Source organism: Arachis ipaensis, chromosome B3 (assembly GCF_059453495.1).
Source record: "Arachis ipaensis isolate K30076 ecotype BB chromosome B3, ASM5945349v1, whole genome shotgun sequence".
NCBI lineage: Eukaryota > Viridiplantae > Streptophyta > Magnoliopsida > Fabales > Fabaceae > Arachis > Arachis ipaensis.
This window is the reverse complement of record NC_142438.1, coordinates 142,537,264-142,816,994: the sequence shown is the minus strand read 5'-3', so window position 1 is coordinate 142,816,994 and position 279,731 is coordinate 142,537,264. Positions and strand designations below refer to the sequence as shown.

Genomic DNA, 279,731 nt, shown 5'->3' with positions numbered 1-279,731 from the left:
TTTAATAGAGATACTTGCTACAATTAAGTAAAAATTATGCTATTATATTTTATTAACTTTTATGATTAATTCAATGGAAATACTTACTTAATATATATGTTATCTACATTAATTATATGTCAATATTTTTAGGAAAGAGCTAAATGAGGAGATATATAAATATATATAATATTATTGCTATATAGGAAGCAGATATAAATTGCTACGTTCTTTTTTATTATATTATACAACTTAAAATTATAGTATCATGTTATTATTAATTGTAGATACTTGCTACAATTATATCAAATTTAATTATGACTCTAAATAAATAAAATATATAACAATCAATATTATTTTTTTTACATTCAATATTTACTGTAAATATAAAAAGTAAAATAATTAATGAATAAAAATAGGAGTAAAAAATAAAATATATTAATTAAAATTTAATTTGTTAAATAATTGATTTTGTGTTTATGCAATATAATTTCACAAAAATGTTATGAATCACAACTTTTTTATACCACAAAAAATATTATATGTAGTTTTTAATAGATAAAAATAATTATAAAAATTAATTATTAATATTGATATCAATCACAATTTATTATTGATACTTTAATCCTTTTTAAAATATGTTTTACTTTTTAAAATACAATGCATGTACTGTCTATACCTTTTCTATTATTATTATTATTATTATTATTATTATTATTATTATTATTATTATATCAAAATAAATGTGTCATTATTAATGTGTGCACCAACTATCTTCTAATAAAATTATTGCGCATAAATGAGAATTAGAACTATATCAATTAATATAATTAGAATGATTAAAAATATTGATAATTGATAATTAGTTTAATAATGCATTGATACCTCACTTTCATTAGTTGATAATGTATTAAATATTGATTTTATATAATTACTAGTGTATGTTCCCGTGTCTTGCACGGGTAATACAAAAATTATATAATTTTTTATTAAAATTTAAATAAAAATATCTATTGTAGTTATTATTATAAATATTTTACAACTTAAAAATATTAAAAATAATTAATATTTGTTTTAATTAATTTGGATTGGTTGAATGATCATCTCATTTGTCCATTTAAGTAAGTAGTTGGAGTTCGAATATCGTTTTGTGTGTATAACAATCTATTAGTTAGCGACAGACCCTTAATAAATAGAGTATCAATATGTGGTAGATTAGTCCTCGACTTGCCGAGTTAGGAAATTCGTAGAAAAAAACTGTATTTAAATTTGTCTTTAAAATAAAATAATTTTTCATTAATAGCAATACTTATGGACTTTTGTCTTTGTTGAAATTTACTTAGGACAATTTTGTTTGTTGATATCATATTCATTCTTGAAGTCAAAACAATATGATCGATATTGTTACTTGTTAAAATTTCACATTTTATGAAATAATTTTTAAATTTTCAAATTCATAAACTTATGTCATTACAAAAGTTATTAGATTGATTAATATTTTTTGATAACATGGTGTACCGAAACACCATCCTTGAGTATTAGTTAGTGTAAAAAGAAACCAATAACAGCTTTTGTTATTCAATATATAATTTATTCTATTGAAAAATAAATTAATATTTCTTAAAATTATAAATACATTTTCTTCTAATTTCTTACACTATTTTATTTGACAATATTTACCGTTAAAAAATAACAAATGACCATACTATATAGGGATGTCAATGGCGGGGTGGGGCGAGGGATGCCTCCCTGCTCCCCGTCCCCGCCCCCAGAATTAATCTCCGTCCCCACCCTGTTCCCCGCCATGGGGAATAATTGTCCCCATCCCCGTTTTCCGTGTTCCCGGCATTCTCCGCGTGGCCCCATTTCCCATCTCCCTATATTTAACATTCATATGGAAATTATAATAAAAAATATTAAAAAAACCAAAAAATAAACTACAAAATTTTATTACAAACACACAAACATATCTTATTCAAGATTATAAGTCCAGAAATATAACATAACAAATCATAGTCCATAAAATAAAATCTTGAACAATAGGGTTAGGGTTTTTCAATGAGTGAAATTACTAAAAGAACCTCTATATTAGAAATAAAGTAAGGATTATTAAGTAAGTTCAAAAATTCGGGGAATTATTGGGGATGGGGTGGGGATCCCCGCTTGGGTCCCCGCGCTTGTCTCGGAGGAATTTCGCACCCCATCCCCACGGAAAAAATTTCCCACCATTGGGGCCCCATTCGGGGCGGTCTCCGCGGGATCCCTACCTCCTGGAAATTTTGACACCCCTAATACTATCCTACAATATATATGATATACAAAATAATTTCTTATCTTGAAATGAATTCTGGTTAGTGAGATAAAATTTAAAATATTTTTTTTTACTCTATTTAAATTTAAATTTAGAATTGATTAACAACTCATCCTTTTTTAATTTCAATAAAAAAATAAATTGGTTAGATGCAACATATTCAACATTTAATAATTTCAATCATTTAAATTTTAATTACCAAAAATTGGGTTAAAAATTAATTATAAACTCAATAATCGATAATATATATATTATATTAGTACGTAAATAATGATATCCAATGTATTAATTATTTATTTTTTTTTTACATAATTAATGTATAATCTATTAACAATTGATTTATTATCCAAATTTTTTTTCATAAACTTTGTAATATCTGATAATAGTGATTTTATTTTTTATTATTTAAGAAATTTTTTATTATTTTTTAATTATATAATTAACTTAATTAATAACCTTTATTATTGTTTTTATACTAAAAAAATATCAATTTATACCATTTACATATTTTTTTACTACTAATAAATAAATAAGTATTTACACTATTATATTTATTGTCTTAGATGATGACTTAAGTTGTATGTTAAATAATATTTTATATGTTAAATTTATTAAATATTAAGATGAAAATTTGTTTCAATAAATTATACAAATAGTCATTACAGAAAAGAAAAAAAATTATATATCATATATAATAATCCTTGTTATATATAGTGTCATGTATATATTAAGATTATCTATTTTAATTATGTGAATAATTATTGTTATTTTCACTTTTTCGTTATATTAGAAAATAATATTTAAAACTAAAAAAAGAGATAATTGATTTTTTTAATTTGAATTAAAAATGTCTTATAAATATATCCAAATTTTATATATACTAAGTGTTATAATATTAAACACTATAGTATTTGCTATAATAATAACTCAAAATATTAATCCAAGATATATTTGGACCTAGTAAGACATCAACGCAAGCAAGATCAACTAAATCCATTGTTAGGGTCCCAAATCTGACTTAGGTTCATTACCTTAAAGGCCCAACGCAGATGAAGTCCACGTGTCCCCTCTTAAATCGGCTCAGATTGGATCTCCGTTGCTAGTTAGATATGGTAATGAGTACTCAGGGGAGCGTGAGAAGCCCTCTTTCCATCCCTCACTCCTATTTTTAAAAAAATGCCCTCGTTCCTTCTCCGTCATTGCAAGTTCCTATTTAATTACCCCTTAGGGAACGCAGAGCTTCTCGGGTATCTACGAATATTCTTTGAAAATTTTTTAAAACAATTAACACAAAAAATATAATATAATAATCATAAAATAAACAATTCAATATAATTCAACATAATTTATAACATATTCGTTATGAAAAATAATATTTCAAAAGGAGAAAACATAAAAACATATTCCAATATAATAACATAACATAATTTTTTGAAATGATATTGAGCAACGTAGTGACAAATTTGAAAGGCAGAAAAATTGAGTTAGAGAGAGAGAGGATCGAGGCTGAGAATGAGTCTGGAAGAAAAAGGAAAATTTCGAATTGGAGGCAGAAAGTAGGGTTACTAAATTCAAGAAATGGATTCATGTATATATAAGTTAGGATAAATTAATAATTTTATATTCGCGTATATTTAATAGGTTCCATGGGCGCAGGTACTTATGTCCGTGTCCCCATTAGGGGTGGCAAATGGAAAAGCCCATCCTGTCTTGCCAAAAGTCCGTCATCTGGTGGGCTATCCCGCCCTGTCCCGCCTAATAAGGCGATCCTAAATTTCTCCCCCGTCCCGCCTAATGGTAGGCTGGCGGACTCTCTTTTTTTTATAAATCATTAAATAATAAATAATATATATAATTTCACAACAATTTCAATAAATTTATAATTTCTAAAAATATAAAAAAAATTATAATTTTTAAATTCACACACATTAAAGTCTTTATAATTATAAATATGTAATAAACATAATTATAAACCAAATTTTTTGAAACAAAATAATAAAATCAACGTTGTCCAAAGTAAAACAAATATTATCCAAAATATATAATTAAACATCTTCAAGTTTATAATCAATCAAACATAAAACATAATCCAAAATATAACTTAGAACATTTTCAATTATCATCTTCATCTTGTTGTAGATCAATAACATCATAGAAATTTGTAAAAAAAATGGCCCTGACAAAATAAAAACTTGGCCCAGCGGAGAAGTCTGACCACGCTCCGCCTCGCCAAAGCCCATAGATTAGGCGGTGCGGGGGTAGGCGGGCTTTTTAAGTTTGGCGGTCTCAAATTTCCATCTCAACCCACCTTTTTTGGCGGGTTATGCGGATCAGTCTGTTTGCCGCCCCTAGTCCCCATCCATTTTCGCATGGCAGGTTGTGAGGATTTCACGAGTCCCCATCTATCCCCAAAATGCGAGTAATCCCTACAAATACCTGTTTTGGTTGTTTTTGTGGTCATCCCTATTGTTAGCATTCATTAGTTCGTGATGTGGAGCTATTCTAGCCACTCAATAAATTTTCAAATAATCAAAGTTTAGGTTATATCATTTTTATGAAGTCACATGTATCCTTATTATAACAATATTAATAGAAGATAAATGGATACACATTAAGATATTCTTTGGATATAAGATGAAAAATAAGAGGAAAGAAAGAAAATGAAAAGAAAATGATATTTTTTTTTGTGTGTTGTTTAGACGAAGAAGAAGTGAATGGAAAGAAAATAAAAAAAAATTTTTTTTGCTTGGATGGAAGGAAAAGTAAGAAGAGAAAAAATTATAATAGAGTAAAATTATATTAATATTTTTATATATTATATATAAATTATAATTCAAATGGTACCTCTGTATTTTTACCCATGTTTGCACTTCTGCATCAGTTTTCTTCGCAACTTTGAAGAGAAAAAATTTACATGAGCTCCACATACACTTTTATGTTTTTCATTCAATTTTTTTGTTGATCCAAACAATAAAAAAATTGATTTTTTCATCCATTTTATTCTCCACCGTTTTATTTTTTTACAAAGTCTTTTAATCCAAATAATGCATAAATAAGTCACTTTTTCATATATATATATAACAATAACTAATATCACATATTAGGTTAATTTACGTTGATAAACCAAAGCCACCCCAAAATTACCTTAATCATCCAAATCTAAAAACATTACCTAGTTGTCTCCATTTACATTTCTATATAAATCGAATTTAATGAATTCGAATTAGGGTAATAAGTAGTAAATCGAATCTATATAGGATTCGAATTACTTGACATTGTGATTCGAAAGTAAATTGAATTCAAAGAATTCGAATTATGTCATCCCCTACTAAATCGAATCTATAAATTTTGATTTATATGATCCGTGCTAAATTGAAGCAATAAGGTTCGATTTATACTCACTTAGTAGCAATCCAGCTCATTGTAAATCGAATCTCCTTCATTCATTCGATTTAGTAGCATAGATAGCATCCAAGTAATTTGAATCTTATAGATTCGATTTACTACGGAAATACATAATTCGAACTTCATAAATTTGATTTATATAGATATATAAATTGAGACATGCACGTAGCCTTTTTTACTTTGGGGGATATACGTAAAATTGGTTTGCAAATAGTTTATAAAGGTGATTTATCCCACATATTATAACTTGTGAAATCATAATATTTTGAGAAGTAATGTATAGACAACTTAAATGTTGATAAGTCTAAAAAATTTTAGAAAAAAGATAAAAATATCAAAAAAATTACATGTTGATCCATAAATTTTTTTTTAAATTTTTCCATAGTCTATGATTAATAACTTTAAAATTATATATATGTTATTTATTTTATATATATTTTTTATTTTATAAAGACTTATAATTTTGTTATTGGCGATGTTAGTGGTTATAGAGAGATTTTTACTTTTAAATAAATTATAGAGAAATTAAAAATAAAATTGGTTGCTATTTTTCTGACAATTCATTTAGTTTTTAGTTTAAATTAAAATTAAATTATATATTCAATTTATATTTTTTTGTTTATCCTAATAATTGTATATAATAGATAATATATTTGAGCATATTTTGAAAGAAACTATTGAATTTTATATAATTGAAAGTTAACTATGAAATTAAAACTAAGATAAAGTAAAATACAATAAATATATGAGGAGTGAAAGTAAAATAAATAATTAAAAATAAGGTAATAAAATAATTAAAAAAAAGTAAAAAAGACAGAAAAATAATGTATGTAATTGATAAAATTTATTGTAAAAAAATTAGTATAATCAATGAATATAAAAGAGGGAAGACAAAAATTAAGATATATTTTTGTTAAAAAATTCAAGAAACACATTGTGAAGAAGAACTTATTAATCAAGTTTTATGAAAATATTATAAAAAATTTAAAATATTAGTAAATAAAATAGTAACTTCTTTAATAACTATTAACAAAATACATAAAAGCACATTCTAGTTTCTAGATATAGAAAACAATAAGAGAATAATTTAAATTAAATTTATTTATTTTATTTTTTATTAAATTCATAAGTCTTGTTATTATTTATAATTAGAAAATAGTCATAAATAAATTTATTTCCTTAATGAATTTTAATTTTGTTGCTAAATTCTATATTTATTTTATTTTTTATTAAATTCATAAGTTTTGTTATTATTTATAATTAGAAAATAGTCATAAATAAATTTATTTCCTTAATGAATCTTAATTTTGTTGCTAAATTCTATATTACTTTTAAAATTTTAACGTAATTAAGCCTAATTTTTACATTTTGAAAAAAATTTACTTGAAAAGATTAATATGTAAATCACATTATTATTACAGAATTACCTTTTTAACATAATTAGTAGTGTTTATTTGAACCATTAAATTTAGCTTCTAATGATGTTAAAGTCAACATATTTTATTATCTTGTGCCTTCAAAGAATTTACATGACTGACATAAAAATATGACAATTAAAAAAAATTCATTACAATGGGTATATTTTAACAAATATTCTTCTATCTAATACTATAAAAAAATACATCGGCCACTTTGAAAAATTGAGATATATTCACCAAACAAACAATCAATAAAACACCCATTCGTACATTCTCATTTTGGGTACATTTATACATAAAGAAAAAAAAGAAGAAGAAAAGAAGAGTTGAAATAGCAAGAGCAATAAAAATCACGATTCTTATAATTTTGTGTGGCCATCTATATATAGTAGACCAGACAACTATGATTATCTAACAAAATTAATTTGTATTTATTGCACTCAACTTGAATAAGTAAGAAATTATCTTAGTTTAGTTTAGTCTTTAATTCACATTATTTGAATTTATTAGTTCAATATATATGATTTGATTTGATTTGATTTAATTATTAGTTGAAAATATCTTAGTTGCCTATTTTATTCATAGATTTATTATTTTAATGAGTAATAAATTAATCAAATTAATTAATTAATACACACAATAAATTTGGTTTAATAAAAAAAATAAATTAAAAAATACTATCAGAATATTAAAATAAATAAATTAGGAAATACTACCAAATCAAATTGATATAAATTATAATAAATTATATGATATTTAGATATCTAATTAAATCAATTAGTTGATACAGTTAGTTTATTGTAATAACTTGTATTTAATGAGTTAAAAGAAATAAATTAGGAAACACCCTTAGAAGCATGCCACGTCAGCTCCATCATTAAATGCAGAAATCTGATTTTTATATAATAGAATAGATATAATAGATAATAAAAATATTTTCTTAAATTAGTATAATCATACATAATTCATTAAATGTTAATTGTAATATAATTATAATAAAGATATTTTTATAAAATAAATTTAGAAGAGAGAATAATATTTTCATTTTGGAGGAAAAAGAAATTCATGAGGAATTGACACTTCACTTTTATTAGTTGGAAAAAAAAAACTCAGTTTTAGTATATTAAGTAGATTTTTATGTATTAATTTTATATTTAATATTAAAACATGACAATTTACTATGTTATTTTTCTATTACTGTATGTAGTATTACATTATAAAATAAAAAAATTGAAGTGATTATTATATAACTCAGATGGATTAGACTAATATAAAAATATAAAACAGAATTATATTATTAAATTTTAATAATTTTAATTAGTTAATAATTTAAAATAAGATAGAAGTGACTATTCATAATTGAATAGTTTTGGCTGATTAGACTAAAAAATTGAAAAACGCTCTAAATAAAAAGCTAAATTAACTTTAATCATTGCCTTTATTTTTTAAATATTTTCATTACATAATCTACTATAAGCAATACTGTTGATAGAATCATAGCTTGTAGCCATTAGGTATGGAAAATAGTAAAGAGAAAAAGAAATATGAATGAGATACGAATTTTATAGATAATAAATAATTGAAACAATTGACTAATACGACTTATATATATATATACACACACTAATTACAAAGGATATAAATTTTTAATGGAGATACTTACTACTATTAGAAAAAAATTATATAAATAGAGACACGTGTTAAATATATACAGTAGATTATATTGTCCACATTAATTATATGATAAAATTTTGAGAAAAGAGATAAAACAGGAGATATATAAATATGTATAATATTATTGCTATATATGAAGCAGGTTTATATTGCTATAATTATAGAGACTTACTATAATTATACCAATTTTAATTATGACTGTAAATAAATAAAATAGCAAACAATCAAAACTATTTTTTTTCATTTTATAGTCAAAATTTACTATAAATGTAAAAAATAAAATCACTAATGATTAAAAATTTGATTGAGAAATAAAACTCCATAATCTAAATTTAATTGGTTAACTAATTAATCTTATGTCCATATAATATTATTATTATTATATACTGATTAGAACTATATCAATTATATGAAGTCGAAACTATTATTATTATTATTATTATTATTATTATTATTATTATTATTATTATTATTATTATTATTATTATTATTATTATGTCAAGAGGGTGGGAGATCGGATCATCTCTATCAAACTTGTGGTGGAGGGAGGTGCTTTCCATGTGATTAGCGCCTATGCACCGCAGGTGGGTTCGGACGAACAACACAAGATAATGTTTTGGGAGGATCTAGAGAGTTTGGTTCAAGGCATACCTTTGGGAGATAAGATTTTCTTAGGAGGAGATTTAAATGGCCATGTTGGGAGAGAAGTAACTGGATATGGGAGTATTCACGGAGGCCATGGTTTCGGGGTGATCAATGCCGAGGGTAAAACTATTTTGAACTTTTCCTCAACCTTTGATCTTCTCATCGCAAATACATGTTTTAAAAAGAGAGACGAACATCTTATAACCTATAATAGTGGCATGACAAGCTCTCAAATCGACTTCTTCTTGTTGAGGAGAGTCGACCGAAAATTTTGTATTAACTGTAAAATTATTCCGGGAGAGAGTTTGACAAGACAACATAGGGTGATCGTCATGGATTTTTGCGTTGAGCAAAAGTTGAGGAAAAGACATCATACGAAGAACCCAAGGACGAGGTGGTGGCGGATGAAAAGTGAGGAACAAAGAAGCTTCCTAAGACGGGTAGGAGAAGAGGCAAAGTGGGATGGGAATGGAAGCGCGGAAGAGATGTGGAGGGAGATGGCAGAAGTTATTAGAAGAACAGCAAAAGAAAGTTTTGGTGAATCTAAAAGAATAGGACCAAGAGACAAGGAGTCTTGGTGGTGGAATGCGAGTATACAAGAAAAGATAAAGATAAAAAAGGGAATGCTTTAAAGAGTGGTCTTTATGCCGCAATGCAGATAATTGGAAAAAATATAAGGCGGCTAAGAAAGAGACAAAAGTGGCTGTAAGTGAAGCAAGAACAAGAGCATATGAGGGTCTCTACCAGTCTTTGGGCACGAAAGAAGGAGAAAAAGGTATATATAGAATCGCAAAGAGCCGGGAAAGAAGAACGAGAGATTTGGATCAGGTTAAGTGCATAAAGGATAAGGATGGAGAGGTGTTGGCTCAAGAGGAGAAGATTAATGAAAGGTGGAAGAGCTACTTTTACGAGTTATTTAATGAGGGACAGAAGACTCTTCCGAGCCTTGGTCGATTATGCACAAGGGAAGAAGATCAAAACTTTGACTATTATCGAAGGATTCGAGACTTCGAAGTAAAAGAGGCTCTAAAGCAGATGAAAAATGGCAGGGCAGTAGGACCTGATAATATCCCGATTGAGGTTTGGAAGGGTCTTGGAGAAAAAGGCATCAACTGGTTAACCAAGCTTTTTAATGAGATTTTAAGGTCAAAGAAGATGCCTGATGAGTGGAGAAAGAGCACCTTGGTACCTATCTACAAGAATAAGGGGGATATACAAAGTTGCGGAAACTATAGAGGGATTAAGCTTATGAGTCATACTATGAAGTTATGGAAAATGGTGATAGAACGGAGGTTGAGAAAAGAGACACAAGTAACAGAGAACCAATTTGGATTTATGCCAGGAAGATCTACCACTGAAGCGATATACCTATTAAGAAGGATGATGGAGAGGTATCGTAGTAATAAAAGGGATCTACATATGGTGTTTATTGATTTGGAAAAAGCGTATGATAGGGTACCAAGGGAGGTCTTATGGAAGGTTTTAGAAAAGAGGAGAGTAAGGATCGCATATATTCGGGCAATTAAAGACATGTATGATGGGCCACAACTAGTGTGAAGACTCAAGGTGGTGTGACAGAAGAATTCCCTATTGGTATAGGATTACACCAGGGATCATCCTTAAGTCCATACCTTTTCACATTAGTCTTGGAAGTACTCACAGAGCACATCTAAGAGCCTATGCCATGGTGCATGCTTTTTGCTGATGATATCGTCCTTATGGGGGAGTCAAGGGAAGACATAAATAAGAAGTTGGAGTTATGGAGAGAAGCTCTAGAAGTGTATGGTCTGCGCATAAGCCGTAGCAAGACGGAATATATGGAATGTAAGCTCAGTCTGAGAAGGGAAAACCCCAATATAGAGGTGAAGATTGGAGAAAACACCCTACGAAAAGTTAAAAGTTTTAAGTATCTTGGGTGCATCATACAGGATAATGGAGAGATTGAACAGGATGTAAATCATATGATCCAAACAGGTTGGTCAAAATGGCGGAGTGCATCTGGTTTTATATGCAACAAAAAAGTACCTTTAAAACTTAAAGGTAAATTCTATCGCACCGCTATAAGACCGGCTATGCTGTATGGTACGGAGTGTTGGGCGGCTAAAGGGGAGCACGAACATAAGCTGAGTGTGGCAGAGATAAAGATGTTGAGATGGATGAGTGGTCATACGCGATTGGATAAAATAAGGAATGAAGATATAAGGGAGAGAGTTGGAGTAGCACCCATTGTGAAAAAGATGATTGAATCGCGTCTCAGGTGGTTTGGACATGTGAGAAGAAGACAGATAGAACATCCAGTCAGGAGGGTGGATGAGATGGAAGATGGACAAAGGACGAAAAGTAGAGGAAGACCTAAGAAGACCATCCATGAGGTGGTCAAACGAGACCTACATGTAAACGGTCTCTCTGTAGACATGATACATGACAGAGCACAATAGCGTTGTTTGATTCATGTAGCCGACCCCATTTAGTGGGACAAGGTTTTGTTGTTGTTGTTGTATTATTATTATTGCATAATAGGTAATCAGTCAGGTGAATTATTATTATGAAGTCACGTTAATTATGCTTGAAATTGATATAATTGCTATAATTATCATATACTCTCAATCATATCGATTATATCAATTTAACTATATTAATTATATTCAAATTATTAGTTAATTATTTTAATAAAAATTCTTGCTATAATTAAATTATTCCTATGTTATTATCTTGTATCAGTTGTTATAATTAATTCAATAAAAATATTTATTCGATATATATGTTATCTATATTAATTATATGTCAATATTTATAAGAATAAGTTAAAAAAAGTGATATATAAATATATATAATATTATTTTTATATAAAAAATAAAAATAAATGAATATAAACTGTATTATAAAAAAAATAAAGCCTATATATAGGAATAACGAAAAACTCAAGTAATTATTTATTAGTTTTTATGGTTTCTATTACGCTTAATGAAAATTGAGTGATCTAAAAAATAAATATGGAGGTGACATGCACACGTATATTAATATAGAAAGAATATATATTCAAAACACAAATTTATCATTTATCTTCATTAAATATTTAAATTAATTCAGTTAAATGAGTGTTTTAATAAAAGGATATACTATTATTATTATTATTATTATTATTATTATTATTATTATTATTAAAATAAAAAATATCATTAATTGATAATTAGTTTAATAATATATTAAATATTAATTTAATATAATTATAATGAAAATATTTTCCCAAAATAATATAATCATACATTATTCATGAGCTAATTATAATGCAATTAAAGATATTATTATGACATAATATTTACTTTATTTCTATTACACTTTGTATATATCATCAAAAGATACACGTTTTATTATTTTTTCTAGATAAAATCTGTTTTTATCGGCAAAGAAATTGTGTTTAGGTCAACGATTTACTATATGTTTAGGTAGAGATTTTTTTCGAATATAATAAAAATACAATTAAAGAAATAAAGGATAAAAATAAACTTAAATATATCGAACAGTACTTCATTTTGTTAAAGTATTTAAAAATAGTACATCCACGAAAAATAATCATAATATATAAATTGAGACAATAATTTAAAATTCTCTAATACTAATTTAATCAAATACTAATATTAAAACCAAATTACTTAAACAATATTGATTCTATTCTAGTCCTTAGTCAGGTATAGAATAGAGTCATTCTCGTAACGACAACCAACTGAAACAACATCGTAAGTTTGAACATTTAGAATTCGTGCAAATTCAGACCATCCTCGTGTTAAATAAGCTCCATCATCCGCTATCCATGCAATGCGGCAAGGTATAGTATTGTCATACCGAGAAACCAAACTAATCCTTATTCCCCTCAATGGCATTGCATGCAAAAGAAAGCCGATAATTTCTGAAAAAAAATCACAATATGTTATAAAATTATTCTAATAACGAAAAGTTTAAAATAAGAAAATTTAAATATATTACCAATCGTTGAAATTGCATATCCGAGTTTGTCACGAATTTAGCAAAATTAAACTTAAACTGAGGGAATATGCTCCACTTCGAAGATTTTTGGGCAGACGTAAAAAGCATGGAGGGGATGGAACTTGAACTTGCCCTGTAAAGTTCCGTGAAAACAATTACTCAATCAAAAATCGAGCTGCTCCCAAGAAAGCTAACTTTAACCACATTCCATTAGGTTGGTCATAATAGGTGAGTAGATCCAACCATCCTTCAGAAAAGTAGAGATTATTGCTCCTTTTTTTGACGCTTACATCCATGTAGTTGGAACCCGAATCAGTGAAGACAACTCGATGAGGTATTTCATGGATGTGATGCATTGTAAGCGATTGTGGCAAAAGACAATCGAATTGGAACATTAGACGATAAGAATAACTTAGAGTAACAACAATTAATAAATTATCAAAAGAATAATATAATAGAATGAGTATATGAAAAACATTATAAAAAATTATAAATTGTACCTTAAAAGCATCAACTTCAATAAAAAACGAAGAATACATTCTTATTATATGAAGTAGTTAAAAAAATATATAAAATTATGAGTTGACTCTCAAATTTAGATTCATGTACCACATAAAAACACTATATATAGACTTTAGTAAAACAAAATAAATATATAAATTATTTATTATTAAGGTAATTTTTTATTATATACAGTAATTATGCATCATATATTAATTTTGTTAAAACTATATATTTTTATTATATCATAATTAGAGTCATTATCTTCTATCATGATTAGAGAAATCTTGGACAATAAATAAAAATATTATACCTAATATACATTGAAATAGAAAAGGGATAGAGATATATTATCATGGACGGGTATAATAACTTAAAATGTTTGAAATAAATATCATAAGAAAATAGAATTATAACGGGTTAAAGTAATAAAAAAAATAACTTGTACAATTATTATAATTTTAAGTTGTTACTTTACCCACGTGATAATTTCAATTTTTTTTTTTATTATTATTATTATTATTATTATTATTATTATTATTATTATTATGGAATAATGAATAAGAATTAAAATTATATCAATATTTTTATAATTAATATAATTAAAATAAATAAAAATATTTAAAATCAATGTGCGTTATTAATATTATAAGATTTGATCATTTTATGATTAGAATCAAATATTCTTATCATGATTATCACGACTGGTGCCATTATCATATTATTGTTATTATTATTATTATTATTATTATTATTATTAAAATGATTAAAAGTGTTTTTAATTGATAATTGAAAAGTAATTTAACAGTGCATTAAATATTGATTTGATATAATTATAATGAAGATATGTTCCTAAATTAGTATAATTATATATTATTCATTAAATATTAATTATAATATAATTATAATAAAGATATTTTTTATAAAATAATTTAGAATAGATAGAAAATTTCGTGCATTTTAGAGGAAAAACGGACTTACGAGGGATCGACACGTCACCTTTATTAGCTGGGAAAAAACCTAATTTTAGTATATTAAGTAGATACTAAAATTCAATTATCAAATTAATTATTGTGCAATTAAATTAATAGTAATCAACTTTCTATTTTATTTCACTAAAAATATTAGTCTCCAGACTTTTTTTTTGACCTTTTTTTGTATGGAAATAAAAGTAGTAATATACCCTAATATTATAATTTTTGGTGTTTTTCAAAATTATAGAAAATACACAAATCGAAAGGTCTAATTTTTGTACTTCAATTTTTTTAATTTTTTTTAACAAAAATCTCTCAGTTTGATTTCTGTACTTTACAAATTGAACGGTTCAATTTCTGTTTCTCTAATTAAACGGTTCTACATTTGAGAATAACATCTCAATAGTCTACATTTCAAAAAAATAACATTGCCACTCTAATATCAAAAGCAAAAAGTGTATATTATTTGGTCAAGCAACCAATTTCGTCCTTCTCTACACTCCTTTACGTATTTTATTGGAACAGAGAAACGTCCCTATAGAACCAAACATTTACCCAACATAAAACAGGAATGGTTGTTTCTTCCACGATAAACAGTCTAACTCTAAGACTTTGTTTGGATGGAAGAAATTAAGTTAAAGAAAGTAAGTGAAAAAGAAATAAAAAAGAGAAAAAAAAAGTCAAAATTTATTTGTATGGAGGAAGAAAAATGTATATAATTAATTTTTCTTTTATTTATTTGTTAGAAACAAAAGACTAAATTGAAGAAAAGATTTGGGTATTTATAAGGGCTAAGAGAATCGTAATAATAAATACGTAATATTTTATAATAAATATTTAGATATACTAAATAATTCTAATCGATCCTAATTATATTCTAACGTCCCCTCAAACTCAAATGGCTTGAGTTTGAAATATATTTAAAACAACGAAATAAAGAAAAAAAATTGCATAAATTGATAAAACGGGTGCAGACGGAACTGCCGGAAGGAAGCGCAGAATGAAGTGCCGCTTGTCTGAAAGAAGCGCGGAAGTACAAACGAAACTGCCAGAAAGAAACGCAGAACTACCACAAGGAAACATAGATGAAACTGTCACGAGAAAACGCAGACGGAACTGACACGAGAGAACACATAGAACTGTCATGAGAGAACACAGACGGAACTACCACGAGAAAACGCAGACGGAACTACCACGAGAGAACTACCGAAAGAGAGCGAAAACTATATGATTTCTTCATGAGAATAGGTAAGCAGCGGATGACAATGGTGTTTGATCATACGACTCAAAAAAAATACAAGACAGAGAAAATAGGCTAGTCGGTGAGGTAAAAAAAAGCATCAAAGATGTGACAAAAGGGAAAGAAGAATGGCATAGAAAAAAAATGCAAAAACTACGGCGATTTCATCGCAAAAAAACAACCTATCATCTTCAGGAGGATACCATAGCTCTGATACTATATTACCATGTTAGAAACAAGAGACTAAACTGGAGAAATGATTTGTGTATTATTAAGTGTATTCAAGTTGTCTATTCAAATTGTCTGAAATAATACCATATAGAACGATATTTTAGGGGCTAAGAGAATCATAATAATAAAGACGTAATATTTTATAATAAATATTCAAATATACTAAATAATTCTAATTGATCCTAATTATATTTTGGGTGTAGATTATATATATTCCTATTTTATCAAAGAGTTTTTACATGGAAGAATTGATATCTCAAAAAAATCTTATAATAAGAATTTAGATTTTTCACCATAAATTCTATATATTAAAATTTTCTAACTCATTATATTAATGTTTTTATTGAGAGCCAGCCAACCATAAAAAACTATCTGCAAAAGATTCTAATAATTGGTAAAAGGTGGAGTGAAGTGTGATAGTTTTTGAAATGCTTACTCTTAATAAAGGGAAATAGGGAATGCTGCTAAACATTTTGTGATGCTACTTGAAAATCAACTACAACTAACTATAAGTAGATTTTCTTATTTTCCTATTTGAACTTGAATATAGAAAAACTTGAAACATGATTAATAAGTAATATAACTATTTAAACGCTCTAAAAAGAAGTTACACATATATAAACAAATATATTGTCACCTAACCTTAATAAACCTTATTTATCATTGCTCGAGCGACTTAACAATTGAAACTTATTTGAAGAAGCAGCATATCTAGCAGAAAATCCATGGCGCAACGATTCTTCGTCGTCCTCCACGCAACCCTCGTCGAAGTTTTGAGCATAGCTTAAAGGGTCATACCTAAAACCACCGACGGATTTGTAAGCGCCGCCGGCCGATCTCTTCCTCCATGGAAGCTTAAACTTGAAACGCCCGAAACATGAAAGCAACCCTCCTTCTACTTTGCTTCTTGGAGATGAAGATGATGAACTATTTCTCTCCATGGCTTGAGATAATTTCTACCTTCATCGAATAATGAGTTTATTTTTTTGGCTCTTGTCTTGTTCCAAGCTTCCAACACTTCTATTTTATGCTATGGATTTTAGTGTGTGGTAGAGAAAAGTATTATTTAAGCAGAAAATCTCATAGCATTTCGCGTGTTTATTTATTATTATCTGACACACGGACACGAGACACGCTAATTTTAAAATCTTATATGACACGGGAACATGCATTATTTTTTATTTTTATTAAATTATAAGGGTGATTTAGTAAAAATATTGATATGATATGTATTTAAAAAAAAATTAATTATTAATGTGGAAAATATAATCCATGTGTTGTGTTTTAATTTGTCCATATTTTTATTATATCGGTATGTATAAATTTTTTATCGTACCGTAACAAACACCTTATAATATATTTGTTTTATACAATTAACTTAAGTTGACCAAATAGTTAACTTATTTGTTCACTTAAATAAATATTAAAAATTTTGAATTTCACTTTCTATATATAATAATTCATTGATAATTGATAGATCTTCAATAATAGCATAATACTTATTTATAGCAAATGTTAATGTGCTTTAGATGTATTTCTTAAAAAATAACTTGTTATTAAAAATAATAAATAAAATAATAAATTTTGACTTTTATTAAAAAAAAAACTATAGTTAAGTTAATTAACAAAGTATTTTTTAAAATCTATAATTTATTCATATAAAATATAATAATATAAAAAAATAATATTTATTTAATTAATAAAGAATATAGCATTTTTTAGTTAATAAAAATTATTTAATTAAGAATAAACACTTGTCTGTGTTTTTATTACAGCTAATAATTAATTAAAGAGATAAAACACAAAGCACAAAGAAGAGAGTGGAACCTTATTGGGTGCTCTTTCAGTCTCGTGATATGAATTTTATAAAACCACATACGATCGATAAATACATCAAATCATGTCAAATAATATTACAAGAATGAGTTATCGTTTCCACGAGAATTAATAGATTAAGCAAGTAATAGTCAATTGATTATTTTAGTCAGATAAGTATAAACTTAAAATTTCAATAGCAAATAGCATGAAAGCAGAGAATTTAACAAGAGCAAACTAAAATTAGTTGAAAAAGTAATATGAATAAAAGAGTTAAAGTTTCAAAGATGTTAAAATTTTCGAAAAAATGCTTTTCACTTTCTATCTTGATTATGCAAAGATGTATCTATGGTAAATCATTAGCAGTCAAACTCCAATTTCTTGATAATTCAATTTCTCTTTAATCTAATTAATCGCTAATCTCTTAGTCAATTATTTAAGAAAAGAGGTGAAGCGCTTTCACTGATTTAAGAATCACACAATTCACAAGAATTATTCCTAGTTGATTCGATAGATGTCACTTATTAAGTCTAGTTTTCAAACTTAAGAACTGTGAGAAGAAGTTTTCAAGATTAATTCAATTAATTAACTTTTCCAAGATATTAAAAGAATTTAAGTAAGAGAAGAATTGTTTTTCAACACATTCAAATTCTTTAGATGAAAAACAAAAATATTTTCTTAAGAAAATATCAATGCATTAATCAAAAGTAGAAAAATTAGAATATTTATCTATAGGAATCAATAGAATTCCTAACCTTAATCGAGGAAATTAGTAGCTCATGCTAGCTTTAAGAGAAAACCTAAAAATTATGAATGGTCAAAACTGCCAAAGAAGCGAATAAGGAAGAAACAATAACAGAGGAAGAAGAAGACGACTCACGTGTGTGGCTCCTCTCCTATTATACTAATTCTAAAAACTACTACTTCAAAATTTAAAATAATAAAAAAGAAATTAAATCAAATCCAATCTAATTAATTAAGTCTTAATAACTCTTAATTAGCGTATGATCTTTCTTGTAATTGAAATTCAAAACTTAGTTCCTTGCTTAGTTGAAATCATGGGCTTGAAACTTCAATTTTGGACCAACAAAACGCTTGAAGTTGGAGAAATTAGTGAAAGATTAGGAAGGATTAGTAAAGCATTGAAGGTCCTGAAAGGTGACCCATTTGGTACGTGGGACGTGCCTCATGTAGCCTTGCAACGTGGCCTAAATTTTGAGAGTGTGGCCTCTGTTTCAAACTTGACGTCCTACGGTTGTGCCTCTCACGTCCTACAACTGCTTCCATAGGCTCCAATTTGCCCTTTGTTTGCTCCTAGGCGTCCCACAGTAAATTCTCACGTCTCACGGCTTGGTGAAATCGTGCGTACGCATGCCAGATATGTACGCATGATGTTCCTTGTGGTGCTAGTCGTCCGTACGCATGCTAGATGTGTACACATGACACTCTTTAATTGCTCCCAAGTAGCTTCAGTTTCTCTCTTTGCGTTGCACAGCTAGGTTCCTGCATACAACGGCTAGTGTTATTGTGCGTATGTATGCTAGATGCGTACGCATGATACACTTTTTGCATCTCTTGATTTTTGTTTTGTGCTTTATTTTAACACCTTTTTACACATACCAAAACTCAAATCAACTCTAAAAAATATTGATTAGAAGTATGAGTATCTTAATAAAAATAAGGAAATCACTAACTTTATTCAAAGAAATAATAACTAAAAACAACTAAAGATGTTCATGCATCAAAACACCAAACTTAAGATCTTACTTGTCCCCAAGTAAGAAAAGAACTATGCATAAGGAGTCCTCTAAATTGGAGTGGGTTGAAGAATTGCTTGACATTTCACTGAGTGAAGTGATCAAGTGATAATGGGGTGGACTTCGAATTGTGTGATATTAAGGTTAACTCCTTAATTTTGTCTCAAGATTTGCTCGACACAAGAACACCACAAACACTTAACTGGAGAATTCTTTGAGTCCGTACTTCTTTTTATTCTTCCTAGTTATTGGTGCTCCGAGCCTTTGGCTTCTCTTTTATTTGCACTTGGTTTTGACTCTAAATGTTCCATTTCAAGATTTTTTTGATACAGTCACACCATAAGCACTTAATTAGGAAAACAACTATTTGAGCTTTGGTTCTTTTTTACCTTCCTAGTCATTGGTGCTCAGAACCATGAGTCTTGCTTTTTGTTTTTCTTTCTTTTATTTTTTTGCTACTTCTTGATTTTATAGATTTTTAAGCACCTCTATAATACTTCTCTAAACTTTATTCCATATCGTAGAGCTCTCCATGTAAGTTTTCACAAACATATAACCTCATGACACAATTATACTATCAGAACTTCCACTTCTCTTAATTTTTTACTTGTCTCAATTTTTTTATTTGTATACTTAAATAAATATTTTATTTTTCTATATCTAATTTATCATCATTAATTTGATTGTAGTTTACAGACTTTTTTTTTCCAGAAAATTCTATGGTATGGATTGTAAAAAACATCCACGTATATAGATCTTAGGTGTTATGCTTTCTTGTGTGACGCGTAATAGAGAAAACTTAATGACAACTTCAATTAATGCAACTAAAAAACTGACACCACCGCAGAGTTTCTCAAAGCTTTATCTCATAAGTCATAGTAGCAGCATAATTAGAAGGAATAATCAAATATGCTAAGTAAAAAAATTGACTAAACTATCAAAAATACCCATAAAAAATTGATTTGTTAATAAGGATAACCATAAAAGATCATAACCCATGACATGTCCACATAAGTTTAATCTCGTGTATAAAACTAACCAAACATGATATAGCCTTCACAAAGTACTTTACGTGGGCAGTTTTCTTTCACATTGGCCCAATTGGGAACAATATGAACCTTAATTCTTTGCTCTTCGTTAAAACCCAATATTCGTAAAGTGAAACCCTTCTCAATACAGCCATCCATCATTCACAGCTACTCAACACTAATATAGTTGAAAGAATTTTGGAAGAATTTTAGCAATGTCAAAGAGAATAATAACCACAAGCAAAAGTTGCAGTTTTTTAGGAGCTTCAATTTTAAAAATGAAGAAAAAAAAATTTTAGATGAAAGATATCACTGTGGTGAATATGCTGTATTATTGGAATCTTCGACAATTGCCAACCCTAAAAGATAGCTCATTCGCTGCCCCTTTTGAAAGGTATGAAATGTTAGTTGAGTTTAACAGTTAGACAAGTGTATGGTTAAGTTAGAGAAGAAGAAGATCAAAAGTTACTCTATTAGTGCATGGTTAAGTTTCACACTCAATAAAGGGGGTTGACACTTCCTATTCTACGTTTAATGGGAATTTGAAGGAGCAAAGAATTTTCTTTTAATTAAATAAATAAATACAATTTCCATGAAAAAAATAAAATATTCCACCTAAGAAAATCCTCTTGCCACATTGGAATGGGCATGAATACGTAAAACATGTTAACAAATTCTTCTAATGTTTGGTCACATTTAACAAATGGAACTCAATAATTGTAAATATCTGAGGTATTATGATTTTCTATGATTATTCTTGTTAGCAAATTAATTTTTTATGGGTATTTTTGATGGATTAATCTAAAAAAATTAGTATAATGTTTGTTTTTTTTGTGCTAATCAATTTTAATTGAACATGTTATAGAATAGTTGCTAAACTATACTTCTATTTTTTATTTTTGTTACTATTTTCTATTTGAAATTAATTTCAAGAAAAGTTATATCTTAATATATTCTGAATAATTTTGGTAAAAAAAAAATCCTTCACAAAACTAATGATGATGATGATGATGATGATGATGATGATGATGATGATGATGATGATGATGATGATGATGATGATGAGTGAGTGAGTAATAACCTTAATTAGTTTAGAGTAAATAATAAGGTTAAGCAATTTTATTTTTTTTTAAATAAATATCAACAATATTTGATACTTAATTAATAATTATATTGTGAACGTAGTTATGTATACGTCCTACTATTTATTGAGCCAATAAATTTAATTTAATTTGATATATGAAAGACATGTACATGATCTTTTGGGAGAGCTTATGGTCTTTGATATGATGAAAATTATATAATTAGTTTAAACAAAATTAAAAAATTGATATTTATTCTCATTCAAGTACTTATAAAACACTAAGGTAGCGTTTGTTTTGAGGTACTGAGATAGAGATTGAGAGACTGAGATTCAGTATCGTATTTGTTGGTTCAGAGACTGGTACTAAAATTTCTGTCTCTGTCTCCAAAATTTCAGTATTTTAGTACCTTCAAAAAGTAGGGACACAAGGGACTAAAATTTTTAGAGATGGAGACTAAAACTTTAATAACATTTTATACCTAAAATACTCTCATTTTAATTAATTAATTCCAATTTTACCCTTTGTGCAAATTAAATTAGAGTTTCATTCTTATTTCAATTCCTGTCTCCTATTTTACACCAAACAAAATACTAAGATTTATTTTAATCTCTGTCTCTTAATTTCTGTCTCTCAATCTCAGTCTTTCTGTGTTTATCTCTCTACTAAACACTACTAGGCATTAGTAGCCAAAGAATAGAATGGCATAAGTTACAAATCCTCCAATATATTAATGTGTGAAATATATGTGTATTTGTGTATGTGTGTGTGTTTTTTTTTAATATTATGTCATATTATATATTTTTTGTTATTTTAAATGTATAATTTACTCGACATTAATGTAATTTACTTAGTCAGCAGCAGTATTTATGTTTAGTTATGATAACTATCTTGTAAGGGCATAGTCGTTTAATAAATATTGATATCTTTATTTTTTGTAAAATTAATATTTTAGTTTATGAAATAATTTAATTGGTGTATATATATTAAAAAGAATTTTTTAATTTATTATTTAAGTTAAATTCAAAACATTTTAATTTTAAAAATTGAACAATTTTATATTATATCAATGATACTATCTTTTATATTATTTTGGACCTATTTATTTTAAATCAATAATTTTTATGATTTAAAACACATCATTAAATATTAGTCAATAGATTATTGTTTTAATTTTTTAAAATTCTTTTATTATATTATCTCAAAAATAAGTTTAATAAAAACATATATCAAGAAAGACGCACATAAAAATTATAATTTCATATGATTAGTCAATATTTTTTTAGTTAGATTACAATAGTAATATTTTTTTATAATAACTGTGACACCCTGATTTTTGCGTCAGAGTCGCCTATACAAATTTTAGGTTTTATTCGCATAACGTCTGATAAATATTTTTACGATCTTTAAATAAAATAAATAATAATGTAATATTAATATTATGTTATTGTTTAATTTTATTTGACGAAGGACGGTCACTTGATATTGAATCTGAAAGATTTAAAAAATTTGGTTTTGCTAATATTATTTACATTAGTAATTTATCTAATTTTTATTTTAATTAAATACTACCATTAGAGATAATTATTTGAGTTTTTACCGTATTTAATTATTTTAATTACATTTTAAGATATTTAAAAAATTAACATCACTGACTAAGCAGTTCAAAATCGCGACACACAGCACCACGTGTCGCGACGCATGCCTAACTTTTAGTGTTTTATAAGTATTTGAACGAGAATAAATACCCATTTTTTAATTTTTCTTTAACTAATTATGTGATTCCCATTATATCAAAGAGCACGAACTAAGTTCTCTCAGAAGATCATGTAACTGTCTTTTATATATCAAATTAAATTAAATTTATTGGCACAATAAATAGTGGGATATATACATAACTATGTTCACAATATAATTATTAATTAAGTATCAAATATTATTGACATTTATTTAAAAAAAGACAAAGTTATTTAACCTTATTATTTACTCTAAATGAATTAAGGTTGTTACTCACTTATTATTATTATTATTATTATTATTATTATTATTATTGTGACAGTTTTTTTTCTACAAAAGATATTCAGAATATATTAAGATAGAATTTTTTCTAAAATTAATTCTAAATAAAAAATAATGACAAAAATCGAAAATAGAAGTATGGTTTAGTAATCACTCAGCATGTCCAATTAAAACTGATTGGCCCAAAAAAAGCAGTTGGCCCATTAGCAAAACATATTATACTAATTTTTTTATTAAGAGCAGTTTGAAAAATTTTAAAAGTAATTTTTTAGACCTTTTGACTTATGAAAAGTAGTAATATTAATATTTGGTGTAATTTTTAAAATTAAATTGCAGCTTTTTAAGAAGCTATTTAGAAGTTTATAGAGAAGTTAAAAAAAATGATTTTTCTCATAATACTACTATTTTTTATCACATTTTTATAAAATAAACACTTTTAAAACTAAAAACTCAAACACAAAATAACTTATTTATAAATTACTTTTAATATAGTTATTTATTATTTAAGTTATTTTTTTAAAAGTAATTTAATTAAGTTATTTTTTCAAACTGGATCTAAGCATATTTGATTATTGTTTCTGATTATGCTGCTATTATGACTTATGAGACAAAGCTCTAAAATTTTGCGGTGTCAACTTTTTAATTGCATCAACTGAAGTTGTCATTAAATTTTCTCTAACACGCATCACACAAAAAAGCATAACACCTAAGATCCATATATATGGATGTTTTTTATAATCCATGCCATAGAATCTCCCTTCTTTTTTTTTTTTTAAGGAAAACTTTTCATCTTTAAATTAGTGTACCTTCGAAATACACACTAACTTAAAGGTGTAACTATCTAATCATATTATTTGATAACTTTACTCGTTATACACACAAAATGAAGTTTATTTGCATTTAAATATTTTAAAAGTGACCAAAATTTGTCTATGATCTTTGAATAATTACAGAAAATATCTGAAAATAAAAAAATGTTTGCTTCCAGAATTATAGTCTTGTTTAACTTTGAACATAACCATTATATGATTGCTGGTGACTCAAGTCTAGCAGTAATAGCAGCAAAAACAGGCTTCAACTTCTCCTTGCTCTTAGTGATTGCCAAGAACAGCATTCTGTACACAAGAATCATTACAAACAAGATTCCAAGATCAAGCCACTTAGAGTGTCCCATTTCCACATGCCATGTCTCTCTTAGTATTTCCCTACCACTAATGTTCATGTTATGACCAATCACAAATGTTAAGCCTTCAAATTCATTCTTGAAATACCCTTGGAGTGCATACTTTTGAAATGACAGATAATACAAAGGGTATTTCCATAAGGGTTTTGGAATATCATTTGGTAACCTATAGAATCCACAAACTAGGATCATGATTCCTTGGACTCCACCAGCAATGAACATGCCTATAACATAGTTAGGGGACACACTTCCTACAACAAGCATGAGGCTCTCAACCCACATAACTATGGCAAATAGCACTGATACAAAGTATATCAAGTGTTCTGCTCCATTGTGGAATAGTCCTTTCTGGAGTCCACAAAGGTAATAGGATATTAGTCCCGGAACCATGGTTACTATTAGCATGTATGGAACAGCAGAAAATGTGTTCCCTGTGAGAAATGCTGTAACTCCATAGTGTCCATTCAATCTCTCTCTTTCAAATACCTGATACCATCAAAGAAAAATTGTACATTACATTTGGAGTCCTATTAGTGTCAACTATTTTAAGGCTCACACAACCTTCTTATGTACACAATTAGTGTTATATTGTATATGATGTAGTGAAATAAACTAGGAAATAAAGGACAAGGATACTAGAACAATTTACCTTGATTTCCTCTAGCATTGGAGCAAATCCACCAACAAGTGTCATGAAAGACAAAAGGGAAATGAAAAAAGTAAGCAGAGATCCTCTAGCCTGAAGCAAGTGCATGACAAGACTGTTACTAATCAACCTTGATTATTGAAAGCTATAATTAATGAATATCTTAATTTCCTATGTTTGTTAACCTGAATAGATCCAACACCAAAGCCAATATCATAGTAGATAGAGCCCAAGCTTAGAGCTATTGCAATAAACACAGCAAGGCGCAGCCAGTAATTGCTCAAGTCGCGGAAATAATTCAGTGCAGATCTTCTTATAAGAACAAGGCACTGAGTCAGGAAGTCAGCATGGACCCTCTTCTTCTCTACTGCACCAGAATCCTAGAGACATGAATGAAAAATTAAAAGTTATTGTTATATTAGTCTTTTGATTCTGTTTGGAAAATTCTTCTTCTTTAGGATTTGACTAAACATTACACTTTGGTTTATGTTTGCCACTTCTGTATTGACTTTGTTTTTAATCTGAGACAAGCTATAAGACTTCACAAGAATATTAATAGCTTCCTCTGCCGTTATTCCACTACCAAAGCCTTCTTCAGCATCCTGATGAAAACAATCATACAAATTCACAAAGTGTACAAGTTCATTTTCTTAAGCACAAGATTTAACATGTTGCACTGAACTCACAAATTCTGCATACCTGTTCAAAATCTTTGTTTATGATCCTCAAGTAATGATCAGAAGGGTTATGGAGTGTTGGACAAGGAAAACCATTTGAAGCAAAAAACTGTGCAGCAAAACAAGAAAGTATTAATTGTTAAGCATACAATCAATGTATGCTTGTTGCTTCATAGGAAGTTTTAGTTCCAAACCTGATTAGCATCAAAGGCAGGACCAAAATATACAGTTTTACCAGAAGACAGAAGACAAAGGTGATGGAAGAGTTCAAAAATTTCACTGCTAGGTTGATGAATAGATGCAACAATAGTCCTTTGAATGCCATCTTTCTGAACAAGGTTAGCAATTCTTCTCATGACATAATAAGAAGCTGCACTATCAAGTCCACTTGTTGGTTCATCAAGAAACAAGAGTCTTGGATGTGTTAAGATCTCAATGCAGATGCTTAGTCTCCTCTTCTGTCCCCCACTGAGTCCTTTAGAACCCCATCCTCCAACCCTTGTGTTAATGGCATTTTGCAGACCCATTTCCCTAAGAGTTACATCAGCTCTTTCCTTCTTCTCTGATATGGGCATGGAATCAGAGAACTGAAGCTGAGCTGAGTAGTATAAAGTCTCCTGAGCTGTTAAAGTTGAAAGCAAAGCATCATCCTGTGTTACATATCCCTGATATCACAACAAAACTCATCAATCATTTCTTAAATGTTCCTATCTTCTTTCTTAGGATTGAGAACTTTTGGGACATATTTCTTACTGATATTCCATAAGCCAGTTCTTGTTTGTGCCCATTTATTAGAATATTCCCTTTATGCTTTATGTTTGGGCTCAATCTTCCTGATAGAAAGTCAAATTTTCAACAATTAAAGTTTGTCTTTTTACTATTATTATTACAAGAAGTGCATGATCACCTGATAAGGCATCAAGAAGTGTGGATTTGCCACAACCAGAAGGTCCCATTATAGCCAAAAGCCTCCCTGGTTGTGCATAACCGGTAAGACCTTCCAGAATTGGTTTCGTTTTCTTTCCATCAGCAACAGTGACCCACAAGTTCTCCCATGTCACTGTTATACCTTCTCCCTCAGTAATGCCTATGTGGCTTTCTGTTGAGGGATCAAGAAGCTTGTTCATGTTCAAATTATTTCACTTTGTGTTTCAATAACATGCGTGTGTATATATTATTGACAAAGCACATGTATGATATTGATAAGAATTAACGTGCGTCGATTTAAACAAAGGATCACTTGTTTACAATGAAAATTGCCTTGTTTTCTTTGAAATTCGGCCTTATTTTTGTGTAGCTGCTAAATACAAGAGGAAAGAAAAATAGTAACATGATTGATGTAACATGTCACATATGCAAGTCATGTCGGAAGGGAGGATTCTACTATGTTCTTTAACTCCAAATTGTTGTACGGACTGAACACAAATCAGACCATCAAATTCGTCACTTAAAATGTATTTTAATATTTTAAAAATTTTAATGCACAAATTTAATCCTTAAATTTGTATACTTCACTTAAATTAAACTTTTAGATTTGATTTTTTTCCTCTCTTGTTATTAAATCTGATCCTCTAATTTTTATAAAAATTTAAAGAAGTCAAATCAAAACTATATATCATAACTACCGTAGCATAAATATATTATAATGATCCTATATATTATTATGATAAAGTTAATATTATTTGATTAATACTAGTTATAACTAGTTTTAGAAGTAAATTAAAGTTTGAATGACGAACTTGTACTCCTTAATTTTGGATGCAGAAAAAACAGCATGAGGGTGGGTACAACCGTACAAGTTAGGTCGAGGAAGAAAAGTTTTAAGAAAGAAGGATGGTAGAAAAAAGCAATTCATTCTTAATTATACAAAGAGTCCTGCTAGGGTATCTAGAATAACCATTCGAGTATTAGGGATAATAAACATCTTCTAAAAAATTTAAATTAATTTTTGAATTCACCAAAAATCGAACTCTTAACCTTTTGGATCTAGAGTTCTAATACCATGTCATAATACCACTCATCCCAAAAACTTAAGTTGATGAAAAAAGGTAACACTAATAATTATATCTCTAATATTCCCTAAACCTCCATTGTGCACATTGTACAAATATTCTATTGGCTCCTCGTACTTTCTCTTATAGAAAAATATTTTTTATTAAAAAAATTAGAATTCTGGATTTTTCTTTAAGAATTGTTAATGCCTGATTGCAAGCTGGTTACGACTTATGAGTTATGAGACCATCTCCAGTAGGGAACTCATCCCAATTACTGTTTATGGCCCACCTGTCATAAAAAGTAACTTCACATCAGCTTTTGCGTCATAAACAGTAAATAGGAACTCAAAGCATCTCTCTTCTCCATTAGGAGGAACTAACTTTAGTCCCTGTTGTGATCCCACTTAATTAATTAATTAAAATACTTAAAATTAATATAATTAATTTTTTTAATAATATAATTTAAATATTTAAATTTAAAAATAATTCACTATTAAAAGAAATTAATATTAAATAAACTTATATATAACAATAATACACAATATATAATTCGGGATTACACAAATTTGTAAAATTACTTAATACAAAAAAAACATAATTAAATTCTATAGTTGACGATAAATATTGTGAAATTGCCATATGTGTTCAATCAAGTCCTCTTTCAATTATCTATACTGCTGCCTATTTCGAAGTATTATAATTATTTATATTAATTTAATTACTTATATTAATTATGATTTAAATAATTAATATAAATTATTAATCAAATAGAATTATAATTAATTATTATAATTATTAATAAATTAAATATAATTTAATTATTTGATATAATTTTTTAGATAACTAAATTAAATACTTAAATCACATTTAATTTATAAATAATTATAATATTTAATTATATACATAAGATTAAATAAGTTAGTATCTAATAAGATTAATACCAACCTTTTATTCTCAACATATTCTATAACATTATTAGTTGTTATATTATTACGATATTATTTAATTTTTTTTAAATTAAGTGCCACATGTTAAAATTTTATTGCTTACCATGAAAACAAAGCAAAGCCCTGTTCAGAGGGACTTACTTACTTTAAAATACGTGTCAGGACTCGTATTTATATTACTCCAATAGCAGGGCTTCAACTTTTGTCAGAACGTGTCCTTCATTGTATTGCCGTTGGAGATGCTCTGAGAGTAGAGTGTTAGAATAAATTAATTTCAATATCCCAGATCATCCATATTGAATCACCAAAAATATATATATCATAATGCGAAAGCGTACCTGAATTCATAAACATGATTCATACGATCGGAAGAGTTTGGATCTTGTGGTTCTTTCGATCTTCCTCAACCAAAACCTTCTATATTCCTAGGAGGCTGAACTGCAACTCTTTTGATGGGAAAAGAGTAACAAAGGCGGCTTTGGTATATTGGGGACCGAAACCCTGAAGGTCTTTATATTTGAGCATGGCACCCATTAAACCCTTAAGCCCAAATAAAATAGTATCTAAAACCCAAAGGATAATATATCTAAAATCCAAAAAGATAATTATCTAAGGAACAAAAGATAATATCCGGTTTTATTCTCATTTAATTCCAAATCAAAAGTAATAATGACTTATTCAATTAGCATTTAAAATAATAAATGAGATCATCATTATATAAGTCATTTAATTTGAAATAGCATAATTTGTGATTATAACTAATATATGTATTGCCCACAAATAAGTTAGGAAATTAAATAATTTCCTAACAGTCTCCCACTTGGACTATACATATATTCTTTCTTGACATAATCACATCTTATAAACTTTATGCGCGCATCTGAATGTTATTTCTCTCATTACTTTAACAATCTGGTCCGTCTCATATATTAGATATGGAACTACCGTAGCTTTTATCACATTAAATGCCGTGACTAAACCACGCCAATCACCATCCTAATATACTTAACGACATAGATCAAATTTGGATGAGTAATATGGAAATTACATGCCAAGTGATCTCATGCATGTCTATTTTCAGCTGGTCCAACTTTATTAGATCAAACACAATACAATATTGCTAAATGAACATTTCACATAACATGAAATAAACCATCAACTTAATTCTGCAGAAAAATTAACTCAATATCTGTCATAGGACATATAGCATAAAATAAACTCCCACTAAACCAAGGCATCACTAATATTGACACCCATCCGAGCAGTGTGCTCATGAAAGACTTTAGGGATCAATTCCTTAGTTAATGAGTCTGCTAGCATATACTCAGTTCCTATATGTCCTTTGGAAATCTGTTTTTCTTAACCTTTCTCCTTGACAACTAAGAACTTGATGCCTATATGCTTCGATTTTTCAAGCTCTTATTGTTGTTGGAGTATAATACTACTGACTTATTATCACAAAATATCTTTAATGACCTTTCAATGTCATTTACTATATGAAGCTCAATGACAAAGTTTCACAGCCATATGCCATGAAATCGGAATCAGAGTACCTAATGATCTCCAAAATTTTCTGATCTCCGATAAATAAGCATGTAATCATTTGTTCTCTTTAAATAACGCATTACGCATTAAACAGCTATCCAATGATCCATGTCCGGATTACTCAAGTATCTACCCAACACTCCCACTATAAATGATATATCGGGATGTGTGCAGACTTGTGCATACATTAAATTTCCTAGTGCTGATGCATAAGGTTTATCATGCATTGCTGTCCTCTCAAGATTATTTTTAGGGCATTGCTTGAGACTGAAATTGTCTTCTTTAGCTACGGGTGTGTCCATTGGTCTTCAACTTTTCATGCCATATCTACTTAAAATCTTTTCGATATAGTTATTTTGTGACAATCCAAGAATACCTTGAGAGCGATCTCTTAGTATCTCGATTCCTAATACAAAAGAGGCATCACCAAGATCTTTCATTTCGAATTTGTTCGATAGAAATTTCTTAGTTTCATGCAACAAACCTATATCGTTAATGGCAGTAGAATGTCATCAATAGATAAGACCAAACAGATGTATTTACTCCCACTGAACTTGCGGTATACACACTCATCTATGATATTTACCTCAAAACCATGAGGTAATGACTTGATGAACATGTGATACCATTGACGGGAAGCTTATTTGAGACCATAGATGGATTTTCTCCTTTCTCTATTGGATCTTCTTAATGACACTTCTTGAGGTTGTTGAGCTTGCTGTATGGATTGGGATTGAGGAGGATTCTCATTATTTTCCTTTACTATAGCAGTATCTTGAGAAACAACAATATTCTCATTGTTCTCTTGTACTGTAACTGGATCTGCAGTAGGATTCTCATTATGCTCTTGTACTATAACTGTATCTTGAACAATAATAGGCACAAAGACCTAATCATTATCAGTTACAGAATCCTCATCAAAAGCAACATTCCTAATATTCCCTTCCCCCCAAACTCAACATCCTCAAGAAATCTCACATTTCCCGTCTCAAAAATAGACCTTGATGCAGGATTGTAAAACTTGTACCCCGTGAATGCTCAGCGTAACCAACAAAGTAGCAACTAATTGTCCTTGAGTCCAATTTTATTTCATGCGGCCTATAAGGTCGCGCCTCAACTGGACATCCCCAAATATGCAAATGCTTTATACTAGGCCTTTTCCCAGTCCAAATTTCATATGGGGTTTTGTTAACTGCTTTGCTTGGCACCCTATTAAGGATGTACACTGCGGTCTTTAAGGCTTCTCCCCAGAGTGATTCAGGCAAGGAAGAATGACTAATCATACTTCTCACCATGTCCTTAAGAGTTCGGTTCCTTCACTCTGCAACACCATTCATGCTAGGTTTGCCTGGCATAGTGTATTGCGGAACAATACCACACTCCTCTAGGAAAAGAGCAAAAGGCCCAGGACGTTGCTCACCTGAACCGTCATATCTTCCGTAGTATTCACCACCACGATCAGATTTGACAGCTTTAATTTTCTTTCCAAGTTGAAGTTCAACTTCAGCTTTGAAAGACTTGAAAACATCCAAGACTTGGGACTTTTCATGAATTAAATATAGATACTCGTAACGAGAGTAATCATCTATGAACGTAATAAAGTACCGTTGTCCATTCCAAGAGACAGTAGGGAATGTGCCACATATATCGGTATGTATTAGTTCTAAGACATCTTTAGCTCTCTCGGCACCTAATTTCCTTTCGTTTGTCCTTTTTCCCTTTATGCACTCAATGCAGACTTCAAAGTCCGCCAAATTTAGGGGTCCGAGAATTTCATCCGACACGAGCCTCTGAATTCTCTGTTTAGAGATGTGGCCTAGGCGTTTGTGCCATAATGATGCCGAATTCTCATTCAATTTTGTTTTGTACCCGTTTGCAGTATTTCATTATTATAGGAATTTAAGTTAAGCCTATATAGATTATCCACCAAATGACCAGAGCAAATATTATTTGAATTATAGAAGAGACTAACTTTATTGTCTCCGAACGAATAAAAATAACCTGATTTGTCCAAACGAGAAACAGAAACCAAATTCCGTCTAAATGACGGTACATAAAATGTCTCTAATAAATCCAAGTAAAATCCACTCGTGGAACATAATCTAAAGGTTCCTATAGCTTCGACTGCAACTATATTGCCGTCTGCCACATAGATGTATCTTTCAGCATCACTTGGCGGTCGGTTCCACAGGCAACCCTGCATAGTAACACTTACATGAGTAGTAGCAGCAGAATCTACCTACCAAGTATCAACAGGTGCATAACTTAAACTAGCCTCAGAACAAATGAAAGTAAGAACTATACCCTTCTTTACACGCCAGGTGGCATATTTGGTACAATCCTTCTTCACGTGTCCCACCTTCTTACAGAAGAAACAAGTTGAAACTTGATCTTGTTTCTTAGCCTTTTTCTGCTGAGAAGGCACATCCGCAGTAGTATCACGCTTACTTTTATACTGAGAAGATGAAGCCATGTGAGCACTTTCAGTCTTATCTTGCTGTAGCCTCTCTTCTTCTTGCACACAGTGAGATATAAGCTCATTTAAGGACCAAGTGTCCTTCAAAGTGTTATAACTCACTTTGAATTGCCCAAAGTGTGCAGGAAGGGAAATCAAAATGAAATGCACGAGTAAATCTTCAGACAACTCTAATTTTAGTGCTTTTAATTTTGAAGCAAGATGAGACATTTCCATAATGTACTCCCTTATGTTCCCGTTACCTTTATACCTCATGGAGACAAGTTTGCTCAAAAGACTACTTGCCTCCGCCTTTTCATTCTTAGTAAAGAATTTTTCAACATCCTTTAGGAACTGTTTGGCATCTTTATCCTCAGTAATTGAGCCCCGAAACGCCTCAGGAATTGAGCGTTTCATGATCATAATGCTCATTCGATTGGATCTCTCCCACTTCTCTATTTTAACCTCATTGAGGTTTTCCGGAATGGAAGTGGGTTTCTCCTCTCGAAGAGCTATATCTAGGTCCATACAACCGAGGACAATCTCCACGGTATCCTTCCAAACTTTAAAGTTTGAACCATTCAGCATAGGAATACTGCTAATTTGTGCAGAAACATTGGTAGCTAAAGCCATAGTTTCTGGATTAGAACAAAAAGAACATGCAGTAGACATTAGTTAATTAATGGGAAAAAATCCATATTGAGATATCTAGCACAACATTAATTTTCAGTCTTTGGATAGAAAAATTAACTGTAAGTGATACTCTCATTGCAGTAATCAAATATTGTCAAAATTCCTGTCACACATTAAGCCTTTCTTTGGACCGACTTAATGCGCACATGGAAACTTAAATTTCGCAACCTATTTATTACCGCATATATTTTCTATTAATTGGCCAAACAATAACCTTCCTTTGGGCCGATTATTGACCGCATAATTAATAGAAAATAAACAGAAGTATGCAATGCTTATTATTTGGCCAAACAATAAACTTCCTTTGGGCCGATTTTTGTTTGCATAAATAATAAACATTACTTTATTCTTAATTAGCTACCCAAATATTTATTTACCATTAATATGTGTATGTAATTCGGTCAAATATAGGCCTTCCTTTGGGCCGACCAATATTCGCATGAATTACATATCACCATATTCTTATGTTTTGAATAAATCAATTTTTACAAAAGAGGTTACTTTGGCAGCATAATGTTCGATCAATTTATTCTAAAACCAAATCTTTATAAAATTGATGGGTACAATAATCCTTATATCCCAAGAGGATAATCCATTAATTTTATACCAAATTAATGGCACACACAATTAAATTTAAGACCATAGAAAATATTATATACTTAATCTATTAATTATGATTCTCCATGCAACAAAATTAAATTTTGAATACCAGTATTATTATTATTTATTTATTTCAAAATCACAACAGCGCATCAGTGATTTTAACAAAAATAATAATAATAATAATACATGAAGGAATTACTAATATTTTGCAATGGATTAAAAAAAAGGCTATGTATACAAAATCATAACGTCAAAATACAGTATGCACATTTACATAGTCAAAAAAGGATTTTGAACAATTTCCAATTTCATCACGTGATAATGATAATCCTTATTTTATCACGGAAAAAGAAAAAAAAAAAAACTTTTCCAGGTTCATATATATGTATACAAGGAATATGTGTGTAATAATAATATAATTCAAACAAGCTTTATGCAATTCGAGATTTGCAAGCCAAATGCATATAATCAATATATATACATATATCGATCTTAAAATAAACACAAAAATAAATATTCTCAATGATTCGAATAAGGATGGTTCCGATACCACTTGTTAGAATAAATTAATTTCAATATCCCAGATCATCCATATTGAATCACCAAAAATATATATATCATAATGCGAAAGCGTACCTGAATTCATAAATATGAATCATACGATCGGAAGAGTTTGGATCTTGTGGTTCTTTCGATCTTCCTCAACCAAAACCTTCTATATTCCTAGGAGGCTGAACTGCAACTCTTTTGATGGGAAAAGAGTAACAAAGGCGGCTTTGGTATATTGGGGACCGAAACCCTGAAGGTCTTTATATTTGAGCATGGCACCCATTAAACCCTTAAGCCCAAATAAAATAGTATCTAAAACCCAAAGGATAATATATCTAAAATCCAAAAAGATAATTATCTAAGGAACAAAAGATAATATCCGGTTTTATTCTCATTTAATTCCAAATCAAAAGTAATAATGACTTATTCAATTAGCATTTAAAATAATAAATGAGATCATCATTATATAAGTCATTTAATTTGAAATAGCATAATTTGTGATTATAACTAATATATGTATTGCCCACAAATAAGTTAGGAGAGTCCACACTAAGTAGGCTTACGAGGCATTTTTGGCCGGTGCTTCATTAGTACATAGATTCTAAAGAGATAGGATTTCCGATTTAGATTCTTTTTCTCAGTTGAAACCAGAAAGGGAAGAGCTTCATCTCATTTTTTCATGGTACTCGCTCATTTCTATCTCTGAAAGATGAAGAAAAGTTTGATATAAATGGCAGCCACTTGCTATAACCTCATCCATGGCTTTGGTCACAACAAACTCCACATACACATTACTTACTCTAAACGGTATGTTTCCCATTCTCAACTGCTTTCTCTCTACATGCATACATATTCAAAGTGATTCTTCTTTTTCAGCTGCAACGTGGATTACAAAAGGATACATACAAGGCACTTGTTGCTACTTAAACCAAGAAACCCACACCAACAACACGTCTCTCGTTCTGGGTTTGGAGAGGAACAATTTGAAGACTCTGTTTCAAGGAGAACCTTGATTTGGAGGGCAATCAAGTTGCCAATTTACTCTGTTGCTTTGGTTCCTCTAACTGTCAGTATTTCCATTTCAAAATTCATGTATCCTTAATTAGAAATTCAGAGTCTTTCTGATTTTGCTGCTGCCACGAATAGGTAGGCAGTGCAGCAGCTTATATGCAGACGGGTACGTTCTCTGCTAGGACCTATTTTGTGCTCTTGGCTTCTTCGGTTCTTGTTATTACCTGGCTTAATTTAAGGTGATTTTCTATGCTGTTTCAAAGATTGAGTGACTGAATATTATAAAAACAGATTTAGAATTGTTAATGACTTATGGCAGCAATGATGTTTATGATTTTGATACTGGTGCTGACAAGAACAAAAAGGAATCTGTTGTAAATCTAGTTGGCAGGTGAGTTTCTCTCTAACTTGTCTATTACTCTATTTTCATTTGCAAAGACTTGTCTAGTATGAGAAATAGTAACTAGCCCTGTTTATTCCTTTTGTTGAATTGGAAAGCCGGAATGGAACCTTTGTTGCTGCCTACTTGTGCTTTGCTCTTGGCTTCATTGGCCTCACTTGGGCTTCTGTTCAGGCACGAAATATGCCTTCAATCGTGCTTCTTGCTTGCGCAATTATATGTGGCTATGTATATCAGGTGTAAAAAGCTTTTGCTGGTACTAATTAGAATCATTTTCAAGTTTATTCAGAATCATAAGTTAAGTTACCAAGTCTTTTACTTTTCCAGTGTCCGCCATTTCGCTTAAGCTACCGAGGACTGGGAGAGCCCCTGTGCTTTGCAGCATTTGGTCCTTTTGCTACTACTGCTTTTTATTTATTACAAGGCAGTGCAAGGTTACTTCAATCACTTGTAATATTTGATTTTTTTCATGGTTGATTGCTAATACTATTTTTTTTTTTTTACCATAGTGCCATGAGCCGTTTGCCCTTAACTGGGACAGTTATCTCGGTGTCAATTCTAGTTGGCCTCACAACTTCCATGATCTTGTTTTGTAGTCATTTCCATCAGGTAGTTCCATTACCAAATTCTTAGTTTTTCTTATGAGAGTAACTTCAAGTTGATGACTTTTCTTACTTGTTTCTCAGATAGAAGGGGACATGGAAGTTGGAAAAATGTCACCATTGGTATATAAAATCAAACACATTTATCTTATCAGTGTCAATGATGCATCAGCCTATAATTTTGATTTCCCATTGTCTCTTTCAGGTTAGACTAGGCACTGCAAAAGGCGCAGAGGTAGTGAAAGTGGCAGTCATGGCACTCTATGCTCTTTTGATTGCTTTCGGTCTGTGCAAGGCGCTTCCCCTAGCCAGTATTGTATGCAACTCTAAACACTTCATTTCTGATATCTTCTCATCTCGTTATGAGCTTATGATTTGTTTCTCTTCTCTCTTGCTATGACCATTGTGGTTCTAGTTCCTTTGTGCCTTGACCTTACCAATTGGAAACTTGGTAGTGAGATTTGTGCAAGAAAATCATAAGGCAAGTCCAAGACTTTGTGTTACCCTTTTATGATTGCTGGAGTTTGGTATTAAGCCTTGGTTATGTTCTTTACTTACAGGACAAAAGCAAGATCTTCATGGCAAAGTACTTTTGTGTGAGGTTACATGCTTTGTTTGGAGCAGCTCTGGCTTGTGGGCTGGTAGCGGCTAGAGTGGTTTAACAACAGTTCTATGCATGCAAGAGACCATATCTCTGAAGATGGAAGCTGTCTCAGTATTTTATACTGATTCTTTGCATTCTTCTTTTCAAGTGTTTTTCATTTGCCTCCACTTCTTATGGCCAAATAAATAGTGGAGAAAATTTATATGTTGAGATACCAATCTAGTTAGGAGTCTCACTTAGGCTTTTTTGATAGTTTAACATTTTTTGGTGTTACATACAAGGACACATACCTTTCTTTGTTTTCAAATCTGATTGCTCCTTGTCCCTCATGATGTAATTGCATAGTTTGTAGTCCAAGTGAATCTATGCACGGTTGATTCTTCTATGTTACCTAAGAAACTCTAGAATGGAAATCCAATTTACCACATGTTCTCTACAATTAAAATATGTGTTATGAATTTTTCATTCCCCTCGGAATTTTTCATTATGTGGTCTCACCTTGGTTTTTCTAGGCGAACCAAGAATTTCTATATCTCATATCATACGTTTTTCTAGGCGAACCAAGAATTTCTATATCTCATATCATACAGTATTAAAATTAAAAGGTATTTTAGTAAGTTCCTATGAAATATTAAGGGTTAATTACGATTTTGGTTCTTAAGGTATAGGCCAAAAAATTTTTTCGTTCCTAATCTTTTTTTACACACAAAATCGTCTCTAAGGTTTAAAACCAAGTTTTAAAATCGTCTTTTTTACTTAAATGTTAAAATTTTGGACCAAATTATCCATAATAAAAAAAATTATAAAATGAAAAAAAAGGAAAAAAAAAAAAGAGAAAGAGAGTGTTTCTGCTCGTACAAAGGGGGAAGGGAAGAAGAAGAAGAAGAAGCTGTCTACGATCTACCTCTGCCTCCATTTTGGCCGCCACCTCGATATGATTTTGGTTCTTAAGGTAAGGATGATTTTAAAACCAAGTTAAACCTTAGAGACGATTTTATATGGAGACGGAAAAAATTTTCGGCCTATACCTTAAGGCTTACTTAGTCCAAATATTAAATTAATGCAACTGCTAAAAATATTATGAATATGATAAGCTGATTCTGATATCAACTAAACATACACCTTAAAAATGAAAGTGACACTTGGTATAACTATGCTGAATGAGGTAGTTAATATTAAAAAAAAAGCTCATCTTGACCGGTTCTCATTGCACTTGAACAAGTTAAACGCTAACCTAAAGTTTTCTTTCACACTTTTTTCAGACATTGTTCTCTTCTGATGTGATGTTCTACACAAAGGGGAAGGAGAAAGAACAAAAGAAACGACATACATGCATGCATGCATGTATTGCCTGAAACATTGGTGTATCAAAAATGTGGGTGTTCTATTTAATATCATTGCCTATGACATTAGGCATGGCGATTTTAACATTGTTATATTTTTCTGGACCTGATGTGCCAAAATATGTGTTCTTCACCGTTGCATACACCTGGTTCTGCTCTCTCTCCATCATCATCCTCGTCCCCGCCGATATATGGACGGTATTATCAACTACTCATGTTAATGGTTTGTTTTATTTATTTAATTGAATGATTGTAACTATTTTCCTCTGATTGCTAGACATTAAGAGGTGATCATAATGTTGCAATTTCCGTTCTTTGGAGTTTGACATATTGGAGTACCTTCTTACTTACATGGTAAGATTTCCTTCTTATTTCTAACATCTTATATGTACACATAACATTTATCCAGAACTTTCCTAATTCATATGTAGTATGTTATCTAGATTATTTTTTTATTAGTTTAATGTTGATGGTAAATCTAGGTAACATAGTATAGAACATATACTGAAGCTAGGTAGGTTAATTAGAAATGCACACTCATAGTTTTGTATTAAATTATTTCTCTAAACAGGACTGTGATTCCCACTATTCAGGGTTTTGAAGATGCTGGAGATTTCACAGTTAAAACAAGATTGAAGACCAGCATACATGCAAACCTAGTCTTCTATCTCTCTCTTGGTTCTGTAGCACTCATTGGTCTCATATTGCTCATAACTTTCCACCATGATTGGTTTGCTTCTTTCTTTGTTAAAGATTTGTTGTTTCTCTCTTCATTGAATGTACTGATTGATTTCTGCACTTCCAAATGCTTAATAACTTGCAGGAGTGGTAACATAATGGGGTTTGCCATGGCTTGCTCAAATACATTTGGACTCGTTACCGGCGCGTTTCTACTTGGATTTGGTTTGTGTGAAATTCCCAGGGGAATTTGGTTGAATGCAGATTGGAACATTCAGCAGAAAGTCCTTTCCCACAAAGTTGCAAAAATGGCTGTCAAGTTAGATGATGCTCACCAAGATTTTTCAAATGCCATTGTTGTAAGTTAGTCACACCAACACTATTGCCATAACTTCTATTAGGCATCTCACTCACTTATTTATGTGGTGCTGCCATTGCCAGCTTGCACAGGCAACATCAAAGCAAATGCCGAAACGTGATCCTTTGAGACCATACATGAATATAATTGACAAAATGTTGGCACAGATGGTAACATCTATAAGCAAATACATCAAGCTGGTTTGTATCTAATTGTTGTATTACTCATTTTTCATGCAATTTTTTTTTCTTTTCTAGTTGAAGGAAGACCCTTCCTTCAAACCACAGGGTGGAAGACTAGGATGTAACATGGGTTATGACACAGACGAGAAAACCATGGCAGAATTAAGACGCCATCTAAGAAGAGCTCGAGAGCAGTATTACCGATATCAAAGGTGTTCTGGATTCTAATAACATGCACTGTCTTGAATCTAAACTTCATTTTCATACTGAAAGAGTTGTTTTAGATTTTGATATATAAAATTCTCTTCAAGTGCTAAATATCATTGTTATTCTTTTCTTTTTACTTAGTGAATATACGAAGTTTGTGTTAGAAGCCCTTGAACTGGAGGATACCATAAAGAACTACGAGAGCCGTGATTCCACAGGATGGTTTGCTCTTAAATCTACTTGTTCTTATCTTTCTTGGTACTTATACTAATTTTCTGGTTTAAAGATACTTGATACTATTCTTGCAGGAAATATATTTCATGCTTGAGGCCTGAACGCACTGGCAGAGTTGGTGCTTTTTTGGAAACAACTGGTACTTTTGTTTTTTGTTACAAATTCAATAGAGATTAGTTTTCTCACAATGATAACTACCTGAAATGATATTGATTTATAACAGAATTTCTATGGCGGTGTATATTAAGGAAGCAACTTCAAAGATTAGCCGCTGTTATATTGGGATGCATGTCATTTTCAATTCTTTTAGCAGAGGCTACCATACTAAATGGTGTTGATTTATCCCTTATCTCTATCCTAATACACGCTGCAGGAAAAGATGAGATTCTTGTGCAGGTAATAATAATTTATGCATCAAGTTACTACAACTAATCTCTTTGCTCATGTGCTTTGGATTCTTCTTTTGCAGTTAGCTGCATCCATACCCTTGATGTATATGTGTGTTTGTACATATTATTCCTTGTTTAAGATGGGAATGTTGATGTTTTACTCAATCACACCAAGACAAACAAGCTCGGTCAGCTTGCTTATGATATGCTCGTAAGTTTTCCACTTCTTTTGGTTTTTTTCAGTCATTTCTGTAAACTGTAATTCTTAATAATTGGTCTTTGCATCTCTCTTCCTTGTAGGATGGTTGCAAGATATGCAGCACCAATTTCTTACAACTTTCTTAACCTTATTGATATCGGCCGCAATAGAAAAACCATTTTTGAAAAGGTTCTTAGCTCTGTCTGGTGATTAGCATTTTTTTTAATCTCGCCTAAGCGTTGCAAAGTAGATTCCTTAGATTGGTTAATTTACTTAATTGTGTATGAACTCTTAACTTCTGTGCAGAGGATGGGAAACATTGATGATGCTGTTCCGTTTTTCGGGAAAGGATTTAACAAAATCTACCCCCTCATCATGGTTATATACACTTTTTTAATAGCCTGCAATTTTTTTAACTGGCTCATCAGTTATTTTGAGAATTTGATAATATTCAAGTTTATTAAAGATGATGCAGAAGATATGGATGGATTTGACCCATCTGGAATACTAATCTTGCATAAAGGTGATTCAAATCCTTCTTATTTTTGTGAATGCAAGTAATGCTTAAAATCAATAGATACTAAGCTTCCACCCTTAGCCTGTTCATACAAGTTTGGATAACCATAGACATTTGCTGTCATTTAAGACCTAAAATAACAACATGCTAGTTTATTTCACCACTTTTCTCTCTTCAGAGCGTTCTCATCTCCAACAAGGCCACAAAGTCGGCGAGCTTGTTTTCCCTTTAGCAAGGAGTTTCAGCACGAGTAACCCGGATCTAGAATCAGCAGGCAATACTGTGGTACATATCTAAACCCAATAGGTTAAAATCTATTTTCAATTTGTACAATGTCAAATGCAAAACTCCCTCAGAGGTATGTGAAGATTCATGATTTTCACCACTGAAGTGGCCTAAAAGGCTAAAAGTATCTATTTCCTTCTTCAGGCTCTGGATGAGACTCCAAGTGGAGTTGACACTGCCAAAACAGCAGAAGACAAAAATAATGAAGGCGCCGAAGGTGACAGGAGCAGGAGATTCCGCGGCAGAAAGTATGGAGCGCTAAGAACACATTCTATCGAACAGTTGCCGGGCGGTAAAGATTTGAGAGAGGATAATAATGATTCTGATAAAACTAGTTCAGGGCAATCATCTTCATTATCCTCAAAATGGGATTCAATGATGTCCCAGTTTAGAAGTTTAAGATCAAACATGGATTCCAATAGGTTCAATCCTCTTGCTGTTCAAGGAACCACTCTAAGCTCACACTCTTCATTTGAATCCTTTGATGAAATATTGAAACATCCACACTCAGAATCATAGTTTCTAGTGACTAAAGTTGATCATGAAGTATTCAGAAGTGACTAAACAAAAATGTTAAGTTCATTTTGGTTGTTCTACAAAATTAACTGCATAGAAATGTTAAATTGTAGTTTCATAAAGTAAATCTATTTAAGCTAGCAAATTGCGGAAAAGAAATACTAGTAGGATATTATTCAGCTTCTTGTAAAACTAGTTTATTTTTAATTTGTTGTCCATACTTTGTTTTTAAATTCAACTTTTTTTTAATAATATATAACACGAAAATTGAATTTTTAAGTAAGAGAAGGCTAATATATCGCAATCAATCAGAGCCTTAGGAGTCACCAAAAAAAAAAAAAAATCAGAGCCTTAGGAACATATTTCAAAATAAGACTAATTTCTATCCATTAACAATATAAATAACTTTACACAATTGCCTGTAAGAAACACGAGAATATGTAAAATCATTTCAAATATTTTTTTACAAAAATATTGTGTACATATAAAATTTAGTTACTAAATTAGTTATTATACATTAGTGTATAAATATATATTATTTAATTTATTTTTAATATATATTTTATACTTTAATATATATTTTATGCGAATAAATAATTTAATAATTAGTTTTTGTGTACACTTATTACATAAATTCACGCCAAAGAACTTATTACCCTAATATACTATTTATCACATTATATATTACATAAATTAGTGTAAGATCTTGTTTTTTATTTCAGTGTTGTCTTTTTAGGAGTGTTTTTCAATAATGTAAAAATTTGATATATATATTTTTTTTTTCCATATGGAGAACTTAAATTAGAGGGTCAGGTTTGTTTTTTTTTATTTTAATTTTTTAAATATATAAATCTAACCCTCAAATTCGACTGTACTTAACGATTTTTCTATAGTAATATAGGATACAATTTATTTTTACCTTTTATACATAAATACCAATGTATATAATTTATTCATGATCCCTATAAAAAGAGAGGTAAGTCAAAAAGACAAAAGAAAAGATACACAATAGCTTTTATCAATGTTGTTTCATCCTTCAATTCCTAAATCAGAAATGAATATAAAAAATATATTTTAATAATCGAAAAGACTCAACATGTGAAATAAAAGAGATAGATTACAATAATCAATAATAATATTTTATAGTTTATAAAAAATATGCAAAGAGTAGAAATAATACATCATAAGAAAAAAAAAATTATTAAAGAGAAGAATAATTGATAAAAAAATAAGATTCTCTTCTAGTATATATACTTTTTACCTTAAATAAGTTATAAAATATAGAAATAGGTAAAATAAAAAAGGTAAGAATGAAATTGTGTTTTTTATATATAAATTAAAGAAATATTTACAATCATATAATGGTGAGCATATAATTATTAGACAATAAATTGTAAATAAATATTAATAGAAATATTAGATTTGATATTAAAATAAAAAATATAAACAATGAATAAAAATATAAAATTTAAAATCAAAATATTTAAAATTAAGAAAGAAAATGAAGAAAAATTTTTAGTAACTAAATAATCACTCAAATTTTTGATGTGACAATAAATTAAATCAAATGATATATATTTAAATTAATTAAATTAAATAATTAATATAATAAATTAATTATAATTTTTTAGCTCAATAAAATAAGTTAACTAAATATAAATATCTTATAAATATGTCATGTATAAATTATAATACTTTTAAAAAAAATAAAAATACAAACACAAAAAATAATATAAATTAAAATAAAATTAATTTATTTATTTCAGTCAAATTAAATAATTAATAATTAATTAGTTATAATTTATATAGGCAAACAAAATATTAAATAATGTAATATTTATCTTAATAAATCAAATAAATAATTAATTATAACAATTTTAAAAAATTATTAATCAAAATATATAAGATGATAAATTAAAACAAAATTAATTTATTTCAGTCAAATTAAATAATTAATGTAATTAATTAGTTATTTTTTTTTTGGTGATTAATTAATTGTAGTTAATATAGTTAAATAAAATAATTAAAAAATATTTTAAAATATGCCACGTTAGTTATTAACTTATTACGCTATTACCCGAAGAAATTTAATTTTGATAATAGATAATAGATATATGTATATCTGATTTGCTCATGGAAAAAATGGCCTATAGGGAGAGAGTTTCAACTTTCAAGTACAGGATCTCCACCCTGAAAAGACAACTACATAGTACTAGAAGATTTCATTCCCCATAACACCAACACGAAGCCTTTTACTTTTTGTCATATATCCACTTCTACATGAATCCTAACCATACACGTGTTCATACAACCACCAATTAGGGCCAAATTAGCGTCTCTCAGCTACGAATATTGAATATTCTGTGTTTCTTTCTCTCACATCCATTCAAGTCTAGTCAACCCCGGTGACGAAACCTTGACTTCCTCCACTGTTGGATTGCAGAAGAAGAAGAAGATGAGATCGGAGAGAATGACTTTGGTTCTGGTGAACCTTGCAGGTATAATGGAGAAAGCAGATGAGACTCTACTACCAGGTGTATACAAAGAAGTCGGTGCTGCTCTCCGTGCTGACCCAACCTCCTTGGGATCTCTCACTCTCTTCCGATCCCTTGTTCAGTCTTTCTGCTACCCTTTGGCTGCTTACCTCGCCACCCGTCACAACCGCGCTCATGTCATTGCTCTCGGTGCATTTCTTTGGGCTGCCGCTACGTTCCTCGTTGCCATCTCTTCTACTTTCTTACAGGTAATAACTTCCCAAAACCGGACTCAACGGTTTCCAGTTCTAGACAACGCTTTTTTTTTTTCGTCTTCAACTGTTATTTGTTTAGGTGGCGATTTCAAGAGGTTTAAATGGGATAGGACTTGCCATTGTTGGCCCAGCAATTCAATCCCTGGTGGCTGATTCCACCGATGACTGCAACCGCGGCATGGCTTTTGGGTGGCTGGCATTAACCGGAAACATCGGAAGCATCATCGGTGGTCTCTTCTCTGTTCTTATAGCCTCAACATCAGTCGCAGGCATACCCGGTTGGAGAATAGCTTTTCACCTTGTTGCTTTCATCAGTGTCATAGTAGGTATATTGGTGCGCCTTTTTGCCAATGATCCACACTTTCCAAACATCAAAAGTACCGCACATCAAACTCCAGAGAATAAGTCCATGCCCTTCTGTTCTCAGATGAAGGAACTTCTGAAAGAAGCAAAATCGGTTATGAGAATTCCGTCATTTCAGATAATTGTGGCTCAGGGGATCTCTGGTTCATTCCCCTGGTCAGCATTGTCATTTGCCACACTTTGGTTAGAGCTCATAGGGTTCTCACACGTGACAACCGGATTGATTTGGACTCTGTTCATACTTGCTACTTCGTTTGGAGCTCTGTTTGGAGGGAAAATGGGGGATATTCTGTCCCAACGCTTACCAAACAGTGGAAGAATAATGATGTCACAGATAAGCTCTGGTTCAGCTGTTCCTCTTGCTGCAATATTGCTGTTGGGTTTGCCTCATGATCCATCATCAGCTTTCATCCATGGTCTTGCTTTCTTCATCATGGGATTGTCCATTTCCTGGAATGGTTCTGCAACTAACAAGTAAGATTTCTTCCCCTTTTCCTATTAAATCTTGCTTCTGTTTAGAATTCTTCATATTCACTGGCCTTTTGGCAGTGTTTGGTAAGTGTTTTAGTAAGTAATATATAGATAAACACAGGTTGCATGCGATTTAGATTGGTTTTGAAAGAAAAATCAATCCTATGGAAATATATAATTTGTTGCAGATTGGATTAAATCGGTTTGATTTTATTTTTAAATTCAATCCAAACTATTCGCTTGCGCTTATTCTTGAGAACATGACAAAACAAGATATAAAGAAAAGAAACACAAAATTTTGTGTTTTTGTATTCTATTTAGTAATAAATTAGAACAAATTATAAAAATTCAATTTATTTTTATTTTTTTCATTCAAAAAATTTGAGATAAAAAATATAATAATAAAAAATAAAATTATGAAAAATTAACAAGAATAATGAAAGAAAAAATGAAAAATAAGTTGTGTTTGTTGTTAGTGCCTCTGTGTCCTTCTTGTCAGGATGGACACAAAATACACTAATTCAATGTCTCTGGACACATCGTCTCTGTCCATGTCTCTTCTGGCAAACACGATTGATTTTGTGTCTCTATATCACTGTCTCTGGAAACAAACGCAACCTTGTGATTTGAATTTGTTCAATTTATTCCGTTTTTAAAAATTAAAACTTTAGATTTGTACTATTGAAAATAAAGTAATTTTAAGTTGGTAAAACAAATAAATAAATCCATCTAATTTTATAATCATAAAATAATTACTAAATAATAATAATAATATAACATGAATAAAATAAAAATATATAAAAAATTAAACATATTATATATAAAATTTAGTTCTAATAATAAAATTATAATATTATATCTCATTTTGTGGTTTTGGATTTGATTAATTTGATTTTGAGGAATGAATTCGAAATTCGATCCAATCTAAGTTGTTTGTCGAAAATGAAATCTGATCAATTAGTGCAGTTTCAATTGATTTTTGGTTTAGATTGAATTGGATAAAAAATTTTGTGTACAGAAAAAATTAGACAAAATTATATCCTAAAACAAATAACTTGTGTTTCTATTCATATTCCTACACTACTGACCTTACTCCTTATGGGTATAGAGAAAATGAAACAAATTCTATCATAAAACAAAGGAGTTAGCTAATATTTAACAAGATAAAAACTCATTCCATTTGTTCTTCAGGGTCTGGAAGAACCTGAATTAATTAGTATGAATGGTGTTGTATCAATAAAGCTGTACCAAATAGCATTACTCTTATTATATGCCAATACTAAGATAATGGCATTCAAGATAATAATTATGGATCATTTTGTAAATCTGGGCTAGAATTTTGTTCAGAATTAAACATTGTGGACAGTCCAATATTTGCAGAAATAGTCCCTGAGAAGTCCCGGACAGCTATATATGCATTGGATCGATCTTTTGAGTCCGTATTGGCGTCATTTGCTCCTCCCATTGTTGGATTATTGGCGCAGCATGTTTATGGTTATAAACCAACCCCGAAAGGGTCGTCAGACTCGGTTGAGATTGAAACTGACAGAGAAAATGGTGCATCACTGGCAAAGGCACTCTATACGGCAATCGGAATTCCCATGATAATCTGCTGTTCCATCTACTCATTCCTTTATTCAACTTACCCAAGGGACAGGGAGCGAGCAAGAATGATTGCATTGGTAGACTCAGAAATGCAGCAGTTAGAGGGGGAAGAGATAGTAGTAGGTGTACATGATAATGATGAAAAGGCTTTTCTACCTCGCTAGTTCAAGAACTTGTTCAAGAGATCAAGTTGTTTGATTGAGTGCTACAATACTTAAGAGTTTTCTTTTTTTTTTATCAACACTATTTAGAGCTTGTTTAGAACAAAATAGTTTTAGAATTATTTTTATTTAACTTAAAAATATATTAAATTAAAATTAAATTATTGTGTTTAATTTTATATAATGGCTTTTTATAAAATTAAGTCATTATATCAAATTTTAAACTAAATTAACTTTTCTTTTATATTAATACTTAAACGGTAAAAATGACTTTTTATATTTTAACACTTCTAAATTAATTTAGTTTTAACCAAATTTTATAAAAAAAAAAAAAAGAATTTGAGTTTAATTATAATGCAAATTTCTATAACTTACAAATTAATCAATTTTTATTTGTTGTTTATTATAAGAAAAAAATAATTTTAAAATTAAATTAATTCCAATTTCAACCTAAGAGTTTTTTTTCCTCAGTTGATACAGATAGTTTACCCGTTACGCGATTTTGAAAATACCGTACATATCATGCTCTTTTATTTCAAACTTTAACATAGTTATTATTATAATGATCATCCTTGAAGGCTTAAAATCAAATGGTGGTTTCATGTAGGGGAAAGTCTATTACTTCTTGGGCAAACAAAAAAGACTTTCTTACTAGCATTATAAATGTGGACGAAAATCACAATTTCAATGGCAATATATGTAAAATGATGGTGTTGTGCAAACCAAGCAAAGTGGTGGCTCATCTCTCACAGCTAGTCCAAGTCAATCTTCCCTCCCAAGTCAACCTTGAGTTTCTCATATCGGTTCTTGAATCGTGGAATACACTGCAAAAAGAGAAAAACGCAAACTGCGAATTCTTATGGTCTTAGTTGGAAATAGAAAAAGATGAAGATGAAATGGGAGAGAGCAACGGTGACACTGGTGATGATTAACATGGTTAACATAATGGATAACGCAGACTCGTCTCTGCTTCCAGCGGTGTACAAAGAAGTTGGTAAAACTTTTCAAGAAGATCCCGCTGCTCTCAGCACACTCACTTTCTACCGATCATTTGTTCAATGTCTTTGTTACCCATTCGCCGCTTACCTCGCCAAGCGCCACAACCGTGCTCATCTCATCGCTCTTGGTGCTTTTCTTTGGGCTGCCACCACCTTCCTCCTCGCCATCTCCACCACAATTTCACAGGTCTCTCCTTACTCTTTATATATTTATTTGCTTATTGCAACATGTCACACCAAGATCACCATTTAATTTTAATTATTACTAGGTGGCAATTTCAAGAGCTTTGAATGGGATAGGACTTGCCATTTTTGTTCCGGCAAGTAAATCTCTGGTTGCTGACTGCACAAACGACAGTAACCGTGGCATGGCTTTTGGGTGGCTTTCATTAACCGGAAACATTGGAAGCATTCTTGGCGGACCCTTCGCTGTAATTCTAGCCTCAACTTCATTTGTTGGCATACCAGGTTGGAGAATAGCTTTCCACCTTGTTGCCCTTATCAGTGTCATAGCAGGTGTATTCGTACACCTCTTTGCTAATGATCCACACTATCCAAAAACTCCACATAACAATAACCCCGTGTCCTTTCTTTCCGGAATGAAAGATATGCTGAAAGAAGTAAAATCAGTTATGAAAATCCCATCTTTTCGGGTAATTGTGGCACAGGGTGTATCTGGGTCAATTTCATGGTCAGCATTGTTCTCATTTGCCATACTTTGGTTAGAACTCATTGGATTTTCACACAAGACAGCAGCGTTGCTTTGGACCATGTTCATCATTGCTATTTCAGTAGCAGCTCTGTTTGGGGGTAAAATGGGGGATATTCTATCCCAACACTTTCCAAACCGTGGCAGAATAATAACGGCACAGATAAGCGTTGGTTCAGCTGCTCCTCTTGCAGCAATTTTGCTGTTGGTATTGCCTTATGATCCATCCACTCCCTTCTTGCACGCCCTTGCTCTCTTCATCATGGGTTTCTTCATGAGCTGGAATGGTCCAGCAACAAACAAGTACGTACCCATATGACTCTTACCATAACAAACAATACAAAAAAAATGTTTAGTTAACATTATGAACAGTCCAATACTTGCAGAGATAATCCCAGAGAAGTCTCGTTCAACTATATATGCGGTGGATAAGTTTTTTGAGTCTATATTGGCGTCAATTGCTCCTCCTATTGTTGACATTATGGCTCAGCATATTTTTGGATATAAACCAATCAGAAAAGGAGATTCGTCCTCCATTAAAGCGGATAGGGGAAATGCTGCAGCATTGGCAAAAGCACTTTATACTGCAATCGGAATTCCCATGATAATCGGCTGTTGCATCTATTCAATCCTTTATCGGACGTATCCAAGGGACAGAGAGCAAGCAGGAATGATAGCCCAAATGGAATCAGAATTGCAGCCGCTTGAGAGTATTGACCTTGATGATAATGATGAGCAAGTGTTGCTGCCGCGCTAGTTCAAGACTCTTGTATAAGAGGATAAAAAATGTTCACGACAAAGGAAAATTAAACTTATGTCCCTCAAAATAGCAAAATAAATTTACTTTAAATAAACCTGTCATTATGTTAGGATTAGGAAAGTAGAAATGTTTCTTATTGTTAATAAAAGGGCAAAATCTTATTTGTTATTGTTAGTATGTTTCTCTAGCTCTTGCACCCATATTTACAAAGGAATTATCGTTTTAAATTTTTAATGTTATGCTACAGATCACCAAGTTCAAATCATAATATACATATCACATTAAAAAGAATATCTTGGGGTGGTGGCGCAGTTGGCTAGCGCGTAGGTCTCATAGCTACTGAGTTATCCTGAGGTCGAGAGTTCGAGCCTCTCTCACCCCAATATACCATTTTTCATCCCCATCCAATTTTGTGTGGGTATGCGAGGCTGTGTGTTGATGAAAGCAAAATTGAAAGCGGCATCTATGATTTCATGTCAACGACACAATGTGAACACACGACATGGTTTTTTATTTTTCCTTCCTCTGTCGGCTTGGGACTTCTACTTTTGAATTTCTTCACCACATAATGAGATTGCCAAGCTACCATTTTTAATCATTTTAATGGGCTGCCACAGTTGCAGCATTCGTTATTTTCCCGCATTCTACCCTCCTTCTATTAAGCATTTATTAGATCGCATCAGTATTGCACAGCTATGATGCTATTAGCATTAATTTCCCTTCGGGCACACTCACCGCTATTATATTTATTTGAGTATACAAACCCGATTGATAAAACTAATAGTTATTGACCTATGAAATTTTTATGAGCTCGCACGAATATTTATAGTAACAAGTGGAACATTTTTTTAAGAAATCTTAAAAAGAAAAAGGGGTAAAACCGTAAGTAGCGAAGCCTGAATTGTTTGGATGCGCCATGTGATAGGTCTCTTTCCTTTCTCCTCTCCCTTTGGCAGCACACACTTCCACTCACTCTCACTCAATGGTTTCACTTCACTTATAAACAAATGCAAACTATTTATAAATTATAACCCCTTTTTTCTTCTCTCATTTGTTCTTTTTTTCTCAATCCACCAAAGCATTATAAATTCACATGTGAGTTAGAGGGTCCAAGCTCTATTACTCTATTGTTTACTAGATCTTTGACTACCTTACCACCACTACCCTCTAGATCTTGGAGGAAGCCAGTGCAGATTGGCTTCACTTCACCACCAATGGCTCAACTCATGCACTTGGACTGCAAAAAGGTACTCATATTCTCAATTCTTTTGTTCTTCTTTGTTTCTGTATGCTTCAGTGCCTGCTCACAACATCAAGTTCAGACCAAAGAAGGGTTATCTAGTAGAATTGGCAGTAGAAGATTGTTGGAGGAGCAAGATGATGATTGGGAAGAGAAGCCCTTGAAAAAGAAAAGCACTACCCAATCCCAATCCAAAAAGAACCAGACCAAGCTAACTAAGCCAACCACTACTTCTTCCAAGAATGTCAAATCTGATAACATTTCTTCCACCACCAAGAACCAAACCAAAACCATCAAATCTAATCCCCTTTCCACCAAGAACGACCAAACAAAAACACTCAAATCTAGTAGTAACATTTCTGCCAAGAACCAAACCAAAACCAAAACTATCAAATCCGAAAACCTTTCCTCCAAGAGTTCATCATCTTCTAAAACCGCATCCACCGACACTACTGGCATCAAGAAGCTCAATTCCACAAGCTCCACCTCCAACAAGAGTAACAAGCAGCTCAACTCCCCTACTATTCCCTCCTCCACTTCCAAGTTCAAGAAGCTCAATTCCACATCAACATCAAAACCTACTTCACCTTCCACTTCAAACAAGAAACCATTGGATCTTGCGAAAGCAACTAACAAAACTACAAAGTCCACCGGCACCAAGGATAAGAACAAGCAAACAAAAACAACCACCAGCCAGGCATCAGATTCAGATCAAACAAAGCCAATAATCAAGAAACCGCAGAAGGCTTCTCCTCCAACGAAGAAACCGACGAAACAACCACCACCGACAACATATTGGATGGACGAAGACGACGACGACTTCGTCTCAGAGTTCAGAGATCTGCCAAACAAGTTCCACCAGACGCTTCTCCCAGACCTCGAAAGAATCTCCACAACTTCAAAGCTTTACCTCACCAAAGCCAACAGCGAGATCACAAAAGGCTTCAAACCCTACGTCGGCAAAAAATATGCATCCACCGTAGCCACCGCACTCTCGTGCGCTTTCGTATTGATCCCATTGATCTTAGTCTCTCTCCTCTGCACACAAATCAAAGCATATTTCTCACTCCAGAAAATCATCATCTTCATCCAAGTTTATCTCTCTATCTACTTCACCATCCTCTGCGTATCGTCGTTAGTTACTGGGCTCGAACCGTTAAAGTTTTTATACTCTACTTCGCAGTCCACGTACCTGTGCCTGCAGGTTCTGCAAACTCTCGGTTACGTTTTCTATCTCTTGATGCTCTTGATGTATCTTGTTCTTGTCTTCTCCACGGAGTGTGGGTTGGGTTCTAAGTTTTTGGGCCTGGCCCAAACGTTAGTGGGCATAGCTATTGGGCTTCATTACTACGTCACGGTGTTTCATAGGGTGGTGTTGAGGCAACCTCCGAAGACAAATTGGAAGGTTCACGGGATTTATGCCACGTGTTTTCTCCTCATTTGCGTGCTTTCTAGGGCTGATAGAAGGAAAAAGGTTTACGTTGAAGATGGTGGAGGAGAAGGCAAGCAGAATTGATTAAGTAACTTGTATTATTTTTGTAATACTTCTTAATTTCATTCAATTTTAGAGAAAAGATTATAATTAAAGGTTACCGAAAGCAATAGAGCAATGAAGCAAGCTTGTTCTTCATGTGATGTACCATGCAACCATTCAGATTCGTTCTATAAAAATAAAGGCTTACTGGCAATTATATAGATTAAAAATGCCTCCTGAGGTGGACGAAAAGGGAACTGCTCTTGTCTTACTCTCTTTCATATATATATATAGTAGAATACCAGAATCAGAATCTATCTATGTGCTTTTACAATTTACTAATTTAGTAACTTTAAAAAGATTAACTTCTTGGAAGGTTATTATAGTAATTTGAAGATCCCACCGACAGTGTCCAATGCAATGCGGTGTTTTTGGGGGGGTCACGGCAAAAGCAGGTTAGCCCGAGAGCCCAGCTTCGTTCTCCTGTCCCTTTTCGCAAGGAACCCTTTCCAAGCTTGTCTTTTAGTCAAAGAAAAAGGGTTATGCTAAATGTGTCACAAAAGTATAAATATAATAATGTTTTTTTTATTCCTATATATATATATATTCAACAATAATTAATTTCTACATCTAAGTCATTTAACCAACCAAGTCCAATCAAATAATTTTGACCTAATTCACCTCCACGTGTCCTTACTTCTAACAAACTTTTGACTCAACACGCGAATATATGTAACTGCCTTTTTCATACGGATTTCGTTTCTTTTTTTTTTTAATTTTCTTAGTATTTTCTGTGTCTCGACGTTCTGTTCCATCTCCGCGTTCTTTGTGTTTCTCTTCCTTCTCTATGTTCTCTTCGTTCTCTGCGTTCTCTTTGTTCAAGTTTAATGTTCTTTTATCTGATTTGAAAATTTGGATCAAAGTTATTGAAATCAAGCTGTAAAATTAGTTTTGAACAGGTATTTCGTTGCCGAATATAATGAATGATTCAAGTTCACACCGTCAATTGAACCAGACCGAAGTGGTTTATTGTTTTGAATCGAATCAAGTGATTGAGGTATGGTTCGATTCTAGTTAATATAGTTCGTTAGTAATTTATGATTCTATAGGTCTATAATGTTGTTTTTGTCTATGAAAATTACTGTTCATAGTTAATGGTTTGAATTGAATGTAATGTAGGAGTTCTGAATCTGAGTCATTACTGTGATGAATCTATTCCGTCCTCGTTTCGGTGTACTTTTATTATAAATGGGTGTATTTTAAAAATCTTTCGATGTATTTTTTAAGTTCAGATTTTCAATTGAATCAGGGTGAATTGTATTATTGTTTTGAATTGAATTAAGCGGTGAGGTGTGATTTGAATATGGTTTGTTAGTTATTTATGATTTTGTAGTTGAATAATTTTATTTTTTCTGTGAAGATTGTTGTTCATGGTTGATGGTTTGAATTTGAATGTAATGTACGAGTTCTGAATTTGATTTTATTATTTTGATGAATTTGTTTCGTTCAAAGTTTTGGTGTATTTTAGATTCTAAGAAGGTTTATTTTGGAACGATTTCGGTGTATTTTCAGTTTTTACATGATGTTAATGAGCAACTTATTCCAAAAGTTGGAATGACTTTTAACATGTTTGAAGAAGTTGAAAAATTTTACAAAAATTATTCTAAACTTGCAGGTTTTTCTACAGAAATTCATAACACAAATAAGAAGGAAAAATGAAATTAAGAACTAATTGATTACATGTACCAGAGAGGAAAAATGAAAATCGAACATATCTCCAACTGAGAAGACAAATCCCTCGACTAGATTAAATTGTCCTGCAAGAATTTATATACATATATTAAAGGACATTGGTGTTCGGATCATTTTTTATTTCCTAGTATATGTTGGATTTCAGTCTATGTGTCTCCAATAGTCTCTGTTTATTTTATTTCATTTTTTTGTTGCCTTTTGTGTTTCAGAAACTACTGTTCTTTTGCCCTTACCAGTTACTATTTTGAGCTCAAAAATTCTTATCCAAAATCAGAGTTTGCTGTGAAAACGCTTAACGGTATGGGTGCTATTTCTTTTCTTCTAGCATTGCTGTATAATATATACATGGCAGACTTTTTCTTCGCTGGAAATTGATGACTTCTGCAATTATGTGATATGTTTTTGTCTCTCTTATTTTTTTATAATCTAATTTGGACTCATGTTGAACGGCACATCCTTTTCAAATTTAAATTTACAATAATCCATGAATGCCCTGCATTTTCCCCCTTTTTTTTCGCTGATAATCTAATGTCATTTAGGAACTACAAACAAGCAACTGCCAATTAGTTTGGTATTGCCTGTTATATGTAAATCCATGAGTAGGCTTGCCTATTATACAGTCTTAGGCATTATGTGATTTTGGTCTTATCAGATGTTAGCTAAATATACTGATCTTGTATTTTATTTCTGGTGCAGTTTTAAGTTAATTTCCTTGTTTAGCCACCTTATGAGGAGTTGATTTTGAGAGTTGCTGATTTACGGGATTTTTGTTCTGAATTTACCAAGCATGGATAAAGTTTCATCAGACTGTCCATACCCGGGGTGCTTCTTTTGTGTTATGAAGGAAGGGAATCCAAGTAAACGTAGAGCAAGTATACTGAAATTCTTTCGGGAACTTCCATCTCAGGATGATGATGGTCAGGTGCTCTCTATCAGTGGCTTGTGGAACACGACAATGGCACATCCAAATGACCCTGAGTTCATAGAGCTAGGAATTTTTGAATGCATGGCTGCTCTAATATGGAAGGGACTGAAGAATCGGTGCTGGCTTTCTCACGACCAAAATATTTGCATTCCTTATTATGCAGCTCATATAATTGGTTCCTACACAATGAATATGGAAGAATTTGCTGAAAGTGCTGTGCATGCTGGGGTCATTCCTGCTCTGGTTGAGCTTTTAAGAGGTAGATTAACTTGGGTTGAGCAGAGAGTAGCAGTACGAGCTTTAGGACATTTAGCTACATATGCCAGCACTTTTCCTACTGTAGCAAGTCATGGTGAAATTCTTGAGCTCTCCATCCAGTTAGCAATGAGTTCCCCTGGAAATAGTTTATTCGCACTTTTACCAATATGTTGATAGAAGGCTAAGTTATCATTGTGATTTGCTTACACATGGCATGGGTGGTGTTGAAATGGAGTCTAGGAAGGCTGAGGAATGGGCTAGTCAGTTGCAATGTTGGTCCCTTCAGCTGATTAACTGCTTTGCTTTCAAACCTGAATTCCTTCCTACAATATGCAAAACCGAATTTCTGATCAAACTACCTGGCATATGGGGTGGACTTGTTAATGAAAATTCACCAGCTTGTATTGGTTTATTAAGAACAATTTGTCATCAAAAGTTTGGTAGGGGACCTATTGCCAGTTGCCCCAGTATTATTGAAGCTTTATGTAATATTGCCTGGTCTTCAGATGATTGGCAGTATATGGCAATTGATTGTCTTCTATGGCTTCTTCAAGATCCCAATACATGTCACAAGGTAAAAATTTTCAGTGTAGCATTGGCAGCTCATTCTAATATGATACTTAATCACATCAATTGAGCTTGTTTGCACAGATGAGCTTTAAGAAACACAATTGGTGTCTGGGAAAGAATGCATTTGAACATGTGAATGAAAGTATATTCTTATCCCTTAAGCGTAACTTCGTTTAAATTAAAGCAAATAAATAGACAAAAGTAAAAGCCATGATGCTAAAATCTCGAGGCCTTTAATAATAATTATACTGCACTTGGCCCATGGTGCACCTTCAGACTAAAATCTATCACTACTACAATGCTTGTCTTATATCTGTTCTTTTGTGTGTGAGTGTCAAACTTTCCAATTCCTAAATTTCACTAATTAATTTCATCCTTAAGCGTAAAGGGTTAAGAAGAGTTAAGTAACAATTTTAGTATGGATATCAATTCACTTGAATGTCTAAAGGCATTGCTGTAGGGAAATAATCTTTTGAGCTTATGGTCATATGTTGGCTGCTTTAGACAAATTACTAGTTACTGTCTTCATTATCACCAAGGAAGGTGCATGGTCCTTGTCAAGTTTTTAGGACACTAATATATTTGTAAGCCAAATGCATGATAACAATAACCTTTGTCTACTGGATTATTTTTTTAACACAATTTCTCCTTATATGCCTGATGTCTTTATTTATTCAAGCACCGGTTATTTGTTTATATAATTTGAGTATTAGAAGTGGATTTCCATGTTGAATTTAAAAGTTTCCTGTGTATTATGTAGGTGATTGATAAAGTGGTTCCTGCATTAGTTGACCTTGCCGAAATTACAACTCTTGGCAACCACAAAAAGTTTGGTGATTCCATTGTTGGTGTTCTTCAGAACTGCATCCAGTCGCAGGGGTCAGGAAGAAGCTCAATTAGTGGTCGCACTAGTAAACAAATTGAGGACCTATTAAATTCAAAGTAAAGGTTAAAATGGGAAAAGAATATGCCCAAGGAAGATCTACACATTAAGCATGTTGCAGCTCTGGTGGTCAAGCTTGAAGGAAATTCTCTGTTCTCATCTGGAAATATTTCTGGAACTACATCAAAATACTCAGAAGCATTGTCATTGTGTCTGATGAGATCCAAGAAGGAGAGAGTTGTTCTATATAGTAATCGATCTCAATGCCATCTTTTGCTGTAGCAACCTTTGGCTGCTGTTGAATATCAGATTAGAGATATAGGCTGTATAAAAGTTATTCTGAGAGATATATATTTTATATAAGTTATTTTGTTTTGATATAGTTTCCATTTTTAGATATCTGATTCTGTTGTATCTCTTAGTATTAAGGGATTTTATTTCTGTACCTATGTATATATATATATATATATATTGACGCTGAGAGATGATTCTCTCAAGGGAATTCATCCAAAACACAATCCTTGTCTCACTCCATTCGTGTATTTCAAGTTGGTATCAGAGCGGGTTCCGACCCAGCTCTGGTTTCTATTTGTTTCTCTTCTTTTCCGGCTGCGATCTCTCAGCCGTGTTCCCTTTTCTCACCACCTGACACTATTAGCTGTCTCTTCATTAGAAACTATTTTTCCGGCCAAAACCTTGTCAAACATCAGACCCACTCCGAAGCAACCCCATAATCAGAACCGGAAAGCCAAGTTCGGCTTGTCCCCAAAATTTCACCACCGTCAATCGCCGCATGCGCCGACACGCGCCGCCCCTTTTCTTGCACGTGGTCCTCACGCGCCTCCACTCCAGACGCGCGTGAACGTCAAGCTCCGCTGCCCAGGCTTTTTCCGGCCCTTGTTTCCCTTCTGCAGGTGTTTTTCGGCCGTTTCTGAGTATCTGCCATCATGTCTTCTGAGGTAACCCCCGACACCAACTCCAATGGTGGCAAACCGGTTGTTCTAACATCTGTTGTTTCTGGAACTGCTATAATGACCTCTGAAAAATTGATGGGTGCCAAAAATTACCTTTCTTGGGCTGATTCTGTGGAACTTTGGTTCATGGGCCAAGGCTATGAAGACCACCTTACTAAATTTGTTGATGATGTTCACGCCGCTGACAAAACCACTTGGAAGAAGATTGATGCACAGCTATGTAATCTTATGTGGCAGACCATTGATCCACCAAAGCTGACTATGTTTCGGGCTTACAAAACTTGTAAAAAGGTGTGGGACCGTGCTAAAGCTTTATACACTAATGACATTGCAAGACTTTACCATGTTGCTAAGAAGCTGTGTAGTTTACAGCTTCAAGGAACTGATATGGAATCTTATGTTGGGGCTGTGGAAGCTATCAAGGAAGAGTTTTTGACTCTCTTTCCCTATGTGTCTAATGCTAATGACCATCATGCTCAACAGGGAAAGCTGTTTTTGGTACTTACGTTACTTGGGTTGCCAGCTGAACTTGAATCTCTTCGGTAACAAATATTGGGCACCTCACCCGTTTCTTCCCTTGAGGACGTATTTGCACGACTCTTGCAATCCGGCCCCTTTCTTGAGACCCATACTTTCGACCAAACTGCATTGGCATCCCAATCTTCTTCTCAAGTGTCCTTTCAAGTGCCCACTCGCGGCGGCCGTGGGGGTCATGGTAATGGTCGTGGTAATCGTACTCGCCTTAGTTGTACCTATTGCTATAGGATTGGTCATACTCAGGATAAATGTTATGCTCTCTATGGTCGTCCTACCAAGGTAGCTAATGTTGTCCAAACTAATGAGCCATCTGATGTTCACTCCGCCGCACAACCACAAGGGATATTTGTCTCTGGCAATGATTATGATGAGTTTCTCAAGTACTAAGCTTCAAAGCAAGCATCTACTCCCGTTGCTTCGGTGGCCCACTCTGGTAATTATCTTGCTTGTATCTCTCATTCCTCTTCTCTTGGACCATGGGTCCTTGACTCAGGTGCTTCTGATCACATTTCTGGTACTTCTTCTGTCCTCTCTAAACTTGAACACCTTGCATTTCTTCCTTCTATCACTTTGGCTGATGGTTCTAAAATTGGTGCTAAGAGAATAGGTCAAGCTACTCCTCTTCCTACATTACCTTTGAAATCTGTTCTTTACATGCCCAATTGTCCTTTCAATTTGATTTCTATTAGCCAACTTACCCGTTCTCTTAATTGTTTTGTTACCTTTTTTGCTGACTCCGTCATTGTGCAGGATCGAGAGACGGGATAAACGATTGGTACAGGATGTGAGTCTCAAGAACTGTATCGGCTTGCCTTACCCACTACTACTGTGTCTTCTGTTGCTGCTGTTGAGTCTCCGGACGTGGTCCATTATCGCCTGGGACATCCCAGCCTCTTGAAATTACAAGCTATGGTCCCGAGTTTATCTCGTCTTGCTACCTTAAAGTGTCAAACTTGTAATTTAGGTAAATATGTTCGTAGTTATTTTTCAAGTCGTGTCAATACACGAGCTGCGTCTCCCTTTTCTGTTATTCATTCTGATGTATGGGGACCTAGTCGGGTTACTTCTCATTCTGATTTTTGTTATTTTGTCACCTTTATTGATGACTTTTCTCGTTGCACTTGGTTATATTTAATGAAGGACAGATCTGAATTATTTGCACATTTCAAGCCTTTATGTTCTGTGATGAGTTTGGAAAACTCTAAATTAATATGTGATGACTAAACATTATTAAAATTAATTAATTACAAAATTATTAATCTGATTTTCATCTAACATATATTGATTAAAATAATTTTGTTACAGGTTTTAATATTGGGCCGAAAAATAAATTTCTGGTGCAAGCCCAAATTACATTCAGCCCTTGGTTTTGATAATATATGATGAATATGGCTTATTTAATTCTTTATGTTACTTGGGCCAATTTAATCTATTATGGTCACAAGTCCAAGTTGAAAATACTTTCCCATTTGCTCATTGCTTGATCCAAATTTCATCAGGAAAGCAAATGTTATAATTGGGCCAGAAATTTAATGATTATTGCAACCAAGCCCAATTCCATTTAAGATGAGAGTTCCTCATGCTTTGTCCGAATCCATGAAGCAAAGAAAAAGCCTCAATGCTTCCAACGGATTCCATTACACTTTCTGAAAGGATTTCAAAGTTAATTTAAGCATTGGGAACATAAGCAAGTGAGAGAAGATTGATTTGACTAAAGACATCATTGCTACACGCCACACTAAGAAAAGCAAAAGCAAGCTATTTTCAATTAATTAGTTTAACCACTTTGAATTGTTTTTCTTCAGATTCTCTTTTCTCTCTCATTGTTTCTTCTTCTTCGGTCATTGTCCAGGAAACAATGGAAGCTATGTTCAATTATCAAAAGAAAGAAGGAGCTGCATGTATCAAGACCATCAAGCTAATGATGGCAAGAAAATATACTAAAATAAAAATAAGCTGTGGCTAAGATTGTCACCAAACATGGATAGATTTGGTGAGGTAATCTTGGGTTCTTTATGCTCAAAAAGGAAGAAGAAGATCTCGGCCAGCAAGGGGAGATTCTTGGAGGAGATGGCTTGTCTTTGATTCTGCTCAACCACCACAGGAAGTAGCTAGAATGGCGAAGTGATGGTAGAGGCAGAGATTGAAGCAGATGAAGTCATCATCATCATGAAGCATCAAGGGCCAGAAATCCATCTTGGAGAGCAAGCCAAGGATGGAGAGCTCGGATTGATGAAGAATGATGACCAAGGAAGGACTAGAGGTAATTGCATGTTGGTTATTGCATGGTTATCTCTTCTCTCTCTGTGTGGCTGAACCGGTTTCTTGAAGGAAGAAGAAGTTGGCTTGGGTTTTTGGCTTCAAGTGTGGAGGCTTCTCTCTTCTATAAAAAGGGAGAACAACCACTGTTTGGAGCAAGGAGTTAGAAGTAAGCATTGAGAGTGCAAGGCACAGGATTCTCAGAGCTACCTAAGCTTACAGATTTTCTTCTCCTTCAATGTATTCTGTTTAGTATTTTTCTGTTTAATTTTGTCATGTCTTGAGTCTCATAGAAAAAGGCAAACAGTGAGGTTTGTATGAAAAAGCCATAGAGCAGAAAAAGGCAGAGAGTGCAAAATTAAAAGAAAAATCCATAGATGTCTTAGAGTTCCTTTGTTCATCTATGTTGTGTTTCATGATTCTGTGGGAATCCCCTTGTAAGTTGGGTTAGCACTTTACAGTTTGTAATCAGGTTGATTATAGTGAAATTCCATCATTGTTGTGATGGAGACTGGATGTAGGCTGCACTGCACTTAGCAGCTGAACCAGGATATATCTGGGTGTAATCTTTCTTCTCTCCTACTCCATTTCTGTTTTTTACTGCACAGAAGCAAAAACAAAAAATGTCTCGTGCCAAGTGACGAGACAAAATGAAAAAGTCTCGTGGCTAGGGACGAGCTAAAAACAGAAAAGTCTCCTCTAAGTCCAGCAAGCGTTAGCAAGCAAAAGGGGGCTAAGATTCAACCCCCCCTTCTCTTAGCCACTGAAACCATCAATTGGTATCAGAGCTTGGTCTCAAAGAGATCAAGCTTTGCAGCTTGGAGTAAAGATCCTCATGGCAGAAAATAGTGGCTTAAATGTGGTGTCCTATAATATGACTGAAGGTCAATCAAGCAACAGACCTCCTCTTTTCAATGGGAAAAATTATATCTATTGGAAGGAGAGGATGAAGATATTTGTACAAGCAGTGGATTACAGACTTTGGAAGATTATCCTGGAAGGGCCTCAATTTCCAACTACCACAAGTGCAGAAGGAGTAGTCACTCTTAAACCAGAAGCAAGATGGACTGAGGAAGATAGGAAGAAGATAGAATTAAATGCCAAGGCAGTAAATCTGCTAAACTGTGCTATCAGCTTTGAGGAGTACCGATGGGTATCAAGATACACAACAGCAAAGGAAATCTGGGACAAATTGCAAATCACCCATGAAGGAACCACCATTGTAAAAAAGACTCGGACAGACATGTTAAATAAAGAGTATGAAATGTTTGCAATGAAGGAAGGAGAGTCCATTGATGAACTGTTCGAACGGTTCAACTCCATCATTGTTGGCTTAGATGCTCTGGGAATTACACATTCTGAATCTGTGTTAGTGAGAAGAGTGTTGAGATGTCTCACAAAAGAGTGGGAAACAAAAGCATTAATTATTTCTGAGAGCAGTAGCTTAGATTCCATGACACTTGATGATTTGAGAGAAAATCTTCTTGCTTTTGAAAACACCTATTTGAAAAAAGATTCAAAAAAGAAAGGAATTGCTTTTTCTTCTGTGACTAACCCTCTGGATGATGAATCCAGTGATAACTCTTCTGAAAATGAGTTTGTGTTGTTTGCAAAAAAATTCAGGAAAATAGTGAAGCTTAAAGGCAAAGGCAGCAGCTCAAGGAAGATGAAGAAAGACCTGAGCAAAGTAACCTGTTACAATTGCAAGGAAATGGGGCATTTCAGATCTGATTGTCCCAAGTTAAAGAAGGAGGAAAAGCCGAAAAGAGTAAAGAAGAAGGGACTGATGGCCTCATGGGAAGACTTGGAGAATGACTCAGATGATGATGATGAAGAAACCGAAACCAAGTCACAACCATGTCTCATGGCAGATCACATAGATCAGGTAGTCTTTCATAACCCTAACACTGAAGATCTTCATCTTATGATAGACCACCTTTCTGAAAAAATAAGATGTTTTCTGCTGGAAAATCAAGAGCTTGAACAACAAATCACCATTCTTAAAGCTGAAAATAGTTTTCTTAAAGAGAAAGTAAGAGAGGCCGAAACTGTTTGTGACCTTGTTGAGGAAAATAAGCAGTTAAGAGCCCAAATTAAGAGCTGTGAAAGTAATCATTCCGTTCTTGCATATGTAGATTGTTTTAAGCAAAATGAAGAGTTGCTTAAAGAGGTTAAAAGGCTTAAGGAAGACTTAGCCAAATTCACCCAAAGTTCTGAAAATTTGAATCAAATTCTGGCTAGTCAAAAATCTCTTTATGACAAGGCTGGGTTGGGATTTTATAAATCTGAAAAATCTCATTTTGAAAACATTGCCTCATCTTCAAATGATACAAGATATCAAGACCCCACCTACTTTAACAAAACAGCAACTCCAAGATTTTGTAGGCTATGCAAACGAAATGGACACTTTCCTATTCAATGTTTCTTTGGTGAAAGAATGATTGGTGATAAAGTTTGTAAAGTTGTTTTTGATTACAATGGCTTAGGACATAGGAGATGGTTTAACGTGAAAGGATCCAAGAAAATTTGGATACCTAAGGTCACTTAAGCTTGTTTTGTAGGTGTGCCTAGCATCCAAACGGAAAGAAAATATGTGGTATATGGACAGCGGATGTTCTAGGCATATGACCGGGAAGACAACCTTCTTCATAAAGCTTGATGAATATGATGGAGGTCTTGTCACTTTTGGTGATGATGCAAAAGGAAAAATAGTGGCTGTTGGGAAAGTTGGTAAAAATTTTTCTTCTTGTATAAATGATGTTCTCCTTGTACATGGTTTGAAACATAATTTGCTTAGTGTTAGTCAATTGTGTGATTTGGGTTTTGAAGTTGTTTTTAAGAAGTTTGTTTGTTTGGTTGTTTGTGAGAAAACTGGGGATATTTTATTTGAAGCTAAAAGGTGTAACAATGTGTATGGATTAACTCTAAGGATTTAAAGGAACAAAATGTAACATGCTTTACATCTCTTGAATTTGAAAAATGGCTTTGGCATAGAAAGTTGGGTCATGCTAGCATGTACCAAATTTCTAAGCTAGTCAAAAAGAATTTGGTTAGAGGAATTCCAAACATCAAGTTTGATAAGGATCTTACTTGTGATGCTTGCCAATTGGGCAAACAAGTAAAATCTTCTTTTAAATCAAAAGATGGAATCTCAACCAAAAGGCCATTGGAGATGTTACATATTGATCTTTTTGGTCCTACTAGAACTCAAAGTTTAGGAGGTAAACACTATGGTCTTGTGGTGGTAGATGATTACTCTAGATTTGGTTGGGTACTTTTTCTTACTCATAAGAATGATGCTTTTCATGCCTTTTCTACTCTTTGCAAGAAAATTCAAAACGAAAAGGATTTAAAAATTGCCCATGTGAGAAGTGATCATGGAAGAGAATTTGAAAATCAAGATTTTGAAAAATTCTGTGATGACTTAGGAATTTCTCATAATTTTTCATGTCCTAGAACCCCCCAACAAAATGGGGTGGTTGAAAGAAGGAATAGAAGCCTTCAAGAAATGACTAGGGCTATGCTATGTGAGAATGAGATTCCTAAATTCTTGTGGGCTGAGGCTGTGAACACAGCATGTTATATTTTGAAGAACAATCATTAGAAAAGGGTTAAAGAAAACCCCTTATGAGCTATGGAAAGGAACCCCTCCAAATCTTAAGTATTTTCATATTTTTGGATGCAAATATTTTGTGCTTAATAATAAAGAAAACCTTGGAAAGTTTGATCCAAAATCCTATGAAGGAATGTTTGTTGGATATTCCACCACAAGCAAGGCCTATAGAATTTATCTCAAGGAACATAGGACTATAGAGGAATCCATACATGTTACTTTTTGTGATTCTAACTTAATTCCCAGTACTGTGATAGATAATGATTCAGATGGTGAAGAAGCTGGAACAAGCAAAGAAAATCCCAAATCTGTTCAGAATGAGGAATCTGCCAGTCCAGTTTTATCTCGTCAGATTGGAGGAGATATTTCCATTTTGTATCCTGAGCAGGCACGAGCAACTGAAATAGTGAGACCACCAGAAGTTCATCAAAGCTCTACACCTGTCCAAAAGCCTAGAGAATGGAAGTCTATGAGAGGTTATCCTCATGATTTCATCATTGGTAATCCTTCTCAAGGAGTAGCAACAAGATCATCCACCAAAAGCCAAGCCGAACCTAGCAATCTTGCTCTCTTATCACAAATAGAGCCTAACAATGTCAAACAAGCTCTTGAGGACCCATCATAGGTTAAAGCAATGCAAGAGGAGCTTGCTCAATTTGACAAGAATGAGGTTTGGACACTAGTACCTCATCCGGATGGTAAGAAAGTTACCGGTACTAAATGGGTATTTAAAAATAAGCTTGGTGAGGATGGACAAGTTGTTCGTAACAAGGCTAGATTAGTGGCCCAAGGTTACGATCAAGAAGAGGGTATAGATTTTGATGAGTCTTTTGCTCTGGTAGCTAGAATGGAAGCAATTAGATTGCTTCTTGCCTATGCCGCCCATAAAGGTTTCAAAATATTTCAAATGGATGTTAAGTGTGCTTTCCTTAATGGCTTTATTGATAGAGAAGTGTATGTGGCACAACCCCCCGGTTTTGAACAAAAAGAGTTTATAAATCATGTTTTCAAATTAACTAAGGCTCTTTATGGTCTTAGACAAGCTCCAAGAGCTTGGTATGAAAGGCTTAGTGCCGTCTTGTTGGAAAATCAATTTCAAAGGGGTACCACCGACACTACTTTGTTTATTAAAGCATCTAGTGATGACATACTCCTTGTTCAGGTTTATGTTGATGATATTGTATTTGGATCGACCAACATTTCTTTGTGTGAAGAGTTTGGAAAACTCATGACTAGTGAGTTTGAAATGAGTTTAATGGGAGAGCTTACTTTCTTTCTTGGCCTCCAAATTAAACAAACTCCTAGTGGTACTTTTATTTACCAAGGAAAGTATGCAAAAGAACTTATTAAAAAGTTTGGCCTAGAAAATTCCAAAGCAATGGGTACACCAATGCATCCCAACACAAAACTTGAAAAGGATGATGATGGTCAAGATGTGGATGAAACAAGGTATAGGGGAATGATAGGTTCACTCATGTACCTTACCTCCTCTAGACCGGACATTGTCCAAAGTGTGGGTGTATGTTCAAGGTTCCAATCCCACCCAAAAGAATCCCATCTCACGGCTGTTAAGCGCATCATTAGATATATTAAGGGAACTTGTGATTATGGATTATGGTATCCTAAATCTGATGATTTTTGTGCAGTAGGGTTTTGTGATGCAGATTTTGCGGGAGATAGAGTGGATAGACGAAGCACATCCGGCATGTGTTGCTTCCTTGGAAGCTCACTCAATATGTGGTCAAGCAAAAAGCAAGCCACAATGACTTTATCCACAGCTAAAGCATAATACATTTCCGCATCTGCATGTTGCACTCAATTAATTTGGTTAAAAACACAATTAGAAGATTACAAATTAAAAATCAATAGTATACCATTATTTTGCGATAATATGAGTGCTATAAACATTTCAAAAAATCCTGTTTTGCACTCAAGAACAAAGCACATTGAAATTAAATATCATTTCATTAGAGAACATGTGCAAAAGAGAACTATTGATATTCAATTTGTAAAATCTGAAGACCAAATTGCTGATATTTTTACAAAACCTCTCTGTGAAGACAGATTCTGTACCTTGAGAAAAAGTTTGGGAATGTTTGATTTAAGTTTCATTAAAAATTTGTGAATTTTTAACTCTGTTCAGTTTTGTCTCGTAGGTTTGGACGAGATAAAAATGCAAGCTTGATGGAGGAGCTATGATCAAGGGGGAGGAAACGCAGATTTAAATTTTCATGGGCCCCACCTAATAATTCCTGACCCCACCATGACAGTTTAGTTAGTTATTCTTTCTTTGAAAAATAAAATCACAAAATCCCTTAGATTGTCTTTTCAAATCTTGTTGGAAGAAGCATGTTGTCAAATCATATCTTTTCCTTCCAACTAATCCCTTTATTCAAGGAAAACTCCCTTTTTATCATTTTTTTGAAACTCCCATTTGGTTAATAACCGCTCCATTATGGTCATTAACTTCCCCATCATCTCTCTCCAATCCTCATTTATTGCACCACTAACCTCCTTCCACCCTCACTCTCTTTCGGCACTCACCCCTTCATATTCAACCTCTTCATTTATCCTACCATGAAAAAGAAAACTGCACTTAGGAGGAGTAGCCGAACCCCCATTCCAAAAAACCCACCTTTTTCATCACCTCCAACCCATACACATATACATCTCCATTCTACCTCCTCTTCTACTCATTCCCCTCCTTCCAAAAGAACCAAAACCATGCGCCGTAAGGTCGTTGCTAAGAAAACGTCAGGGAGAGGCAAATCTGGAAAATCCAAGGAACCAAGTGTTGAAGAGGATGAAGATGAGTCACATACCTCACCCCCTCAATCATCACCGAAAAGATCCACCCCACATGCAAGAAGCTCTCAAAAGAGGCATAAAAGTTTTGTGTTGCATGATACTAAGGAACCTGCGAATTTGGAGTCACTCGAATTCAAGAACAAGTTTCACAAACCTCATTCCCATTTTGATCCCTCTAGGTTCTACTCATGTGCGTTCTATGAATTTCACAAAGAGGTCTTGCTGAAACGACATCTCTGCCCCTCTTACTTGGTGAATCTTGAAAATTTGGCCACCAAAGGAATCAACTTTTCTTCTCTGTTTGATGCTCTGAAATGGACCCCTCTGGTTCACATTCAGAAACTGGTTTACCCGGGGTTGGTCCGGGAATTCTATGCAAACATGCGTTTGATTGATGGCTCAATCCATTCTTACGTCAAGCGTGTTTACATAACTCTCAATCCTCAAACCATAGGTGCTGCTCTTGGGTATGAAGATGAAGGACCAAAAGTTTATATGATTGATAAATGGGATGATCAAGTAGGAGTCACACAATAAGCTGTCTTGCAACACATCTGTACAAACCTTTCTGGACTAGATGGATTAATCCCAACTCACAAAGCACTCGGCCCGGAGAACTCTCTATTGCACCGTATCATCACTCATATCCTTACTCCTCAAAGTGGTTCGCACCATAGAGTAACAGTTTCTGATTCTATTATCCTATTTGCTCTCATTACTTCTACCCCAATTTCATTTGCTTATATTATGATACGTCATATGTGGGAAGCAGTAAAGAGTACTAAAAAGGATAATCTTCCATATGGCATGTTCCTCACATGTATATTTGAGTACTTTAAGGTTGATTTGTCTAATGAATCTGTTGAGAACAAGGTTTCCATGATTAAAGGAGGAGGAGTTTTGGGCAAGAAAGGCAAGCGGTCTGTTCCCTCTGAACCATCTCTCAGCGATCTGGAGAGCCGTCCTGAATCCTCAGATGTCACTCAATCAATCCGGGAAGTTCTCAAAGAGTTTCGCAACATGGCCAAGTTAATGCGTAAATCTCACAAGGCTGCCCGGAAATTGGAATATGAACAGGAAAGGGCTTGGAAGAAATGTCACGAAAGAGTTGGTTTCATGATTAAAAGCTTTGATGATGACATGGGGACAGGGGATTACGAAGATGATTCCGGTTCAGAGTTCAACCTTTTTGATGATTAATGACTGTTTCTTTACTTTTACTTGATATTGGCTCCATTAGGCTCAATCTGTTTTTTGTAGGAGCATGACTTGATACTCACTGCTCTATGATACCTTGATACACTCTTATTACTTTATTATGGATATTTTGTTGTGTTGTTCATATTTTGTGCAGGTGCCCCTTGATGACAAAAGGGGGAGGAAAATTAGTTTTCAAAATTGAAATTGATACTAATAAAACAGGGGAGGATTTGCTGAAACAGGGGATGAAATTTTCAAATTGAAAATTCATGATCTCCCTTGTTTAAAGAATGCATGTTGTTATTGCATTTGTTTCACTATGGTTACTGCTGCTTGAAAGGCATTTGGCATTTGGTTTATGATGATGTTTGACAATATTTTTATTGATCATATGAATGCCTGATTGTTGATTTATCTTGATGAACATGCTTGTATTGAAATAGGAATATTCTTATTCATCTTGGTAAACATGTTGGTTTGAAAATTTATTTTTGGCAGTTCCTTTAAACTGTGATATCTACCAGCTGCAATGTCTTTGATGTGATCATATGTGATTCAAAAAAATATTTTCCCTACTTGAATAATATGGCTCTGACATCTTGACTGGAAAATTTTTGAAATTTTTGAACAACTTTGTTTTGTGGTAATGTTTGAGCAGTAAATCAGTTTATGATATCAAATGAGTTTTGATTATCAATTTAAAACTACTCATAAATCAAGCATTTAGCATCATATAATATGCTAAATAACATTATTCTTGAAGCTTGGTTAAAATGTTACAGGTTAGTGCTTCCCTTGGTAAAATAAGCATACATCAAGGGGGAGCCATGTGACATTTAGAAAGGGGGAGAAATTCAATCTTCAAAGGGAGTACTCATACTCAATTTTTTTAAATTTCTTTCCATTTCAATTTTAATAATGTTTGTCATCAAGGGGGAGATTGATGAGTTTGGAAAACTCTAAATTAATATGTGATGACTAAACATTATTAAAATTAATTAATTACAAAATTATTAATCTGATTTTCATCTAACATATATTGATTAAAATAATTTTGTTACAGGTTTTAATATTGGGCCGAAAAACAAATTTCTGGTGCAAGCCCAAATTACATTCAGCCCTTGGTTTTGATAATATATGATGAATATGGCTGATTTAATTCTTTATGTTACTTGGGCCAATTTAATCTATTATGGTCACAAGTCCAAGTTGAAAATGCTTTCCCATTTGTTCATTGCTTGATCCAAATTTCATCAGGAAAGCAAATGTTATAATTGGGCCAGAAATTTAATGATTATTGCAACCAAGCCCAATTCCATTTAAGATGAGAGTTCCTCATGCTTTGTCCGAATCCATGAAGCAAAGAAAAAGCTTCAATGCTTCCAACGGATTCCATTACACTTCCTGAAAGGATTTCAAAGTTAATTTAAGCATTGGGAACATAAGCAAGTGAGAGAAGATTGATTTGACTAAAGGCATCATTGCTACACGCCACACTAAGGGAAGCAAAAGCAAGCTATTTTCAATTAATTAGTTTAACCACTTTGAATTGCTTTTCTTCAGATTCTCTTTTCTCTCTCATTGTTTCTTCTTCTTCGGTCATTGTCCAGGAAACAATGGAAGCTATGTTCAATTATCAAAAGAAAGAAGGAGCTGCATGCATCAAGACCATCAAGCTAATGATGGCAAGAAAATATACTAAAATAAAAATGAACTGTGGCTAAGATTGTCACCAAACATGGATAGATTTGGTGAGGTAATCTTGGGTTCTTTATGCTCAAAAAGGAAGAAGAAGATCTCGGCCAACAAGGGGAGATTCTTGGAGGAGATGGCTTGTCTTTGATTCTGCTCAACCACCACAGGAAGTAGCTAGAGTGGCGAAGTGATGGTAGAGGCAGAGATTGAAGCAGATGAAGTCATCATCATCATGAAGCATCAAGGGCCAGAAATCCATCTTGGAGAGCAAGCCAAGGATGGAGAGCTCGGATTGATGAAGAGTGATGACCAAAGAAGGACTAGAGGTAATTGCATGTTGGTTATTGCATGGTTATCTCTTCTCTCTCTGTGTGGCCGAACCGGTTTCTTGAAGGAAGAAGAAGTTGGCTTGGGTTTTTGGCTTCAAGTGTGGAGGCTTCTCTCTTCTATAAAAAGGGAGAACAGCCACTGTTTGGAGCAAGGAGTTAGAAGTAAGCATTGAGAGTGCAAGGCACAGGATTCTCAAAGCTACCTAAGCTTACAGATTTTCTTCTCCTTCAATGTATTCTGTTTAGTATTTTTCTGTTTAATTTTGTCATGTCTTGAGTCTCATGGAAAAAGGCAAACATTGAGGTTTGTATGAAAAAGCCATAGAGTGGAAAAAGGCAGAGAGTGCAAAATTAAAAGAAAAAGCCATAGATGTCTTAGAGTTCCTTTGTTTATCTATGTTGTGTTTCATGATTCTGTGGGAATCCCCTTGTAAGTTGGGTTAGCACTTTACAGTTTGTAATCAGGTTGATTATAGTGAAATTCCATCATTGTTGTGATGGAGACTGGATGTAGGCTGCACTGCACTTAGTAGCTGAACCAGGATATATCTGGGTGTAATCTTTCTTCTCTCCTACTCTATTTCTGTTTTCTACTGCACAGGGGCAAAAACAAAAAATGTCTCGTGCCAAGTGACGAGACAAAATGAAAAAGTCTCGTGGCTAGGGACGAGCTAAAAATAGAAAAGTCTCCTCTAAGTCCAGCAAGCGTTAGCAAGCAAAAGGGGGCTAAGATTCAACCCCCACTTCTCTTAGCCACTGAAACCATCATTCTGAAATTCAAAACCAATTCAAAATTTCAATTAAAAATTTACGAAGTGATAATACTCGTGAGTATTTTCCAGCACCCTTTTTGTCTTACTTGTCCTCCCAAGGCATTCTACATCAGTCGTCTTGTCCTCAAACCCCTCAACAGAATGGTGTGGTTGAGCGTAAACAACGTCACTTGATTGAAACTGTTCGCACTCTTCTTCTCCATACTCATGTTCCCCTTAAGTTTTGGGGTGAGGCTGTTCTGACTGCATGTTATTTAATTAATCGTATGCCTTTTTCTGCTTTGCAAAATCAAGTTCCATTTTATTTCCTCATGAGCACATTTTTTCTCTTCCGCTATGAGTCTTTGGTTGTACTTGTTTCATCCATGATCTTACCCCAGGCAAAGACAAGTTAATTGCTCGCTCTATCAAATGTGTTTTCTTAGGGTACACTCGATTTCAAAAGGGTTATCGTTGTTATTCTCCAGCTCTTAATCATTTCTTCGTGTCTGCAGATGTCACTTTTCTTGAGAATACCCCTTTTTTCTCTGCACCCGACATCACTTCACCTTCCATTACGGAGGTGCTTTCTGTTCCTTACTTAGATGGGCCTCCTATTCCCACAAAGCCTCTCCAGGTTTATCATCGCCGCCCATGGCCTGCAGTCCAAGATAACTCATCTCCTGAACCCGTGGTTGAAACGTCCTTGGATCCTTCTTCGGGAGTTAGCAGTAGTCCTCCTATTGCTCTCAGACAAGGTACTCGTTCCACCCGTAATCCTAATTCTATTTATAATTTTCTTAGTTACCATCATTTATCATCTTCGCACTATGCTTTTACCTCCTCTTTGTCTTCTGTTTCTATACCCAAAACAACAGCAGAAGCTCTTTCACATCCAGGGTGGCGCCAGGCTATGATTGAGGAGATGTCTACCTTACATTCTACTGGTACTTGGGATCTTGTTCCATTGCCACCGGGCAAATCTACTGTGGGTTGTCGTTGGATCTATACTATTAAGGTCGGCTCAGACGGAACCATTGATCGATTAAAAGCCTGCCTTGTGGCTAAGGGCTACACTCAAATATTTGGTTTGGACTATGGTGATACCTTCTCTCCTGTTGCGAAGATGGCCTCTGTTCATCTTTTTCTTTCTATGGCTGCCATTCGCCATTGGCCTCTTCATCAACTTGATATTAAAAATGCTTTCTTACATGGTGATCTCGAGGAGGAAGTATACATGGAGCAACCTCCCGGGTTTATTGCTTAGGGGGAGTCTTCCGGCTTAGTATGTCATTTACGCCGATCTTTATATGGCTTGAAACAATCCCCTCGAGCTTGGTTTAGTCGCTTTAGTGCTGTTATTTCTAAATTTGGCATGATTCAGAGTGAAGCAGATCATTCAGTTTTCTCCCGTCATTCTTCCTCCACGACCTCCATATATCTGGTTGTTTATGTGGATGATATTGTCATTACTGGAGATGATGATGAGGGAATCACTCAGCTAAAACAACACTTGTTTGATCACTTTCAGACTAAGGATATGGGAAAGTTAAAATATTTCCTAGGAATTGAAGTGGCACAATCTAATGTTGGGATCTGTATCTCATAGAGAAAATATGCTCTGAATATTCTTGAAAAAACTGGAATGTTAGATTCTAGACCTGTAGATACACCAATGGATCCCAACACAAAACTTAGTCCAAATCAAGGAAAACCTCTTGCAGATCCTGGTAGATATCGCATATTAATTGGCCGATTGAATTATTTGACAGTCACTCGGCCAGATATTTCATTTACCACAAGTATCCTAAGTCAGTTTCTTGACTCCCCATGCGATAGTCATTGGAACGCAGCTGTTAAAGTCCTTAGATATATCAAAGGTGCTCCAGGAAAAGGTTTGTTGTATGAAGATAAAGGACATAACCAAATTGTTGGGTATACTGATGCAGATTGGGCAGGATCTCCATCTGATAGACGTTCTACATTTGGTTATTGTGTTTTTATTGGTGGAAACTTGATATCTTGGAAGAGTAAGAAGCAAAATGTTGTAGCAAGATCTAGTGCGGAAGCTGAATATAGAGCTATGGCACTTGCCACATGTGAACTTATATGGTTGAAGCAATTAGTTAAGGAACTTAAGTTTTGTGAGCCGAGTAAGATGGAACTGGTGTGTGATAATCAAGCTGCCTTACATATTGCTTCCAATCCTGTGTTTCATGAACGGACCAAGCACATAGAGATTGATTGCCATTTCATAAGGGAGAAGTTGCAAAATGGGAAAATAGTAACAGCCTTTGTCAACTCCAACGATCAACTTGCAGATATTTTTACCAAAGCTCTCCGGGGTCCTTGGATACAATACATATGTAACAAGCTTGGTGCATATGATTTATATGCTCCAGCTTGAGGGGGAGTGTTGAATATCAGATTAGAGATATAGGCTGTATATAAGTTATTCTGAGAGATATAGGTTTTATATAAATTATTCTGTTTTTATATAGTTTCCGTTTTTAGATATCTGATTCTGTTATATCTCCTAGTATTAAGAGATTTTATATATATATATATATATATATTGACGCTGAGAGATGATTCTCTCAAGGGAATTCATCCAAAACACAATCCTTATCTCACTCCATTCGTGTATTTCAAGTGCTGCCATCAGTGATGCTACCTGTGCACTATGCCTTCATAAACCTCTCAACCGTCATGCCAAAAGCCTTTGGAGAAGAGCACAAGCTTATGACATGCTTGGGTTAGCAAAAGAGAGTTTTATTGGATGCCATTCTATTTATTAATGAATGCTCTCAATCAAATGATCCTGATCTCTCACAGAGACAAAATAAAGTTCCAGATTATGCTGAGCGATTAGTCAAGAAACAGATGCGTGCGGCTTGGTTATTTCGAGAGGCAGCTATTAAGCATGGGGGTGTCCATAGTCAAGGTGATGCTGGTGATTTATATGGCCCAGATACTGATGACTCTGAATGGGAGACGGCAAGTGAAAGTGATATAGGAAACGATGGAAGGGATGATATGGGTGAAGAGGATGACGGTGATTGGAATAATGATGACGACGGGAAAGATTATGAAAAGCTTTTGCTGAAAGGTATTCTTTACTCTATGATTCCCATGCTAATGTGCTTTCATCAATTCAATGATTTGCCATTTATATGATCCCCCTTCGTGCTTGTGATGTTGCATCATTGACATGGTTGGTCAGGACTAATATGCCAAAGAACTTGTGTTTTTGAAATGAAGTAGGAAAGCAAAGATAATATGGTATATTTTGAGTGTAAGGCGTCACCTTAGGATGTTCCCACCTGGAAAACTGTAAATCAACTTGAATCTAAATGGATCATTGTATGAAATGAAACTGTTGTATTCTTCCTTTTTAAAGTGGTAGGTTTCCTTGTGTCATATTAAATCAAATATCTGCTAATGGTGAATAAATTATTACTTCCTGCATTCATTTTATTTTACCAAAACCCACTTTTAGCTGGAATGTCTTTTGTTGTTTTAGTTGCCGGCTGCGAGCCTTAACTTGTTTAGCCACCGTTACCTCAGATGGTTTCGAATGGTTTCGAATTCAAGTTGTATATGCAGAGTAAACGGTGTTGGAGAGAGTCGCAGCTCTTATGGAGTCCCCCCGGCGAAAAAAAGTGTTTGTCAATTTTTGTCTTCTATTTTTTTTGGAAAAAAAAAAAGAAATACAAGAAACTCAACACTTAGCAGTGGAGTAAGCCAGACCATCAATAAAAACTTAAAATAACTACTCAAATAAATATAGCAAAATATCTTCTCGTAAAAATAGTTTGTTTAAAAATATGGTTTATTTATTTAGTTATATTTTAAACAAAGATAATACATTTATAAATATCAAAATTTAATTATATAAAATCCATCATTCAAGGTTCAAAAAAAAATATATTTACATAAAGATAATTATAAAGTCTTCATTGTAATATCAACCAAAATTAAAATAACAAAAAGAACAAAGACTACAATATTATATAGTCATGTTAGTTTTTAATACGAAAAATTAATTTCAATCACCGGAGGATCCTCAATTCTTCGTACCTTTCTTTCTTTGGTCTGATCAAGTCCTCGTACCGTACTTAAACGGTTAAACCCGCTAAATCAGTTCAAAACAAGGGCAATTTTCTGCAACGAGATTTAAAATTGGACACACGGATAAAATAGAAAATTCACATGCAATTATTTTTATGTGAAAGTAGAGTGAAATCTGCGGTCAATGAATTATATCTCAAATTGCATAAGAGGTAGTGGGTTTGAGTCTCTCTATTTTGAGTAAAAAAAAAAATAGAGTGAGATCTGCACCGGAGAAGTAAATTAATTATACTATATAGTATATTCTAATATTGTATAGAGATTTATTAGATAATATGTAAATTAATGTTAAATTTAAAGTGTTCTATATTAAAAATATTTTACAAAATGTTTATTTCATAATTTGTATATAATTTCTTATAATTATGTAACTAAAATGTAATACAAATTAATTGGACTTAGTTGCTAAAAATACTTGTATAATGTATATCTAGTAACACTGTATAGTTTATTATTTCAAGAATTTGAATTTATTTATCTAAAAGAAAGTAAGAAACATAGATTTTTTTATATTAGAGTTATACAAATGTACATATTTATTTGTTATTTTTATTATTTAAAAATAATTAAAAGAAAAACTTAGAAAAAAATGAATTAGAATGAATTAATATTTTTATTATTCATATTTAAATTATAAAAAATAGATTTATGGGCACATTAATGTAATAATAATAATAATAATAATAATAATAATAATAATAATAATAATAATAGTTAAATTTTAATATACTGTTAGTATAAAAAATGTTATAGGATCATTCAATTATATTTATGTGTTTTAATATTTTAAGTAGTGCGCTTAAAAATTAATTATTTTTGTTTATCCGATTAGTTCTTTGTAAAATTCTAATAATAATAGTAGTAAAACATAAATTATCTGATCCGCCAGATCCGGTAGGTACTTACTCTCTTCCTTTTCAATTTTTCATGTAATGAAAATAAAAATAACTGAGTCAGGCGTCAAGAATTCAAGATACTCTTAAGTCTAAGCTGCCTCCAAGAACCATGGAAGAATACGTTAAATATTTGTAGAGATGGGCGTTTAACGATTTATCTACCAAGTTTCCTTTTATAGAAATAATTATATAGTAATGAAGTTGCCGAACCCAACCCGATATCGATGCGGCAATGCTACTATGTTAAAACCACCAACCCCTACAAAACACGTTCTCTTGCATCTTTATTCTCACGCATCTTCATCAATTAATTCTCTTCTCTTCTTTCGGTGATTCTTATTCATCTTCTTCTTCTTCTTTCAGGACATGTTAGTTAAGTAGGTGTATGCTATAAATTCCGCAACCTACCTCCCAAGGTTCTTTTTCTAATTCAATAATACAGTCACTTCATGCTTCCTTCACTCTCAATTTGTGCTTTTTGCTTCACAGTTTTCGTCACCGAATGAGAATTCTCAATTGCGTCTATTAGGTTTGTTCTTTGAGCTTCAATGTGAACGAATAATTTTTCTCTTACGATACTGAATCCTCATTCTGATCGCTGCTACAGCCAACGTGTTCGGTGGAACTCTGTTAAAATATTCTTTTTTATAGCGTATATGTTTTCCTTCACATTGAGTTAGCGTAGTTTGACGTGTGTGCGGTGGGAACCTCATCTGTGAGAGTAAATAGCGGCATGCTGAAATTGATTGAGCTGAAGCTTTTGATTTCTAATTCATGCGGTTCAAGATGCTGATCTTTCACTTTTTTTTTTTTGAATGTCTGATAGATTTTTGCGCCATGAATGCATGAGGAACAATCTCAACTATTTCATTTGTTGGTGAAAGAGAGGCTGGCCTTGCGCCATGGCTTCCCTTCAACTCTTCCAGCTAACTCAGAAGGGCCAGAATTTTGCAGCTTCAAGGAGGTATATTTAACTCTTACTCTGTTAATCTGTTTTTCTGTGGCGACAATTAATTTTTCATTTCTGCTGTTGTTAGTATTAGGTTTCTCATTCTACGGCTTATTATTAATAAGATAACTGAAGGTGTAACTAATTCATCATACGTACCGTAATCTTCATTTATTTTTCTTCTGGGCTATGGCAGAAAAACTTTGCTACTTGCAACTGGTATCTTTATTGCTGGTGGAACTGCTGTGTATGTGCAATCGCGGTTTAGAGTTAATAAACATGTTGCCTTAGGCCATTCCAATGATCATAACAAGGATAAAGAAGACCTCACAAAGGAGGAGGCTGCAAAGGGAATTACTACATCACAAAATAAACAAAAGAAAGGAGGGTTGAAGTCACTTCAAGTCCTTGCTGCAATTCTTCTATCTGACATAGGCCAATTAGGTGCAAGGAACCTTTTAGCTTTAGTTGCCATAGTGGTAAGCCTATATTTTATTATGCTTTAAGCTTAGTTTAACATTTCAATGCAGAATAAGGCATATTTTAATACATATATATTACGTGATATTTTATTGGTTTAGTTTTGAGATTAGTGAGCCAGTGTATGCCTTATTTGTAAAGCATCATCTACAAATGTGTCGTGTATAATCACTATGCTCAATTGCTGATGCAAAAAGTATTTACCAAAATAATATATAAAAAACAAAAAAAAGTTTTTGTCTGACCCGCCATGCAGTTTTTAGATAATAGTGGACTCTCCTGCATTGCATGCCGGGAAGATATCATTCTCTTGTTGGCCATGAAGGATAATTATGTACTGGAGTTTCATACTTGTTGGACTGGGAAATGCAACTGCAGTTGTGGGATTCTGCTAATGGAATTTAAACTGCTTGAAAGCATAGATTATCATTAGACAGAACAGTTATATTTACTCTATACTAACTTAACAAGTTTTTGATTCATGTCGGAGTGAGAACATTTATAGGAGTTAGGACATTGCATTTGAAATGTCATATAAACTATGCTCTTGAATTAACGTAGATAATCTCAGAGTTGGGACAAGCTTTTTTTCTTTTCATCTTTTGTTCTTTTATGTTCTGAGAGTTAAAGCAAAGAAAATTAATGTCAGACAAGCAAATGCATTGGTTGCTCCACCATAAATAAATAATAAAGATGTTAAATCAATAACATTTGAAATTGTTCATATTTGCAGGTACTGCGGACCACTTTGAGCAACAGGCTAGCAAAAGTGCAAGGCTTTCTATTTCGTGCTGCTTTTCTGCAACGTGTACCTTTGTTTCTTCGGCTAATTTCAGAAAATATTCTTTTGTGTTTCCTATTATCAACTATCCACTCTACATCAAAGTACATTACTGGGACTTTGAGTCTGCAATTCAGAAAAATATTGACTAAAATTATTCATTCTCACTATTTTGAGGTAGATATTGTTCAGTTTGTATGTTGTATATATTTGGTGTTTATACTGCACTTCTGATCTGTTTAGGGGTTCCTGCAGTCTTTGGAAGTATCTGCATTTATTTTTTACGTTAATCCTACTTGAGTTTGTTATCTCTTACCTGTTTATAAGTCAAATTCACTTTCTTATTTACTCTCAATTCGCAGTATTATAAATCACAAAATATTTCCAGAATTTTATTGTGGGGCTTATGGTGCATAAAGATTATGGATTCGCCAGAATAGTTTCTTCATGAAACTGTTAATTTCTGCTTGTATTGTCAGCATTGTATTTATTATTTATTTTTCTTCCAGAACATGGTGTACTACAAAATATCACATTGTGATGGTCGGATAACTAACCCAGAGCAAAGAATTGCCAGCGATGTGCCAAGGTTCTGCTCAGAATTAAGTGAAATTGTTCGGGATGATTTAACTGCACTAACTGATGGACTGCTATACACTTGGCGGCTGTGTTCATATGCAAGTCCAAAATATGTCTTCTGGATATTGGTACCACCATAATTGAAGTTTTCTGTTATGCAGATGTCTGATTGACAGTTACTGTTAACATTTTTTCTAGATATGTTGCTGATGGCTGGAGACTGTCAGACAAATGTTACGCAGAAATCAGTCTTTATATTCTCAATAAATGCTGTTTCCTCTTCAGGGCTATGTACTTGTAGCTGGGACCACAATCAGAAAATTGTCTCCTCCATTTGGTAAACTAATCTCCAGAGAGCAGCAATTGGAAGGAGACTATCGACAGCTTCACTCGCGATTGAGGACTCACTCGGAAAGTATAGCATTTTATGGTGGAGAGATGAGAGAAGAAGCCCATATTCAGCAGAAGTTTAGGACCTTAGTTAGGCATTTGAGTAGTGTCCTACATGACCATTGGTGGTTTGGCATGATTCAGGACTTTTTATTGAAGTACCTTGGTGCTACAGTTGCTGTTATTCTGATAATTGAGCCTTTCTTTTCTGGCCATCTAAGGTCTGACAGTTCAACTTTAGGGCGTGCAGAGATGCTAAGCAATCTAAGATATCATACTAGTGTTATTGTTTCCCTATTTCAGTCACTTGGAACTCTTTTTATTAGTGCAAGACGGCTCAATCGACTCAGGTATATTAAATCTGTCATTTATCCTTTTTAGAAGTTGATATCGGTTTTTATTCTTGGTATGTAGGCATATATTATATACAAATCCTTGCAAAGTTCAAGCCTATATATTCTAAGTAAACTATATGTTTTATAGTGGTTATGCTGATCGCATTCATGAGTTAATGGCTGTATCAAGGGAGCTAAGCCTGGAGAATGAGAAATCTTCACTCCAAAGACGAGGAAGTAGAAGTTTCATAAGTGAAGCTAACTACATTGAATTCTCTGGTGTCAAGGCAAGTGATTTCAATGAACCATCTATACACCTGAACTTGTCATTATGATTTTGTTATTATTTTGATATTGATTGATGCTGCTCCCAAAATTCAGGTTGTAACTCCCACTGGTAATGTCTTAGTGGATGACTTGACTCTTAGGGTTGAGTCAGGATCGAATCTATTGATTACAGGTAGCCATCTGAATTCTCTGCTTTGTGGTCCTTTTTTGTTTCACTTTCTTGTTGAGGTTAGTCAGCCTTGACATTGATGTTACTCTGTTATTATCCATTAAAAAAAAAAGGATTCCTAGTGGTCAATTGTTTTGATATGGCATTCATTTTTCTCTTGCTGAAGGTCCAAATGGCAGTGGAAAAAGCTCGCTATTCCGGGTTTTAGGCGGTCTTTGGCCATTGGTATCTGGACATATTGTGAAACCTGGCATTGGCTCTGATCTTAATAAGGAAATCTTTTATGTGCCACAAAGGCCATACACTGCTGTAGGAACACTTCGTGATCAGTTAATTTACCCACTCACTGCAGGTCAAGAGGTTGAATCGCTTACAGATAATGGGATGGTGGAGCTATTAAAAAATGTGAATGTCATATCTCGTTCTACTTTGTTTTTCAATGCCACATTACTGTTTAGTTATATTGAATTGTTATATTTCTTTACTTTATTATTCATCTGAATTGCTTGCACATCTGTCCAAGGTTGATCTTGAGTATCTTTTGGACCGTTACCCCCCTGAAAAAGAGGTAAACTGGGGTGATGAGCTTTCTTTGGGTGAGCAACAAAGATTGGGCATGGCTAGGCTTTTCTACCATAAGCCTAAATTTGCAATTCTGGATGAATGCACGAGTGCTGTCACAACTGACATGGAAGAACGGTTTTGTACTAAAGTTCGGGCCATGGGAACATCATGCATTACCATATCACATCGTCCAGCATTAGTTGCATTCCATGATGTAGTTTTATCCTTAGATGGTGAGGGAGGCTGGAGTGTTCGTTATAGAAGGTTTGAACTTTACTATGCTGCTTGTGGCTGTTCAACTTTGGATCTATGCTATTGTTTATAGGATTCAAATTTGCTACAGGGAGGACTCTTCTTCTGAATTGGGGATTGATACAATGAAGGCATCTCAGACAAAGCGACAGCGTGATGCAGAGACAGTTCAAGAAGCATTTGCCACGAACAAAAAGGTTCAAATATTTCTGATTCTGGTTCTTGTGATATCTTCAATGTTCATTATTTTATATTAATATGAAGTATTCCCTACCTCCTATTTTCTTCTTTTCTTGTCTAGGGTTCTGCATTCTCAAAGTCAAGGATACAATCATATATCACAGAAGTGATATCATCATCTACATCCATGAATCCTACTATTTCACCATCTGCTGTTCCCCAAATTAAAAGTAATTTAAGGCCATTGCCACTAAGAGTAGCTGCCATGAGCAAAGTATTGGTAAGTACCTTCTGTAGATATGCTCTTAACACACACACACAGATGTATATATGGTGGGGATGGACAACTATCCTGTCATAATAGATTAATTCTACATGTGTCTGAGTTATTTATGAAAATCTTAGATATTATTGTTTCCTGTGGTAAACATATATTTATATGCCTACGCAACTACAACTTTGCTGTACTCAAGTTCTACACCCCTGCAACTTATGGGTTCTACGGTACTCTGATTGATGATGATATTGCCGTGAAAGTTTTACTTGCTGCTGGTTGTAGTTTTTAGGATTTAGTCAGTTCTGAAAGGCATGCTCAAGATATGCCTTAGTTGAGAAGCTACACAAAATCAGGATTTTAAAAGAGTGTTAATACCCAATTGGTTGAGAACGTTGATCTGAGTTTCAAAACTTTGAAAATATAGCAACTTCGTTCCAATTAATAACAAGAATAGGATCTGAAAGTCTCTGACATAACATATTGAAGAATTACTCAAAGACCAACTCTTCCAAAGCTCTTGAAGTTTGTTAACAGGAGGTATATAAACAGTTTATATCTCAACATACCATTACAACCCCTCATGCAAGAGTTCTATGGGAACAAACTTGAATAACGGGGGTGCAGATGATCATACTCTTGATCAACTGGTCAGGGAGCTTTATACCATGTTAAAGTCCTACCCTCTCAAAAGCTTAATCTGCTTGATGTAGGGTCATGAATGATTTATATTTCTGAAAAATTACGATAGTACTTGTCTAAACAAGTAAATATATTTTTTTACTCTTTAAGCTTATCTTCGAGTAATGCATTCTTAGTCATATTCTCTGTTGCGATGAAATGAATGAAACTAAATGATCATTATCGTGCACTATCTACATTATGCTTTACCATGAGCCAGCGTCCTTTTAAAAGGAGCACTACTTGGTTTCAGGTGCCCACCATATTTGATAAACAAGGAGCACAACTACTTGCTGTTGCTTTCCTTGTTGTTTCAAGAACATGGATCTCAGATCGTATTGCATCATTGAACGGTATGCTTGTGTATTCAACTCTGTTATTTGTGAGAGACGACAGATATAATCTGCTAGGGCATTTATGTTTTCAGGTACTACTGTGAAGTTTGTGTTGGAGCAGGATAAAGCCGCCTTTATTCGACTGATCAGTACAAGTGTTCTCCAAAGTGCTGCATCTTCATTCATTGCACCTTCTATAAAGTAATTGACATTTTCAAATATATGACACTACCGGTAGCTCAAAACATTTTTTTTTTCATTTTAAGTGTTTTCTGTTTTCAAGATTTTGTGAAAGAAAAAGAGAAAACAATGAAACAATAAAATACTATCTTTTGTTTTCACCTCCTGTTTTCTCTTTTTTCTTTACAAAATTATAAAAGTAGAAAACATTGAAAGTAAAAACAGAAAATGAAAACTCAAATTAAACGCACCTTAGCTTTTTTTTTTTTTTTTGGCTGGGAAGGGGGGTCTTGATTGGCCTATCAAGAGCCTTTCGAAAAGTTAATGAATAAATTATTTGTTGTTCTTCAGACACTTGACTGCCAGGCTGGCCCTTGGATGGCGAATTCGTTTGACGAGACATTTACTTAAGAACTACTTGAGAAAAAATGCATTCTACAAGGTACGAATCACTATTCATTAATTAGCTTTACTGCCATTTCTTTTCACTGTGTAAGCAGGTTCTGTGTTTGTGCTTGGACAATTATTTGTTATTAATAAATCACAAGTAGTATTCTTCTAAGGAGGAAGGAGTGCCCAAGTTTTTACAAAGGACATTTTTCTTTAAGAAATCGTGTCTTCCCATAGCCTTCTCTTCCGATAATTTCGCATGATAGTCGTATTTTTATCATTACACCATACTATGCTGCCTTTAATTTTTTTTCTTTTTTAAAATAATCCTCAACACCTTGACCTCTACATAGTTCCATTTTGTCCAGACTTACAGAGGTAGTAACTTTTAAAGGAAACGGGTACGTGGACTAGTGTTTAGATGGGGGTAGGAAAATATAGGCGAGGACTGAGGATTAAGCAGTAGGTTTAGGCAGGAACATATTCTCACAAAATGTGGGAAAATAGCTTACCCAATAATAAAAATTATGGTTCTACTAACAATGGTCATAAAGGTACACCCTAAGTTTTCATATAAAGATTGTAATGCTTTTAAAACTTGAAATCTTTCTTCGCAACTGATTTTTAAGATTGCAATGCTTTTAAAACTTGGAATCTTCCTTTGCAACTTTAACTTGGGTCCTTAAGACACTCATTTGCTAGCAAAACCAATACCCATGAATTTTCCTGGGGTTAATTTTCCTTCATACAGGAATTTTAAAACTTGGAATATTCCGTTATGTATTGAGTATTAGAGTCCATGCAGTTGGCTGTAAACCCTTTTCGTCTTATGGCTGAGCCTTGGTTTCAACTTCGTGTTATGCATATCTGTCTAGGTCTTCCACATGGCAAGCAAAAAAATCGATGCAGATCAGAGGATAACTCATGACTTGGATAAATTAACAAGAGATTTGTCAGGACTGGTCACTGGAATGGTAAAGCCATCTGTGGATATTTTGTGGTGAGTGCTTAGTACTTCATTTTCGAAACTGAGATATGTTGCAGTGGTTCAGTTTCCTAGCACATGAATTTAGATGCATTTATGATTTTATTTATTTAATCAATTCATTAAATCTTTTGTTAACCTTAAGGTTCACTTGGAGAATGAAGCTGTTAACAGGTCAGAGAGGTGTTGGCATACTCTATGCTTACATGTTACTTGGTCTGGGGTTTCTAAGAATTTTTACTCCAGATTTCGGTGATTTGATAAGTCAACAACAACAACTCGAAGGAACATTTAGGTAAACTCATTCTAGCTTCTGCTGACTTGTCTTGGCTCTAAACAAACAGTTATATTGAAATTATTCTGACCTATTCTACCCTTTATTTTTCCAGGTTCATGCATGAAAGACTTTGTACACATGCTGAATCTGTTGCTTTTTTCGGAGGTGGAGCTCGAGAAAAAGCCGTGAGCATTTTAACTTAATAATATGTGATGTGTTTTGTTTAAAGATCTGCTTATTTGAGGACATGGTGAAGTTAAAACAAAAACTGATGCTGCTAACGTGGGGCTGTTGAAACTAGAGTGCATCTTACATTCAACCCTCGCATTCCCCAGTACACTGAGGCTCCCCTTCACCTTTTACCGCTCAATAAGGAGTGAAACCAAAACCTTGCCATCGTCTCTGTCTCCATTTCCATTTCCTTTCAGCTTTTTGCCTTTTCTTTTTCCAACAATGCCCTAACTTGTGCACATTTAGATAATGCGCTGACATTTAATATGGGAAAATGTATTTTTTTTTAAGCCTGACGGGAAAAGTTAAGCATATTTACTAGTTTATCCTTTATATATCATGATTATCGATTTTAATGCAATCAGATTATTGTTATTGTGGATGTCTAATTCTACTATTTCAAAATTGATCAGATGGTTGAATCTAGATTCAGAGAGCTTCTTGCGCACTCCAATTATCTTCTAAAAAAGAAGTGGCTGTTTGGTATATTAGATGATTATATCACAAAACAACTTCCTCATAATGTCACTTGGGGCCTGAGCTTGTTGTATGCCATGGAACACAAGGGCGATCGAGCATCTATTAGCACCCAGGGTAAGTTATTTGGATCGCATAATTTGTTCTCTAATTTTATCTTTCTCTCCTTGCTTCCCTCTCTGTGAAAGTACCATGCTATACTTACAGGTGAGCTGGCACATGCATTGAGGTTTTTGGCATCTGTTGTTTCTCAAAGCTTTCTAGCTTTTGGTGATATTCTTGAATTGCATAGAAAGTTTGTAGAGCTATCTGGGGGAATTAATCGGATTTTTGAGCTTGACGAATTTCTGGATGCAGCAGAATCTGGTATTTAATTATTGTTCCTTATCTTTTTCTTTAATCAATAATATGTTTCTATGGCAGTAATCCTTTATAATTGTCATCAACTCATCATGTGCTAATAATAAGACCATTTATCATACAGAAAATTTCACAAGTGGTGTTATATCTCCAGTGAGGAGGGATATTCATTCCACAGATGTAATTTCCTTCTCGAAGGTTGATATTGTAACCCCTGCTCAAAAGATGTTGGCCAGGGAACTAGAATGTCGCATTGAGCGTGGGGGAAGCCTACTCGTTACTGGTTGGTATTGCTGTCATTTTCATTTGTTGTCTCCCTTTAAAAGATGTCTAATGTATTGTAACTTGAAAGGACCAAATGGAAGTGGGAAAAGTTCCATTTTCAGAGTCCTTAGAGGACTCTGGCCACTTGGAAGTGGAAGACTCTCTAGACCATCTGAAGACGGGGATCCAGAGGCTGGATCAGGTTGTGGTATCTTCTATGTTCCTCAGCGGCCTTATACATGCTTGGGAACCCTGAGGGATCAAATCATATATCCCCTTTCCCATGAGGAAGCAGAGATTAAAGCATTGAAGTTGTATGGAGAAGGTAAATATCTGGATTGGAAGAAATATCACAGGTCTTAAACATTGTAAAACGATATTTGGTTTACTTTTCCCCAGTTCCACTAACTGAAAATAAGTTCACTTCTGGGGAGTTCTAAGAGGTAATTCAGTGGAATGATATCAGTGTTAATCATTTTGATATTGGTTGAAAATCTCCTTTTTTTTCTTCTCTTATTGTTTAAGTTGTGCAAAGGTTAGATTATAATTATTTTTCTGTTCCGTTGCTCTGATGATTGTAATCTTGCTAATTCAGGTAAAAAGCATGCTGACACCAAAAGTATGTTGGATGCACGCTTGAGAGAGATCCTGGAGAAAGTTCGGTTGAGTTATCTTCTAGAAAGGGAGAAAAGCAGTTGGGACGCCAATTTAAACTGGGAAGACATTCTCTCTCTTGGAGAACAACAGAGACTAGGGATGGTAAATGAAATTTTAGAGTGATTTTAGTCTTCAGTTTGTTAAGTTTCTTGAATACTTCATCTAGCATATTGTAGGCCCCAAAGACAAGGCATTATCGATCAATGATTACTATGGTGCCTAAAAGTGTTGACTAACTTACTAAAAATGGTTGAAAATTAATTTTAAAAAGATAAAAATAAATAATTTTAAATATTTAAAGTTTACCAAAAAAGTAAGTTAGGAAAAAAGTAAGCACCAAATTATAGGCATTATAGAATTCACCCTATCTATATATTTTTAACATTGCATCTTTGGTTTTGTAAGGCACGCTTGTTCTTTCAAAAGCCCAAATTTGGTATCCTTGACGAATGCACCAAGTATGTGTGCTTTGCCTATGCCTTTTCCTCTCCAGAGATTTTGTTATTCTTATTCATTTTAATCCTGGTCGTATTCGCTCCAAAAAAAAATATTGTTGGCAGTGCAACTAGTGTTGATGTTGAGGAACACCTTTATGGGCTTGCAAAAGATATGGGAATCACGGTGGTTACTTCCTCACAAGTAAGATTATCATATATATTGGAAATTCATCTAGTTAGTTGTGTGTCACTACCTAATGATTAAGTAAGTACTTTGAGCTTGTCGCTTTGTGTTTTTTTCCTCATAATGCAAAACCTTTAATGTTTTATCCCCCCAAAGATAATCCTGTAATTAATTTCTATTACCTTAGACACGCATAGTTGCAAACATAATCTGATGAAACTAAATATCTTTGCTGCTATCCCAGCGTCCTGCTCTAATACCATTTCATTCGATGGAATTGCGGCTAATTGATGGTGAGGGTAACTGGGAGCTTCGTCTGATCAAGCAGTGATCATATACCGAGGTATTATTACTAGATGGACCCTCTATGTATCTGACACATCTTGTCGTGTCTTGCACATGCTGGCTGTTTTCAAGCATAATTTAGGTGTCTCAATAAATGCAATTCCCCTTTACTCTATTTATGTGTTTTCCACATTTGCCGAGACTAATTCTGTTCCGTAGGTGGCAATTGGCAAGCAAACTCTAATAGCAATCTGCCAAAATTGTCGATGATAAGTTGGTGCACACAATCATTGCATGATATATGCAGTTGATATAATGATCAATCATGTACAATCCCCTCCTCTTCCTTTCCCTCTTAGGTAGTGTATATTGATTCACATGTTATAGCAATTGGATGTAATAATTATATTTATTATTTTTAATCAACAGGAGAGAGAGAGAGAGAGCTCCTGTTTCTTAGGATAGTAAATTTTCGAGAGAGACCTATAGTTGAACCCGAGGATTCAAATCTGTGTGTGTATTTTCTAGTATACTAAGGTTATATATGTGGGTCTGTTGGTTAATGGAAGTGCTACTGATCAGCATCAAACGTAGAAAACTGATCGTTGACAATTGACATGCATCACAGCCATACTCTCCAGCTTGTGACTTTTGAGCCATCATAAGCCGGCCCTTACCTCTTCTTGATTCGGCGATTCCGGTGTCTTTAGTGGTTAGTGAGTGATAATGAGAGGGAGAATAAGCTACTTCAAGAATTGGTTACGGCATTAACATGCGTAGGATCTCAGACGGCCACGGGAATGTTTGATTGTTCTTGCTGGAAAGTTACCTAATAGTGTTTTGTTGTGCATACCAGAAGCTTTTAGTTTCTACTTTCTTCTATACTGTATAAAGATTAATCTTCTGGCCTACTGGTACTAGGGATTTTCTTTTTGATATTCATTTTTAAAAATATTATTTTTATACTATTATAGGTCTGCAGGTTAACTAGTATGGACCAATTAAATATGGAAAATTACAGGTAAACAATGAAAATATTAAACAATGTAAACAATAGATATATCGGATGTTCATTTTACTAGTGTACGGATGGTTATTTTTAAGTAAATAACAAAAAATAATAATCAATTGTTGGATTAAATTATTAATTTGTGCTAAATTCTTTTTTTTTTTTTTAATTTTAACAGGTTATTAGGTTTGAATTTGAAATATTTAGCTTGAATTGTTTAAAAAATCATTAAAAGATTAACAAAAATAGAAAATTTAAAAGAATTAAACATATCAATCCATTTAATTCACGGATTAATCGGATCAAATTTGTTAAATATCTCATTTTTACAAATTTATTTTTGAAGCAAAAATCTACTAATTTTAGGTGATTAAACAGATAAACGCATTCAATTATTTTAATAGTCCTATAATTGAGTAATGAATAAGTTATATATGAAAAGTGTGAGATATTAAACAAATTTTTTACTCAAGATGAAGTACCCTTAACGCCAACATCTTGTTAACTCAAGAAACAAAGATGAATTGCTTTCCTAATTCTAAGCAATCACGGCTAGAACCGCTATACAGTTCCTTTGGTATAAAATTCCATATACTGAAATAAGTAAGTAAATAAAAAATGACTAAAAATGGATTTAAAATTTCATGACGAGGAAGTTTTGTTGCTGTGATGGAAAGAATCTTTGTAGTGTATTTACTCTTTATACTTAACCGAAAAAAGATTTACCCTAAATTGCCCGAAGGAGGTAATTAAGAAACACGGAAGAGTTAATTATTAGCTACGTTTAACAACAAAACTTTCGGCAAAATCAGGAGGAGAATTTGACTTATATCAAGCTGTATCACCATAGAAGGGAACGTCTAAGCTACTTATTTAATTTTTAGACATATTCCCACCAATTGTTAATTGTTGATTTAGAGGTCTAATATCACGATTAACACCTGATCACCAGCATTATCTTCCACCTCTCGGTTTTCTCCCAACAAAAATTATACATATTATTTATACTTTTCAAAAGTATAAAAGAAATACAAAAAATTACAGCGCATTTTCAGTTAATTGCTGCATATGTCATATACTCATATATCAATTGAAACTTTTTTACCTTTGGCCGATAGGAGAATTCATGGATGACCAAAAAAGTAATCTTATTTTTAGGCAAAATATTTGCTAATAAATCTTGTTTACTTTGTTTTTCCTTTTTCTTGTAGTCAAAGAGTTTAGACATAATCAGTTGAGTTAAGTTACAGTAAAAAAGGCAGTACTCGTACTCGGAAAAAGGAAGAAATTATATAAAGGGAGGGTGGAATGACACGTGGCCATTATCTGTAATGAGCGAATATCAATCAATCCACTTAGACGACATTACATACTCTACTCTCCCTCCCTCCGACTCATCAACAGTTAGTTAATTTATTGCTTAGTACTTGAATTAAGCTACTAATAATTTGGGTTACTACTAAGTACTATATATATATATATTTTGCAGTTAGCATTTCGAAATTGAAAGAAGATAGAAAGATCAAATCAGTTGCATCGATTTCGTTGGAACGCATTTTCAAATCTGGTTCATTGCATTTGCATACATAATATACTCCCATAACATTCACCCCATCCACACCTCTCTCTCTCTCTCTCTCTCTCTCTCTCTCCAGAATGCAGAGAGCCGTCAGAACCTCACACTCCTCCACCTCCGATCTTCTCACATGGCCCGAACTCCCTCCGCCGGAATTCTCAGCCTCCTCTGCCTCCGCCTACCGCTCTCGCCAGGTTGCTATTACTTTTACTCACTAAACTCCATTACTTCTTCTTGAGCTTATTCTCTTCTTCAATCTCTCCTCAACATAACAATATTTTTGTGTGTGTTTGTCAAATTGTTGGCACTATTCACAGCCTTCGGACAAAATAGGAGAGGTTCTCCGCGGGAGCCAGCTCACCGAGGAAGAAGAACAGAGTTTAATCAAGATGTAACGTCTTTTTTTCTTTTTTTTTTTTTAATCTCAACTATAATTTTCAATGTTGAATGTGCATTCAGATCTAGTAGTGTCTCTTCTTTAATTTATTTATTTATTTATTGCTTCGTCCTATGATCCAATTCACTGTTTCTTCTCTGTCTACTAGCTCTCTCAGTTCCTTTAAGCACTTTCCTGAATTGCGATATTGGATTTAGTTTAATTATGCACTTTTTTAATTATTATTGAGGGTGTGGTGAGAAGAACTTCTTCTGAAGAAGCTGACTAAGTGACTATTGTGTGATCTGCATTCAAAAACTGTTTAACACTGAATTTTATAGAATTGTGTCTTTGAAATTTTACTTGATGGGAGTCCTCATGGTTTGATTAGTTGCAGGAACCTCTCCTCAGTTTTTACAATTTCTAGTGTGTTTTTTTTATCGTGCTTATGTGCTGCCATATTTATATCACATATTTGAAGGCACTAATGTCTTTTTCCCTTTGTGTTGAAAATCGTGGAACTTTAGATGTTCTTTTTTTCTTAATCTAATCTTCTTGTTATGTGAATGTCACTTATATCCTTCCATGCATGTTGCTCACAGGAAACCAAGATCAGGGTACAAAATGAATGAAATTTCTGGAAACGGTATATTTCCGGCCAGTGATGCAAATTCAAACAGCAGGACAAGCATACGCATATATAAGGTACACCACTTAATTTGTTTGGTCTGGAGGGCGAGGGCAATTTTACCATATAAATATTAGTGTTATGCTTTTATAGTTTTATTACGGTGAAAACTCAAGTGAAGTCGACTTCACGTGAAGTTGATACTGAGGCCGTTAGATGATTTGACTGATTTGACTGAATTTTCATCTAACGGTTCTCAGATATCAACTTCATGTGAAGTCGAGTGTACCTGAGTTTCCACCTTTTATTACAGTATTTATTCTTATTTTTATATTTTATATTCCCTGCAATTGAATCTCAGCAAGCACCGAATGGAGTTAGTCAGATATCATTCAGCACAGAAGGAAGCATCCCTCCTAAGAAACCAACCTCTCTACCTGAGGTAACAAAGCAGCGTGAACTGAGTGGAACGTTGCTAACTGAACCAGACTCAAGGACTAAGAGGCAAATATCAAGCGCCAAGACCAAGGAGCTGGTTGGAAATGATATATTTGGTCCTGCCCTTGAAGTTGTGCCTCGTTCCGCGGCACCTGCACACACTTTTGAAATGGAAGAAAGCAAAGAAATAGGAGAACCCTTTCCACCAAATGTGCGCACCTCAGTGGAAGTTTCCGATGTAGGTGTCTTCAGGTCATGACACTGCAGTTTCTTTGAAAAAAAAAACGCATATGCTTCCATTCTATAAGAATGCATTTGGATCTTAATTTTCTTCTTTTCGTAGCCTGCAGGAGGCCCAAGTAATGTCTCATTCAGCGAAGAGTCAGTCAATAAGACATCAAAAAAGCTACATAGCCAGAAGTTTGCAGAACTGACAGGCAACAATATTTTCATGGAAGATGGCCCTGCGGTATCAGCGGAAAAGCCCCTGAGCAGTGCTAAACTTAGAGAAATGACCGGGAGTGACATATTCGCAGATGGAAAAGCAGAAACCAGAGAGTATTTAAGAGGTTCCCGCAGACCCCCTGGTGGAGGAAGCAGCATTGCTTTGGTTTGAGCTTTATATTATGATAGTTGGATTTGTCCTATGTAACCTTCCTATAATAATGTCTTTACTGCAAGGATTGGCGTGTTGGGATATCAGCATTGTATAGTCAAGTCATGGTATAACTCGACGCAGTATAATAAATCTGCTACATATCTACGATAATTGTCTATTTATTTTGATATCAACGATATATGAGATTAAGAAAATTGTACCGATTCTTTTTTTTTTTTTTTTGGTATAAGCAGTTACTACTACTTGATAAGTTGATACAGTTGGTTTATGCTTTGTAGTTTGTACGTAAATAACGTTTAGCAAATATAGTTGGTGATCCTTAAAGGGTGAGTTTCTAATAAAAGATTTTATGAAAAAGTAAAAGTAATTTTATGTTTAGATATCTCATACAAAAAGATTTTTTTATTTATCAATTATGTTTGGATATAACAATATAAAAGTATTTTTTATTTATCAATTATGTTTGGATATAACAATATAAAAGTACTTTTTTGTTTATTTATTACATAAAAAAATATTTTTTTAAAGAAAAAAAATCTTTAAAAAAAATGTAAATTGCAGCTTCTCAAAAAAGATATTTTTTTTAAAATTTTTTTAGTGTTTTTACTTTTACTATTAGAAATTTGTCAAACACGCTTTTATCAGCACCCAAACAAATAAAGACAAATGAAAAAAAATTGTTAAAAGATAAAAGGTATATGCTAGGCATTTCATATTCAAGACATATTATTTGTAAAATACCAAGATGGTTCATACATCGCTATTATAAGCATTAAGCATCATTATCTAGTGTCCAGAGATGCTCATTAGCTCATCGAAGGTCGCATTGATGATGAAAGGAGAATCATATTATAGCCTAAGCAGCAATCCCAAGTCAGCTAAACAGAGAAGGGGAACTCTTACTCTTCACGTCCCAACAGGGCAAGAAGCATGTCCTTATAGTCTCCAGAAGTGTCTTTGGATACTGCAATGTCCAGAGGAACGCTATTCCTTCTTTGGTATTCGTCTGCAATTCGCTGCAAATCAACCTCAGCTCTAGTTGTTACCACTCTAGTAAGGGCCCATTCATCGGTTCCCATCTTGTTTATTGCCAACCTTAGAACTTTCTCAAAATATTTCTCAGGGAAAATAAAACACTTAATCGTTGATCTCAATAATTTCAGGTATTCATTATCCGGATCAGTTTTCAGATCCTGCACCCAGAAAGGAGGAGAAAGAGTTTTAGCAGCAACGAATACTTAAGGGAAATACAGAGTTACAAAGAGAAACACTTCAAATAGGTTTTCATCGGAGCCCCCTAAAGGATTGCCATCAGAGACCAAGAGACAACTCACGATCACAAACACTTTGAAAACTAAAATACAAATGAACCCCCACATTCTTCTTTACACGCACCATTAAAGAAAAAGAAAAAGCATGTCATTGGTTCATTTATGACATAAATAAATGACCAGTAAAGAAAGAAAACAGAAAAGAAAAAGCATGTCATGCTTCTTGAAGTGATCAGTTATCTTTGGTGTGTAACAAAACTAACTATTAGATTTTCCTATTCAATTGAATCATTTCCCAAAAAAAAAAATTCTATCTGCATAACTGCTTTAGGTACTCAAAATAAAATGCATATGTTAATTTGAAAGTAGAGAAATAAGTATTTACTATTTAGTGCCTACAAATTGGCAAAACATTTATACCTTGGTTATGGAATTACCATACTCATTGTTGTAGTGATTTAGTGTTGCATTTAACTGTGTCTTACTCCTTGTTGTCAAAATCCTAATTAATTCCTCATCACCGTAGGCCTTGTCTGCAATCTTCTCATGAAGTATTTTAGCCTCAGTTTTTGCCAATGTCGTGTTCACATCATCCCCCACGTAACGGAATGTGCTCACAAGAGGAACCAACAACTATTATTGAAGTACCATAGGAAAAACAAAAAAGAAAAGGTTTCATTAGGTAATACAAAACAAGTAACTAAAAAAAAGAGGAAATACAAAAAACAAGTTACTGAAAATATGCGTTTAGGCTAGACAGAGAATAATAACGCAAAGGTAAAAAGTAGCATGTCGGTTAGCTTTAAATCTGGCAATCCACCTTGTAAATGTGCACAGATTTGTGGAACATATTAGTTCCTTTTTTAAAATAAACGGGCCCTCCTAAAAGGTGATACCTTTCAAGCTGAGTTGTAAAAATCTTGAAAGATGTTGTTTGATAAATTAAATAACATGAAACATAGGCATCAACCTCCTCTGAGTATTATGTAGTAACAAAGTAGTTTTTACCCTGCGAAAGTCCCCAGAAGTATGGTAAGCAACATCCTCTTCAATGGAACGTTTGTAACGAGCTTGATATGCTTGCTTTGTCTTAAAGAGTTCAAGTGGAGATCTGGTGCAAGCAATTTCCATAAGGATAAAGTTGTTTGGTGAAGTCACTTTTTTCTTGGTAGCTTCATGAGCTAAAAGGGCGTCGCGCTCAGCAGGACCCAAAGTCCATAACATCACAATCCGCTGTTATATTCAAAATAAACAAAGGATCAAACACTGGAATTGAAAATAGCTTCATAACTGCACATATCAGTTTTCCTAAGTTAAATCACTTTGAATGTGTCAAACCGAGATTCACATAAAACAAGCCAGATAGCAAAGGATTTAAAAACAAACCTCAAAGTCACTTGAAAGTTCTTTGTCTAACGATGTAAGAAGATCCTCTCCATGAGCTGAAGCATAAGCTGCACGAATCAACTCGCGCTGAGCTGAATTTCTATGAGACAGGATTTTTACTATAAGTCCTTCGTCCGTTCCCCATCCTGCAAAGACATTTCACATTAACAACAACAACTTGTAGTAATAATGAAAGATTTTGTATTAAGAAAGTAATTTCCCAAATCTAGCAGCGCTTAATTGTTTGATTATTCTTTTCTTAAAAAAAAAGAAAAAAAAAAGATCATCATATATTTGTTTTTCTCTGTAATTCTAATTGCCACTACATATTGAAACACACAAGCAGAAAACAATGTCCTGCCTATAGATCACACAGGCCACCTATTATTGCATTTGGTAATACTTTGATCCAATTGAATTACATATACAGATATTGGAAACAGGAGCAAATCGAAATCTCTAGCGAGGAAACTGCACAAATATGATCATCGCAATCTATCATGCAGAAATAAGTAACAGTAAATGCACAAACAAAACACGTATCATAAATGAATGCAATGCAATTCTAACATTTGATCAGAAACAAAGCAGCCGTACAATCAGATCATGATCCAAATTTATTTTACTTCTTTATTTTTGTTTTTTTTTTTTAAGAGAAGGGAGACGAATCGATAAAATGTGAACAGAATAGATCGATGATCTGACAAGAAAAATGAGGATGATGCAAATGAGAGAGAGTGAGAGTGAGAGTAACCTTGAAAAGCTTTGCCCAATTGCTCAGCGTCGTCTTCCGGAGAAGGAATCTGAGCAGGAACCTTCAAAGTCGCCATTGTCAAAAACAACGCTGCGTTTTTCGCGATCTGTCTTTACAAAATTCAGAACTCAGGAAGCAATGCCAATGTCAACGCAGAGTTAAGGCGAGCTTCTCCTTTTATACAACAATCATTAGCGTCATTAGTGCAGTGTGCTAAATTAGTAATTACAGAGCAAAGTTATTTCAATAAATGTAAAACTTATTTTGATAATATACATGATGAAGTCAACTATGGACCAAAAAATTAAACGACTCCACTGGGGATCGAACCCAGAATCTCTGGTTCCGTAGACCAGCGCCTTATCCATTGGGCCATGGAGTCCACCTGTAATGAACGGCCCATAAAATACATTTTATCCATTATCATATAGCAAAGGGATTCCCGCTTGCTGTCTTTGGCGCCGAGAGAGATGCAAAATTTTAGGTGAGTCATGCTAACTGCTGCTGAGAGAGCACCAAAACAAGGATCGGGAGAGTTGCCAACAATCTGGAAGCAATTATCTACCCAACAAAAACTATTATTATTATTATTTGGTAGTCTTCTGCCGGCGCCGGTTTGTTCGGTTTCTTTTATACAGTTAGATAATCCACATCATTTGAATTAAATTAATGATCGACTTTGGTGGAGAGAAAGGAATGGTGGACGAACCATAAGTATCGAGTAGGAATAATAAGAATAATAGTATAGGAATCGCAGTGATTGTAACGACCATTGTGCGGTGGAAAATTGAAATCGTAACGACCGCATCCACGAAAAAAGGTGGCTAAAGATAGGAATATGGGTAAAAAGCAATCGTTACGCAGCAAAGCAGCTCACTTTGTATCTGATCTCACCACTGTTCTTCTCAACCCGATCTCTGATAACCTAACCAACAACAACAACAACAAACCCTCTCCTCCTCTTGTAAGTTCTCTTTTTTTCTCTCTCAATTCAACCTTCCATTATCAATCATTTATATCACATCACATCATATCATGCTCTTATTGTTATTAATCGTTATCATTCATTATTATTGAATTGGATTAGTCCCATAGGCTGGACCTAGATTTTGGACGTAACGGAATTGTCATTTTTATTTGAGGAAGGTATTTTTGTTTTCTTCCCTTTCAAATCTCGCGGAATTTTGTTGTTTTCTCCAGGAGGAAGCGGGTGAATTTGAATCTGAATCAAGAGGGAGTGAATCAGAGGGTATCCGTGATTTAGTTGATGGGCCTGATACTTCGTCATTTGCTGCATTCCTCTATTCTTTTTTGTCTTCCTCGGATTCTGATGACCATGCTGATCCGGATGGGCAGGTTCATCATGATATAATAACTGTTGCGGATGATCCTTTATCAGACCTAGCCATGAAGGAAAACGTTGTTGTTAAGAAGAGTTTGTTGTTTACTGCCATTCACCAAGCCGCTATTATGGGTGGTTTTCTCGGCAACAAAAGGAAGCATGATGATGGGAGCCGCTCTAACTCTTCTGAGGTAGAGATGGGGAAGATTCAGCTTGTCGAGAAGCAGCCTGTGACGGATTTAGTTGATGAGCCCCCTGAAACTTCGGAGCCTTCCATGCTCATCTCGGCTGATGTAAGGAATGCCATGTATGCTTCGCTTCCTAGTCTTGTTCAAGGGAGAAAATGGATGTTGCTATACAGGTATCTAAGAATAAAGATTCACTCTTTGGATCATGGAGGACACAAGAGTATGCTTTTGTGTGTTAAGAGGTTCACAAACATTGCTATTAATGAATATTAGTTTTTGGATTTACCTCTGCATTTATGCAGCACCTGGAGGCATGGTGCATCACTTGCAACTCTTTATCGAAGGAGCATGCTTTGGCCTGGATTGAGTTTGTTGGTAATGTTTCATGCCCTTGAGCAGATGTTAATTTTAACTTTTAAGCGCGCATTTACCCATGTCTGCATTTGAGAAACAATGTTAGCTTATAGCTGCCAAACACAATTTGATGTTATGGATGAATGCTAAGCACCAAGTATTCTAGTAGTCCTGATTCTTTGATGGCCTCGGTGGTATTTGTATATTGGATACAAAATTTTGACATAATAATAAATGCCAGCATGTCCTTGTTTAAGGAGACTGTAAGTTGAAGTCACATGTTTGTAAGCTCACTATGAAAACAAGTTTAGGCTGTCGAATTGGAAAGCAATGTCTTGGAATTCCAATATTAAAGAGACATACTACTGTTGTGTGATTTAACTGGTGAGCCTAATTTCTGGCTTTCTGGACTCTTTACTCATGAATTGGTTCTCAATGGTATTCTGTCACAGGTTGTTGGTGACCGTCAAGGAGCAGTATTTGGTGGCCTGGTTGAAGCACCTCTTAGACCTTCCACCAAGAAAAAGTACCAGGTCATATTTTATCCTTTCTAACTATCTGATTTTATTGGCTGCTTTATTAATTATGATTATTTATTTTCCAATAATGTTCCTTTTTAACTTTTGTATCTTGTTGACATTGAATTTCGCACAGGGTACAAACAGTTCATTTGTTTTCACAAATACCTCCGGTCATCCTGTTATATATCGTCCAACAGGTTTATATCTTTGATTCAGTTCAAACACGTTTCTCTCTGTCTATCTTTTACTGTTACAGTTATTCTGCGTTTTGCTTGTAATCAAAATAAGGGATAGTAATTAATATTCAGAATGCCTAAATGTTTTATACGATTTTGATTATTTTGATATGTTTACCCCAAAAACATGTGGAATGGTAAGTAGGAATGTTCCACGTGTTCTGTAGTGCACTCTTCGGAAATTATGCCATGAAGGACATCCCTATTGTTTTTGCCTAAAACCTGGCAATATTTTAGAACTTCCTTCCATCCATTCTTTATAAATTTAAAAGGCTACATTTCTGGATAATTATAAGATCACATGACATCTCGTTCAATGAAATGTATCTTTTGAATATATTGAACCAATTCTTGTTGAGGAAAGGTTTCTTTTGCTCTTCAGCAGAAACTCCAGAATTTCTATGCTACATGAGTTATGTTGTGTTGTTTTTTTTTTAATGGTGATCTTCAGGCAGTTGCTGTACTTCTATTTAAATGGCCCAAAAAAGGTGCACGTGATATGTTTGTTAGATATTCAGCAGAGTGATTTTGTGTGAGATTAAGCATCAGATGATGCTTTTCTTAAGTTTTGAAATTCCAGGAGCTGCTCTTTTTCTTGAATAACTATGCTGAACTGAGTTACATTTTGCAGGAAAAAATCGCTACTTCACGCTTTGCACCAGTGACTTTCTAGCTATTGGTGGAGGAAGTAATTTTGCGCTTTATTTGGAGGATGATCTGTAAGAATTTTGTACTTTAGTCATAAAAACAAATTGTTGGCTTGCATTCCGTGTCATTTTATTCTAACATTTTTTACATTTCTTCTCAAGAATGCATGGATCAAGTTCAGTCTCAGAAACCTATGGAAATCCTTGCCTTGCACATTCTAGAGAGTTTGAAGTGAAGGAAGTTGAGGTATGCACGAAGCTCCCATGCTCACTTGAGCCCCTTCCCCTCCCACACATACACTAGAAGTAGAAAACAATTATCAATTAAGCGGAGTCATGTATTAGAAATAAAGGAGCCAATCAGTGATTTTCATTTTTGTGTCTTCCATGCAGTTGTGGGGCTTTGTATTTTCTTCACAGTATGAGGAAATAGTGGCATTGAGCAAAACAGAGGCACCTGGGATCTGTCATTGGTGAATATCTCTGGTGTTTACAAGATGTTAGTCTGATAATGCCTTGCTGTTTGTGTTCTATTGGATGGTTGTGTTGAGTCATAAAACCAACAGTGTCCTGCTAGTACTGGGATTGTGATGGAGAAGTTTTATGCGTCCACCCATGTTATCCAAATGTAAATATTTGCAAGGACAGTACAGTGGTTCTTCTCCTTCACAAAAATTTTCAATTTTGTGTTTTCACACTTGAAGGGTGATGGAGGAAAACCAAGGATAGAACTCGTATAGCTTGGCTATTTTTTGAGTCTAGAACGGGAATGTTAATCGGGGAGAAGGTCTTAGGCATTCATAAACAGAGATCCTTTGGTGGCTAATTTCTATTATCCATAGTTACTGTTGGCTAATTGGCTTAACGGCATTCTGCTGAAAAAAAGAGACGTTAGCACCTAGTAGGGTTCTTAATAAAATAATATGTTAAAAGTTTAAAGGATTTAAAGGTTTAACTGAGATTTAAACGAAATTGAATTGAATATAATAAAAAAAATGTTTTACAGGGAGTTAATGTTAAAATTATTATAGATAGAATTTTTTTTAATTTTATTTTAATAAATATAAAATACATATATAAAAAAATTTAAAATATACTATAAAAATAATTTAAATTAGATTATTGATTTTTGATCTGTTCACTCGTAATTATTATTTTTTGGAAAAGTATAAGGAGACAATATTCATCCTTATTGTACAATACATACAATGGGGTTTAATTGAAATTAAAATTAAATTATGGGTAATTATTTAATTTTGAATTTTTTCTAATTTGAAATTTGAAACAAATTAGGATTACCGTCAGTTATAGAATCAAAACAACGAACTCCCTCTCTCAAGATAGCGTGACTTCCATTCTCTCGATTAATCCGAGAATCTCGCCGCTTCAACTCCGCCACGATCACCGACTGCTGTCTGCGTCTGTTCCCACCGCCCTCTCGTCCGCACAGTCCACCGCACAGCACTTGGTTTGCAGGATCTTTGCGCCTCCAGCAAGGATAGTGCGCAACCAGTTTGCCTTCTTCTTGATGGCGACATCGCAAGACGAACGTGCTTCAAGCGAGGGTCCTCCTTCATGCACACCACCAAGCCAAAATTAATTAATGGAGTGCGATATGGTTGAATCGCTAGTTTGTGTTCCGTCTGCCGTTGCATAGAATTTTCAAACCAACATAAAAACTTATCCAGCGATGTTATATTTTTTGACTTTATTCTGATCCTATTTTTTCTTCAACAGAAATTAGTCGAGACGCGATGCTCACCTTGCTACATTAACAACTTGTTTATCCACCCACTTGGAACAACATAATTAGCACGCTAAGTTGGCCGAAATTGAGGCCATTGGTTTTGATTTCCTGCAGCGGGTACCGCAATGGCATGTGAAGCAGAACATCATGCTCCAACTAGCTAGGGCCTATGACGTGGAGTCAAACACTCTCAGCAGGGGACATTCGCGTTACCGCCGAACTGATCGGCATACCTTCTTGAGGTTAGTCAAAGTTATGTAACATGTAAAAATTCTTATGCGTGGTTTTTGTTTTTCCTTTGTTGACACTGACTGATTGTTGTACACTGCTTTATTAACGCAGGGGACCCAATCTCGGAATTGCAGAAAAAAATGCATAGCATTTGGCAATTAAGAGAGAGTTTCAGAAGAAAACTACAACATAACTGTGGGACTTTGTCTTTGCCTGTCCAATGGATACCGAGCAACAGAGGATGACCTTTAGACGATACTTTATCATGATAGTTTTGAAGATGTTTCTTAGCCCCACAAGCCAGCAGACTATTTCTCCGTGACACCTCCCTCCGATATTGGATGTCTCAAACCCAAGAAGATTCCACTGGCCATATCAGATATTAAAGTGGTTGCGAGATGCGATAAGGAAATTCCAAGACAATAACCGGGAAACATGCAGCGGGTGCATGTTCGTGTTGCAACTAAATTTTAAAAACATGTACGACCTAAGGTGTAAGTCCTAATATTTAAGTTACTTGTGTATAGGTTTTGTACTTTCAGCACTTAAAGCATGGTCCGTTGCATGCATGTCAAGTACTCGAGCCTTGGATTGTTGAATGGACCGCTAATAAACTTGATAAGGCCGACCATGTTATCTCACAGGTTCAATCTCTAATAATCTCATTTTTATAATCAAATTGAATACAAATGTCATTAGATGTTCACGTTAATTTTTTTCTATCTTTGTTGTCTCGTATTGAACACACATGTTTGCATAGCCGACAAAGCAAGGAAAGGGAAAAAACAGAAGAAAGAGTCTAGACTGTCTAGTAGTAAAGCAATAAACAAGAAAGGAATGTGTAAAAGGCCCCGCAAGGACCCTGACCAATCGCCGTCTACCCAGGGCAAGACTACATCTCAACAAAGCAGATTACCTTATCAGCATCCTTAGCTGAGATGTAGTCTTGCCCTAGGTAGACAGCGATTGGTCAGGATCTTTGCGGGGGCCTTTTACACCTTTCTTTTTTGTTTATTGCTTTACTACTAGACTTTTTCTTTTGTTTTTTTTCTTTTCTTGCATTGTCGACTATACAACCCTGTGTGTTCAATACGGGACAACAAAGATAGAAAAAATCAACATGAACCTCTAATGGCATTTGTATTCAATTTGATTATAAAAATGAGATTATTAGAGATTGAACCTGTGAGATAACATGGTCGGCCTTCTTATCAAGTTCGTTAGCGGTCCATTCAACAATCCAAGGCTTGGGTACTTGACATGCATGCAATGGACCATACTTTAAACTCTGGAAGTATAAAACTTATACACAAAGTAACTTAAATATTAGGACTTACCGTACATGTTTTTAAAATTTAGGAAATTTAGTTGCAATACCAGCAACACGAACATGCACCCGCTGCATGTTTTCCTGTTCTGGTCTTGGAATTTTCTTATCGCATCTCGCAACCACTTTAAATATCTGATACGGCCAGTTGAATCTTCTTGGGTTCGAGACATCCAATATCGGAGGGAGGTGCCACGGAGAAATAGTCTGCTGGCTTGTGGGGTTAAGAAACATCTTCAAAACCACCAGGATAAAGTATCGTCTAAAGGTCATCCTCTATTGCTCAATCTCCATTGGATAGGCAAAGACAAAGTCCCGCAGTTGTGTTGTAGTTTTCTTCTGAAACTCTCTCTTAATTGCCAAATGCGATGCATTTTTTTCTACAGTTCCGGGATTGGGTCCCTGCGTTAATGAAGCAGTGTACAAACAATCAGTCAGGGTCAACAAAGAAAAAACAAAAACCACGCATAAGAATTTTTACATGTTACATAACTTTGACTAACCTCGAGAAGGTATGCCGAATACATTGCCGATAAGTTCGGCGGTAACGCGAATGTCCCATGCGTCGACCCTGAGAGTGTTTGACTCCAGATCATAGGCCCTAGCTAGTTGGAGCATGATGCTCTGCTTCACATGCTATTGCGGTACCCGCCGTAGGAAATCAAAATCAATGGCCTCAATCTCGGCCAACTTAGTGTGCTCATTATGTTATTCCAAGTGGGTAAACAAGTTGTTAATGTAGCAAGGTGAGCATCGCGTCTCGACTAATTTCTGTTGAAGAAAAAATAGAATCAGAATAAAGTCAAAAAATATAACCAAATATGTCCTTTTAATCATATAAACAATGAGATACCTTTTTACCCATTTGAGTTTGTGTTCGGCCGGTTTAAAAAACGATTTGTTGGAGCACCGTGATAATTTACTCACGCAATAGTCCCCCTTAATTCTAAGTATTTAACTCTTACAAAAGAAGCAGGTAACCTGCAGCCAAATAACGTAAATAATAGCATAATATTATATTTCAATTGATGTAACCTTAATTATTGGATCGAGATGGCACCATAATATAATACTGATGTATCAAGGCAGAAAAGAAATTATTGGTGTTGAAGATTCTAGCTTTTTTCTAATTTCTGATATGTTCCAAAAGATTTATCAAGATCAAACCTCCAAATATCCCTATAGTAACCATCTATAATTAAGATAAAAAACTAATTCATGAAAACAGATCATCAACTACGAAGGCCAACTGTCCAACCACATACTCAAGTAACGATCCAAATAAATAAGCGCAAGTTTTATCAAATATACCAACCAACTAATACCCTACTAAAGCGACCATCCAAAATGCTTACGAAAATTATTAACAAACCAAGAGGAGCAGCAAAGCCATCAATTACAACCACACCAATCATCTGTGTGAACTAGTTTCACACAATGCAACAACTTGGCAGATCCAGAAATCAATTTTTTCCTCGAAAAAAGGTCATGCCAATAAATAAATCACAAATTAGCTATCCATTTTAGGTGTACTCCGTTTTGATTATCTAGAACGAAAATGTTTACTGAACAAACACAAACCAGACAAAAAATAAAAGAAAAAATAAAAAAACATTAAATATTTTCGAAGAAGCCTTCAACATAATAACATCAAAATAGCATTCACGGTCATTGAAATAAATTCTCCCAATTTTTCTGTATTAACTTCATCTATCAAAACCAATGGCCCGATTACATACTAATGTAACTATCCAATTATATATGCCCAATATCTATGATTAAGACCAACCATTCAATCACATAATAAAAAAGAATATTTACAAAGGATAAAATGCAAAAAAGACACAGTTAAGGTTTACTTTCTCTTATGAGCACGAGATTTAGTGATAGCCCTAACCTCTTTTCTAATAGATTGGAACAAAGATGAAAGATACATGAGTTAACCTGAATATAAAAAGGCTTCAAATGAACGAATGAATACAAAAATTAGAAAGTGGACATTGTAATGTAAATTCATAGAAACCAAAATAAACGAAGTGAAAATGAATATATAATGAACACTAGAGGAAAGGGATTGACCTCGTTGCAATTAAGGATGCCTATCTTGTTAAAACTTTGAACCTGGGCTAGTGCGATTTCTCTAACTTCCTGAGGCAGACACAAAAAATAGTGAATATTGTATACTTTTTCTACTCATGCAGCTGGGACCATGAGTGAAAATTAAAAAATAAAAACATAATCAAATTTGGTTTGAACAAAACAGCCGAACATAATGATGCACCTCAAGGCTCTCAACCGTGTCTTTATATCCAGATAGTAGATATTCTCTTGCTAGAGTCCTCTTAATGCAATTTGGCGTTTGGGGTGTGAAAATCTAGTGGTCCAAGCCTGATAAGAAAATTATTTAATTTTAATTACACACCAATAATAAAAGGTTCAGGTAATTCTTTGGCTAAAGTAACAAAGGCAATATAGAAAGAATTGGAAATTGTTGTGCATGCAAAATTGAAACTAAAAAAAACCTTGCAAGACTAACCATCCAATACCTTACTAAAGTAACTATCAAACTGCTGTATTCCTGCACGGGGCGGGAAAAAATTTAAAATTTAACTGCTATATATACAAGATTATCAAACTTTTTCGACCATTCCCACGCTAAAGTTAAATCATCATGAATTGCAACAATCTCAACCAACATCATATTCCACATGCTCTAGGATACTAAAATTGCACCTAATGCTTTCTCAGTATGTATAATTACTCATATCAGCAGCAAAATCTATCAATAGTACAACATGCAACAGCGATTACGAATCGAGAAATGAACAACTCAACCCACTTACCTTGGATGGTTAGCCTACTGCTAGCGATGATGTTCGTTGTGGTCTCGGTGAATGGTCGACGAGCAGTCGGCTAATCTTCCAGGATCGGATGTCGGCTGCCACCAGTGCGACGGATATGCTGGAGATAACGGCTTCCGCGCGAGGAGAATGGCACAGCTGATCAGTTTGGCGGTGACGACTCACTTGGCTGTAGTTCGGGTCGGAGGCGAAGTTCGCAGGGGCTGGGCTGCAGTGACGGTGAGATGTGCAACGGCAACAGGGCGAGGGACTTGAGGACAACAATGAAGGACGCTTGCGAGGACAGGTTGCCTTCTGGGGTTGCAGCTTCCGGCGCACGCGGTTCTGCATCGATAGGGGTCTGTGCAGCGACTGGGAGGGTTTTTGGTGGGGGAGAAAAACCGTGAGAACCAAAAGGATTGGATAATTGGAAAAAAATTTAAAGTAGGAATAAATTAGTGGTGGGGTAAATTAAATAGCCATTAGAAATTAGAGTTCTTGAAGGTTAATTACTTAATTTATTTTTTTAATTTAAATTGGCCCAATAAACAGTCTATTGTAGTCATTATATACATACTTCATTGTTTTTTTAGCAGGAGTCTTAGTTTTTTATAAATCATATTGATTTTAGTGGCTGATTTTTAATTAACCAATTGAATCGCTAATTTGGTTTGATTTTAAAAACCATAATTTACACTATTTGTTGTACATATTTTTTATATAGTTTTTTATGGTAACAAATAAATTTTTTATTGATTATTTTTAATGCAAAAAAATATGCAAGGAAGATTTTTTATTTAAATAAATTAAATAAATATTCCATTTACTGAAATGAATAATTATAAAAATTATTATAAAAATACGTCTTCCAATCTTATCAGTGTATCTTGTTTATATTGTAGATCAGATATATGAAATTTGAAAAAATACATTTATCTAATTTACACGATACACTCACAGTTATCTAACGAGATGTGTATTTGTCAATATAAAAATAAAATTTTTAAAAATAATAAAAAATATTAATAATTTAAATTTGACTAAATTTTTAAAAATGGAACGTTTCAAATAATAGAAAAATAGATAGTTTTAAATTATTTGAAATGTACTGTTTTTTTCCTCTATTATTTAAAATTGTCCATCTTTTTTATTATTTAAAACGTTCTATTGTTAAAAATTTGGTCCAATTTAAATTATTAATATTTTTTATTATTTTCAAAAATTATATTTTTATATTTACAAATGCACATTCTATAAACGAAATATGTATATTTTTTTAAATTTCACTTATCTTTTTTATAGTGTAAACAAGATATATTCATAATTATTTTTGTTTACAATATAAATGAAATAAAATTAGGAAATGTATTTTTATAATAATTTTTATAATTATTTATTTTAATAAATAAAATATTTATTTAAATAAAAAATCCTGTCGAAGGAAAGTATCTTTTTGAAATCCATACAAGAAAAGCATATAATATACCTATAACATTTTCCTATAAATTATTATTTCACATTACGGAAAAACTATTAAATAAAGAAAAAGGTTGTCTGTAATCAATTATTTCCACTATTTATGCATATAGTCAATTTTGACTGAATAATATTTTTTTTTGGGTTAAAAATTCAAATAGAATAAACTTTATATAAAGTTAATAATTAAAATTTATTAAATAAAAAAATTAATTAAATCAATCAAATTATTTAATAGTTCTAGTCTATTATAACATTTTATTTATTTTTTACATTCTATAGATAATGGTGGAAACTCAGGTGCAGTCGATTTCATGTGAAGTTATAGTTAAAAACTGTTAAATGAAAATTTAGTCAAATCGGTCAAATCATCTAACGACTCTCAGCTATCAATTTTACATAAAATATATTGCACTCTAGTTTTCACCATAAATAATATTTCAACGGCGTCTTCCTTTTTTAATCTGGACTTTTTGACGGAAGGCAGACCCGTTAACGCATAAGGGAGAATTCGTCCGTACGGCAATTCTCCCTTCACCTACCCCAACCTCGACCCGGTAGACTGGAAAACGATGTCGTTTTCTGGGCACTGCATAGGGCAGCCGCAAACGATTCTCAAACTTTGAAGATATTTGGAACTGGGGACATCTAAGTCAAAATGGCGCCAAAGTCCACCCAATCTTCGCAAGCCATGAATGGCAGAGTTCTCTTCTATTCCCTCCTTCTCACTCTCCAGTACGGTGCACAGCCTTTGATCTCCAAACGTTTCATCAGGTTCCTTTGATCTGCGTTCATCAATTTTCATTTTTTATAGTTTTTTCAATTTCGTCTCAATTTTTTGCCGCTACGACGACGCGCCTTTAATTAATTGAAGTTACCATCGCTAACCGTTTATTTTGAGAACTCTCGCAAATAACACAGGGAAGTCGATTCTTGTGACAGAAGGATCTACATTAGAGGAATTGCAATTGTTGAGTTAGTATAAATTAGAAGAAAAATGTTCTTATGGGTTTTAGAAGACGAGACCCCTTTTGTATTGTATCTGTTTGTATTTTTATTGATGCTAAACGCTAGAATATGGAAGTGCTCTTAGGTCCAAAAGCATGGTTTCTGTCCAGAAGCGGGGATCCAATATTATTTAACTTAAATATTTTACTTGCTCGCAGGATTTATTCTTATGATTCAATTCTGATATATATTATTCGGTTGGGAAAATAATCTTCTTAAATTGTTAGTGCTTCTGATTGTGTATTATTGATTTTAATATCTTTATCCATAAATTTCCTTGTGCATTAACTAATTCGTTAACAACTTAGTTGAAAATGATCATGTGAAGCATGTCTCATTAACTTTTTTTCCCCCTCTTCCCACAGATGTGAGGTTATTGTGACTTCATCTGTTTTGACATGTGAGATTGCAAAGGTAACTCTTGAACTGTCTTGATTAGAAAGCCGGTACTATTCCCTTGTTCTCTTATTGGGGGAAAAACTCATTTCTTTAACCTTCTGTTTAGGTTGTGTGTGCTTTATTTTTCATGGCAAAAGAAGGTAGTCTGAGAAGAGCATATAAAGAGTGGACATTGGTTGGCGCATTGACTGCATCAGGACTTCCTGCAGCTATATATGCACTGCAAAATAGTTTGTTGCAAATCTCTTACAGGAATCTCGATTCACTCACTTTTTCAATACTCAATCAAACAAAAATATTTTTCACTGCAATCTTTACTTATTTAATACTGAGGTATGATCCTGCAGTTACCTGCCATCCTTAATATTTGGGCTATGTCTGAGAAAACTCACTTATTCAAATGTATAAGTAGAGATGCTCACTTTTATCTATGCTGTCAAGTATGTGGTTTAACTCAATAGCTGCTGAATCGATACTAAATATGCCTTCAAATTTAGAATTATTTGCTCTATCAATGACTACCTAAATATAGTGCTATGTAAAATATATACCTAGTGAATATTCATAATTGCTTACTATCTGCTTGGTTTGTGTTTTATGATTAGAACTGTTGAAGCAGATCAATGATATTCTCACTGCAATAGTTTTAAGACATTTACTGAATCTGAGGGTTTTTGTTTTAACTTATATGGAAGCACCACCCTACGTCCCTACCGAAGTACTGATATCATGTTCAATACTTCTGTGTCAGATTTATTTTATGGCTTTCACCCTAGAATTCTAGATAAATTTTTATGGTGTTTTATCAAATACAATAAAAAAAATGTTTATGGTGTATGAGGTATCTGATTATTGGGTGGTACAGGCAAAAACAATCAATTCAGCAAATTGGGGCCTTGTTCTTGTTAATAGTTGCAGCAGTTCTTCTAAGCATTCGCGAAGGCTCTAGCAAAGACTCTACTGGTGGGCATGCAGATCAAATTTTGTTTTATGGAATTGTTCCTGTGTTGGTTGCTTCAGTGCTATCTGGACTAGCTTCTGCCTTGTGTCAATGGGCATCTCAGGTCATCCATAATTTCAATTTTCTTTCCTGACTTCAGTTTCCTACATTAATGAATATTTATATTAATCCTTTCTATTCCTTGCATTACAGGTTAAGAAGCACTCATCATATTTGATGACAATAGAAATGTCCATTGTTGGGAGTCTATGTCTGCTTGCCAGTACTTTGAAATCTCCAGATGGGGAAGCTATAAGAAAACATGGGTTCTTTTATGCTTGGACTCCTCTAACCCTGGTAACGTTCTTACTGATAAATGACTTTTGTCTTACAATACTTAGAATTTCATATCAAAAAAGATAGAGAAATCCAAAATATCCCCTTGACTGTTGATTGTACTGCATGTCCCCACTCCCCAGCTGCTTATTGAATGCCTTGATCAGTTATGAACAAGATATGATATTCATACATCTTTATGCTTGGGAAAATATTTATTTATTTATTTTATGATTCTATTGGATGACTAATCTTTTGTTTTACTGTATTTACTATAATTGCACTTGCGCATTCATAAGTTGAATTTTTTAGTTTCTTATTCCAAGCAATTACTCAATATGTAAGGTGATTGTAACATTTTGGGAGTAACATTTTTTTATTACTGATGTGTGACAACTTTAAAAAGCAAAAAAAAGAGTAACATTCTTTTTTTATTTATCAGATACCAGTAATTTTCAATGCCGTTGGTGGAATTCTCGTTGGTTTAGTTACAAGTCATGCTGGTGGTGTTAGAAAGGTAAGTTTGACATAGTGATTAGATGGTACTTGGTCATTGTCATTAGTTTGCAACATTAATACATTACGATACTTTTATACTGCTATTGGTGGATAGGCAGAGGCAGTAAACGCACAAAACTATTGTAATTAACTGAGTAATTGCTACTTTAGCAACAAAAACTTATCGATGAACTTTGGATTTGCTGAACATGATGAGAATTTTACAAAGGATAGGCTGGAATATATTAGGATGAAACTCTTCATATATTGTCTATTTTGTTCAAAGGTTAGTAATGATGACACTAATTCAATGTGGTTGCAGGGTTTTGTCATCGTTTCTGCTTTACTTGTCACAGCATTGCTACAGTTCTTATTCGAAGGAGAACCACCTTCAATGTATTGCCTTGTGGCTCTTCCAATAGTGGTTAGTAGCATCTCAATATACCAGAAATACCCGTACCAGATTAAGATTAAGAAGAAGGAATCATAAAATCTGACCACCAGAGTTTGGGAAAGTTATTTACTAATTCCCCCACTTACACTATGTTGTTATTCCAGAATATCTGTAAGCATATTGTAAATGATAGAAGGCAAACATTCTTTTGAAGGCCGTCTCGGTCTCAAGTAGAATTACTATGTAATACAGAGCTCTCTTCTTTAAATATCCCTGAACTTTCTTGAATGAGGGAATCATTTTGGTCACCTGTTCAATTTTTTTTTTTTTTTTTGACGGTGTGGTCACCTGTTCGATATATATCCATAGAAAAAGTGAAAACCAATGGCTATGTTACCTTTCATGAATCTTGATTAAGAAAACTACGAAGAAATAATTTACTGTTTAATTATTTTCCCCCAAGTGAAACAGAAATATTATAATTCTTGTCATGGTGCTGCAATGCATGGACAATAAGGACGGACTGATCCAAAGTTTTAATATGTTCTTGTGAGTTGTGATAGCTGAATGTTTTCCTCCATCAACTGTCATTCAGCCCTATTAAAATCCAATGATTTGACATACTACATATGTTTCAGTGAAGAGGTTTGTACGCAGAGGAAGTAAGGGATTGCCAAATGCCAATGAGTCATTAAGGTTTATATAACAAAAACAAGGTAAAGAATAAGAAGTTAATGTTAATGTACTCTCTGTATAAATAATTTTATACGTGCTCCTAATGACGTATTATCATATTAATTAAAATAATTATTTTTTATATTTAAAATTTGAATAATTATAAAAAAATTAAATATCACTGAACAATTCATAAAACTTTTATTAGTATATCAAAATTAAACTCTACTAGAATCTTTTGGGCTACACAAGCTGCTTCATCATGGAGGAGCCAACTCCATGCAATTTTTTGGGTACATTACATGGCCAACTCCGTAATCCGGACTCAGTTCTGCAAGCCGGGCCCGGGCCGAAAACTACCGGAGGAAAAAAAACAGCAGAGGGGCTACGATGCTCCCAAAGAAATGTAGTATTTGGGGTTTTTTCTTCTAGTCTTAGGCCCTGTTTTCAAACAAAACTGGTGATCGGGCCCGCATCTTTCAGCATTATGAGGAGGTACAAGGTAACTGGTAAGTGGAAGAAGGTTTTAAGCAGGGATTTAAGGAAAGCGCGCAGTTGTAGTTGGAATTGAATTACAGAGGCAGATTGGGATTATCGGCAACGGAACCGAAGGGTTAAATCGAAAAAGAAATCATGGCACATGTTCTAAACATTCCTCTGATTCCTCTTATACCCACTTCCTCAAACAACACCAACAACGTCCACGAAATTGCGTTCAAGACGGTCCCTTCAGCTACGAAGCTCGAAATTAAGCAGTTGCTCCAATCTTTCTACGGCTTGGAGGTTCAAAAGGTGCGAACTTTGAACATGAAGGGCAAAACGAAGCGTGTTTGGCTTGCAAAAGGTGAATCCTTGGTTGGAAACAAACCCGATTATAAGAAGGCCTACGTCACCCTCAAGAACCCACTTTCCAACTACCCCATTTTTTATCCTTCACCTGCCACTATCGTACATGACGAATACATGAAGAAGAACAAGAAGATGATGACCTTGCAGTGATAGCCAGCTTTCATTTGGAGCAACTATATACTGGTTTCAATGTTCTTCTGTTGTGATCACTTTTTCCTTTTGGTTCTTCTTTTTCAATGCTTGTGATAACTGATAAGTTCTCCCAAACATGTGAATAGTGCATTGATTTTTGGTGAAGTTTAATGATTGATTGGGATTATGCTATTCAATGATTTGTTTAGTTATTTTTCTTATTATTTTTCATTTGAACAACAAACTATATCAAACTAGCACTAAGAAGTAAGATCAGATTCCCCTATATTTGATGTGTTTCAGTGTTTGTAAGTTGAGGTTTTACAAGAGAAGAAAGGGAAGAAAAGTTTTTTTTTTTTTTTTTTTTTGAAAAGATTTTTCACTCTTGAAGAGCAATTGTGAGTCCACTTTATTCTTCAAGCTCTGCCGCTTTTCCGTTTTTCTATATAAAATCCCAACTTGCAAACAACACTCAAATCATGGATTGGAAAAGCCAAACAAATATTTCACCTGAGATCCAAGCAGGGCGGAGCTAGAGGTTTTATTTGAAGGGGGGCAACATGAAAATATAACTTCAGAGGAGGCAAAAAAAGAAAAAAAAAATCAAGGGGAGGGCCCAAACTAGAAAATTAAGAACTTATGTATGAAAATTACTTTTTTTTTTTTTTTTGTGTTTTTGTGGGGGGAGCCCCAGGCATGTCCTGAGCACCGCCCCTGATCCAAGGTTGTATAGTACATTCGTAATATTCAGAGGAGTCATTTTCTTTTGGACCACCGTATCTCCAGAATTATGTGGTCCTGTCTCATAACTTTGTTTAGAATTCAAATGGGCATCCTTGTTTCATCAACATTGATGTTTAAGTAAATCAGGAATGAATATATTTCAAGTTTCTATATTCTATGCTCATCAATATATGCATGCCATAATAATGTAACACCTGGGAATTTAAGTTATGAAGTATTGTTGTTTTATATAAATATATATAATCAGCAGCAGCTAGAAGGAATTTATTTAGTATTAAAGCAGATAGTATGGTTATTTATGTTTCCAATTTAACTGCATAGTGCTTATATTACGAATGCAAACATTATTCCCTCTCCAGCTTCATTTTTCTGCAGATATGGAGTTTTAGTTTTTTTAATTTTTTTTTTCCTTTGAACTCATCTTCTATTGTTGCTAAATATGAGTTAATGATTTAATGCTCAATAAACTATGTCCTTGAAGTCCATGAACTTGGATAATTGATGCAATGGATTCAGAAAGTAATTTCATTTTCTTATTAAGCATCTATTACTTGTTTGTGTATGCAAGTATCAAGGAACTTCTGTCTTCGGAGTCCATAATAATTTTAGGTACATAATTTAATCTATATGTTTCATACAAAAAATGGCTAGAGAAGTCTTTCTCACAAGAGATTTTTTTCTTCTTTTGTTGAAATACTTTAAGACATCGAGGTCCTTCTTCTAGGGGTTCCTTTTTGTTGAACAGGTTCTGGTGACTTTGTTACATCCTGTTCATCTCCAATTTCATCTCCTGCTGGTTTTACATGAAATGAGTTCTTAATCTTCCTCCAATTTAAACTCCAGCCAGTTGAATTTTTCGGCTTGCTGTTCAACTTTTCATACTCCCGTTGCAATTCGAAGTAGTCTTTCTGCAGTTCTATCATCTTGGACTTTACATGCTCAAGCTCTGATTTGAGTGTTTTGATGTCCATACTTGCAGATGTTTGGTTTTCATCCTGTTCAGAATTAATTCCACTTTGTTCTTGCTCTTTCTCTTGCATTGTGGCTCTCATCTTTACTTGCTCTGAAAATAGAACCTGCATGACTTGTGTAGTGTTCAGATGACAGCCATCACTCCGGTCATGTTGGCTCTAAAATATTCTATTTGATTGTAACTATATTAGATAGCATGCATAGTTATGAATTGAACCGGTTCCGGTGTGTTATACTGTTGAATTCAATCATCTAATGAAAATGGACTTGATAATCTTTAGTTCTAACTGTAGAATATTGTAATGCAATGATTATTTCATGTGTCAACATTTCTTCTCTTTAAACTGCTCTAACAAACCAATTCTGTTTTACTGCAATGTTCAGAGAATTTAATCTTTGCAATGGAAGTGTAGGCTATGAGTACGAAGGAATTGAAAATCAAGTTCTAGAGTTCTTGTAAACTTAACCTGTACAACTGTTCTTAGAGGCAGTCTATCATTTTGTGCAGCATGTGTACACCCATCAAGTGAGAGTTTCTCACAATTCATTGTTTTGCATAGTCTTCTACGGTCATGTTCTGTCAGTGAAGGATGGGTCTGCACAGAACATGTCAATATCAGAACATAAAATACTTTGTATCTGTAACACAAACTAAGAGTTGGATTGATGACCTTGAGATAGGTGTCAATGGCTCTATATAGACCGTCATCACATGTTCGAGTGTTTTCAGGTAGTAATTCAGCTAAAACTTGGAACTTAGTAATTGAAAGATTTGGATCTCTTGAAATTTCAGCTAGGTAATTGTCCAAGAGCCTGCTAATGTTAAATCTCCCCAACTTTGGTTGCTGTTGCATTTGCTGTTGTTCATGCATCAAGAAGTATTCCACAATTCGTTGCACTACATCTACGTCGTGCATAGTGCATTCATCTGAAGAATTAGGCATGCTAGGAACAGGGAAAAAGAAAGGAAAAAGCAAAATACAAAAATTAGTGTCACTGGTTGTTTTCACAAAAATGGGTTATTCTTTTGGTGTATGGGGTTGCAGAGTTGGAACTGTCATTGTGTATTAATGCCTATGTGTAAAAGAAATGGCTGCATACTCACTTGGCCATTTCTTCATTTTGATATCTTGGAATTAAAAGATCATTCACCTCAGCATCTTCCAAAACCATACTAATTCTCTTTTCCAGGTATGAAGTCAGAGCTTGCGATACAGAATACATCCTTGCCAGCTTTAATATCTGCAACAAAAATTTGCATGACACAGCTCCTTGCTGAGGGGGAATTATGCTGACTAGGTTTTCAATAATTGTCTTTTGATCCTTGCTGTGTCCTGTGCTTTCTTTCTTTCTCCCAGTAAAAATACTGAACTCTAGGCTACTTTTTCCATGACCATATCCTCTTATTCCTTCTAACTCCATATCCATTCCTGGTAGCCATCTCTTTGCATACTGCATGATACATTTACCTATGATCTCTGGTTTAGTTCCTTTCGCCCTTATTGCTGAAATGATCCGCATAAAGTGATCGATGCGGAAGTCGGCTACATCATTGAACCACCAGGTCTCTTGATTAGGCGCTGCATCTTCGCAAGTGAGTTCATCTTTAGTAGCTTTCCAAGCAATGGAATCACAACATCTTCTGACAATTTGGAGGTTCTCAGCCCATGGAGATAAAGTTTCGCAAGATTTCAGTACAGTGATGGTGTCTTTCCATGAAGCGAGCACAACAAATGTTAGGAAAGCTTCAGACTTGGAAATGAGATTTCCATCTTCTAGTTCTTCGGTCATCTCTAGGAATTCCGCTGCGCATCTCAGTGCAGCCACATTTTCTGGGTTGAAATCTATAGGGAAGCCATAGCAGAATTTTAGAATTGTTTCAAATGTCTTGGATCCACCTGGAAAATTTTCGAGGTTGAGCTCCTTGCCAGAATTCGAGATCAAAGGCTGGACTTCCAATCTTCCTAAGTAGCCACATTTTGATATCAATGGGAACTGTTACAGAGAATTAGTGTTAGTGTCCCCTGTTAGTGTTTCCTACTGTTTGGTCTTCTTTTAAGGAGGATTCTTAATCTGATATTCTCTTCTTTCTCACTTGGGGCAATTCTTTTTCTCCTATCCCAAAGGGTTTGGAGAAAAAATAAAAATAAAAAAGACAATCCAAAATACCCATACTATGAAGAAAAGAATGGTTATTAGCTGTCTAATGTCTGTAGTAGAATTGTGCACTTATGGAGATGAAGACTGGTAAAAAAGATTACTGCTGATAGTGTTAATGTTTCTGAACCAAACCATAGGTCAGATAAGAGGGAAAATTTATTAGCAACATTTGTTTATGCTATTTTTTTCTTCTTATTATTATTCCTTTTGGGTCTAAACCAATCTATGATGTTTATTTGTACCTTGTGAACATTGTAGGTGGTTTCTTGGATTTGAATTGAAAAGTCTGTTGGGATATGAGTAGTGATGAACCTGTAAAAGCCCAAATATAGGGGAGAAAATCACAAGGGAGTGATTGAATTTTGAACTATACTTAGGCATACATAAAAAAAAAAAAGTAAATTCACTTGTACATACAAATACAAATACTGTTAGCACTGTTTTTTTCTTCTGCCTAAACTATAGATACAGTATTACTATTTGTAATAGTAAAGGTACCATGAATGTTCGCCTTTGAAGCTATCAGCTATTGTGACATGTTTGTTGGGAACTACTATGCTTTTGTCTGAAGCTTGATCAATGCAATCGGTGTGACTCTGAGGGTCTTGTTGTGCTTGTGTCACTTGAAGAGGCTTCATTCTGATCCTTTTAGATATCTGCAATCTGCAGTGTACTTAGGATAGAGAGTAGACACTAGACACTTCATTGTGATGATTAAATGATATGTTATATGCTTATATCTACACTCCACATTAATGCTAAGAATTGAATATGTGGTCATTGTGGCTGTGTGGGGCTATAGTTATAACGGTTGTTGGATTGTTTCTTTCCTTCTTAAGACTCTGTCAAAACATGGTTATATATGAATAATTTAATATGAAGGAATTACGATTCAGCAACTATACACATCACTAAGTCTAGGTGTGATTTATTTTTACCTAGATTTGTTAATATCACTCACTCTTGGAAATTATTGTACCAAATCAATTACAGGGATAAAAACTATAAATAACTAACTATACCAAAATTAAAAACAAACTTAATCTTGAATTCAGTTACTTCAAAAATTCTGTGATTAAGTCAAATCATATTGGATATGATAAACCTGGCCTTTTCCCATATTGGGCCATGATGTGTCCCCCTAGGACCGTACAAACTATTTCTTCTGCTGCTGTAGAGGGTCGTGGCTCATAAGTTAATGGACATCTGTATCATAATTCATAAGCTTTCTTGGAATATATAACTTGTTTACTGCATTTATAAATTATAATCACATGATTCCCCGGCAACAAGGGAACTTCAGATGGCAAAGAGTACAGCAATTTCCTTGTAGATAAAGGAGCGTACTTAAAGACTTAAAGTGGATCATTGTACATACTACTTGTTAATAGAGAGAGTTTTTTTTTTTTTGGTGACTTTAATAGAGAGAGTTTAATACGCGAACATAAACAGTGAACATAGATTAATAAATTATTTATTTTTTATAATATGGTAATGCCTAAATAGATATTTGTGTAAAAGTAAAACTACACTATTAGAGTGTTATTACATGAAATTAAATTCTAATAAAAATTATATTTTATCTCTGTACAGAAACAAATTTAAAAATTTTAATATAAAGAGATCGAATTCAGATGATTTTTTAATTATTTTTTATTATATTTTTATTACATAAAAGTAACTTAGATAGAATATTTATTTTTCAAAAAAAAAATCTAAGATATACTATGTGATTATTAAAATATAACAATGTAAATTGTTATTAATATTCTATATAATAATATAATATTAAATATATTAATATTTTAATATTATTAAAAAAATAAACAAATTTTTTAAAAATAAACAATTTTTTTAAAAATAAATATAAAATGAATTTATGAAAACTAATTTAAAAAATATATATAAACATTTGAGTATATAATATTAAACTAATTAAGTAAAAATTATTAATAAATAAAATAATCAAAATATAAACTCATCATATATACAAAATAATACATATAAAATTATTAAATTACATATTTTTTATTTTTTTAAGCATATATCCCATATATAATTAATTACAGGGTAGTAAAGACCAAGTCACTACTTGCCCCCTTTCTTTTTCCGTCCTGCCTCTGCACCAAACTTATTATTTATGTAATAAACACGGAATAATATATAGTAATCAAAGCTATAGTATTTTTTTTTTCAATAAAAATATAAAAGTATAAGTAAGTAAATGGGGGAGAAGGATTGAAGTGAGAATTGAGAGAAGTTTAAAAGGAGATGTGGTCCTCATCGAGGTTGGCGGTTTCTGCTGCTGCTTTTACGTATAAATAGGTTTCGCTCCAAAACTGCTTCTTTCATGTGGAAACGTGCTGTGAACATCCATCCGTTATTCTCAATCTAACTTTCATTTCATTTGGAATTTTGGAGATTCAGATTCAGATCTCAAGAAGAAGAAGATTTTGAAGGAAAATGGCGACGGTGTCCCCTCTCGCCAAATACAAGCTTGTGTTCCTGGGCGATCAATCCGTCGGCAAAACCAGCATCATCACCCGCTTCATGTACGACAAATTCGACACCACCTACCAGGTATCGTCCCAATCCCATTCAATCTCATTCACAATTTTATTGTCTCACATGATTAAACCTTAATGTATGTATTGATTTTAATCTCTCACCGATGGAGTATTTACGACGCGCTCTTGTTGCATGTGTATGATTTTTACGTGGATCGATCTGACATTTGTTTATGCATCGCTATTTTTTAAATTTTAATCGGTCACGTTGTCTGGGAAAAGAAGCAACGAGATCATCTCTGGTGTAGTTTTGAAAGACGCGTGTTCATCAATGTTCAATTATGAAAGATCATGATTCATGAGGAGGTGGATATTATTGAAAGAATTAGTGTTTAATTTTGTACCGCAATTTTTCTGAAATTCACTGTAATTTATTAAGAGAACACCAAATTGATTGGCATAGTAGCTGCTAGGAGGAACTAAGTCAGTTGTTTGAAAACTCATTGTCACTTATGAGTTATGATGTAACCATTCTGGAAGTGAAGTGTATAGAATCGGAAGGATAGCTAGTAGTTGAAAGTTGAAAGTAAATGATTCTGAAGAAGATCTCTGTTATCATAAAAGTGCTTGTCTTTGAAATTTCTGCTGTCTTGTAATTCTGCTTATTCAGAGTAGTTATCAATATCATGCTAGGTTGCTGACAATGCTTTTCCCGTATAAATTTCAGGCTACTATTGGTATTGACTTTTTGTCAAAAACAATGTACCTTGAAGATCGGACAGTTCGTTTACAGCTTTGGTAGGCTAAATTCCTCTTCAATCATACATACAAAGTACAAATCCAGCATATTTACATTTCAAAAACTATATCACTGGTGGTTTGGCCACATGGGCATATATTCCCCCTTTATTCATTTTAATTTATCATGTTTTATTTTATTATTACTGAGCTCTGTGCATTTTAATTTCACAGGGATACTGCTGGGCAAGAAAGATTTAGAAGTCTCATTCCAAGCTACATAAGAGATTCTTCTGTTGCAGTTATTGTATATGATGTAGCTAGTGAGTGTTGATTATGTTCTTTTTTTTTTTTTTTCTCATGAAGAAGTTTGTAATCACATTTCTTAGGACCTGAATGCTTTCTATAACATGGGTGTGCCCATGCATGCATGCTTGTTTTCTTGTTTGTTCTTTTTATCTGAAGTGATTCTTAGATAATTGAAGACTTCTTCAAGAGCAATACATAATTATTTGAATACTTTCCAAACCTGTTCTCATGCAGACAGGCAATCATTTTTGAACACTACCAAGTGGGTTGAGGAGGTTCGCCAAGAACGCGGCACTGATGTTATTATTGTCTTGGTTGGAAACAAAACTGATCTTGTTGATAAGAGGTGAGCAATGAGTTGTTAAATTTGGTGTTTTGATTTTTATTTAAAAAAAAAAAATTTGCATGCATAGCTGTCTTGCTGACTTTATATATGTTTTAGTTGTACACTAATTATAACAATGGAGTCTTCATATTATGTTGCAGTTCATCTTGCTTAGTTCCCAAATTCCTGGCCGACAAATGATTATCAATTTATCATGTTCTTTCTGGTTACTATGATAGAATATAAGTGCAGTACCAGATAGATTAATAAATGCCACTCAAAATTAAGTGTTTCTTAATTCTCGCCAAATTATCATATGTTAATTATATTAATATATTTACACAAAGTTAATGTTTACTAGATTGGAGTTTCTTTTTATTTTCATTCTAGATATGAAGAAGTCTGGTAGACTATTGTTAAATATAAATTTTAGGATGGCAGAAAAACTGTTTTAGTTATTAAGGGCGTGGAATTTGGATATGTTAATGGAAGAAACAAATGGGTGGGAAGCATTGTTAATCAATTTACCAGGTAGCTTGCACTTTGTGTTTAGAATTCAAGTATGTGATTTTTCTGTAAGAAATCTTATAAGGCAATTTTGATACTTAACCAGGCAAGTTTCTATAGAGGAAGGAGAAGCCAAAACCCGTGAGTTAGAAGTCATGTTTATAGAGACCAGTGCAAAAGCAGGCTTCAACATCAAGGTGAAAATTAATGAGTTCTCCTAGTTATCCCCATATTTTTGGTTCATTAGATTGTCAAGCTGCTATTTCCTGGCATTATTCTTTCTTGCTCTTACATAGAATACAGAATATATCTCATCTGGAGTGGGTCATCAATTCACAATCAACTACCATATTTTTCTCAAGCTTATCATCTTTTTCACATGTTTGTTCATGTTTCTGCAATATCTTCTGCCAATGCATAATTGCAGCCTTTGTTTCGAAAGATTGCTGCTGCCTTGCCAGGGATGGATAGTCTTTCTTCCACAAAACAGGAAGACATGGTTGATGTAAACTTAAAGTCCACAGGGAATGCATCACAGGCAGATCAGCAAGGAGGAGGTTGTGCATGCTAGAAAGGTTATTTACTTGATGACTACTTTAATGGAAAAATGTTGCTCGAGGAAACCTTCAGTTCACTTGATGAGGGGCACAAATTGCTACAATGATATTGATATAGAATACGGAGAATGATAGTTAACTTTTCTTTTTTCCCCGTTATTTTGTACAATTAGTCCCTCGATGTAAGAATACAGATAATAAACAAGGCCCTCTAAATTATCGTTAGTTAGCTGGATGTTATTCATATTCACGAAGAAATGCATAGTATGCACAAGCGGAGAAATATGTAAAGTTGTTAACCCAACTCTGCCATTTCTTCTGGTGAACTTTTACTTGGAGTCTTGGACCTATGTGAAACAGAGTCGTCAGGTTTGACCGTTTGAGAAACACATTGACCATTACAGCTTAAATCCGACTGAAATAACAGCCGTAAAAATATATTTATATGCGTGGGATAATTATCCAATGTTTGTTTGACATTAGTTGGCTTTAAGGTTGTTCCAAAGAGACCAAGATAAAATGTTTCTGAGAACTCTGAACTTCAGTTTAATAAAGATTTAAATTAGAGAATTCGTTTCCTAATTCATACAAACTTCATTAGTCATGTACCTTGTTCGCCATACTGAATCAGAATATTTCTTTCCTTAGTACAGTAGGTAAGTGATTAAATTCACAACTTATAAATCTTATTTGAGATAAAATTTCCTACCGTGAGTTATATTAAAATTTAAAGAAAGACAGTGTTTATTGAGATAATCAATCTAATTAAATGAAGCGGCATGATACCATGTTCCACCAACCTGCAAGACATGAAGAGAGTGTGCGTTGTTGGTGCGGCGGTGTAAGCTATTCAAATTCATCGATTCATTCATTTCATTTCAAGAAGACACTTGCACATGTCCTTCTCAATCTCATCTTAGACTCCGACATCGCATGATTCCCCACCACTTCTTCCTTGTTACTATCGCTTTTGTCACCTTCTTGTCTTTCAAATATCATAGTCCTTTACATCGTACCAAACAACAGCAACAACAATGTCACACTTGATCAAACTACTACCCGAACCCTCTGATTCATTCTACCCAGGTGGTCTCTTTCTACATGCTGACACGCTTCCCAGCTCCTTCGTTTCCTTTGTTCCTTCTTCTTCTTCTTCTTCCTCCTCCTCTGACAAGGAGTTTTCCAACACGGCTACGGTTTCGTGTTTCTCTCGGGGTCCCAGAAGAAGGATCGGTTTCGAAATCTTCAGGTCGGAAGGTAGAGTTTGTGGGGTAGGTGGTGGTGGGTTCTTGTCGTTGAGCTTGTGCATAGATCGAAGCGATGTGAATCAGAGGTACGCTTCTCGAGAATCTTCTGGCGAGATTCTGGTGGAGGAGCACCATGAGAAAACGGTGTCTTCTGATTCTGAGAAAGTGGTAGTGGAAGCTCGAGAGAAAGAGAATGGATCGGGTGCTATGAACATGACCAAGCATCTCTGGGCTGGAGCTGTGGCTGCCATGGTTTCAAGGTCTTCATTCCTTTGATCTATCTCTTAATCTTGTTTGGTGATTTTAATTACTGCGCTGCACTTCACTGATTCATTGCTCTAAGAAAGCTATCGTGCATTTTACTATTATTATTTTTCTTTTTCGATTTTTGGTTTGACAAGATTGAAAGCTACATTTCCAATTGGATTGAGAAGTGGAAATCAAGTGAGATAAATGAAGTGCTGCATGCTGTTTCTCTTTGCCTGTGCATTATGATTTTGATTTGAAGATCATACACAGTTTGTTATCTTGTGTATTCTTTTTTGATTTATCAGAACTTTTGTTGCACCTCTTGAGAGGCTTAAGCTGGAGTACATAGTTCGTGGTGAACAGAAGAACCTTTTCGAGCTCATCCAGGCAATTGCAGCTTCTCAAGGGCTGAAAGGTTTTTGGAAAGGAAACTTTGTAAATATTCTTCGGACAGCACCCTTTAAGGCTATAAATTTTTATGCCTATGATACTTACAGAAATAAACTAATGAGGATGATGGGGCATCAAGAATCCACAAATTTTGAGAGATTTGTTGCCGGTGCTGCTGCAGGAATTACGGCTACCCTCCTCTGCTTGCCCATGGACACTGTGAGTGGAGATATAGATTCTGTTACTTTTATCTGTCCTTTCTTATAACTTTCTTGCTTTTGTCCCCAAGACCTCAAATTTTTCATGAGTCTGTGAAGCTATCAAAACTTTATTGATAACATAGATTCATTCTGTTAGGCTTGTTATGCTTAGAGAAATGTGATATCTTGGGAATTCAAGGCAGGCTTGTCTATGCTGCATTTGTTGGTTGCAGATAGATATGCTGCAGTCATAGAGAATTATAGATTGTAGTTACCACGAGTACTAATTTGTGGGAAAAAAAAAAAAGGCGGTTGCTAGCACAAAAGCACCAGTTCAATCCGGTTCTCTTTTGAATAGGGTGGTGTTGTGTTAGTTGAAATTGGTTTTTAATGACAAATGTGTTTATGTCTCTTTATCAGTGTCTTTAACAACCAAGCAGACTACATGTATTCATATACATCTGTGTCTATGTGAATGTATCTCGTTGTGTCTGTGTTTTCATTATTCTAAGAGAGTAAACAGCCTAGATGTTCAATCACACTCTAATCTGCGAATCTATTTCATAGTGTTACAATTTCCTTTAATTTCTTGCTTAGTTGTAGCTGAATTCTAAGAGTGATTTCTTTCAGATCAGAACAGTAATGGTAGCACCTGGCGGTGAAGCCTTGGGAGGTGTAATTGGTGCCTTCCGCCACATGATCAAAACTGAGGGATTCTTTTCTCTTTACAAGGGTTTAGTACCCTCTATTGTTAGCATGGCACCTTCAGGTGCCGTCTTCTATGGTGTTTACGATGTTTTAAAGTCAGCATATCTTCATTCACCTGAAGGGAAGAGAAGACTCCAGCATATGAAAGATGAGGGTCAAGGGCTGAACGCTTTGGAACAACTTGAATTGGGTACCATTAGAACTTTGTTGTATGGTGCTATTGCTGGATGTTGTTCCGAAGCTGCTACATACCCCTTTGAAGTTGTGAGGAGACAGCTTCAAATGCAAGTTCGGGCAACAAGGTTGAACCCGATGGCAACTTGTGTCAAGATTGTTGAACAAGGAGGTGTTCCTGCACTTTATGCTGGACTAATTCCCAGCTTATTGCAGGTATGATCTCTTATGGTGCACATTAAATTTAATTGAATTAGTAGTTAGGAAAATTGAGCAAAAAATTAGAGTTAATAACTTAATATCACTCTAGTCTTGAATTGTTAACCTCGTTGTGAAAGTTGAGTTTTGAATCTTAGCCCATGTGTGTCAAGCTTTTTTCATTCTTGTGTTTTGATATTCATTGTTTATGAGTTTCAGGTGTTACCATCAGCTGCTATTAGTTATCTTGTTTACGAGTTCATGAAGATAGTTCTGAAAGTAGAATCTACATAGATGATTATGGCAACAATTCAAGAGCCAGATATAGTTTGAAATATGAATACAAGTAGTACTACATTCTTTTCCCTTTTACTAGATGTGGGAGAGAATCAAAGATGTCTCACACAAACAATTAAGTGATGTTTCCTTACATTTGGATATTTTGTTGTTCTTATACGGGTTACTTCATAATCATATGAAGAAAACAGGAGAGCTTTTCATCTTCACAAAAACACTTGACCATCTCCTTCACTAAATATGAGATGCTGAGGGCTTCTCTATGTTGAGTATAAAGGGCTACTTTTTGTTTTACAAGTAGTATAGTTTTAATTTTCTTAGTTTCTTAAACAAATATACACTTTTTTTATATCTTAATAGGAAGAACTCATTATTTGAACTCATTATTTAAAAACGTCTCTATAGTTTTAATAAATTTACAAATTACAATTAGATCTTTATACTTTTTTTGCTTTTTAATTAGATTCTTAAACCATTTTAATTTTTTTAATTAGATCTACAAAGATAAGTGCTAAAAGACCAACAAATTTTATAATTTGTAGTCATCAATTACCTTTTTTCTGGATATTAGTTTTCTTCTCTCCTTAGGGTCCACTGTCCACTTCCATCTTTAACACCTCAATTTTTACCTCTTTTTAAGCAAAAAATTAAGACTCAACTTTAAGTATTAGTGTTTCTGATATGATTGATTACACTTTCTGATTCATCTGATGGTAACAACTCTTTATACAAAAGGAGAAAGACACAGTCCCAAAAAAAAAAAAAAAACAAACAAACACACACAACTTGAAAAATGAAGAACCGAGTGATGTAGAGATTCATCCAACAACTGTTGTCAATTTGGTTAATAACCGAAAGAAGATAAAAGAAACAAGAATAACCGGCCGTTGTCAATTTTGTTAGAATGATGAATTCAGAGAATAAGAAGCAAAGGGAGGTGAGGTCAAGAGAGTGATGAAATTTGCTCGAGCCAGTGGCACCGACGATGATGACGACCTTGTCCTTGCGGCGCATGTTCATGTTGCAAGTGTGAGGAGTGTTGAAGTTAGTCTCAAATCAAAGAAAGCAAGGAAGAATGACGAGTTTATAAGATAAGAAACCCATTAACTTATACATTAAGGTTTTGAGTTGGATGTGGTGTCATCTCATCTTATGTTTTCACGCTTGATTCCTCCCGAAGTCTTCCTGATGGTTGGCCCAACAGCGCGGTTGAAGGATGTGTCCATGCATGCGGCGGGGTGGCGTAAGAGTAAGTAGAGGGAGAGAACAACAAATTATTGTTCCAAAGAAAAAGAAAATCTGCTATTTCCGATAACAATGTGGTGTATTTACAAGAGTTGGAAAATAATTTGAGTGTTGCTAACGATCTGTTTCCTTTTCACAAGTCATTAATATTTAACAGTGACAATGCTGAGAAATGGTTAGATCCCATAAAAAATAAGTTTAAAGGCAAATTAATTGAACAAAATAAAGTACGAGACTTTTTGGAATTATGAATTGAGTGTAAATGGATCTTTTAAGTCTAAGCGTGACTCTCGGGGTAACTTTAAATGCTACAAAACTGATTTTGTTTTGAAAGGTTTTACTGAAAAGATGATGTTAATTATAAAAGGTGAAAATTCAGGTGCAGTGAAGTTAACTGCACGTAAAGTTGATAGTTGAAAAACGTTAAATGATTTGACTAAATGTGATGATTTAACTAAACGTAAAGTTGACTACATCTGAATTTGCACCATTATAAAAATATTTTTTCATTGATTTTTAAAAAAGACTCTTTAAGAGCACATTAACACCAATATTATAGTTGTTAATTGTTTAACTAAAAAATTACTACCTAAAACATTTATTAGTCATGTTTAAAGAATAGGTATTATGAATTTATAAGATCAATGTATGTTTAAAGAAGTTTGTATTGTATGAATATTAATATTTTGAGCTCAAATGAATTAATGTTTTTGTGTTATCTAGTTTTTCAATTTGTTGTATAAATGATAGAATTAGAATAATCAAGTATTGTCTTACAACAAAAAAAATGTAACTGACTTTGTAGTATATATAAGGGATTATGTTCATTAAGTGTGTTAGTTCTATTTTTATCATGATAAAACTATGCATGTAATTGTTTATAAATATGCATTATGATAAATATATATTTTAAACTATCAATTAAAATAATAACACATGGATTAATAAGCGGAAGAATGTAAGAAATTATATTATATTATATTTTATGTCATTATGTGTGTGATGTATTTTATTTTGTTAATTTAAAATTTTTAATTAAATAATAAAATAAAAAAATTTGTGTAAATATTTAAAATGTAATTAATTTGATGGAAGTTGATTTTTATGAAAAAAAAAAACTAAAATTCAATTTTTTTTAATTAATAAAGTCTTTGTTTTTTATTTACTATCAATAACTTAATTAGAAAAACAAAAATAAGAAGGCAAAGGAATAATAAAGTGAATTCTTTTTAATATTATTATCATCATGGATTAAGGTTAATAACTCTTTTTATTTTTATTTGTGATAATCATAAATTTTAAAATATTTTTGTGAATGATGGTTTATGATATACACTATAAATTATATTGAACTTACAGACTTTTTGCCTCTCACAAATTTGACGTTTGGTGATGTTAATGATATTGTAAATAATTTTAAGAAAAAGTTTAGGGGCAATATTTTTATTAAATATGACTAGCACTTAATTAATAAAAAATAAATAATTTTATACTATTAAATATAATTTTATATCATTAAATACTAATAATAACTAACTAATAATTATAAATCACAAAATTTATGAACCCTGTCGCTCTTCTAATTTTTATCTTCAGAAGTTCCCTTCGTATGAGATTGATTTGGATTCTCCGTGAATTTTCTAAAGGCATGTTTTGGTTACTAGTTGTTGACACATGCATGATAATAATAATCTAGTTGGAGAGGGAGCTGTTGCAATGGAATTTTTAACGGTTGAGGACTACTCTCCTTAGAAAATGAATATGGTGTATTTTATTTAAGGTTTAGTGTATTTTTTCTTTCTTTTGCGTGGATTTAATTATTCTGTTCATACGATGTATTGTAGAAGATGATACAAATTTTTAGAAAATAATTATAGGCTAATAACGAGCGTAATTTGTGAATTTAAAATAAATTTTTAGGGTTTAAATATTTTTATAATATAAAACTCATCTGTTATGGGTAGAATTTTAATTTTGATTTTTTTATAGATAATTTTGTTAATTTTATGAATATTTATAAATAAAAATGATAGCTTTTTCTATTTTTTAAACGCGAACATTAACATTGGGCTTAAAATTTATGCTAACATGAGGCGTTTATTGGGCTTAAACCTGACGCTAACTACGTTATATATAAAGGGCTCACATTTCACTCTGGACATAACCAATCCGTTGATCCCTATATTGGGCTTCTTCTCCCATCACACTCTTGGACCCGTTTATCGTTTTGGTCCAATATACCTTTCTTCTCCTTCCATGACCAAAATAAAAAAAAAAATCATCAACATTCGTTAAAATTTCCCGCGAGTGTACGGCAACCCATACCGTTGCCACCGCGACGGCTGCGGAAACGACCCCCGACAGCCGGCGCACAGTCGCCTCCGAACGCTGCTGCTGCATTCCAAAACCCTAGCGCGTTTTCTCCATAGAGTTGCATAGCTATTTCGGAACGCTCTAGGCTTCACTCCGGAAAGTTCATCGTTGTGCTGCTCCAGTGCACCGTCGGAGAATTCGTCTTGGCATGGAAGGTTTTTCAGAGGAGCTGTTGTGGTGCTCCAGGAGGATTCTTGGAACACTTTCGGCATCAAAATGGCAGCAGGTTCCCTCACTTCCCGTTCCCGTCTCATGATCACTGAACGCAAGGTATATTTTTTATTAAGGGGGAAAAAAAAACTTGTTAGAGAATTGAGAGTTTTAAGTTAAAGAAATTTCATATTGCAATGTAGTTAAGATTCAAATATGATTTCGTTGCTATAAAAGAGTATACCTTGTTTTGTTGGCTTTGTAGGTGAAAGCGCTGCATTCCTTTGTTGGGGTCGGAAGAGTAACTTCATTGTATGATTTAAAAATGGCAACGTGAATGAGGGTGCTGATGAATTTGAAAAACTGGGAAGCCCAAAATGCAAATGATGATGCTAGAAATTTGGTTGAGCCTACTTCGAAGTGTCTTCCATTTGAGGCTAGATAGCACCTGATATCAGTTTCTTCATATTCCTTCAAAAGCAGAACGAGGTTTTCATTTTTTACTTAGCTTTCGGGCTTGACCTTCAATAGACATACGCTGTCCTTTTTCTTGGTTGTATTTGTGTTCAAGTTCATTTTCTATCCTTCTCTTTTATATAGGTAGCATCTCACAATAAGTACACTAGTGCTTCCACCGTGCTTTCTCGTCGTGGAAAGGCTTGTGGAGCATTTCCAGAGTTGGACTAAGGTATCAATTAGGAATGAGGAGTGCAAGAGAAGGAAAACTGGTAGAGGAAATTATCAACATGTCCTTTCAGAACTACAAGAAGTGGTTAGTTGCAGACTCCTTTTGTTGTTGATGACAATGCCGGATATGACAAAAGGGTTTTCATGGTTATTATGGTTGCTTCTGTTATTATCCTTGTTCATTTGTTTTTCCTTTGTTGTAGCCTCTTTGCTCCACTTCCTGTGTTAAGCTTCTCTTTCAGAAAAAAAGATATAGTTATAAATATGAAGGTGCAGAAAACCAAGCATGCCAAAACTTTTTATGACAAGAAGGTAATATTTTCTTATTTTGAACTATTTAACCCTTATATTTGTTTTCATATTCATTATTTTCTGATATATTTTATTTTTGCCTCTAGAATTTTTTAGCTGCCGTTCTATTCTGTTGTCTCTCTCAGTGTGGATGATAATGTCGAGTTACGTATCTTAGAAAGCTTATTTTTGGACCGACTTACATTTTACTTAGGTAAATATACCCTTGTGAGTTATGAAATTATTCAATAGATTTGTGCTTAGTAACTAAACTGGTAAGCTTTAAATTAAATTTATTATATTTGGAAAAGAATTTGATATGTAGTAATATCCCGTTAGTAATTTCATTGTTATTTTAAAATGATCTTATATTAGCTTGAAAATTACTATTTTTTCATTCTATAGATTTGTTACTAGGAAATTTGAGAAAAATGCAGATAAGCCAAAAGAAACGATGTGGCTACATATTTCACAGAACAAGGATTTCAGAAATTTGATTTTTGGACGGTCAATATTATTTTATCTTTAGATGTGTTTCTTTCAATGTTTTTATTGTAAAGTGGGTAAAGTCATGATTTTTTTTTACTATCCTTTATATTTTCCCTTATCAATTTTATCACTATATATGAAAGAATGGAATAAATTATGAAAATGCTCTGCTTTGCATTTTGACCTAGATGTAAAACTCACTCACCCGGACATGCACTTTTTTCCCTAGTGATTCTCAATTTGCAAATCCAAACAGGTTGTTTCTTTACTTGTGTTGAAATTCATTTTGAAGTCCAAATTCAAGTCTTCTCTAAATTGAGCCCTTTGAATTGATTTTTATATTTTGGACATTCAGGAGGCTTTAAACAGCTCATAATTATCTTTGCTGACGGATTACTAGTTTAGGCAAGGGTTCTGATCTGTATTTCATTTGGTGTGTGCATGCTGGTTTTCTTCAGTTTCACAAGTGCTTGGATTCAGGCATAATTTTAAGTTCAAGAGTGAAAGTAATTCTTTTTCCCCATTAAACAGGTGAAAACTGAGATCAAGCTAGAGAAGAGAAGGAAGGTTTTGACCAGAGAATGGAAGAACTGATGCAGCACAGAAATTGCTGATCAGAATGTGTTGGAGAAGGGTCTTGAGAAGAGGATAGAAGAGCTCTATGTTAGGTAACACAGGTAACTTTCACAATTTCCTGTTTTAGTATTTATATATTACACTACTAATATGCTTTAAATTGTTCTGAGCTTCTGATTGTATGCTTCTGTTTTTGTCTGTTTATGGACCAAATGCACTGAAAAAAGATGGTCATAACCGCAGTCCCTTCCTTGAAGATCTTATGAAGTTAAATGTATATGTTGTTCCTTATTGTTACCATATGAATCAATCTATCTTTTTATTCTCCCCTTCTCATAGGTAATTTTTGGTGTTGATTTGGAAAATCTTTCTTGATATATGACTTTCATGGTGACCAATTTTTTCATTGAAATTTTTAGTGCCTATTTTTCGTGAGGCTCATTTTTTTTCCATTCCTTGCGTTCATGATAAATTAAAATAGTTGAGTATCATTTTATTTATGTTGATTTTCTATGTTAATGCTAGGGTAAATAAAGCTTGGTTAAAATTTCTGCTTTCAAGACGTCCGTATGAATGGGATTATCATACTATTGACTATTGAGCATGATCTATTGCTATCTTGAAGAGAAAAAACTATTGAGGTGGGTCCTTTCTTTTTCTCTTTTAGTTAGTACCTTATGAGTTAAAGAAGTTAATCCCTTAAATGCAACGGAATTCTTCGAACAATGCAATAATTATGCAGGGTTGAGAAGCAAATATGACCAGGTTGTTCTACCTTTTTCTTTCCCCGGTAGGCTACACTACTTTCTGATGCTAATTTTAGTTCCCTAATGTGTTAATATATTATAAAATTTTAATTTTAATACATTAATAATTATATTATTCTTTCATTTGAATTATTAATTTATTATCATATTATGATACAAATAATAATAAGTCTTAAAGATAATTGGTTTTAATTATTTAATAATATATGCAAATTAAATTTATTTTAATAAAATGTAATGTTGTTTAATATATATGGGTATAACATTTTAATGTAGTCTAAAATTTATATATAAATGAAATGTCGATGAAAAAGCCAACAAATTATAATTCAAATGACATATACTCTCTCTTCTTCACCCAGAAAAAAAAAAAAGAGTTATTGAGTGTGTAAAACATTGTCACATTTCAATACATGACCAGGATGCAATGACGTCACAATCAACGGCCATCTCAAAGCATAAACACAATGTAATAACGGTCTTGACTTTGTTAGAGAAGTATTAGTCATTATTTATCGCGGGTGGAGAAAATGACAAGAAGAGGAGACAGAGGGTGCAATATAAATATGGACCAGAAAGTCTACGGGTGAAAGAAAGGGTATTTGCGAAGGTTCCAGGAAAGAAAGGTTAGTCAAATAGAAATTGAGAAAGAAAATATATCAGTCAAACAAATTTGCATCACCCTTTGACAAGTGTAAAGTGGCGCTTCTACTTATTATTACGTTATGCTGACACTGCTACACTACCCTTGCTAGTTGTACGTCCCGCACTCCCGCGTCGAAAAAAAAAAGCAATACAGTATCTCTTCCAAAAAACAACATCATTACATTCTCTCTCCGCGTTAAACCTTGATTTGAACTTTCCAACATTACATTACACATTCATTCATCATTGTACTACAACATCTCTATCTCTTTTTGTTTAGATTTTAGGTGAAAAAGAATGAAAAATAAAAAAATACGTAGCCTTGTCTAGTCTGAATGTTTTTTCCGCTCAAAATCTCAAAAGACAACTCTGCTTTGCTGCTTACAGTTCTACAAAACTGCGGTTGAATCTAACCCATCCCAAGTGATTGTGACTTGGATTCCATTTCCATGGCTGACGTCAAGTGCTATGTTCCCCCTAATCAATTTAGTAAGCGTTCTTTGACCCTCTTTTTGCGGATTATCTCTTACATGCTTTCTTCATTCTAGTTGATTTCCAAAATAGATATGTGACTGCTAGAATCATAGCAATAGCATCATATTATACGAACATTTCCCTATTTCCCTTAACAAGAACTCTGTGAGGCCTTTTTCTTCCAGTCCCAAAATATTAATTCTGATTATTACTCAGTGAAGAAAATTTTGCATGGTTTTGTAGCCAGCTTTCTCATCTCAGAATAAGGGTGGACAATGGTTTGTGTTGAGTTTTGAAGTCTATAGTCTCTGCATGTTTGAACTTGGTTAGCTTAGCTTCAACTGCCATGTCTTAGTACTCAGAAGTTTTTTTTCCCTTTCTTATTTCTGTAGTTTGGTTGACTTGGTTCATAAGAAACCGGACTAGATAGTTATCTTGTTAGTGATGAAAAGGGAATCAAGTTGCTTACAAATCTTGGTATGCGTAAATCGGGAGTGAATTGCAGTCTCTTGTTGTCCATGTTTGCTTCAATATATATTGACTAAAAAATTGAAGCTTTCATTTTCTGTTTCTTTTTCTTCTCTTCTCTCTTTTTTTCCGTCCACTTCACTGACCTGAGTAAGGGAAGCAGTACTGTATCACTGTTATTAATTGCGTTTCTCTGAGTTATTTAAAGCAATCTGTATCAATATCTAATTGCTATTCTCTCATGGAAACAGATATTGAGCAAATTCTTATAGAAGCGCAGCGTCGATGGCTGCGCCCAGCTGAAATTTGTGAAATTCTCAGTAATTATAAAATGTTCCAAATTGCTCCAGAGCCTGCACATATGCCGCCAAGTATGATTCTCTTCTTCCCAAGTCAACAGTTGTCTTGAGTTCTTAACGACTTCCTTTTACTTGATTTGGGCAAAAAGGAATTAAAATTCTTTTTCCGTTACTTGTTTTTCTTCTTCTATTTGAAAGGGATAAGGGGAGGGAATTATTATTCATGGGCACTTTTGGTTCGCATTTTCACTTTCCATTTTAATTTTCAGTATTCTCTATTTTCAAGATTTTGTTGCGGGAAAGAGAAAATAGGAAAAACAATAAAATCTTGTTTTCTATTTTCATATCCTGTTTTCACTATTTCTTTCACAAAATCTTCAAAACAGAAAACACTAAAAATGAAAACAAAAATGCAAACGCAAACTAAACACATAATATTTTCTAGATTTAACATTTTATGAGGTGACTTGGGCCTGCACTATTGTCAAGCATCAGTGTGCTGTGTTTGATTTCAAGATGTTCCTCTGTCTAATTATATTTTTGGTTGACATTAGGTGGTTCACTTTTCCTGTTTGATCGGAAGGTGCTGAGATACTTTAGAAAGGATGGCCACAACTGGAGAAAGAAAAAGGATGGAAAAACAGTGAGGGAAGCTCATGAGAGACTTAAGGTAAATATATAGAAGCTAAGATCACCATCATAAGTTTTATTACAAGTTACAACTCACATTTAGCAGGCACTGAAATGATAAATGAAGCTGTAAGATTTATTTATTGCCATTAAAAATGAATTCTGCTCTAGGACGTGTATCAATAGCTTCTTTCTTTCTTATAAATTATTAATTTGAATGGATTGTGATGCTTTTAGGCTGGAAGTGTGGATGTGTTGCACTGCTATTATGCACACGGAGAAGAAAATGAAAATTTTCAAAGACGCACATACTGGATGCTTGATGAGTAAGATTTTTTTTTTCTTAATGTTATTAAAGATCTCAGCAGAGGTTCTCCTTTATATTTTTATCCAGGAAAATGAAAACTTTCAAATACGCACATACTGGTCCTTATGTAGGTGTTTCTTCTTGGTTAATGGTGATTTGCTTTGCTTTACCTAGTGCCGATGAGAAAGATTCAGCAACAGTTGATCACATTCTTATGTTTAATTTAATTATATTCCAGAAATAGATCGTTTCTATTTCATGCATCTAACTGTGGATTGACCTCTTCTTGGTATCATCTTGTCTCATTTATTGTATCTAAATATTATTGTAGGGAACTCTCGCACATTGTTCTTGTCCATTATAGGGAAGTGAAGGTAACATGCTACAATTTTATCTGCTATTTTTTGGAAACTAGTTAGATGGTCAAGATAATCTTTAACCCCCCCCCCCCCTTTCCCTTTTGCTTAAAATAATCAGGCAACTAAGGCAAATTTTAGAGGTGCTGCCAAAGAAAATCAAGAATCTCTTCCTTATGCACAAATTGACAAACTACCAGGTTCCACAGAGAAGGAAATTTTTTTATCATGTAGTCTTCATCCACATAACTACCAGGTTCCATCACATACAATAGATACAACAAGCATGAAGAGCACTCAAGCAACAGAATATGAAGAAGCTGAGTCAGGTATTTCTTTTGTTTGTAGCCTCATTTTGTTGATGATTTCAGATGTTTTACTTTCAAGAATAGAGAAACATAGTTCGGTTAATATTTATGCCTTAGCTCTTTAGTATTTTCTTGTGTTTGTTTGTATTTCGTATTTGTAAGTTGTAACTTGGTGTAGTGTTTACAGCATTGAATAATTATGCAAGTTCAGAAGACTACTCCTTCCTTGAGACACAACACCCAGTTGTTGAGAAGATTCCTGATCCTTATTGCCCGCCACAGTTCATAAGTAAATTTCTTCATTTTTATTTGCTTTACGCTTTTATCTTCCATATATCCACGCCTCTGTATTCATGCAGGTTCTTACCTGATATGTTGTACTAATTGCAATATTGAAACCATCACAGATGAACAAGAGAAGTTGTGTGGCACTCCTGGGATGAATCATATCATGCTCAGTCAAGCTGGCAAAATCAAAGACATTCATAATGTTAGATTGGCATATGAACCCCCACAACACCTTGGCTTTTCAATGTGGGAATATATCTTGGAAAATAATGGGAGAAGTCAATACATGCCTCTTCAACCCGTACTCCCTGAAATCCAACCTGATAACATGGGAATCAATAGCAATCCCTCTCTAATGAGGTCAAATTTCACCACTAATATTACCAAAGTGAATGGGAAAGAAAATATGGTACAAGTTGAAGGAAATTGGCAGGTAATGAATGAGTTATATGAATTTGATCCTCAAAGATCCTTGGAACAGTGTCTTATACATCAAGATAAACCAAAGGTTCTTATGATAGATGACCCTCAAGAAAAACTATTAGATGCAAAAGAGAAGATAGAAACCAATAGAAGCCTGGATGGAATAGATGATACAAATTTAACTCTAAAGAAGGCTCTGTTAGATGGATCCCTTGCAGAAGAGGGTCTGAAGAAGCTTGACAGTTTCAACCAATGGATGAGTAAAGAACTTGGAGATGTGGAAGAATCTAAAACTCCATCCACTTTTAGTGCTTATTGGGGTACAGTTGAAAATGAAAATGATGTGGACAATGCAACTATTCCTTCTGAAGTGCACCTGGATACCTATGCACTGGATCCATCTATTTCCCATGATCAACTTTTTACTATTATTGACTTTTCCCCAAGCTGGGCATTTGAAGGTTCAGAAACTAAGGTGGATCTTTTGATATTCTGTACTTGCTCTCAGTTTTGATGTTATGTTCACTGGACTTTTTCCCAACTCATTCATATTACTTCTTCAGTTCTATAATTTTGATTATTTGTTTCTTCATTTGTTACAAACTTGTACAGATTCTCATTTATGGACAATTCTTGAGGAGTCTACAGGAAGCTGAACAATGTAAATGGTCTTGCATGTTCGGTGAGGTAGAAGTGCCAGCTAATATCATTGACAATGGTGTTCTTTCTTGTTATACTCCTCCACATAAAACTGGGAGGATTCCTTTCTATGTAACTTGTTCCAATAGGTTAGCATGTAGTGAAATACGAGAATTTGATTTCCGAGACATTTACACTCAAGAAGTCAACAATGCAGCTGAGCAGAGAGAGAGCATTTCTGATAATTTCAGTGTGCGATTTGAAGAGCTGCTGTACATGGGGCATACCTTACCTCAAAACTTCGATCCAATCAGTGTAAGCGAGAAATCTGAACTGAGAAGTAAAATAAGTTCTTTGCTGAGGAAGGAGGAGGATGATTGGGATAAGCTGCTGAAACTTACTCTAGAGAAAGATTTTTCTCCACAAAATGTACAGGAGCATCTGCTTCAAAATCTTTTGAAAGATAAGTTACTTGGGTGGCTCCTTCAAAAAGTCATCGAAGATGGGAAAGGCCCTAATGTATTGGATGAGGGTGGCCAAGGAGTACTTCATCTTGCGGCTGCTCTTGGCTATGATTGGGCCTTACAACCCACAGTAATTGCTGGTGTAAATGTGAACTTCTGCGATGTAAATGGATGGACTGCTCTTCATTGGGCTGCATTCTGTGGCAGGTGAGAACTTTAGTGCTTGTAGAATGTAATGCATTTGATCAAAGTAGTATTTGAAGCTGATTATATCTGTCTACCATATTATAAGTTTATAGCTGATTATATCACTAATATTAATTGCAACTTTGTTGCTAGTATGTGAGAAATAGTTTGTTATTGGCTTGATGGATGAAATGTCTTCAATCAAGAAACTGATAAAAGTTCTGCTGGGAACTGTATTAAAAATTCCAACAAAATCTGGATAAACTAATTATAGTACTTCAATGATTGGACTTTCTTTACATACGTCTCAATTCTAATTTTCAGGGAGCTCACAGTTGCTTCCCTCATCTCTCTTGGCGCAGCACCTGGGGTGCTGACTGATCCAAGCCCAGAGCATCCTTCTGGTAGAACACCAGCTGACCTGGCTTCTGCAAACGGTCACAAAGGAATTGCAGGGTATCTTGCAGAATCTTCAATAAGCGTGCAACTATTATCTCTTGATATGAACAGGGACACGAGAGAAAGTTCTGGATCAAAAGTAGTATACAGAGTCCAACACAATACTACTGAAGTTAATGATGATCGCCTATCATATGAACTGTCACTGAAAGATTCACTGGCAGCAGTGTGTAATGCCAGCCAGGCTGCTGCACGTATTCATGAAGTTTATAGAGTGCAATCTTTCCAAAGAAAACAACTGAAAGAATATGATGATAAATTTGGAATATCTGATGAAGATGCTCTTTCTCTTATAACTGTAAAACCACACAAGGTTGGACAACGCAATGAGCCTGTACATGCAGCTGCAATACGAATCCAGAACAAATTCCGCAGTTGGAAGGGCAGAAAAGAATTTTTGATGATTCGCCAAAGAATAGTTAAAATTCAGGTGTGTCCCAATGTCATAAATGGTCATACTGTTCACATTTACCTTTAATTTTTATTCCTATTCTTCTTCCAGGAACGCTTCTAATTGATATGATTCTAACTTCTCAGTTTCCATTATTTAGGCTCATGTAAGGGGGCACCAGGTTAGGAAGAACTGTGGAAAGATAATTTGGTCAGTTGGAATTTTAGAAAAAGTTATTTTGCGCTGGCGCCGAAAAGGTAGTGGTTTACGTGGATTTAAATTGGAAGATGTTCCCGAGGGAACTATGGTACAAGATACACAGTGCAAGGAGGATGAGTATGATTTCTTGAAAGAAGGCAGAAAGCAAACAGAGGAAAGGTTGCAGAAAGCCCTATCCAGGGTGAAGTCAATGGTTCAGTATCCAGAGGCAAGAGACCAATACCATAGGCTGTTGAATGTTGTAACTGAGATCCAAGAAAACCAGGTACTTTACCCCTTCTTTTATGAGTTTTTATCAATTTTCCTGCTTTGTAAATCAGCGGTATGTTCTTTTTTTTTTTCCAGTCAATATATCAAAGCAGTAATTTTCATTCCGTTAAAAATATATCCAAACGTTCTGCTCAAGCTCAACATTGATTTCTTCGTGTGAGATTTATGAATTCAGAGTTGCATCAACTTGAGAGCATTATATCAGGCCTTGCACATGACTGTTTGTTCTGTTTGTGGCAGTAAAGAACATCTTGTGTATATGCCTTTTGCAGCTAAAACATCATAGGAGTTCAGAAGAGAGAAGAGAATTTGATAACCTCATTGATCTTGAAACTTTGCTGGACGAGGATACTTTCATGCTTACAGTCATTTAGAATTTAGCATATGTTCCATTGTTTTATGGAATAGAATGAGCATTGCACCTAGGAGTCTGACGATATGTTGCCTTAGTTTTGATGTCTTTTTTCTTTTTTAATAATACTACTTGTTCCCTGCTTCCCTTGTACAGCAGATAATTGCTGAAATGCGACGTTATAGGTTCAAAGCGATGTAACTACTAAAAATACTCGACTTTAATCTAATACCTTGGTCATACATGAGTTATGGTAACGCAGAATGATACTTCCTTATTCCGCCCAGCTTTTCACAATAAAATCATTTAATCCCAGCGCCATTTGAAACATCATTGGAATGGATACTCAAGTAGTTAGTTTATGCGTCCGAAGACATACTCTTATTAGTCCAAAGAATGCCCACCTATAACAAAACTTAGTAATATATACACTGTAAAGTGTAGTCTGAGTGCAAATTATTCAAACACAAGTTAGTTGCTAATCTTGGTGGACATTTGCAGCGATGTCGGTGAAATTTCCACCCATATATTTTTACTGCTATTATTGTGAAAAAGAAAATGCAAAAAAAAAAAAAAATATAATGTTATCGTCATCCACTGTACATGCCATCCACCTAAGTTTACATTTTCACAACCGTATATCCTCTGTCTGAAGGACGTAAAATCTCCTTCAAAGGGTTGAAAAATGAAGACGGTAGTAAAGAAAATAAATATATAAACCAGATGGGTTCCAAATGATTGAGTACCTAAAATTCATAGAACTCCTCCGTCTAACTCCGGTTACCCAGGCCAAGGCTTTCATAGAACAAAATGTACCCGTGGTCTGTATTACTGGAATATTCCTGTGCTGATCCAAAGAAAGTTTGCACAGCAGATTCGTCAATCATCTCAACATTTTCGTCATCGAAAAATAACCAGTGATTATGGCTTTTCACAAGGCTAACATAATGCCCATGGTTGGGGCCACTTCCCACATGTACAACCACCGCAAATAGAGAATACTCAATGTCTGCTTCATCAACGGTGTTACTCAATTTCAGCTCGAGGGGGAAGACAACTCTGTAAGATAGCTTCTTGTAGCGGCCCAGCTGTTCCATGTACTTAAACCGCTTCAAATGGATGACCAAGATGTGAGGTGGTTTCTTTATCTTCATCCTTTTCTGAGCCTCTTGCAAACTGGTATCATAAGAAAACTTGAGGTATAAAAACCAATGAAATTGTTGAGATAAAGGCATATGATTCAAAACGATTGAGGCAATATAAAGCTTAAATTTGTGCCTGCTAGTGAAACTGTAAGGTAAATAAATATACCTGCAGCATTTGTCACAAAAAAATTTGTCTTCAGCATTCAACGTCTCAGTGGAACTGAAATTTTTCAAACAGCTTGTAATTGAACTATTTTGCTCAATATCAAGGCTCAAGTCAAGAAATGTTTCATCTCTGGCTGTCACTGTTTCACATTGCAAGCACCTTGTTTCATTTGTGAGTATTCCCTAATCAGAGCAAGTTACAATAATGAAAATCCATACAGAAAGAAGTATATATAAGATATTTTATGTTCATTACAAGAGTAACCCCCTTCCCCTACCCACAAAAGAAGGATTAACAATCAAAATTTAAGGTGGCAAATGTTAAATTGGCAGAACAAGGTCACCTGGAAATTTTTGTGCACCCAAGTAACCAAAGGATCTTTCTTTGCACCATTAATTGTACCATTTGTGAGCCCGTTTGCAGCCTTCTCAGAAGGTGGGGACGTCTCTTGATCATTTTGTACAGTATGGGCTTCTTTCTCCAAAATGTCAACAAGTTCATTCAGCAAATAATTCAGGAATTCGTGGGCGTCCTACCCAGAAGGGAAAAAATAAGGAAATCCACAACAAAAAATTATGTTTCTAATGAATTTCATTGAAGGAAGTTGATTCTTGAATCTTGACAGTTTGAACATACCTGGTGCATATAGCTGCGGAAGATTTCATTCTGTTTTTTCAACCTCTGCACAAATCGTTTAGGAGCAATGACACCAGTTTTCTTCTTCTGCGAACTTATCTACACCAAGAGAAATAAATATATGTTTAACATTTACAAATTGCAACCAAGATAAAGAAGCATACAATTTGTCTTGGTTGGAGGCTCTTCTATTTCCTGTTTTTATTTAATAGGATATTTTATCTTCTATGCTTGTACTTGTTTATCTCTTATCTCTGATGAATTTTCTTCTACCAAAATAAATAAATAAATGAATCAACATATAAATAAAAAAAAAAAAGTCTAGTAATATTGTTATCAAATAAAAAAAATAAAACGGCTACAAATTCAAAGGCATTCAAAGAACAAATATCATGGTTGAGTTTATCAAAGATGAAACAAGCTGGGGCATGATGCATGTGAAGCCCAGAATCGACCAAACTACAGGCTAATTACCTGTGAAAATAAGTCAGCTAAGCAAGTTAAAAGATTTTCTTCCAACTCCCCAATGCTTTTGTTATTTCCATAATACTCTAGTAATTGTTCACGAAATGGAACACAAAAGTATAGTGCCTGCAGTAAGTAGCAAAATGAAATGATAAGTTACTAGTCAAGAACCATGAAGATATTTACAAAACAAGAATAATCATACACATCTTCATATACCATCACTAAAGATGTTTTTAGAAAAGGTAAATGCTTTTACAAAATGTAGTGTGGACCATATAAAGAAAACATTGAATAATAGTTTAGCCTTAAAATTTCAATAGACTATCAATCAATTTCAACAAAAAACTTATGAAAGATGATTAAGAGTCGCGGGTCGGAAGTAAAAATCGCACATCCCCAATCCTAATATCGATTCACAAATCAAGCACGTCGAAGTTCAAGAAGCAAGTCAACAGCAGAACCAAAAAACACACATCTTCAGCAAACTTCCCATAGAATGAATAGACCAAAAGGAAAGGAAAAAAAAAAAAAGAATCATCGATGCTAAGGATTGAAAGCAGAAGATAGAATTAAAGAACGAAAACCATGAATCAGTTGAGAAACCTGCAAAACACTGTTGCAGTAACAAGTATTGCCAAAATTCTCTAGGCCGAAGTAACGTTCTCCTTCGGGGAATTGGTCGCCGAGAGCCTTCTCGAGCTTAGAGCCCGCAGCACCCATGAGTGAGTGGATAGATTTCCGATGAGTCAGATTCGAATCCGATTCAATTCAGCGAGTCACAAGATGAAAGGTCACAATGACCGCTTTGGAAATCGTTAGGGTTTGGTGGTATTGGCGAGCGAAGTCTTAATAGTTTCTGTTGGCAGAAGCAAAGGGTTTTTGGTGTTCAACAGAGAGAACCGTGGATGAGAATACTGACGGAAGTTTTGATGGAATGTTGACAGAAAGAAAAGAAAGAACGGTTTTTATTTGGAACTCTCATTTTCCGCTGTTTTATTTATCTCTTCATTTTCTTTATAAAATTAAACGAATGCGCCACCACCGCACGAGAAAAAACAAAAAATAATTTTGATACCCTAACTAGTGTAATATTAGATGGAAACTCAGGTGCAGTCAACTTCACGTGAAATTAATAGTTAAGAATCGTTAGATAAAAATTTAGTCAAATCAATCAAACCATCTAACAGTTCTCAACTATTAACTTCATGTGAAGTTGACTGCACATGAATTTTCACTATAATATAATCGTATATTTATAATTGTTCTTTAAATAATTATTTACGTAATAAATATAAAAAATATTTATTTTATTAATATGATATTATGTAATTAAATATATATATAAAATAATTTTATATTAATAGTATATTAAAATTAATCTAAAAAATAATATAATTAATAGGAAGAATAGATAAAAATATATATAAATATTTATATGAAGGATCTAATCATGTTTAAATCATTTAATGAGTTATTTGTACATATTAATTTTATGTTTTTACCATTTTGACATTAAGAGTGTATTTCGGGTAGTAAAATTGAACATTTATAACAATTTTTTTCACTTTAACTATTTTTGTTAGTGACGTAGTTTTTTTATGATACATTAGATATTTAATTTTAAAATTTAATTTTTAAATAAAAGAATTTACTTCTATTATTTCTCCTTACAACAATATAAATTAAAAAAAATTTATGGAACTCTAACAGAAAAAGAAGATAGCTACGTTGCAATAAAAGAAATACTCTATTTCCTTTAGTGCATGTTTGGGCGCCATTATTTTGTTAAAAAAAGATCTTTTTTCAATGAAAAAATATCTTTTTTTATTTTTTAACGTGTTTGGCAAATTTTTAGTAGTAAAAGTAAAAGCACTAGTAAAATCAAAAAAGATCTTTTTTTGCTGTAAAATTTACATCTTTTTTTAAAAGATCTTTTTTCCTTAAAAAAAAAGATGTTTTCATGTAATAAATAAATAAAAAGTACTTTTATATTGTTATATTCAAACATACTTAGTGCATGTTTGGGCGCCATTATTTTGTTAAAAAAAGATCTTTTTTCAATGAAAAAAGATCTTTTTTTATTTTTTAACGTGTTTGGTAAATTTCTAGTAGTAAAAGTAAAAGCACTAGTAAAATCAAAAAAAGATCTTTTTTGAGAAGCTGTAATTTACATCTTTTTTTAAAAGATCTTTTTTCCTTAAAAAAAAGATGTTTTTCATGTAATAAATGAATAAAAAAATACTTTTATATTGTTATACCCAAACATAATTGATAGATAAAAAGACCTTTTTACATGAGATATCCAAACATAAAATTACTTTTACTTCTTTATAAAATCTTTTAAAAAAAGATAACTCGAAAAAAGATCTTTTCTTAAAAGCTCACCCAAACAAGCCCTTAATTGATAAAAAGACTTTTTTTACATGAGATATCCAAATATAAGATTACTTTTACTTTACTATAAGATCTTTTAAAAAAAGATAACTCGAAAAAAGAACTTTTCTTAAAAGCTCCAAACAAGCCCTTATTTGTGCTAGCCGCTTTTGACAACTTATCTTTATTACTAAGGAACAACAAGAAGAAGTTTCACTACAACAATGGCAATTATTTGTATGAGATTAACGGAGTAATGCTGGAATTTGGAACTGATTTAAATTCTGGGATTTTTTTTTTTATGTTCTTTATGGGAGTTATTTTGTTGCATTACTTTTTTTTATACTTTTTTTTTTTCATTCTATGATTTGTGTTTTTCCTTTGCTACTTCTTGAAACTGCCATAGTTAAATAGGGACGTGAGTATTTCATATGGATCGATAAAATTAAAGAAGGTAGAAGAAATATGAGAGTTAAAAAAAAGTGAAGAAAGTTATGAAAATAATCATATCCAAAAAAAAAGGAGAGTTCACTATTGATGCACCAAAAAACAAAATTTGAAGAAATAGTATACCACAACTAATCAGATTAAGAAAGAATTGAAGTATATTAAGAAAATAATGATGGTTATTTGTCTAGGATTGAAAACTTGTATCTTGTTATTGTTTATGTTAATTGTTCAAAATTAAAATTTAGAGTGTAATTCATTTGTTAGGCTATGTTTATTGTGTAATTTTCATTGAATGAATGAAAATTTATTTCCTAATTTGTGTCAATTTTAAACAAGCTTAAAAAGGAATAATTGAATTATAAAATAATTAAATTTTAAAGATAATATCTAATTTGTCACCAAAAAGCGATATTACTAATAAAAATAGTGTTATGCTGGACAAAATTATTATATATGTGTAGTTTTATTAACGAACACACATTTTTATTATGTATACACATGATTCATTAAATGATTCAAACATAATTATATTTTTGTGTGAAAATTTTATATATACTTTTATCAATTATTCATTTTTTCCTAATTAGTAAGAGAAATGTTAAATGATAGTAAATTTTAACTATCAATAAAATTTATTATTTTTTACTATTAATAAGAGAAATGCTAGATGATCAATCAAATTTATTATTTTTAATTATCAATTTAATTTTTTTAGTATAATAATCTAATAATATATTTTTAAAAATTAATAATTAATTAATAATAAAAAATAATAAATTTTATTGACCTTCTAAAATTTCTCAATTAGTAATTCAATTTTAATTTCTTAATTACATGATTTGTAAGACATTTATTATGGAGTTTTTGAGTTAGTATTTTTTTTTCTGCAAAGCAAAGTTATACAATATATTGAATTAGTATTTCATTTAATATATAAAATTAATTAATTTAACAATACAAAGATAGAAAATTGTTAAGTGCACTAGTTAAGCAAGTTTATGTAAAAATGTTTTTTATTACAAAAATGTTGCCGGTACATGAATAATTTTTTTAACAATTTCATTATACATATACATTGTAGATTAATTATTAATTTGACATTAGGATTTTGTAATAATTAATATATTTTTTCAAATTTAAAATATTTTAAATATATAATTAATTAATAATAATTGTATTTTTATATAATATTAAAAATATTTAGTGTATGAATGAATAATAATTTTTTTGTCGTAAAGAATTAATAGTAATTAATTAAGAAGAGAAATGAATTAGGGCCTGGGTTTGTTAGCCGGTAGCCCAGGAAAATAAAAAGAAAGGAATGGAGAGAGTCTTATCTGCAATCTGTTTCAGAAGATAACACAAAATGCTGAGCCTCAACCTGTCTACTGCTTCCGCTTCTTCTTCAACCGTTCCCTTTCTTCCGAAGCCATTATTCGCAAAATCATCCTTCAATGGCATCCAGCTCCGTCCCCGCAGCACCTGCTCGGTTCCACTCTCTTGCTCCGGGACGCGCACTGCAGCTGCGTCGGTGGTCATGATGGCCAAGAGAGAGGAGGAGATGAAGGAGATTCGCCAGAAAACCACCGACCAAATCAACGAAGAGGTCGTCGAACTTAAAGGCGAGCTTCTCATGCTTCGCCTTCAGCAATCTGCCCGCAACGAGTTCAAGTCCAGCGAGTTCCGTCGCATGCGCAAAAGGGTACTCTTTCATTTCGCTCCTCTAACATAATTCACATTTTCTTCTTTCATTGAGTTGTAGAAATTAGGGTTAGTATATCTTGAGAATTCTTCAATTTGGCTTCAGTTGACAATGTAGTTTAGAATTGCTCTTGTGCTGGGACCATACCAAGCATTTCGTTTACATAAATTATAAGACTTGGGGACCTTTGCTTACAGATTCACACACAATCTTTTATTGCATACTTTCTTTACTTTAGGCCTTTGACGAGAGAGCTCAGTTAGGTATATAGTATGACGAGCAGTTAACCCAATCAAGGGTGTGTGACCTGTGGCCAGTTCCCTCCTATGCTGCTAGATCAATTGACCCTCAATGCCTCGGCTGCTCTGCGGTGGCCGGCACCAGGACTGCGAAAAAATTAGACAGGGCAAGGGTCTCGCCGATAGGGGTTCCCCTAGTAAACTTTTGGTGCTTGAGCAAAGAGGACTATATCTCTTATTCTAGGTTTAAATCTCTAGGCTGTGAACTGAAATTCCTGAGAAATATATAGGTACTACTAACTACTTATGTGTATAAGTTCAATGTGATCCTTCTGTGTCGTATGCAAATTTTCTTGGTAAAGCTTGATGCACAGCAGTTTATTGTACCAGAAAGTTTTCTGAAACTAGTGCGAATGTCCTTAGCAGCTTCTGCTCTATGTGATTTGCGGTTGAGGTAGCATGGTGATTGGTGACGGGGTGTGTCTGTTTTCTATCTACAGTTTGTTGTTTCTCTTGCTTTCTCTTTTCTACTTATCTATTTTCAGGTGACAAGTATACTTTCAAGTTTAAAATATAGAATTCAATTTTCAAACTACTTTCTACTTCCTTATTTTAAAGTATTGATCTTCAGTTATCCAACTGAGATTGTGTGGCCAAACTGGAACTAAATCTGTCATTCTGTTAAAAGGAGGTTATTAGGTTCTGTTGAAGAAACAGTCACAACTCACATGGATTTAGGATGCCCCAGTTCCATGTGGAGAGCAGAGCATGATATGCAGAAGGGCTTGAAAAGTAAAATTGTCTCCATATTTATTTGTCAAACAATTCCCTTCCCCTTTAAGACCCTTACTCGTAAATGCACCCTTAATATTTGCATGAATGCTATGGTTGCATGTTCCTATCCTTGTATGTTATTTTTGGATGAATGATGTTGTGATGATTTAATATGAATGCAGATTGCTCGCATGCTTACTGTGAAGAGGGAAAGGGAGATTGAGGAGGGTATCAATAAGAGGTTGTCCAGAAAGTTCGATAGACAATGGAAGAAAAGCATTGTTGTAAAACCGCCGCCATCTTTAATAAAGCTTCGGGAGCAAGAAGCAGCTGAAGAAGCTGCTGCAGCTGAAAAGGCCGCATCATCATCATAATATATGCTTTCGGGGTTTATACCCCTTGGTTTGGAGCGAATGTTTTTGTAATATCATATTGTTGGTATCCTGCCTTGTATTTATTTTTGGAAGTAAAAGAAGACATGATGATGAAAAATCATGATTCACATTTTACAACATTAGTCTTCATATTGAATTATCAATCAATTCAATATACACGAGTTTAATTGCCCAGCATTAAAAGTTGTGTGTGAATTTTATATTATCATCTAATTAAATGTGTATTTGGAAAATTTTAATATAACGAAAACTATTAATATTTGTTTATTAATGATTAAACGTGTATTTGAATCAATATGGGTTGGTTTAGCTTGTTAGTTCGTTTAAGCAAGTATTAAGGGATTGAATTTCGTTTTGTGTATATAATAATTTATTGACCGATAACAAATCTTTAGATAAAAATTTGATCCACAATGAATTAGTTCTTGTCGAAGTGGGAGATGCATACAACATCAAAACGCATATTTTAAAACTTTTGATATAACGATTAACGAGAACTTTTACTATTTGTTTCTTTAAATGTGTTAAATTCTTTTTGATAGTAGTATAAAAAATAAATCTCGAAGTTACCCAAAAAAACAAAATAAAAGTGGTGTCAATTCAGTAACGGGGAGTGCAGAGGGGTAAACCGTAAAGGATGGAGGAAAGCAAAGAAGAAGCAGAGGCAGCGCTGCAGAAGAAGTACTCGTCAATGGTGGAACGGCTCAACAAACGCCACCAATCCCGTTCAGACAATAACAACGAATCGGAATCATCTTCATCCCCTGCCTTCGAGTCCACATCATCCTTCCTCACCCGATTCTCCAACCTCAAATCCTCCATCGAATCCCAACTCACTCACTCCCATTCCCTCTCCTCTTCCGACCCATCGCAGCTCAAACCCCATTTCGAGCAAATCTCAGCATCAATCTCCCATTTGGAGAAGCTTGTTGCACAAAACTCCTACTTCCTTCCCTCCTACGACGTTCGATCCTCCCTCAAAACCATCGCCGATTTGAAACACACCCTAGAAACCCTCATCTCCCAGCTTCTCCCTAAGAAGAAGTTCTCCTTCAAGAACAAGGCTGCCACCAAGAAAGACACTACCAACAACAACAACACTGTTACTCCACAAGAACCCAAGCAGCCTCTACCTCTCAATCGCGACTCCCCGGGGTTCAGGAACAAATCCGGCGAGCTTTTGGTGGGTGATTTTAGGGGATCGGAGGTTGGCGAATTCACGGTGTCTGATCTCGATTCCTGCGAGGTTAGGATAATTGGTTGTGTGAGGACGCTCTTCGTCCACAGGTTGAAGAATTCTAGGGTTTACGTTGGGCCCGTGATGGGTTCAGTTCTCATCGAGGACGTTGAGGGCTGCGTTTTTGCCATGGCGTCACATCAGATTCGGATCCACGCTGCAACAAGGAGCGATTTTTACCTGAGAGTTAGGAGCAGGCCCATAATCGAGGACAGCAATGGGGTGAGGTTTGCGCCGTACTGCTTGCGCTACGAAGGGATCGAAGAGGATCTTCGTGGTGCTGGTCTTGATGCAGAAACCGGGAATTGGGGGAATGTGGACGATTTCAAGTGGTTGAGGGCGGTGCAGTCTCCAAATTGGTCGATTTTGCCGGAAAATGTTAGGGTTGGAATCGTTGATTTCAATTCGGAAAATGGGAAGAAGGAGGAAATTTGAGTAGGGTTGTTGTTGTAGGATGCTCCAAGTGTTGAAGATTTTTTATTTGTCTTGTGGGGACTATGTGCAATTGATCTTAGTTCGGATATGTTCTCTCTCGGATTTTGATATATTAAGAGCTTGAAGTGATTTTGGCGATGCTAGTGTCTGTGACTGCTGAGTTTTCACGTTACTGTTGCTATTGTTTGATTTAAAAGAAAAGCTTAGAAATGATATGATATAACTATTGCTTAATCGTTTCGCACATAATTCTTGTGTGTATGGTCATTTACTCCTTGTGTTTTATTCCTAACTCTGAAAAGACGGAAGAAGCTAGATATCTGCCCTTGTTAGCTCAAACAATGTTTTTATCAGCTGCTGCAGAATTATCATATGTTGCGAGTATTTTCCTGTGATTTTAGGGGCGGTATGTTGCATGCACATTTTGTACTTTTGGGGATAAATTGAACCAACTCCAAACTTGACGGGTACTGTGCAATTCTCCCCATTCCCCAAGAATAATTAAGGTTCAGAGGATCATTTTCTCAACTTCACTACATGATGTATTAGTATTACGGATAAAATGAATAACAAAAAGATGACAGACATTGAATGAGTAATGGCATTGCTGCAGTATATACCTTTCAAACAATCACTTACAATAAAGTAAAGTAGATCCATTAATAAATTGCAAATGGAACCAATTCATGCAGAAATTTGGCCTTTAAGAAATACAGCCAAACAATGTTTTGTTCCAAAAAAAAACTAAGCTAAAAAATTTACCCCACTTCGCAGCTAATATGGAGCCTTAAGGTTGGAGGCTACTGAAGCATCAGCTCTTGACGGAGGTTCTGAATTCTGAGTCAATCTACAAGCAAAAGCCGCTACTGCACTAGGAAGATTTTGGGATTAACAGAGAAAATCACCAACCTTAAAACTATCAAGTTTTCTAAATGGATTTCTTTTTTATGAAACCTCAGTCCATAAGCATCATAGGAAAATGCATAAATAGTTACTTCCTTTTAACTTCTTAACAGCTTTAGAGCAATAGCAACACATCTTTTTGAGCTAACCTACCAAAAAAGGTATATATTGATACAACATAACTGGTTCAGTTTATGGATTTTATCTCCCACCAGACAACTCAATGGCATCTTGATTGTAGACTGAATCTTCACCCCAGTCGAATCTTCTTTGTAATCTCTCATATTCTTGCCTCCGATTGACTTCCACATGCTGCCATTCCTCCCACCTTTCAGCCAAACCTTCTCCTTCTAGCATTCTTACAACCTCGGACATCAGTGGCCGATCCTCTGGTGTTCCTTGTGTGCAAAGCAATGCAACTTGTATCATCATTTCTACCTCTTGTATATTGTAATTTTTATTTAGGTTGCGGTCAACAATAGCGTCTAGTCTCTTCTCCCGTTCTAATTTCTTAACCTGTTGAGCCAAAAAAGAACAAAGATATTCATAAGAACGATGGACACACAAACAATCAACGATGCCATTTTACTTAAAAAAAAAAAAGGGAAAAAGAGGGTGGGGGGGGGGGGGGGGGGGGGGGGGTTGGTTCTCACATGGTCAAGCAATAGCACATCATCTTCCTCTTCCAATCGTGAGAAGTCAATTGCTCTTTGACCTGTAACCAGCTCCAAAAGCATAATCCCATAGCCAAAAACATCAGTCCTCTCTGACGACTTTCCAGTGGACAAGTATTCAGGAGCTATATGGCCCATTGTTCCACGAACTTGAGTTGTCACATTAGTCTTGCGGACATCAACTAACTTTGCCAAACCAAAGTCGCCAACAACTGCCTCAAAATCTTCATCAAGTAATACATTAGCTGCCTTCACATCTCGATGAATAATTTTGGGATTGCAATGCTCATGAAGATATTCAAGGCCACGAGCTGTTCCCAGAGCCACTCTTTTTCTTGTAGGCCAGTCTAAAACAGGTTCCCCAGGCTTAAGTTCTGCATTGCCATTCATGTAACAATATTTGTGGTCAGGATGCCAAATTTTACAAGCAAACCAAATGAAATGTGGATGCTTAAACCATGATTTGTATTTTCTCATCTGTCATTTAAAACTTTTAATTTGCTAATAATTAACATTCAATATGTACATTTATATATATCATTTATAGTTTATCAATTTGTACCAAATGAATTTATGATGTCATCTAAAATGACAAATTAAATGTTGGACTAATTTCTTCACCTAAGTATATTCTGCAGGAGTATAAAATTGTAAAATCATTTGAAAAAAAATTATTTTTCTAAGTTAAAAATTATAATAGAATAACAAAAACAAAGGCTTAAGATGATGACAACAAACAATCTGAATGGCCCTCCAGCCCTGGTTACAACATAAAAAATAACAACATACTCTTTAAAAGAAAATAAAATTGGATAAGCAAAATAGTAAACCTAATATGCCTCTGTAATTATGTACCTCGTAGACGATAGGCGACACTCAAATTTTGCATGAAGGGATAAACTAACAGGCGTTCAGTTGGAGTTGTGCAAAACCCAATCAATCGTAACAGGTTACGATGAACAGCTACACTTATCATTTCAACTTCACGCTGGAAAGCTGCATCTCCCCCAGGGCTTTCATAATCAGTTAACCTTTTCACAGCAACTTTTGTGTTATCAGCAAGAACACCTTTGTAAACCTTTCCAAATCCTCCTTGTCCTAAAACATTTTTCTCACTGAAGTTGTCTGTTGCTATCTGTAGTTCTCTCCATGCAAATCTCTTTAGTTGACCAAATGCAATTCGTCGGTCAACTTCACCTAATAATAAAATAATAAGAATGAAAATTATTAACCATGATAACAATAGCAATAGCAATAATGTAACAGACACAAGCTGAGTAAATTTTTAAAAACTGGGAAGGATCATATCAATCTCAATCTTAATGTTGTTAGGACACTCTTTCAACTGGCTGTTAACAAAAGATTAAAAAAAAAAGTAAAATCAGATAGGGTCCAGCCATAAATTTATCATTTTGAACTTCGGCGCAGAGGTAAATTCTCCAAACCAATACTTTAAAGCTCATAATGCTGGAACAATAAACAATGGAACATATTAAAACATCCAAGTAACGTTTCAGACTTAACTCACAAGAATATTGCAGATAAACAAGAAACACATACCTGCAACATCAACAAAAATTTCACGCTTGTAACCCTTGTGTTTATTTTTGCACCAAAAGAATAGAAGGCCAACAAGGAAAAGAATAACAATTAACCCGATAATAATTCCAATAATGAGTCCAACTTTCAATTTATGTGGTGAACCTGCCATGTAGGAAAATTAGTATCAGCTTGTTGCTAAGAGAGAGAAAAGAAAGGGGAATTGGTAACAACACAGAAGTAAACAGGACCGCAAGAATTTTCCAATCAAGTAACCTTGGTCTGTATTGCTAGATGCACAAGGATGAGGATAATTCACGCCACAATTCAATTTATTTCCAGTGAAACTGCAGCAAGGAAAACCGTGTAAATAGAGCAATGTACTAAAATTCTTTAAATAAAAAAGGAATGGTACATGTTAACATGGATAAACATCTAAATGTCTAACGCATCCTAAATTCAAATATTATATCCATTAATTCCAAACATGGTATATGGGAACAGACCCAGAAAGAAGGGATGAAAACATTTTCAAATTGGTGTATACTTAAAACTAGTTTTACCTATCACTAATTAATATAAGCTAGCAGAAAAAGTAGGAGGAAAACAATTGTCACTGTTTAAGGCTCCAAAGGCCTACACAACGAAAGCTTTTAACTCTAGTTCAAGGCTTGTAATGAAAGCTTAAGCTTGTTTGCTTGACCACTCGAAGATGTCCGGTTCCCTTCTACATTTCATAGTGAAATGATAGATTTCACACAGCTAGAATGGTGCAAAAATATTAATCATGTAAAGGAGTTTGTGAAAGATAACTTTGTTTCATTGGTGTGAAAAAGGGCCAATTATATATAATATTACCATTAAGTAGTAAGCAACAAGATTATGTAAAGTAGTCAAGCAACAAGAATTAAACTTTATTTTCTAGAACTTACTTGTACTTAGTTACTTTGAACAACTGCTCCGGGATTTCACCACTAAGATCATTTGAATCTAACATGCTGCCAAACAGAAATTTGAACAACCAGTCAGCTAATAAAATAACAATATATACTTAGCGGTAACCTCAAAATTGTATAAAGAATTATTTCACATACACATTGATCAAGCTTGGGAGATTGCCAAGTGACTCCGGTATAGTGCCATTGAGATTGTTTTGACTTAGTGTCCTGGTTTCCGAGCGGGAAAAAAATGATTAAGCATCGCACAGTAATATGCTAAGACTTGTTATATCTATGTAAAGTAAAATCTAGTAATTAGAGATTGTCATACTTACAAGAATTGGAGCTTATTTAGATTGCCAAGGGAAGATGGTATTTGGCCAGTTAATCTGTTATTTTCCAAATCCAACCTGCCCAAGTTTGTCAGATTTCCTAATTCTTTTGGTATGTTTCCTGTGATGGCATTCCCTTGCAAAGAACTGCATGATAAAGCATATACACATCAATGATTACACTAAAAAAATCCAGCTTGACTAACAAACCACTTTTATCACCTAACTACCCAATCATATGAAAATCTAGCTTGACCAAGATTGAATGAATGTGTCATACTATGAATACTTACAGAGCAGTAAGATTTTTTAGAACTCCTATTCTTGGGGTCAAGGTTCCTGTGAGTCCCATTAATGCTAGCGAACTGCATGAATCAAATTATGCATGCACCAATTCAACATACAGTTATGGGATCGAAAAATATAATGCTAATATATAATTTTTTTTGTGGACAGTGAAAGTAACGGCTTCAGCATCTTTTGCAAATCAAATAATAAATAATGTCTTACACTTGAATGACATTGTAGCTCGGGTCACAGTTAACACGCGACCAAGTACAAGGGTTCACTTGATTTACATTCCAATCAGTAAGCTGGTTAGATGAAGCATTCAGTGATAGCTTCAACGCATATAGAGCGTCTCCTGGATATAAACAAGAATTTTAGTAGGATTCCAAAACACTGCAATTTTTCACAAGATCAAAAAGGCATATATGTTTCAAACTTCAAACCCCTAATATTTCAACTGCAACATTTGAAAAAATGATATTGTACCTTGAGCATCAGGCAGCACAAATGAACATAAGCAACCCAATAACAGAACCAAACATAAGAAGCTCATCTCTACTTGGCATCAACCACTGACACAAAGTCCAGGATAATCAATTAGCAAATGAAAATTGCCCATCTCTGCAGTGCGGAATCATCAAAATCATTAAGTTACCAAAATTAATGATGACAACAAACAGCATGCGAAAATAAACAATAAAACAATACTGAAAAAGCTGATGCAGTGATAAACAAAAATATATTGTGATCAAAGTAATTAATGATCACTCCTGCATCTAAGAAAAATTGCTTGTTGCATCAATGAAGGATCACATAGCTAACTGATTTTTATTTAAATAATAATAATAATCCACATTTGCCAATTTGAGCAAACTATGCAGAACTAAAAAGCAGGTTTATTTTGTCGTTTCTCACACTCGTTAATCTAAATAATGGATAAGGAAAAGGGGATAGTTAAAGAAATCATTCAAATGGTGACAACCAATAATAATAGTAATTGTTAATTCTCAATTCTCACCATCTATAAAAGGAGAAGATCACAATTTTAGCTTTATTTTGTTATGGTTAGTTGGTTACTTGGATACAAATGCCGATTACACAGCCAATTCAGTAAATTTCCTATTTCAGCCGCCAATTGAAAGAATCAAAAGGAAAAAAAAAGAAAAAAAAAGAAGAAAGAATTGCTTAAACCAGCAAAGGATGCTTGCTTTCGTCTCACACCAAATATGCCAACTGAGAGAATAAGGAAAGGACCTGCACAGTTTTACAATAATACAAAATTTGGAATTAAAGCGAGTTAGATTTCAAAACAAATGAAGAAAAAATAACATAAACACAGGATTGAGAGAAACACTGTCATAATCGTGAACAGGTAGTGACTGTGGCCACAGAATCATTCACACAAATGGACAAATAGAAATGCGTATACGCCCAAAACGCAGCAGAACACTAATAAAAGCGCGATCCAAATAACAAACGAAACGGCAGTAATAGCAAAGAAGAAAACGGAATCAGAATCAGGTGAAAGAAGATCAGTGTGTAGTGGGGATACAGTAAATTTTAAAAAAATAACAAAAGAAGAAGAAAGGGATAGAAAGGTACTAACTATGTAATGAAGAGCGTTGAAGGAGAAGTGTGAGAGAGAGGTAGCTGGCAATAAGGTATGACAGCAAATGTTGAACCGAACCTTCTGTCCCCTTTGCTTTCTTTTTTTCCTTTCTTTTTTGGTTACTTTTTATAACATTTTTCGCATTTCTTTTTTCTTTTTCTTTTCTTTTCTTTTCTTTTCTTTTCCCTCTCTCCTCTCTCTCTCTATCTTTGATTTATGATTATTATTACTACTAATTATAATAATTCAGTATTACAGGTATTGACCAGAAGAATGTTGAAATAGAATCATGTTTAGTAAAGGAAGATTGGAAAGCAAAGACACAGCAATTATTGTTGTTGTTGCCAGTTGCCAGCACCACACACTCTCTCTCTCTCAGATTGGACTGCAGAAGAAGTGAAGTGCTGCCTCATGTTTGTTGGTATCCATGCGTCGTTGTTCGTTCTACTTTCCACTGATTGGTTTGGGTTCTTCCTTTGAAAAAATGTTCCCCACTTAAATTTAGTAATATAATATAATCTAATCTAATATAATCTGCCATGAAAAATATCTTCTCACAAATCATCACTATGACTCGATTTTTCCAAGTAAGAACAGAAATAGTGGTAATACAATGGTACTAAGAAGGGTTAATCCTCTAAATTTTAAATTTTATTTTAGAGAATAAAATATAATTTTTTATTATTTATTTTATAAATAAAATTAAAAAAATATACAAAAAGAATTAGAGAAAAATTCAAATGATAATTATCTCAAAAGACAACGAGATTTCTGACAAAAAAAAATTTCAATCTAGTCTTTGACAAAAAAAAACCCAATTCGATCTCTGACAATTACTTCGAAAGGATAACGAGACCCCTATGTTAAAAAAAATTAATGTTATTTTTTTGGCACAGGGGCTAATCAGTCCCAAAAAAATTATCAGGGGTCGGATTGAGTGTTTTTTTTTTCTTGGGGACCTCGTTGTCCTTTCGAGATAATTGTCAGGGGCCGGATGGGGTATTCACTCAAAAAATTATTTAAGAATAAACGATCATATTTTATTTTTTAGAGTAAAAATTCAAAATTTAGAGAATTTAAATTTTTCAAAAAGTGGGTTGTATTTGTATTTTTAGTTTTTTTTTTAAATCAACAACATATTTATTTTGAGTTAATAATTAAATTAGTCTTTAAAAGATTACTTGTTATTTAAATTAATTTCTAAAATTTTTTTTAATTAAATTTGTCTTTTAAAAATTTTAAATTAGTCATGTTAGTCCTTTCGTCATTTCTATTGAGGGATTTGTTGATGTGGTACTTTAAGTAACATCACAACATACATCTAATAGTCCTAATTAACTATTAACATGACTAATTTATGAAATTAGATCAAATTAATCCTAAATTGAGGGATTCTAATGTCTCAAGTTCTCCCATCAATTAGGCTTTAATTTGATTTAATTTTATCAATTTATTATGTTAATAGTCAATTAAGACTTTTATTTGTGTGTTGTAGTATCACTTAACGTGCCACATTAATAAATTTTGACACTATCAATAAAAAAAAGTGACGGAAGGACTAACATGACTAATTAAAAATCTTTAAAGGACGAATTTGATTAATTACATCTTTCGAAGACAAATTTAGAGATCGAGTGATCTTTTAAAGACTAATTTGACCATTTACTCTATTTGCTTTATTTAAAAATTTCATATTTGGCTCATGTTTAATTGTTTGAAACTTTCCGATATTCAGGTAGTGATGCTATAACTTGGCTCATGAAAAGTAAATTATCATTTCTTCTCACAAAAATTTTAAACAGAATCAAATCTACAAATGAAATAACAAAATTGAAGTTGTAACTATAAAAAAAAATTTCGTGCGACAAAATTATCCAAACTCTAAAAGACTATCAAAATCCTAAACTACCCTTCTTAACCTAACTTAACCCACCCTGATCATTTTTTCTTCTCCAAATCTCATTCACAATCACCAATGCCCCTTTCACCACAACCTTGCTCGCAGAGAAATTATTAACTTCACAGTTTCAAAATTCAAACAAATTATTAACTTGTTGAATCGTATCGATCATGTTCACTTCTGTCATGTATCTTCTAAACCTCAACCTCAGGTTGACGACAATAATTTCAACCATGTCTAATCAAAAGTCGTAATGCCACCATCTTTTTCTTCTCTTCCTCTTCCTTCGGATTTGACTCTTAATATTGTGAAGCACATTCAAGTCAACAAGTCATCAATTAATAATCCTAATGGTTAATATACACACTATACATATGGACCCATTTGGTTAGTGCCTATGTCTTTAGTGTTTGTTTTGTGAGACATAAGAAAAGAAAGACATAGTTACACACAAAGATACACAAAATACGTATATTTTGTGTCTCTATAAAATGACGAGACACGGATTTTTAATGTGAGACACAATTTAAATTTTGTTTTTGAACGAGTTTACCCTTCATAATTTTTCAAATCGCACAATGCATTGGCCTTGTTCTTTTTTTTCTGCTTCAGCCTTGTTCATGTTTTTTCTCCATATTCTTCTTCTTCCTCGAATCTGACTGCAAAACTTCTTCTTTTCCCTTAAATTTGACTACTTATTTCTCCTGCGAAACTTCTTCTTTTCCCTTGAATCTGACCGCTTCTTCCTTCTCGAATTTGACCGCGAAACTTCTTGTCCCTTGAATTTGACCGTGAAACTCATCGTACCTTTGCATCTCGTTGTGTCTTCTTCTCTCACAGTTATGGGTGTCACCGCGTAACCCCTTGCCATCGTGGATTGTCGCTGTCACGGTCTCACTATGTCGCCGCCATAGGTCTCACTGCATCACCAATTCACCGCCGTCATTTTTTAGATCTATTGTAGCTCCTTCTGCTTTTTTTTTTATTTGTTAGATTTGCACTTTTTAATCACCTTCTTCTTTGCTTCCATCATTTTTCTCAACTCTCATCACATTCCTTTCACCTTCTTTTTTATTTTTTTTATTTTGGATCAGTTTTTTATTTTTAAAAAATAATTATTGAAATTCTTCATTTTGTTTCAATTTTTAATTTAAATTGTTAAACTAATGATTAAATTTTGTTGATGGTATTAATTTTGATTGAGGTTAAAAAATTAGCATTGGTGATGAAAATAAGTGATAATGATAAAATAGACCGTTGAATAAAAAAGGTGTGGCTTGTATATTTTTACCAGTCATCATAAAAAAATTTGTGTATACTTATATCTATGTCTTATGTATTTGTATTTGTGTCTTTACGAAATATAATAACAAAATTTGTATATACCTATGTCTTATGTATTTATGTTTGTGTCTTTACAAAACATGATAAAAAAATTTTGTGCATATATTCACATATTCTTTCTCTTAAGCAGACTTAGCTCATATCACAAACCTTTTAAGGTGTCCACCAAGCACCAATTTCATACAAATTGATTTTCTCAATATTTGCAACCTCAACACCAAAAATGTTCCAGAACTCTTTAACATCCTTAACTCCTTCGATTCGTACACAACATGAGGTCCCTTTTTCTGAAATGTATCGGCGATTACATATTTTTCCCTTTTCAAGACGAATTGTGTGGATCTCCAGACATTGGATGCTTCTTTTGTCTTCTCAATGACTTCAGCAACATCTGAGATAACGAGAGGAAGATTCGGCACAATGTCAATATGATAGTTGTGTGCGACAACAAATAAGGGAATGACTAAGGCAACAATGGCGAAAACGACGGCGTATCGCTTATGGTTGACATTGATCTTGCGGCACCATATCTTCGTAGGTGCGAACATGCACTTGCCGCGACCCATGTTTCTGAATGCTTCTTGGTCGACGTGATGAATTATGCCACTGGGAACACGAGGATACAGGAGACGACACGTCTAACGATGGATGTTAATTTATTTTTGAAGGTGACAGCGGTAATAGTTATAGTGACGATGACACTGGCGATTGTGGATAAGATTTGGAAAGAAAGAATTTTAGTGGTGGTAAAGTGTTAGAAATTTGGATAGGTTATAGATTAGGTTAAAAAGAATAATTTAAAATTTTTGAGTAGTTTTTTAGGATTTTAATAGTTTTATTGTTTGAAACCCATTTTTTATGAGTATAATTTTAATTTTATTTTTTTGTAAATAAATTTATCAGTGTTTAAAATTTTTATAGATATAAATAATAATTTATTCAACTAATACTCATTTACAAGTTTAAATTCATTACCAAAATTAACAACAGGTGAAAACAAAAATAAAAGGTCAATCCCCACCCCTTGCAATGTTTGACTATCACCAAGATTTTCTTATGCGCAATCTAGAGTTAAACCTCACTTTGGTCCCTGAGATTGGCGAGTTGCACTGATTTAGTCCTCGAGATCCCAATTGCACTAAATTAGTCCCCCATATTCGAAAAAGTGCACCACGTTAGTCCTTCTCCCAATTTCTGTCACCGGAGCACTAACGCCGTCAGTGACGTGGCCATTTCTTGCCACGCTGGACCCAGCAACGGTTAGATGACATGGCACTCAAATTTGATTAGCTCCAATTTAGTCCTTGTCCCTTTTATAACCAAGTTTCTGCCCTAACTTCTTCCTCTTCTTCTTCTACCCACTTTTCCTAGTTCTTCGTCTTCTTCCTCGCTGTGCAGCTTTCTGGGTTTAGGATCATGAGTGCAAGTGGGAGCCACACTTCCATGCGGTCAAATAGAAGGATCTCCAGAGGAACCAATAGAGCATCGAGTGTTCCAGAGTGGTGTAGGTGTGGATGCCGCCCTGTTCTCCGGTGGTCCACAATAGGGCTAACCCTAACAAGCCATTCTTTGGGTGTCCTAATTACAATGTCAGTGGAAAAAGGTGGTATGGTTTGTTTGTCTAAAAGCAATAAGAAGCTAGTAACAACAAAGAGACAATAAGAGCAATCAAAACAGCCAAGTGCCTTCCTGATGATGAATGGAGAAGTTGTGGTAATTGAACAATCAAAAACGGAAGTACAGACATAATCATAATCCTTGCTGCGTAACTGGTCCAAATGTCGGTACTAACACCAGAACCTGCACATCAAGATCTTATTAGACCAGAACCTCCACATCAATCACTTTCCCCGTAAAGCTTAAGAGAAATACAAAATTCTAAACTGCTGCAGCTTAAATCTCAAAAAATTGCCCAGAAATTCTTTTTCCAAAACCCCACAATATCAAAGAAAATTGCAAGGTACACATCAGTAGTGAATTGTCCGTCACATATATATGCTAACGTGGCAATCATAATATATGCAGAAAAATCTATATGAATCGAATCATACTCAAATCAGCAAAAAGTTGAAAAAGGAACAAAACTTACACAAAATTCAATATTAAAAACACATGATCACTCATGCGAAGGTGCTGATGCTTCCACCATTGGAACAGAGCATAAAAAGAAACCCCCAAACACAGTTCCACAAAACATCAAAACAAAACCCTAATACAAAATCAGATTTAAAACTTGTGAACCGACAATATATAAAACACTTAATCATGATCAACAACCATCACAGCATTTCATTAAATTTGAAAAAAAAAAAATTCTGATCCTCACTAACCTTAGTGACGACACAGAAGATCTCTGAAGTGGCAAACGAACTCTTCCGATAGTTGCACAACGAACGTTATGTTCCAATGGTCTCGACAAATCCTTTTGCAGCCACCAATTACTATTTTGGGTCACTCGTGGAAGAGAAGCTTTTTTTTCTCTGCGTCACTCATGGAGAAGGAGAAGACGAAGAGTAGAAACAAAAAGGGTGCCTAACGTTTTATTTCCCATTACATACAAACGACGTCGCTCAAAGGGATGTTTAGCGCCAAATTAGAAACGACGTCATTTCATTGGGTCCAGCGTGGCAAGAAATGGCCACGTCACTGACGGCGTTAGTGCTCCGGTGACTGAAATTGGAAGAAGGACTAACATGGTGCACTTTTTCGAATCTGGGGGACTAATTTAGTGCAATTGGGATCTCGAGGACTAAATCAGTGCAACTCGCCAATCTCAGGGACCAAAGTGGGGCTTAACTCGCGCAATCTAACAATCGAGTACTAAAAATAAATAAACAAATAATAAAGTTTCTTCAATAATTTCTAAAGCATTACTCGATATCATATTGGATAATGGATAAATATGGGACGCTAGTATGTAATTCTTTTTCAAATGGTTAAATCATGTTTATTTAAAACTATACACTTTTATTTGTTGCACAACTGAATCATACCTTTTAGTTCAAGAAATAAAACAATCTTGAAGTCTCGTTAAAGTGTGACTTCGTCATATGATAGGAAAATTTTTAAGTGTGTCGTTATATCGGTGTTTCAGTGATTTTTAACCGTTGATCTTAATTATAAAAATATATATAATATATGTATAATTAAGATCAACGGTTAAAAATCACTGATATACCAATATGACAATACATTTGAAAATCTTCCCATATGATAATATTAAGTTAGAATATTTTTGCATACCTATACGGCTGGACATAAATACGGAATATTCTTGGACTATCCGATACATTTTAAAGTTTCACACATTTATTGCAACTTAATAATACGGCTAATTTTTTTTATACGAAGATCACATGTGTGTAATGGCGAAAATACAATGTTGTAATAGCGTTGTTTTTTGAATTAAGGAAAAAAGAAATTGGACTGTCTGATTTCTTTGTAGAGAGAAACACACACAAATCGGACGATTTGATTTGTGTGGAGCAAAATTTGTGGGGACTGAAATCGGACCTACCGATTTCTGAATTGAAAAAAATTTTTAATTCGAGAGAACACTAATCGAACGGTCCGATTTGTGTTCAGTAAAAAATTTGAAATGGTAGCAGGTAGTTCGACCGTCCGATTTATTTGTTTATATATATAAATCAAATTTTCCATAACTCTCCACTTCATCTTCTTTTTCATCGTCTGTTTCAAATCTCAGGAAGTCATGTTCTTCCTCTCCTCTCGTTCTTCTTTTCCATTCTTTCAGAAAAAATAATAGTGAGATTGATAGTGTTTTATAAAAGTATATTATCATGGATGATAGAGTTATGTTAAAAATATATTGTTATGGACAGATTTTATTACAAACATATGAAGGAGTTCAATTTGTATGTGAGAATCCATTAGATGTTGTTATTCCGTTCACATTGTCATTTGTGGAATTAAAATATGTGATTTGTGAAAAGATAGATTCTCAAATATCTAGGAGAGTATGATGTATTTTGTATAAGTACCCTTTATCTGTGTTTGTTGGGTTCGTTAAATTTCAAACCAAATATGTGACAGGTGAAGGGAGCATGCATGAAATATTTTCAATGTATATTGAAAATCGCCATCGAATGTTGTGCATCGAGCTGTATATTGAGTTCGAATAATCTGAAGCAGACCGAAATATTTTGTTGGAAGATTATAATAGTGATAGCGAAGAGGAATTTGAAAGTAACTATGAGATCATTAGTCTAGGTGAAGATGAAGATGAAGCAATACAGATGTGGCGGAAGTTGCAAATGCACTCGCAAACTAACATCCGTTTCAGGAGCCTTCTTTCATGAGGATAGCGCTCCGACGTGGTAGATCAGCTCTAAGGTTGTAGCCTTTCCCTTTTTCACGTGTGTCCGTACCTATCAAAATACAACACATGCGGAGTGCAACTAATCAAAACAAATTAATTATCAAAATACAAGACAATGCTCTAACCCAATAAAATACAACTTATGCAATGTAATGAATCCAATAGATTACTTTACCTGCACCAGGTGCTGGATCATCGCCGCGGTCTTTATCATTTTGACCGACCAGCTCATCTTCGACATCGTCGTCGTCGTCTTCATCGTCAACCATCCTCATCCTCACCATCATCCTCATCTTCGTTCTCATGGTTGCCATCACTATCCAGAGGGTCTACTAGTACTAGGTAGTCATCAGCCTCATCATCAACTGCCTTATTGCTCTCCTGAATTAGACTCATTGGAATACGCCATGGGTTCCTACTCTGTATAATCCCTCCCGTGGCATCAGTACTTCTACTCAAGTCAACAGATAGTTTACCTCCAGAATTTTCAGAGGAAGTGCAAACCCGAGGTCTCGAATCCAACAACCTCCTAACTGGAGTAATACCACTCAGATGTGCAAGCTAGTCGGTGGGAATGTCATCATAATTACCTGAATATGAGTGACCTGGCCCCGGAGCCATGAAACCAAGCAGCTGGCTGAATGAAGTTCGCTCTCCTGTCTCAAACTGTGGAACACTCTAATACTGTTTATGTAACGGGACTGATGGTGTAAAATAATCCGACGGATGCATGTGAGGAACATATGGTATAAAATACTTAGCCTCCTGTTGTGCCGATGGCGGTGGCGGTGGCGGTGATGGTGGCAGTGCCGGTGGTTCTTGCTGTTGATTCTCCTGATTATGCACTGGAAAGCCTTCTGGATTCTCTTGAAATACGAGGTCCGACAATTGCAAGTAGGCACCATATGCTCTTTGATACCAATGCATGTAAATTTCCAAAGCATAATTTAAAGGCACCAGGTCATCAGCAAGAATGTGACTATACCGATTGGTCCATTGCATCACCCAAAAAGAGTCGGTGTAGGCCCAATCTTGATTCTTAGGTTCAATCAGTATTTAGCCGTGTGCTACACCTAGATCCCGCTCTTGATAAGGAATGCCCTGAATCAAACCAAATTAACTCCTGAATCTATCGGATGCATGCCACTCAACGCATTCGAAAGATATAAACGGCACTATGGAACTTTAAATAACTGAATGCTGACGGATGTCTAAAGGAATCACGTCTGGCACTCCAAAAAAACTGGACACATCGAAAGTATAATATGATTACACAACAAATAATTCATTGACCGAACAAAAGCAGGTACTAGTTTTTTACGACATACATGTCCTTCTTGCAGATCATCCAACAACCTCCTACAGTGAGCAAGAAAATGATATCTGTAAGGCCGATTTTCACGATTCCAGTTATGCCACCTGCCGTCAGACAATCTCTTAGTTAACTTATCTTGTAAAAAATAAAATACAATTTCCTACACTTTTTCAAGGCATACAGTAATTCATTTTACCTATTTGCAATCGGAAACACTCAGGGATTGCCGGAAATTGGCGCAAGAAATGGTAGACGAATCCAAGCCCAAGTAAGCAAAAGTGTTAGTGGACCATCCATCTCCTTGCAGTTGACACAAGTTGCCCTACACAATGATCTATGCAAGTGCGCGAGGCATGCCGATCCCCAACTAAATTGTATGATCCCAGTGAAGTTACGGAGCAAAGGCATAAATTTTCAGTGCATCACTGCACCCAACTTGTCTCCAAACAGAATTCTCCCAAATAATAACATTATGTGACACTTTACGTACCTCGCGTCACTACAACAATATAGACTATTTTTTAGGATTATTATGTGTAAAAAAAATTAAAATTCATCAAAAAAATAAATTTTGACACTATTTTAACTATGAAAATATGTTAATAAAGGTTTTGTCAAAAATAGTATTTTTAACATATAAGTAATTGTAAAAAAAGTTTAAATCTTATTTTGATAAATATTGGCCGTAAAAAATAATTTGTTAGAAAAATTTGAGAATATATTTTTTGTGATACTTATTAACCGTAAAAAATACTATTTATTTTGACACTTATTGACCATAAAAAATTTTCAACAAAAATTTTTAACAAATAATGAGATGAGATCTTGAAACTGAAGAATAAACTGAGATTTTGAAGATGAAGAATGAGTAATATGATCTCAAACTGAGAGTAGTATGATGCTAAAATTGACGGAACTCAACAAAGAAAATGAATAATTGAGTAAGTTGAAAATAAATGAGTGTCAAAATTAAGGAATAATTTTCTACAATCAAATTATTCAACAAAAAACATAGAAAATTTGACATTTATGATATTTGTCAAAAGTACATATTAATTTTTACACTTAACTATGACTGTTAAAAAAAATTATGTTAAAATAGCTCTCTTTTCTTGTAGTGTCGGAATGTGAATATCATCAGTCAAGACTATACAATCTTTCAAACTCCTAAACCAAGTCAACTTTATGAAGCTTCCTCTACAATTCGCGTCTTCCTTGGTGCAACCCCAAACTAGTGCAAGCATTTAGCCTCTTAGGCCTCAAAACTACTCATGGTCAGTCTTGTAATTGGAAGACCTTTTGTCGGCAGACCAATAATTATCGCCACATCATCCAATGTCATAGCACACTCACCAACCAAAAAATGAAATGTGTGAGTCTCAGGCTGTTATCTCTCGATTAGAACATTAATCATTGTTGACTGACATTGGATGACTCCAATTTAAAAAACGTGATGAAAACCAGTCTCCTGTAAATACCCCTCAATAATTTGATTGTATGGATCCGTCGGTATTAAATGGTCACATATCAACTTCCATAAACCCTACAATATCACATTTCCATTATAACTACCAATATAATATAATTAAATTAACAATAATATAATTATGCTCACATTTCCATTATAACTATATAATTAAATTAACAATAATGTAATTATATTTTAAACATACATATTAAATACATACTAAATCTGTTATACAAAAATTCTACATTCATATTTATTAGCTTATAACAAAAAATAATTAACCTTAAATAAATCTAACATATAAATTTAATTATTGTTTTTAGATACATTAAAAATATACTTTCTAACGCCTAAAATCTATTTATTTTATAATAACAACTATTATTCATTTTCTATTTATATAACAAGAATAACTTTAGTAATCACAACTTATTTATAAAATTCATATATGTATTTTTTACAACAGCACAAACCTCTAAAATCTATTTATTTTACAATAATAATTATTATTCATTTCTTATTTATATAACCAGAATAATTTCATTAATAATAAATTATTTATAAAATTGATATATATTTTTTATTTATATAACCTCTAACATTATTATTATTATTATTATTATTATTATTATTATTATTATTATATATATAGAAACCAACGTTATTAATAATAATCATAAACAATATATTAAATTTATATTTTAAATTTAGTGTTTACTAATTTATTGTCTAAATTATAGTAAATTATATTAAATTTTTAACAATCATAAATAATTTATTAAATTAATATTTTTTTACTTAACTTAAATTAAACTACCCTAAATTCATACTTCTACTCTACCTCTAGTATAATACAATTAAAAAAACATATTAATTAAAATTTCATTCCAACACATAATAATAATAATAATAATAATAATAATAATAATAATAATAATAATAATAATAATAATAAGTTGTTAATTCTAAATTAAATATCTAAACACTACATTTATAATAACATTTAGCTCAATAATTATTCACAGATTTTATAAATTAATTCTATTTTATTCACTATTTCTAACACTTAATAATAATAATAATATCATACATACATATCTAATCTCTAATTAGTACTACTATAACATTTCTATTAAAATCTAATATTATCACTATTATTTTTATTAAATCAAAATATTAAATAATAAAAACTTATATAATTTGGATATCCAAAATAATTAACTATGTGAAATTTTGGGTGACTCACTTTTTTTATTTTTGGTCTTTTTGATATTATTTTTAAATTTTTTTATACTCCTTTGTTGTGGTCCAACAATGACTGAAAATAAAGATAGTAGTGGGATTGAGGAGCAAGCCATTCGAGAGAGTATATGAGAGTGAAAATGATGGATGCTGCGAGGGGATGACATTCGAAGGTATATAGAAAGCACCGAAACCAACTTGGGAACCCGCTGCATGCGCGCCACGTAAACGTCAGTATGCAAATCGGACGGTCCAATTTGTATACCGTCCGATTACTGTATCGGACCGTCCGATTATACTCTCCCCATCGAACTGTCTGATTTTCTTGGCGCAGCCATTTCAACCCAGTGAAACATCATCCTAGACCTCCATAATCATGCCATACACCAACACTCACTCCATATCAAAATTAAAAAACTCAAATAATACCTTGTCTTAACGATAGAAAATTGATATAATTAATTAGTTAATTACTAGTTGCAAAACTTATAAAGAAGGGTCCGATCCCTCAGTCATGCTTAAAGTAAATCTGTCTTCTCGTCTAAGGTTCAAGTAATCGAATCTATATACATCATGTGTGTTTTGCACTTTGCTTGTATTTTGGTATGTGGTGGCTATTTACTATTTAGCCATTCAAATGTTATCCTATTGTTCCCATTTGAGCAGCGACTACTAAGGGGAATCAGTGGAGGCATGACAAGGCCATTCAAGAAATGCTCTAATTTCTTCTTCTTCTTATTATTAGGCGATTGCCAATTGGTTATATTGTATACGATTAAGATGTATCAGAGTAAGTCCAATAATGAGTATTGAGTATTGACTAATAGAAATGACATCAACTCAATTATTATATGCTCATTCATAAATAATTATAAATCTAATCAATTATATAAATTAATACATTTAAAAACAAAAGTATTTGAAATATATATTATTAACTTTAATTCTTGTGTATACCTTTTATTAATAAATACTATTTTAATACCAATATTTTTTTAAACACACGTTTTCTTTGTTTTATTAATTAAAAATAATTTAAATGCACAATTAATTAGTAACGATCATATATACGAATATAAAAAATATTTAATGTATAAATAATACTTTTTTATTAACTTTAAATAAAATAATGAGAGAGACTATCTATTACGTACTATATTTTATTTTTTTATCTAATATCACATCGTCCTATCACTACAACAATATAGATTATTTTTTAGGGTTATAATGTGTAAAAGAAAATTAAAATTTGTCAAAAAAACAAATTTTGACACTATTTTAACTATGAAAATATGTTAATAAAAATTTTGTCAAAAATAGTATTTTTAACATATAAGTGATTGTCAAAAAAATTTAAATCTTATTTTGATAAATATTGGCTGTCAAAAATAATTTATTAGAAAATTTTGAGAACATATTTCTGTGATACTTATTAATTGTCAAAAATATTATTTATTTTGACACTTATTAACTATAAAATATTCTCAACAAAAAATTTTAACAAAGAATGAGATGAGATCTTGAAACTAAAGAATAAATTGAGATTTTGAAAATAAAGAATGAGTAGTATAATCTTAAACTGAGAGCAGTGTGATGTCAAAATTAACAGAGGCAAAGAAAAAGAAAAATAGTGGAGTAAATTGAAAACAAATGAATGTCAAAATTGAGGAGTAATTTTCTACGGTCAAATTATTCATCAAGAAAACATAGAAAATTTGACATTTATGATATTTATCAAAAATATATATTAATTTTGACATTTAATTATGATGTTAAAAAATAAAGTGTCAAAATAACTCTATTTTCTTATAGTGTATCATATTAATATTTTTGAGCTATCCTTAATTAATATAATACTTTCAACTATGTTACAGGAAGGAGTTTGGAAGAAATATTAGAAAAGAATCAAAAATATTTACACATAAAAATAAGATTAAAATAAAATTTTAAAAAAAGTGAAACTAAAATTTATATATAATTTATATATAAAAATTAAAATTGAAGGTGATCATTTCTCTTCTTTTTTATTATGCGGCTCCGCCACTCTCTATATATATATTACAAACTAATCTCTAAATGAGTCATTCAATATAATATAAAGTTATATTAAAATATAAAATATATATTAAAAATAAATTAAATAATATATATTTATAATGACTAATTTTTATGTACACGTAATATTTTTATGGTTAAAAATCTAAAACTTTTATCTTTCTATATATCTATTTATATATTTTTTTTAAAAAGGTTTACAGCATTCTGCTCTAACTAATTATTTAATTTTATTCATTCACCACACATGACAATAACAATTTTTTCCCTTGTTGACTCAATAGGTCACTTGTAGAACATGCACCTAAAGCATTCAATGTTCTAATTATATATTATTATTGACAAAACCATTATTTGATTTTAAGGCAATTTTTTTTCTTTGTAACGAACTGGTATTAACGGTGCTTCTTATTTAAATTTATTTGAAGTTTATGAAAATATAAAGTTTTATATCAACTATGGTGAAAACTCACATGTCGTTATTTTTATGTGAAGTTGATATTTAAAAATTGTTAAATAATTTGATAAATTTGATTAAATTATCATTTAATAATTTTTTAATTATTAACTACGGATGAAGACATATTGCATGAGAGTCTTATCATAAACTAATCATTAATGTATATTTCTTTTATTAGTTTAGAGTTTATTAATTAAAGCCAATTTTTTATATTTAGTATTGGATGGTATACATATACGATCCTCATAGTTGGTCATATAATTTTGGAATAAATAATGAAATGGATAAAATAATATTAAAATATTCGAATGCTAAAAATTAAAAATAAGTCTAACAATAGGTAAAGAACAGCATTTAACATTAATTAGTACAACTTTTAAATGTGGGTGTGATAATACATTTTATTTTTGTACATCGTTTTTTAATAACTAAAGAATGTCTAGTAATTTTAAAATAAAATTAACTATAAAAGATATGACAGTAACTATATAAAAAATGTGATAAACTGATAATATAGCCCCCGAAAGAATTTGTAAAAATCAACAATAATTTTGAAATGCGAAAATTATTTTCAACTTGCATTGCAAATTGCAATTTTGAATAACCCATGTTGATTATTTAATTTGAATGATATAATTATATTATGAAAAAGTCTAGGGGTCAGTAATTTTTTTAAATTCTGGCTAGCATGTAACTAGCAAAGAAAAGTGAACCATTGGATAAAATCTCACACCAATCTCACACTATTAAAATCATCATTGATGACTATTTAATGGCTACAAATACTAAAAGTTGCTGGCTCTAGCACTCCTCTTATATATGAAAAGTGAGGGGGTGATAAATGGCAGACAAGGAGACAAAATTTTGGCAGAGTTAGTTGTAATTATACGTGACATATACCAGTTGCCACACTTCTATCATGTTTGTTCCTTGTATTATATATCATCATATCATGGTTTTATAGTGTACTGATTTTCGGAAACATGACTAATGCTTCCACTCTAAGTCTCTAATATTGTTTCTTGTTCTAAATATTGCTTCAATCGAAGATGCCTCCCTCCCTGCACCGCCGTGTATTGCTGTATTATACATTTATTCTATTATAATATGACAATTCTTCTTGTTAAATAGTTATATTCATTTTTTCAATTGGTCAATGAAATCATCAGATAGATGTATCATGCATGTATGTACCCCAAAGAAAAGATGCAAGTAGTCATCATACTATCATATTCATATACCCCCCGATCAACCATGCCCCCATTGATGCATGTGGTATGCGTGGATTTTCTATTTTCTTGGTGTGAAATATGTGACATTGATGATAATATTTCGTGCATAGTTTTTTTTTTAATTATTTTTCAAATATTTTTTGGAAATTAGATATTAAATTACTCTTTTTTATATGTTATTTCATAACTGTGAAGAGCGGCGGGAAAAAGAAAGCGAAAGTGTGAAGAGGGGAGAATAAACAAAAAGAGAGATTCGTACTTGCAGCTACAAGTGAGAGTTTTTTGTGGGATAAATGGCAAGTTAATCAAATTAGTTAGTACCCAATAGGGTTAAGTACTGAAATCGTATCTAAAGTTTGGGGGTGAAAATTAAAATCGTTTTTAATTTTTTTTTTGTTATTAAAATCATTCTTAACATTACAAAACGTTATAAAATCGTCATTTTTCACTTTAATTTTATTTTTTTTATCATATTACCCTTCATTATTAATAAAAATAATTAAAAATAATATTAAAAAAATTAAAACAAACTCTCCCCCTCCTCTCCCGTAACTCCCTCATTCCCTCACTCCCTCACCCCACTCCTTCACTCACCCTCCCGTAACTCCCTCACCCCCCACCCCCACCCCCACCCCTCACCCCTCACCCCCTCACTCACCGAATCTCCTTCCACCTCTTCCCTCTCCCTTTTCTCACCACCATCACCACTGCCACCATAGTCATTCATTACTCATAAATCAATAAAAAAATCAGAGGCAGAAGAAGCATAACAATTTCAATAATCATATCAATTTCAATAAACAATAATTCAATAATCATCAACTACAATTTTCATTTTCAGATCCAAAAGTTCAATAATCATCAAGTTACAATTTCAGAAGCAGAAGTTCAAGCAGAGCAGAGAAAGAAACAGAGGCAGTCACAGAAGAAGCAAAGGCAGTCACCGTAACCCACCCCCCAAACTCCCTCACCGTAACTCCCATCCCTCACCCCCTCACCTCCTTCTTCATCACCACTAACCCAGTAACCCCCAATTTCCTTCTTCATCACGAAAATAAATAAAAAATTCAGCAACAACATCAATCACAAAATTATTAACAATCCATCATCAATTATGTATATGTTCTTCAAAAATTAAAAAAAGAAAAAAGAAAAATAGGAAGAACGAAGGGGCGGCAGCGGGTCGGACGCAGGGGCGGCGGCGGGTGCACCTCTGAGGCAGCCCAAACGACAGCATGAGTGGATGGGGGTTACGGTGAGGGAGTGAGGGGGTGATGGAGTGCGGTGAGGGGGTGGGAGTCACGGTGAGGGGGTGAGGGGGTGAGGAGGTGAGGGAGTGGGGTGAGGGGGAGTGGGAACTGATGATGATGGAATTGGGGGTGGGTTTGGGGTGGAGGGAGAGACGAAGAGATGCTGGGTGTGGGTGGGGTGGGGTTTTATTTTTTTTAATATTATTTTTATTAATAGTTAAGGGTAATTTGGTCCAAAAAAATAGAAAATGACGATTTTATAACGTTTTGTAACGTTGAGGATGATTTTAATAACAAAAAAAGGTCGGAGACAATTTTGATTTTCACTCCAGACCTTAGGGACGATTTCAGTACTTAACCCTACCCAATACTATATAGGAAAAATTTTAAGTATATCGAGAACATCGGTGTTCCAGTTGTTTTAACTGTTGATTTCAATTAATATATATTATATATCTTTTATAATTTAGATCAACGGTTAAAACAACTGGAATACTGGTATTTCCGGTATACTTAAAACTATATATATATAGTATTGGAAATAAAGAGTATGACCACAATCAAATCAATTACGTGTCAAATAATTTGTTATTGTTATTATATTAAAATGTTAATATAATAACATCTTTGATTAAATTTAGAGATTTATCATTATAATAGTGATCATAATATTGAGAAATAAATATTTTATAATTTAATCTAAATTGTTATTGATTAAAAAGAACATTAATAATCCGGAAAGATCAATATATATAATGGTCTTCATCGGATGATGATTAATAGATCTCATTTATTAAATTATATATGGATGGTGCATATAGAGATATGACCATTGAACTGACTCACTCTGAGAATTTCTAATGATTATAATTACCGCATATTTGTCAATAGGATATTCTTAAGATGAACATGATAATAGAGTTTTCTTTGACCTGCGATTCTCATAGTAATTAACAATGTATTTATTATACTTTGATTCTGGACACCTAATACCCTAGAGTGCTAGTTGCATGGATATTGGGTATAATTTAAATACTTGTAGAATTAATAATTAGTTCATAAGGAATCCGTCAACTCTTGGTAAAGAGTTTGAGCTCTATAATTATAATGACTGAGATGAATAAAATCTTGGCAAGGGTATTGAATGAATGAAAAAATGAGTTTTTTAAGTCATTCACAGTTCATTATAATAATGGTAACAAATTAGAGTTTGACAATTAAACCATACTCTAAGGGTTAACCAAGAACTGTAAAGATAGAAGGAATTATACTTTGTTCTTCTAAGATTTTTTGTAAAAATATATTACTTTATACTATCGGGTCGTTGAGAAGTGTTGCTAGACATCAACCTTAATTAGTAAATTTAATATGACTAATTTACTACTCGCTTAGTGTTGAATCTATGGGATTACACACTAACACGGGTGTTTTAACTTTTGTTATAATTTACTTAATTATTATTTTGATTTGATCAAATAAATAATTATATTAATTTAAATTAAAATATTATTATATTCTTTACTAGCACCAAAAATATAATAATAATAATATAATAATTGAAAATATTAAATAAGATTTAAAAATAATTAGTTATTCTATTTTTAAATTTAAATTATAAATTTGGATGAGATCCTAATTAATTCTGTTTCAAATTGAATTATAATATAATTCATAAATTATGATATAATATGCCACATTAATTTTATTATTAAGTGCAAAAATTTATTTTTATATAATAGAATAGATATGATTGGGCATTAATTAATGTTTAGAAGCTCGTGGAAGCTGCTGACGCACAGATATGGAAAAGCGCCAAAATGTGACAGGTACATTCGGAAAAGGACAGAAAAAGGAAATACATTTTTTAAGGAAAGCATGGCAAATGGTACAACCACACAAACACACTGTCTCAATCTCAGCAACTACCATGTCCAGCTGTTGTTTCAGCTTCACTGCTTCCCGCAACCGCTGCTACCGCAACTCCTTCTCCTCCGCCGGCCTCAAATCCACAACCACCGACCTCGGCCACGGAACACTCATGCACTGCTGGGTCCCCAAATCCCACAACCAATCAAAGCCTTCCCTTCTTCTCATCCATGGCTTCGGAGCCAACGCAATGTGGCAGTGGAATCACTTCCTCCCTTCTCTCACTCCCCGATTCAACGTCTACGTCCCGGACCTCCTCTTCTTTGGCGACTCCTTCACCACCCGCCCCGAAAGATCCGAGTCCTTCCAGGCTCGCTGCCTCATGGGCCTCATGGAGGCCCACGGGGTCAGCAAGATGAGTGCCGCCGGGTTAAGCTACGGCGGCTTCGTGCTGTACAGCATGGCGGCTCAGTTCCCGGAGAGGATCGAGAAGGTGGTTCTGTGTTGTGCTGGTGTTTGCGTTGAAGAGAAGGACGTTGATGGCGGGATCTCCAAGTTGAAGAGCGTTGACGAGGCTGTGTCTCTTCTGATTCCTCAGAACCCTCAGAAGATGAAGGAGCTCGTCAGGCTTACCTTCGTTAAGCCTATCAAGCTCCTTCCCTCATGTTTCCTCAATGATTTCATTCGTGTGAGTCATGCTTTTCTTGCTTTCTTTCATATTAATTCTAAATTTTTAGAAACTTGTCTTCTTCTCTTCATTCACTTGGTGTGTTTCCTGTATATCCATAAAAAGCGGAAGCTCTGTTTTCTCTCTGTTTTTCTTTCCTCATCAATAAATGAGAAAGATTTATCTAGGTTTTTCTCTCATTACTAAATGATGTTACAGTTAGTTGATTCTTGAAGATGTTAAGCATTGATGATTTGAAACTTGAATGAACTAGTTATGCTAGTATTCCTTCCAACCACGACATTGATCTGTAGGTTACACTTGCGTTATAGACTTAATAGTTTTATGGTCTCGGTAAGTCTCAATACATAAAGCATGAGTTTGCCCTTTGCGAATTTGCAACAGGAACTTGTTTGTTGCTGAAACTGGTTTTACTGGCAGGTGATGTGTTCCAACCGCATCCAGAGGAAAGAACTACTCGAAGCATTAATTAAGGGTAGAAAACTCTCTGATCTTCCTAAGATATCCCAGGTTTGTTTCACTTCTTCTTCTAAGCTTTGTATTAGAGCATTGGTATTTGCACACAATAAAAGTGAGGAACATATCAAAATAAAAGAAAGAATGATAAATGAAGTGTGAATAATGAACAAGTACTTGATATATAAAATAAGTTAGCTTTGTATATATTTAATGTTATGAGTTAGTTTCACCGTGTCTTTTGGCATTTTAGCAGTACAGATTCTCAAAATGCATAAGTTTCTAATGTTACAGCCTACACTAATAATATGGGGAGAGCAGGACCAATTATTCCCTCTGGAGTTAGCACACAGACTGAAAAGGTAACTTCATGTAGTTTTATTTGGACTTTTTTTGCCCCCAAATATCTCTACAATTTTGGCCAGCAAATGGGAAAAGGTTCTAACTTTCGCCACCCTAAAGCAACACCTTGGCGTTGTTAATTTATATCCAATAGATTTTGGTAAAGAGTCAGGCATGAAGGATTATATATCTCCATCAAGATCTGTACTGCATGGGAACATTATTTTGTTACGTGCAATTAACTTGGTTTAAATTTTGAATTTGATTCCTTCATTTATTCTGGTGTAGTCACGTGGGAGAGAATGCAGAACTAGTGGTAATCAAGAATGCAGGGCATGCACTGAATGTAGAGAAGCCCAAGGAAATGGCCAAGAATATAAATTCATTCCTCATTAATCCTACTGCCCTGTCTAAACAAGAAAACCAAAGCAATGGTTCCAAGGTGGATTAGAAATTCTCTTCGGCATTATGGATATCACTCTCAGAATTGTTTATGTATTTGCCCTGTATATTCTTTTCAACTTGTGCTTGGTGTCTACTATGCTATGCACGCACTAGATTTTATGTCAAAGAAATACAAATCTTCTTGTAATGGGGATAGTAGTGACTAGTGAGTGGTCACATAGATCGTGTACTTTTCATACTACTGCTGTATATATGCAGGTAATGCAGCCTGGCCTGCGGTGGAAGAGAATAGAATGAAATATAGAATGTATACCATTTTTTATTTTTATTCACATGAATAAATTAAATCTAGAATGTTGCTAACTATAGTTAAGGACTTAAGGATACTTATCCAAGAGATTACAAATAAAAAAGTTTGAATTACAAATATAAGTTAACTATAAATTTTTTTTGTATTGAAATATATTAAAAAGAATTAAAATTTTTCACTTTCATTTCAACCAATATCCTTAATACACATTTTAGTATTTTTTCCTTTTCTTTTTTTACTAATTTTCTTATTCAATGAAAATAATAGTATTATCCGAATACCAATCACTCTAGTCATACAAAGCATGCATCGGCTTAATTTTAAATGTTTTCTTATCTAGCTTCTTAAGTATATATATTTAATTTCCCAAGAAGTGAAAATAGTTCAATTCCAATCCCTCAATTATATAGAACTACAAAAAATGTAGAAATATGGATACACAGTACAATACAACCTTTATTCCTTACGTTCAAAACATACTACTTTTGTAACACAATGCAACTTTTAGGCACATTAATTAAAGTAAGTTTGAAAATGACTTGCTGCTATGCATAACTACAAACGAGCTAGCAGCTAGCTAATATTCAATATCCAGCTGCATGGTGAATCGCGGCTCAAAATAAACTCGAGGCAATACCAGCCAAGATGTAACTCCAAACATACCCGCTAGCTGCTAATCAAAATTCACACAACGATTAATTAGTGAAACGGTTAGAATAAAAGTTTAAGGTAATTATTCACATGAAAGTGTCTCATAGTAGGTGAAGATGATAGTTAATATATTAACACATATTGTGTTAAGCAATCTAATTAAACATATTAAATTATGTGACAGTTTTTAGGCTAATTTTTTTGGTTATGGAGGAGGGGCAGGTGTTGTGCTGGGTTATGGAATGAGGGGGTGCTACACCGAAATGTGGGACAGCTTTTGGCTCAGCTTTGGTAGGAAGAAATCGAACCTCCGAGTTATTTGTTTTGAAAATTTTGTAAGTAAATCGGAGGGTCCGTTTTGTGTGTAGTATACGAAATTCACCTAGAATAAATTGGACCGTGCGATATGTTCTCACCAAAACGGATGGTCCGTTTTTTTTTGTTGGTTTTTTTTTGTTTTATTTGGTTATACTAGTCCTTAGGTCCGATTTGTGCTTATGAGAATTTTTTTTTTAATTTACAGGAAATCGGAGGGTCCGAGTTTCCATCAGCAACTCGCAGGGTCCGATTACTGTGTCCCTGACACCACAGCTCGGTAAAGCTCCCCTCCTCTCCATATCCGCGTCCTACACTAAAGTTGCCTCCATAATAAAATTAATTTGCGCAGTTTTTATCTATTTTTATATAAGACATTTTCATATATTACTCACCAAAGTTTAAACTAGAGTTTTATTTTTGTTACAAAGATAAACTGTAAAAGCACCGTGCATACTTTAGCATCCGATTCGTCCCTTTATGCATATAAGGCTCCCTTTATAGTTTACAGGAATAATCATCATGAAACACAAAGAAGGGTAAAGAAACACCAAGAATAACTAACATACATAGAAGGATCATTTAGCTTTATTTTCTGGGAAAAATGGAAATTCAGTGCTACCAAAAAAAGGGAAGAAGAAAGAAATGAAAAACTTACGTGCAGACATTGTTGGAGAGGAAAAAGAGTCCCAGAGATAGTCCTGGAGCTGGTTCTGGTTGAAACCATTATTAGAGCAATCCAAACTAGTGTTATATCCACCTTTACAGACACAAACAAATGCATCTCCGGGAGTAGCATAGCCGCAGATTCCACCGCTATACTCGCACGTGTTACACTTACTGGTGACATAGTTACTCTGGAGAGCACCATAAGAGAACTTCAAGTTGACACCATAAACCCAGTGAGTAGGGTCCGTAGGGGTATCCCCAAGCGACACCACGGAAGCATAACCACCGCACTTCATGGCTTGTAGGTCCAACTCACCCTTACCATCAAGGTTAGCCGGCGAGTAGACACAGCAAGTGTTGGCGGGAGGGAAGAGAGGCATGCCGAGTGAAACCACGGAGGGACAGGTGTAAATGGATGCGCAAAGGTAGTCTAGGGAAGGGTCGCAGATGGGAGTGGCTTTGATTGGGGGCTGGCAAGAGAGGAGGATGAAGGTGGTGGAGGTGATTTGGAAGGGTGTGGCCCAGTCAAGGCCGAAGTTGGTTGGTGAGGTGTGCATGGAGGTGCATGTGGACATGGTTGGTGGGGTTAGGGTGAGTGTGGAAGTAGGGTATGAGATGGAGGTTATTGGGTATGAGGCTGTGTGGGTTTTGAGGGTGAGTTGGTCGGAGGTGCCGTTTGAAGTGCATGAGATGTAAGGGGTGAAGAGAGGGGAGCCGCAACCGGGGCCGGTACCGAATGGATATTTGAGCTGTGTGGAGCCGCATGTGTCCCGGCATGTTGTGGTGCCGCCGACTGTGGAAGAGATGAAGACAAGGAAGAGGAGGATTGAAGGATGTGCTGATGCCATTGCCTTTTGCTTTGCTTCCATCATCTTTTTCTTTTCCTCTCTTTTTACTAGTGTGCTGCTACATACACTCCATGCCTTCACTAGCTACTTGTTATCCTAACTCCTAAGAATCTATTTCTCCCAAAAAAAAGGGGATTTTTTATTTTAATAAATAAATTAATTATAATAATTATTAAAATAAATAATTTAAAAAATATTTACCAAAATAAATACCCCTCTCTTATCTCGTTTACGTGTAAATGAGATAAGACGAACGCGACACATATATATCTCGTTTACACATAAATTTAAAAAAAATTGAAAATAATAAAAAACATTAATAATATCGATAATCCAAACTTTTAGCATGTAATTAGTATATAAAAAAGGTTAGTAGAAGAGATTAAGATGGATATAAAAAAAACATAAAAAAATTTAGATTAAATTAAGATCAAATTGGATTGATTTAATTTTGAAAAATAAAAAATTCGTAAGTGTTCAAGAAAAAGTTCCATGATGAGAATAAATATGATAATTGTGCCCACTTCTAAAAATTGATACAATAAATAAATACGATAATTGTGCCCACTTCTAAAAATTGATACGATAAATAAAATACAAAAAGATTCTCCAATTGTTAGGAGAGGTTGACGAGGACGTGAGAGATAACCGTTTCAATTCTCTTCCCATTGTGCTGTTAACCTCTTCTAACAATTGAAATGGATTTCTATGAAGAAAGCTTTTCACACCAAGTAAAATCGAGGAAGAAAATCAAATTTATATAAGTTCAGAAGAAAATCGAATGACTCAATAACTAACACTTAAATATCTGCCTTATCACTTAGCAGCTACGTTACACTTTCTTGATTTTTCTTGAGCTCATCTTGAGCTTGTTTTACAATACTACCCTTAACACCCTTGCAAACTCGAGTGAGGCCTCTGAATCACTCGAAGTTTGTCCTTGAACCTCTGAAAAGCTTCTCTAGAATAATTTGAACATCAAGTTAAAAATGCTTGGTATGATTATGCAGCACTGGATTTGCTGTGAGTAACACGGTGCTGAAGTTATCACAGAAAATAGTGGGGACTGTTTTAAGAGGAATCATCAGTAAGTAAATTTGTTAACCAGGCCAACTCCCCTTCACAGGTAGCTAGACTCCTGAATTCTATCTCCGTTGAGCTTCTACTGATCGTGGTCTGCTTCCTGCAACACTAAGTAATCAAATTAGGCTCTAAGAAAATACAATAACCTGTTACAGACCTTCGATCCTCCAAGTCTGCTGTCCATAAGCAAACTCATAAAGCCTATAATGTGTGTTTGGATGAATTAAAATTCCATGCTCTTTTGTGCCTTGCAGATACTTTAACAGCCTCTTTACTGCCTTTCGGTGAGCAAGCAAAGGACATTACATAAATTGACTTATCTTACTTACTGCAAAAGATATGTCTGGCCATGTGATACACAAGTATTGCAATGTTCCTACCACACTTCTCTATAGTTTCGCGTCATCAAACTTCTTAGAACCACTGGACAACAATTATAAGAATGAAACCATAGGTGTAGGCATTGGGCTTGCTTCTCCATGCCTATTTTAGATAACAAATCAATTATATACTTGGTCTGTGATAGATGAAGTTGACCTTAAGTAGTCTTTTGAACCTCTATTCCCAAAAAATAACTTAGCTCCCCTAGATTTTTTAGAGAGAAAACTTTATCTAATTGCTGTATCATGTTAGCTATGTTTCTATTATGGCTACCAGTGATAATGATGTCTTCTACATAACATAAAATGTACATCACTAAATCTGGTTTATGTCTATCTGACTTAGAGCTGCAGAAATCAAATGAGTTTAGTGTTGTACTTAATTTATCAAACTATTCCCTAAGTGCTTGTTTTAAATCATATAGAGATTTATTTAATTTACACATATGAACCAGAGTTTGTTTCAAAACCAATTGGTTGACGAATATAGATAGTTTGATGAATATTACCATTTAAAAATACATTATTAAAATCAAATTGACGAATTGTCCAGTTGTGTGATAAAGCAATGCATATAATAAGTCTCAATTGTTGGTCTAATCACCGGATTAAATACTTGTTCAAAATCAAAGCCTTCAGATTGGTGAAAGCCTTGGGCAACCAATTTGACTTTGTACTTCTAAACAGTACCATCCGGCTGTCTTTTAATAGCAAAATCCACTTACACCCAATGATTTTGGCATAGGGTGATGTTGGAACTAAGGTCCAAGTTTTGGTTCTCATCAAGGCATTAAATTCCTCATTCATAGCATTGTGCCAATGCGAAAATTTTAAAGCAACAACTGCAGATTTTGGGGTTGATCAAAATAGTTATTAGTTAAAATAGTTGCTGCTGTTAAAACTTTTGGTCTTGATAAGTCGATTTTGGACCTTATTAACATAGGATGAGAATTTTGCATATTAGAAGAAGTGATGGAGGTATGAGTATGATTATGTCGAGCAGGGACGGATCCAGAAATGATATTATGGGGGGGTCAATAACACATATAATATTAAAAATTATGTAAAAAAATTATATAATATAAGATGTATTATAAAAATATACGGATAGAGAATATATTTTAAAGTAAAAAAATATGTGTATACTTTTTACTAATGAAGTGGTCGATTCTTCGTATCATAAAATTCACCGATAATAGAATTTGTGTCAAAATTTTCAACAATTTTCTTTTCAATATAATTAAAAGATAATTAGCAAGAAATTCATCTTTTATTTTGTTTCTAAGTTATTTTTCACAATATTCATAGTTGAAAAAGATCTCTTAATTATAGCAGTTGAAACAGAGAGAATTAATACCAAATGAATAAAAAAAAGGCCACAAAAAGAAAAAAATTCACTTTATGAAATTTAAAATTTTTTATTTAATTAAAAAATATTAGTAATAATATATTTTTCAGATTTTTTTAATATTATTACTTATTCTTTAGATATTAAAAATTATTAATATTTAAATTAGACTGAACTTTTATTTATATTAGACTAAATATTAAATATTTTTTTAAAAAAATTAAATTATACATAATAATTTATTACTATTAAAAAAAGTTGGGGGGCCGAGGCCGCCACTTGCCCCCCTTATGTCCGTCCCTGATGTCGAGATTCAGTTTCCAATGATGGAAGCTAATTCTCTATACCTATATTGAGTTTCATTGAAGATAATGGGACAGTAATATAGGCAGGGTCATCAATGATTTCAGGTTGTGTTGGGAATAAATTGAATTCATGTCCATGATGCTGAAGGAGGTGACTTGTTGTAGTAGGAGGTGGTTTCACAATAGTGGCAGTTGATTTATGAAACAAGGCAAGACCTTCACTGTGATCAGTGGCGGAACTTGAAACAAAATTTTTGGAGGGGGGAGGAGATAGAAAATAATTGTCAAAATATTTTTGATATGGACCCCATTTAAGATAAGCTCGTCTAATCTCATCTCTTTACTTTGGGTGATATTGCCAAATTTAAAGCCGTTTCTCAAGATCTCGTTCCAAAAACTTAAGGTTAAAGTTATCAGATGTAACTTTTTAAACTTTTGAAGGTTATATCTCACTTTCTTCGTGATTCATTAAAGTAGAAGAACTATCTACATGTGTTGATATTGTAAAAGTTATATGTTCTCCTTCTTAAATATTAGCCTTCCTCTTAAAAAATGTATCAATTCTTTGATTTTTCATTATTATTTTATATAAAAATTTGAATAGATATCCTATAAAATATGTAAAGAAGTTAGAAGGAAAAATATTAAAATTATAATATTTATTGAATTTTTTTATCAATTTATACAAATACAATAATATTAATACTTATTGAATGTTCTATTATTTTTTATCATATAAAAAATCAAATTAAATAAATAGTAAAATATAAAATAATATTAAATTAAATTAATAAAAAATATCTAATTTTTTATATTTGAACTTAAAGATAGAGAGAGTGTTGTTTATTGAACTTATTAGATACTTTAAGTCATAGTAAAGTATTTAAGTCAATTGGACTATTTTCTATCTTTTGAAAAAGTACTACTAAGTTTTTTATAAAAAATTTGAGGGGGACCATGGCCCCCCTTTGTCTGAACTAAGCTCCACCACTGACTGTGATGATATTGAGCAGAATTAAGAGCTGAACCAGCATTATTAACTAAAAATAATTGTGTATATGAAAATTCATATTCATCAAATATCACATGCCTAGTAATATAAATTTTTCCACTTTATGACAAGTATTTATAGCCTTTGAAGTTAGGTGCATAGCCTAAAAAGATACATTTAAGAGATTTGTGTTCTAATTTATGTTCGTTATAAGGTCGAATGTATAGATAACAACTATCACCAAATATTCTAAAGCAAACCGTATCTTTTTTGTGTTTTATTTATCGTGCATCAACTTCACGCTTCTATCTTTTCATTTTAATCTATTTTACTAAATTTTTTATGTACTAATTGCATGCTAAAAGTTTAGATTATTGATATTATTAATATTTTTTATTATTTTTATTTTTTATTATTACTATTTTTTTTTTAAAATGTATGTATCTCGTTTACAGTGTAAACGAGATATACATGTATCGCATCCACCTGTCTTATCTCGTTTACCGTATAAACGAAACAAGAGAGAGATATTTTTTTCGGTAAATATTTTTTAAATTATTTATTTCGATAATTATTACATTTATTTAATTTATAAAAATAAAAATCTCCAAAAAAGTGTAGGGTGCTACCTAAAATGTAAGTCAACTTAAGTTAATTTTTTTATTTTTAAATTTAAAATTTTAGAAATTAGAATAATAAAAAATTGATTTTTTTATAATAAATCTATTTTTTAATTAATTGACTCTATTTAACAACATTTTTAGTTGATTCTTTAATGAAACACTTCAGTATAATTTTGTTTAGTTATATGCTAAAATCAACCAAAAAAAAAAATATCACCATAAGATATATAAGTTAAAATATAAAATATATATTAAAATAAAATAAAATTATATATATTTAGAAAAACATTAAAAAGTTAGTAAAATTTATTATTTTTGATAATTAATTATTAATACTTAAAAATATAAACTAAAAATATATTGTTAGATTATTAAATTAAAATAAAATTAAACTAATGACTAAAAGTATTAATAAAAAATAATAAATTTTAATTATCTTTAAATTTTTTTATATATTTATATACAAATATATGATAATTAATTATAGTATACACTTAGGATTTTTATTTTTTATAGTTTTATAACTTTTATTTTTTATATCACTTTTAATTTTATAAATAAAAAATACAGAGAAAAAGTCATTATTATAATAAATAATATTTGGTTAAATTACACAGTTGGTTCTTATATTTTCAGTAAAATTACAAATTGGTCTTTATACTTTAAAAATTTATAATCGAGCCCTTAAAGAGAATTAAAATTTGTAATTTAGTTCTTGTCGGTCAAAAAGTGTTGATTTAATAGAATATTCTCAGAATATGCTGAGAATATTCTGTTAAAATCGAAAATATGCTGAAAATATTCTGTTAAATCAAACACTTTTTAAATGACAGAGACTAAATTACAAATTTTAATTATCTTTAAAGACCCAATTATAAATTTTTAAAGTATAGGGACTAATTTGTAATTTCACTGAAAGTGTAAAACTAACGGTGTAATTTAACCATAATATTTTTATATATTCTTCATAATAAATTAAATATGATCATTAATCGGTGAAAAATAACAAATAATAAAGTATTATTATTTATTTCATGTAAAAATTCACCGACACAACCATAGGTTCATAGCTAGTATAACATTTTCTTTTCTTTCTTTTTTTAAATTTCCATATGATAAATATATCTGCTAATGCGAGAGCTTGGGAGCTTTCTTTTTTAAGATTAAAGTATAGAAATTTGAATTAAAAAAATCCGACCTGCCGGATTCGAACCAGCGACCTAAGGATTTCAGCTTGGTAATCCAACTACAGTCCTCCGCTCTACCAACTGAGCTAAGGTCGGTTGTTGGTAAGGCCATCAACTATTAAATTCTTCAATAAAAATATAATTTCATCTTTAGAGAGATAGTAAAGAAATCGACGGCGGGGAAGATGAGACAGAGAATAGGCAATAGGGTGAGAGAAGCAGGGAATGAATACTTGAATTAAAGGGAGAAAAAACTCTCGACCACCAAGTTCTTTTTCATCCAATTTGAGAGAGAATTAGAGAGAGGGGCAACGCGGGTAGTGACACTGTAACCTCATCCTCCCACCGCGCTGGCTCCATCCTCTCTCACCCCTCTCAACCTCACGCTCCTCCTCCAACGCTAACAGGTTTCTCTTCCTATCCCAATCTTTTTTTTTTTTTTTAATTTCTTGTTTTCTACAAGTGAATCTATTCCTTCCTTTGTTGTTTGTCTCACTCTCACCTACTTTTATCTTGCACTTTCCATTTGTTGCCTCCCTGTATTTCCAGTATTCCCATTTTAGTGCCACTTAGTTAGCTCTTTCATTCTGTATACATCTTATTTGTGTTTGGGACCTTTTAAAAACCGGGATTTTATTGTATTCAGAGAAGAAAACTGTATTCAAAATTCAAATATCTAATTTTCCTTTTAATTTGTGTACATTTATTCCGTTACTTCTTATTCTATGTAAAATAGGTATTTTTCTTGAGGGTTTGCTCATTGTGTTCTTAACTCTCCTTTATTTAATTCTGACTTCTGTTTATGTAGTCTCTTACTTTGCTAAGCACATTAAATTTCAATATGCAGTTTTTGCAGCTATCAGAAGTTCATCAACAAAATTCATATTGATTAGCATATTGTATTGCTGAAGATATATAGGATGGCAATGGCAATTACTACTTTTGGTAGTACATCGGCTGCACAATGGGGAATTCGTCCTCAGCTTTTATTAAGATCCAGTATGATAGCTAAGGTTGCATCATCCAGCCACAAGTGAGTTCTATAGTCAATTCTGCAAAATGGAAGTTACATGCAATGGGGAAGGGCAAAATTACTTTCATATTCATACTGTTTTCCCTATTATATCATCAATCACAATATATAACCATAACTTGGGTGTAGTTTATAATTGTTTTTGGGTTTGCTCCTTTATTTTTTGTATGTTCATCACCAGTAGGTGCATACGATTTCGGTATAGACAATTGCGGTGGAGAGTATAATTTCTGTTTGTGATTTTCCTTGCAGTTTTACAAGCAGGGTATGCTTTATGGCTGCCCCTAGTTCAAGCTTTCTTTCTCAGGATTCCTTGCGCATGATATTTAATGTGGGTTCATTTCAGCCTTTACATCACTGTAGGGGATCAAGGTTGATAGTTAGAGCAGAATCGGTAAGTTAGAGTTATTGATGCTCTTTTAAGCAACAATGGTTCCTTTTGATCTTATCTTTTTCTGATATGGTTGTACTTTATGAAAGCATTCCTTGTATTATAGAGCTCCAATAACTATTAAATATAGTAAATGAACATCTGTTATTTGTTATGTGCAGGATTTCTATTCAGTTCTTGGTGTTTCAAAAAATGCCAGTAAATCTGAAATAAAGAGTGGTATTTTCTATTTGTCCCCTTCTTTAAGTGCCTTCATGATTCTATCTCCATTGTGATAAATTTTTGTGTGTGTTTAAATGTTGTATTTTGGTTTGCTAGGTAGTTCTTGGATCATATAATGAACTATATACAAGCGACATTTTGGTATTGCAATGGGTTTTCTACTTCCATTAGGTTTTTGGCTAACTGAATGATTAGCTCTTTCTTAAAAAATTGTCTGCTTCCTTTAATCTTGTGAAGTAAAAAAAGGAAAAAGTTGCAACTAAAATACATGTGGGGCATATAAGAAAAGTTCTACAAAGGATATCAAAAGCATAAACTTATAAACTGGAAGAGAAATCTGCCAATACCTAAAGAAAGGAACTAGAATATTGGTGTCAGTCAAATATATAGATTGATTAGTGAGGTGTTTGTTGCATTGTTGACACCTTTGATTTCTCTTTTAATGGCTTTAGTCTGAAATTGATTAACCAGAATCTGGTTTTGTTAACTTGGTTGTGTATATTCTTTGCTGGTTAGTGGCTTGTTGTCACACTCATATAATTGCAATATTAAATCTCTCTCCTTTTGACATTTCAGCTTATAGGAAGCTCGCCCGGAATTATCACCCAGACGTGAACAAGTGAGTTATTTTTCATTTCATGTTTTTACTTGCCTGCTTTCTAATCTATTCCTTTCCCTTTTTCTTCCTTCTTTTCATGTGTTTTGCAAGTGAATGGGATTGTAATTTTGTTCCTACTGTCCTGCAGAGAACCTGGGGCAGAAGAGAAATTTAAGGAAATTAGCAATGCCTACGAGGTAAAATTATAGATGATTTAACTCATCTGGCTGTCTTCCATGTCCAATCACAACATATCTTCTGTAATTGAAATTCTATTGCAGGTCTTATCTGATGATGAGAAACGATCCATATATGACAGATATGGGGAGGCTGGTCTTAAGGGATCTGGAATGGGAATGGGGGTAAGTTAATTCTGATGCTAATGGGTAATTTTAACTTGTTATCATATTCTTGTTTCTCAAAGAAGGACTATCTTTTTGTCAGGATTTCAGCAATCCCTTTGATTTGTTTGAGTCATTGTTTGAGGGTATGAATCGTGGTGCCGGTTCTAGGGGTTCTTGGAATGGAGCAATAGATGGTGAAGATGAGTATTACAGTCTTGTTCTGAACTTTAAAGAAGCAGTTTTTGGTATAGAAAAAGAGATAGAGATAAGTCGATTAGAAAGCTGTGGAACTTGCAATGGTTCAGGTGCTAAACCAGGGACCACACCAACCAGATGTAGCACTTGTGGAGGTCAAGGCCGGGTTGTCTCATCAACAAGAACTCCATTAGGTATCTTCCAGCAATCTATGACCTGCTCATCTTGCAATGGGACTGGAGAAATTTCAACACCTTGCAATACATGTACTGGGGATGGTCGAGTAAGGAAAACAAAGCGGATAAGTCTGAAGGTCCCAGCAGGCGTGGATTCTGGTAGTCGTTTAAGGGTCCGTAATGAAGGGAATGCTGGAAGGCGAGGGGGTTCTCCCGGTGACCTCTTTGTTGTCATTGAGGTCATCCCAGATCCTGTCCTTAAACGAGACGACACCAACATTTTATACACCTGCAAGGTTTCTTACATTGATGCAATCTTGGGCACTACAACAAAGGTTCCTACTGTGGATGGAATGGTGGACTTGAAAATTCCGGCGGGGACACAACCAAACACAACGCTTGTTATGGCTAAAAAGGGTGTTCCCTATCTGAATAAAAACAATATGAGGGGCGACCAATTGGTTCGCGTGCAAGTCGAAATCCCCAAAAGACTGAGCAGTGATGAGAGGAAACTTATTGAGGAACTTGCTGATTTAAGCAAAGGCAAAACTGCTACTGGTAAGAGATGATAGTTTGCCAGAAGCTTTGCATTTATTTCCCTTTCATATGGATGCATCATTCCTTGATTAATACACTCACTGTGGAGAACTTAAATCGGAGGAGCAAGCATGGTTTATAGACACGGTTGGTTTTTCTGCATAAAGATGCGGAGATGGTGAAGAGCAGAGGAAATTAGAGATCTTTTTTTCTTCATGCTGCTTGTAATTTATTTTTGGGGTTGGGGAATATTGAATTAATTATATACTTTAGGTTTAATGCTGTCTTTTATAAATGTGTTGTTCTTAGACAAAATTGAATCGTTATTATATACATCTTTTTATCCAAAGGAAATATATTTTTTTCCACCCGTATTTTACTATTTTTCATGGTCATTGCGTTTTGCTTATGAACCATCTGCAGATGGCAGTATATTTGACATAACTTAGACTATTGTTTAATCCAATGGAGAATTGTTTCGTTTCTGAGTTGGAAAAAAGAATGTCCTCTTGCACGAAGGAGCATGGTCGTAATTCGTATAGGTAACAATGCATGACATCCCTGCTTCCTAAACCCTACAGCATACAAGGATGGTATAAAGAAATCGAATGACAAAATGTGTTGGTTGGGGTGAGAGAGGCTCGAACTCTCGACCTCAGGATAACTCAGAAGCTATGAGACCTACGCGCTAGCCAACTGCGCCACCACCCCTTTTGATATTTTAAGTCGTCAAATTTTTTATTATAGAAAATAAAGTCTTTTTGTTCGTGTGACCACAATGAGTAAGACCATATAAATTTCTCTTATGCTTAATATGTTTGCATCAAAGTACCAAAGAAAAAAATGGAAAGTCTGCCTCTCTCTTTGATTCTTTAATTGTAGTTAGAAGTATCACAACCTTCAATTATAAATTATTGGGTCAAAGCCAATGGTGAACATGAAGAACTGGCAAAGAAGATTTCTACCTACATTTCCAATTGAATATTACGAACCATACAAATATATAGGCTATGATGTTTTTACCCCATCTTACAATGAATTGCTTTCACAAAACAACATCTCACATGTATACATCTGCTGTCAATGCACAAGACCTTAACGTTGTGGTACATCTAATTTTCAACCCATTTCCTTGGAGAAAAAGGTATCTGAATTAATAGTAACAATTTTCCATATAGAACCATATCTCTTATTTAGCTGCTACCAGATTTTGAAGTAGTAGTTCCAAATCTTTCAATCTGCATCACAATTTCAAACAATTTTAGTGGCCGTGGCTGAACTAAGAAAACCTTACCCTTCGGTTGTCAGCAACGAATCATATATTCATACCTTACATTACTTAAGTCGGGATAGATTGCGATGGCATCACTGAAATCCTGCATTAGATAAAAAATGTAGGCCATGAATAATAATTCAACTCAGATTCAGTATCAAATTGTTAGTGTTCATTTTTTTCCTGCAAAATTAATTTTAAGGGTAACTGCCTCACCTGGCTAGCTGTGGAAGATGTATAGGTAACAATGCATGACATCCCTGCTTGTGTTGCTGCCTGTTGAGGTTAGTTTAGTTCAGTTGAGAATTCCATTAGTTAGTTAATTAACTTGATCTTATGGCATGGTTTGATCAACATTAGTTAGTTAATTATTGTTGTACCTAACATGATTAGATGCAATATGGCAAGTAAGAAACAAAATGAGGATAATTTTATTTTATGATTGTTATGTTTTTTTAAAACCAAGCTTGTGTGAAATGCTATCGGTTAAATAGTAAATACAGAATATTGATAATATGATCAAAATATTTACCTGCAACCCAATAACACTGTCTTCTACCACTAAGCAATCTTTCTCTGATACACCTAGCTTCTGCAAGTCACAACATGTAAAATCATGAAGCAGTCATGCATAAGCTGTCTCGATTCTTTATCTTATTGTCATATTAATACCTTTGAAGCAGTAATGTATATTGATGGATCAGGCTTCTTTTCCTTCACATCATCGCCTAAAAGTTCAAATAAAGTAAATACATAAATTTAAACTCGAAAAATTAGTGGCAGAAGGGGGGAAACAAAAAACATTTAGATATGAAACTCCATGCCAGGAAAATATGGCATGACAGAGTAAGTTATCTGATTTTATTATGCATGACCATATCATTTATCTTGGACCACAAATACTTGTCAATGTTGTATGAGCAATAATAGTAAGCTATAAGAAAGCGGCATGAAGCTGTGAATATACCAGCAAGGAAACAATCAAGACCTTGAAAGCGCTCCTACAACAGAGAACATAAGCTGGTTGAATGCAATTTATAGTTTTTGAAAAAAATAAACAGTTTTCTACTTCAGAGTTTAGATTGTGAAAATATATAAGAAACTTGGCTTACAATTCCTATAAGGCTTTCCAGACACATAATCACTGAACTTTTAGTAGCTGCAGAGCAAACAGCTAGCTTTATACCCTGAAACACCAAGAGGAGAAAGAATGACAAACTCATAAGAAGATATCCAGAATCAATAACGTGACTGGCCACAAAATATTCAAACAATGCGAGTATTTATACACAAATACATGGTGGCTGATTTTTAGTGCGCATATAACAGTTTTTATTTGATATTCAAAAGAGCAGAAATTGAATTCATCACAATCACAAAAAACATTATCCAGATGACCAGATCATAAAATCGAAACAAGACATTGATTGAACAACAACTTACAGCTTCTTTGACCTCATCCATCAATCTCAACACTCCAGGTCTGGGTTTTACCTGTGCCAAAACATACATACATGTATGTAACAGAAACTTACGAATAAGATATTTTAAGCATAAGGCATATAGCACAGAAGTATGCATACAGTTCCAGACTTGATTATCTCTTTGTATCTCTCAGTCTTCCAATCCTACATGAGAACCATAAGGAATCTAATGAGAACCACACAATTTGAATTTGCATAGTTGGCAAAGAAAGACAAGTGAAAAACCTGAAGAGTGTCAATGAGGTTGGCTCGATCATCATCATCGGTTGGAGGAGTCTCAAACAAGGTGGATGATGGCCAACCATGCTCCTTAAAGTACCTTAAAATCTCCAAAATAGGGAATCAAGCCAAGAACAGAGGAAACAATATTGCAAGTTGGAAGGGGAAAAAAGAACACGCACCATCGCATTTTGGGTTTGCCACCGCCAATTTGGTTCTGAAGTTCATCGTAGAAGTGAACGTCCCAATTGAGGGGCTGATCGGAAGAAGAAGAAGAAGAAGAAGAAGAAGAAGGGCAGCGAACGTTGAAGTGAGTGAAGGCATCGTTGTATGCCTGGCGGTGCAAGTGCTCAGATTCGAGTATGACGCCATCGCAGTCAAATATGAGAGCCTTGAGAGGAGAAGAGGAAGCAGAAGCTGAGACGGAGAAGACGCAGTGGTGTTTGGAAGGGAACAACTTGATTCTTTGAAACCCAAAGCCATGTTTGGTGTGTAGAGTAGTGGCGGTGAAGAGAGTGAGAGAAGCCATGTATGGTTCAGTCTTCACCCAGTCAAACAACACCATTCAAATTCAATCATCACTTCTGTATTTTATCACTCTCTCTCTCTCTTTTGTGTGGCGGTTATGAGCGTTAATACAAATTTTGTTAGTAACTTAACTCCAAGAGTCCATACTATGTCTACAAGAAAAATAATCTTTAACTTAATTTTTTTTATAAAATATATATTAAAATATAAATACATATTAAAATACATGTCAGATAATATCCGTATATATAAATAAATGAATCATGTACAGTAAAATTATCTGCTAATATAAAATATAAAATATATATATTTATAATATAAATTTAATTTTAAAAGTAGTTTTATATATACATTTAATTACATAATGTCATATCAGTAAAAATAACTACTTTTCATATTGATCGTATCAATAATTATCTAAAAAAATTGATATGATTACACAACAATGTAAAATATTTTACACTATCAATATATCAAAATTAAACTCTTATAATATATAATAAATTATTTTTATGATTAATTTTAATATACGAATAATATTTTTGTAAATAAATACATAATAATCGATTTTTAAAATACAAATAGCAATTTTTTTGCCAATAAGTAAATAATTTTCAGAATGCGAAACTATAAAGAATTTTTTTAATAAATAAAAATATTTTATTTACTAAAATATATAATTTGTAGCATTTTTACAAAAATTTATTCTATCTCTTATCTCGTTTACTGTGTAAACAAGATATAGTAATATGTGGGAGACGTGTATATTTCGCTTATAGTGTAAACGAAATATGTGCAATCTTATTTTGTGTACACTGTAAAAACAAGATAAGAGATAAGTTATGACGTTTATACCGTAAACAAGATACGTTACGATAAATTTTCAATAGTTATAAAAGGATGTGCAACCCTTTGTATTCTCCACAAACTTTTCACTTGTTCTCTTCCGTTTTTCTTCCCAAAAAAAAAGTCAAAATGTCTAATAGTAGTGGATATGTGGTTGTAAGTGTGTACCCAAATTATCATATGAGAAACAGTGATACTGAGATGATATTTGAGTGTGATAATCCCATTCTATTGAACACTAAACGAGTAAGTTTTTTGTCCGGGTTGAAGAGTATGATATTGAGCAGCGTTGGTAGTAGCGAGAGAAAAGAGATCAGAAGGGTGAGGTATAGGTTGCTAGCACCGATGGAAAATGGAGTTTTTCGGTTTTATCTGTTTTGACTCCATGGCGACGAGCATGTGTGTCTCATGTTTGACATCCATTGGAGAATTATGGCGGAACAAGTGATGGAGCTTTCTACGGAAGCCGATGATATTGGGGGTGGTGGATCTGGCCACTCGAATTTTGTGTAGAACGACCGACCTTTCACACTACCACTGCTACACATTGCTAGTCTAATAGAAGACATGGACATGGATGGTGAGAACTTCAACGAGGAGTATGTTGCAGATAGTAACGAAAGTGGTTCTTCTAAAGATGATGATGAGGAGGAGTTTGTACTAGAGACACCGGTCGAGGCATCAGTTCGGTATCTCTGCTTGTCCCGCACCAAATTCTGGCCTTATCAGATATACCTAGTGACTATCATACATTGGATTTGAACGCGATGCACAAAAAAACTTCATTTTCTAACTCGGGTGAAGACGATTACAACTTAGACAGTAGTATGGAGTTTTGAATTGGTCACAAGTTCAAGAGCAGAGATGCAATAATACAAGGTGTGAAGAATTACAGCATTCGCATAAGTGCTGAGTACCGAGTTGTGGAGTTGGACCGATTAAAGTACCATATCCATTTCCGGCAATATGCAGTAGGATGCCCTTAGAGTCTCCATGTTTCCCTCCGACAGAATCTCAGATATTGGTGAGGTCAAGTTTAAATGTGGTATATTTTCTCATTTATCATTGTTATATTTGATATAAATGCCAACTATATATGTGTTATTTCATTAGAGAGGTGTGTAGGGTTAGAAGAGCGCACACGTGTTTAGCACCCACCATGTCTCAAGACTATCGACAGTCAAACAATAGCCTCATCTGCAGTGTCATTCTGCCATTAATACAGTCCATTCCATCCGTTAGTATCTCTGTTCTACAAGGTGTAGTTAGACAAATCTATCACTTCAAACCCTCGTACAGAAAGGTCTGGATGGTGAAACAAAAGACAATTCCGCAGATATACGGTGATTGGAAAGAGTCATACAATAAGGTGTCGAGGTTGCTACAAACACTGTAGAGTTATTGTCCCGGAACAATATGTCATTTCGCGTTCAGTCGGTTGATGTCCGCATCATGTGCACCTGCGCGCGTAATAATTTTCGAGTAATTCGATAATATGATTAGAAAAGGGTAGAAGTTGGAGAAAAGTTGAAGAAATTGATGAAATATTTATCCAAAGGACACTATAAACGAATTCTATATATAGGCTGCTTTCTCTCTTTTCTCGTTTACAGAAGGCCGTTACACACTACGTGTCCAAATGTGATACGACCACTTCGTTTTGTGTCTTATCTTGTTTACAGTATAAACAAAATACGTGCAATTTTATTTTGGTAAAAATGCTACAAATTGTATATTTTGGTAAATAAAATATTTTTTATTTATTTAAAAAAACAACTATAAGGGCCACCAATTTTTATTATTTTTGCTACTATTTGACCAGTACAAATATTAAATTATCTTTAAGAAATAAATTTTACTAATTTATGTGTGCAAAATTTGAAAAATATAGGTGCAAATTATATTGATTCATTTGTGCAAAATCTAGTAAATATAAGTACAAATTATATGTTTCTTGTATGCAAAATCATATAAATATGAGTGCAAATTGTAGCCGGTCAAGTGCTGGCTAAAAATGATAGATAATATTTTCTAGTTATGTAGTATTGCTCATTCAAAAATACTAGGCATACAAGTCTTTTTTTTAACTAAGTCCACCAAGTCAAATTTACTTAAGTTTTTTTTCTCTCGAGGTTCTTCTTCCTCTTATTTCTTCTCCTTTTCCTTCATTGTCGTCATCATCATGATTATGATCATCATTATCACCTCCTATTCTTCCACCTTTATTATCATCATTACCATCATCATCTTCTTCTACTATCATCATCATGGTGATCATCATTATTATCACCTCCTCTTCCTCTTTCGTTATCATCATCATCACCATCATCATTATTCTTCTTCTTCTTTCGCACAATTCTTTTTCATTGTCATTGTCGTCTTCTTCTTTTTTCAAAAAAAAAAAAACCCGCAGTATTCTGTTTTATGTGTCATGTTTAAGAAATTTCAATGTCAAAATTAAAAAACTCTTATGTCATAATTAAGAAATTTTGATACTATTTTTCTGTTTTATATTTTTCTCAAATAACTCTTCCTCTTCTTTTTTCTTGTTTTCATAGTTTTTTTTTTTCAAACTCATATAATTTTTATTATTTTATCCTCTAAGAGGAATAAAAATAAAAAAAAAAGATCAAAAAAATAAAAAAAGAATTATATAATTTTTTATTTTATTCTTTTTTATAATAAACACAAAATAATTTTTAAAAAAATATGTAACTTTATGAATAAAAATACAGAAATTTTGTAAAAAAAAAACAAATAATAGAAAAAAAGAAAAATAGCAACTGTAGGCTGCAACATCAAGTCTAGAACTTTACAAATTTCTATGTTAAAATTAAAAAAATATATTTTATTAAAAAATTTTTGTGTTACGATTAAAAGTTTTCGGTGATATTTTTCATGTAAAGAAAAAAAAAATGTGATTTTACTCGTATATTTATAAGTAATCTTTGTTAAATTTAAACCAATTTAATCAAACTTAATTAATAAAAATACTTAAATGTATAACAAAGATTCTATAATTTTAGGGGACTTAATAACTTAAAGTAACTCCAATAGTTTTGCTATAAAGTTAGTACATGCTTTACTCATTGGTCACAAATTGGAACAAAATTGAAAATATCATTATTCATAAAACATAATCCTTTATTCTCTCTGGTACATGGAAGATTGGAAGTATGAAGATGACATGTATTGTACATGATCTCAATTCTTTACACATTAAAAGTTAAAAAATCAAAACATTTGTGTACCACTATTAATTCCATTCTTTATGAGCCACTTTGAAGATCTTTACCCACTTCTACATCATCAATCTTCTTCTCTAACTTCCTCTCCTTGCAATCAGAGAAGTAAATCATACAAGACACCCATTTGAGAGTATTTACCAAAAAGAACAACCCAACTTGCACAAATATCCCACTCCCTCCTTTATAGCAACCAAGGAAAATACATGGCAACCTAAAACAAACCCCTAAAGCAAAGAAAACAAGCATCAAATAGAGTCCTCTCTTTTGATTACCACTGCTTAGGAAGAACGAAACGCGTAACGCCCCGGCTCCATGGATACCATCCATTACCGATATCACAATACTCATATTCCAAATAGCACTCCATTCCAGATACACCATCAAAAGCTTTGTAAGTGCTGCAAAGCAAATCAATGCAAAAACAATGTAGCACCCAAAAGTCATGTAGAGAATATAAGAGTTACTCACTGTCCATGCCGCTGCAAGAAGAATTCCACTGGACATGGAAAGCAAATACAAAGAAGTTATAAATGTGCCTTTCATTGTTGATGCATCAAAGGATTCCAGAAACATTTGCTTGAGACTCGGTCTCTCGTCTTCTGATTTCAGCTTTGATGACACGTACACAGTTAGAGCAGCAGAACCAAGTTCAAGAACATGTAGAGGCACCAAATACATGAATACAAGTTGAATCAAGTTAGGCAAATAATCTTTACTACTGAAATTTGTAACCGTGTAATCTTGGTCTAAATGTATTGTTCCATCGTCGTCTGTTAATATTATTACATGCCCATAATTAAAACCGCCGTATAATCTATTGTTGAATTGTAGAAGTATATGCTTAACGATTCGTGGGGTGTCAACTAGAGTTTGCTGGAACAAAGTTTCAAAGTGAAGCATGAGAAAGAGTAAAGGGAGAGAAGTAAGAAAGGCAAAGATAATGAAATTGGTGTTCTTGACATGGATAGTTAGTGCTTCCTTTAGGATATCCAAGACCTCAAGCTGCTTCTTCCTCTGCTTCTTCATCACTTGCTTGCTTTCACTCTCCATTTCTTCTTTTCTGAGTTTCAAACACTAACAAGAAGTAATTACAAGAAGGTTCCTATGAATGACTGGATGGTGATAATGATGAATGTAACGCAGATCCGATCACAGTTACAAATACTTGTGTTGAATGTTTCCCCTTCCAATAAATAATATTTAACACGGTTTGTGGAAGACTTTGACTTAAGCCTTCTTCTATTTTGTTGACTTTTATGCCATGGAATTATATTTTCCATATCCATAATGATTGAGTGGTTCTCTTTTCAACATCATTGTCGGTCACAAACTCACAATCAGTCATCCACCTTATATGACCAAGTTGGTCTTTTTTTTTTTTTTTTCATCAAAGGTAATGTCATTTTATTTCTCTAAAAATAAATTTATCATGTATATTTGGATACCAAATAAAGAATAGTATTAAAAACGTTCCATCAAAAAACAAAACAGCTTACAAGAAGAAGAGTAAAAGTCTTGAGGTTCAAGAAATACCCCCTGAGCTTCTTTTGCAATTAGGAGGGGACTTCCGTTTCCCTTCAAAAACAAATGCATTCCTAACTTTTCAATTCAACTAAGTTATAATAGCTGCTGAGTTCCTTTTCTTCTTCTTGTTAGCATCACTGAACCATTCAAGTAATTTCAGTCACCACTACCATGAAAGATCCGTGTGAGATGGAAAAGGAAGGTTGCATACATGCCAAGTTTCAACTGCGTCGGGACAAGCCCAAAAACAATGGAAGATTGATTTTTTTCGTTGTGGCATCTTGGATAAATCGGTACCATTATTTAAATTCTTTGTCCCAATTTTTGTTTCACAGATAAACCCTCATGCATCACCTTTCACATAAAGTTTTTAATCTTCGGTTGACATCTGAGATTCTAAATGACTGTCGATAATTCTTTTTTTCTGCAGTGTTCTGGAAGAAAATATGTTGGAGGGTGAAAAAATTGAAAGACCACACCATAACCAGAAGTTACTATATATGTCCCAAATTTTTTCTTTATCCAGGTAATTCTATCCTCCTCCTGGTGAATTGTTGAATTTAGAATAGCATTTGCAATTGTTGGACTGAATGCCTCACGAATTAGTGTCTGGCTCCATGTTCTGTCTGGTAGTGCATCCTTGAGATTTAGGTCTATAAGAAATTTTCCATCCTATCCAGTGCATCCTTCTTTCCGAGTCTCGCTGTCCCCACCAAAATTGGAGCATGAGCTTTTGAATTTTATCAACCAGCGTCTTTGGTAGTTTAAAACAACTCAGAGTATAGATTGGAACTGCCATTGCAACCATCTTTATTAGTACTTCTCAGCTGCTTGAGGATAACAAAGCCCTCTTCCAGTGCTGCAGTTTATGTGTCACTTTATCTTTGATATACAAAAATGTAGTTCTCTTAGATCTCTGAATAACCGCTAGTAGCCCAATATACTTGTTCTGGTTTTCTATGTGAGAGACATGTAAGATGTGAGATAGATAATCACGAATACCCACAAGGATATTTCTGCTGAAAAACACTGAAGATTTATCCAAATTCATTGCTTGATCGCTAATATCTTCATAAACATGTAGGATCCGAAGCAGATTTTGACACTCGTCCTCTGTAGCTTTGCTAAAATTGAGTCATATGCGAAAAATGTATGGCTGACTTTAAGACACCTTTGATTAAGTCTCAATCCTGTAATCTCCAGTCTCTATTCTCCTTTATGGAGCAGATGGGATAATTCCTCTGCGCAAAATAAAAATAGATAGGGAAAAGAGGGTCGCCTTGACGCAACCCTCTACATGGCTTAAAAAAAACCATGAGGCTGACTATCCACAGTAACAGAGTATGAAACCGTCATCACCAGTTCCTGAATCTATTCCATCCATCTCCTGTAAAAACCCAACTTCCTCATAACCTCCTAAACGAAACTCCACACCACCCTGTCATATGCCTTACTCATGTTTAGTTTTAGAGCTAATTCATAATCATTGTATCTCTTATTTTTTAAAAATGCATAAATTCATAAGCAATTAACACGTTATCACTAATCAACCGCCCCTTAATAAAAGCACTCTGTATGTCATTTATGAGTCTATTCATCACAAATTGAAGCCTGTGCACTACAATCTTTGATAAGACTTTATAAAAAACACTACTCAAGCATATAGGTCTGATCTGTTTCATGGATTTTGCATTCGGATCCTTCGGAATAAGGAAAATATGAGTGTGATTAAAAGATTTTAGGATTTTACCTCCCGAGAAAAAACTTCTAGCCGCCTGAAAAATATCTCCTTTAATCGTTTTTCAGAAAAATTGAAAGAATTTAACAGTGAGTCCATCTTCTCCCGAGGCCGAAAAAGCATTTATAGAAAAAATAGCAGCTTTCACTTTTTTTCTATGATCAGTCTAATTAGTGCACGGTTGGTGGCAACATTGATTTTTGTTGGGATACCCTCAATTTCAGTTGATGGGTCTCTTGGATTACTTGATGTAAAGAACTCTTCAAAGTATCGTTGGGCTGTTGATGCAATGCCTTCAGCGTTGGTGGCTACATTCTCTTATGCATCTTCTAACTCTTGCACCTTATTTCTTCTACTCCTAATGTAAAATTTGGATAGAAAAAATTTTGTATTGCGATCTCCCCATTTCAGCCACTGGACTCGAGATTTTTCCTTCCAATATCGTTCTTCTAACTCAAGTGAATCTTTTAATTCAGTCTCCCATACCTTGATAGCTGCTCCATTAGCTGGATTGTCCTTAACTGCCTCCCCTATTATTTTTTTCTTAATTTCCTGAATTTTCTTTTTGGAGTTAGAAGAAGAATTTTGCTATCACTCCACTATGCAATGTCTAGTTGCCTTGAGCTTCCCAGCCAGTCTAAACATAGGTGAACCTCTCATGTCTAGCGCCCAAGTATGCTTAATTAATTCCACCACCTCTTTATTCTCACACCATCTCTCTTGAAATCGGAATCTCCTCTTCGTTCTCCTCACCTCCCTATCGGAATCAATAAGGAGTGGCTTGTGATCCGAACCCATGTCATCTAGGTGCTTAACATAGCCATTTGAAAATTCTGCCCTCCATCGCATTGACACCAGCACTCTATCCAACCTTTTTTTGATAAAATTGCCACCAAATTACCTATTTGACCATGTGAACTTATCACCTTCGTAACCCAAATCCACCAACCCTCTCGCATTAATAAAGTCACTAAAATTTCTTATAGATGATGCCAATTTAGGTCTGTCCAATTCCTTCTCATGATGAGCTTTAATAGCGTTAAAGTCTCCCATAAGTATAATCTGGTTTCCACCATTCTCAATCAATTGTAATAACTTTGAGTATTGTTCCTCCCTAATAGTTTTATCCGTGTGCAAATAGACTGCCAAAACCTCCCACCTCAAGTTACTTCGCTGAATCTCTAGTTCAAAGTGAATCAAAAAATTCTCCCGGTTTAAGACCTGAATACTTACTCCCTCCTTCCATGCTAATGCTAAACCTCCAAACTGAATTAAATCTGACTCTCTTTAGAACTCTCTCCACATTCAAGGTACTGTTTTTACTTTCGCACAAGAACAACACCTCGGGAGAATGAGATTTATTAATCCCTTGTATGTTGTGAACCGTCAGGAATTTTTCTAAACTCTGACAGTTCCACAACAACATCTTCATACCTCCTTGGATGTCCAATTTTAGGTGGCACCCTCTCCCATTGTAACTGTCTCACCGTCCTTCAAATACCACTTTTTGGTTGCTGAATTTTCTTTCACCTCTGTTATAATTCTTTTAGCACCCGTCACAGATTTGTGGTTCTGCTCTCTTCTAGCCAATTTCTTTAAATTCAGCTTCTTCCTCTCCAAAACTCTCTTTGTCCCCTCACACACCCCAATTAAAAAGGTGTCAACTAATTTATTATGATAGGATTGATTTGTTCCTTCCTTTTTTCCCTTTCATATTTTTTCCAAAACTCCTCTAGCTTTAGATTTTGTTTTTCCGAAGTCACTTAGTGCCTTATTAATACTTTGAACTTCTTTTTCTTCTGGCCTAGCTTGCGAGCTCCTATTATTTACTGAGAGATTGGAAAAACCTCGAATGAGGCATACCAGAGTTAGTTTTTTGTATCTAGGATCTTGTGTGTCGGTGCTGAAATTATGATTTGTGTTGTTATTCTCCTTGTCCTCTTCAACACTTCGACCAAATTGATTCGTTCTGATCCACATCCCCCATCATTCCTCTTTTAGTTTTTCTTCCACGGAATCTTATAAATAACCATTGCAAGCTCTAATTTCTCTATAATAGTGACAAAAATTGTCAATTTTTTCGTATTTGAGTTGCACTTCCAGAATCTGGTTATTATTGCCTGAAATCTTCATAATTCTACGCAAAAGTTTGGTAACATCAAGCTACACTAGAACCTTAATTATACGATCTTCCTTTCCCCTCATCACAAACAGATCCGCATCCAAAACTCGCCCTAGCGATCTTTCAATCCTCCGGCCGAGTTCTTTACTTTTATATTTTTTCGGTAAACCCCATAGTTGGATCCATATTGGAACGCAAGAAAATTCTTTCTCATCAATCGGATTATCTTCTCTCCAACATTTGAGATGCAAAATATAGTTCTTAAACAACCACGGTCCTCTTTTTTTCATCCAAAACATATCCACTTCGCTGCTAAAAAAGAATTGGAATAAATTTACCCCATGGTCCATCACCTGAAAGCCCTCTGATTGCCTCCATATTGCATATAGTGCTGCTTCCAACGTTTCAGAACTAAATTTTTGGTCCGCCAATGACCTTCCAATCAAACTCCTATTACACTTCTCAATACTCTCCTGAATATCCTCATCCTCAAATTTCAATACCTCATTCTCTTCTTCTTCAATTGTACGCGTATCGCGCCTCTGAAAGATAGTAGATACTGTCATTGTTCAACCAAAGACATTCACAAAAATAAAGAAAATTTATAATTAAAATTTTTCCTAATTCTAACATAGCAGAGCAGACGACAACTCTAATAACAAAACATTTTTAGGCATGTATTTTGTTTTTGATTTTTATTTGATGACCAAGTTAATTAAATAAATGTTAATTGAAAAAAATATTATTTTTATATTAAAATTAATAATTAAAATTAGTATTTATATATATATTAATTTATTTTTAATATATATTTTATAATTTTAATGATTAATTTTAATATACTCTTAAAATAATTTGTCGAATTAATATACATGTCCGAGAGTAAGAATCTTCGGACTTAATATTGAAATAAATAATGAAAAGTTTGTTAGCTACCATATATGGAAAAATAAAAGCTTTATCACAAAGTGTACTTTGTGAATCCTCTTATTATTTTTAATATTGTCTAGGTGTATGTGTATGACAAGATGATGATGCACTTGACATTGTACCCCCCAAATTATATTGATTAATTAAAAAAAAATCGAATCTACTAATTTAGGTGGTGTTCCAAAAAAACTTAACTAATAAAATTGGATTTTCTGATTTTATATTTATCTTCTCTCTGATCGTTTGATTTACTTAATAATAATTAAAAAAATTTCATATTAAAAAAATACTAATTATTTTAATAAAGATTATTTATTTTATTAATTTTTATAATTTTACTAAATTTACAATTAAATCTCTATTTTTTTAATTAAATTCTTATATTATTTTTAATTTTATAATTAAATTTTTTTGATATAAAAAATTAAAATTAAATAAATATTTTTTATAAATTAAAAATATTTATAATTAAAAATTTAATTAAATTTTAAAAATAATTTAATTATAAAATTAAAAATAATATAAAAATTTTATTAAAAAAATATAAGAGTCAACCGAATAATTAAACCTTTTAATAACAATGCATAATACATTATTTTCATCCATATAAAAGAAATTAGCGAATCCTCCCTTTTACAAATTAATTTAATTTAGGGTAAAGTATATTTTTTGTCCCTGAAGTTTGATAAAAGTTTTAAAAATACCCCTAAGTTTTATTTTGTTTCAATTTTGTCCTAAAAATTTTCGATTTGCATCAAATATACCTTCGATGGCTAAATTTTCAAAAAATTTAAGACCAATCTAACAATAATACATAAAGTTTATGCTTAATTTGCTTGTGTTGAGGGTTATTCTTATGAAATTGTTGTTGAATTGATCTTAATTTTTTTGAAAAATTAGCCGTCAGGGGTATATTTGATGCAAATCGAAAACTTTTGAGACAAAATTGAAACAAAATAAAACTTAGAAGTATTTTTGAAATTTTTGTCAAACTTCAGGGACAAAAAATATACTTTACCCTTTAATTTAATTAGCTAAATCGCATAAGAATGACGATTTTATAATGTGACGGGTGCCAGATAGCCTTTCTATTTTTATAAACAAATTTACAAAAGCTTCGACCATCCAATTCATTTTCTATCAGCACCATAATAATAGCTGTAATTAAACGAATGCTATTGTTGCCGACAGAAGAGAAGAAAGAATTCCATTTCTCCCAAGACTATAAACTTTTCTGCTACTCATCATAGTGCTTCTAGATATTACCATACTCATACTTACAAAGATGGGGCCAATGTTTTCAATTCATCCTCCATGCCTAATTTGTAGAGTAGGTGTAAACTATAAATTAAATTACTCCTTTCATTCTATATTTCTATCATATTTTTTATTTTAATTTTTTAATATTTCATTTCAGTTCATGTGAGGTGATTGAGTGTGTTGGTGGTGTTAAATGAGCCACTGAAGTTTAGCCCAGCTCATCGGTACATGCTAGAGTTAGCCTATGGGCCAGTCTACCAAACAAAATGTTGACCATCAACAAAATACTGAAAACTTTCAACTGATGGAAAATTTTAATTTAAATATACGATTTTCTGTAGTGAAGAAAGTATATAGATTTGGTGGAATATTTTGATTCTTTTTTCTTTTTTCTCCTGCCAATGGATTTTTTCATTGAAATGCATAAGCGTATCACATGCGATTATGCGATTGCTCGGTAGATTGGAGAATACAAACACTGGGTTTCAAGAGAGCAATAAAAAGTAGACCAAAATAAGTAAAGAGCAATAAAAGGATGTAAACACCGTACCCCCATTTCAAGGGCTAATGGGTTGGGCCATGTTTAGAACCCCCTATTTTGACGTCTTTAATAGAGGGAAGTTGGTGGCGAAAGGATTAAGTTCTGATGTAATTTCCACATTAATTATGTATTTGGCCTATTATCTCATTATTATAATGGGTTATTTATAATAAAGTTTTTAATGACACTGTTGATTGATACTTTGGATGGATTATGATAAGACATGTAGTGGTGTTTATAGATCGGATCTGATTCGCATATTTGTAGTGTTTATATAATTTGTATAGTAATAAAATTAAATTGTAGATTTTATGTAAGTATTTGTATATTTGATATGCATATCGGTAGATCTACAGTTCCACAAAAATAAATAAATAAATATTTTTTATATTTTATTTTAACTAATAATTATTATATATATTATATTTTTTATTATTTTAAAAAAATATATTTATTAATATTTTAAAAATAAATATATTTTTAAAAAAATAAAAAATTATTATATTTTTTAATAAAAATAGATTTTTCAAAATATTTTTATATTTTATAAATATATTCAATATTTTTCTAATTTATAAATGTGTAAATCAGATTCAAACTAAAAAATTATAAATATTAAATTCGATTTAATTTAATAATTTTAATATGAATCAAATCAAAATTTTAATTATATTCGATCCGATCCACCGTCACCCTAAACACATCCACAATGACATATATTTAATGCCACTAGTTTAACAAAGTCTGAAGCTCTGAGTTCTCCTAAATCAACTTCAATCTTGAAATGCAATCGCATTGCATTCCTAACTTCGGCAAACTTTATTAGATTCTTTAATAAATAGCTCATAGTAGGAGTACAAACGAGCTACTCCTGCATTGTGAGGATATTTTGAGTAGGCAATTTATAATATTTTTATAAATTTATTATATATTATTAATTTTATAATTAAAATGTGTTATGTATTATTTTTTATTATAATTAAAATTAAATTTTTTTAAATTATTTTTTTTATTTATCTCTTCTATTTTTTTATATATCATTATTAATGACTAATTATAAATTAGATAATTAAAATATATAGCATAACATTCTCTAATTGTATTTAAATTAAATTAAAATTTAAATTTAAATATAATTATATTTTATATTATATTTATATATTACTAACTAATTTAATAACTAAAATATATCATATGACATATTTTCTTCTAAAATTAGTAAAATCCCTTCTTACATTTTCTTATTCACATCTCTTTCTTTTTTTTTTCTATCCTTCCCACTCTATATATAATTTATAATTTATATTTTATATTAGTAATTTGACAAATCAAAATGTGTCACCAAATATTTTTTCATTACAATTAAAATAAATTTTTTAACCAAAATTAACAAACTCCCTCTCTTATTCTTTTTCTTTATCTTTCTCTCTCTTTTCTCTTATTCTCTATTTTTCTCTACCATTCTGTTCTAAAAAAAAAAATAACAACATAATATAATTCAAACAAAAAATATTATTATATACATATTTTTATTTAATTTTAAATTTTTATCATTTATCTTTTTAATCTATATTTTCATTTATCTTCCTTCAAATATTTATTACATATAATTTTAAAAGAATACTAATATTGTGATTAAAAGTTAGAATCAAGATTCAATTATTATATTTTAAAAGATATTTTTGAGTTCATTATATAACTATCAATATAAATTTTTTTATACTAACATCTAATTATATTTTTATATACATAAAGAGAAATATATTATTTTTAAATTGCAAGCATAAAAATTAATTATTTCTATTTGTAAACTAGACTTAACACCTAATCAAATATAAAAGTATACACGTTAAATTCTTTCAAATTTTAGATAACGAATATTAAAATTAATTATTAGTAAAAAATTAAACTTTTTCATATGAAAATAATAACTAAAAATCTTATTATTAGATCTTTTTATTTACATAGACTCAGGTCTTCTTAGTTGACGGTGATTTTGGTCTCCTACGACCTATTTGTAAAAATAGTTTAATTATATAAATTTTTTTGTGCCATAATTTATAATATTAGAACAAAACCAACGAAATTTTAAAAAATTTATATTCTTGTAATGTTATTACAGGTAAAATACTAGTATTAATTAAATCTAGAAACATATTTTAGTATTGATAGGTTAATTGGTGTCCAACCCTCCTAACTTTTTTATTTAAAAAAACAATAAAGAAAAAATAAGTGTAATCGAAGTTTTCTCATTAAATCAATAAACGAAAAAATAATATGCATACTTGGCTTGCTTAGGGTTGATTAGGTACCACCAAAATTATTGTCCACAACAAAACAAGACCAATACTTGACCATGAGTGTGTACTTCAGCAATGCTTTGAAGTTTGAACAAGTCCTCATTTCCAGTTGTGTACAATTGTGTGATTTGTGCAACTAAAAATAAACATTAAACAGACAACTAACTCAAATTTAAAATAAAAATTAAAATCTGAATATCCTAGAAAGGATTTAACTAATATATATTTTAAGAGTACTAATTGAATTTTTATATAAAAAAATTATAAAATCAAAGTAAAAACCAGAGCAAATTCAATTGTAAGAGGATAAATGTTAAAGGTGCAGATTAAAAATTGAGTTTTCAAGAAAGGTTAACCAAAGGTAAATTCCAAGAAGATAAGCAAAAAGTGGTGATTTGACAGATTCACATGTATAAAATAAAAACGCAAACAGGGAAAAGACATCTTTTTGCAATGGACAAGAGTACAAGACACACAATCTAATCCCCCTCCCTTATTGTCGATCTGTTGTGTTCTTAGACGCCAACATTAACAATTAATCTTGTGCAACGTCATGTGATTATAACTATAAGAGAAATCCACTTAATAATAATAATAATAATATAAAGAAACAAACACACCACATGTATGAAAAAGCAGCAAAAGAGATTTCTTCAAAATTGAGACGCAACATAAATAAAGAAGCAAGTCAGAACAAAGTTCTGTAACAAACTCTGTACAAATTGTATCAAACTTCAATGTACACAATCAATGCTGACGCCAGTGACGCATTTCTGTCACCCTAACCAATACCACCCCTGCCCTTTCTTTTCTAAAAGCAAAAATACAATCTTTTTGCAATAATTTAATTAAGCAACACTGGAGAAAGAAGAAGAATAGGAGGCGGGTAATAGTACTAATCAAGGGTGAGACTGGTGATGAATCTTGTCCATGTTCATTAGGAATGAATTTTCTAAGGGTTGAAGAAGTGGTTACCACAGTGGCATTTCCAACCCAGTGGCTTGTAATTGGAGTACCTGTTACTGTTGCGGTTACCTTCAAGAGATGAACTAAACAAGCCCTTTTTTCTGGATTTGGTAAGATCTTGGTTGTTGTGGGTAGGTAAAGTTGGAACCTGAACCGCCATGCATGGATGACACTCATTGCACTTGTTGTGGCAGCTTGGTGGTATTGAACCCAGCCTGTTTTTCTCCTCAAATAACAGTTCCTGCAAATCAAAACATGTTACACAACAACATAAACAACATATATGGAGAGTGAGAGCTTGAATGAATAAAGAGGCTACGTACCCGGTGAGAAACTGGTGGTGGTTGTGGCTTATTGTAACAAGAAACCGGAGTTAAAATATGATGCAACAGAAGTAAAAAGAGGAAGGTGAAGGTGGTGGTTGGTGTGAAATAGTGATATGAATTAAGTGAAGCCATGAATGCATATCTATGTCACTCTCTTGGGGTCACTCCCCCCATCTAATAAAAGAAAAGACTAATTAATATGCAGCAAAATTAAATGCAATTTAACTAATGAGATCCACTGAGGTTCTTCCTCGACTGTGTTGTGACTTGGGAACCAACCCAACCAAAGAGAGATTAGATAGATAAGAAGAAGAAGAAGAAGAAGAAGAAGAAGAAGAAGAAGAAGATGGTTTAAGATTTAATTGCTTTTTGGGGTGTGGTAGTTGGTAGATGGCTCTTATAATTATATTTATTTATGCTCTACTTTCTTATGTTGTTTTTGTTGTCATGGCGTATAGCATGAAGAAAGAGACGAGAAGAGAGGTACATAAATTGGAGGGTGCTTTGGCAGAGCTGCAATGTAACTATGGGTGAGGAGAGGAGAGAGGAAGTGGGCACTGCACTGCACTGCAGAGTGGTGGCAGATTGTAGCAGAAAAGTGAAAAGAACGATTCAAGAGAGTTAAGCAAATTGGGAGAATCCACATCAGTATCAAGGACCCCTCTTTGCCAGCATTCTATTACTAGTTTGATCCCTCGTTTATCACTAGCTCTCTCTACCAAAACCATAACAACTGGCCTCTGTGTGTGTGTGTGAATTGGTTTAGAATTTAAAGAGTAAAAAGATCCAAGGAGGAGGTAGTTAAAATTGGCATTTATTGTGGTAGCTACTAATTTTTGTCTCAGTTATTTCAGATTGGCGATTTCATAGGTTTGACTGTAGTTGACTTAATCATTAACAACAATTCAGTAGTTTCCCTTTGATGGATCATATACCTACTTATATGGATACCACTGCTCATGCAAATTGCAAAATGTGTTGTGTGATTCGTGACTGTGAACTGAATAACATGAAATCTTGAATTTGGATTTTGGAAAATGAATCATTTTGTTGGCTAAAACATTGAAAAACTTAATACCACGCAGCTCTCAAGTCTCAAGTTTGCATATAAGACAAAGAAATTGAATGACCAAGTACAAGCTGACATGTATTTATTACTCTCCTATCATAAATTGAACTACAGAAGTGGTCCCATATTAGATCATTAGTATTTGTATCATCATGTAAATCAGTTGGTTTGTCATAACTTTTTCAAAATGACGATTAAAGCTACAAAATAAAGTTACTGCATATTTATTTCTTTATTTTTATCATTATACTATAAGATAGAATACAATGTAAGTCGTGTCAAATATAATCTCTATTTCAGCGGATACTCTCCAACTTAGAATAATGGAATGATAAAATAAAAAGAGTGAGAGGAGGTGGTAGTTGAAAGCTGTGATTCTACCTTCTAAGAGGTCTCTTTCTAAAATTGAAATAGCACACATAAAGAAAGTATTTCACAGAAAATAGGATTAAAGGGAGCAGTGGTAACTATTCTTGTTTCAGTTTCCTTTTCGAGGTTTCGGGATTCCTTGCACCTAATGCCTGCGAACTGCGATGGCACCAGCCTTGAAATCGAGTCAAAGCTGCCATTGGATTATTGACATAGCACTGAAGGGTGAGAAGTGAGAAGTGAGAAGCGAGAAACCGATTGTGACAGTGTGAGTGACCACACTTGCTTACCTTTTTTTCCCATTCATGGCAGCAAAAAGTTGTATCTGCAAATGTGTAAATATTTCTATTCTCTACAGCTATTGCAACCTTTACCTTGCCCTTTTGCTCTCACTTATTGAGGTGTTTATCATCATCACCATCATCATCGTCAAAACAAGTAAGATAATATCTTTCTTTACTCCATCATCTTCTTATTTTTCCAATGGGGGATTCAATTATTTAGCATCGCCTCTAACGACAAGGATAGTCACGCTGCCTCTCTTGTACCTTCCAAATCCTTAATAGTTTAATATTAACTAACTTCTTTTGGTTAGATTTTGAGTAAGGATGTCACTTAATCAAATATTTGACTTTTTATAATATTTATATAAACAATATTATGTGTTTGTATTAAATGGTTTCTATACCAACAGTACATACAAATTAAATATATTTCATTTTAGAAGAATTTTTCAATGATCAAAAGTATAGTAAGAATCTTGATGGTCCATGGAACACAAAATCTTTCTTTTATCACTAATCACTAACAAGAACAAAAGTACTACTGGGGTTCACATTCACATGCAATTCCGGATTTATTGGTGTTGATAATAGTAGGTGATTGTGACCACAAACAGGAAAAAGAAATAACTGCAATATGTAAGTACTGGGTAGCCAAAAATGTGATGTACTGAATTTAAACATCTAACCTATTATTGACTGAGTTGAGATTTGAGAGCCTCCATTCAAACTTCAATCAAGGCGTGTAGAAAGCATTGACATTGATGGATAGTGGATTCGAGCTATTACCATTTCCCATGTCCCCATGAAATGAAATAGAGCTGAAACCCAAAATATTCTCTTTTTAACTGCTCTCTGCAAACAGGCCACAACTCGAGAGATGTGAGGGTATATGTACCACTACCAAATGCTGCTTTGTTCTTTGGGAGAAAGTGCTAAACAGTTCTAAATTTGGCGTGTGTTGGTGACTTGGTGTTGCCAAGACAAGATTTAACGTTTAAAATAAACAATTTCCATGATAATATAAAGCATATTTCACTGGAGTCTGCATATCAAAGAAAAAAATAGAAATAATATTTATACTATTTTTTGTATAGTTTTTTCATAATATAAAGACAATTATTTTACTTTTTCTCCTCTCTTTTTTTTTTTATTTTAAAAAAAGAACTTTGACACAATGATATTACATATAATATTTATTGCAAATAATTTTTTTCAACCAATATTGACCATAAACTCTAAACTTTATTTCTCATAAATATTGAGGGATTTTTTTTGTTGATGAAGAATAAAGTCAAATAAAAGGTGAATATTGTAACTAGATCTTTTAAAGAAGTGTGCATTTTACACCGGAGAACGCTAATGAAGAGTGCAACATCTTTTAAAATTAATTTACTATTAAAAGTATAAAAAAGTAATTTAAAAAATAAAATATCTTTAACTTTAAACGTTAAATTTCAAACTTTAAATTATAAATTCTCAATCTGAATTATTAATATAAAATATAATAAATAAAAAATTAATTAATTAACAAGGAGTACAACATTCTTTAATTAGTAAAAAACGATTTAAGGATGAAGTGCATTACACATGAGACCAAACTCTTTTAAAGTAGAACAATTAATAAAATAAAAAGAATAATAATCTAATTCTCCTTAAATTAAAATAACAGATTCACATATGATAAAAATTACAAAATTTAAAATAGTAATTTAACTCTTTATTTTGTTATTTTATTAGTTTTTCACTTTAAAAATATTTTTCTTTACAAATGATATCTTTTATTTTTTTTTCTATTATAAAAAAAACAATATAATTCACTCTTTGTAACATAATACAAAGTAACAGCTATATTATGTTACACTCTTCATTGAAAAATATTTGTCAAGGTAACACAACCCTAGATATTGTCCCTACAAAAAGAACGTTGATTCAAAATCTATTTTATAAGAAACTAAAATGAAAAATACCTCTAAAATAAATCAGATTTTCGTTTTAAGATTATCAAGACACGAATACTTTTTCCCAATTTTTCGGATAACAATCTTTAATGGATTTTAGTCGTCCACTCCACCTAGCAAGACTACATCTCTCTTACCAATAAGCTTTTTCAATATTCACCAATGCATATAATGAAGGTTATTAGAATACGATCCGTAATTGATGACCCATAAAGAAAAGAAAAGAAAAAAATATTATCTAATATACAGAAGAAAGCCGATTTCCTTTGTAACTTGTAACCATCAACACGAGAACGTAGAAAGAAATTGATGATGTTTACCTTTCAAACTTTAATCAAAAGTACATGCACAAGCATAGAGGGCAAGTGATACGTTCCTGAACTTTTAACATTGAACCAGAGTTCAGCATATTCTGTCATCTTAGTTTGTCTTGTGTGAATTGTTCTGACATGTATCCACAGCTAATTTGAGGCGCTCTCCAAATAAGGGTAACCATTGTCTATATGCTGATATAATGTTGGATATTTGTGACTTTTGTCTTCATTGACTATATTCAGTGGCATAGTGTTACAAAGAATATTACACCAAGATTTGCAACTCCAAAATATCAGGATTTTACTCAGTTTAACCCAAGCTTCATATAGGGTGGACCTCCTGTTTCACCTCATCATCAACTGAATTAGATGTTTCTAAGGTATCATTTTCTTCACGTGTTTCCAGCTTGCTTTCCTGCAATTTACCAGTCTTACCAATTGCAAGAATCAGACCAAGTTGTCTTCGTTGTTGCTCCTACAAAAACATAGATACAATCAAGAAAAGTCAAATTCCGGTAAAAATTTACGTGGATACTTGGGAATGTGAAGAGGTCAAGAAAATTTTAATCAACCAAGACATGGCTAGACAAATTTAATTTTATATATATATGTGTGTGTGTGTGTGTGGCTATATTTGAAATATGAGTTTGGGCTACTTTCAGCATTACCAGGAGAAGAATAAGTTACATCATTATAAAAAGATCTTTCACTTTGCACCGGAATATTTAGCAGCTTTTTAATGCGTATAATGCTGGTAATGAATCAAAATGAAATCAGTAAAGCAAATGAAAGCTACAGAAGTAGAATACAGTTACCAGAAAAAGGGACAGTTACATATGCATTGCTAGCACGTGTTTAATTAAGGTATGATTACTTATTAATAAATATGCATCAGTCAAATTCCAAATAGTGTCCGCTTTCTCTGCAGAGTTTAAATAACGTAGGAGGTATGATTACCTGCATTGCTAGCAAAACTTGTTGAATTTCAACCATCTCTTTCTCCAAAATGTCTGATTGCACCGCTAATGCTCTAGCAGCCTCAGAATTCTTCTGCGCCAGCACTGCAGTCTTCGAGAAATGAAATATAATTAATTACATATCATATCTCAGTAAGCATTAAGTTTTCAAAATTTTTAAATCAGTACAGTGTGTTAAACCACAGCCAACCATTCAAAATGTTTATTAATGCTTGAAAAACCAGTTAATATACTCTATTTGCTATAACAAAGCATTTGCAGATGTAGTTTCACTCGCAATTAAGTATGATTAACATCTATCCGGCTTTGGGCACTTCTATTTTATCCAATATCATATAGATCAAGTAAGGATATGAAAACTTTCAGTAGAAGTAAATGACGCCCAGTCTAGACAAGGGTATCTCAACTAAAACATGAATAAAACTAAATACCAATAAGTTAATATAAAAAAGTCTACAACGAACTTTCATTAGTACTAAAGCTAAACAAATTCCAGTGTTGACGCGTGTTGTGAAAGTTAAACAGACTAGCATGTGCATGTCTTAAGCACATTTTTCTTGGATTTGGCCCTACTACTCATTCTTGCATGGGATTTCCTCCTGTTCTTTTGCTAAGGTTGGCCTTAATGGCCGTGTTTCTACGAGGTTTGCTTGGCTGTGTTGTCACCTGTGTAATGGGATGCTCCTATTTGGCTGCTATCTACACTATGTAAATCTTGTAAGTGCTGTTTGGTCTTGTACCTGCTTGGGTTGTGGTGTTCCTGGTTCCTCCTGCTGTGTGACAACCACTAGATATCTTCCCAACATGATTTCCATAAAAAATTCTACAAAATCTACCTCAACAGCACCGAGGGGAGACAGAAAAAGTGTCCAGCACCTTTAGTAGGTTGAGGCACAGCCACACAACTACTTCGATGAGGCACTCACTTATCTATATTGCGTTAATGAACTTTCAGTATTGTCTGCATATAGCTATAAGCAAACAAAACAATGAGGACCGACCTGGCTAACTGCAATGAGTAAGTGTCAAACTAAACTACGACAAAGCTTTTTCCCCTAAATATGACCATTGCATCCTATCATAGGCCATATCTATATTATGTCATTTAATGGGAGTCTAATTCCTTGTCAATGGTAAGTGGTCAAATCGAAATGTTATTCAGAAATCAGAATAATTAGTTTTCAATTTTGAATAGGAGCCATATTCAAGAAAAAGGGATAATGGATTTGTTGATGAGTGTGTTGGAGAAAGAAACTGGAAATGAAGAATTGACACACGAGCAATAACAAGGGAAGTTGATGATACAGAATCAAGGTAAAACACCTGAACCCATGTCAAAAGAAGAACATGAGGAAATGATAATAACAGTTTAAGTTGGATTTTGACTAGGCCTGAGGAATTAAATCACAGAATGATCCATGGAACCACAATTGGATTCATTTCTTATTTTCCAATGAAACCAGGCTCTGGGCTACTAATCAAGGCTTTTGTAGTCATTTTGTTATGAATCCATATTATCGATGTTTGGCAAGAAATCATAATCCAGGCTCTGGCATGTTAATTTATAACCCAACGACCTCACACCATATTACCTTGTACCTCCAAAAGCAGAATTGCAACTATCTTGATTGTTTGTGGTTAGTTGTAAATGAGTAAAAAATGCATTAGAAGACTTAGCAGTTATTAGATTCTATCCAGTGGCTACTTGAACTACTCTAATTTCCTTTTTCCTTCGTAAATAAGTTAGCAACTTAGCATCAACATAAACCTAACACCAAAACTTCCGCTCAATGATCAACTTCCACACATCAACACATTGCATCGCCTTTAGAAGCCAGAATCAAATGCTTAGCTACACTACACAACAACACAGTCTTGCAGCCATAGATAGTAATCAATTACCTCAGTTATGGGCTCCTTCAAGGTCTTCCTAGTGACGCGAAACCTTATTGCCAACTTCTCCAATTCCCTCGACAAAACCCTAGAAATGGCGGAGGTGCTCCTAAAATCCTCCTCCAATTTCTCAATCCTCTGCAACAGGTTCACCTCCAACCCATCCTTCACCGTCTCCCTACAAACCCTCCTCCATTGCCGTCTCCGGATCCACGCGCCACTCAAAACTCCAAAAACCAGCGCCAAGGTTCCCCAGACAGCAGCCTTACTCCCAATCGCGGCCAAAAGCTCCTTCTTCAAACCCGCAACCACGGCGACACAGACCGACGCGAACGCAGAAGAAAGCAGGCACGAGAATTCGATGAGAGAAAGGAAGTCGTCGAAATCAAAACCGCCAGCGCCAGCAGCATGTTTGGGGAGAGCTCCGTCAGAATCGTAGGCTGCGAGGTTAAATGCATCTGCTCGGGTGGCGAGGAAGGTGAAGTGGCTGGGTTTGAAAGGCAGCGATGGGTTGAGGTGCAGTATTGGGAAGTGGTGGCGGGAGCGCAAGGAAATGATGGAGCGGGAGAGGTTGCAGCTTCCGGCGAAGTAGAGTGAGTGATGGGTGGAAGGTGAACGCGCCAAGAGTAGGTGAGGAGTGAAAGTGAGTAACATTGTTTCTGTTACAATCCAGGTGTGAAGTGTTTCTACTTTCTCCTTTTTAGTGTTGAGTTAATGGTGTATTTTCATTTCAAGCATTTTTAGCACTCTTGGTGCTGGACGATGATTTTGAGGGTGTTGAATAGTTCACGTCCAATTTCTCATACATGAGCTGACAGCGTAGCAAATGCAGGTTGAGGGGGCTTTGATTTCTATGCACCTGTGCCTCCGAATGATTATCGAGATGTTGATCTGGGTGTTAAATTAGATACTACTACTAATAACGATTAACAAAGCTTATCAAATGAATCCTTCAGGAGAAGCATCTTTCCAAAAGTAGCGACTAAAATTGTAACTTCAACCTCACCTCCACAACCACAAGTGCTGACTGCTGCGCATGGAAGTGGTTCTCAACATCCACTGATAAGAAAATTCGATTCCCATGAGACCATGACCAAATGCTAATTATGCTGCATAACTAACATGAGTCAGTCATTTGGAGTCAACTTAATTCCAGTCTAATCTTAGAACCCCCCAAAACCAAAAAAGAAGTCATAAATTAATATGTTGTACTGTAGCCTAATATTTTCGTGATGAAAAAGTTTAACCAACAACATTTTTAAACAAGTGAACAATGTGAATTAATAAAGTTAAAAAGAATAAATTAATCTTAAATTTAATTAAACAATGTGTGAACAATTTGAATTAATAAAATTAAAAAGAATAAATTAATCTTAAATTTAATTAGTAGTATTAAATTAAAATATAATATATTTTTATTTAATTGATAATTGTTCATGTTCAAAATAATCATTGTTTACCTAATACTCCCCTTTTATGATATCTTTTAAGTAAATTTTACAAGTCCTTCTAAGCAGTAAACTTTTATTATTTAACTGTAAACATCTTTATTTTTATTAAACACTACAATTAGTGCAATATCTTTTTTCTTAATGTCAATACTCAATACTATTACTATATAATTTCAAAGTAGCCTGATTTAAACCGAGTAATTTATTGTGTCAAAATCAGCATGGTCAAATTTTTTCTCTTTTTTGAAATTAGGCATTGAAGACCCTAGTCAGGAATGGAGAGGAACTAGGTTTACTGCATTGATGTACGGTCATTATAATCTATAACAAACTGACCTTATGCAGTACACAGTAATATTCAATGACAATTATAAACCATCTTTTAGAGTCTAAGCATGAATCGTATACCACAAATAACAGCCTAAGACAAATAGAGAGTAAATATTCTCTCAATCACATGATACATAATGATCCACGGATTAAGAAAATAATAATAAAATGCTCCAGGATGCATCCGCTTCCTATTATCACCATCCCATATGAGCTTCTAGTAGTATGGCATGTAACGAGTTGACCTTCTAAACCTAGGAACCTTCCTGCAGTATGTTTAATGCAAAATGAGAAAAGCCACAACATCAAATAATCTAGTCATAAATAAAAAAACATGGATCTTTTTTTGTCAACAAACATGATTTAACTGAGAGAAGCAGCATACCCGTATCCATAAGGAGAGTAAAAGTAAGGAGGAGGATATGGCCTCCTAAAGCCATATGCCATGTAGGGATTATAGCGCCTAGGACGATACTGTTTCATTCCAGGAACATTGGTCCTCTTAGGCAAGACCTGTAAACATATCCAAATCATTATAACGATCTATGGTCAGGGATAAAGCTAACAACAAAGCTTAAACCCAATGTTTTCATTACAACAACAACAACAACAAGCCTTATGTGGGATAAACCCAAAGTTTTCATTAAGCTGACAAAAATTAGTAGTTGAAACAACATACCTTCAATTGACGCCCATGTAACTCCGATTCATTCAAGACAAGAGCCTCTTGAACAGCTTCAACTTCCACGAACTCCACATAAGCAAAACCTTTAGGGTGGCCGAACTTGTCAGTCAGGATGGTGACCCTGTTCACTGTACCACATGATTGAAAGTGTTGCTGAACTTCCTCTGGCGTGCATGCATAATCAACCTATAAAACAATAAATTCAGGGGAATTCTATGTCCTTAATGAACTAGTCTAGACAAAACTCACAAAATGTTTGACTATGTTAAAAAGAATCCAGACTACCTAATATCCCATTACAGACCACATCCATATTTAAGACTCCAGTCTGGTCAGTATTATTTTATCACCTATTACCAAAAACTAAAATGACTAGTTCGTTTATTATGCATTCAATAGAAACTTGAGTTAAATCACTCCGAACCCTCTGCATAAATTGCAGGCAAAATTTCTACTTTTACCAACAATTATATCTTAATTATTACTTTCATCTGAAAAAGAAACAGAACCATAGACAGACCTCTAAATGCATCAAAACACTATGTTCTACCCTAAAAGGGAACTGGATGAGATTGTAATTTTAACTTTTCAAAGAAAAAGAATGCTAGCACACCCCTTAGAAATAAAAAAGTTACTTTAAGTTAATACTTTTAACCCCAAAATCATCAGGAAGCTTCCCAACTCAAACATAAGTAAAGTAACCACTAATTCTGAAACTGCATACCAACAACTCTGATCAATATATGATAATGAAAAGATATAATGAAACCAAGTCATCCATCCTGCCAAGTATTCTTATTAACATCGTAATGTTTCTAGTCATTTTACAGGCTCTTCTCAAAGTTTAGGTAAAGTGTCTCATGCATACAATATTTCCTTTTATTCCTCGTAGCAATTTACAACAGCACCAAACTTTTCTGCTTCAAAGGCATCCCAGAATGAGCAAAGTTGAGATATGTATCTCAAGAGGATTTCATTTAAGTAATGCATCATTGAGGAAAAAGAAAAAAGAAAAAAAAGGGACTAAAAGAGACTACCCAAAACTTTAATAGATAGGTCACTATTGCAGACTTCTCTATAAAATGTGTAGAATGAGATGTTGAGCAAAAGAATAAATTAAAGCAAATAATCAAACAAAAAATATAAACAGAACTTAATGTTTGGAAAGAATACTTGAAATGAGGTTAAAAGAATGATGAAAGTGCCACAGAAAAGAAGCAGCTGGCCAACTGCATACCCCTTGGCAAGTCAGCTAAACAACACAAAAGAGGCACTACAGACCTCATAGCAGTCAACAACAGGGCTCAAATGACTAAGATTACATTCCCAACACTTACAGAATCTTCTTCCCAAAGAACGACAAGCTGCCTCCTCCAGTAGTGAAGTTGAAGCATCTTTAACCCAATCTACCATCAGCTGGACAACTTACAGCCAAACAACTTACAGCCATCCCCATCATTCCATGAAACCCCATTCACAGTTTCCATGACATATTTTCTGTTTTCCTTTTTTTTTTGTCAATTCTCATTTCTTTTTTTTTCTCAACTTGGTTCTATTTTTCTTCAGTCAATTTTTTCATCTCTTTTTTTTTTTCTTTTCAAAAAATTTTCTCCATAGTATCTTTTTCTTTTTCCTTTTTTTTTTAAATTTTTTTCTTTGATATTAAGTTTCAAAAAGCATAGATACGCATTCTTTTCACACACTAGTACAAGTCTAAAAACGCCAATTACACTGGCCCACCCAGAAAACACAATGTAAGCATCCCAGCTTTAATTATAGAACCTGAGTAATAAGATTGACCCTGCGACCATAGTGAGACAATAACGTCAAACCCTGTCTCTGAATATCATCAATTCTCACTCCAAAGAGAATGAACATGTACATTTTCAGAAACTGTATAATAACGAGTAAAATACAAAACAAGAGCGTATAGAGTGCAGCTTGAGATTCATTCAACCAAAGTTTATTGACACCAAACCAGAATTACTGTATGCTTCAAGCCTTCAACATAGCAACATAACTTAATCATAAACTTATCAATGCAACCAGATCACAACCCCCAATTATCAGGCTTGCCTTGTATCATGGACAAATCTGCATGACTTATAACACATTCTGAGCCAAATATTTACAACATAAATCATTTATCCACCTTAAACAGACAGGACAAGTTTGATAGTGGCAATAACACTCAGAAATAAGGACAACAAAAGTCAAACTTTTAATATAAAACCATGTCTCTAATTGCCGCAATGTTTATCTATAGCAAAGAATCCTAGTATTCTCTCTTTTATACGCGGCCCTACAACTTCGTTTTACTAATTTTTAGTTGGATGCAATAATCCTTTTGTCATATCTTGATAATATTAAATGGCAAAGCCTGCCATTGCAAAAACAACATAAATCTCCCAATTTTAAAGTAAAAAGTCCTGAGTCATGTAAAAAGAATGTGTGGTGCAACCATGTGTTTGTATGTTCACATATAACTATTGACAACGAGACGTACATTGCCTACAAATACAGATCGAGAATCTGCCTCCTCCTTGTTTGCCTGAGAAGCAGCAGCAGTAGCAGGATCTACACAAAAATTCAAACCAGAAGTTGAAGCAACAAGAATAAAACTAACCTAAAACAAGCAAAAAACTAGTACTTTATTATAGTTGATAATTCGATAGACTCTGCAAGTTCTAACAAGTTCTCGCAATAATCATAAATAAAAAATAAGAAAAAACTCAACACAACAGCAAATATAAAGTTTAGACATATATAACACGAATGCACTAGATCTGGACAGGTAGATGGATCAAGCTAGAACGTTTCACATTCTGATAACTGCATCTTTGAAGAACGCTCAAGTAAAATAATAAAGCCAAAGCTCAAAGAAGGTTCAAAAAGCACAAAGAGCTTAAACCATTGTAAAACATAATACAGAAGAATCTTATAATTATTGTTAACTAACTCTAAATGCCGATCAATATATCAACAAAGGAAACAAAATTGAAATCACCGCATCAAAAAGTAAACGGAATTGAAGGATCACCTTGAACAGAGCCAATCTCCTTTTCGACCTTAGCTTGCATCTCGCGAAGAGCCGTAGCTTCCTCCTCCATCTCCTTAAGGCGGCGCTTCATTTCGTCGAGCTCCTTGACCTCGGGGTCGTCGTCGGGAGCGGACATGTCAACGTCACCTTCCATCTCGGCAACGTCAGGGATCTCTCCTCCGTACACCTCGTGCTCTTCTTCTTCCATTCTCCAAATTCAGTTCTGATTATGTGAAAAATCAACACGCACTATTATTGCACAATTTACAACTTACGGTGATGGTTACCGAGCTAGCTAGGGTTTGGAAAAGGTGAAGGTGGAACCGTGGAAGAGCACCCTATCCGTTACCCACCGTGTTCTTTTATCGTGTTTCACTTTCCTTTCTCTATTTTTGTAGATGAGTTTTTTTTTTTTTTTTTTTTTGGTTTACCCAAACGGTATCCCCCAACCCGACAGGTTAAGGACTAATCCGTCGCGGATCTGAGCTCCATTTAAGGGTCTGCCGCTGGCCAATAGGTTGCTGCATGCACAAGGCGGGGTTCGAACTCCCGACACTTGCTTAAGCGGACGAGTGAGCTGACCACTCGACCAACCCAAGTTGGTTTTGTAGATGAGTTTGGCAGTGTTTTATTTTCTTTTTCATGCAGGCTTAATGGTGGATCATATAGTGGACATGGGTTCTATTAAGCCCAAATCTTTTTTTTTTCCCTTCCGAAAGTGAACTAATGTATACGCATGACCAATAATTACTTTAAAAAAAAAAAACTATTATAAACTATTCGGTTAATAAAAAGAGTGAATACACATCCTTGCGACCTTATCCTGTTAATTTCTTCAAAGGAGTATGAGGTCTTTGATAAAAGAAATACCCTTTTCGTTTGTAGATATCTAATTTTGTGAGATTAGTTAGTTTTTTTGTCAATGAACTCTCTTTAAAATATATTTATGTGACACGTTAATCACTAATATATTATTCATTTAATTTTTATAAATAAAAATAATTTAAAAATTATTAATATTTCTTAATTTTACACAATAAATTTAGCTAATGTATTTAAAAAAGGTAATAAAAAACTAAACAGTATTGACAATTATCCTTAGAAGACAACGAGAGTCCCAATAAAAAATAATTTGTCAATCCTATTTAGTTCTTAATAGATAAACCAACAATTTAACATGTTATATAGGTTTATTCTGTTAATACAGAGAGAAAATATTGACAAAGAGGTTAATCAGTTTCATAGAAGTAAAGATCAGCGGCCAAAAAGTGTATTTTTTTAAGGATCTCGTTGTCTTTCGAAATAATTGTCAGGAGCCGTTTAGAATTTTTTCTCTGATAAAAATATCCAATCAAAGTACAATCTTAAGCCGGCGACAAGTTTTTTTCTCCTTTTCAACAAAGTAAATTACCTACCATTCTCTTCGAACATTCACTACATCAAATATTATCAAGGTTCTAAAAATCAAACTACCCATCAAATCGTTTTAATTATTCGTTCATCAATCTAGAAATTAAATTAAATTATTTTAACGATAGTTTAACTAGAATAATTAAATTATAATATAATAATTTGCAAAATTATAAATAAATATACATAAACATAAATATATTAACATAAAATTTAAAAATACATACATTAAAAACATATAAGAGTTAAATCTAAAAGAAAAAAAAATCAAATTTTAAGATTTACATATGTATAACATTTATGACATTATATCTTTTATGTTATAGAATAACAATTAATCAAATAAAAAATTTATTATTTTAGTTATATCTTAATTCGTAAATTTTTTATTAAAAAAATATATTTTATATATTTAATTTTTAATTCTTTAAAAGAGAAAAGAAATTTAAGCATAGAAAGATAGATACTATTGGGAGAAAAGGGCAATGAGAGAAAAAAATAATCGGATTTATCGAATACGATAAGGTGTTATGTTACTTATGTGGACATGAAAATGTAGTAGGGATTTTATTTTTTAGTTACCCATGGTATCCCTAAAGGTATATCGTTGGTTAATGGGTTGTTGTATGCACAAGATGCGATTTGAACTTTTTATACTTACTTAAATGGACAAATGAGTCAACTATTCGACCAACTTAAACTAGTTTAGTAGGTGCTTTATGATACTAGTAACATGAGGTGAAAGGTGTATGAAAGGTATAAGAAGTAGGTAGATCCAGGGAATACTAGAGGACATTATACTCAACCTACATGAAAAGGTTTGTGTGTATTATTCGAGTGGTAAGAAATGAGTTTTGTATTGTTCTTTACTTTTATTTTTTTTGTAACTTGGTAAGAATGTTGTTGTGCAATTCAAGATTATGAATCCATCCTTGATGGTAATATTAAAAGGAGAAAGAATTAATAGTCATTGAATATTTTTTTATACTCTCTTAATAGGTTAAATATAATAATAATATAAAAAATTGTATCATCTTGTATAAATTATTGGCTCACTTTAAGGAGAATTTATTCCGAAACAAGAAATTTTTGACATTATTATTGCGCAAGAGATTCTCTATTTTACGAAAAAAACTAAATCCAAGAAAAGCACTCTGACTTTTAAAATTGATTTGGAAAAAACTTATGAAATAGTTGACTGGAGGTTTTTGGCCCATATCCTTTAAAATTTTGGTTTTTTTTGTCCTACAATTAATTTGATTATAAATTGTGTCACTGCTCTCTCCTTGTCTATTCTTTGAAATGGGAATCATCTAAATGACTTTACTACTAGTTGGGGTCTTAGGTAAGGAGATCTTATGTCACCCTATCTTTTTATGTTGTATATGGAGAGATTGGCATGCTTTATTAGTCATCAGGTTAATATGGGTTTGTGGAAGCTTGTTGCTATTTCTAGAGGGGAACCAAAAATATTCCACTTGTTCATATCCTGACCCAAAACATAAGCCAAACCCAATAAAGTTAAAAGGCTCAATCAAGAAGAATGGCCTCATCCACTTATCCGACCTCTTCTAAGAGGTCGAGCCCGACTAAAACAGGCAGCTCATACTTATCTGAGTGAGTAACTACCTCCCTAAATCTCTCACCCACTTCTAGAAAAGAGATCTCAATAACCTTAAGATAAAGGGACGATTATCCACCATCAAAAGTGGAACTACTCAAACGGTAGTTATTGGCACATTACCTATAAATATCCTGGCACACTCAGGTATTTTTAAGTTCCAATATACAAAAACCTGCTTAACCCCTTGCTGACTTAGACATCGGAGTGTTTTGCAGGTACCATCCTCCATCCTTTCACACACATAATTCGGATAGAGGCTCCTTGACGCAGAACAAGTCAGAGGCCACATTCCTTAAATACTTGGGCCTCGTGAGCAAGCCTAATCCACATCTGGTTTCAGGTAACCTTCGGAACACCACTTAATGATTGCAGATGATTTGCTTTTATTTTGTAAAATTACGAAGAAACAAGTGCAAAATCTGATGGTAGTTTTGAAGACTTTTTGCAAAGCATATGGAATAAAGATCAATGTAAAGAAGTCTAAAGCGTTTTGCTTCAGGAATGTCTCTGCGACAAGGAAAGAAATCTTTATTGGGATGTCCTCCATCAGATATTTCCAAGACTTGGACAGGTATCTTAAGGTTACCTTTAGCCATTCTAGGATGATCTGTTCAGCTTTTAATGGTATCCAGCATAAGATTCGAAAAGACTAGCAAGTTGGAAAAAGAGTTTGCTCAACCGGACAGGTAGACTCTGGTTGATCAATTCTATTGTAGTTGCTATTCCTACGTACTAGATGCAGGTCTCTATGTTTCCCAAATGAATAATCAGTAAATTAGAGTCTATGATGAGAATTTTTTTTTTTTTTTTGGAAAAGATAAGCTGATGAAAAAATATTGAACTTGTTAGTTGGAAGGTGCTGGTTACTCCAAAAAAAAAATATGGAGGTTTAGGGATTCGAGATCCTTATTGGGCAAATATTTCCCTTCTTGCAAAACTAGTTTGAACTTTTTTCCATCAGCCAAATAAGCTATTAGTCGAATTGTTAAATGCCAAATATCGATCATCTCAAGATGACTGTTTTAAATTGTCCTAGGAATACAGACTCTCACATTTGAAAGAGCCTTTGCAAGACTTGAAAAGTTTTGAAGGTTGAGTTTATTTAGTTTATTGGGGATTTGAAGCATACTTTTTGGTTTTTTCGCTGGAGGAGAGAAAGGAAGTTATCTAATGAAATGAATTATATTCACACTTTTTTATTCGAACTTTCGAATACAGGATATCTGGTTAGTTGGTAGGTGACATTTGAAGACTCTTTATTCTCCTCTATCTCAGAATCTGAAAGGTAACATTCTTTCTTACAATCTAAATGTGCAAACGAGTTTGAAAGTGTGTTGGTATTAGTCTGAGTCTGCATCCAAAGTTTATGACTCACGCAATAATTTTTTATGGTTATGTAAGCAGCTTTTTAGTTAGAATGAGCGGGAGAATTGGCCTTGGCTTTGGTGCCAACTTGTTCCGAAAAAGCACAAGCTTTTAGCTTGTTTATGTCTTAGGAATGCTCTTCCTACTGCAAGTTTTTGCTTCAAAAGAGGGATGCCGTAATCGGATAGGTGCCCAAGATGTCTTTCAAACCAGGAATCGATTTTACATTGTATTCGAGATTGTCCAAAAACTCAACTTGTATGACATATGTTGGATATTTCTTATCATCCTCTGGATTTGAAGAACTAGTTCTTGTATCATAGCAAAGAGCATCCGTTCAGATTTTTTCGGAACTTTGGTGGATATGGAAAGCAAGGAATAATGATATATTTAATCCTCATGAGACTTGGCCTCCGAAAAAAAAAATGATTTGACTTTAGCTTCAGAATATGAGCTTAGGAGTGTTTTTGAATTACAATAGAATTTTGGGGTGTGAGTGTGTTTGAGTATTTTTCTGAAACAAAGTTCCAACCTTTATTCTTTCAAGTCTTCTTCTATTTATAAGAATCTTCAACCAATCAAATTCAAGAATAACTTTCACGCATGCTAGTCTTTGAATAACCATTCCCGCTCTTTATGTGCAACGTGTGTAACGCAAAAAATCATTTTCGAATTATTTTCCTTCCTCGACTTAGCGCATCGATTAGCTCATATTTCTCATTTCACGACAAATCTTTTTCGATATAATCCTTCACTCTTCGAAATAGAAATCCATTATATTTCGAATTCGGTATTTCTTGAAACAAGATATTTTTTATTAACAGAGGGTGAAGGTAGAAGAATAGAATTGAGCAAACGTAGCTTTAACAAAAATATTATTAACAATATATCAATTTCTTAAATTAGTAGTAAGAAATTTGAAAGTGGAATAACATTAATGACATTTTAAATGTTTTAATATCAAAAACTAAAATAAGATTCACCTTGAACGTTGGAAACTAAACCAGTAGTTTACTCTTTAATAAAATTCTTCCAATGGTGTTTCTAAAAAAAAATACACTTCTAAGAAAGAAAAATTTCACACCTCTAGTCTTGCTATGATTACACTAGTTTATAAAATGTTTATAATCTTTTATTAGGCTAAAATAAAAAAATTCTAAACTTTTAAATATAAAATATAATTTAATAACTAAATAAATTAAATTAAAATAAATCAAATTAAATAAAAAATTCAAAAAATATAAACTAATAATTTTTAGATAATACATTAACTCTTCACATAACGAACATTTAAAATACTTATTAATATTAAGTTAAATTTTAAAGTACAATATAAATGAAATTTTAACTTTCTGCTTACCCAAATATGAATTGGATCACCTGTGGTAAGCACCGCAAGAAGCGAATACGATTGGCCAATCAGACAACTCACCCGAGACATACGCAAACGCACTAAGCACACACAACACTGACGCTTTTTGACACTCAACACTGCAAAACTACAGCTGTCCCCAACTATTTTCCCCGTTCAATTTCTAAATTTTCCATTTATCAATTGTCATCATCATTAAAACCTATATTATTTAAAATGAGAATTAGATCCTCTACAACCACCCTCACTTCCCTCTTCAATGCACACCCATCTTTATTTCGCCACTTGTCACTCAGAAGTCAAAACACCCGTTCCTTTCGCTAGCCTGGCACTTCTCATTGGCTGGGTAATACACTAATACACACATGTTCGTTCTGGACTCGTTCGTGCGCATGTCTTGTGCTCCTTTCCCCACAGTAATAATCCCCTTCGCAATTATTTATACTATTAAACTATCATTATAAAATTCCAGTAATTAGATTGACAGAGTATAAAGATGTTTGCTCGAACTCGAATATCTTCGTATAATAATTTAAATTTAATTCACATCCTTTTTAATCATAAACATTCTTACGACAAGTCGTTAAGTTTCTTAAATCTTAACCCATAAATTAAAGATAAAATTTCACCGTTATTTTAGATGTTTGCTTGTTCTTAAAATTTAAAAAGGACATAGGGAAAAAAAATCGGGTTTGATTTTATGAAAGAAAGGGCCAAAAACGAAAAAAGAGTCTCACCTTTCAAGAGATCCATCCGATTATTGTGCACATATAAATATAATATAAATCCATTTGTTGCTATAATTTTTGAAGTAGAAAGAAAGAGACAGTGATTATAAGAACTAAGATACACTACAGTAGAAGAAGAGGCAAAGAAAGTAGAGAGAAATATCTTGATCTCTGTGTGAGAAAGTTTGTTGAAAATGGCGAGTGGTGGAGGTGGTGGTTATGGAGATGGAAACCAGAAAATAGACTATGTGTTCAAGGTGGTGCTGATTGGTGACTCAGCGGTTGGAAAATCGCAGATACTTGCACGGTTCGCGAGGAACGAGTTCAGCTTGGACTCCAAGTCCACCATCGGAGTTGAATTCCAGACGCGAACTCTCGTCATCGATCATAAGAGCGTCAAGGCTCAGATCTGGGACACTGCTGGTCAAGAACGGTAATATTTGCTTCTCTAACTACTTTTTTTCAACTGTATGAATGCGTATATGGTGTTACTTGATGCTGTTGAATCTGTTATTTTTTCCTTGAGAAATTGTTGTTGTGACTGCCGTTGATGCGTGATCTGATCGTTATTTCAAAGGATCGAGTTGTTTGAGTAAGGTTACTGAGCTGGATCTACTGTAGCTTTTCAAAATTGAAGCTCAATGATGTGGTGATTCTGATCATTGTTGTTAACCTTAGCTTAGCTACTTATTAGTGTTTGAAATTTGAATTGCGGTTTTGAATGTTTTTATGCATTTCAACTTGATGCCATTGATGTCCAGTGTTTTTGGTGTCACTGTTTATCCTCTATCGGTTACCCGAGAATCTTCATCTCACGATGTTCCTAACTTCCTATAGTTAAATATATGTTAGCGTTGGTGGTTTAGCTGATTGGTGATTATCGAATAATGCGCCAAAAGGAATCACTGGGAAGGAAAAAGGGGACGAGTTTGGTTATTGCAGATAGTAAAGCCAACCTACTAGGCAGATTCTCCGGAGATTACCGGGGTCATGGTTGATTGTTTATGTCTGCATTTATGTGGAGGACAACATGGCTGTGTTTTGGTGATTATTAAATATACTCTGTTACTTGCATTTTCCCTCTTGGGTTGTGATTGTGACACTTTGATGAGATTTGAAAAATTCAAGGTTAGCTAGTTATACATTTATGAATTCTAAACATTCTGTTGGAGAACTAGCAGGTACTAGGGCTACTCACTTGGACATGTTGAATACCCTTGTGTTTCTAGCACAGATTTAGGAACATAACACGCATGCATAGTTTTGGCAATCTTTGGGGAGGGTATTCAAGTTGATATTTCATATAGCATCGTTACGTGGTTTTTGGATCATTAATCACATGGGTTTTGCTGTGATCTAAGGCCACACGGGTTCTTTAGGTGGTCACAAACATAGAATCTTATTCTTTTCTGGACATCATCAATTGAAATTTTCTTATTTTTCATTTAGGGTAAGCGGCAAGTTAAATGCTAGATTGCAGCTTGCCCTGATATTTCATTATTTAATCGTGCAGATACAGAGCTGTTACAAGTGCATACTACAGGGGTGCTGTTGGGGCAATGTTGGTTTATGACATAACTAAACGTCAGACCTTTGAACACATCCCCCGGTGGCTGGAAGAACTGCGCAACCATGCCGACAAGAATATAGTCATCATTCTTATAGGAAACAAAAGTGATCTTCAGAGTCAGCGGGATGTTCCCACGGAAGATGCAAAAGAATTTGCCGAGAAAGAAGGCTTGTTTTTCTTGGAGACCTCGGCTCTGGAATCAACAAATGTTGAAACAGCCTTCATGACTGTCCTGACAGAAATCTACAACATTGTCAACAAGAAGACCCTAGCTGCGGACGAAAGTCAAGGAAATGGGAACCCCGCATCTTTGGCTGGCAAGAAGATTATTATTCCTGGCCCTGCACAGGAAATCCCAGCTAAAAAGACCATGTGTTGTCAGTCTTCCTGAGTTTTAGTGTTTGAATTTAGCAGATTTCGTGGTTTGATGATCTTGTTACCAATTTTTAAAGGTTTGGCACATTTACTATTGTAAAATTATTCAATTTCATTTGCATGGGTTTCGGAGTAAAACTATAGGTAGATTCAAATTGCTGGGTAGAACATCGGAATATCCCATGATATTCAATTAATTAATTGTTAGGGTGGCTCGGAACGTCAGCGCATGTGAAATTTGATGGCTCGGTGCTCAATTCTGCCTATATAAGCCCTTCATTTATAAAATTGATGAACCCTTTTATAAAGGGAAAAATGCTAAATGATCATTAGAATTTATTGTTTTTATCTAATTATTAATTTAATTTTTTTAATTTAATAATCTAATAATATATTTTATCTTATATTTTTAAATATTAATAATTAACTAATGATCAAAAATAATAAATTTTGATGATCTTTAGTATTCTTCTTTATAAAAATTAAATTTACAAGACCAGCATTACGAGCATATAAGACTTGACATGAGACTTCCTTCCGGGATTAAACAAGATTTGCTATATGGGCAAATACTTGCCACCCGAATTCTGGTAAAATTCAATAAATATATATGTACCAATCGATTGAGAGAAAAAAAATGGGAGAGATCTCGATCTAACCAATAATCTCGATGCGTTAACAACAAAGTTTCCTATAACTGTAATCCTTAAAAGCTATAGATTATACCAATACAAATGTGAATTGAAGTTTGTGGATTCGTATGAAAGTACAAAGGCTAACTAAAATAAACAGCTAAATCATCTTTCACGTTTTGTGGATGATGGGAAAAAAATCACGATTTCCCATAAATGCTGTTCGAACCTAGTAATAAATATCCGTCAACCTGTCACTTTTAACCCTCAGTAACTTTAACAGGAATAGCATCACCATCAATCTTACCGTTCAACTCCTGTACTACTTACTATACCTTCCACATCAATGGAAGATTTGACCACATGCACTGACGAGCCATTTTCTGAGCCTAGTCGTATTACAAGCCTTTCAAGCAGTTCTTGGCAGTCCATTGCGGTAACCATCACATTCAATCTTGACCTACCCTTCCAGCATCCAATTGCAATTGTTGAGTCATCCACTTGGATGGGCTCTGTGCCAACCTCGTTCCCTGTAGAAGAGGAAAATATCAAAGTAAATCAACATCTATGTCGAAGGGTATTTAACCTTATCTTTAGCCTGAGGATGGTGACAATACCTTTACCCAAAATTAGTACACAACAACCTGGCATTAGGCTTGCAGCCTTTTTACCAAACTCAGCATCAGCAAAATCTTCAAATTTTACATCTTTATTCTCAAGAAGATGCTTGAAGTCTACAGGAGATGCACGCAGAATCTGTTTTGTTATGTGTGGGAGAATAAGAGGCAATCCTTCAGATGATATCCGGAAAGAACATGGTGCAGAGCTACCTTGTCGTGCTGATTGTCTTTCCTGTATGATGAGGGCAGGTATATATCAATTATTCCAAAGAAATAATTCTTTTTCTTTTCACTTAAAGAAGAAGTTAATTCCTTTCTAACCAATAAATATTTCTAACTACAAGGGATGGGTTCACAATGCTATTTGGATGTGGAACTAACTCCTACATGGGGATTGGCTTGGCATAACCAAGTAACCATATTGGTGCCACCCCCTAATATTATAATGTTGCCACATCTCAGGGCTTCCCTTAAGTAATTTTAAATGTATTATCATTATCATTATCACCTCTATTCATTAGTTGCATTTAAAATTTGGAGCATGGGTGGTAAGCAAATCAACCACATTAAATAATAATAAACAGCAAAACATCACCAATATTTCTTGATTGACAATAAAATATACTTACAAACATCTTCAGACCGACAGAAGTTATTTTAAGCTGCTGCCCAACTGAGTAGTTCAACTCAAGAACATCCTTGACTGACTTGGAGACATAGTAAATTCTTTTCACGTGACTTGCATCTTCATTTCTTGTAACAAGATGACCATCAAATGGAAAATGCTCATCGATCCCATAAAAATCCTTTATATTATTAACAATTGCTTCACTTTTGAAAAAGACAACAGGATCAACACCTCTCCATTTTCCTTGAATTTGTAGCTTCCTTTTTCCAGGAACCTTGGTCATGTTCTCTACATTATGGGCTTCCTGTGTTTCCTTGGAATTCTTTTCTTCACATGTAACAGGGCTAACTTCCACATCTATTGCAGGGGGTTCATGGCCATTTACGTTTTCTTCTGGAACTGTTTCAAGGACAGCTTGTGCACTTTCTAAGGAATCAACCTGCAACAGTCGTTCACCCTCAAGAGTGTTTGATGGTTCCGCACATGGCTTACCAATTCGTTTTTTGGATTTCTCCGGAATCGCTGCAAGAAAGAAACAATCAATCAGAAACCCATCGTGGTAAGCAAAAATCTTTGTTGATGAAAATAAATACAAGGCAGAAATGACAACCAGAAAAACATGTCATTTCCATGTTAGCCAGCACTCCCAATCACCTTCTTACAGTGTGTGTGTGTGTGTGTGTGTGTGTGTGTGTGTGTGTGTGTGAGAGAGAGAGAGAGAGAGAGAGAGAGAGAGAGAGAGAGAGAGAGAGGGTATCACACAATCTACCTGGCAAAGGAGAAACTTTTTGCAGTACAGCAATGAAGAAGGCTCCAGTGTTCTGATCATGAGGAACTATCCTCATACAATGCTCTAGAGGGAAATCAGAAACCTCAGCAGAATCAGGCACCACAGTATTAACCATTTCTTGAACACCATCTTCAGAATTTTCACCAACACCATCAGTAACATCATATCCCATTTCAACATTACAATCACTGTCAACAGATTCATGAAAGCTGCTGCCAGAAGGAAACATACTAGCAAGCGCTATACTCCTACGATATTTAGGGACATCTTTGTAAGACGCCAACCAAGTGCCCTTATCATATACCTGCATTCCCAAAATGGTAAGGCTTCACAACGTTGTAAATCCAAACTATTGAAAATCAAGATCAAACCATTCTATTTTTGAAGCCACAAGCTGAATTCACATACAGAAACCAATAGCACAAGTGTTCAAGTTATATAAAGATACAAATTTTCTGTGCAGAAAGCTTGAAACATTATTCTTCACCATGCACATGAATATGGAAATAACCAGATCAACATCCAACTCATGTTTAAAAATAAAGCATTCACTATAGCCTCATTCTCATTTCTTATCATTCCAAGACCAAACAGCAAGTAACATCTGTAGTTGATGAAACATATATTTCAGCCAAGATGTCTCATGAGTTGGAAAAGACATTGAGGTTACATAAATTTTTTACCCAAACCCACAATTTTCCTTCAAAACCCTTCAGGTTGTCACATCACTTGACATAAGAGGGGGTCTATCTTCCTCAATCTAGACTCTAGAGAGGTGAGATACTTGCAAAAACTTAGGGGATTAGCAGCACTAGTAGATTTAATATTTGTTTCTTAGTGTTACATGTATACCAAAACTCTGGTTTCTCAAAAAAAAAAAAGTCACAGCAAACACAAACCTTCCATGTCTTGAGACCAGGGCGACAAATAAGTTTGGGAACCTCACTAGATACATCAACAAGTTTAACAGACCCACCACATCTCCGCAAGACCTGAAACACAATAGAAAAGGAAAAAGAATTAGCTGGAGCTACTTACCATATAAAATTAATTGCGAGTAAGGGATGGCCAAGTGTTTGTAACAGCTAGCATGCCACTTGCTTTCCTAGGTATTTAGCAATTGCCACTTATTTTTAGAGCTTTAGCCTTTAGATGCAGTGCACTTGCTTTCATAGATATTTAAATCACATTTTCAAATGTTGAGAAAATGTTATAAAAATTTATCTATGATATCCATAAATTTAGCATTTAATTAAATAATTAAGCCAATGGAATACACATCCACCTATCTGAAAAATTACATAGTATGATTGCAACTTAAAAATTGGAAAAAAAAAAAAAAGGAAAGACGAAGAAGAAGAAGAGAAGAACAGAGCATCAATAGTAGTTACCTCTGCAACCACAGCTTCATTCTCAATAGGATTCATTGAGCAAGTTGAATAAACCATTCTACCACCAACTTTAAGCAAAGATAAACCTGACAAAATCAATATAGCTGCTGAGACTGCCAAAGTAATCTTCCAATCTAAATCTCACAAACCCTAGTTCATTTTTTATATTCAGCTAATAGAGTAAACATAAGTAGTTTTTTACTCCCAGTAATCTATCTTAAAAAGTAATAGAAACAAAGAAGAAGGACAAAGCGGTTACAAATATTCCTTAGCCTAAAGTATAACGTTCATGTTCAGGTCAAAAAGCGAAAAAGGAACTTGACTAGACATGCATCACACAGGACACACTCATTCATTGCTGGTTGGATCCTTCTTGCTCCAAAAAGAAGTAAAATGTTCTCTTTCAGAGACTGATGAAAGGACAGCAGAACAATCTTTTATGGAGAACTTAATCAGAAAGCATCAGTAGCTTCACTCACTCATAATGTTCCGTTTATAATGGAATAAAGTAGCCCGAGTCACCATGGAAGTTTTGAAAATAATCCTAGTAGCTATGTCAGATAAGTCTAGCTGAGTTCAATTAACATGTATGACAGAGGCAGGTAACAGAGGGGTAAGAGTTTACGGTAACAGCACATTATCAGAAAACACAATGCAAGTCTGACAATGGCAACCTCTAAAATACACATGCTAAAGGAAACAGTCAAATAGTACCTCGCATAGCAATTATAACTTGTAGGGGGTGAAGCCCATGTCCCATCCCTGTGTTCCTGCAAAAAAAAAAAGCGGGGGGGGGGGGGGGGGGGGTGGATGTCTTACAAAAATAATACAGCAGTTAAAGAAAGTTGAGCTGACAGAGGAATGAAAATTACCATTTCCTCCAGAGATCAGGTGCTTTACGAAGGGTTCCATCCCCACTGCATGGGACATCACACAGAACACGATCAAACAACAATTGGCCTATATGCTGATCTGGCTCCATCACTTCATGGTTTCTATTTAAACGGCATCCTGGAAAGTTCTGGGCTTCATGATTAGTGACAATAAGGTTGGCTGTGCACATTCGTTTCGTTTGGTGTATGAGAAGATTACATCTTTGGACATCAAGATCATTTGCTATAACCTAATTAAGAAAGACGCAAAAACAAATTATGCATATGCCGTTTACCCAATCAGGACAGATCAAATCATATAAGTCTAGCAAATCAAATAAGATGTTGCTAATCATTAACTACCAATGATATTGAAAAGTAAAAATGAATTATCAACAAAGAAGCATTTAACTAAAAAGAACACATACCACTCCGGCAGGTAGTGATCCTACTTTAGTTGACTGATGAATAATCTCGAGCAATTGGAAAGTTTTCGAACCTGGTGCAGCACACACTGAACAAAAGCAAGGAGATAGGTTATAACAATGAAAATTTTCAGTCCTATAAAAATAGTGATGGTAAAAACAACAAAGAGTACTTGGTATCCTAGAAGTTGCTTACTGTCAAGAACAAAATGATCAGGGTGCACATCCAAGAAGAGGGGAGGCACCTGTATTGCAAAAAAAGCATTAGTATGACACTAGTTAAATCATAGAGAACTCCAAAAATAAAAGAAAAGATCAAAATAGTTTTTGAAATGACCTACCATACTAACAGCTTCTTGTCTTGTAATGTTTCCAATTTCATTTTCTAGCTTTAAAAATTCGTGGAAGCTGCAAGATTGTAAATGAAAAATCAGCGACAACTAAATAATGACTAGATTCTATTAATAAAAAACCCTCAGATTCAGATACAAGTCGTAGATGAACACAATCGACATACCGCTCAAGTGTTTGATTCTTCCTGAGCTGCATCCTAGAAAAATTGGAATGCCAAGCAAAGTTTCCAGGATACCAAGGCAAAGGTCTAATAGCCTCAGTCTCACTCTCAACCCCTTCGGCAACCTAGAAACAACACAAGACACAACCAAAATCGATTAAAAAAAAGGGAAAGAAAGAACAACGACGCAATGGATAGAACAATAGCAGCGGATATTGCATGTAGCGTACCTCATCGCGAAGAGAATGGACGAAGTCATTCTCGAGTTGCGAGCGAATGTCGTCGGCGAACTGGCTACTGTAATCAGAAAAACATAGGAATTCCCATTTCAAGAAGTTTTGGAGAGCGGGGATTGGAAATGAGAAGAGAGAGAGAGTTTGAGTGTTATTTACCTGGAATTGATTCGGAAGGTAGCGGGCAAGGGAGTTCTAAGAACAGAGACGAACTGATCCCACTCGGTGGTTTCGACTATGCATTGGCCCTTGTAGTAGGCATCGAAGGACGCGTTTTCAGTGGCGAAAGGAGTCCACGTAGGATTGGGATTGGGATTGGGATCGTTAGGGTCGTTGGAGGGAGCGCTGCTGTTGGCGTTTGGATCGGACTTGGAACGCTTCCAGACATTGTCTCGGCTCTGACGGAAGTGTTTTCTCTGAGTGCGAGACCTGCCTCCTCTCCCGCCGCCTCCCATAACGGTCTTTACTGCTGCGTCTTCTGCGTTCGAGTAAGATTAAGTGAGTAACTGCTACTGAGTCTGGCTCACGCGCACAACACAAGGCAGCCAATTGCGGTACTGGTTTTCCCGTAGGGTTTAGAAAATAACCGCTAGGCGACTATTTGGACTTTTTCATGGACCTGTATTTTCTTTCCAACTGAGTTACAGCCCAAACTTCCAAGGCCATATAAGTTTGGGTAGGGTCCGAAAACAAACCTTTTTGTTTTTTATTATCAAAACTCACAGTAATTCGCAAAAAAGAAAAAAGCAAAACTCATAGTAATGTTTAGTTTTTTTCTTTCTTTTTTTTTTTTTTGGGAGGAAAAAGGGGTTTAGAAACCCAAACAACAAAAATTAAAGGGCATTTGATTTGCGCTTTTATTTTCTGTTTTTATTTTTAGAATTTTTTTTTGGATTTTATAAAAGAAATAGTGAAAATAGGAGATAAAAACAAGAAACATAATTTTATTATTTTCACTTTTTCCTTCACAAAATCTATAAAATAAAAAACACTGAAAATAAAAACAAAAAATAAAAATACAGACCAAACACACCCTAAGAATCTCTAATTCTAAAATTTTCACTCATACCGGATGATAGAGTCTGAAGAGTATCTGGCGGGGGTCTTTCAAAAATGTGAGTTCCCATGAGAAGATTCTTCCCTTTCTTAGCAAAAGAGTCTGCGACAGTATTAGCTTCTCTCAAGCTATACTTCCAACCTACATGATGTAACCTACTCACCAGGATCTTAATGCCTTTCAGCAAAAATTTAACAGGATGCAGATTCAAGCAGCTTTTATTGATAAAATTTATAATTGACCAGGAGTCCAACTCAATGATAAGGTACTGGAAGTTGTGAGTAACAATAATACTAAGCCCTTTAGCAATCTCTCGTAGTTTCGCATAAGTAATCAAACACCTCCCTAGGTTGCAAGAAAAATCCAATAGGTACTTACCCAAATGATTTCTTCCTGGTACGATGCAAAGAGGATCGAAACTTCATGGTGCGTAGAATTTTATCGCTCCGTGCTCTAATTGAACTCGCCGCAACAGTCGGCTTCACCCTTTTTCCTTCGAAGATAAAAGAGTTACAACAGAACCAAAGAGAATAGATAGTAACTCAAAACTTACAAGCCTAGTCACTTCTTGCTGATACATTCCGAGTGAACAAATTCTTGAGGCTGAGGTTAAAGAATTCGAACACAACCTCATGAGGTTTCAAGAAACTCCACACAGATTTGGCATAGAAACAATATCTGAGAACATGTAAAGAGTTCTCTTCTTAACGGTTACATCTGGGGTAGTTGGCATTCGTTGCTAAGTGTCTTTTCTTTCTTTCCACATTCGTTAGGATTACATTGTTAGCAACTAGCCACAAGAAGGAACGAATTCTTTCCAGACTGCACCATTTCCAAACTACCTTGAAAGTCTGATATGAATCTAGGATAATTTTATTGAAAAAGTTGTAGGTTGATTTGAGGCTAAACGTCCCATCAAATATTAGCGCCCAAGCAACAGAATCTGGACCCTTTCATGTATCTAATTACCCCCTCATCTTGCAAAGAAGTAATATTGTTCCTCCTTCTTCTGGCCATAGTGGTACCATGAAAATATTTAGTATTTCTGTCATTGTACTCTATCCATTTGCATCTAGACTTTTGAAACTATAACATTTCTTCTTGGGAAAGGAGCTCTTCATATTATTTCCAAAGAGTAACTTTGAGATCTTCTAGATAAGGGTTGTGATTCACACTCAAGTTATTCATAATGCCATTCAATCTTCTTAGATTCCTGCTTTCCCTTCTTAAAATATTCCCATAGACTGTAGAATTTCATACTCTAAGAGAATCTTAAAAGTTTGCAACACTTCGGAACTAATTATTTTCCATTCTCCAATGGTTAGAAACTATATTATTAAAGTACGGAAGAGATAATCAAGATGCTAAAAATCTTAATGATCTTCGCCTACTGTTAGGTGAGGGAGCAGTAAAGAGTTGAAGATAGAAAGGAGCATGATCATATTTTAACATAGGTAAGTGCTTTATCCTAGCTTTCGGAAATCTGATATGCCAATCCATGTTGCTCGGATCACGATCTAATCTTTCCACCAAATTTTCTCTCTTCCGGGTAAAGGGATATCCTGAGTATCCTAAGTCTAAAAGTCCACAATCAAAAACACACTCCTGAAACTCAACACACGCACCATTAAATTGAGTAGTTGCTCCTCATTGTCTTTTAAAATTATGCATCAGCGCATTGAAATCCCCAACCAGGCACCAAGGGAGACTATTCTGCGAAATTAGCTCCCCCAGATTCTTCCAGGGTTCTTTTCTATGTAGTCTCTAGAGATCACTTCCATACACTCTAGTAAAAATCCATGGTTGTAACTCCTTTCCTAACATTCTCATACGCACGAATTGTTGATGACTCTGCAAAATATCCACTATCTATTCATCAAAATTTCACAGACACCAAATACCTCCAGAGTATCTTCTGAATTCCTCTACAAAATAACTATCAAAAGGCAACTTATTTCTAATATTAGTCCTCTATCCCACTAATATGAATTTTAAAAAGAACTAAAAAATTAACATGATACTCTTTTAATATCTCTAATTAAAGTAGTAAAAGAACTTCTACCAACACTACAACAATTCCAGATTAAGAAAATTATTAAAAGAAATAGGAAAAAAATATCACCAAAGACGCAAATCAAGTAGAGTGTAGCTTCCCATTGGTCAAGCTTAAACTGAGCTCCTTAGAGTTACCCTCACCGTTTTCTGATGATCCTGGATCTTTAATCATAGGATTAGTTGGGTTCTTTCCTTGACAATTTGCAGCCATTTCCTCCATATTAGTGATCATAGCCGGTTGAAAAAGTTTCAGATTGTTGAAGGAGGCCAATTTCAAAAGCTTTCCACTATTCCTTTTCCATGATACTCATTTTGTGAAGGTTCTCACACTCCATGACTTTTTTCTCTAAATTTTTCGAGCTCACTTTCTCCGTTAGAGGAGGAGCAGATGTTGAGTCAGAGGGCACCAAGGTATGACTCTCAATTAGTTTGGTCTTTATTTTATCTTTGTTCACTTTTTTTGACCCATTTAGTCCATTCTTATTATTACTAGCATTCTTACTTATTCGAAAAATTTTTCCAATCCTCGGTTGAAGAATCTTGTGGAGAGATTGGATTGGTCTTTCATTTTTTATGGGCTTTATATGGCGCTAAAGTACAAGACCCATGTTGCTCCATTTTAATATCTGGTCCATTTTGTATGAATTCCTCTACGTAAAGCTCCTCATGCACAATCTCCTCGTAGATTTGTTCAGTATATTCCTCATTAAGAATAATAAAATTTGATCTGTTAGAGTTTCTAGCTTCCAAATTAGAAGAAGATGCTTTCTTATTATTAACACCCTTAATTTCCGCGTTAGATTTTTTTCTTACTTGCCTTCTTACCATCATTCAAAGTCCAAATTTTGCGGGATCTTGATTTACTTGTTTTTTTCACCGATTATGGGGCCTCTTGACCACCATTTCTAATGTGATTCACGCCGTCGCCTTCAGTAGATGATGTACTGCCACCCTTGTCAGCTGTGGATGTCTTCTCCGGCACCACTTATTGTCTTGACTTCACTTCAATGATCCAATTGATGGCCATATTTACCACACGTAAAACATATAAGATGTAATTCCTCATATTCAACGTTTAGAGTATTATCAAGAACAAAGATTCTTGGAATTAGCTTTATTGATAGGTTCACTGATAAACCATAATTTTGTAGTTTATCTTGTGTTGAATTTAGGAAATTTTATCATCTTTTCTCACATTTATTCAATGAAATAGTATAGTTTTGTGAATTTTTCCTAATTTTTTTTATTTTTAAAAAAAATATTTAAAAAATAATTTAATTTAAAAAAAATCACTCAAACAAGTCTTTATATTCATATATCATGCTATAAAAACAAACGGGGCATTACTGTGACGTAAAAGAAAATGGTCCCTATCTCTTCCTTTTGTGACGCAAAAGGAAAAATACATAAAGGAATGTCTCTCCAACTATTTTATGAAGTTGGGATTTTCAATCTCACATTTTCACTTCAGTTTTTACGCGTTTAATCCATAACAATTACATTTCATAAAATTATCCTTTGATACAATGTATGTGTCAGTTATTTTTTATTTTTTAATTGAGAGAAATTATTTGGAAGCATAGTTGAGGTCAAACTCGATTTCTTTGTGTATAGAAAGAACACAATTATTTATTTTTATTCAGTTGTCTTCTGGTGTATCTATCGGTTACAATCAAATAAAGATTAAGACTAGTTTGTGTAGAAAACGTAAATATGAGAATAGCCCCATGACGACAAAGTCTCTGTTTAAGGTTTAGGATTTAGAGTTTCTCTACATTTCTTAGACTCATTAAATTATACCCCCATATTATTTTTATTATCATTATTTTCGTAATATAAAAGTTTGCTTCTTTAAAATTTTTTTATCGTACAAAAATAAAATTTGACTTGTCTACAAAATATCACTAAAAATTCTCTTTTAATTTCAGTTACCACAAAAAAATTATTATACAAAGTTTTTTCTTGCATTTTTTTTACCAAAAATAAGAAGGCCCGAATCCGCGACCTCTTAAATGAGTATGAAAAAACTATATTATTTGAACTATAACTCATTGACCTTTTTTTCTACCTAGTCTATTTCCGTTATATTATTATTAATTACTAATTTAATAATCAAAATATATCACATTATATTTTTTATTATAATTTAAATTAAAATAATTATATATTATTAATACAATTTAAATACAACTTTTAATATAAAATTAATAAATTATTTTCTTTTCTTCACCTATTCTATTTCTCTTAACTTTTTTAACTAATATACCATCATTTTTACTTATTATCAAAATATTTTGCCATAGTATATAATATGTATTATTTATTATTTTGGCATTCTAATTAAAACTTAAAAGACACCTATCTAAAAAAGTGTTTTTATAAAAATATATATTAATTCATAAAATGTTCATTATACAAGAGACGCTAAAACAGAATACAAATCTAATCTTTTTTTTTCTTTTATTTGATAAAATTTTTAATATTTATTATAAAAACATTATATATTATTAGTTTTAAAATTTTATAATTAAAATTAAAAATTACGAGTATAAATATTAATTAATTATTAAATTAATTATTTATATATAAATACACTTGTTTTTAATATATTTTTTGTATTTTAATATATATTTTATATATATTATGATTGAATATTATATTCGTGCGTCATCAAGAATGTGACTATCATGTATCTAATTACCCCCTCATCCTGCAAAGAAGTAATCTTGTTCCTCCTTCTTCTGGTCATAGTGGTACCATGAAAATATTTAATATTTCTGTCATTATACTCTATCCATTTGCATCTAGACTTTTGAAACTTTAACATTTCTTATTAGAAAAGGAGCTCTTCATATTATTTTCAAAGAGTAACTTTGAGATCTTCTAGATAAGGGTTGTGATTCACACTCAAGTTATTCATAATGTCATGCAATCTTCTTAGAATCCTGCTTTCCCTTCTAAAGATATTTCCATAGACGGTAGAATTTCATACTCTAAGAGAATCTTAAAAGTTTGCCACACCTCGGAACCAATTATTTTCCATTTTCCAATTATTAGAAACTATATTATTAAAGTCCGGATGAGATAACCAAGATGCTAAAAATTTGATTGGTCTTTGCCCACTGTTAGGTGAAGGAGCAGTAAAGAGTTGAAGATAGAAAGGAGCATGATCAGATTTTAACATAGGTAAGTGCTTTATCTTAGCTTTCGAAAATTTGATCTGCCAATCCATGTTGCTCGGACCACGATCTAATCTTTCCACCAAATTTCCTCTCTTTCGGATAAAGGGATATCCTGAGTATCCCAAGTCTAAAAGTCCACAATCAGAAACACACTCCTGAAACTCAACACACGCATCATTAAACTGAATAGTTGCTCCTCCTTGTCTTTTAAAATTATGTATCAGCGCATTGAAATCCCTAACCAGACACCAAGGGAGACTATTCTGCGAAATTAGCTCCCCCATATTCTTCCAGGGTTCTTTTCTATGTAGTCTCTAGAGATCACTTCCATACACTCTAGTAAAAACCCATGGTTGTAAGTCCTTTCTTAGCATTCTCATATGCACGAATTGTTGATGATTCGGCAAAATATCCACTATCTATTCATCAAAATTTCACAAACACCAAATACCTCCAGAGTATCTTCTAAATTCCTCTACAAAACAACTGTCAAAAGGTAATTTATTTCTAATATTAGTCCTCTATCCCCACTAATATGAATTTCAAAAAAACCTAAAAAATTAACATGATACTCTTTTAATATCTCTAATTGAAGTAGTAAAAGAACTTCCACCAACACTACAACAATTCCAGATTAAGAAAATTATTAAAAGAAATAGGAAAAAGATGTTACCAAAGACGCAGTTCAAGTAGAGTGTAGCTTCCCATTGGTCAAGCTCAAACTGAGCTCCTTAGAGTTACCCTCACTGTTTTTTGATGATCCTGGATCTTCAATCATGGGATTAGTTGGGTTCTTTCCTTGACAATTTGCAGCCATTTCCTTCACATTAGTGATCATAGCATGTTGAAAAAGTTTCAGATTGTTGAAGGAGGACGATGCCATTTGCTTCGCCATGCCTTCTTTTATGATCTTTCCAATTTCAAAAGCTTCCCACTATTTCCTTTCTATGATACTCATTTTGTGAAGGTTCTCACACTCCATGGCTTCTTTCTCTAAATTTTTCGAGCTCACTTTCTCAGTTAGAGGAGGAGCAGATGTTGAGTCAGAGGGCACCAAGGTATGACTCTGAACTAGTTTGGTCTTTATTTTATCTTTGTTCACTTTTCCTAACCCATTTAGCCCATTCTTATTATCTTTGGATTGGTCTTTCATTTTTTTATGGGCTTTATATGGCGTTAAAGTACAAGGCCCATGTTGCTCCATTCTAATATCTGGTCCATTTTGCATGGATTCCTCTACGTAAAGCTCCTCATGCACAATCTCCTCGTAGATTTGTTCAGTATATTCCTCATTAAGAATAATAAAATGTGATCCGTTAGAGTTTCTAGCTTCCAAATTAGAAGAAGATCCTTTCTTATTATTAGCACCCTTAATTTTCGTGTTAGAATTTTTTCTTACTCGCCTTCTTACCATCATTCAAAGTCCAAATTCCGCAGGATCTTGATTTACTTGCTTTTTTTCACCGATTATGGGGCCTCTTGACCACCATTTCTAATGTGGTTCACGCCGTCGCCTTCAGTAGATGATGTACTACCACCCTTGCCCGCTGTGGATGTGTTCTCCGGCACCACCTTGTTGTCTTGACTTCACTTCAATGATCCAATTGATGGCCATATTTACCACACGTAAAACATAAAAGATGTAATCCCTCATATTCAACATTTAGAGTATGATCAAGAACAAAGATTCTTGGAATTAGTTTTATTGATAGGATCACTGATAAACTCCAATTTTGTGGTTTATTTTGTGTTTAATTTAGGGGATTTTATCATCTTTTCTCACATTTATTCAATGAAATAGCATGGTTTTGTGAATTTCTCCTAATTTGTGCTTAAAAGTAAAAACATGCTTTTTAGGGTTTTAAATCGCTAATTTTAATTCACTTTAATTCCATTCGATACTTTGATATGTTTGTTAAGTGATTTTAGGATTAGAAGGCAAAGATTGGGTTGAAGGAATGAAGCAAAAGCATGAAAAAAATAGAGAATTCGTGAAAAAATGAGGATTTGCTGAACTCAAGGCCATGCGCACGCGTCATCCACGCGTACGCGTGAGAAGGAGGTTCGCCAGCGAACACGCACGCGTCACTCACCGGCACGCGTGAAGAGGAATTTTGCAATGCGACGCGTACGCGTTCCCCATCCGTACGCGTGACAAGCTGCATGTGACCTCACTAAAGGCAATACGCAGGAGGCGATTTCTGAGCTCAAAGAGGCCCAAATCCAACTCATTTTTTATGCTTATGAACCCAAGGATTGCAAGGGAATGGGGGAGCCATAGAATAGTTTTCATCATGTTGTAGGTTAGAATTCTAGAGAGAGAAGCTCTTCATTCTCTCTAGAATTTAGGGTAGTCTAGGTCAAATTTTCTTAGATCTAACTTTTAATTCTTGTTTTGATTTAGTTTTCTCTTTTAATTTCTTGTTGTTACATCTTTATTCTTTTAGTTTTACTTGTCATTTCCTTTATTTTATTACTTTTATGTTTATGAACCTTTGTTGGATTTTAATTTTCTTTTAATGCAATTTTATGTTTCCATGTCTTTTTATGTTGATCTTAGTTACTATTGTTGATTTCTTGCTTTTGTTAGTTATAGTTTTTATTAATTCTTGCATTTTGTGATGTTTACTTTTATTGCACACTAGGTGTTTGTTAAAATGCTTTCACTAGTTTTAGAGTAGTTTTCTTTACTCTTGGCCTAGGCTAAGGGAATTGAGTGACCTTGAGTCATTGGGTCTCATTGAATTGGTGATTTGAGAACCTTTAGTGGTCAATTTGATAACCATTGACACTAGCCTACTACTAAGTCAATTAGTAGCTAGGTTATGACTTATGGATTGATGTTGATCAAGCCTATTTGACGTACTTCAATCGTTGAAGTAGACATTATACGTACTTCAAGCATAGAAGTAGACTAAATGGGTTGGTCCCTCATAATTGTCAATACATGGTTTGTAGACAAGGATGGTGATCTCAATTCCCATGTCTAGCCAATAGTTCTTTCTCTTTCTTTATTAGTTCTTGTCATTTACTTTCTTGTTATTTACTTTTCTTGCCAATTACAAATCAAACCCCCTTGCATCTTTATAGCCAATAATTGAGTACTTCATTGCAATTCCTTGTGAGACGATCCGATATTTGAATACTTTTGTTAATTTTTATTAGGGTTTGTACATGTGACAACCAAATTATTAAAATTTGATTGAGAGTTCTTAGTTGGTTTGGAACTATGCTCACAACGAAGTTCCTTTTCTATTAAGAAATTTCTAGACTGACAATAATTCTCACATCATTCACTTCAACACAAATTCTTGCAAATTGTCCCCGAGAGTGAACGGAGGTTGCACGATCAATTTTAAGCATAATACCTAGGGTTGAGCCTACTCTCCTGAGAAAACGATGATTGTATAACTCAATCGGCAGGTTCGGAATACGAATTCAGGCGGCAATCTTCTTGACGACATTCTCAGATGAGATAAAGAAAGGCCTCCATCTCTGAAAATTAGGTAATGTTCTGCTATCATCCAAGGTCCTTCTACGAGCGCATAGTTATAATCTTCTTCATCAGTAGAGTGAACCAAAAAATAGTCACGATCCATATTTCTTACATTAATCTTATATTTTTTTACACCACTCCTCAAATTCATCTTTGGTGATTGGAATTATTGGACAGGGGTCAAAATGTTTATCCTCTTTATGAGGTTCTTCTTCATTTTTATACCAACAATTTTCTGAGTCCAATGCATTCTCATCAATAGACTCAAAATGTATCAAATCAAAATAAAAAAGTATAGAAAAATAACGGTTTTCTTACAACGTAAATAATAGGTTAAAAAAAGAAGTTAATTTTAATTTTAAAATTTAAATTTTGAATTAATTAAATTTATTCATGTTTAATGGGTTTGGAACGTAACTCATTGTTTACCTTGTTCATCATTTTTATTGTCTACCTAACAAAATTGAATCAAAATATTATAAAACAAGTTTCAAACTTACGAGCAAAATTTGTTCACAAAATCAAGTGTAATAAGGTATCTAATCATGATTATGTTGCTGTTATGATCGAACAACAAAGTTTGACAAGATAGTATCTCTAATCTCTAATTAAAATAAGATATCCATAGTTGCGGCAAATGTCTAATACTACCGTGCAGCATGGAAAATCATTCGTATCAGATACTTGTGTTGTTTGGCGCATTTGTCGAGTGCCTGATATATAATGACAGTGATAGTTCACTTCTTTGTTCTTTCTCAAATGTGAACGGATCATAGCACATTTGCAAAAAGGACAAAGCACGCAAACACAAACAATTTCGCTTTTCTTTTTTCCCTTTTTTTTCTTTTTATTTCTGTTAAAATTATAAGTATCTTCAAACCGGATATAATGTTGCATCAGTTGAATAGAATTATATAAAGAAAAAACATTTGCATCCTTATAAAACACTCAAGATTCTGATATAATATATTTCGGGTACAGAACCCCCAAGTACCAAGTATTATTATACATAATACACATAAGATAAGCATATCTTACAATATAGTGGGATTATTGTTTTGCAAAGTGGGAAAGCAAGAAAAACCAGTAAAATCCCCCTATACGATTCTAGCCACTACAAGCAACTTCCAATCAAAGGAAACTATTTATTTATTTATTTTATAAAGAGAGCTTTAGTCTAGTTTGATTCCCTTTTGCCTATCCCGTTAAGGCTGAGGAAAAGGAACACCATCTTATCTTAAACTACTTTTCTTGAGAGAGAACTTTAGTCTGATCTGATGTATGGTATTGCATTGGCAAAGTGCAAAGTTTGCAAGTCACAAAGTGCAGACGAAATCATCGCTCGTTTCAATATCATCCATGTCAGCATCTACATCAATATCATCAAGGTCCATGCTGCCCCCAACAAACTGCCCACCAGCTTCTTCTGGGTTATCCTCACTTGGCTTCCTAGCCTCTTGTACTATTGATAATATTTCTTCAACGTTCTGAATTGAACTATCATCATCATGGTTCCCACCAACATTTTGCAGCCTACCTGCACCCTCATCCGTGAATTCTAGTGGTAGGTTCTGTTGGAACCATGGTAGCATCTTTATCTCTGGTATGGTAATTCTCTGCATTATCATCAATCATGTAACACATAAAAGGTTGACATCATTGTTCAGGGTTAATTAGGTGGCTACTCCCACAAAGACATTTTCTTGTGAAGATAGTATTGTGAACTAAATCAAACATATTCCACCAAATATGTCAGACTATCTAATAGTTCACAATACTATCTTCACGTAAAGACGTCTCTGTAGAAGTAACCGTCTTATTAAAACAAAAATGTTATGGACTTATGAGACTAACACAAATAATGGTACCTTTTCAGGGTTGGCAACAAATATTCGAGATAGAAGGTGTCTACACTCTTTGCTTATACGAACGTAGTCTGGAATAGAATAGTGGACACTCAGAATTCGCTGTCAAAAATTACACACAAAAAAAAAATTAATAAATTGTGTGAGTTGTTAAATTAAATTGAAGAAGCAAAATAAAGAGAATATTTGTGAATCCAATAAAAACAAACCTGAAGAGTTTTTCTGAAGTTTCTTGGGTTGTCTGGGTCTTCAAAAGGATAAGCACCAACGAGCATCACATACAAGGTCACCCCACAAGACCAAACATCTGCAACCTAATCATTTTTCCAAACATCATAGCACATATTCGTGGCCAAACAAGAGAACAGCATAATTCGACAGACAAAAAAGTGAAGAAGCAGATGAGTTACCTTTCCATCATATTCTCTTCTTGACAAGACCTCTGGAGCAATATATGCAGGGGTTCCTACAGTGGATTTTGGCTGCGAGTGAAGAACAGAAGACTGAAACAAGATGGAAAAATAAAAAACAATATTAGAGGGTTTCCGAGTGAAACATGAAACATGTTTATTGAAATTATGTGACAAGTTTCTTGCCTTTGAGTAACCAAAGTCGCATATTTTAAGCCTTGGTGCTGTGCTTCCATCTAAAAGTGTGTTTTCCAGCTTGAGATCTCTATGGCAAATTTCCTGCCGGCAAATTATTTTACATCTTCAATCACAATGAAATTGAAAATCTTCATTGGATAATAATATACTGGGCTTGAGCAAGAATGGTTACCATTGCATGGCAATAACTGACTCCAGAAATCAACTGCTGGAAGAAATATCTTGCCTGTGCAAAGTTGCAAACAAAATAAGAATTTAAGGTGTGAAATATTCTAAAAAAAAAGGTACTATGTTTGATGAGAAAGGAGAAATAGTAGTACTATATTACTAAGTTGTCTTGTTTATTGAAAAATGCCCTTGCGTCACTGTTTATGTATACTAAAAGAATTAGAATACTAATATAGTGGCCTCATAGACAAAAGCACTGAAGCTTTCTTTATTTTATGATATGATGATGATGATGATTATGATCTACCTCGTCCTCGCTGAATCTTCCAGCACTACATATTCTCTCGAATAGTTCTCCTCCAGCAGCATATTCCATCACTATGGCAAGATGTGTTGGAGTAAGTAGCAACTGCCATGAACAACCCATCAAATCAAGTTGAATACTTTACGCCTCTGAGTCTGAGATTTCACCGATTGAATCCTAAAACGAAGATGGTTCTATGATTACCTCTTTGAACCTAACGATATGGGGATGCTTTAAGGACCTATGGTTGATGATCTCCCTCTGCACGTGCTCATCAATCTGCAAATCAAATCACACACACAATTCTAAGCCGTGATGATGACAAGTCAACTAAGAAGCTAAGAGAAGAGAAAAGAACAAACCTTGAGGCCTCTCTCAATGAACTTGACAGCATAGAAGTCACCACTGCATTTCTCTCTAACAAGCTTTGCTACACCGAAGTTCCCTGAACCGAGATCTCTGATTACCTCGTAACGTTCCATGGTTGACAGAGAACTTCTTCGTTCCAATGTTGAAAGTTTGGAAATCTAATACTACTACTACTACTTAAACTTGTTATTAAGAACAACCAGTTATGGTGTTAACTGAAATAGCAATATAATATTGTGTGAGCTGAGGTAAGTAATAATTTCGTTGGGAATTGATCAGTGTTTGTATGTGCTTGGCTTTGTAGTTGCATAAGTAGTACAACTCTCTGTAAATATTAAGTGTTTGCGTGGAGTATCGCATCTTTTTTTTTTTTTTTATGGCCTACAAATTCCAATGTGCAAACCTCTGCATACAAACATTTTACCATTTATATAAAACAAATAGTAACTTAATACCGCCACTTGCACCTCTAAGTCTGAACTTTCAGGAAAGTAAACTTTTTTTTTTTCTCTTTCATGTGGTATAATTGTTGCATGAGGGATGGAAAACATGTAGAATAAGGAGAGTGAGGAAGCTTTGAAGGGAAAATAATGCAATGTAAGAATTGGTCCGACGTGGCAATTGATTGTTGGATTAAGGAAAATCCGGTAAGGGATGGGGACCCCTGCCCTACTCTAGTTGCCACTTACCCCTTCTCTGAAGCAACCTTCTCTCATTCATTCATTTATACTTTTCAGTGCTTCACTGCTTCTACTACTACTTCTGCGGTTCTGCCTTCTCCCATTTCAACGGTCAAAACCGCGACTGGAGCGATCGGGAGAAGTGGAAATCTTAAACAGTAAAGAACACAACAACCAACTCTTACATTTATCTGACACCAAAATATTTCATATAGGTACAAAAAATCAACCACAAAAAAATTATTATATATTATTAATTATTAATTTAATAATCAAAATATATTACATTATATTTTTTATTATAATTTAAATTAAAATAATTATATATTATTAATACAATTTAAATACAACTTTTAATTTAAAATTAATAAATCACTTTCTTTTCTTCGCTTACTCTATTTCTCTTCATTTTTTTAACTAATATACCATCATTTTTATTTATTATCAAAATATTTTGCCACGATATATACTATATAGTATGTATTATTTATTATTTTGGTATTCTAATTAAAACTTAAAAGACACCTATCTAAAAAAGTGCTTCTAATAAAAAAATATATTAATCCATAAAATATTCATGATACAAGAGACCCTAAAACATAATACAAATCTATTTTTTTTTTCTTTTATTTGATAAAATTTTTAATATTTATTATAAAAACATTAGATATTATTAGTTTTAGAATTTTAGAATAAAAATTAAAGATTAAGACATAATTTATTTCTAAAATCTTACAATTCTATAATATATTATAAGTATAAATATTAATTAATTATTAAATTAATTATTTATATATAAATACTCTTATTTTTAATATATTTTTTATATTTTAATATATATTTTATATGTATTATGATTGAATATTTTATATTCGTGCCTCATCAATTCTTTCTTTACTTCGTAAATTTCTAGACAAAACCATTTTACAGTACATCACATCACAGTTTCTATCCTAAAATGAACAAGCCTTTCTACTTTATGGGATGTTCTTAATATACTTGGTTTTTCCCCTAAAAAACAAATCAATCCAAAGGTTTTTATTTTTGTTTTTGTTTTCTTTAAATTGAAAGTGTTTGGGGGTACTTTTTGACACATTGTTTGATATTTGTAACGAAAATAAAAAAATATAAAAATAATAGGCCGAAGATTAAACATAAAATAAAAAAATAGTTCTTTTATTCTTATTTTTATTGTTTTTCAATTTTAGAAAAAATAAAATAAATAAATTATGAAAAGATGTAGAACTTTAGGTAACGTTAAATTATTGAAAAAATAATTTGTTAATAATTTTTTTTATTTTTTAGCATATTTAATATTTTTTATTTAAAAAATATTTTTTACATAATAAATAAATAAATATTTATTTATATCCAAACATAATTAATAAATAAAAATTTTTATATTCAATATTTAAATATAATTTTTTTAAATAACTCAATTAAAAAAAACTCATCAAAACAAGTCTTTATATTTATTTATGATGCTATAATTAACAAATGAAATATTATTGTCACCTAAAAGAAAATAGTCCCTATCTCTTCCTTTTATGACATAAAAGGAAAAATCATAAAGAAATATTCCTCCCAACTATTTTATGAAGTTGGAATTTTCAATCTCACATTTTCACTTTAATTTTTACACTTTTAATTCATCACAATTATATTTATCTGACACCAAAAAAGTTACATACATGCAAAAAATCAACCACAAAAAATTATTATATATTATTAATTTTATAATTAAAATATGTTATATATTTTTTATTATAATTGAATTAATTTTTTCAGAATAAAAAAAAGCTTTTTTTGCTCTTTTTTTTATATATTATTATTAATTAATTTAATAATCAAAGTATATTACATAAAATTTTTCAATTAAAATTAATTATAATATTAATTTAATAATTAAAATATATAATATACCACTCTATTTTAATGCAATTAAAATAAAATTTTAATATAAAATTAATAAATTCACTCTCCACTCTCCTTTATTCACTCATTTTATTTTTTTATCTTTTAACTAATATGCCATAATTTTTACTTATTATCAAAATATTATTCTTTTTAAATTATTTTATTTAGATATTACTGTTTTGCCACATTAGAATATATTATTTATTTTGGTATTCTAATTGAAAGATACCTATTTAAAAATTGCTTCTAAAAAAAATATTAATCCATAAAGCATTTATTATACAAAAGACACTGAAACAAAACACAAATCTAATATCTCTTTTTCTCCTTCAGTTGATAAAATTTTAATATTTATTATAAGAACATTAGATATTATTAATTTTTTAAAAATCTCACAATTCTTTAATATTACTATGAGTATAAATATTCATTAATTATTAAATTAATTATTTATATATAAATATACTTATTTCTAGTATTTTTTATATTTTAATATATAATTTTAAAATATAAATACACTTATTTAATTTGATGTAATTACAAGTGAATGAATTTTACAAGTAAAAAATTAACACACAGATTATATTAAACACATATCAAATTGCAGCAACACATTTTTATATATTATATCAATATTTTTTACACATTCATAATACTATAATATATTTTAAATGTTAATATTCAATTAAAACATTATCTTTATCTCTATATTAAAAATAATTTCTGTAATTTTCTATGTATCATGATCGAGTATTTCATGAGTCATCAATTCTTTCCTTCCTTCATGAATTTTTAGACAAAACCATTTCAGAGTACATCAGATCATAGCTTCCATCCTAAAATGAACATGTTTTTCTACATTAACGGATCTGAGTACTTTTTATTTTTATTTTTATTTTTATTTTCTTTGAACTAACAAGTGTTTGAGTACTTTTTTTTTTGAGGCATTGTTTGATACTTGTAATGAAAATAAAAGTATAAAAATAATAGACTGAAGATTAAACATAAAATAAAAAAAATAATTCTTTTATTCTTATTTTTATTGTTTCTCAATTTTGGAGCAAGATAAAAAATAAATCATAAAAAATTTAAAATTTGTTTGGACATCATCAAGTTATTAAAAAAATATTTTTGTTAATTATTTTTTATTTTTAAGTATATTTGATACTTTTTAATAATAAAATAAAAATATTAAAAAATAAAAATATTTTTAAAAAATTTAATTTACATATTTTTTACATAAATAAATAAAAATATTTGTTTATATTTAAATATAATTAATAAATAAAAATAAATTTATATAAAATATCTAAATATAAAATTATATTTATTTTTAAAAAATAACTCAATTTAAAAAAAAAATCACTTAAATAAGTCTTTATATTCATGTATCATGCTCTAATTAACAAATGGGGCATTACTGTGACTTAAAAGAAAATGTCCCTATCTCTTCGTTTTGTGATACAAAAGAGAAAATGCATAAAGGAATATCCTCCAACTATTTTTTGAAGTTGGGATTTTCAATCTCATATTTTCACTTCAGTTTTTACACGTTTATTCAATCGTAGTTACATTTTATAAAATTATCCTTTGATACAGTGTATGTGTCGGTTTTTTTTTATTTTTAGTTGAGAGAAATTATTTAGAAGCATAATTGAGGTCAAACTCAATTTCTTTGTGTATGAAAAGAAAACAATTACTTGTTTTTATTCAGCTGTCTTCTGATGTATCAATCGGTTACAATCAAATAAAGATTAAGATTAGTTTGTGTAAAAAATATAAATATGAGAATAGTCTTATAACGACAAAATCTCTATTTCTCTACATTTCTTAGACTCATTAAATTATACCCCATATTATTTTTATTATCATTATTTTCGTAATATAAAAGTTTGCTTCTTTCAACTTTTCTCATGGTACAAAAGCAAAATTTGACTTCTTCACAATATATCACTAAAAATTCTCTTTTAATTTCAGTTACCACAAAAAAATTATTATATATTACTAAATTAAAAAAAATTTTTCTTTTATTTTTTTACCAAAGATAAAGAGATTCGAATCCACGACTTCTTTCATTTATTGGCCTTTATTTCTACCTAGTCTATTTCTCTTATATATTATTATTAATTATTAATTTAATAATCAAAATATATTACATTATATTTTTTATTATAATTCAAATTAAAATAATTATATATTATTAATACAATTTAAATACAACTTTTAATTTAAAATTAATAAATCACTTTCTTTTCTTCACTTACTCTATTTCTCTTCATTTTTTTAACTAATATACCATCATTTTTATTAATTATCAAAATATTTTGCCACAGTATATAGTATGTATTATTTATTATTTTGGTATTCTAATTAAAACTTAGAAGACACCTATCTAAAAAAGTGCTTTTAATAAAAAAATATATTAATTCATAAAATGTTCATTATACAAGAGATACTAAAACAGAACACAAATTTAATTTTTTTTTCTTTTATTTGATAAAATTTTTAATATTTATTATAAAAACATTAGATATTATTAGTTTTAGAATTTTATAATAAAAATTAAAGATTAAGATATAATTTATTTCTAAAATCTTACAATTCTATAATATATTACAAGTATAAATATTAATTAATTATTTATATATAAATACACTTATTTTTAATATATTTTTTATATTTTAATATATTTTATATGTATCATGATTGAATATTTTATATTTCATGAGTCATCAATTCTTTCCTTACTTCATAAATTTCTAGACAAAATCATTTCAGAGTACATCACATCATAGCTTCCATCCTAAAATGAACACGTTAACGGATCTGATCTTAATTTACTTCGTTTTTCTCCTGAAAAAAAATCAAATCAAAGGTTTTTATTTTTGTTTTCTTTGAATTAACAAGTGTTTGAGTACTTTTTTTATACGCATTATTTGATACTTGTAATGAGAATAAAAGTATAAAAATATTAGACTGAAGATTAAACATAAAATAAAAAAAATAATTATTCTATTCTTATTTTTATTGTTTCTCTACTTTTGGAGAAAGATAAAAAAAAATAATCATAATAAATTTAAAATTTGTTTGGACATTATCAAGTTATTAAAAAAAAATTTATTAATTATTTTTTATTCTTTAGTATATTTGATACTTTTTAATAATAAAAATAAAAATATTAAAAAATAAAAAAATATTTTTTAAAAATTATAATTTACATTTTTTTATAATATTTTTATGTTTTTACATAAATAAATAAAAATATTTGTTTATATTTAAATATAATTAATAAATAAAAATAAATTTATATAAAATATCTAAATATAAAATTATTTTTATTTTTTTAAAAAATATTTAAAAAATAACTCGATTTAAAAAAAATCACTCAAACAAGTCTTTATATTCATATATCATGCTATAATTAACAAATGGGACATTACTGTAACGTAAAAGAAAATGGTTCCTATCTTTTCATTTTGTGACACAAAAGGGAAAATGCATAAAGGAATGTCCCTCCAACTATTTTATGAAGTTGGGATTTTCAATCTCACATTTTCACTTCAGTTTTTACACGTTTAATCAATCACAATTACATTTCATAAAATTATCCTTTGATACAATGTATGTGTTAGTTTTTTTATTTTTAATTAAAAAAATTATTTAAAAGCATAGTTAAGGTCAAACTCGATTTTTTTGTGTATGAAAAGAACTAAATCATTTGTTTTTATTCAGTTGTCTTTTGGTGAATCGATCGGTTACAATTAAATAAAGATTAAGATTAGTTTCTGTGGAAAACATAAATATGAGAATAACTCCATGTGGACAAAATTTCTGTTTCTCTACATGTTTTAGACTCATTCAATTATACCCGTATATTATTTTTATTATCATTATTTTCGTAATATAAAAATTTATTTCTTTAAACTTTTCTTATCGTACAAGAACAAAATTTGACTTGTCCACAAAATATCACTAAAATTGTTCTTTTAATTTCAGTTACTTCCAATAAAAATATTTTCTTAGACAATTTGATTTAATATTACTCAATATTTGACCAAAATTATTCGGTATTTGACCAAATGAAAGACAATGACTAACATATTTCAATTGTATAGTTCATACTAAATGAATAGGTAACACATGAATGATATGAGTGAAAATTGACCCCCAAAATAAATCATAAAAGTGAAAAATGTGACAAAAAAAAATTTAGATATAGAAGTGAGATGAATGATATATTTTAATATTATAATTTTTTATATTTTTTAAAATTGTGAGAGGTATATAAATCGAATTTTTTATTTGTGTTTAAAAAATTAAAAAAATTTGGAGTACAAAAATTGGAGAATCCGATTTATATATTTCAATTTTTTTAATTTTTTAAACACAAACTAAAAGATTCGAGTACAGAAATTACAAAGATCTGATTATTAGACAGTCTAATTTTTGTATTTCTTTAAAATTAGATGGTCCAATTTCTATTTCTAAAATTAAATCATCCTACATTTTAATAAAATATTACAACAATTTACAATTTAGACAAACATTATTATTAATCCAATAATAAAAAATAAAAAAAAATAAAAAAACGTTGTTTTCTTAGAAGAAAGTATGACGAGTGATGAGGTGGACGATGGAGAGGGATGTGAGAGGGGCGGTGGGATGTGGGACCACCCACTCATTGGGAAGGGAATGGTGCTGGTGAGACCCACAAGACAATTATAACAATACTGTCTTCGGATATGGAAGGAGGAGTCTGTGCGTCATCTGTAAATAAAATAAAAGCATGCATGTGACGATGATGATGCCATGAATCAGCGAAGCGGTGGTGTTATGGGAAGGAGCAAATTGAAGTGATTACTTTTTTATCTTGAACTTCGGTTTGGGGAAACATTGCTGCAGTCATCACTCACGACACTTCTCTTTCATGGATTTCTGTGAACCTGACCCTGATTTCACTTAACAATTTATATACAATTCATCTTTCCAAATGTAAAGTATATTTTTATTTTTAAATTTTATTTTATTTTAATTTTATTTTAAAAATTTTTAATTTGTATTAAATATATTTATAATAGTTAAATTTTTAAAAAATTTAAAATTAATCCAAATAATATATGACAATTATCTATGATTTGTTTGCATTGATAATTATTTTTGTAAAATTATTGCTGAATTTATCTTAAATTTTTTGAAAAAATTAATCGTTAGAGATATATTTGATACAAATAAAAAATTTTTAGGATAAAATTAAAATAAAATAAAATTTATGAATATTTTTAAAATTTTTAACAAATTTTAAAGATAAAAGATATTTTACCCTATTACTAAATACCAAATCATGCATGCCTCTACCTAGTGCATTTTTTAGGCCTGTGTATGTAGTAAAAAATTTCTTTCTAAGAGCATATGCTGTTAAAAATATTGACTTGGAAAAGAGGGAAAAATAGGGATGGTAACACCACTCGAATCCGTGGGTGCTTATCCTATTGGAAAAGTATAGGATACCAACTTATTATCTGCCAACTTCTGTCAACTCTTATTTATAATTGTGTTTCATGGAAGTGTGTTCGTGGATGTGTCTAATAATTAATATATTTTAAATATATATATAAAGAGACACATCCAGAAAATATATCTATAAAGACACTTCTATTAAGCATAGCTATAAAAAAGACATTTTTATTAGACACATCCATGAACACACTTCCATGAAACACAATTATAAATAAGAGTTGGCAGAAGTTGGCAGATATGCTGTTGGTAACGTAGCGGAACCGTATCCTATTTTTATCCGTTCAGGCAGGTAATTATCCAACTCGCACTGAGGGCGGATTTTTAGCGGGACGGGGCAGGGCCGGGCCAAGTTTAGGTGATACCCACCCGGTATATATATAATATGTGTAATATATGTAAAATAAATAGTAAAATTATTAATAATATTATATCATATTTAAATTTTTACGTTAATTTATGTTATGTATGTGATGATAGTTATATAAAATTTGAAATTTAATTTTATTTATTAAATTTTAATAATTATAGGGGCGGGTGCCTGCGGGGCGAGTACCTGCAGAGGCGGGTTAGGGTTCAATTTTTTACTATCCATAAGTAGGAGCGGGACAGGTTCTATGCAGATTATTGTAGGGCGGAGCGGGGTCGGATAAAGCAAAAATTCGCCCTGTTGCCACCCCTAGAAAAAAATGTTAGTACTAATATAATATTGATAAAAATAATTTGTAGTAACAAAAAGTATTTAGGATGAGCTATGATCTAAATCTAGTTGACACAGAGAAACGGTCACCGAAAAAAAAGGATCTAGTGGTCAGGAGCACTAAAAAAGTTAAGATGAATGTCGTGGAACATAAAGATCATATAAAAGAGAAAACATAGATTGTTGAGAACCAGAAAGTGGAGATGAAGGAGGCCAATGTTGCAGCGGAAGAAATGGTTATCAATCAGTCTGTTAGTAAAAAATAATTTATTTCAAAAAAGGGAGTACTTGAGAGTCAGTAAGCGTGTGTTTTCGAAAAAAGTCTACATCGAAAGAGAGTCATTTGGCAGGGAAGATCGAGCAAGAGTCAGACTGTCATGATTAGTCAACAAGATGATCGATATGTTGAATCAAAGATTCAAAGATTCGAGGGTTGCTTCTAAACATTACCTTTGTCAAGCAAAAGAAGCGGAAACAATTACCTGTGGATTAATGAACGTGGGAGTTATGCAAAGCTCTTTGAAGATCTTTTGTTTTTTTTCTTGTGCTGTGACAAAGGGCTCGACCAATTCAGCTCGTCTCTTTCGAATTCTAGCCAACTCCTTTCCAATTCTGGCTAGCTCTATTTCAAGTTCCTCATCTCGTTTGTTGAAATGGACTTGAGCACTGACAGCCTGAGCAAGTCTTAAGTCATATTCCTTGTATGATTGTTGCATCGACTGGAGAGCAGCATCAATCTCTTTCGATTCGGTTTTGATTTTGGCTACCCTTTCTTTAGTTTCTTGCAACTTGTCTTGAATGATGATGCAGTTGTTTGAGACCTTGGTGAACCTCTTTATTATGGAAGAGAATTGAGACGGAACCTGGAATTCGAAAGAAGAACTTAAAATGTCAGACAAAAGGACATTCAAATCGGGTTGATCCATCTTTTGGGAGTATGTGTTAGTCGCCTCAGGATGGTAGTTAATTGTTTAAGAGTGTGTTGATTAAGTTCTGTAAGAAGACTCAATGTGGGTTGATCCTTAGTGGTTGAATTCGAGATGGGAAACTCTTCCTCTTGAGTGATCTTCGTCAGAACAGCCACTAGTTTAGCTAATTTAGCATCATGTGAAGAAAAGAGTTCGAACAAGGGCTTACCCTTTTAAAAACGTTGGCTAAAACTTTTCGAATCTTATTTTTTGGTTGTTTGTGTTGCACTGTGGCTTCAACTTTTCTTTTTGGGGCCCTTTTTGGTGAGCCTTCAGTAGCTTGAATAATTTTTATTGAGGAGTTTTTTATCTCATCGAATGTGCGACTGTATTGGGAATAATACTTGGTCCACCATTCGATGAAAGATTTAGTAACAAATGAACTACGCTCATAAAGGAGATGAGAATAGTTGTTTCGGTGTTGTTGATTGATGGTGAGGCAGTTCTCGATGTCTTTCTTCAAGTTGAGTTCGATATGACAAAGAGCTTTGTCATTTTGAGGAACAGGAGAATGAATAGCTTGAGAGAAGCCCATCTGCCTGGCAACATAGTGGGGGGGGGGCATAAAGGGCCACCTTAAATTGTTCTTTCTTGTATTGAGGTAGTCCAATCGGAAGTACCTGAACAGCAAGGAGGTTTGCCCAAGTTTTCTTGTCAACTTCATTTTCTCCATCATCAGATGGAAAGAGAAGACGTTCGAACCATGTTGGTCCACAACTTCGACGCAGAAATGGTGTGAATTTCAAATCGTTATTGTTGAAGTTTTTGCAAGAGTGAAGTGAAAAGACAGCCCAAAATAAGTCTTCAATCGACGTGGCATTTTCGAAATTTGGTTGAAAAGGGGCCAATCGAAATCCTTCGATGTGTTGTTTATTTGAAGCACTGCCCCCATCTTGCTTCATGTATTTTTCAAATACAACATTTAACCAAAGTTGTAGGAGCCAAAGAGGGCCACCTACACTGATCGACGAGTTAGCTCGAAGACAATCAACCAAATACTCGAGTTCATCATACAAATGCCCCAAAATCAATTTGGCTAAATTGAATTTGTGACCTTCATGCAAAAGAGCAGTCAAAGGAAGAAATAACTTTTGCATTTGAATACTCATCGAACAGAAAACGATGACATTCAACCAGTATTATAAGAACGCCACGCTTTCTTCATCAGTTACAGGATCATTCTCATGTCCCATATGCTGATTGATGAAGTCGTTGTAAGAGTTCTTCTGAGTTATCTTATAAGTTTTATTTGGCTGCATATCACAAGTCACTTTAGGAAAATTTATCGGAAGGCCAGTGATGACAGCCACATCAAGTAATGTAGGCCCTACCATTTCACAGGAGAGGTGAAAGCTATTTATTGTTTTGTTCCAAAAACACACAGATGCCCCAATCATCCAATGGTGAGTGGTAGGAGAGAAATGGGAAAGACGAAGGAGATCATGAATACCTAGAGCCTTCTAAGCATCACTTTTTACTATTTCGAGACGTCGATGCCAAGCTCAAAAATCAGCTCCTCAAGGAGTAATTTTGGGGTTATTTCTAAAGAATTTTTTGAGATCGAGGAAAGGGGCAATGAAGAGATCTTATTTGATGAGTAAATCATCTCCTTCAGCGTTAGGAAAGAAATCGAGTTTCTTACTGGCACGCTTCAAAGTCTGAATGGGGCCAACAAAACAGCACGTTTCATCGTCAACAGTGAAAGGAATGAGAATCCTTTTGTCATTAGGCAAGAGTTGACGGTCCTTAACAATTTCGTCGTTAAACTGGTTTACTACTTGCAGGTTTGGTGGTTCCTGGGTTTGAGTTGCAGGACCTTTGCCCTTATCTTGGGCAGTAGAGATTTTTTTAACTGAGGAAGAAGCCATTGATGGGTGAAAGTAAGCTCTGGTAGTGATAAAGTTGAAAGTGGAATCGTGCGGAGACTTCAGAGAAGGAAGAAAGATGGAAGTTGAAAATAGAAAGTAAATGGTGAGTGATGATAGAAGTTTATCCAGTAATTAAAAGGGTGCTTCGCCATTTCATATGATGAAATTCAAAATTTGAAATTGGGTAACTTCCTAGAGAAGGTGAAGTGGTGGAGAGAGAAATTAAGAATAGTGAAAAATATGTCGGATAGGCGCGAGTAAATGATGGGTAGTGAATTTCATTTATGATTGATTAATGTATTATGATGATATAATAGGAGCATGTTAGGATTAAGTGTTATTATTCTAAGATGATATCGAAAATAACACATTAATTATAGGAGGCAATTTGTTAGTTGAAAATAATTTATTTCGAAAAAGGGAGTATTCAAGAGTCAATAAGCGTGTGTCTTCGAAAAAGTCTACACCGAAAGAGAGTCCTTTGGCAGGAAAGATCAAGCAAGAGTCAAACTGTCATGATTAGTCAACAAGCTGATCGATATGTTGAATCGAAGATTCCAATATTCGAGGGTTGCTTCTGAACATTATCTTTGTCAAGCAAAAGAAGTAGGAACGGTTACCTATGGATTAATGAATGTGAGAGTTACACTTCAACTTGATTGGTCAAGGATTCTTATAAATAGGAGAATGCTCAAAGGTACACGGATTGAAACTTTGCTTCAGAAAATACTCAAGCACACTCATATCCCAGCGAATTACTGGGTCTGTGTTCGAGTTTCTTCTCTATGGGTTCCTTCCACTGTTTTTATCTTTCCATTTACATTTTCTACAAACTTTACTTTTCTTGCAAGTTTATCTTTCAAGCAACATTTAATTTCTTTGTCTAATTTTACATTCCTGAATTTTTATTTTTTGTTTCAAAAGTCCTTTGATCGAATCGAAGGCATTTTATTGTTTTATTTAAATTCAATGCAAATCATTTCAAATTTAGTCAATTTATTTTCAAAGTCTTTATTTATTGTTTTCAGATTTACTTAAGTTTTTGTCCGACCAAAAGGTCTTTGATGTACTTTCATAGAACTGGTACTTACAAAGAGGAGTAGGTTTCGCTCCCAAATCACTAGATATCGAACCATTTTTTATTTGCTAAAAATTGACAAAACACAGTCACAACCATAAATTCCAACAAAATCCTCATATAAAAAGATATGCTTCTAGAAGATGGCTTGGACAAGGTTAATCCGGAGGAGATTGTTGATATGGGGGATGAAGACCACCTTTCCGACCAAGATTTTATGAATTTGAGGAGGATAATCATGCTCCCCTTCAATCCAAAACGAGTGATCAATATCTCTCTCGAAGAATATGACAAATGGTGTAGACCATGAAAGTAAAACCTAATAATCAAATAGCTTGGTAAGAAGCTTAACCTCATGCAATGAATCGTTGGGTCCATAGGCGCGGGACTAAACAAAAGCTGCTCGGGTCATGGATTTGGAAGAAGGTTTCTTCCTTGTTCGTTTATCAAGCAATGATGACTATATTATGCTCGTATGAAGGACCGTGGATGATTTTTTATCACTACTTTCTCATCCAAAAATGGAGACCTTTGTTCATACCTCCAATAAAATAAAGTTTAGAAGTTAGCAGTTTGGGTGAGAATTCCTAACATGTCAGCTAAATTATACACCAAATATTTCTTGTGCAAGGTCGACCAAATACTAGGAACGATGTTGAGAGTAGATGAACTCACCTTCATCCATTCAAGGGAAAAATTGGCTCATATTTATGTTGAATCGGTTTAAGAAAGTAATTAGTTCCCTCTTATTCGGTTCTAGAAAAGGATTTTAGACTATAATATAAAAGGGTTGTACCAACTCTATTTCAATTGTGGAAAATATGGTCATAAGGTTGATGGCTACTCGAAAAGGGAAAAGACAATCCAATAATTCCGACAATAAAAACTACCAATAGTGGCTAGACCACCCATATCTGAGTCAATAGCTCTGAATTCCAAAAACAGTCGAATAAGAAAAGTGCTAAAATACAAAAAAGGAAAAGAAATAATGGAGAACGAGAATTAGGGGGAGAAAATCTGAGAATCAGTTATATCAATAATTTGATAAACCCAATGCCCAAATCTGCAACAAATCCACTTAATGCATCAGAAATTAATGATAAAAACCATTTTGGGTCCTGGATGGAGGATAAGAAACCATAGCACAAAAATAGCAAGAAATTTGGCAAAATATATTCTTCAAAAAAGGAAGGGCAATAAAAAAGGTAAGAACTCGACTTAGCCACCATAGCGAAAGAAAATGAATAATGGGAGAAATTTACATATATGTGATAAAGGAGTAACAAATAACAAGAATCCAAAAAGAAAGAATGCTGAAATAAGAAACAATCAACAGACAAGATCAAAACAGGAAACTCCAAACAAAGCTAGACTACTATAATTTTTCAAGCTACCACCAGTAATCCTGAATAGGGAAAAGACAAAGAGAGTAGCAATAATCACCAGTGATGGTTATTAGTGGCTAACAGAAGAAGGGATTGAATTTTGGACTCCTTTTAATCTAGCTTTTAATCCTTGCGTTTTGTTAAAATACTTTGAGTAGAAATAGCAGAGACTGAGGTTTTGTCTCTTAACGCGGCAGGAGCCAAAACAGAGTCACATGTAAGGTGTGATACAGAGGAGTGTAACTGATTAGTAGAATCAGGAGATACTTTTGTTTTGTCTCCTATAATGCAGAACCAGAAACAGAGAAGAGAATAGAGAATGACACACAGATGTATCCTGGTTCAGCTACCCAGTATAATATAGCCTACATCCAGTCTCCATCACAACAATTATGGAATTTCACTATATTTTCAACAGATTACAATCACCAATTCTTCCTAGGATCTATCCAATCCTATCTAGGACAAGTCTAGATTCTAACCCAACCTGAAGTTGACTAGAACTCACCCTAGCTTTCAACAACAAAGTGCTAACTCAATTTGCAAGGGAATCCCCTCAGGATCATGACAACAAAACAGAAATACATACAAAGAATTTCTGAAATAACTTAGACTTTTTCTCCAAGTCTAGCTCACTGCCTTTTTTCACTCATTGGCTTTTTCTTACAAACATCATCATGTTTGCCCTTTTCCAATGAAATTCAGACAGACTAAATTGAGAAAAAAGAATTACAATATGACAACCATGAAGGAGAAGAATAAACAGCTCAGTGAGCTATAGGAACCCCAAATGTGGTGCTCTCACTCCTCGTCTCAATCCTTGGCCGGTCACCCCTATTATAGAGGAGTGAAGCTTTTAGGGCTTGAAACCTTGCTTCAGCACATGTTGGTTCTCTTCTCCCAATACAAATATGCAGCAGCGGCATTCACAGAAGAGAGAGAGGGTAGAAGCAGTGACATGCAACCATACCTTCAGTATTCTCTTTCAACATTTTTCTTCATGCTTCTTGAATCTGGGCCGTGCGTTCTTGCTTTGGTCCCAAGTTTGATTTTTGATTATTGATGAGCAGCAGAGCACCACTGACTTCACTTTCTTCAAAGTTTTCAGAATGGTGCTTGTGACCTAGTTGATTTCTTCAACATTCCTTGATGAAGCACAAATCGAAAAACCTTATTATTATAATTTTCTTTTCTGATGTGATCTTCCCTCTTGTTGTAGCCCTCTTTTTTTCTATTCTTGCTTGAATTTGGAAATAAATTTTTTGTTCTACCCTTTACCCTAGCTTTAGAACGTTTTCATTCTTTCTTTTTGTTACAGATGGTGATGTGATATGAAAGAAAGAGTAGAGAGAGAAGAGAGAATTTTGGTTCGGTAGGTGAAGTGAATGGTTCAACTGAAATGGAATTAAGTCACTTAGTTAGAACCCAAGTTGGAGGAATGGATTTGAATATGGACCACCAGCTTGGGCTTTATGTTTGTTTTTGGGCCAGTTTGTTCGTTTTCTTTCTTCTCATGGTTCAGCCATTTAATCTTTGGATCAAGATTGTTGGAATGAATAGTTTGTTCAAACTGAACTTGATATTGGGTCATATTTCTTTTTTTATATTCTTTGTTTAGATTGTTTGCTTTCATAGCTATTCATCATATGATATGAGTGCTTTGTTTGAATCATATTGGGCCAGATGCAATATGAGCTTATTTTTCATGCTTCTTGGGTCAATGTGAATTAATTAATTTTCTGCACACAAACACAACAAAATCATACAAACAAATAACCGAATAATGTTTAGTCATCATCTTAATGATAGTTTAGTTCTCTAAACTCAACAATAAAAAAATACCGGAAGCAATACAATTGGGTAAAGTTAATTTCTTAAAACCCTTTATACTAAAGATATGGAAACCAACCTTTTTCCCATCTCACGATACTTTTTAGGTTGCTAGACAAAAAATATGAATGTCGGCAGGGAGGTTAAGCTAGAAAAGATAAAAAAGGCCATCTTAAGTACGAAAAATTGGAAAGTGCTAGGAAATGATAGGATTTCTACCAAGTTTTTCAACATTCGTAGAATACTGTTGCCAATTTGGTTATGGAGTGGCTAAAGTTTGTTTTTTAATGAACCTAGTAAGATTGCCTAGGCTACTAAAGTGCTACATCTATTATTCCCAAGATTCTTTTTTCTAAAAATTTTAGTCATTTTAGACCTACTAGCTTATGCAATATTTTCTATAAGATTATCACTAAAATTATTGTTACTAGACTTAAATTTTTATGTCTACTCTTATTTCTAACACCTAAACAAGTTTTACTTTCTGGCAAGATTAATTTAGATAATATCCTTGTTGCATAACAAGTGATACACACTATGAGGAACAAGAATTATGAAAAACGATCATGACCATCAAAAAATCTGGAGAAAACCTATGATAAATTAAGAGAGTTAGAAAAAGGGAGAGCATGCATTTTTGCCATATTGCCATGTTCACACGGTGCTATTAAGAAGTATTTTTATTAGAGCAAGGCAAATTATAAGAGTTCACAATTTTTAAAACAATAGCATGTAAGCAATGTCCTAATCTCATATGCCAATCTAACAGGCTAGTTTTATATTATGTAAGAAAAATATGAAAAGGGGTAGTATCATCAATCTCCTTAGGAATTTTAATATTTTCAAAAACATAAAGCCCTTTCCTAAGTTGTAAGTAGAATTTTTTTTTATTGATCTGTGACTTCACAAGATAGTAAAAAGCAAAAAACTTAAAAATAACACATTATTATTAAGACAGAATTTAGAGACACTAAAAAGATTTTTAGCAATTAGAAGATTAAATAATATATCTTTTAGATAAAAATAGTGTTGGGTAAGAATATTTGTTAAAATAGAATTACCAAAATTCTATATTGATATACCTACACCATTGGCCATGAATAATATCTGGTCTAATATAGTCTTGATACTATCATGAGATTTAATTTATCATTAGTAAGATAATGGCTAGCACCCAATTAGGATTCTAAGAAGAGTCAGAAATTGTAGAAATGACCAAAAATGATTAAGAATTGTGAAAAGAGGATGGTGGAGGCAGAAAAAATGAAATTGATATATTAGACGTAGAGGATTGTTGAAAAAATTTTTGAAAATAACCATAAGTACATAATGAGTACATTATAAATTTTATGGTATTCATAATATCTTATAAGAAATTTTTAAATTTTATAAAATTATTTACAACAACGAATGATACTAAATAATTTTTTATTATGTTTTATGATACAGGCTAGATTTCTTTTACGTAAAAGGTTATTTCAAGTTTTGATTAATATCCTAATTTCTCAATTGATTATTAATTAAAATAATTATATTTTATTCCCTAAAACATATCCAATGTACCTGAATATCATAATATATAATTTGCTGAATTCATATTAAAGAATGTATATGATAGTGAAGCAGTATCAGAGAGACGATAAAAAATTAGATTTATTTAACTTCTCTTTGTAGTGAAGCTATCAGGAAAGCGATCAATAACATTCTACTCGATTAAAAAAGATAAGTACAATTAAATACATTAAAAAAATGAATTGCGTATTTCATCACAGAATAATATTAGATCTTTTAGAAAAGATTGCTTCAAGGTCATCCTGTTATCCAATTTTTCAACTGATTATTGATTGAAATGATTATATTTTATTCTCTAAAATATATTTAATGCACTAAATGACCTAATAAATTAATCAATGGACTAATTTAAATTAATTATTTATAAAAAATTATAAGAATTAAAAAAATTATAATAAAATTTTGTGAGAAATTATTGTTAATTATGACAAGTTAGCTTTGTCAAAACACTTCTAACATAAAAAAATTTTGTGTTGGTAGAGATGCAAATTTAATAAGCACAAACATGCACGTATAGTATTAGATATATAAATTGTGGTGAATTTTAACATGCACCATTTACAATGAGATTCATCGTTAGCCTTATCTTTTATGAGTTTTGACTTTTTACCTATATCGTTTGTAATATCATTAGCCCATTTTTTATGTTTTGTTGTCTTGTAATTCTCCTATTAAAAGTATGATAACAAGTGTCATCCTAATACTAAAGGTTCTTTAAGGTAGTGTTTGTTTTGAGGTACTGAGACAGAGACTGAGAAACTGAGATTTAGTATCGTGTTTGTTAGTTCAGAGACTGGTACTAAAATTTCTATCTCTGTCTCTAAAATTTCAGTATTTCAGTACCTCCAAAAAGTAGGGACACAGGGGACTGAAATTTTTAGAGATGGAAACTGAAACTTTAATAACATTTTATACCTAAAATACTTTCATTTCAATTAATTAATTTCAATTTTACCCTTTGTGCAAATTAAATTAGAGTTTCATTCTTGTTTCAATTCCTGTCTCCCATTTTGCACCAAACAGAATACTAAGATTTATTTCAATTCCTGTCTCTTAGTCTCTGTCTCTCAATCTCAGTCTTTCCGTCTCTGTCTCTCCACCAAACGCTACCTAAGAAATTGTCACCCTGATACTAAAAGCTATGCAATATTTTTATGCTAAAATTTGAAATCTTTTTTGTTTTTATTTTAAGAACATAATTTTTAAACCGGTATATTGTTTAATTAATAATAATATGAATCAATATATAAGTTCTACAATATTTTTAATATTAATTTTAATTTTATTTTATTTTAAGTCTTACAAAATACTATATAAATATTTGTGAGATCATATAACATAAAATTTAATTTAAAATTTTATGAGATTTGTTAATTTGGTTTATTTTAATTTAAACTTGAATTATCTTTTAATTATTTCAAAAATAAAAAAAATTAGAATTTTATGAATACAAAAATTAAGAATTTAGTGCCATTGGATTAGAAAAAAAATTAAAATTGCGTAAATAATTAAAAAAAAAAACTTAAATTACGTGAGTTTTGACATGTAAGCTTACCATATCATTAGCCCGTCCTTTCTGTGTTGTTGTTGCGCAAAAAGTGTTGACATTGATTCTCTTGTTAATAGCGTGATAACAAGTGTTATTCTGATACCAGAGGTTATTGGGAGATACCTGATACTAGAAGTTTTTGGAAGATTATCATCTTTACACTAATAGGAGGCGTGGCTGCGTGAGATCAATATTTTTATGCCAAAATTTGAAATCTTGTGTGAATAATTTTTGAGTCGGTATGTTATTTAATTCATCAGGTTAAATTAATAATAATGTGAATCAATATATAAGTCTTAGAGTATTTCTAATGTGTAGTTTTAATTTAATTTTATTTTAGATCTTACAAATTTTCACATAAAATCATAAATATTTGTGAGATCATTTCTCATAAAATTTAATTTGAAATTCAATGTGAAATTTTTTGGTTTGATTTCATTTCAATTTAAACTCAATTTTTTTTAATTATTTACAAATTAAAAAAAAATTTGGAATTTTATGAATGTGAAAATTAAGAATTTTATGCATTTGGATTGAAAAAAAATTAAAAATTTATAAATAATTAAAATTTTTTTTTCAAATTGATTTGGATATATTTTTCTATTAAATTAATAAAATATAAAAAATATAATAATAAAATGTAAGAATATAATTGAGTACATCTAATTTATTTAAGTAGATTTTTAATTGAGTCTATGTTACAACCTTATATTGTTACAACATTCCAAAATTTATTTAATGAATTTAATAGATTATATAAGTATCAGCATATTTTTGGTTTATTTTTAAAATAATATAATCTCTCGTTACTGATTTTAGTATCATTTCAAAGATAATATCCAATATAAATTTTAATTTTAAATTATTTTAATTACTATAAAAATAAAAAATAATATTTAAAATTGATCACATTAAAATTATTCTTACACTTAGTAAATGTATACTGTTTAAATTCATAAAGTTTAATTAATATTTTACATTATTAATCAAAATAATTACAAAAAATTGTTGTATCATGATAAATAAATTTCACTTAAAAAAATCAAAAGACATTACTAATGAAAATTTATATTGGCCATACACCAGCAAGAATTAAAAAAAAAAAATACTTCTAAAGATTAGAACTTAAACTCTAATCTTTTTTATTAATTAAATATAATTGTGCAAACTTAACAAACTCAATAAATAAAAACACATCCGTTCATAACAAAAACTCATAATATAAGCTAAAATTCTAAAATCCTAATAATATCGATAACAATTTTTAAATTAAATTCTTAAAAAAAATTCTTAATAAAATAATAAATAAAATATCATAAATATTAATTCTCATCCTAAATACTAAAATTGCGTTTAGTATAGAGTACTAAGACTGAGACTAAAAAATTAGTATTGTATTTAGTGATTTGAAACTAAACTTTTTATTCCAAAACACAAAATTTCAATCCTTTCATACTTCTACTATAAGGTGGACAGAGACTAAAATTTATGGGAATAACCGGATAAGGACTGAAAATTTAATAACGTTTATTTTCAAAATTACTCTTAATCAAAATTTGAAATTCTAATTCTATCTCTTTGTAAAAACTAGTTAGGACTTCTTCTCTTCATTCTTAGCTCTTCTCTTCGTTCTTCTTGATGGTGGTGACCGGGCAACCATTGGAGTGGTGCCGACAAGATGAGGAATGGTGGTATGAGAGAGAAAAGGGATTAGGGTTTATTGTGTTTTCATTTTTTTAATTAATAAGAGTATTTAAATAATTTACTTATTTTAGTTTCTATATTTATCTTAAATCAAAGAAGATACTGAGACATTAGTGTCCTGTACAATATACATTTTACACCAAACACAATATAAAAACATAATTTAATTTCTGTCTTTCAGTCTCTATCGATTTACCTTCCAAACGTAGCCTAACATAATTTATGGACTTATGTTTATATTTCAAAGACTTATTGTTCACAAAGATGTATAGTACCCATGTTCTTCTTTCATATAAACTTGCAGCAATGATAAAATGTCGAAATATTTACAATATATACTACAATTACTTAGATTATAAGTAATTAAATTGTGAAACTTGCTCTTATAACTGCACAAACTTTTTAAAGTAAAAAATTTTCTATCACATTTGTCACACTCGCATTTTTTTTTAGATTAGGCATGATGAACAATATTCAATATTTAAGTAAGAAAAATATGTAGAATAAAATTGTGAAGTAAATAATAATTATTAGACAACTATCATGGTATAGTAGATATATATAGAAGAATTTTATATTCTTTAAAACAAGTATCATATTTAGTTTTTTTATTTAAAGATATTTTAAAAAAATAAAATCTATAATTCTACATACATAAAACAACGAGAATGAGATATAAATAAATGTAATCTTATAAAAATTTTGTAATATTAAAATCTAAAAATTCCACACAAGAATTATTAGTTATGATGATATATGATTCATAATTGAAGAGAAAAAACAAAAGCAATCAAAATAAATATTAATAATCTTTTAATCCAGAAAGGCTAAAACTCCCCATAAATAGCAAACAAAAAACGAAAGGAACTATGAAGTATCGTTGTCATGGAATCCAATTGTGCTCTCTATCCAAAAGTCCAAAACATTTGACTATGAGTCTATGACTTGTACTTTTCCTCTGAATGCCAGTGTTGAGCACAACATATAAATGGTTCCGACAAATTAAAGTATATTATGAAGTAAAAACGGGAGCTTTCATATTTCTATTTACAGTCTGGTTGGGAAGTAAAAGTGGGATTAGAATTTTAATGGAGAAGTAAAAAGCCTCCCAGCCAACCATTTCCTTATAATGTAATAAATTTCATGGAAAAACATAGTACTAAACTAGTAAATTAGTATTATTCAAGTGCCCAAAAAAACATGTATGAAAAACAAAGTTGAATTTCTAGAGTAATAATAAGCTACTTTATTTTTCCCGTACTCATCTTTATGTGGCTACCATTATCCCAATAAGAACCCACGGTACAATTTATCAATTTCTTTTTATTCCTCAGAAAATGGTTTCTTTTTTTTTTTTTAGGTTTTTTTAGAAAAAAAAAAAAAAGAGGGGGGGGGGGGGATGAAACTACAAATTTTATTCATGTTTTTTTGACTAATCTGTAAATAGGAATTTCATGGAGTGCATGTGCATTATTAATTCTATCCATTCAACGATCATTTTTTTAAAACATATATATAGCATGACAGTTTTAAACAGTGTTACAATTGGGGGTTGTGAGAGTACCTTTTAACTGATCTCCAAGGAAAAGGCCGCATTCTATCAATATAGTATACATGAAATTATGGCAGGAAAGCATCCTTGTTATGGACCAAATCAATTCACCAGTGATGACAAACGCCAATACTTCAGATTTTCACTGCACCTTGAAATGTGCTGAATTCTAAAAGTTGAACATCTCCTTTGCCTCCTCTTTGCGCCCAATAACAATTCTATGTCTTTCTGTTGTCTAAGGGACTGAATAATTTTGACAGCCTCTTAAAAGAAATTGTCTCCAGTATCACCCTTCACCTTCATATGTAAGGCAATCATTCTTAAAGCAAAATGAATATCGCTAATATTTGGATGAGATGGATCCCCTCCAACGAAACAATGGATTCGGTTCTTAATCTGCATCCAACTATAAGCTTTTTGTTTCTTAACTCCTCGCTCTTTCATCAAAACCCTGACTCGATTTACATCCTTCCACATGCCAGCAGCAGCATATATATTGGACAACATAACATAAGCACCAGAATTATAAGGGTCCAGATTCAAAATTTTACTAGCTGCTAGTTCTCCCAATTTCACATTTGAATGAACACTACAGGCCACAAGAAAAGCACCCCATATGCTTGAATCTGCCTCCACCGGCATCTCCTGGATCATTTTGTAAGCTCTCTGCAACTGACCAGCTCGACTCATAACATCAACTAAGCAAGTATAGTGTTCAGATCTTGGTGGAATACCGTAATCATGGACCATTAAATGAAACAGATTCACGCTCTCATCCACCCTCCCTGCACGACAGCAGGCAGCTAGCAAATTCAAAAATGTCAAGGCATCAGGTTGAATGCCAAGCATTATCATCTGGTCGAAGTAGGATTGTGCTTTAACATAGAGACCATGTTGCGCAAACGCAGCAATGATAGTATTCCATGAAACAACATCTGGATGGGAAATTTGTCCAAAAGCTAACATGGAATCAACAATTCCACCACATTTGCTGTACATCGTAACCAAGGCGTTGCTCACAGACAAATCTGAATCATAACCATGCTTAATTACAAGAGCATACACCTGTGTCCCTTCCTCAAGTGAAGCAAGGTTAGCACAGGCAGTTAAAAGTGAAACAAAAGTTACTTCATCCGGTTGCGTACCACTCCTCAACATTTGTAAAAATAAAATCAATGCCTCTTCCCCTCTCCCATTTTGAGCATAACCTACAATTACTTAATCAACTATGACACCAAACGAAAATAAACACAAAGACTTTGTTTGCTAAAATTATTATGGATTAACTTTCCTGTAATTTTATGCATAAATCTAACCTTTAAAGTCTTTTCATTCTAGAAGTAAAGTTATATAATGACATTCAATTATGTAATACTAGTCTCTTACACAAAGTGAATAGAAATTAGATTATTCATGAAACTAACATCACATAGTAGCCTCAAGTTAGAATGACAAAAGAGAATAGAAGGCTCTCGCTTTAAAATAAAGGGCGTACCTGTTACCATTATATTCCAGGAAACACGATCTTTGCATCGAATTTCTTCGAACAAGGCTCTGGCATTATCCACCTTCCCCTCCTTGCAGAAGCCCGTGATCATGGCAGTTGTAGCAACAACATTCCGCTCTGGCATTCTCTGAAACAGTTCCCACGCCTCCTCAGACAACCCATTTTCCACGAGCCCACTGATCATGACCGTCCACGAAACCTCGTTCCTTTGGGGCATCACTTCGAACAGCTCCTTTGCGAGCGCAATCCCGCCATCCCCACCCATATTCGCGTACCCGTCAATCATGGCGGTGTAAGACACCACATTCCGACGAGGCATTTCATCGAACACCGTTTGCGCTTCCCGCATGCGACCGAACCTCGTGAAGCCCGAAATCATGGCATTGTACGATGCTGCATTCTTCTCCGGCATTTCAGTGAAGTAGCGAAACGCGTCATCGAGCATGTCGTTTTGGACGCACCCAGCGATCATGGTGTTCCATGAAACGACAGTCTTGATGTCGGCGGGCATGGCGTGGAAGAGCGCTCTGGAATGGTCTAGAAGGCCGTTCTGCCAGTAGCACGTGAGCATTGAGTTCCACGTGACGGAGTCCCTTGCGGGCATTTTGTCGAACAGCTGGCGGGCGGCGTGGACATTGCCAGCACGCGCGAGAGCAGCGATGTTGAGGTTGTCTCTGTAGACATGGCTGGTTGAGAATGTGTTGGCGAGGGGAAGAAGAGAGTGGCGGCGCCGCTTGAGGGTAGTGGGGGATGATAAGAAAGAAAGGGTGCTAGTTTGGATTGTGGACAAAGGAGGTAGAAGTAGCCGTTTGAGCTTGGACCGATGAAGAGCTGCCAAAAGCATTCCCGGCTCCCGCACTGCCGAAAAACGTTATAGATACACATTTTGAAGTTTAAGCAAAGTTAAAGGATTGATTGGCTGATTTTTTACGAAAATATTTTTTTAAGTGATTTTTTAAAAAAAATAAAGATAATTTTATATTTAAATATTTTATATAAAAAATATTTTTTTATTTAATAATTATATTTAGATATAATAATATAAAATTTATTTATTTATTTATTAGATTAAAAATATTTTTTAAATAAATATTATAAAAAATATATAAATTATAATTTTTAAAAAAAATAAAAATTCATATGCAATTGTCTTTATATTAAGTTGCTAATTGAGAATCTCCGCCTTTAAAAAAAGATATATTTTATTCATAATCTAACAACTTAAAGATATACAAACAAACACAGAAAATTCAAGATCTTTCGGTTATCTATTTATTCCTTTATTCTCTCTGTTTTTAAAATGTATAATTTTACAGAATTTGAACTTATATTTACCAAAATTTATACATATGAATTAACAATGGTTGTACATACGAATCAATTGCTAGCCAAAATTACTCCCCGGACTTTCTCAATGATGACTATTTAATTAGATTCATGTTCATAGATACTTTTTAAATAATAAATTTAAAAATAATTTTTATATAAATATTTTTACACTGAGAATTTATAAAAAAATAAATTCAATTTATATTATAATGATAATAGATAAATAAATGACTGTATAAAAGCTTTTAATTAAATTCTATATACTTCATTAAATTTGCTATTGAATTTTGATTCCTGTATAAATTTGGACAATAAGGAGTGCTAGGAGGCCAGCAACTTTTAGTATTTGTAGCCATCAAATAGCCATCGATGATGGTTTTAATGGTGTGAGATTGGTGTGGAATTTCATCCAATGGCTCACTTTTTCTTGCTGGTTACATGCTGGCCAGAATTTGGAAAAGTTGCTGACCTCCTAGACTTTTCCAAATAAAATAAATAAATAAACAAATCTCTCTTTTTGTGTGTCAAAACTCGAAACAAGTAAATAGCTGCTAGCCACAAATATGTCTGCCATAATACCAACGGAGCAACTACCAAAGCCCACCATGAGATGATGAGATACTGAAATAAGGATTACATAATATTTATCACAAAAAAGGCACATTGCATCCTAATGTTTCTACTTTCTACATCTAAACATGGAAATGCTTGACGTTGAATATACAGGGTATATTAGTTTCACTTTTCTTGAGTTTTTTCGAATTCGTTCTTCCTTGAGTACATCCAAATCCAACTCTTCAATCAATGGGGTTTCAATACCGACCACTTCTGCTAAAAAACGGTATGAATTAACAATGACTTCCCTTTTTCTTTTCTCTTTTTTTTTTCTTCCAACGCTATGAAGTATAAACAAATACAACTAATTTTAGACTAACAATTAGCTTGCCACGATCAAACACATGATAAAGTAACCAGGCCCTACCACGACCTAACGAAAGCAAAGAGCAAACCACCAACTACAGCATTATAAACCAATATTGATGCAGGGTGGGGTCGAAGCAGACGCAACAATCGCCAACAATTTTGTTTCCACCCTGACAGCCCATGTCCACCATAAATACTTATCTCATGTCGCCCAAAAGGTCAACCCACAAAATTCTGTCTCAAATTCCCATTTGATCCGGGTATCCTTAGCATCCAAAGCCTGCAATTTAAACTAGTAACAATATTTTCTTTTTACATTACAAGTCCCAAATCTTATATATCGGTGAAGTGAAAGGAGTCAGTAACGTCAAAGTGCATAGCAAGTTGCGTCACAACAGAGCGTACTGCTTCAGCCTTTGGTGAAACAGAAGGGGGTAGTTGCGGTAAGCAAAGGGGCATATACTGTTCACTTTCCTCAGGTGGACAGAAAAAAGATAACAAGGATCGGCAGAATATGAATCTGTAAATGAATAATTAATGCATCATTGTATGATGTCATTCACCGGAAATTCAATTAAATGTAAAAAAGAAAACAATGACTGATTATGAAAAGCTAGGGAGCAAATACCTTAGAATGAGCCGTCTTATAAATGGATCAGTTATAATTTGTGCCCATACTAAATCCATGCTAGTCGATGAACAAAGAATAATTTCCCACTCAGAGAAAGCATTGGCAAGTATGTTCTCGGCCTCATTGTAGAAATCCTATAATTAACACAACAGTTAGACCCACAAGATTCAGCCAGTGTCTCAAGAAAGTACAAAAACTTTTCAAAACAATTCTTACTGCATCAGCCTCGTTGGGGGAGACACCAATCATTTGGCAAAATGCTGACAAAGGAGCAGTCAAGAAAAAGGTAAATTGGCTTCCAGTATGTGAGTGTACTTCAGATGGGTTCTTGAAAATTGGCCTTAAAGGTGAAAGAAAGAGTGCGGCTGTCTCCCCCCTTTCCGCACCATGCAAAACCTGCAATCATTTATTGCGTAGAGTCATCATCATCATGACTGTTGATGTAAATAACGCAGGTCAATCAATGGCATTTCTCAGAGTTACGAAAGAAGGTAAGTCGTCAGTACCAACAGTTCAAATACACAATCAGCATGGGATAAGCCAACAAGCAAATATTCTAGTGACAGGCGCCCCCAACAAATTTATCAGAAAATCATCCCAGATCCAGAAAAATTATGTCATTCTGAAATCTGTGCCAGAACTACACAAGAAAGTTGATATCATCACTCATTTGACACACTACATCGTTTCTACTGTCCTTGGAGAATTCAGGTTCAAATTGATTAAGACAATCAACAATTTAACATGGCAGGGTTTCCCTCGGTTAGCATCATAAAGTTCATCTTAAACTGTTACCATAAAAACCATAGATTAAATTGCAACAAACTAATGCTAAACTTCATGATCCTTTAACAAGTAAAATTAGATTCGAGTACAAATAACATCTCCACCTAACAGTTTCCAGGCAACTCATACACAGTTTTGACAAACCTGCCTTGAATGCATGGCTGTTATCACTATCAATAATCAAGAAAAGAGGCTTCCGAGTGAAGGGAATAAGATCACCAGGGTAGAGATTGTTTGAACCTGATAAAATTCAATTATGGCACGTGTGAGTGTAGCTAAAACTTCTTCTGTAACATGTAGTAAATGCTAACAATAACCACCAATATATATATATATATATATATATATAGAGAGAGAGAGAGAGAGAGAGAGAGAGAGAGAGAGAGAGAGAGAAACTACTCTTTCATGACATTCCTGGAACAATCTAAATGAAAATTTAACTGAGAAGAAATACTTACCACTATTCCCCTTGGGACCAAACCACAGATAATCGTCATAGCTGCTCAATTCTCTCTTGCCATTATTTTGAGTTTCAGAAGTACCCAAGTCCTGATAAATCCCTTTGTATCTTGAATATTTGGATGACCCGCCAGAATTTCCCGTTGGAGAGACATTACTATGACCAGACTTTCCTGTATGAGTGTTCATGTGGTGACTAACCTATAATAACAGAATGAACACAACAGAGTAATAACTTACACATGAAAAAACTAAGAAAATGTATACCTGATGCCGAAATATATAATAACACAACACTATCTGTTGGCAGTTCCTCACAAACTGTGGCCATAACCTGAATAAAATCATGAAGCTCAACATAAAAACCAACAAATCATATATTCAACAACTGAGAATTTTGGCACTGATTCATAAAACCAAAACCATATATCGTGAAGGAAAAATCAAACACAAACATGTATGCCCTAGTACAGATACAGACATGAAAACAAATTTTGACATAAATTCAGATCAATGAGAACACCAAAAACAGTGTTTCCATACTAACAGATAAGATTATCAAGATCATGTTAATAAAGAAATCATAAAAATTGCATGCAATATAATTGACATCAAGAAGGCCTAGTTCCTAGTACAGCACTAAAACTTCTGCAATCAGAAAGGATGCAGCAACAAAAACTTTCCCCTAGGCTCAAAAACTCACTGCTATCAAATGCGTCACAGACGGATGATACAAGGTTGCTTTTCTAGGATTACTAGGCATGCTTGGATCAGTCATATCTGCAGCAAGATTCATACTGATTATCCCAGAAGCTCCAGAATGATCAATAGAGTCACCGTTTTCACTTGCTTTAACTGTAGGCTTTTGGTAGAATAATCCACTGGGCTCCCATTCTAAACATTGTATCATTCTATAGGTGTCCAATGTAAGCTCAGCAAATTTGACCTGAAATTTAGAATATTCAAAATAAAAGGTTCAGCCTCTTTCAGCTATTGACTACTGGACTAATCCAAATTTAAGAAACCCCCCATGACAAAATGAACCAGTATTGACCTCATTTCGATGATAGCTTGCCAACAGTGCATCTTGAAATTTTAAAACCCTCTTTGCATGAAAACGAGCCACATAAGGAAGAGAAGACCGATGTGTATCAAAAGTGGTACAGTAACGCAGAGGTCTAATATTAAAGCCCTTATCGACTTTTGTAAAGCGTACGATTTCTTGCACCACTTGCTTCCACTCCTTGAAGTTAGTTTCCTGAAGACAAGTAGTTTATATTCATCAAGTCAGAGAAGCAACACAGTGACATTGCCTTATCTAGATGAATAGTTTAATCTAAAACAGCAAAGTGAACTATATTATGATAAGCAGTATTAAATCTTTTTATCCAAGTTTAAAGCACGAAAATTCAATGGGGATAACAACAATATTTAATTACTAAAAAGGAAAAACTACAAAGAACAAGAAGCGGAAGCACAACTTCCAACCAGAAAAATAACGAACAAGCATGCAAAAGCCAGGTATAAAATAAACTAGTAGGTGAATAATACATGTAACATAATAACCAAGAGGTAACCAACATCTCACGTCCAATGTCCAATCAAAAACAGTTTGGCTCATCTTACTCCTTTTCAAAATTTAGTCAACTGGACTTCAATAAAAAAAAAAAAAAAAAAAAAGAAAGAAAAACTGTTGTAAACTGTATGTTTATTGAAGCATCATTATTTTCAGTATGATACTTCTCTTCTCACTTATTTTGCTCTACTTACAGAATCAACAGGTGTAAATGCATTCTAACACTTCAGAATCGTCTATTTTGTTCTATCAACATTCAACAGGCAGACATTTCCCTGCCCTGTGCTCCCAAATTGTTACAAGAACTTTGTATCAGAATTTCAGGCTTCAGCAAATTGACATTTTTTTCCCTAGCGTATATCCTCAGCTTGAAAAGAAACCATCACTACACCAGCAATGTTACTCTTGAAAGCTCAGCCCCCACCATCAATATAACATAGTAGAGTACTACTTGATGCTGAGTTGATTCAAACATTGGTTTGGTTATATAAAGTGGAGCTCATTTTCTCTGAAAACATCTGTCTTCATTACAGCACATAAGCTTTTCTGGAACACCAGTAATCTCCTTTATAATTAGAGTATATATCCAAATAGGTCCCTAAGAAATTTTGCATCGGACGTTTTCATCCCCATGAAAATTTTATTACGTTGAGGTTTCTAAACTTTACAAAGGTAAGACATATAGGTCCTTCCGTCACACTTTAGAAGATCTATTTGTCCAAGTGAAACGGATTTGACTAAGATAGGGACTTATGTCTTACTTTTGTACCTCAATATAATAAGAAATTTTTGGAGACGAAAACGTCCGACTTGAAATTCCTTAGGGACATATTTGGGTATATACTCATAATTATTACAACACTCAAGCATATCCAAAAGAGAAACTTGAACCTAATGTCTAATACGAATATGAAAATAACTAGAACATGTGATTCAAAGTAGCATATATTAATTAAGCAAACTTTTCACTCCTCTTGTTTTACAGCCCTAATCTTATCTGCTCTATCCCTCAATGTATTTTCCACTGCTACAAATAGCTCAAGTCAATAAAGATTTAGCGAGATGTCCTACACTAACAACGTTATAGATGATAGAACATACAAGCATGTAGCTATGTATTATATTAGATACAACAATTATAAAACACTTTAAATACACGACATACTATTCTAGTCACTCTAAATGAAGTACGATGCAATAACCAGATAGGTAATTGATCTAAACAGAGCGCCTTCATACTTAAAAAGAGTATCACAGGAAAGGAAACAGCATGTATAGAATTTATAAGCTATCGTTTTAGTCTAAAATACGTCAGTAACAAAAACGAGAGAAAGTGAGTTAGTGGATGAACGCTAGTTCACTTCCCTTCAACAATTAACCATTCAAATTCCAAAATCAAGCTAGAAAACACAACTTTCCATAAGGCGAAGCATTTTTTTAGCCGGAATTTTGAGAAGAGGGGAAGTGCATTTACCCGGAAGTTACTTCTGCAATCGTCAACGAGAGCCACGAAGCGGTCCATGAGGTGGTTGACCATCTCGGAGCGGTTCAGAATGATCGAAACAAGCAAGAACCGTGCGTAGAACCTCAACTCCTTGGACCGGACTCCCAGATCTCTCGGCGAGCCTTCAGATCCTTCGAAGTACCTTCTGCTGAGTATGGCCTCGTAGAATACGTAGGCCTCGACGAGGAACCTGATGTCGCTGGTCCTCATGTACTGGCTGAAGTAGAGCTGGCCAATTCGGCTCGCGATCTCGCCGATTTCCCAGCGCTTGAGGCCGCACTGAACCAGCTTCGACCGGTTCTCTTGCTGGTACTTCCAGAGCCGCGTGTACGCCTTGAACACCTTGTGGAAGAAGTGGCTCTGGCTCACGCGACCGTACGCAGGAACGTCGCGAACCCTAGCGAACTTGTGGTCAGCGTTCTCTACCAGCGCTCGGAAGGTCTGTAGCGTTACGTCGTTGTTCTCGGACATGCTGGAACGGAGAGAGGAGAGAGAGTGTGGTGTATCTATGTGTGAGCTGTTTTTATCTCAGTTCTCCGTCCGGTGACAGTTATCGCCGCCGGTCATCGGAAATTAGGAGTGATGAGGGAAGGACGAGTGAATAATCGGAGAATGAAAACGAAATGTGTGTGGGGAAGCAAAAGAGAGGGGAGGCCACTGGAGGGTGAAGAGGGCGGTTAGACTTTTTTTGTTGTCACAAGGACTGTGAAGTACATAGCATAATATATTATTATTATTATTATTATTATTATTATTATTATTATTATTATTATTAATAATGCAGGTTTATTTTCATTTTTTATTTTTTTTAATCTAATTGTCCTTTTTATCCTTTTTTTTATTTTGGAAAGAAAATTGCAGTTCCTTTTGCTTTTGCTGTTTTTGGTCTTTTGCCACATTAGTATTTAAACTTTTTATGTCAATATTTAAGTTATCATACAATTAATAAACTAAATTAATAATAAAATTTAAATTTATTAAAAACTAAAACTAAAAAAGTAAATATTTTATAAAAACCAAAAATTTGTTTAAACTTTATTTTTGCTAATCTTAAAAGAGGGAAACGGAAGCCGTGAATAGATGGAGTTGAGATTTTGGATTATTGCTTTGCTTGATAGCGATTTTCTTTTCTTTTCTTTTTTGCGCATCCTTTTGTTTTGGCTTTTTCTTTCCTTCTTTTTTTTTTTTCTCATCTGCTAGAAAAAAAAAGGCAAAGTCAATTAACTTGCTAATAAAATTAATTATAATAATTAAGACATTGCAAAAAAGTTATTTATTAGACCGCGTAGTGTGTGGTGGTCGTCCCCTTTTAACCTCAAAATATGATACCTTATTTTTAGTGCTTAAATATAAAACCAAATTATTTGGCTATGTAATTACCTTGATATTTAACGAAAATTAATTATTTAGAATTTTATAACATGAAAAAACTAATATAATGAATCATAAATTTGAGATAATTAAAGGTGTTATTTTTCTTAATTACAGACAATTAAGATATTATAAGCATTTTATAAAATTTAAATCCTTCCAACACATACATGCAAGACAAATCATGTTTTGAAATTCATACTTTATTAAACTATAGTCAGAGACATTCTCTGTAAGTTACTTGCTGGCACTAAACGTGGTGCCAGTTTCCTTTACTCGTGAAATTGTTAAAATAATCTTTCCTGTTAAACTTTGCTATGAAAAATAAATGTTCTTATAAAAATCTCAAATGTTATTTTTGTTTGCATTTAGATAAATTCTTTATTAGTCTAACTACTTCAAACACATTTAATTTTGATTCCTATAAAAATTTTATTTTGGCATAAGTCTAAAGGTCTTTGAAATATTAACCAATTAAATATATAAAGACTAGAAACAAAATAACAATATCTTTATGAGATAATACATATATATAAACTATCATGAGTCAGGTGAACAAATTAATTTTTAATTAAATTCAATCAAATTTTTTTACTTGGATATATTATATAAGAAAGACATGCTAAACAATCGATTTCTTAAAATAATTGTATTTTAAAATAACAATTAAAAACTATATTCACAAACAAAAGATAGAAACACTCTTAAATTAAGTTTAGGGACAAAAAATATATCAAATGAATAAAATATATAGATTATTATTGGCAACTGTGGATGACGTTTTTTAGAATAATTTTGTTAGAGAATCAACTAAGAATAAAGCCAACTCTAACCAATTAGTTGAAAAACAATTTCATTATCAAAAAACAATAAAAACAACCTTCCACTATTTTAATTTTTTGAATTTTAAAATAAAA

The 279,731-nt window shown here is 33.1% G+C and overlaps 33 protein-coding genes, 2 long non-coding RNA genes, 4 other non-coding genes and 3 pseudogenes across 64 annotated transcripts; 22 read left to right on the top strand and 20 right to left on the bottom strand.

Moving 5' to 3' along the window:
• Window positions 1–25,084: 25,084 nt before the first annotated feature.
• Window positions 25,085–27,636, bottom strand: LOC107633890 (ABC transporter G family member 1-like). The gene is made up of 8 exons (XM_088507678.1): window positions 27,477–27,636; window positions 27,323–27,402; window positions 26,764–27,234; window positions 26,592–26,678; window positions 26,359–26,494; window positions 26,078–26,259; window positions 25,896–25,985; window positions 25,085–25,732 (listed from the first exon to the last, which is right to left on the bottom strand). The coding sequence occupies exons 1-8, from the start codon at window positions 27,523–27,525 to the stop codon at window positions 25,085–25,087; spliced, it is 1,743 nt and encodes a 580-aa protein (XP_088363804.1). The 5' UTR covers window positions 27,526–27,636.
• An 8,303-nt stretch (window positions 27,637–35,939) lies between these two features.
• On the top strand, window positions 35,940–38,411 carry ABC4 (UbiA prenyltransferase family protein). Of its 2 annotated transcripts, none has more exons than XM_016335171.3 (11): window positions 35,940–36,162; window positions 36,232–36,421; window positions 36,502–36,605; window positions 36,686–36,757; window positions 36,865–37,003; window positions 37,094–37,200; window positions 37,276–37,375; window positions 37,453–37,491; window positions 37,574–37,684; window positions 37,784–37,849; window positions 37,929–38,411. In XM_016335171.3, exons 1-11 carry the CDS (start codon window positions 36,086–36,088, stop codon window positions 38,028–38,030), a joined length of 1,107 nt encoding a protein of 368 aa, XP_016190657.1. In that variant the 5' UTR covers window positions 35,940–36,085; the 3' UTR covers window positions 38,031–38,411. The 2 variants fall into 2 exon arrangements, with proteins under 2 accessions (XP_016190657.1, XP_088365020.1); XM_088508894.1 differs by having other exon boundaries at window positions 35,972–36,162; window positions 36,506–36,605.
• Window positions 38,412–38,701: 290 nt separating this feature from the next.
• On the top strand, window positions 38,702–42,904 carry LOC107634740 (uncharacterized). Its single transcript, XM_088508895.1, has 15 exons — window positions 38,702–38,924; window positions 39,235–39,513; window positions 39,593–39,669; window positions 39,887–40,045; window positions 40,139–40,352; window positions 40,435–40,521; window positions 40,609–40,745; window positions 40,882–40,962; window positions 41,049–41,113; window positions 41,198–41,370; window positions 41,444–41,574; window positions 41,664–41,751; window positions 41,869–42,085; window positions 42,258–42,364; window positions 42,509–42,904. The coding sequence occupies exons 2-15, from the start codon at window positions 39,346–39,348 to the stop codon at window positions 42,881–42,883; spliced, it is 2,079 nt and encodes a 692-aa protein (XP_088365021.1). The 5' UTR covers window positions 38,702–38,924; window positions 39,235–39,345; the 3' UTR covers window positions 42,884–42,904.
• Window positions 42,905–45,254: 2,350 nt separating this feature from the next.
• On the top strand, window positions 45,255–48,370 carry LOC107633891 (uncharacterized). Its single transcript, XM_021119843.2, has 3 exons — window positions 45,255–45,623; window positions 45,709–46,466; window positions 47,830–48,370. The coding sequence occupies exons 1-3, from the start codon at window positions 45,336–45,338 to the stop codon at window positions 48,230–48,232; spliced, it is 1,449 nt and encodes a 482-aa protein (XP_020975502.2). The 5' UTR covers window positions 45,255–45,335; the 3' UTR covers window positions 48,233–48,370.
• Window positions 48,371–48,953: 583 nt separating this feature from the next.
• On the top strand, window positions 48,954–50,934 carry LOC107631656 (uncharacterized). The gene is made up of 3 exons (XM_016335172.3): window positions 48,954–49,414; window positions 49,497–50,239; window positions 50,309–50,934. The coding sequence occupies exons 1-3, from the start codon at window positions 49,115–49,117 to the stop codon at window positions 50,691–50,693; spliced, it is 1,428 nt and encodes a 475-aa protein (XP_016190658.2). The 5' UTR covers window positions 48,954–49,114; the 3' UTR covers window positions 50,694–50,934.
• A 59-nt stretch (window positions 50,935–50,993) lies between these two features.
• On the top strand, window positions 50,994–51,078 carry TRNAM-CAU (transfer RNA methionine (anticodon CAU)). Its single transcript is given in 2 exon segments — window positions 50,994–51,031; window positions 51,043–51,078. It is a non-coding gene; the product is annotated as a tRNA-Met (tRNA).
• A 398-nt stretch (window positions 51,079–51,476) lies between these two features.
• Window positions 51,477–53,640, top strand: LOC107631657 (uncharacterized). The gene has a single exon (XM_016335173.3). The coding sequence runs from the start codon at window positions 51,911–51,913 to the stop codon at window positions 53,450–53,452; it is 1,542 nt and encodes a 513-aa protein (XP_016190659.1). The 5' UTR covers window positions 51,477–51,910; the 3' UTR covers window positions 53,453–53,640.
• A 2,309-nt stretch (window positions 53,641–55,949) lies between these two features.
• LOC110270439 (uncharacterized) lies at window positions 55,950–75,142 on the top strand (annotated as a pseudogene).
• On the top strand, window positions 59,160–60,077 carry LOC148572661 (uncharacterized; annotated as a pseudogene).
• Window positions 73,611–74,372, top strand: LOC148572660 (secreted RxLR effector protein 161 pseudogene; annotated as a pseudogene).
• A 2,238-nt stretch (window positions 75,143–77,380) lies between the features above and the next one.
• LOC107631658 (ABC transporter D family member 1) lies at window positions 77,381–88,944 on the top strand. 2 transcript variants are annotated; one of them, XM_021119839.2, is made up of 27 exons: window positions 77,381–77,521; window positions 77,819–77,956; window positions 78,138–78,420; window positions 79,155–79,379; window positions 79,712–79,909; window positions 80,067–80,521; window positions 80,655–80,793; window positions 80,888–80,966; window positions 81,130–81,368; window positions 81,487–81,791; window positions 81,871–81,976; window positions 82,081–82,239; window positions 83,168–83,267; window positions 83,342–83,450; window positions 83,781–83,871; window positions 84,695–84,819; window positions 84,950–85,099; window positions 85,194–85,266; window positions 85,726–85,906; window positions 85,997–86,155; window positions 86,274–86,432; window positions 86,502–86,738; window positions 87,009–87,172; window positions 87,476–87,528; window positions 87,631–87,709; window positions 87,936–88,034; window positions 88,196–88,944. In XM_021119839.2, the coding sequence occupies exons 2-26, from the start codon at window positions 77,895–77,897 to the stop codon at window positions 88,020–88,022; spliced, it is 4,017 nt and encodes a 1,338-aa protein (XP_020975498.1). In that variant the 5' UTR covers window positions 77,381–77,521; window positions 77,819–77,894; the 3' UTR covers window positions 88,023–88,034; window positions 88,196–88,944. The 2 variants fall into 2 exon arrangements, with proteins under 2 accessions (XP_020975498.1, XP_088366032.1); XM_088509906.1 differs by having other exon boundaries at window positions 87,936–88,944.
• A 1,365-nt stretch (window positions 88,945–90,309) lies between these two features.
• LOC107631664 (uncharacterized) lies at window positions 90,310–92,816 on the top strand. Its single transcript, XM_088506564.1, has 6 exons — window positions 90,310–90,388; window positions 90,475–90,755; window positions 90,879–90,952; window positions 91,540–91,642; window positions 91,927–92,241; window positions 92,347–92,816. Exons 2-6 carry the CDS (start codon window positions 90,642–90,644, stop codon window positions 92,617–92,619), a joined length of 879 nt encoding a protein of 292 aa, XP_088362690.1. The 5' UTR covers window positions 90,310–90,388; window positions 90,475–90,641; the 3' UTR covers window positions 92,620–92,816.
• Window positions 92,817–93,299: 483 nt separating this feature from the next.
• ANNAT2 (annexin 2) lies at window positions 93,300–96,278 on the bottom strand. The gene is made up of 5 exons (XM_016335179.3): window positions 96,034–96,278; window positions 95,280–95,425; window positions 94,902–95,126; window positions 94,314–94,526; window positions 93,300–93,815 (listed from the first exon to the last, which is right to left on the bottom strand). The coding sequence occupies exons 1-5, from the start codon at window positions 96,107–96,109 to the stop codon at window positions 93,522–93,524; spliced, it is 954 nt and encodes a 317-aa protein (XP_016190665.1). The 5' UTR covers window positions 96,110–96,278; the 3' UTR covers window positions 93,300–93,521.
• A 64-nt stretch (window positions 96,279–96,342) lies between these two features.
• Window positions 96,343–96,415, bottom strand: TRNAR-ACG (transfer RNA arginine (anticodon ACG)). The gene has a single exon. It is a non-coding gene; the product is annotated as a tRNA-Arg (tRNA).
• A 104-nt stretch (window positions 96,416–96,519) lies between these two features.
• LOC107631661 (oxidation resistance protein 1-like) lies at window positions 96,520–100,269 on the top strand. The gene is made up of 8 exons (XM_016335177.3): window positions 96,520–96,997; window positions 97,234–97,736; window positions 97,866–97,938; window positions 98,370–98,450; window positions 98,572–98,635; window positions 99,306–99,393; window positions 99,484–99,568; window positions 99,715–100,269. The coding sequence occupies exons 1-8, from the start codon at window positions 96,872–96,874 to the stop codon at window positions 99,796–99,798; spliced, it is 1,104 nt and encodes a 367-aa protein (XP_016190663.1). The 5' UTR covers window positions 96,520–96,871; the 3' UTR covers window positions 99,799–100,269.
• Window positions 100,070–105,906, bottom strand: LOC107631665 (uncharacterized). Of its 4 annotated transcripts, none has more exons than XR_015907725.1 (7): window positions 105,470–105,906; window positions 104,908–105,014; window positions 104,706–104,774; window positions 103,480–103,607; window positions 103,130–103,397; window positions 100,621–101,375; window positions 100,070–100,196 (listed from the first exon to the last, which is right to left on the bottom strand). It is a non-coding gene; the product is annotated as an uncharacterized LOC107631665 (long non-coding RNA). The 4 variants fall into 4 exon arrangements; XR_015907724.1 differs by having other exon boundaries at window positions 100,086–100,193; XR_015907726.1 differs by lacking the exon at window positions 100,070–100,196 and having other exon boundaries at window positions 100,427–100,892; window positions 101,084–101,375.
• A 1,484-nt stretch (window positions 105,907–107,390) lies between these two features.
• LOC107631662 (Nucleotide-sugar transporter family protein) lies at window positions 107,391–110,833 on the top strand. Its single transcript, XM_016335178.3, has 7 exons — window positions 107,391–107,716; window positions 108,316–108,364; window positions 108,456–108,682; window positions 109,215–109,413; window positions 109,503–109,646; window positions 110,068–110,142; window positions 110,446–110,833. The coding sequence occupies exons 1-7, from the start codon at window positions 107,601–107,603 to the stop codon at window positions 110,611–110,613; spliced, it is 978 nt and encodes a 325-aa protein (XP_016190664.1). The 5' UTR covers window positions 107,391–107,600; the 3' UTR covers window positions 110,614–110,833.
• A 2,589-nt stretch (window positions 110,834–113,422) lies between these two features.
• Window positions 113,423–116,776, bottom strand: DOT3 (Phototropic-responsive NPH3 family protein). Its single transcript, XM_016335176.3, has 6 exons — window positions 116,548–116,776; window positions 116,292–116,361; window positions 114,995–115,884; window positions 114,561–114,834; window positions 114,357–114,485; window positions 113,423–113,993 (listed from the first exon to the last, which is right to left on the bottom strand). The coding sequence occupies exons 1-6, from the start codon at window positions 116,685–116,687 to the stop codon at window positions 113,616–113,618; spliced, it is 1,881 nt and encodes a 626-aa protein (XP_016190662.1). The 5' UTR covers window positions 116,688–116,776; the 3' UTR covers window positions 113,423–113,615.
• Window positions 116,777–118,255: 1,479 nt separating this feature from the next.
• LOC107631669 (ras-related protein RABH1e) lies at window positions 118,256–121,379 on the top strand. 2 transcript variants are annotated; one of them, XM_016335185.3, is made up of 7 exons: window positions 118,256–118,374; window positions 118,477–118,629; window positions 119,284–119,354; window positions 119,529–119,617; window positions 119,838–119,949; window positions 120,542–120,632; window positions 120,863–121,379. In XM_016335185.3, the coding sequence occupies exons 2-7, from the start codon at window positions 118,513–118,515 to the stop codon at window positions 121,004–121,006; spliced, it is 624 nt and encodes a 207-aa protein (XP_016190671.1). In that variant the 5' UTR covers window positions 118,256–118,374; window positions 118,477–118,512; the 3' UTR covers window positions 121,007–121,379. The 2 variants fall into 2 exon arrangements, with proteins under 2 accessions (XP_016190671.1, XP_016190672.1); XM_016335186.3 differs by having other exon boundaries at window positions 118,276–118,374; window positions 118,471–118,629.
• A 198-nt stretch (window positions 121,380–121,577) lies between these two features.
• LOC107631668 (putative mitochondrial adenine nucleotide transporter BTL3) lies at window positions 121,578–124,718 on the top strand. Its single transcript, XM_016335184.3, has 4 exons — window positions 121,578–122,499; window positions 122,794–123,097; window positions 123,709–124,176; window positions 124,378–124,718. The coding sequence occupies exons 1-4, from the start codon at window positions 122,027–122,029 to the stop codon at window positions 124,450–124,452; spliced, it is 1,320 nt and encodes a 439-aa protein (XP_016190670.1). The 5' UTR covers window positions 121,578–122,026; the 3' UTR covers window positions 124,453–124,718.
• Window positions 124,719–129,854: 5,136 nt separating this feature from the next.
• On the top strand, window positions 129,855–138,488 carry SR1 (signal responsive 1). Of its 11 annotated transcripts, XM_088507946.1 has the most exons (18): window positions 129,855–129,946; window positions 130,046–130,095; window positions 130,222–130,367; window positions 130,792–130,907; window positions 131,009–131,056; window positions 131,455–131,659; window positions 132,066–132,167; window positions 132,872–132,991; window positions 133,474–133,589; window positions 133,787–133,875; window positions 134,188–134,230; window positions 134,334–134,541; window positions 134,708–134,809; window positions 134,928–135,706; window positions 135,844–136,541; window positions 136,845–137,409; window positions 137,531–137,854; window positions 138,100–138,488. In XM_088507946.1, the coding sequence occupies exons 7-18, from the start codon at window positions 132,128–132,130 to the stop codon at window positions 138,100–138,102; spliced, it is 3,087 nt and encodes a 1,028-aa protein (XP_088364072.1). In that variant the 5' UTR covers window positions 129,855–129,946; window positions 130,046–130,095; window positions 130,222–130,367; window positions 130,792–130,907; window positions 131,009–131,056; window positions 131,455–131,659; window positions 132,066–132,127; the 3' UTR covers window positions 138,103–138,488. The 11 variants fall into 11 exon arrangements, with proteins under 11 accessions (XP_088364072.1, XP_088364070.1, XP_088364067.1 ...); XM_088507944.1 differs by lacking the exon at window positions 131,009–131,056 and having other exon boundaries at window positions 138,132–138,488; XM_088507941.1 differs by having other exon boundaries at window positions 137,531–138,172.
• Window positions 138,489–138,679: 191 nt separating this feature from the next.
• Window positions 138,680–141,621, bottom strand: LOC107631670 (ubiquitin carboxyl-terminal hydrolase 4). Its single transcript, XM_016335188.3, has 6 exons — window positions 141,230–141,621; window positions 140,633–140,749; window positions 140,159–140,257; window positions 139,866–140,054; window positions 139,523–139,704; window positions 138,680–139,387 (listed from the first exon to the last, which is right to left on the bottom strand). Exons 1-6 carry the CDS (start codon window positions 141,344–141,346, stop codon window positions 138,982–138,984), a joined length of 1,110 nt encoding a protein of 369 aa, XP_016190674.1. The 5' UTR covers window positions 141,347–141,621; the 3' UTR covers window positions 138,680–138,981.
• Window positions 141,622–144,775: 3,154 nt separating this feature from the next.
• Window positions 144,776–146,742, top strand: LOC107631673 (Ribosomal L29 family protein). Its single transcript, XM_016335193.3, has 2 exons — window positions 144,776–145,151; window positions 146,347–146,742. The coding sequence occupies exons 1-2, from the start codon at window positions 144,816–144,818 to the stop codon at window positions 146,536–146,538; spliced, it is 528 nt and encodes a 175-aa protein (XP_016190679.1). The 5' UTR covers window positions 144,776–144,815; the 3' UTR covers window positions 146,539–146,742.
• Window positions 146,743–146,960: 218 nt separating this feature from the next.
• POR (C-CAP/cofactor C-like domain-containing protein) lies at window positions 146,961–148,465 on the top strand. The gene has a single exon (XM_088507936.1). It carries the CDS (start codon window positions 147,197–147,199, stop codon window positions 148,229–148,231), a length of 1,035 nt encoding a protein of 344 aa, XP_088364062.1. The 5' UTR covers window positions 146,961–147,196; the 3' UTR covers window positions 148,232–148,465.
• Window positions 148,466–148,817: 352 nt separating this feature from the next.
• Window positions 148,818–155,007, bottom strand: LOC107631671 (putative LRR receptor-like serine/threonine-protein kinase At5g10290). Of its 6 annotated transcripts, none has more exons than XM_088507930.1 (13): window positions 154,512–155,007; window positions 154,097–154,159; window positions 153,392–153,526; window positions 153,128–153,260; window positions 152,911–152,982; window positions 152,621–152,764; window positions 152,442–152,513; window positions 152,280–152,345; window positions 151,624–151,694; window positions 151,369–151,512; window positions 150,664–151,005; window positions 149,788–150,182; window positions 148,818–149,650 (listed from the first exon to the last, which is right to left on the bottom strand). In XM_088507930.1, exons 3-13 carry the CDS (start codon window positions 153,456–153,458, stop codon window positions 149,336–149,338), a joined length of 1,821 nt encoding a protein of 606 aa, XP_088364056.1. In that variant the 5' UTR covers window positions 153,459–153,526; window positions 154,097–154,159; window positions 154,512–155,007; the 3' UTR covers window positions 148,818–149,335. The 6 variants fall into 6 exon arrangements, with proteins under 6 accessions (XP_088364056.1, XP_088364057.1, XP_088364058.1 ...); XM_088507931.1 differs by having other exon boundaries at window positions 153,924–154,159; window positions 154,512–154,901; XM_088507932.1 differs by having other exon boundaries at window positions 153,392–153,477; window positions 153,924–154,159; window positions 154,512–154,901.
• A 2,888-nt stretch (window positions 155,008–157,895) lies between these two features.
• On the bottom strand, window positions 157,896–158,324 carry LOC107633893 (large ribosomal subunit protein uL4-like). Its single transcript, XM_016337487.1, has one exon. It carries the CDS (start codon window positions 158,322–158,324, stop codon window positions 157,896–157,898), a length of 429 nt encoding a protein of 142 aa, XP_016192973.1.
• Window positions 158,325–172,920: 14,596 nt separating this feature from the next.
• Window positions 172,921–175,196, top strand: LOC107631674 (uncharacterized). Its single transcript, XM_016335194.3, has 4 exons — window positions 172,921–173,673; window positions 174,094–174,183; window positions 174,424–174,491; window positions 174,760–175,196. Exons 1-4 carry the CDS (start codon window positions 172,921–172,923, stop codon window positions 174,920–174,922), a joined length of 1,074 nt encoding a protein of 357 aa, XP_016190680.2. The 3' UTR covers window positions 174,923–175,196.
• Window positions 175,197–175,625: 429 nt separating this feature from the next.
• LOC107634741 (uncharacterized) lies at window positions 175,626–177,742 on the bottom strand. Of its 2 annotated transcripts, none has more exons than XM_021119831.2 (2): window positions 176,811–177,742; window positions 175,626–175,859 (listed from the first exon to the last, which is right to left on the bottom strand). In XM_021119831.2, the coding sequence occupies exons 1-2, from the start codon at window positions 177,691–177,693 to the stop codon at window positions 175,801–175,803; spliced, it is 942 nt and encodes a 313-aa protein (XP_020975490.1). In that variant the 5' UTR covers window positions 177,694–177,742; the 3' UTR covers window positions 175,626–175,800. The 2 variants fall into 2 exon arrangements, with proteins under 2 accessions (XP_020975490.1, XP_016193650.1); XM_016338164.3 differs by having other exon boundaries at window positions 175,626–175,856.
• Window positions 177,743–183,591: 5,849 nt separating this feature from the next.
• On the bottom strand, window positions 183,592–183,682 carry TRNAY-GUA (transfer RNA tyrosine (anticodon GUA)). The gene is given in 2 exon segments: window positions 183,592–183,627; window positions 183,646–183,682. It is a non-coding gene; the product is annotated as a tRNA-Tyr (tRNA).
• A 67-nt stretch (window positions 183,683–183,749) lies between these two features.
• Window positions 183,750–187,450, top strand: LOC107631675 (chaperone protein dnaJ A6, chloroplastic). Its single transcript, XM_016335195.3, has 8 exons — window positions 183,750–183,993; window positions 184,434–184,619; window positions 184,872–185,013; window positions 185,172–185,229; window positions 185,809–185,851; window positions 185,979–186,027; window positions 186,112–186,192; window positions 186,275–187,450. The coding sequence occupies exons 2-8, from the start codon at window positions 184,507–184,509 to the stop codon at window positions 187,112–187,114; spliced, it is 1,326 nt and encodes a 441-aa protein (XP_016190681.1). The 5' UTR covers window positions 183,750–183,993; window positions 184,434–184,506; the 3' UTR covers window positions 187,115–187,450.
• Window positions 187,451–187,708: 258 nt separating this feature from the next.
• On the bottom strand, window positions 187,709–187,793 carry TRNAM-CAU (transfer RNA methionine (anticodon CAU)). Its single transcript is given in 2 exon segments — window positions 187,709–187,744; window positions 187,756–187,793. It is a non-coding gene; the product is annotated as a tRNA-Met (tRNA).
• Window positions 187,794–188,028: 235 nt separating this feature from the next.
• On the bottom strand, window positions 188,029–190,743 carry LOC107631676 (Haloacid dehalogenase-like hydrolase (HAD) superfamily protein). Its single transcript, XM_016335197.3, has 11 exons — window positions 190,241–190,743; window positions 190,065–190,158; window positions 189,939–189,983; window positions 189,799–189,849; window positions 189,468–189,542; window positions 189,323–189,356; window positions 189,028–189,083; window positions 188,888–188,947; window positions 188,572–188,631; window positions 188,412–188,458; window positions 188,029–188,320 (listed from the first exon to the last, which is right to left on the bottom strand). Exons 1-11 carry the CDS (start codon window positions 190,621–190,623, stop codon window positions 188,272–188,274), a joined length of 954 nt encoding a protein of 317 aa, XP_016190683.2. The 5' UTR covers window positions 190,624–190,743; the 3' UTR covers window positions 188,029–188,271.
• Window positions 190,744–194,529: 3,786 nt separating this feature from the next.
• LOC107631677 (uncharacterized) lies at window positions 194,530–196,258 on the bottom strand. Its single transcript, XM_016335198.3, has one exon. The coding sequence runs from the start codon at window positions 195,728–195,730 to the stop codon at window positions 194,702–194,704; it is 1,029 nt and encodes a 342-aa protein (XP_016190684.1). The 5' UTR covers window positions 195,731–196,258; the 3' UTR covers window positions 194,530–194,701.
• Window positions 196,259–196,363: 105 nt separating this feature from the next.
• On the top strand, window positions 196,364–202,543 carry LOC148572658 (uncharacterized). The gene is made up of 3 exons (XR_015907164.1): window positions 196,364–196,497; window positions 196,635–196,730; window positions 202,412–202,543. It is a non-coding gene; the product is annotated as an uncharacterized LOC148572658 (long non-coding RNA).
• A 3,223-nt stretch (window positions 202,544–205,766) lies between these two features.
• On the bottom strand, window positions 205,767–209,354 carry LOC148572657 (EPIDERMAL PATTERNING FACTOR-like protein). Its single transcript, XM_088507876.1, has 2 exons — window positions 206,385–209,354; window positions 205,767–206,302 (listed from the first exon to the last, which is right to left on the bottom strand). Exons 1-2 carry the CDS (start codon window positions 206,517–206,519, stop codon window positions 206,048–206,050), a joined length of 390 nt encoding a protein of 129 aa, XP_088364002.1. The 5' UTR covers window positions 206,520–209,354; the 3' UTR covers window positions 205,767–206,047.
• Window positions 209,355–210,311: 957 nt separating this feature from the next.
• Window positions 210,312–214,426, bottom strand: LOC107631679 (uncharacterized). Its single transcript, XM_016335200.3, has 3 exons — window positions 213,261–214,426; window positions 211,339–211,449; window positions 210,312–210,856 (listed from the first exon to the last, which is right to left on the bottom strand). Exons 1-3 carry the CDS (start codon window positions 213,903–213,905, stop codon window positions 210,704–210,706), a joined length of 909 nt encoding a protein of 302 aa, XP_016190686.1. The 5' UTR covers window positions 213,906–214,426; the 3' UTR covers window positions 210,312–210,703.
• Window positions 214,427–214,979: 553 nt separating this feature from the next.
• On the bottom strand, window positions 214,980–219,181 carry LOC107631680 (RNA-binding (RRM/RBD/RNP motifs) family protein). The gene is made up of 5 exons (XM_088507949.1): window positions 218,758–219,181; window positions 218,224–218,294; window positions 215,712–215,903; window positions 215,418–215,545; window positions 214,980–215,298 (listed from the first exon to the last, which is right to left on the bottom strand). The coding sequence occupies exons 1-5, from the start codon at window positions 218,963–218,965 to the stop codon at window positions 215,250–215,252; spliced, it is 648 nt and encodes a 215-aa protein (XP_088364075.1). The 5' UTR covers window positions 218,966–219,181; the 3' UTR covers window positions 214,980–215,249.
• Window positions 219,182–225,020: 5,839 nt separating this feature from the next.
• Window positions 225,021–227,524, top strand: RABA4B (RAB GTPase homolog A4B). Its single transcript, XM_016335203.3, has 2 exons — window positions 225,021–225,689; window positions 226,770–227,524. Exons 1-2 carry the CDS (start codon window positions 225,451–225,453, stop codon window positions 227,215–227,217), a joined length of 687 nt encoding a protein of 228 aa, XP_016190689.1. The 5' UTR covers window positions 225,021–225,450; the 3' UTR covers window positions 227,218–227,524.
• Window positions 227,525–227,817: 293 nt separating this feature from the next.
• Window positions 227,818–233,976, bottom strand: LOC107631683 (S-adenosyl-L-methionine-dependent methyltransferases superfamily protein). 2 transcript variants are annotated; one of them, XM_088507947.1, is made up of 14 exons: window positions 233,466–233,976; window positions 233,304–233,370; window positions 233,077–233,198; window positions 232,901–232,967; window positions 232,756–232,804; window positions 232,563–232,648; window positions 232,135–232,385; window positions 231,977–232,032; window positions 231,263–231,348; window positions 230,771–230,863; window positions 229,851–230,175; window positions 229,083–229,603; window positions 228,451–228,685; window positions 227,818–228,363 (listed from the first exon to the last, which is right to left on the bottom strand). In XM_088507947.1, exons 1-14 carry the CDS (start codon window positions 233,759–233,761, stop codon window positions 228,137–228,139), a joined length of 2,481 nt encoding a protein of 826 aa, XP_088364073.1. In that variant the 5' UTR covers window positions 233,762–233,976; the 3' UTR covers window positions 227,818–228,136. The 2 variants fall into 2 exon arrangements, with proteins under 2 accessions (XP_088364073.1, XP_088364074.1); XM_088507948.1 differs by having other exon boundaries at window positions 233,304–233,367; window positions 233,466–233,868.
• Window positions 233,977–244,033: 10,057 nt separating this feature from the next.
• SNRK2.7 (SNF1-related protein kinase 2.7) lies at window positions 244,034–246,959 on the bottom strand. 2 transcript variants are annotated; one of them, XM_016335205.3, is made up of 9 exons: window positions 246,404–246,959; window positions 246,246–246,320; window positions 246,045–246,146; window positions 245,742–245,795; window positions 245,558–245,650; window positions 245,372–245,464; window positions 245,171–245,275; window positions 244,965–245,063; window positions 244,034–244,712 (listed from the first exon to the last, which is right to left on the bottom strand). In XM_016335205.3, the coding sequence occupies exons 1-9, from the start codon at window positions 246,521–246,523 to the stop codon at window positions 244,413–244,415; spliced, it is 1,041 nt and encodes a 346-aa protein (XP_016190691.1). In that variant the 5' UTR covers window positions 246,524–246,959; the 3' UTR covers window positions 244,034–244,412. The 2 variants fall into 2 exon arrangements, with proteins under 2 accessions (XP_016190691.1, XP_088364868.1); XM_088508742.1 differs by having other exon boundaries at window positions 245,372–245,650.
• A 20,946-nt stretch (window positions 246,960–267,905) lies between these two features.
• LOC107634742 (uncharacterized) lies at window positions 267,906–271,103 on the bottom strand. Of its 2 annotated transcripts, none has more exons than XM_016338165.3 (2): window positions 270,223–271,103; window positions 267,906–269,935 (listed from the first exon to the last, which is right to left on the bottom strand). In XM_016338165.3, the coding sequence occupies exons 1-2, from the start codon at window positions 271,076–271,078 to the stop codon at window positions 268,992–268,994; spliced, it is 1,800 nt and encodes a 599-aa protein (XP_016193651.1). In that variant the 5' UTR covers window positions 271,079–271,103; the 3' UTR covers window positions 267,906–268,991. The 2 variants fall into 2 exon arrangements, with proteins under 2 accessions (XP_016193651.1, XP_020975485.1); XM_021119826.2 differs by having other exon boundaries at window positions 268,568–269,755.
• A 1,079-nt stretch (window positions 271,104–272,182) lies between these two features.
• LOC107631685 (signal transducer, putative (DUF3550/UPF0682)) lies at window positions 272,183–278,150 on the bottom strand. Its single transcript, XM_088509162.1, has 9 exons — window positions 277,414–278,150; window positions 275,418–275,621; window positions 275,067–275,309; window positions 274,631–274,697; window positions 274,363–274,536; window positions 274,053–274,144; window positions 273,335–273,514; window positions 273,116–273,252; window positions 272,183–273,007 (listed from the first exon to the last, which is right to left on the bottom strand). Exons 1-9 carry the CDS (start codon window positions 277,912–277,914, stop codon window positions 272,821–272,823), a joined length of 1,785 nt encoding a protein of 594 aa, XP_088365288.1. The 5' UTR covers window positions 277,915–278,150; the 3' UTR covers window positions 272,183–272,820.
• Window positions 278,151–279,731: the final 1,581 nt, after the last annotated feature.

Excerpts from the sequence above, each read along its gene's own strand:
- LOC107633890 (XM_088507678.1), bottom strand. The coding sequence starts at position 27,525 with ATGGGACCTTCTGGTTGTGGCAAATCCACACTTCTTGATGCCTTATCA. Across the intron at positions 26,495-26,591 it reads TAAACAAAGATTTTGAACAG|GATGCTGAAGAAGGCTTTGG; the intron begins GTATGCAGAATT and ends TGTTTTCATCAG. Across the intron at positions 25,733-25,895 it reads CAATGCTAGAGGAAATCAAG|GTATTTGAAAGAGAGAGATT; the intron begins GTAAATTGTTCT and ends TGATGGTATCAG.
- ABC4 (XM_016335171.3), top strand. The coding sequence starts at position 36,086 with ATGGCAGCCACTTGCTATAACCTCATCCATGGCTTTGGTCACAACAAA. Across the intron at positions 36,758-36,864 it reads GTTGTAAATCTAGTTGGCAG|CCGGAATGGAACCTTTGTTG; the intron begins GTGAGTTTCTCT and ends TGAATTGGAAAG. Across the intron at positions 37,376-37,452 it reads TTTGTAGTCATTTCCATCAG|ATAGAAGGGGACATGGAAGT; the intron begins GTAGTTCCATTA and ends CTTGTTTCTCAG.
- LOC107634740 (XM_088508895.1), top strand. The coding sequence starts at position 39,346 with ATGTGGGTGTTCTATTTAATATCATTGCCTATGACATTAGGCATGGCG. Across the intron at positions 40,522-40,608 it reads ACAAAATGTTGGCACAGATG|TTGAAGGAAGACCCTTCCTT; the intron begins GTAACATCTATA and ends TTTCTTTTCTAG. Across the intron at positions 40,746-40,881 it reads CAGTATTACCGATATCAAAG|TGAATATACGAAGTTTGTGT; the intron begins GTGTTCTGGATT and ends CTTTTTACTTAG.
- LOC107633891 (XM_021119843.2), top strand. The coding sequence starts at position 45,336 with ATGAGATCGGAGAGAATGACTTTGGTTCTGGTGAACCTTGCAGGTATA. Across the intron at positions 45,624-45,708 it reads TCTCTTCTACTTTCTTACAG|GTGGCGATTTCAAGAGGTTT; the intron begins GTAATAACTTCC and ends TTATTTGTTTAG. Across the intron at positions 46,467-47,829 it reads AATGGTTCTGCAACTAACAA|TCCAATATTTGCAGAAATAG; the intron begins GTAAGATTTCTT and ends CATTGTGGACAG.
- LOC107631656 (XM_016335172.3), top strand. The coding sequence starts at position 49,115 with ATGAAGATGAAATGGGAGAGAGCAACGGTGACACTGGTGATGATTAAC. Across the intron at positions 49,415-49,496 it reads TCTCCACCACAATTTCACAG|GTGGCAATTTCAAGAGCTTT; the intron begins GTCTCTCCTTAC and ends AATTATTACTAG. Across the intron at positions 50,240-50,308 it reads AATGGTCCAGCAACAAACAA|TCCAATACTTGCAGAGATAA; the intron begins GTACGTACCCAT and ends CATTATGAACAG.
- LOC107631657 (XM_016335173.3), top strand. The coding sequence starts at position 51,911 with ATGGCTCAACTCATGCACTTGGACTGCAAAAAGGTACTCATATTCTCA.
- LOC107631658 (XM_021119839.2), top strand. The coding sequence starts at position 77,895 with ATGGCTTCCCTTCAACTCTTCCAGCTAACTCAGAAGGGCCAGAATTTT. Across the intron at positions 79,910-80,066 it reads AATATGTCTTCTGGATATTG|GGCTATGTACTTGTAGCTGG; the intron begins GTACCACCATAA and ends TTTCCTCTTCAG. Across the intron at positions 81,369-81,486 it reads TGGTGGAGCTATTAAAAAAT|GTTGATCTTGAGTATCTTTT; the intron begins GTGAATGTCATA and ends CATCTGTCCAAG.
- LOC107631664 (XM_088506564.1), top strand. The coding sequence starts at position 90,642 with ATGCAGAGAGCCGTCAGAACCTCACACTCCTCCACCTCCGATCTTCTC. Across the intron at positions 91,643-91,926 it reads CAAGCATACGCATATATAAG|CAAGCACCGAATGGAGTTAG; the intron begins GTACACCACTTA and ends ATTGAATCTCAG. Across the intron at positions 92,242-92,346 it reads CCTCAGTGGAAGTTTCCGAT|CCTGCAGGAGGCCCAAGTAA; the intron begins GTAGGTGTCTTC and ends TTCTTTTCGTAG.
- ANNAT2 (XM_016335179.3), bottom strand. The coding sequence starts at position 96,109 with ATGGCGACTTTGAAGGTTCCTGCTCAGATTCCTTCTCCGGAAGACGAC. Across the intron at positions 94,527-94,901 it reads CTTCTGGGGACTTTCGCAGG|TTGTTGGTTCCTCTTGTGAG; the intron begins GTAAAAACTACT and ends CTTCAATAATAG. Across the intron at positions 93,816-94,313 it reads ATGGTAATTCCATAACCAAG|GATCTGAAAACTGATCCGGA; the intron begins GTATAAATGTTT and ends TTCTGGGTGCAG.
- LOC107631661 (XM_016335177.3), top strand. The coding sequence starts at position 96,872 with ATGGGTAAAAAGCAATCGTTACGCAGCAAAGCAGCTCACTTTGTATCT. Across the intron at positions 97,939-98,369 it reads GGCCTGGATTGAGTTTGTTG|GTTGTTGGTGACCGTCAAGG; the intron begins GTAATGTTTCAT and ends ATTCTGTCACAG. Across the intron at positions 99,394-99,483 it reads CTTTATTTGGAGGATGATCT|AATGCATGGATCAAGTTCAG; the intron begins GTAAGAATTTTG and ends TTTCTTCTCAAG.
- LOC107631662 (XM_016335178.3), top strand. The coding sequence starts at position 107,601 with ATGGCGCCAAAGTCCACCCAATCTTCGCAAGCCATGAATGGCAGAGTT. Across the intron at positions 108,365-108,455 it reads TGACATGTGAGATTGCAAAG|GTTGTGTGTGCTTTATTTTT; the intron begins GTAACTCTTGAA and ends CCTTCTGTTTAG. Across the intron at positions 110,143-110,445 it reads ATGCTGGTGGTGTTAGAAAG|GGTTTTGTCATCGTTTCTGC; the intron begins GTAAGTTTGACA and ends ATGTGGTTGCAG.
- DOT3 (XM_016335176.3), bottom strand. The coding sequence starts at position 116,687 with ATGAAGCCTCTTCAAGTGACACAAGCACAACAAGACCCTCAGAGTCAC. Across the intron at positions 114,835-114,994 it reads CAAAATGAAGAAATGGCCAA|CATGCCTAATTCTTCAGATG; the intron begins GTGAGTATGCAG and ends CCCTGTTCCTAG. Across the intron at positions 114,486-114,560 it reads CCATTGACACCTATCTCAAG|ACCCATCCTTCACTGACAGA; the intron begins GTCATCAATCCA and ends TGTTCTGTGCAG.
- LOC107631669 (XM_016335185.3), top strand. The coding sequence starts at position 118,513 with ATGGCGACGGTGTCCCCTCTCGCCAAATACAAGCTTGTGTTCCTGGGC. Across the intron at positions 119,950-120,541 it reads ACTGATCTTGTTGATAAGAG|GCAAGTTTCTATAGAGGAAG; the intron begins GTGAGCAATGAG and ends ATACTTAACCAG. Across the intron at positions 120,633-120,862 it reads AAGCAGGCTTCAACATCAAG|CCTTTGTTTCGAAAGATTGC; the intron begins GTGAAAATTAAT and ends GCATAATTGCAG.
- LOC107631668 (XM_016335184.3), top strand. The coding sequence starts at position 122,027 with ATGTCACACTTGATCAAACTACTACCCGAACCCTCTGATTCATTCTAC. Across the intron at positions 122,500-122,793 it reads GTGGCTGCCATGGTTTCAAG|AACTTTTGTTGCACCTCTTG; the intron begins GTCTTCATTCCT and ends TTGATTTATCAG. Across the intron at positions 124,177-124,377 it reads TAATTCCCAGCTTATTGCAG|GTGTTACCATCAGCTGCTAT; the intron begins GTATGATCTCTT and ends TATGAGTTTCAG.
- SR1 (XM_088507939.1), top strand. The coding sequence starts at position 132,128 with ATGGCTGACGTCAAGTGCTATGTTCCCCCTAATCAATTTA. Across the intron at positions 132,168-132,871 it reads TGTTCCCCCTAATCAATTTA|ATATTGAGCAAATTCTTATA; the intron begins GTAAGCGTTCTT and ends TCATGGAAACAG. Across the intron at positions 135,707-135,843 it reads TTGAAGGTTCAGAAACTAAG|ATTCTCATTTATGGACAATT; the intron begins GTGGATCTTTTG and ends AAACTTGTACAG.
- LOC107631670 (XM_016335188.3), bottom strand. The coding sequence starts at position 141,346 with ATGGGTGCTGCGGGCTCTAAGCTCGAGAAGGCTCTCGGCGACCAATTC. Across the intron at positions 140,258-140,632 it reads TAGCTGACTTATTTTCACAG|ATAAGTTCGCAGAAGAAGAA; the intron begins GTAATTAGCCTG and ends CTCTTGGTGTAG. Across the intron at positions 139,705-139,865 it reads GGGTGCACAAAAATTTCCAG|GGAATACTCACAAATGAAAC; the intron begins GTGACCTTGTTC and ends TGCTCTGATTAG.
- LOC107631673 (XM_016335193.3), top strand. The coding sequence starts at position 144,816 with ATGCTGAGCCTCAACCTGTCTACTGCTTCCGCTTCTTCTTCAACCGTT. Across the intron at positions 145,152-146,346 it reads TCCGTCGCATGCGCAAAAGG|ATTGCTCGCATGCTTACTGT; the intron begins GTACTCTTTCAT and ends ATATGAATGCAG.
- POR (XM_088507936.1), top strand. The coding sequence starts at position 147,197 with ATGGAGGAAAGCAAAGAAGAAGCAGAGGCAGCGCTGCAGAAGAAGTAC.
- LOC107631671 (XM_088507930.1), bottom strand. The coding sequence starts at position 153,458 with ATGAGCTTCTTATGTTTGGTTCTGTTATTGGGTTGCTTATGTTCATTT. Across the intron at positions 152,765-152,910 it reads CTAAAAAATCTTACTGCTCT|TTCTTTGCAAGGGAATGCCA; the intron begins GTAAGTATTCAT and ends TTTATCATGCAG. Across the intron at positions 151,513-151,623 it reads ATCTAGCAATACAGACCAAG|GTTCACCACATAAATTGAAA; the intron begins GTTACTTGATTG and ends CCTACATGGCAG.
- LOC107633893 (XM_016337487.1), bottom strand. The coding sequence starts at position 158,324 with ATGGGTCGCGGCAAGTGCATGTTCGCACCTACGAAGATATGGTGCCGC.
- LOC107631674 (XM_016335194.3), top strand. The coding sequence starts at position 172,921 with ATGGAAAAGCGCCAAAATGTGACAGGTACATTCGGAAAAGGACAGAAA. Across the intron at positions 174,184-174,423 it reads ATCTTCCTAAGATATCCCAG|CCTACACTAATAATATGGGG; the intron begins GTTTGTTTCACT and ends CTAATGTTACAG. Across the intron at positions 174,492-174,759 it reads TTAGCACACAGACTGAAAAG|TCACGTGGGAGAGAATGCAG; the intron begins GTAACTTCATGT and ends ATTCTGGTGTAG.
- LOC107634741 (XM_021119831.2), bottom strand. The coding sequence starts at position 177,693 with ATGATGGAAGCAAAGCAAAAGGCAATGGCATCAGCACATCCTTCAATC. Across the intron at positions 175,860-176,810 it reads CTCTCCAACAATGTCTGCAC|CAGCTAGCGGGTATGTTTGG; the intron begins GTAAGTTTTTCA and ends AATTTTGATTAG.
- LOC107631675 (XM_016335195.3), top strand. The coding sequence starts at position 184,507 with ATGGCAATGGCAATTACTACTTTTGGTAGTACATCGGCTGCACAATGG. Across the intron at positions 186,028-186,111 it reads AAATTAGCAATGCCTACGAG|GTCTTATCTGATGATGAGAA; the intron begins GTAAAATTATAG and ends ATTCTATTGCAG. Across the intron at positions 186,193-186,274 it reads GATCTGGAATGGGAATGGGG|GATTTCAGCAATCCCTTTGA; the intron begins GTAAGTTAATTC and ends TCTTTTTGTCAG.
- LOC107631676 (XM_016335197.3), bottom strand. The coding sequence starts at position 190,623 with ATGGTGTTGTTTGACTGGGTGAAGACTGAACCATACATGGCTTCTCTC. Across the intron at positions 188,632-188,887 it reads ACAGTGTTATTGGGTTGCAG|GCAGCAACACAAGCAGGGAT; the intron begins GTAAATATTTTG and ends TAACCTCAACAG. Across the intron at positions 188,459-188,571 it reads CATCTTCCACAGCTAGCCAG|GATTTCAGTGATGCCATCGC; the intron begins GTGAGGCAGTTA and ends TATCTAATGCAG.
- LOC107631677 (XM_016335198.3), bottom strand. The coding sequence starts at position 195,730 with ATGGAGAGTGAAAGCAAGCAAGTGATGAAGAAGCAGAGGAAGAAGCAG.
- LOC148572657 (XM_088507876.1), bottom strand. The coding sequence starts at position 206,519 with ATGGCTTCACTTAATTCATATCACTATTTCACACCAACCACCACCTTC. Across the intron at positions 206,303-206,384 it reads CACCACCAGTTTCTCACCGG|GAACTGTTATTTGAGGAGAA; the intron begins GTACGTAGCCTC and ends TTTGATTTGCAG.
- LOC107631679 (XM_016335200.3), bottom strand. The coding sequence starts at position 213,905 with ATGTTACTCACTTTCACTCCTCACCTACTCTTGGCGCGTTCACCTTCC. Across the intron at positions 211,450-213,260 it reads TGAAGGAGCCCATAACTGAG|ACTGCAGTGCTGGCGCAGAA; the intron begins GTAATTGATTAC and ends CATTTCTCGAAG. Across the intron at positions 210,857-211,338 it reads AAGTTTTGCTAGCAATGCAG|GAGCAACAACGAAGACAACT; the intron begins GTAATCATACCT and ends ATGTTTTTGTAG.
- LOC107631680 (XM_088507949.1), bottom strand. The coding sequence starts at position 218,965 with ATGGAAGAAGAAGAGCACGAGGTGTACGGAGGAGAGATCCCTGACGTT. Across the intron at positions 215,904-218,223 it reads GATCTGTATTTGTAGGCAAT|GTTGATTATGCATGCACGCC; the intron begins GTACGTCTCGTT and ends ATTGTTTTATAG. Across the intron at positions 215,299-215,417 it reads TACTCTCCTTATGGATACGG|GAAGGTTCCTAGGTTTAGAA; the intron begins GTATGCTGCTTC and ends AACATACTGCAG.
- RABA4B (XM_016335203.3), top strand. The coding sequence starts at position 225,451 with ATGGCGAGTGGTGGAGGTGGTGGTTATGGAGATGGAAACCAGAAAATA. Across the intron at positions 225,690-226,769 it reads GACACTGCTGGTCAAGAACG|ATACAGAGCTGTTACAAGTG; the intron begins GTAATATTTGCT and ends TTAATCGTGCAG.
- LOC107631683 (XM_088507947.1), bottom strand. The coding sequence starts at position 233,761 with ATGGGAGGCGGCGGGAGAGGAGGCAGGTCTCGCACTCAGAGAAAACAC. Across the intron at positions 232,968-233,076 it reads AAGAATCAAACACTTGAGCG|CTTCCACGAATTTTTAAAGC; the intron begins GTATGTCGATTG and ends ACAATCTTGCAG. Across the intron at positions 231,349-231,976 it reads AGTTATAATTGCTATGCGAG|GTTTATCTTTGCTTAAAGTT; the intron begins GTACTATTTGAC and ends TGATTTTGTCAG.
- SNRK2.7 (XM_088508742.1), bottom strand. The coding sequence starts at position 246,523 with ATGGAACGTTACGAGGTAATCAGAGATCTCGGTTCAGGGAACTTCGGT. Across the intron at positions 246,321-246,403 it reads TCATTGAGAGAGGCCTCAAG|ATTGATGAGCACGTGCAGAG; the intron begins GTTTGTTCTTTT and ends TTTGATTTGCAG. Across the intron at positions 245,276-245,371 it reads GAAGAGAATATGATGGAAAG|GTTGCAGATGTTTGGTCTTG; the intron begins GTAACTCATCTG and ends AAAAATGATTAG.
- LOC107634742 (XM_016338165.3), bottom strand. The coding sequence starts at position 271,078 with ATGCTTTTGGCAGCTCTTCATCGGTCCAAGCTCAAACGGCTACTTCTA. Across the intron at positions 269,936-270,222 it reads CTGGAATATAATGGTAACAG|GTTATGCTCAAAATGGGAGA; the intron begins GTACGCCCTTTA and ends AAGTAATTGTAG.
- LOC107631685 (XM_088509162.1), bottom strand. The coding sequence starts at position 277,914 with ATGTCCGAGAACAACGACGTAACGCTACAGACCTTCCGAGCGCTGGTA. Across the intron at positions 274,145-274,362 it reads TGGTCCCAAGGGGAATAGTG|GTTCAAACAATCTCTACCCT; the intron begins GTAAGTATTTCT and ends GAATTTTATCAG. Across the intron at positions 273,253-273,334 it reads CCCCCAACGAGGCTGATGCA|GATTTCTACAATGAGGCCGA; the intron begins GTAAGAATTGTT and ends TGTTAATTATAG.